At 41.8% G+C, this 288,358-nt stretch overlaps 2 protein-coding genes and 3 long non-coding RNA genes across 12 annotated transcripts in view; 2 read left to right on the top strand and 3 right to left on the bottom strand.

Annotated features, from left to right (window-relative positions):
* Positions 1-29,737, bottom strand: part of LOC138845165 (uncharacterized) — a 56,881-nt gene extending 27,144 nt beyond the window's left edge. The window contains exon 1 of the long non-coding RNA XR_011381967.1: positions 29,208-29,737. This is a non-coding gene — a long non-coding RNA (uncharacterized lncRNA). The remainder of the gene's footprint in view (positions 1-29,207) is intronic.
* Positions 29,738-29,778: 41 nt separating this feature from the next.
* Positions 29,779-121,600, top strand: TNPO1 (transportin 1). 4 transcript variants are annotated; one of them, XM_051833251.2, is made up of 26 exons: positions 29,823-29,936; positions 54,650-54,781; positions 63,523-63,636; positions 66,087-66,162; positions 69,802-69,951; positions 77,094-77,200; positions 79,993-80,126; positions 86,526-86,607; positions 89,795-89,917; positions 91,224-91,342; positions 94,388-94,448; positions 95,277-95,445; positions 96,550-96,702; positions 97,452-97,677; positions 100,281-100,452; positions 102,145-102,231; positions 103,426-103,533; positions 103,659-103,817; positions 103,905-103,992; positions 106,378-106,476; positions 106,663-106,758; positions 109,507-109,582; positions 110,419-110,518; positions 111,811-111,885; positions 112,673-112,815; positions 115,994-121,600. In XM_051833251.2, exons 3-25 carry the CDS (start codon positions 63,532-63,534, stop codon positions 112,778-112,780), a joined length of 2,673 nt encoding a protein of 890 aa, XP_051689211.1. In that variant the 5' UTR covers positions 29,823-29,936; positions 54,650-54,781; positions 63,523-63,531; the 3' UTR covers positions 112,781-112,815; positions 115,994-121,600. The 4 variants fall into 4 exon arrangements, with proteins under 4 accessions (XP_051689208.1, XP_051689211.1, XP_051689209.1 ...); XM_051833248.2 differs by lacking the exon at positions 54,650-54,781 and having other exon boundaries at positions 29,779-29,936; XM_051833249.2 differs by lacking the exons at positions 29,823-29,936; positions 54,650-54,781 and adding an exon at positions 63,236-63,390.
* Positions 121,601-124,435: 2,835 nt separating this feature from the next.
* On the bottom strand, positions 124,436-156,156 carry LOC103352324 (uncharacterized). Its single transcript, XR_011381965.1, has 3 exons — positions 155,003-156,156; positions 140,285-140,424; positions 124,436-128,723 (listed from the first exon to the last, which is right to left on the bottom strand). It is a non-coding gene; the product is annotated as an uncharacterized lncRNA (long non-coding RNA).
* On the top strand, positions 156,068-285,532 carry FCHO2 (FCH and mu domain containing endocytic adaptor 2). Of its 5 annotated transcripts, none has more exons than XM_070056563.1 (28): positions 156,075-156,198; positions 170,181-170,272; positions 176,157-176,268; positions 182,508-182,582; positions 186,933-187,074; positions 187,165-187,317; positions 199,239-199,343; positions 203,746-203,844; positions 205,697-205,793; positions 230,960-231,004; positions 233,557-233,629; positions 237,851-237,875; positions 247,034-247,094; positions 247,269-247,441; positions 249,698-249,709; positions 250,086-250,110; positions 252,417-252,459; positions 254,142-254,233; positions 257,131-257,234; positions 263,282-263,411; positions 264,767-264,826; positions 269,494-269,605; positions 273,585-273,740; positions 274,466-274,598; positions 278,974-279,173; positions 280,373-280,437; positions 282,608-282,772; positions 283,083-285,532. In XM_070056563.1, the coding sequence occupies exons 4-28, from the start codon at positions 182,539-182,541 to the stop codon at positions 283,103-283,105; spliced, it is 2,337 nt and encodes a 778-aa protein (XP_069912664.1). In that variant the 5' UTR covers positions 156,075-156,198; positions 170,181-170,272; positions 176,157-176,268; positions 182,508-182,538; the 3' UTR covers positions 283,106-285,532. The 5 variants fall into 5 exon arrangements, with proteins under 5 accessions (XP_069912662.1, XP_051689199.2, XP_069912665.1 ...); XM_070056562.1 differs by having other exon boundaries at positions 156,088-156,198; positions 176,139-176,268; XM_070056561.1 differs by lacking the exon at positions 176,157-176,268 and having other exon boundaries at positions 156,068-156,198.
* On the bottom strand, positions 202,793-230,620 carry LOC138845164 (uncharacterized). The gene is made up of 3 exons (XR_011381966.1): positions 230,416-230,620; positions 216,728-216,903; positions 202,793-203,473 (listed from the first exon to the last, which is right to left on the bottom strand). It is a non-coding gene; the product is annotated as an uncharacterized lncRNA (long non-coding RNA).
* Positions 285,533-288,358: the final 2,826 nt, after the last annotated feature.

The raw sequence follows: 288,358 nt of genomic DNA, 5'->3' as shown, positions 1-288,358 counted from the left end.
GCCATAGCAACAAGGAAGCTGTGTTGGTCCCTTTGGGAGTTTAGAGGTACAAAAGGGAAGTGGTAGGGGCAAATGTCTCCCTCACGGCAGCAGCAGTGGAAAAATTTTAGATAACTGTTCTGTTTCTTAGCCAGTCTGGGACATTGATTCTACCACATTTGTACCTGCAATGTTTACATGTGTCCTATCTGTAGGCTCCCAATTTTTAGAGAATAGAGAATGTTTTGGTTGTGGGTTTTTTTTTTTTTTTCTTAGAAACTCAAACATTGTACTTAATTTGAGCTTATTTATGTTCTGAGGCTCTGGGAATATCTTGACACTTACTGGATTTTTTTTCCTTCTTTATAACGCTAAGTGCAAATGATCCCATACAGCAGCTGGTTTAGCCTAACTATTTCTTTTTTGGAAAGGCAGAAATACAAAGAGAGAAGGAGAGAGAGAAAGAGAGAGATCTTCCATCCACTAGTTTACTCCCCAAATAGCCATAATGACCAGGGCTAAGCCAGTGCAAAGCCAGGAGCCAGGAGCTTCTTCCAGTTCTCCCTTGTGGGTGCAGGGTCCCAAGTACTTGTGCTATCCTTCATTGCTTTCCCAGGAGCATTAGCAGGGAGCTGGATTGGAAGTGGAGCAGACAGGACTCGAACTGGCACCAGTATGGAATGCACACGCTGCAGGCGGAGGCTTAACCTTCTATGCCACAGCGCTGGCCCTGGATAGTTTCTAAATTGGCAATTTTATATTCGATTTAATTTTTTATTATTTAATTCCCTTTTTCAGGATTGATCCTATTTATAAGAGAAGCTAAGGGCCAGCATTGTGGCACAGCAGGTTAAGCCTATCGCTTGCAACACAGACATCCCATATCAGAGTGCTGATTCAAGTCTTGGCTGCATTTCCAACCCAGCTCCCTGCTAAGCACCTGGAAAAGCAGTGGATGATAGTTCAAGTGCTTGGGCCCCTGCCACCCACATGGGAGACCTGGATGGAGTTCCTGGCTTCTGGCTTCAGGCTGGCCCTGACTGTTGTAACCATTTGGGGAATGAACCAAATGGAAAATCTCTCCTCTCTCTGTCTCTCCCTCTTCTTCTGTCACTTTGCCTTTCAAACAACTAAAACTTTTTTAAAAAGAAGATACGGCTCCCTGCATTAGTGATGGGTTTACAGTAACTTCTTGAATATTTCCTGAAGTCTATTTTTCATTTTTTCATCTTTGTTTTGTTTTTTTAATTTGAGCCTTTTAAAATTTACCCCTTCCAGCGCTGTAGCGAAGCAGGTTAACGCCCTGGCCTGAAGCGCCAGCATCCAATCCAGCTCCACTTCCGATCCAGCTCTCTGCTATGGCCTGGGAAAGCAGTAGAAGATGGCCCAAGTCCTTGGACCCCTGCACCCCTGTGGGAGACCTGGAAGAAGCTCCTGGCTCCTGGCTTCGGACTGCACAGCTCAGGCCGTTGCAGCCAATTGGGGAATGAACCCCCCCCTCTCTATTTCTCTCTCTCTCTCTCTTTCTCTCTCTCTCTCTCTCTTTGCACCTCACCTCTCTCTATGTAACTCTTTCAAATAAATACATCTTTAAAAAAATTTACCCCTTAAAACAATGCTTTCTTAAATTGCCTTACTGTAGTGTTTCTGAATTGTTATTGCTGTTTAAGTTTTTTCTTATAACATGACAGATTTCAAATGGATAAAAAGTAGCATCTCTTACAGTATCCTAAGCCTTGGAATGGGAGCTTCCTTTCTAGTGTTGTGAAGTCTGTAAGACAAATCTAGAAAACATTCTACGGTGGGAGATGAAGACTGTCAATCAAATGGGGGAGGGAAGGGCGTGGCGGCAGCTGTTCTTTCTGGATAACCTCTGGAACCCTGTCTTTCGGGTGGCCAAGGAGTCTCAGTGCTCCTGCAGACAAGCTTGGCGCGGCAAGACTTCTGCTGCCTCCAGCACCGGCATGGCCTTAGGGGCCTCCATCCCACTAGAACTCCCAACTCCAATCATGTCAACTTTTACTACAAATCAAAAAAGCAGGTGCTTCTGGGTATTCAGGCTTGCATTCTACTTCAAGGTTATTTTTGTAGATTGCCCAAGTTCACGGTAGTTGCCATATGTGAAGGTGTCACCCGCTACATCCGTCTTCACCCCCTGGCACTTATCTAAGATAACTTTTTAAAGTTTTATATAACTGGGTGATTTAAAGATCAAGTATGTTCCCTGTCTGAGAGGCTAACAGCTGGCCTGGTTGCTAAGGGCTGTAGTAGAGGGAATCATGTGTGCAACGAAATACTTAGATCCTAACAATCTTCCCCTGTGCTCTGAAAGTCCAAAGAGATCTCCAGTTATGGCCCTTACCTTGGCTCTAGACCAGGACTTTTACAGTTTTTATTTATTTTATTTATTCGAAAGGCAGAGAGAGACAGAGATCTCTAATCCACTGGTTCACTCCCCTAATGGTAGCAACAGCTAAGGCTGGGCCAGGCTGAAGCTGGGATCTGAGAACTCAATCCAAGTCACCCATGGGGGATCCACCATGTTGGTCATCATTTGCCACCTCCCAAGGTGTATATTAGCTGGAAATTGCATTGGGAAGTGGAGATGAGGGAGCCGGGCCTTGTAGCCTAGGGGGTAAAGCCGCCGCCTGCAATGCCAGCATCCTATATAGGTGCCAGTTCATGCCCTGGCTGCTCCACTTCTGATCAATCTTCCTGCTAATGCACCTGGAAAAGTAGCAGAAGATGACCCAAAAGTTGGGCCCCTGCACCCACGTTGCACACACAGATGAAGCTCCTGGCTCCTGGCTTTAGACTGATCGAACCATAGCTGTTGCAGCCATCTGGGGACCAGTAGATATAAGATATCTCTGTGAGTATGTGTATATCTCTCCCTCTCTCTCTCTCTCTAACTCTGCAATCCAAATAAATAAACAAATACTTAAAAAAGAAAAGGAAAGTGGAGATGAGCCTGAATCCAAACACATCAATATAGGATGCAGGCATCCCAGGTGGTGTCTTAACCTCTGTGCCAAGCACCTGCCCCAGACCAGAATTTTTAAACCAGAATTCATCCTATGATCTAAAAATTTTACTTTATACCTATTCTTTCTTCTCCCCCTGAAAAAAATCACATTTACAATATCAGGAAAATCTGAGTAGAAAAAGAGACAAATGCAAAAAGCATATGTTTCAAATAGTTACAAAGTTTTTGAGAGACTTTCTTGGAATTAGATTTTTTTAAGGATTTATTTTTTATCTGAAGGCAGAGTTACAGAGAGAGAGGGAGAGACAGAAAGGGAAAGAGATCTTCCATCTGCTGGTTCACTCCCCAAATACCCACAACAGCCAGACCTAGACCACGATGCAGCCAGGAGCCAGGAACTCTATCTAGGTTTGCCACATAAGTGGCAGGGACCCAAGTACTTGGGCCATCATCCACCGCCTCCCAGGGCATTAGCAGAGAGCTAAACTGGAAGGACAGAGCAGCCAGGACTCTGATAAAACATACACCCTTTAGAATCATTTTCTGAATCTTTAGCATATCAGTTAAAGCCACTGCTTGCAATGCCAGCATCCCATTAGGGCACTGGTTCACCTTGGACTTGCAGCCATTTGGATCTCTCTCTCTCTCTCTTTGTCTCTCTCTCTCTCCCCCCCTCCCTCTCTCCCTCTGTAACTCTGCCTTTCTTCTTTCTTTTCTAAAAAGATTTATTTATTTATTTGAAACTCAGAGTTCTATAGACAGAGAGACCTTCCAGTCACTGTGTCATTCCCCAGATAGCCACATAGCCAGGTCTGAGCCCAGGTCAAAGCAAGGGACCAGGAGCTTCTTCCAGGTCTTCCACATGTGTGCAGGGGCCAAAGCACTTGGGTCATCTTCCACTGCTTTTCCCAGGCCATCAGCAAGGAACTGGATCAGAAGTGGAGCAGAGCCGGTGCCGCGGCTCACTAGGCTAATCCTCCGCCTTGTGGTGCTGGCACACTGGGTTCTAGTCCCCGTCGGGGCGCCAGATTCTGTCCCGGTTGCCCCTCTTCCAGGCCAGCTCTCTGCTGTGGCCAGGGAGTGCAGTGGAGGACGGCCCAAGTACTTGGGCCCTGCACCCCATGGGAGACCAGGAGAAGCACCTGGCTCCTGCCATCGGATCAGCGTGGTGCGCCAGCTGCAGCGCGCCGGCCATGGCGGCCATTGGAGGGTGAACCAATGGCAAAGGAAGACCTTTCTCTCTGTCTCTCTCTCTCACTGTCCACTCTGCCTGTAAAAAAAAAAAAAAAAGAAGAAGTGGAGCAGTCAGGACTCAAACCAGTACCCATATGGGATGTTGGTGTAGTAAGCAGTGGCTTTCCTGCTACACAACACTGGCTCCATATTTCTCCCTTTCAAATAAATAAATAGGAAGTGAGGGTGATCTGACCATGACATCTGTCATCCTACTGATTTGGCTGATCCAGCTGGCCAGGCCAGGGTCCCCTTCCTCCCACACCGTTCCACGTGCATCCCTCTGGAAGCTGGAAGCTCTGTGAAAGATGATGCCAGCACCTGCACTCCCTGGCCATGACCTCGAAACAAGCTCTCAGGTAAATAAATGAATCTTAAAAAAAAAAAAAAAAAAAAAAAAAAACAAGCAAATAAAAGAAGAAGGTTATTGGCCATCTGGTAGTTTGTCTACTCATTTTTTTTAGTTCCATTTGAAGACATTAATTTAAAGATTATACATGTCTATCAAGAAAACTGAAAAGATAGAATTATAGTTCTCCGTAAAGGAAATGGGAGTTCTTCCAGGAGGATGAGTTGTTGGCATGGACAAACCCTTAACAGACAAGAAAGGAGGCCACCGTGGCCCACCTACAGCATGAGGTCTTAAAAGGTGTTTGGGCTGGGGGCCAGCGTGGTGGAGCACTTGGTTAGTCCTCCACCTGCAGCGCCGGCATCCCATATGGGCACTGGATTCTGTCCCGGTTGCCCCTCTTCCCGTCCAGCTCTCTGCTGTGGCTCAGGAGTGCAGTGAAGGATGGCCCAAGTGCTTGGGCCCTGCACCCCATGGGAGACCAGGAGGATGCACCTGGCTCCTGGCTTTGGATTGGCGCAGCTCCGGCCGTGGCAGCCATTTGGGGAGTGAACCAATGGAAGGAAGACCTTTCTCTCTGTCTCTCTCTCACTGTCTGTAACTCTGTCAAATAAATAAATAAAAATCTTAAAAAAAAAAAAAAAAAGGTGTTTGGGCTCCCAACCAAGCAGGGGAGCTGCACAAAGTTCTGACCATCTTTGCCTCCTGAGTATGGCCAAAACAAAGTGAACTGCTTTCACAAATTAACAGGAAGGAGGATGCCCTCCATGAGGTTTTATAGGAGGCCCCAGACAAAGTTTGACAAAACCTTTTTTTCACTAATTAACTGTTGGTCTAACAGATCTCCAACCACCAGCCTTCATGAATGCATTTGGCTTAGAAACTCATCAGACCTGTTTCCATGTGGTTTTAGTGGAACACTCCCTTATATACTTAGTAGAAACAAACAATCCAGGGCAAGACAGAAATACACATAGACAAACAGCAGCAAAAGAAAGCAAGAGAATAAACAAGTTAATAGAAAACAAATGTATCAGATGGCATACTTCAAAACAAAAGGTCTAGTTATCTTGCACAAACTCCTAGGTCTAGTTATTTACTGTATAGTGCACCTTTAAACCGAAAGGTCCAAGTGCTTTTTTCAAACATCTAGACCTAAACAGATTATTGTCAAGACCACCTCACTAGGCAGCTTGTCTGAAGGGTAGGTAAAATTCTGGTACAAGGTGCCCAGGGGGTGCACCTGTTGGCCGAGTGTTTCCCTGGACTTCAAAACCATCTGTGTGAAACTTCCATATGGTCAAAAGACAAAGAGACCTTCGCTCAATATCTAAAATAAAAAGGCAAAGCCAAGTAATGCTTGTTACAGAAAGAGATGTGGGTCAAGGCTGGGCTTTTAGAGCACAACAAATGGCTGATCTCATACGGCAGAAGCATGGAGTTCGGGAATTGGTGGACTCTCGGACACACAGGTGGTTGACATCATCTGTAGAAACTTGGTTACTCAGGTGAGGCTACTGCTGATTGGGTACCACTCCTAGACATGAAGACTGGAGTGAGTTTGTCCCTGATTGGCTATCATAAATGAGAAATTGGGGCTGATGTTGTGGCCCCTGGAAAGGAAGCAGAAGATGGCCCAAATACTTGGGCCCCTGCCACCCACGCAGAGACCAGCCTGACCCAGTCCCCTGCCATTGCAGCCATTTGGAAAGTGAACCAGTGGATGAAAGACATATTCCCTTTCTCTCTCTCTCTCTCTCTCTCTCTCTCTCTCTCTCTCTGCATGTGTGTGTGTGTGTGTGTGCCTTCCTCACTTTGTCACTCTGCTGTTCAAATAAAAATAAATAAATCTTTTAAAACATAGTTACAGTAGCTATTTGCTACAATCACGTCTGAATAATTGGGATTTTCCTGTGTTTGGAAGAACATTTTTTATTCTCAGGTTCAAGAATAAGATAAATGTTAAGAAACCTTTTAAGAGAAAGATTTGAAGCTATTTATGGGAACATGGTAGATCTCAGTCAAAAATGATACAACTTCTCTGGAACAGGTGTGGGCAATTGAGTTAGCTGGCAAAATTTTTGGTATGAGTGAGATTCTGTAAACTGTACTTTGTATTATAGAACCAGAGAAGAAGGGAACAGAGATTCTTCTCGAAGAGTTGCTCTTGGAATTAGTACTTATTTAGGTAATTTTAAAATTCATTCCTATTGGCATGAACACATTGTACACAATCTTTCTCTTTATTTTATTTTATTTTTTAAAAGATATTTATTTATTTATTTTTTTTTTTTTGACAGGCAGAGTGGACAGAGAGAGAGACAGAGAGAAAGGTCTTCCTTTTGCCGTTGGATCACCCTCCAATGGCCGCCGCTGCAGCCGGCGCACCGCGCTGATCCGATGGCAGGAGCCAGGATCCAGGTGCTTTTCCTGGTCTCCCATGGGGTGCAGGGCCCAAGCACCTGGGCCATCCTCCACTGCACTCCCTGGCCATAGCAGAGAGCTGGCCTGGAAGAGGGGCAACCGGGACAGAATCCGGCGCCCCGACCGGGACTAGAACCCGGTGTGCCGGCGCCGCAAGGTGGAGGATTAGCCTATTGAGCCACGGCGCCGGCTCAAGATATTTATTTGAAAGGCAGAGTGACAGAGAGGGAGAGACCCAAGAGGAAAGATCCTCCATCTGCTGGTTCTCTCTCCAAATGGCCACAATGGCCTTGAGTCAAGAGCCAGGAACTTTATCCTGACCTCCCACATGGGTGACAGGGGCCCAGCGCTTAGACCATCTTCCACTGCCTTCCCAGGTGCAACAGCAGGGAGCTGGACTGGCATGAAGCAGTTAGGATTCGAACCAGCACTCTGATATGGGATGCCAGCATTGCAAGCAGCAGCTTAACCTGTTGCACCACAATGCCAGCCTCACAATACTTATTTGTAGAAAATGTATTTGTAGAGGCTGGCGCTGTGGCGCAGCGGGTTAACACCCTGGCCTGAAGCGCTGGCATCCTATATGGGCACTGGTTCGAGACCCGCCTGCTCCACTTCCTATCCAGCTCTCTGTTATGGCCTGGGATAGCAGTAGAAGATGGCCCAAATCCTTGGGCCCCTGCACCTGCATGGGAGACCCAGAAGAAGCTCCTGGTTTCTGCTTTGGATCAGCACAGCTCCGGCTGTTACGGCCAATTGGGGAATGAACCATCGGATGGAAGACCTCTCTCTCTCTCTCTCTGCCTCTCCTTCTCTTTCTGTGTAACTCTGACTTCCAAATAATAAATAAAAATAAAATAAATCTTAAAAAAAAAGAAAATGTATTTGTAAAACATATATGTAAATGTGTCAAACTGGTGTTATATGTTTGGTTTTTACATTCCTTTCCTTGATTTCTTCTTCTTTATCTGATCATTATTGCAGGGTTCTCTTCAAAGGATCTTATATTTAATATTGTAAACCCTGTCTAGTTTTAATTTATAATATATTCTTCATTTACATGGCAATTGTTTATAATGGTATTAGTAACCAAGGAGTTGGAACTTCATCACAGTGCTCAACAATAGAGTAAGTAACTCTAAATTCACTTTTGGAAAAGAGGAAGGCAAAGACAGCATCAGTATAATCTCTGGATTCAGACTGCTCCGGGTTGTAGTCCTGGTTCCGCCACTTACAAACTGTGTGACCTACATAAGTTACTCAACTTCTCCAAGTGTCTTTGTGCTCCTCTGTAAAAAGGTGGTAATAAATAATACCTACTTTGTATGTCTATCAGAAGAATTAAGAGCAATAAATTATGTATATTATGTATATGATAGATACCTAATAAATGGTACATATCATTTTTGTGATTTATATAAAAAAGTATGAAGATGCTTTATGTTAAAAATAATTTGTTTTTTTCTCACATTTCTATTTCATTTCTGCATCAAAAATTACTTTTAATGCTTTGAAACTCTCCAATACAAAAATCTACTTAGATTCCTGTGACTCTTCAAGATTAAAAAAAAGTTCATAACTATTTATAATATGCATATAGTAAGATACAGCTTTACTTTGGAAAGGTAACAGGATGGAAGTCTGAGGTCAAAGAGAGCAATGAGTTTATTAAATGTGACTAACGTCCCAGGGAAGACAAATACTCCCTGAGAACTTTCCCTGCAGAGTACTCAGTCCACCTACTGACATCACAGATGGAGCCCCAGGGTTTCTGCAGCAGGAAGTGGTGAAGTCTCCTTTAGGGACAGGGCCTACTGATCCTTAGAAATGGCTGAAGGATATAGAGACATAGAGAGGACTGCAAAAGACAAGGAATCCTTCTGTGATTTGGTGGCCTGAACCTCTGCACCTTGGGAAAACAAAAGTTTTCCTGAACAATTCAGGTGGAATTTTCTGATTTAGTCTGCTTTTGGTTACTTTAATGAAAACACCTGAGAAGAGCTTCTTGGGAAGGAAGGGTTCTTTCAGTTACGGTTTGGAGCCTATAGCTCAGGACCAGGCTGCCTGACAGCTCGGTGTCTGGTGGAGGCTGCCCGTGGCAGGTGTGGAGAGGGAAACCACAAGGTGAGTCAGGAAGCAGAGAGAATGGTGAGGCCGAACACGAGCTCAAATAATCAACCCTCTTGTGAGAACCACCCTCTGAAGGCACAACCCTGCACGCTCTCACCAGACCTCCCTCCCAGATACCATCATTAGACCAAGCCTCGTTCCTTCCTCCATCGACCATTAACACTAAATCATCACAGTTTAAACATCTGCATGAGTTTCGGGGACAGAAATCCCACTCAACCCATAACACACACCTATTAGATGGATACACCATAATACATCTATCAAATCATTCTCCGATTTGTCAATCAAATATGTAGTCTCTCCTCATTTTTTTTCCATTATGAATGATGATTGCCACAGGCATCTTCGTACACAGAGCATTTCTGTAGACAGCAGCAGCACAATGCAATGATAATGAGTCCAGACCCCAGAGTCACACCATCTCAGCTCTGCCATCAGCGAACTGTGGGATCTCAAGCAGTGTGTTTATTCTTTGTGTCCCTCAGTTTCCTGATGTGTAAGATGGGAGTGTTCAAAACCCCTACTTCTATGGCTGCTGTGAAGATAAAATCAGTTAATACATGAAAAGAACTTAGAAAAATGGCTGGCATGAATGAAGGATTTTAGGTAGTAACTTATTAATAATAAAATTTTGACTTAGGATAAATCTTCAATCACAAAAGGGCATTTACTTCTTGTGTTTTAATATTTAGTGGCAAGTCACCTTTAAAAATTACTGTACTGCGATAGCAGCAACAGATGGGTGCTTGTCTTTCAATAGCTCTTTTACAGTTTTATGATTTTTCTTATACTTTTAAGTATATTAATTGCGAGTGCTATCAGTATCTTTTTGTTCTTTTTTCTTTAAGAAATTTTATTTATTTGACAGTCAGAGTCACAGAGACAATTCCCATCCGCTGGGTCACTCCTCAAATGCCCACAATGGCCAGGGCTGGGCTGAGGCTGAAGCTGGGAGGCAGGAGATTAATGCAGGTCTCCCGCAGGGGTGGCAGGAACCCAACTACTCAAGCCACGACTGTTGCCTCCCAGGGTCGGCATTGGCAGGAAGCTGGAGGCAGGAGTAGGGGATGGGAAATGGACCCACACACTCCAAGCTTAGCACCAGCTTCGCCCTTTTGTTCTTTCGCGGTTTGGTGGATTCAAAATTTCATGATTTCACCTGTCATATTTCCTACAAGTAATCCCCTCAGTCTCTTGTTCCCTTCTTTAACTTCCTTTATTATTCTTCACTTTGTAGATATTTCAAATATTCATATAATCATGTGTACTCATCTTCTATTTTTTCCTTTGGTTGTTCTTCTTTCTCTTTTTTTTTTACAATGTTATTTGTTAATATTTAACTTCCTGTAGTTTTTTCTGTTAGTCATCATATATATGCCTAGCCCAGTCCCATGTAATGAATGACAAATAAATATTTATGGAATGAATAAATAGGTCAACTGACCCCAGAGGTCCACAGATTATACAAACCTGAGATTACAAAAAGGTCATGTTTTCTTTATTAGCCAAATTATGAAACTATGAATCTCAATTCCAGAGACAAATAATAACCCATTCAGGGTTGCTTCCCATGGACCTGCTACATGTTCCACCCAATCAGTCCTTAGGATCCTCTACCACCACTGTTAGAGGCCAACAGATCACTCCCGCCTGCTGATAACCAGCTTCTCCACTCCGCCCTATCAGTCTCTCTCCAAGCACGGACTCTGAGTCCTCTCTTAATTCTCCAAAGCACAGCTAAACAAGAAGAAAACACTTAATGAAAGTTTACTGCAGGGGCCAGCGCTGCAGCATAGTAGGCTAAACCTCCACATGTGGCGCCGGCATCCCATATGGACTCAGGTTCTAATCCCAGCTGCTCCTCTTCCAATCCAGCTCTCTGCTATGGCCTGGGAAAGCAGTGGGAGATGGTTCAAGAGCTTGGGCTCCTGCACCCATGTGGGAGACCCGGAAGAAGTTCTTGGCTCCTGGATTTGGATCAGTTCAGCTCCTCCCGTTGAGCACATTTGGGGAGTGAAGGATGGAAGACCTTTCTCTCTGTCTCTCCCTCTGTCTGTAACTCTCTCTCTCTCAAATAAATAAAATTAAAAAAAAAAGAAATTATAAAACAAATGGGCCACAGGTTTGGATATGAAACAAGTATAATACAGTGTATTTCCAAACAATTACTAGAAGGAATTACTTTTGAAGCAGTGTAGCCGTAGCCAGCTAACTCTACCAACAGAAAATCTCCAAGCATCTCCATGCACTGAAGCCCTGGCCCCAGGAGCACCTGTTGTGGGAGTGGAATTGTGTGTGTGCACGTGTGTGTACAGAGAAGAGAAGAGAAACAGACTCAGACACTCAGAGACAGATCTTCCCTCTCCTCACCCATGCCCTGCCTCATTTGGCTGCCGAGAAGATTCAGTTAGTTAAGTTAAACGACTGAGGGTGGGAACACCTCCCGATGCAGGGGGCAGTCCGGCTGCCACTGCTCAGACAAGGCAGAGATGAAGGTCAGCAGTGCATCTCCCAGGTCTGAGCTCCTCTGTCTTAAATAACACCGTGTGAAACGCGCCAGTGGTCCAACCTAGGCAGCGTTGTACCAAGCCTCATCCTATTGATTGCCTTCCACACTTTTCATCTCCAGTATAAAGAGCTCAGATCTACACAATTCCAGGCATGATCCTGTGACTTCATCTCTATAAAAAGAAAACAGCAGGGCTGAGGCTGCAGCATAATAGGTTAATCCTCTGCCTGCAGCGCCAGCATCCCATATGGGTACCAGTTTGAGTCCTGGATGCTCCTCTTCTGATCCAGCTCTGCCCTGGCCTGGGAAAGCAGTGCAAGATGGCCCAAGTCATTGGGCCCCTGCACTCGCATGGGAGACCTGGAAGAAGGTCCTGGCTCCTGGTTTCGGATCAACACAGCCCCGGCCATTGCGGTCAATTGGGGAGTGAACCAGTGGATGGAAGACCTCTCTCTCTCTCTCTCTCTCTCTGCCTCTCCTTCTCTTTCTCTCTGTGTAACTCTTTCAAATAAATAAAAATAAATCTTAAAAAAAGTTAAAAAGTTAACTCTTAATTTTAAATTCTAGTTTTTTCTTCTTTTATGTCAACAAAGAACAACCTTCTATGTCAATTTTAAGGTTTTTTTTAAGACTGGGTGTTGAATTTTATCAAATTTCACTTGGGGCTTTAATTGCTGTGATTATACAGTTTTACAACTGGAGTCATCCATGCGTGACTTCATTTTCACAGTTCCCCTTTCATTGACTCATTCATTGATTCAGAGAGAAAGTCTCCGGTTGCCCAGTTCTGAGTCAGCTCCCTGTGCTCTTTACCATGCCCCACACTATGTTCTCAGTGGCAGCTCTCGTGGCTATCTGGAATTAACGTGTTTACATGCTTGCCATGTCTTCCACACATGGGTGCTTAACTGACATTGCGTGCTTTGGAGTTTCTATTGGTTAGATGCTCACTGCAGTGTTAGACTTGGATCTTCCCTGGTCTAGGGTCATAGTGCTATCCCAGAGCTCATGGACCCCAAAGCTGCTTCCTCAATCCTTCTCTGTCCTGCAATCCTCTCTGGGTGGAAGCGGCCTTTCACTCAGGAAAGAGCCCAGTGTGAGAATGACATTCTTCAATGCCTGAACTAAAGTTATTTTTTTTTGAAAGTCAGAGTTACAGAGAGAGATCTTCCACCAACTGGTTCACTCCCCAAATGGCCACAATGGCCAGAGCTGGGCCAGTCCGAAACCAGGAGCCAGGAGCTTCTTCCAGGTCTCCCACGTGGGTACACGTGCCCAAGCACTTCAGCCATCTTCCACTGCTTTCCCAGGCCATCAGCAGGGAGATGGATCACAAGTGGAGCAGCCAGAACTCAAAGTGGTGCCCGTTTGGGATGCCAGTGCTGCAGTGACTTAACCCACTGCGCCACAGCACCTGTCCCAAAGTACTGACCTGCTCTTGGACACCATGAGATCTGAGATTTATGTACACTTTGAATCAAAGATTGTACAAATAAAAATGTATTAGCCTTAATTTTTTCAGCAAAAGATGAAGTATTTCGAGGCTGGCACTGTGGCGTAGCGGGTAAAGCCACCGCCTGCAGTGCTGGCATCCCATATGGGCACTGGTTTGAGTCTCAGCTGCTCCACTTCCAATCCAGCTCTCTGCTATGGTCTGGGAAAGCAGCAGAAGATTGCCCAAGTCCTTGGGCCCCTGCACCCACATGGGAGACACAGAAGAAGCTCCTGGCTCCTGGCTTCGGATTGGCGAAGCTCCTGTCATTGTGGCCAATTGAAGGAGTGAACCAGTGGATAGAAGACCTCTCTCTCTCTTTCTCTCTCTCTCTCTGCATCTCCTCTCTGTGTAAATCTGAATTTCAAATAAATAAAAAAAAAGATGAAGTATTTTTAAACAAATGGTAAGATAGCAGCAGTAGATAAGACAGAACAGTTGGGTTTCAACCCTGATTTTTTTTTTCACCATTTGCCATGTGATCTTGGTCAGGTTCTCCCCTGTAAAATGAGGGATCGTTAGATCTGTTGACGTTAGATTTGTTGATGCCTTCCAGCTGCGAAGGCTGAATGAATAAAGTATGAGAGATATTTAAAACATTAATTTTGATAAATTACTCTTATATCTAAATTGTTTAAATAATCCTTAGTAAATCTTCAGGTACTCCCAGCTCACCAAAATATGATGGTTACAGTAGGAATTTTGTGCCCAAACATCAAATCATCTCTTACAATGAAATCGCATGAATCAAATGAAATGGAGAAGTACATCTACGGTGGAAGATTCTAGAGCAGTCTTGTAACTCCTCTGCTTATTCTAGGAATTGTTCCTCTCTCCTCCTCCTCCTCCTGCCCCTCCCACTCTAATGCAGCTGTAGTGTGACCCTTCCTTCCAGTCAAGCTGATCATGCAGCCCACGTGTAGGCACCGCATCCCACCAGGGCCAGTGAGTCCCATCTCCAGATATTTGGGTATTAGGAAAAAAGATAGAAAGTAAATTGGTCCCTAAGGTTTGAAGCCATAAAATGTGAACCTCAGATGTAAAAAAGAATATGCATTTCCACAAATTTGTATGTTTCACTCATGCTAGGCAAGTGTTCCCCAGGGAGGGAGGGTCTGCAGAAAAAGGTGCCAAATGCAAGGGGGCTGCCAGTGCTGGTCCCTAGCTGTGTCCCTGTTGCTCTAGTAGAATGCTCAATTCAACCTTTCCAAGTGCCCCAGTGTGTTTTCCTTAAGTTCTTCTGGCCTTAGCAGCTCAGGATTTGGTTTTGTTGCCTTCTCGCCTTCTTCTCCCAGCTACTCCAAAAGTCTAAATCACTAAGACTTCTGTAGGGATAAAATGAAACCTCTCATCTTTGGACTTGCAAGTCCTTCCCCTTTAGAGTCTGTTGCACAAAGTACTACAGTTTTCTATTGGAGAAAATTCACACAGAGCATTAAACTATGTGTAGATTTCTGTTGGACCTGCAAGATGGGCCTTAATTCATCTACTCAGATCTTGAAGTGAGATGGAAAAGATGAATGATAGTTTGTCAGAAATAAGCTTTTGAACTAAAACTCCTAAGTATAGTAGAATCATTAATAAACTCTCAAGATTGCAATGGGATGGCAATTCTGCTTCCTCAGCAGCCCAAATTCCAGGATTATATTCCCTTGTAACAATGCAATTACACACTCTGTGACTTAACACACTTCCAAGGAAAAAACACAAATGACTTGAGTGAAAATGAGTATGAACAGGACTAACCAGCACGGAGAAGAGGGCTAATGAAGAAACGGAGAAGGTGTTAGAAGACATAGACATAAATTACCCACAACTAGCACTGAAGTTTTTGTGTGGATATTTTTAGATGTCTGTGTTCTATGTTTAGATGTCTAGTGTCTATGTTCACATAATAAAATCCCTTAATGGCTCTTCTTTCTAATTTATATGACTCTATATACATGCCCTTAGAAACAATCTCGGCTGGCGCCGCGGCTCACTAGGCTAATCCTCTGCCTAGCGACGCGGGCACACCGGGTTCTAGTCCCAGTCGGGGCGCTGGATTCTGTCCCAGTTGCCCCTCTTCCAGGCCAGCTCTCTGCTGTGGCCAGGGAGTGCAGTGGAGGATGGCCCAAGTGCTTGGGCCCTGCACCCCATGGGAGACCAGGAAAAGCACCTGGCTCCTGCCATTGTATCAGCGCGGTGCGCTGGCCGCGGCAGCCACTGGAGGGTGAACCAACAGCAAAAGGAAGACCTTTCTCTCTCTCTCTCTCTGTCCACTCTGCCTGTCAAAAAAAAAAAAAAAAAAAAAAAAAAACACACCAATCCCAAGATTAGAAAGCTTCCCTCTGTCTACACCTAAGGGAACACGAGCTATGTTCTCCCAAAGGCAATGCAAGCCCTGCAACAGCCTCCCTGCCTTTGTTTCTCCAGCTGTGCAATCATTCCTGGTGCAGGCAAATTTAAACCACTAGGCCAACTAGAGAGGGACTGCCCTCATTTCAGAATTCTTCAACTTTTCCCTAACGCGACTGCTAGGAAAAGCAAAATGCTCAAAATCACAAATTGGCCTTTTGACAAACTGCCAATCTATTGACTCCAAAAAGAACAGCAGTGAATTCCAAAGACAAAACAAAAGCAATAGCTAGAAATGCAGTTGCAAATTGAACTAAAAACGCAAAGGAAGAAAAGACAAACAGGAGCCAGTCCAGCATACATGTAACTTCAGAGCCCCAAGGGAAAGCCTCCTAAGGAAACCTTTCATGGTTTTAGAAGTTCTGAATGCATATCTTCATAGCAGAAATGCCCCATGGTTTGGTGGAATGCGTGAGATGCCTGAATATTATAACACCAGAATTTCTGGCACAGAAATTAAAAATTATAAACAGATTCTCCTATTGCTTTTGCTTGGGATGATTTCTTTAAAAAATATGTATATATGCATCTTGACTTTCTAATCTGTAAGTTCTGCTATAATAATCTGTTTAAAAATATAAACCTTTCTGGATAGAATACCTCTATTTTATGAAAGCTACTGAGTTTCATTTATAGCTTGTACAGAAGTTTTACAGCATATAAAACTTGAAAATTATATACTAGTTTATTTGGATCAATTTCAAGTAATTTCACAGGCATTATAATATAATACTAATTCCTAAATTATTAATAGAATTACATCTAAATTTAATTTTTAAATATTTAATTCCAGCTGTTAACCTAAGTCAAAATTACATACATTGTGTCGCTCCCCGTCTTCGTGGAGGAACGACACAGGACCCTGCGCTGTTCTTTCATCTTCTTGGCCCTCCCCGGGTTTGCTGCTGGTTCTTCCCGGGTTGGCTACCATCCCTTCCACCTCCGTGGAAGGGCGGTTCCCCCTGCCACATTCCCCACTTCCGTGGGGGAGCGGCACACCGCCGGCCGGCTCTCTCGGGGGCTGCACAGGTGTTCCTTCAGCTAGATGTTCCCCTTAGATGTTCCTGGTGCATGCTGTCTCTCTCCTCCTTTATAGTCCTCTTCACCAATCCGTGCTCTGCTACCCACACGCCGAGCGCGCCGCTCTCCTCCAATCAGGAGCAGCTCTTGCAGCTTGTCAAGTTGGTGAGAGGCAGCTGGGTAGAAGCTGTACGCTCCTCTCCCAGCGCCACATTGTGGGAGAGCAGATGCATAGAATAAGTCTTAATTCCAGTAACAGTATTGTGGGGAGCAACTCGGACTAGACTGTTACTGGATTAAGACTTATTCTATGCATCTGCTCTCCCACAATATGGCGCTGAGAAGGGAGTAACAGCTTCTACACAGCTGCCTCCAGTTCAACCAATAAACTGCAGGAGCTGCTCCTGATTGGAGGAGAGCAGCGTACTCAGCGTGTGGGTAGCAGAGTTGGGATTGGTGGAAGAGGACTATAAAGGAGGAGAGAGACAACATGCACCAGGAACATCTAAGGGGAACACCTAAGGGGAACACCTGTGCAGCCCCCGAGAAAGCCGGCCGGCGGTGTGCCGCTCCCCCGCGGAAGTGGGGAAAGTGGCCAGGGGGAACTGCCCTTCCACGGAGGTGGAAGGGACGGTAGCCAACCCGGGAAGAACCAGCAGCAAACCCGGGGAGGGCCGAGCAGACGAAAGAACAGCGCAGGGTCCTGCGTCGTTCCTCCACGAAGACGGGGAGCGACACAGTATAGTCCGAGTTGCTCCCCACACATTGAAATATTTTTTTTTTGCTTTCTCAAAATTAAAAGTGAAATCATGTCCAGAGTATCATTTAACAACTTTAAAAAGCAGTGTTGAATATTCTGGCTCAGGGAGTGGTGAAGACACCAATCAAGATGCCCGTATTCTGGCGGGTGCCGCGGCTCACTAGGCTAATCCTCCGCCTGCGGCGCCGGCACACCGGGTTCTGGTCCCAGTTGGGGCGCCGGATTCTGTCCCGGTTGCCCCTCTGCCAGGCCAGCTCTCAGGCCAGCTCTCTGCTGTGGCCCAAGTCCTTGGGCCCTGCACCCGCATGGGAGACCTGGAGAAACATCTGGCTCCTGGCTTTGGATCAGTGCGGTGCGCCGGCCGCAGTACGCTGGCCGCAGCGGCCATTGGGGGGTGAACCAATGGAAAAAGAAAACCTTTCTCTCTGTTTCTCTCACTGTCCACTCTGCCTGTCAAAAAAAAAAAAAAAAAAAAAAAAAAAAAAAAAAAAAGATGCCCATATTCCATACTGGAGTGGCTCCTGATTCCAGCTTCCCACTAAACCGTGGAGTGGGAGGCAGCGGAAATCTCATTCATTGGAATCTTGTTATGTGGCAGACCTGGTTGAGTTCCCAGGGGCTTTAGCTTCAGTATAGCTCTGGTTCTGGCCACTGTTTATTAATTTATTTGAGAGGCAGAGAGAAAGAGACAAAAAGATAGAGATCTCTCATTCACTGGTCTACTCCTAAGATGCCCTCAACTCTGGGAAGCCAAAGCCAGGAGCCAGAATTTCAATTACGGATGGCAGGAACCCTATTACCTAAGCCATCACTGCTGCTTCCCCAGGTCTGCATCAGCAGGAAGCCAGAGTCAGGAGCTGCAGCTGGGAGTCAAATCCTGGTACTTCTATGTAGGATGCAGGCATCTTTACTGCTAGGTTAATGCCTAAAATCTATAAGCACAGAGAACTGGAAAAAGACTACAGCAGACAGAGTATTAAATCTGTGAGGATGGAAAGCAGATGGAGAAGTGGGAACTGGTTTAGAAGAGCAGAGAAACCTGAAGTCAAAATGTCTAACATCAAACCGAAGCAAGCTGATTCTCTCCATAGAACTAGGGAAGGGCACAAGAACTGGAGATACTGATAAAGGCAGATGAAGAGTGGAACCCAGAAAGGGAGACATGGTGAAAAGGTCTTTGGTGCACTATACTCTGAGGTCAGCTCACTATTCTTGTCTCACCCTTAAGGAGAAAGGATGCTGATTCTCTCTGGTAATCGGAACCAGAGAGGTCCCAGATTTGAAGCTTCCAAGTCCACAAAGGGTAGGGGTGAGGCACCAGCCTGGAAATCAGGGGCTAATGGGGTTGGGCGGAAGGAACCCCCAACTGCCAGCCCTACAACCCTTTCAAGGTCCCAGAATACTAGGAGTCACAGATATTCCTCCAAACCAAGACATCAAAGGTACTGTCCTTGGAGACTCAGAGGAGTCCTCAGCACAAAAACTTAGTGTTCCATTGCCTGTGGAGATGTGTACTTGTCCAGAAATTTCTCCATCACAACAGACTTCCAATAAGCTTTTCAATGCCTTACTCTTAAAATGTCTTTTCTGAATGGCTTATTGAGTTATTTAAATAGGAAGGAAATTATAAAAGAAGGAATACAGGAACACTGAGAACCAAGAAAAAAAAACATACTAGGCAAAAATACCAGCAAATCCAGTAGGCTTCCCTTCCCCCATGGGTTTTTCTAGATTTTTCTAGATTATGTCTGAAGGTGTAATAAAAAATAACATTAACAGATGTGTTTCTAAATGGATTTAGAGGAAATATTGAAGCCAATTATATAAAAAAGGTAAAGAGATATAAGGATGTTATATGAAAATGTCCTAAAGTATTGATTTGAGACTTTTCATCATTTCTAATATTTCCACTTAAATTTAATTTAATGTATACTATACATTTCCTTCTTGGGACTGCTTTAGCTGTTTCATACTATTTCATATATATTTCATATACATATATATTTCATATTTAGTATTTCATATATAGTATTTTCATTTTGATTCAGTTTTTTTTAAATTGACTTTGAGACTTATTTGACCCCAGATTATTTAATAGTTTGGTGTTTAGTTTACAAAATGTAAACTAAATTTTTCTCTTATTGTTCTTTTACTGATCATTTGTTTGATTCCATTATAGTAGGAGAACACAATCAATATGATTTCAAGTCTTTCAAATTTGTTGAGGCTTGTTTCATGATCCAGATATGGTTTTTCTTTATATATGTTATGTAAAAAGAACATTCATTCTGCTGTTGTTATGTGTAGTGTTTTATAAATATTGATTAGATAATTTTGGTTGGTGGTAAATTTTATTTTTTTTTATTTTTAAAAATTTTTTGACAGGCGGAGTGGACAGTGAGAGAGAGAGACAGAGAGACAGGTCTTCCTTTGCTGTTGGTTCATCCTCCAATGTCTGCCACGGCCAGCGCGCTGTGGCTGGCACACCGTGCTGATCCAATGGCAAGAGCCAGGTACTTATCCTGGTCTCCCATGGGGTGCAGGGCCCAAGCACTTGGGCCATCCTCCACTGCACTCCCAGGCCACAGCAGAGAGCTGGCCTGGAAGAGGGGCAACTGGGACAGAATTCGGCGCCCCAACCAGGACTAGAACCCGGTGTGCCGGCGCTGCAAGGCGGAGGATTAGCCTAGTGAGCCGCGGTGCCGGCTGGTGGTAAATTTTTTAAAAGATTTATTTATTTGAAAACCACAGCAAGAGAGAAAGAGACAGAGAGACAGAGAGAGAGAGATCTTCCTTCCATTGGTTCACATCCCAAATGGCCACAAAACCCAGGTCTGGGCCAGGCCAAAGCCGGTAGCCAGGAACTCCATTCAGGTCTCCCATGTGGGTGGCAGGAGCCCACAGCTTCGACTGTTTTCCACTGAGTAGAGAGGCAGGCATTGTGATGTGGCTTCAGAGCTACTGCTTGCGATGCTGCCATGTCATATGGGTGCTGGTTCATGTCCTGGCTTCTCCACGTCCAACCCAGCTCCCTGCTAATGAATGGTCTGGAAAAAGCATCAGAAGATGGCCCAAGTGTTTGGGCCCCTGCCACCTACATGGGAAATCTGGATGAAATTCCTACTTCCTGGCTTCAGCCTGCCCCAGCCCTGGCCATTACAGCCATCTGGAAGTGAACCAGCAAGTGGAAGATCTCTCTCTCGCTCGCTCGCTCGCTCTCTGTAACTCTGGCTATCAAATAAGTAAATAAATCTAAAAAAAAAAAAAAAAAAAAAAAAAAAAACTGTGTTGGAACTGGAGCAGGCAGGACTTGAACTGACATTCTGATATGGGATGCCAGCATCACAAGTGGTGGCTTAACCCGCTGTGCCACACTGCCTGTGATGGTATTGCTGAGTTCTTCTATATCGTTGCTGATTTTCTGTCTACTTGTTTTATTAAGTTGTTGAAAAAGAGATGTTGCAATCCTTAATTGTGAATTTGCCAACTTCACTTTTCAGTACTATCTATTTTTACTTCACATACTCTGTACCTCTGTTGTTTGGTATATACATATTCATGATTGCTATTTCATCTTGGTGATTTCACCCTAAGTGATGTAAACTTGCTCCCTTTTTTCTTCTTGCTCCTGATTTTTAAAATTTTTTTTGCTTTTATTGCTCCTACCATGCTTTAAGTTAATATTTCTGTGATAAATCTCTTTTTCTTTATTTTCTTTTTCATTCTTTTTCTATCATCCTAACTATATCATTATATTTGAAGTGAGTTTCTTGCAGACAGCATATACTTAGGACATATTTTCTAATCTCTTCTGCCAATCAAGATACAACGCCATATTTAGGCATTTATATTTAGTGTAATTATGGCTACATTAAGGCTTAAGTCTATCATTTTATTTTCTGTTTGCTGTCTGTTCTCTATTTTTCATTTGTATGGTTTTTTTTTCTACCTTCCTGTGGGATTATTTCCATATATTTTAGAATTCCATGTTGATTTATCTACATTTTTAGTGTATCTCTTTGTATAGCTTTTTATTAGTTTTCTTATGTGTGATACATATTTTAATAACTTTTAGTTTATATTATATATATATATATATCCAGTAGATTTGATGTGTCTCCTCCAAATGGCACTGCCAATAGGATGGTATTAAGAGGTAAGTACTGGGGCCAGTGTTGTGGCATAGTGACTGCAGCACTGGCATCCCATATGGGTGCCGGTTCAAGTCCCAGCTGCTCCACTTCTGATCCAGCTCCTTATTAGTGTGTCTGGGAAAGCAGAGGACAGAAGTGCTTAGGTCTTTGCACATACATGGAGACCTGGAAGAAGCTCCTGGCTCCTGGCTTCAGCTTGGCCCAGCCCCAGCTGAGGAGTGAACCAGCGGATGGAAGCTCGCTCTCTCTCTCTCTCTCTCCTTTTCTCTCTGTAGCTCTACCATTCAATTAAATAAAATAAATTTTTAAAAAGAGGTGGGGACTTTAAGGGGTGCATAGGCCTTGAGGCTCTTCTCTAATTTATGGGATTAGGGCCTTTATCATTGAGGCTTCATCCAGCAAGAAGATCCTCACCAAATATCAGATGCCAGTGCCTTGATCTTAGATTTTCCAAACCCCAGAATTGTGAGAAAATACACTTCTGTTCAGCAGAAATCAGGCAATCTCCAGTGTTCTATCAGCACAAACAAGCTAGACAATATGTATCTATAGCCTATTCTAGTGTCTGATGTCATTTTACCTGCCTTTCTATCTCTCATCCTTTCCCCTTAGTTATCTTAAGTAGTTCCTCTAAATACACTTAGAAGCCTAGCAGATAACATTATAATTTTTACTTAAGCCATCAAATACGGTTTAGAAAGCTTAAGAAAAGAAAGCCTATTGAATTTGTCCATATTTTCCTTTGATATGTTTTTCCTTGGTTCCAATATCTTATATTCCTTCTTTTACAATTTCTTTTCTGTTTAAAGAACGTCCACTATCCATTCTTTCAGAAAAAGCTGGACTGGAACAGGAGCAACCAGGACAGAATCCGGCGCCCCGACCGGGACTAGAACCCGGGGTACCGGCGCCGCAGGCGGAGGATTAGCCTATTGAGCCGCAGCACCGGCCTCAAAGGTTTTTATCCCTTGTATTTATGTTTCAGAAGTGAACTATGATGTGTCATGACATGGATGCCTTCGAGTTTATTCCATTTATGTTCCATTTGTCTTTTTTTAATGATAGCTTTACACAGATATAATTTTTAGACCACAAAATTCACTATTTTAAAGTTTACATTTAGGGGCCAGCACTGTGGTGCAGCAGGTTAAGCCACCTCCTGCGGTGCTGGCTTCCCATATGGGCACCAGTATGAGTCCTGGCTGCTCTACTTCTGATCCAGCTCCCTGCTAATGTGCCAGGGAAAGCAGCAGCAGAAGGCCCAAGTCCCTGGGCCCCTGCACCCACATGGGAGACCCAGAAGAAGCTCTTGGATCCTGGCTTCCACCTGGCCCAACCCTAGTCGTTGTGACCATTTGGGGAATAAATCAGCTAATAGAAGCGTGCTCTCTCTCTCTCTCTCTCTCTGCCTCTCCTTCCCTCTAACTCTGACTTTCAAATAAATAAATAAATCTTTTAAAAAAATGTTTGCATTCAGTGGTTTGTAGTATACTTCAGGATTATGTAACCTCAACTAATTTTAGAAAATTTTCATTACCTCAAAAAGCAACTCTACACCTACTAATATTTTATTCTATTTCTCCTCCCCCAGCTCTTGGAAATCAATAATACACTTTCTGTCTCTGCATAGTTGCCTATTCTAGAAATTTCATATAATCGTACCATCTGTGGTATTTGTTATTGACTTGTTCTACTTAGCATAATGTATTCAAGGCTCACTAATATTGTAGCATGTACTGGTATTTTGTTTCTTTTTAATGGCAAGCAGTATTGAGGGACACTTGGGTTGTTCTAGTTTTTGGTTATTACAAATTACTGTGAACAGTGTAGTTATCATAAGTTGTTGCATAGACAGATGTTTTCGTTTTTATCAGGAGTGGAATTGCTAGGTGATATGGTGACTATATTTGATTTTTTGTGAGGAAATGCCAGGCTGTTTTCTAAAGCAGCTGTGGTTGGGGTCGGCACTGTGGTGTAGTGGATAAAGCTGCCACCTGCAGTGCCGACATCCCTTATGGGTGCCAGTTTGAGACCTGGCTGCTACACTTTCGATCCAGCTTTCTGCTATGGCTTGGAAGAGCAGTGGAAAATGGCCCAAGTCACTGAGCCTCTGCACCCACGTGAGAAGACCCGAAGAAACTCCTGGATCCTGACATCGGATTGGCATAGCTCCAGCCTTTGTGGCTAATTGAGGAGTGAATCAGCAGATGGAAAACTCTCTCTTGCTCCCTCTCCATCTCTCTCTGTGTAACTCTGCCTTTCAAATAAATAAATCTTTAAAAAAAATAAATAAATAAAGCAGTTGTTGCATTCTACACTCCCACCAGCAGTGTATAGAGTTCCAGGGTCTCCCCGTGCCCCTGCACTACTTACCTGTCCTTCCCACCACAGCTGTCCTAGTCGGTGTCACACGGTAGTTCAGGGGTAAAAGATACACAGTTTGAAGATATTATCTCCTATTCTGTAGGTGGTCTGCCCACTGTCTTTTTTGATGGTGCCTTTTTTTTGACAGGCAGAGTGGACAGTGAGAGAGAGAGAGACAGAGAGAAAGGTCTTCCTTTTGTCGTTGGTTCACCCTCCAATGGCCGCCACGGCCGGCACATCCCGCTGATCTGAAGCCCGGAGCCAGGTGCTTTTCCTGGTCTCCCATGCAGGTGCAGGGCCCAAGCACTTGGGCCATCCTCCACTGCCCTCCCGGGCCACAGCAGAGAGCTGGCCTGGAAGAGAGGCAACCGGGACAGAATCCGGCGCCCCAACTGGGACTAGAACTCGGGGTGCCGGCGCCGCAGGCAGAGGATTAGCCAAGTGAGCCATGGCGGCTGGCCAGAAGTCTTTTCCTAACAACATCACAAAAATTTTCTTCCAGGGACTGGCACTGTGGCACAGGAGGTTAAGCTGCTAATTGAGATGTTGGCATCTCATATGAGTGCTGGTTCAAGGCCCAGCTGCTCCACTTCTGATCCAGCTCCCTATTAATGTGCCTGGGATGACAGCAGAAGACGGCCCAAGTACCTAGGCCCTTGCTGCTCCTGTGGGAGACCTGAATGAAGTTCCTGACTCCTGGCTTAGGCCTGGCCTAGATTTTGCTGTAGCAGCCATTTGAAGAGTGAACCAGCTGATAGGAGGCCGATCTCTCCTTCTCTACAACTCTGCCTCTCAAATAAATACAATTAATTTTAGAAAAGTTACTGCCATATTTTCTCCTAAGAATTTTGAAGTTTTAGCTCTTATATTTAGTTATATGATTCACTGTGAGTTATTTATGTATATGGTGTTAGGCAGGGATCCAACTTCATTCCTGTACATGTGGATTCCCAGTCGTCACAGCATTACTTGTTGAAGAGTATCTTTTTCTCATTTTTCTTGCAAATTTCAGAAGTTTTCAGTTATTATTTCTCTGAGTATTTTTTAGTCCTAACCTTTTTCTTTTCTCCAAGACTCCAATGATTTAAATGTTAGAACTTTCAGTATAATTACGCAGTTCTGTGAGACCCTGTTCATTTTGCTTCTATTTCTTTTTGTTAGATTGGGTGATTTCTACTGTTCTACTGTCAACTTCCCTGATTCTTTCCTCTGCTCCCTCCATTCTGTTATTAAAAACCCATCTGTTGCATTTTTATTTACATTATTGTATTTTTCAGTTCTAACATTTCCACTCATTTTTTCTTTTTTTTTTTTTTTTTTTTGACAGGCAGAGTGGACAGTGAGAGAGAGAGACAGAGAGAAAGGTCTTCTTTTGCCGTTGGTTCACCCTCCAATGGCCGCCATGGCCGGCGCGCTGCGGCTGGCGCACCACGCTGATCCGATGGCAGGAGCCAGGAGCCAGGTGCTTTTCCTGGTCTCCCATGGGGTGCAGGGCCCAAGCACCTGGGCCATCCTCCACTGCACTCCCTGGCCACAGCAGAGAGCTGGCCTGGAAGAGGGGCAACCGGGACAGAATCCAGCGCCCCGACCGGGACCAGAACCCGGTGTGCCGGCGCCGCAGGCGGAGGATTAGCCTAGTGAGCCGCGGCGCCGGCCATCATTTTTTCTTTATACATCTATTTCTTCGGGGAGACTATTTTCTCATTTGTTTCAAGTGTTTCTGTAGTGCCCACTGATGCATTTTTATATCTGCTTTAAAATGTTTGTCAAGTAATTCTAATTTCTCTGGATTTGCAGTTTTGTCATCTATTAGTGGTTTTTTTTCATGCAGTTATGAGATCTTTCTGGTTCTTGTTGAGTGATTTTCAATTGAAATCTGGACTACAATGGGCTACTACGCTATGAGATTTGATATTTTACTTAAGCCCTCTCTAGTGGCTGGTTTTCTCAGACACAGTGCTGGCATGGGAAATAGGGATGGGAGTAGGGAATGGGCACCACCTCATGAGTTCCAGGCCTTCACTGCACCTGGGAGAGGAGGCTCCTCTTTACTGCCTGACTGTGAGGAAAGTCCTGGCTGCCAACTTGACCCTCTCCAACAGCACTCTGAGAAGGAGAGGCGGGGGAACACTGTTACACAGCTGGCACAGGTGGAATCTAGCCTCTCCACTAGGCCTTTGCTGACGTGAGTGGAGTGAGATCACTTTTCTCTCCTGTGGTTTTTGGCTAGTGTCAGCGATTACTGTCTAAAAGTTTTCTGTCTCCCATGTTGGCCCCGTCCTACTCCTTCAGCCAGACAGACTAGTGTCGTGGCGGAGCTTGTTTGGTCTGTGTGCTGCGTATTCCCAGGTTGCTTACTTCTTCCATGGCAATGAACCATCGGTTACTCCCTGGCTCCCCAGGTCTGCAGCCGGACAGTCTCCCCTGCACCTTCTGGAGTCTCCCTCCGTTTGTCTTATGTGTAATGCTCAGGACTTTTTGTTGCATTTAGTGTGAAGAAAGGGGAAAATACGTCTACTCCATCTTCTCAGAAGTAGACATCTGAGCAGACCCTATCATAAATAGAATCATATTTTAATCAGTACCTCTAGTGAGGGTATTAATAGTTACAGGAACTTGGGCCGGCGCCGCGGCTCACTAGGCTAATCCTCCGCCTAGCGGCGCCGGCACACCGGGTTCTAGTCCCGGTCGGGGCGCCGGATTCTGTCCCGGTTGCCCCTTGTCCAGGCCAGCTCTCTGCTGTGGCCAGGGAGTGCAGTGGAGGATGGCCCTGCACCCCATGGGAGACCAGGAAAAGCACCTGGCTCCTGGCTCCTGCCATCGGATCAGCCCGGTGCGCCGGCCATTGGAGGGTGAACCAACGGCAAAGAAAGACCTTTCTCTCTGTCTCTCTCTCTCACTGTCCACTCTGCCTGTTAAAAAATAAAAAATAAATAAATAAATAGTTACAGGAACTTTGGAAGTTAATCCTTTCCAGTCAATAATTACTCCTTAATTTTTTCAATAACTCAAACTGTATATACTGGTTTCTTTAAATGGCAAATTTCCACATATTATTTTCACATTTCTGAATATTTACTATAATTGTTCTCTATCGACATTTGAATTAAATTCTATTTTTCAAAAAGTTTTATTTATTTTTATTTATTTGAAAGGGAGAGTGACAGAAAGAAACACAGAGATCTTCCACCTACTGGTTCACTATCCAAATTGCAGTAACAGATGGAGTTGGCCTAGGCTGAAATCAGGAGTCAGAAACTCATTCTGGGTCTCCCATATGAGTGTCAGGGTCCCAAGGACTGATCCATCACATTCTACCTTCCAGGGTGCACGTTAGCAGGAAGCTGGAATCAGAAGTGGAGCTGGGACTCAAACAGAGGCCCGCTGATCCCTGATACAGGATGCAGGGATTCCAAGCAGGGTTTTAAGGCATGAAAATTCTACCCCGATGTTAATTCTTATAAATGAGTTCTTAAATTTTTTTTCTTTAATGTCAATCTGAATATATTCCTTAAATAATAGAATGAGAATTTACGTGCCTTTCCAGAAGTGTAAATGGAAACAGTATTTCTCAGAAGTATTCTATTTTGGAAATCTGTTTCTGTTTTAAAAATCACTTCACTTGTCTTAATGAGAGTATGTTACCAATCACTGCCAATTGAAGACTCTTCTTTAACAATTTTTGCACTTTCATGCCCATTTTTAAAATAACCATTCCTCCTTCTCAAACATGTTGTTTTATCCACATAAATGTCTAGCAATACTTTCATTTATTGCCCTTTAACTATCTGCCCAGCACTCTGCTAATGAGCTCTTTGAGTACTCCACTTCATCTACTCCTGATTAAGATGAAAAAGTGATGCTCAGAAAGACTGAACTGAAAGGATCCCCAAGTGGTAAAGCCAGCATCTGCACCAGGCTTCTGCCCCGAGTTTCACATTTGTCTAGACAAGGCTACATTTGCAAAAGTGTGCATTTTCTCTCTCCCAGCTGAAGGCTTATAGGTACGGTTTCTTTTGTAATTTCTAACAGTCTTTGACTTTGGTCTTGGTCATTTTTTTTCTTAGTATATTTAAAGATATACCAAGAAAGTATATACTAAGAAAAAACAGAAATTTATAATATATCTATAAAAGTTTAAAAACAAAATGTATTATTTTTAATTTCAGTATATGTCATTTTAAAGTACCAACAGTTTTTTAACCACATGAGCACTGCTGTATTGGTTATAGAAATAAAATGAAAATAATACTGGATAGCTGCTCTTATAGGCACACACTGTGCAAAGACAAAACAAATAATGGAAAGAAAAATAACAGACACATGTAAATAAATCTTTGATGATAAGATTTACTGTTTAAAGCACAGACTTTTAATTTAAACTATAAGACAAAAAGGCTACATGTGTAAGCATCTATATTCAACACAGAACCAATATTTTCATTCTAATTTTATAAAATAGTCAATTGGCCTGATCTCAATTTTACAACATCTGGTAATCAAGATTTTGTGTTTTTTTTTTTTCGAAAGATTTTGGCTAATGATAATTTAGGCTAATAAATCCTCTTACAAACACTAAATAACACTGTGCTTTTTCTTCAGTTCATTTCAATTATTTCCAAGCTATTAATTGGATGAATTTCTCATTAATTGTTTAGTCACTGGTTTACATCTGTTATTGCATGTCATTTGCTAATCCTTTAGATTTTAAAAAATATTCCTTCTTTCGTTAGCAAAGTAAAAGGCAGATAACACACATCCTTGAACATGCAGATTCATATCCCCCTTAAATGCAGAAATTTCCTGGTTCTTATTTGGGCAAATACACTTGTTCGGAGTAAATTTTCTTGTAGATAAGACTAACCACTTAGGAAGGCTTATCTTCAATTATTTTTTTAAAATAACCTGTTCCTATTTGGGGGCGTTTGCAGTAGGCAATTGCAATCAAATGAACATTAGACAACACTGAAATTATAGCAGTATTTTAGTTATTTAAAATATTCTCTCCTATTCAAGTCCAAATGATAAAATGGTCCTTTTAGACTCAAAATTCAAGTTAAACTAGTTATTCCTGTAAAAGGAATATTCTTAACAGGTTTATAAACAAATATGCTGTCTTAGCAAAAATTTAAAAAACCTTTTCCAGTGTTAGGTGCTGTAATTTCGTCCGGAACATGTCTGGAAGGCAAACAATGCGACGTATTTTTGAAACACGTACAGAACTTTCCAGAAGAGCAGAAACCGCTGGCAGTTTTACACACATTGATCATACAAGGACTGTTATCTCTGGCATCATCGTCTTAGGCAATAAGGATCACCTAGCCGTGCACATTTAAAAATATTCCCATATAGTAAGTTTATGTATGAGGATAATGGGGGGGGGGGGCTGATATCACGCGTTCCTTACCAGGATGAAAACCGGGTATGAAAATGTCTGCCTCTCCCATTTTGAATTGTTTTCTGCTCAGAAAATAGAGGACATTTTAACAGCTCCTAATGGCTGGTGAAGGGCAGAAGAAGGGCTTGGTATTCCTAGCAGCAAGCCCCTACCGTTTCATGTAAAACACACACTTGGAGACGCTCCGCTTCCTTCGCTAAGGCATATTCATTTCGACCCGACAGTGCGGGGCCGCCGTACCTCCGAGGCCTAGCTCGCACCAAGAGGCAGCCGTCCGCCCTCGTCTACCTCGCGGAGCCACGTCTGCGTCCACTGTGGCACCCGGCCCCTCAGCGCGCCGCGGCCACGCCGCGGACGGCTCGGCACGGCCTCGAGGCCACCACACGGGCCGGCCATTAGCGCTCGCCGCCGCCCCACCGCACCCTCGGGCAGCGGCTGCGCCCGCGAGCCGCCGGCGGCGCAAGCATCTGCGGCCCCGGCGGCCGAGCCCGCTCTGAAGGCTCAGGCCCCGCGGGCCCCGCCGGCCCCGGCCGCCGGCTTCCCAGCCCCGCCGCCGTTGCCAAGGCGACCGCCGCCGAACGTTCCCGCGGCGGGCCCCGCCCCCCGGCCAATCGGACCGGCGCTCGCCCGAGCCCAGATTCTCTTTGTTCCGCAGCCATTTCAGGCCCCGGACGGGAGGCAGCGCCGCTTCGGCAGAAGGCCCGAGCGCCGGAGGCCTCTGGGATGGTGTGGGACCGGGTAGGTGGCGTTAAGGATTCGCGGCCCGAGGCGAGAGAGGCGGGAGCCCAGGCACGGAGTTCCGAAGCCGCCCGCCGCGGCGTGAAGAGGGGCGCCGGGCTCCCCCGTCCCCCCGGTGCCCGCCCGGCGGTTTGGAGCCCGGCGGCGGCGCGGTTCTAAGCCCAACAGCTGCCCGCCCAGGCGTCCTGCGGACCCGGGTAGCGGCCGGGCGGCTCCCTGGGGCGTCCGAGGTCGGGGCCTGGAGCCCGTCGGGGGCGGCGGGAAGGGGAGGGCGGCGTTTGCCCCTGCCTGTGGAGCTGCGGCGTCTGAGGGCTCGTGGGTGCGGCCGGCGGCCCCCCGAAAGGCCGCTTCCCGCCGGTTCTCGGCGCAGCCGGGCGCTGCCGGGCGTGGGCCGGCCTTTGTCCCGCCGCGGCGCCCCTGCGCGGCGTCCCGGGTCCGCGGCTCCTTTCCGGGGCGCCCCCGGGGGCCTCCCGACTTGTTGACATCGTGTCTGTGCCCGAACGGGATTTGCGCCTTTTGCACTTGTGCGTCCCACCCGTCCACGCAGCTGGGGACAGCTGCCGGGGAGGCACCAGCCGCCGCCATCAAACTTTTGCGGACGGCTTCCTTCCTTTAAATTAACTGGATTGTGCAAAAATTGCTTACGGCTTCAGTCCCTTATCCTAATCACGTTTAACCAGTTTGGTCCATAAGCAGATAGAAATGTCGGAGTTTGAAGTTGGAAACTATCCACAAATTGATTTTGACAGTTGTATTAAGAAGCTTAGTAAGAGCCCTTCTTGGACAGGTTCTTAATTTTTTTTTTTAATCCTAAAGAAAATATACATTTTAAGCGTGAGACATATGTTGTGGTGGGTATTTGGAAGTGTAATGTTGTAAAATGGCTGTGCTGACCGCCCAGAGTTCCAGCTGGATTTTAGATTTCCCCTGTTAAATCAAAGCTTTCAAGTCAGAGTGGTGAAGAGCTTATATTTAGTGTGAAACAGGGAAGGATCCGATTTGCGGGAAAGGATTCTGTTTTGCACTTTGACCTTACCCTGCACCCTAGTCGTTCCTAAAGAATGGCTGCTCCAAGTTGAAAACTTGGGATTGCAGAAACAAAGTAAGTATTGGTTTGAAGGTGCCGATTTCTTTTTACTTCCTGGCATACAAAAAGCATAAAGGCATAGTGGTTTGGCCGTCTGGTCTTTTCACTTCATGTAATGTAATGGGAACCCAATGAAGTGCTCCATTTTCTTTTTCCTAAAAGTCCCGGCATTGGCCTTCGTGTGTTTACATCTTCATCCTACTCAGGAGCTGTTAAATTCCTCCCCGTGAGATATCTGGGAAAACCTTTTCTTGTGTGTTTTTCCACCTGTACTCCCCAGTGGTTTATATTACTAGTATGTACCTTGAATAAGATTTTTGTAAAAGTGTGAGGATTCTGGTTGTAAATTTTCTCAGTATCAGCACTTGTTACTGCATTTGTTATTTTTGTGACTGTGGTTTTTCACTTATGTAACATTAAGACCATCACAGGAACTGTTTTTCTAAGTGCTGAAAATGAACCGCATTGAAATGCAAATGTCCTATGTTTAGAAGGATTTCTTGCATTTTCATCATGTTGGATTCCTCAAACATTTTAAGAAATCTGGTTCTAAAGGAAGCTAAAGCAAGTAACATGTGTAATGAAATAAATTTAGCAAAAATAAACCTCAGGGAAGAGCACAGCAGTAAGTGGATGTTATTTTTGTTTGCCAGTGCATAAATTATGAATATTTCTTCCTGCGATTGATATTTGAGTGCATGTTAGTGCCAAAAAAGATCTGGTTCCTTCAAAAACAGTTTGGTTTACCAGCAAAAGGGTGAGAAAGCTGAATCAGAGTGATTGAGGTTTTCAAAAACAGTGGGGAACAGTGTCATCTTCAAAAAAGAAGGATCAAAAACAGTGACATTTCCCTGGAGTTTGAGGATCTTAGGTGGTCCTGTTCTGCTACTGAGTGTTGGCAGGTGAGGGGATTGTCTGTGTTGTGGAAGGGCTGAACTTCACATGGTAACTGATGGTCTTCTGGTGGGTTTAGTGCAGGAGAAGTTGCCCCAAGACCTCCGTCCTAGGTAGGATTCTTTGCAGTACTGGTGGTTGGTGCAGTGTCAGACGGTTAAGAGTTCCAGAGTCTCAGTGGCAAAATGAGATACTGAAACAGGAAATGGGAATGCAGATTTGTCTTGGAATTTCCTGGAATAGATAGAACCCCTACAAGAATGGTAGCTATATTTTTTTTCAAAAAGGCACTCACTCAATGGCAGAGCAAATATTTGAATACTGAAAGAAGAAACTGGTAAAGATTGCAAGATTTGGATTATTATTTGCATTTTTAATGGTTAAGTTTTTATAACTAAGCAGAATGTTTCAGTGTAGTGTGGAGGTTAGGAACAGGGGCTCTGAAACCAGACTGCTTGGGTTCAAGGTTAGACACTTTGAGTAATTTTCTGTGTGACCCTGGGCAAGTCATTTAATCTCACTGTGCCTCAATTTAAAAATTAAATAAAAATAAAAAGAGGGGGCCAACATGTGGCACAGTGAGGTCAGCTGCTGCTCGCAACACCAGCACCCCATATGGGTGTGTCACTTGCGTCCCAGCCGCTCTGCATCCAGTGCAGCTCCCCACTAACGGGCTTGGAAAGCAGCGGAACATGGCCCAGATGCTTGGGCCTCTGCTCCCATGTGGGAGACCAGATCGAGTTCCCAGCTCTTGACTTCTGCCTGGTCCAGCCCCAGATGTTGCAGCCATTTGGGGAGTGAATCAGTGGATGGAAGATCTCTCTCATCCTCTTTCTCTGTCTCCTCCTCTCTCTGGTGCTCTGCTTTTCAAGTACATCTTTAAATTTTTTTTTTTTTAATTTTCTTTGAGAGACAGAGACAGACACAGATCTTCCAGCGCTGTTTCATATCCCCCCCCCCCCCCCCAATATGTCTATGGTGGCTGAGGCTAGGCCGGGCCCAAACCAGGAGCTGGGATCTCAGTTTGCATCTCCCATATGGATGGCAGGGACCCAACTACTTGAACCATCACCGACTGCCGAGGAAGCTGAGACCAGCACCCAGTCACTCTGATATGAGATGCAGGCATCCTAAACAGCACCTTAACTGCAGCACCAAGCATCCACCCCCATAAAATAATAAAAATCATCAAGAGCAAGACTGTGTAATAGCTACTATAATCTCTTTGGTGTGTTTCCTTCCAGTATTTTTTCAGTTTATTACAGTTGAAACTTTACTATGTGAATAAATTTGTATTCTTTTTCATCTAGGACCTAAGCATTTTTCAATGCTATTAAATTACTAGTATTTTTAAACAACTGTATACTGTTCATATGAATATCTCAAATTAAATGTTTTGTGCAGTTGTAAGAAACACTGTAGTGAACTTTTTTTAAAAAAAGATTTATTTGTTTATTTGAAAGATAGAGTTACCTGGTGGTGGGAAGAGCAGAGGTCTTCCATCCCAAATCACCCCAACACCCAGGGCTGGGACAGGCTACAGCCAAGAGCTTCATCTGGGTCTCCCACAGGGGTGCAGGAGCCCAGGCACTTGGGCCATCTTCTGCTTTCCCATGTGCATTAGCAGGGAGCTGGATTGGAACTAGAGTGGCCAGGACTTGAATCGCTGCACATTTGGGATTCAGCGTTGCAGGTAGCAGCTTAACCCCCTGTGCCACCATGTGGTCCCCTTTAGTGAACTTATTTATGCATGAAACAATAATACTGATTTAGATTATTTCCATAAAATAGTGTCCCCAAAGTGAAAATATGTGAACATCCAAAGCTCATGTTCCAGTATTGCCAAATTGCTTTTACTTAAGAAAATGTAATGATGATCTTTACATTAATTGAGACAACCCTATTTATTGCCCCTATTGCTTGAGATAGGAGGGAAGAGAGAGTGAATTAACATGTTTTCCTTGTAATGAGCCTAGGTGTATTTGGAGGCATTTAGCATACATTGTTATTTTTAGTTACAGTATTCTCATTTGTTATCTTAACCCTGTGTTATACATGGAAGTTATTTCCTTGTTACTGATAGGAGAAGGAAGTGTAGATAAGTACTTTGCCCAAGGGCTCTGTGTTTAAGCTTGAATCTAAATCAAGATCTGCTTGATTACAAAGCTCATGCTCGCTCGCTTTCTTTCTTTCTTTCTTTTTTTTAAGATTGATTTATTTGAAAGGCAGTGTGAGAGAGGGAGAGACAGAGATCTTCCACCTGCTGGTTCCATAGCAGTCAGGGCTACCCAAGGCCAAAGTCAGGAGCCAGGAACTCCATGCAGGTCTTCCGTATGGGTGGCAGAGGGCCAACTACTTGGGCCGTCCTCCGCTGCGTTTCCTGGCACATTGATATGAGATGATGGTGTCACAAACAGCAGCTTAACCCACTGTGCCACAGTGCTGGCCCCTTGTGTTTTTTTTATTTGTACACTTTTGAGTAATATATATATTCAGATTGTTAACTGTTAATAATTAACTATGGATCATAGATCACATTATTAAGATAATTAAACTAAGTTGGAAATAATGAATGTATAAGTTGTAAAGTTAAACCAGATGAGGCTTAACTTTCCACATATATTTTAGAAAAGGAAAAAAATGCTTACCTTCATAATACATAATTCGTAATATATAGAACTAAGTTCTAAATGCAGCAAATGTTTGTGGTACAACATTCTTTGTAACAATCTCAGCAAATGGGGGAAGAAAATCAAAGCAATCCATCAAATTTGATAAATATGGAGGCTAAGAGACATAAAAATGCCCATTAAATAATTGTGTTAAAAAATACACATAGTAAACCCCTGATAAAGTAAGCAGAAGTCCTAATGGGGAGATAAGCAAAAAAGAAAAAAAAAGATGTTCCAGGTAAAGTAAAATTACCCACAAGGTGTAGAAGGATAATTTTTATACTGAAAATCAAAGCAAAAAAATACATTTGAGTTGCATTTTGCAATTGACTCACGCACTAGTGGAATAGTTACCAATGAAGTCCCATAGTCCTTGGTGCATAAATTCCTAGCATAGATTATAAGGTTGATTCCAGAAAGGACAAGATTCATTATTTTTGTCTTTACTAAGGAAGGGTTCAGGGAAGAAAAGTGTTTTAGCAAATCATGGATGTACTAAATAAATGGTTAGGAATAGGTGCTATGCCCCCAGATTTTAAAGAAATGAACATAAAATTGTAGGACCATTGATTAATTATGTTGCCATTAAACCATGTTTATGGGCCTGGTGTTGTGGTGCAGTGGGTAAAGCTGCCACCTGGGACACCAGCATCCCATATAGGCACCGGTTCAAGTCCCGGCTGCTCTACTTCTGATCCAGCTGCCTGCTTATGACTTGGGAAAGGCAGTGGAAGGTGGCCCGGTGCTTGGGTCCCTGCACACACATAGGAGACCTGAAAGAAGCTCCTGACTCCTAGCTTTGGGCTAGCCACTCCAGTGCAGCCATTGTGAACAAGTAGAAGGAAGATATTTCTCTCTCTCTCTCTCTCTCTCTGTCTCTTCCTTGCACTGTGTAACTTTGCCTTTCAAATAAAATAAATCCTTTTTTAAAAAGGATTTATATTTAATTAAATTTATTATATTTAATTAAATTGAATGTTAGTAGTTTACTTTGGGTGGAGAATAGGGAACAATTTGAAAACAATAAGGAAGATGGCAAGGGGCTGGTGTTTGGCACTGCTTGGAACATCCGTGTCCCATCTTGGAATCTTAGATTTGAGTCCCACTTAGCTTCTGATCCCACCTCCTGCTAATGCATCCTCGGAGGCATCAGCTGATGGCTCAAGTACTTGAGTCCCTGCCACCCACATGGGAGACCTGGATTGAGTTCCTGGCTTCGGGTTTTGGCCTGGTCCAGCCCCAGCTGGGATTGCAGGCGTTTGAGGAGTGAACCAACAAATGGAAGATCTCTGTCTCTATCTTTCCCTCCATTTAAAAAAAATGAAAGTAAATAAATAAATAGTTTTTAAATTCTTTTTCTTTTTTAAAAAATATTTATTTATTTATTTGAAAATCACAGTTACAGAGAGAGGGAGGGAGACAGAATGATCTTCCATTTTCTGTTTCACTCCCCAAATGGCTACAATGGCCAGGGCTGGGCCAGGCCAAAACCAGGAGCCTGGAGATTTTTCCAGGTCTCCCACATGGATGGCAGGAGCCCAAGTGATTGGACCATTTTTCATGCTTTTCCCAGGCCATTAGCAGGGAGCTGGATCAGCGTGACACCTGTGCCATAAGGGATGCCAGCACTGCAGGCAGCATCTTTACCTGTTTCACCACAGCTGGCCCTGGGTTTTTGTTGTTTTGTTTGTTTTTAATGGCAAGTCATAAAGGACTCTGCCATTTATTGTGCTGTGTTATCCCTTGTCCTTTACAAATGGGGGGGTGGTGGTAAACAAGTGAATACAATAAATGTGGTTAACAGCATTTGTGAGATTAAATCATTGCAGGCACCAGGAGGATTGGTACGAGATTCCTTGAAGAGAATGGGAACAGCCAGGGCATTTTGGGCAGTGGGGACCGCATTCCTGTGAGAGTGCCAACCAAGTTAAAGACCCACAGTGTTCTTGGAACTCTTAAGCAGTTCAAGGATCCCAGGGGAGAATAGTGTAGGGGTCCACAAACCTTTTCTGTAAAGGGCCATATAATATTTTCCTGCTTTGTAGACCAAACCAAGCCTATCATGTGGTGCAAAAGCAGACCAACAGTGAGGAAGCTAAGAGTGTGGCCAGATTGGACCTGGGGCCTGAGTTAGACAGCCTCTTACATGGAGTAAGGAAGAGGTAACCTGAGCCATTTGTGGCTGGAGCTTGCGTCATTGAAAGATTTGAAACAAGGAGTTTACAACATTGATTTGTATGAATTAAGAGCAGAATGAAATAGATTTTAACTACTGTAAATCAATAAGAACAGGGAAGATTTCCTTTTTAAAATGGGCACATTCACAGAAGAGGAAATGTTGCTAGCCAGTAAACATAAAAAAATGCTCTACCTCACCAGCAGAAAATGCGAAGTGAAGCAGAGGATTTTTTTTAAACCTGTCACACTGGCAGAAGTGAAAAGGGTTTGCCAGTATGTATTGACAGGATTGTAGGGAAACTCATACATTGACTCAGTGAGTACACACATTCCAGTTTTAAGGTCAAACCACTTTGACCCAGCTGTTTCCATTTGTTGGAGAAGCACATGGGGTAACCACAGAGGCTCCAGTTGCCCAGGTCACCTTTTATCTCTTGCACTCCATTCATAAAAGAGTCTGCTCACTCTCTCTGTTTTGTTTAACTGTCCCCAACTCTTCATATCCTCCAACTGTGCCCTCTGGAATTTACTGTCCATCTTTCACAAAATCCAATCTGAACCTGTTTTAAACATTCCTTTTTCCTTTCTTGCTTTAATGGAAACCTGACTGTACAGTTGTGCATGGTTTGTTTTGATTTTTTTTGTTTATTTTCTCATTGCTCTCCTTGCTAGTGTTTATTGAGGTGGGAAAAGGGTGTGCCATGAGTCTCTTTTGTGCTTTCAGATTATTATTCTTTTTGTTAAAAATCCTCAGTTTGGGGTTCTGTCATAAAGGCTCACATACCTATCTCCCATACCACCTTGCTTTGTATTGAAATTGACAAGAATGAAAATGGCTGAGCTTCCAGTACCTTGATCACTCATTTCCTAGACCCCTCTTCCCCTCTACCCTCCCTCAGCCACCCCTCCCATTCCCTGTGCTTACTCTGTGACCCCTGTTTCCAGTTTTTGCCGTTCACTCCTGGTGACTCAACCCCAGCCATTTTCTGACCCCAGCGGAATTTCTAATCCATTCATCAGTTACTGTTCCCCTGCCACTTGCTCCCTTGATGTTTTCCCTGCCTTCCATTCTGCTTAAATTCTATGGTTAATCATTTTAACCACTTCTTTGGATCTTCTTCCTTGCTTGTGCTTGTTTGGCAGAGCCTGAGTCCTGATTAAACCAACTCTGCTTTTTCCTGTATATAAGCGAATGTAGCCAGAAAAAAGCACACAACTGCATATGACCATGAACCTCAAGTGGAGCTTTAATGCTGCCTGATGGTTACATTGTATTTTCCTAGTCTGCTCATTCTCCTGCTCTTATAAATGATTATTTCTTACCTTCTTTTCCTCAAACCACCCATATCCATTTTCCCATCTTCACTTTCAGTTCATAACTTTGCCAAGAAAATTGAAGCTCCCACTGGCCCATGTACCTACCAGCATCTGTGTCAGTACGTGCTGTCTCCTGCTGCTTATCTTAGATTAATTAGTCATGTTCTGTGTGCTTTTCTGTTATGTCCCGTCTCTCATCTACTCTAGGAGATTGCTTCTACTTCTGTCTCTCCACATTATTAATCTTGTTCTCTCTTTTGGATCATGTACAGTTGTCCTTCAGTATCCCTGGGTATTGGTTCTAGAACCCCTCCCTGCCAAGTTACCAAAATCTCTGGGTGCTCCTGTCCCTCAGATAAAATTACATAATATTTGCATGTACCTTATAATCCTCCCACATGTTTAAATCTTCCCTGGATTACTTACAATACCTAGTATAAAGAAAATGCTATACAAATAGTTATGCTGTATTTAGGAAATTACAAGGAAAAACGTCTATTCATGTTCAGTATAGGTGCATTTTTTTAAGGTTTATTTATTTATTTGAATGTCAGAATTACACAGAGAGAAGGAGAGGCAGAGAGAGAGAATCTTCCATCTGCTGGTTCACTCCCCAAATGGTCACAATGGTTGGAGCTGGGCCAATCAGGAGCCAGGAGCGTCTTCCAGGTCTCCCACGCAGGTGCAGGGGCCCAAGGATTTGGGCCAGTTTTCACTGCCTTCCCAGGCCATAGCAGAGAGCTGGATCGGAAGATGAGCAGCCAGGACTTGAACCGGTGTGCATATGGGATGCCAGCACTGCAGGCCGCTGCGCCACAGCGTCGGCCCCTATGGGTGCAATTTTTGCCCCTAATATTTTCAGTTTGCAGTTGGTTGTAGAAATGGATACGGAGAACCGACTGTATTTCTCATGTCTTAAGGGGGTGAAGAAAAGTTGGCCTGCTTCCTCTCCACTTTTTCCCCAGCTTTTTGTTTCCATTTGCAGCAGTATGCTTTTAAAGAGGTGTCTATACTTGTACTGCCATGTTTCCCCATCCAGGACTCTAACAGTCAGGCCTTTGTCTGCACTACTGTTAGGCTGTGGCTTTTCAGTAGCCTCCATATCCATTAACTCTCTTCATTGTACTTGACCTGTCAGGACCACTTGACACAGCTGTTTGCTCCTCTTCACCTTAAAACACTTTCTTCTTTGCCTTCCGGGACACCCACTTCTGTTTATCTCCTACCTCAGTGCTGGCTCCTTGAAATTCTCCATGGTCTCACCTTTCATTGCCCTCTTAATGTGACAGCCCTGGTCCAGCCTTTTTTTGTTGTTGTTGTTTTCTATTTACACTCTATAATCTCATTCAGTCTTAGGGCTTTAAGTACCCTCTGAAGCCAGCAATGCCCAAATTTAGATCTTTAGCTTCTTTCTCTAATGCCAATCACATACTCTAACTCATTAATGTGAAATAATAGACATCAAACTCAACATGTCCAGAACTAAACTCCCAAATTTCCTCCTCAGTGGCTCCCTACCCGTAGACTTCCCCACTTCTGTTATTGACAGCTCCATCCTTCTGTGGCTCAGGCCGAAATCCTGGAGTTATTCTTGATTAGATGACTTCTTTTACTCTTCAAATCTGTTCTTTCAGGACAGTGTATTTTCTGTATCATCTGAATACAGCCCAAATCCTGTCATACCTCCCACTCACTACCACCACCCTGTGGTAAGCCACTACCGTCATATTCTGTTGAGTTACTGAAACAGGTTATCACTGTCTTCCTCCTCTGCCGTAGCCTCTCCCAACTGTATTTTCTTAATACGGTAGACAGAGTAAGCCTTTTACAAATGATGACTGTTCCTGTCACTTCTCCATGGCTCCTGGTGTGGTCTGAATGTATGTTTTCTCCCAAAGCTCACATGTATGATTAATTGCAGGTTTAATGAGATTTTTGCTGCCTTGTCTGAGAATAGGAGCAAAAGAAGAAACAGGGAAATCTATTGTAGTAGACCATGTTCTTGAGGAGCATGGTATCTGAACAAGGAAAGGGAGTGCAGGGGGAGAGGGGTCGGAGACAGATTATATTTTGAGGGTATTTTGACATCACTGACTGATGGCTTGGATGTGGGATATGAGAGAAGTCAAGGTGACCTCTTAGTATTTTGGCCTGAACAACTGGGTGGGGACTATTGGAGCATATCTGAGTGGCATAAAGAAGGGAATCAAGACTTTGGTTTTAGCCAGCAAAGTGTGAAATGCTTTTCAGCGAAGGGATGTGCCTGTAAGAAGTTGGAGTCTCGAGTCTGGCATTTAGTGGATAAAGAAAAGAAGGAGTCTTCTGGTATTTAGGGGTAGGGGAGCCAGCAAAGGAGCCTGACAAGGAGAAGCCAGTGAGATAAAAGGAAAACCAGGGAGAGGTGGTGCCACAACCAAGAGGTGAACGAAGGGTCACCTGTGTTGAGCTCTGTGAAAAGGTTAAGATGAGGCCAAGTGGCCTGGCTGCATTGACAACAAGGATGTCTGCCTCAAAAGAGTGGATGCAGTGACTGTGGACAACTTTAAAGATGTTTCTGTGAATGCAGAGGAATGGAGAAGTTGAGTAGCAATGAACAGAACAAACACTAGTTTGTTAAGATGACATTTAAAATTATTTTTAAGCTTATGGACAAATTACGAGAATAGTTCAGGGAACTCACATATACATTTTACCTGTCTTCACCATTTTTCACATTTGCTGTAATTGTTGCTTCCCCCCTCCTCTGTTTTTTGGTTTGGATCATTTCAAAGTAGGCTGCAGAAATCTTTGCCCTTAACCCTTAACATTTTAATGTGTATACTGTAAGAGCCAGGATATCCTCTTGTGAAACCACATACAGTTAGTAAATTCAGGAAATTTAGTCTCTTACAGCCCATATTATAATTTTGTCTGGTGTCTCAGTATCATTGATTATAGTATTTTTTTTTCCCCACTAGTACATGATTCAGTCAAGGGTTTTATTTTACATTTAGTTGTCCTGTCTTTTTAAATAGAGGAGTATTTTTGTGTGTGTGAAGATAAGACTTTGTAATTTTATCCTCAAACAACCCCTTGAATAATATATACTGTTAATTGTCTCATTTTATAGACCATAGTTATTTTTTCCATGACTAATAAGTGGCGGAGCCAGAACTCAGAACCAGAGGAACTACAGGTTGAGCATTCTTAAATGCTGTATGATTATAGTATCTCCAGGTAGTACATGGAAAAATCTAAAAGTCCTTATTTCAAGCGGACAGATGAGTCACATACATAGAGTAGAGGCAATTCTCATATCAAAAGAAAATGTTTAAATTTGTAGTCCTGTAGTAAAGCTATCTTCATAATGGTAGGTAAGTTTCACAGGTCTCCCTGGTAAGCATTAGGGACAGAAAGAAGAAAAAAAGTGAAAATATTTAAACTTTATACGTAAAAGTTATTAGATTACCTAAATGATATGTTTTCATAGTTATTGGTACTGATTGTCTAGGAAGATAGAATAAATGACTTAGATTAATTCTTTTGTGGCAGGATTGAGTTGTCAGTATATGGACATGGTCTAAAGAGTTACAATCTGTGTTTCAAAACGTTGTTTCAGCTCATAAAATGCCACTTGTCAACCTTTATTAGAAAATGTTGAGAGACTTGATTGAGGAAAAGAGCATTAAAGACTGAACCATTGAAACTGTAGGTGTTCCAGAATGGGAATTCGATTGCTCCATTGGATTTTGGGTTCATAATGTTTTTTGGTCACACTGTGTTGAGGGGTAATGAGTAAAGATAGAAAACCAAGGTCTGGTGAAAACTTGTCTGTAACATTTTCAACCTAAAGTTGTTCTTAGTACTGAACGGGACTTCTGTGATAAGTGATTAAAGCTGACACTATTGTGCCCTTTAACTGGAGGCCAAGTTTTTGCCAAAGGAATCAAGTAACTTGTAGCTGTCACTCAGGTAACTCAGTAGTCCCTGAACTGCCTTCAACAATGGACTTGAAGTTTCCCTGGCGGCTAGGAGGAGCTTGAAGAAGTTGAACAGCAAGTATAAAGAAAGAAGACTGGGTTGGTTTGTGTAGTGTAGATTCATTATTTATAGTCAACTGTTTCATGTCTAGAAGCTGAAGGAAACCTGGGCTCTAACTGCTTTATAGGTGAGGAAATACAGGAATATTAGTGATTTGTACAGGATTGTCCATTAGCTCTGCTTAAGTGCAGCGAACTGAGACTAGGGTGCTAGATCTTTGATGTCCTGCCCTTTTTTTCTGTTATTTGACTCTTCCTGGCATAAATGATTTAAGATCACTTAGGTTGGAGGCAGTTTGTCTTCAGCCCCATGGGCTTGTTATCCCCAGACAAGGCTGTGGCTTTGAGTCCCAGCATCAGTGTCATATCCCCAGGACCATCCTTTCCTTGGCCTGACATCCCTACCTGCATGAGTGAAGATTCAAACAGTAGGAGAACTGAAAGGTGGGAGATGACTCAGAGTCCTGTTTTAGTGTGGACGGTAAGCCTGGAACCAAGAGTGGAGTGGGACTTCAGATTTAATGTAGGAATTTGGTGGAGAGACTTGTGCCAGTAAAGAAATAAAAGGATGAGACATAAAAAGAAAAAGGGCTGTGTTCAGAGCTCTGGTTTTATTTTAACCTTACTTTCTAGGGCAACAGGCATGTGTTTTAGTGTTGATACTTGCTGATCAAATACACAACAGGCAATTTTTATTTGTAAAACAGAATATACACATTCCCCTCCAGTGATTCTAGTGGGGTTTAAGTTGCTCAGCAGCCAGGGGAAGATTATAATTTCAGATAAAATTATCATTTTCCAAATCTGGCAAATATAAACATCTCGAATGATTTTGAGTCAAGTTCATTCAGTGCCTAGCCACATATTGAACTATTGAATTTGATAATTTAAATTAATTTCATAACTTAAGAAATCTCAGGAATGTTCTAGTTCATGCTTCTCATTTCAGACCTTCCTGTTACTGGATTTGTAACCTCCAGCTGTATAATCCTAACATATAAATGTTTGTATATTGGTTTAATATGTGAAGTTCCTTTCTTCCAAAATACATACATATATAATCAAGAGTCGACTAAAGAGTATGTATTTTAGGGGCCGATGCTGTGATATAGTGGGTAAAGCCTCCGCCTACAGTGCTGGCATCCCATATGGGTGCCAGTTCAAGTCCCGGCTGCTCCACTTCTGATCCAGCACTCTGCTATGGCCTGGGAAAGCAGTAGAAGATGGCCCACATCCTTGGGCCCCTGCACCCACATCCTTGGGCCCCTGCACCCACATGGGAGACCTAGAAGAAACTCCTGGCTCCTGGCTTGGGCCTGGCCCAGCCCTGGCCATTGCAGCTGTTTGAGGAGTGAGCCAGTAGATAGAAGATTTCTCTCTCTCTGTGTAACTCTGAACTTTCAATTAAATAAATAAATCTTTGAAAAAAAAAAGAGTATGTGTTTTATTAACTGTAAAGTGGATTAGTTGCTACTGGAAATTATTGTTTTTAAATATTTATTTGAAAGAGTTTCAGAGAGAGAGAGAGAGAGAGATCTTCCATCTGCTGGCTCACTCCACAAACAGCAGTAATGGCCAGGGCTGGACCAGGCCAAAGCCAGGAGCCAGGAGCTTCCTCCAGGACCCCTTTGTGAGTAGCAGGGTTCCAAGCACTTGAGCCACCTCTGGCTGCTTTTCCCAGACCATTTCAGGGAGCTGGATTGGAAGTGGAGCAGCCAAGAGAGAAACCAGTGTCACATGGCTTTACCTGCCATGCCACAATGCCAGCCTCTAGAAATTTTTAATTTTTATTTATTAATAATTTTATTTTTAATGGAAGTATCATTTCATATGATAACATAAAGATTTGTCTTATATGTCTCCTCCCCTACTCCAGGAAGATCATTGGGAAAAGGTTATAGAAATGAAATGTTTTTAAGAGTTCAGTTTGGTATAACAGAAATAGTGTATGCTTTTGAGACAGTTCATTAGACTTCCTGTGTCTACCATTTATAAGTGTATATTTATTAAATGGGATCAACCTAAATACTGAATAGGGACACAGAACTGTACCATTAGTTTTGTCTTTTTTTTTTTTTTTTAAGATTTATTTATTTTACTTGAAAGAGTTACACAGAGAGAGGAGAGGCAGAGAGAGAGAGAGAGAGAGAGAGGTCTTCCATCCTTTGGTTCACTCCCCAATTAGCCGGAACTGCGCCAGTCTGAAGCCAGGAACCAGGAGCTTCCTCAAGGTTTCCCACATGGGTACAGGGGCCCAAGGATGTGGGCCATCCTCCACTGCCTTCCTAGGCCACAGCAGAGAGCTGGACAGGAAGTGGAGCAGCCAGGTCTCAAACCTTCACCCATATGGGATGCTGGTGCCTCAGGCCAGGGCATTAACTCGCTGCGCCACAGCACTGGCCTCAGTTTTGTCTTTTTTTTTTTTTTTTTTTTTTTAGATTTTTTAGTTTAGGGAATAAATCTCATGTATTTCTTATATACAGTTTTAAGAACATAATGATACTTCTTATCCTACCCTCCCTCATTATTTTGTTTTTTAAGATTTATTTATTTATTTGAAAGGGAGAGACAGAGACAGAGGAGATCTTGCATCTTCGGGTTCACTCACCAGAAGCCCGCTGCTGTTAGGGCCAGACTAGACTGAAACCAGGAGCTAGGAACTCCATCCTGGTCTTCTGCTTAGGCAGCAGGGACCCATGTACTTGGGTCTTCCGCTGCTTTCCCAGGCACATTAGCAGAAAGCTTGATAGGAAGTGGAACAGCCAGTATTTGAACCATGCCTATATGGGATGTATGTATCTCAGGCAGCGACCTAATCTGCTGCAACAATACTGACCCCAGTACTATTGCTTTTAAGTGAAGATCATTTGTAATTTCCCATGCTTGGTTTCATATTATTACATTAGCTTCCTCAGGCACAAAAATATATTAAGAATAATCCATTTATGAGTCTTTTTAATTTAATTTTTAAATCTTAAACACTTTTCATTTATTGTTTTCTAAAGCTTTTAATTTTTCTTATGTCTTTTTTTAAATTTACTTATTTTCAACTAATTGGAAGGTGAGCGATAGACGGTGAGAGAGACAGATCTTCCATTTGCTGGTTAATTCCCCAAATGCCCACAACAGCTAGGGCTGGGCCAGGACAAAGCAAAGAGACTGGAATTCCATCCAGGTCTCCCACATGGATGACAGGGACCAAGCACTTGAACCATCATCTGCTACCTCCCAAGATGCATTATCAGGGAAGCTGGATTGGAAGTGGAGAGGCTGTCACTCAAATCAGCACTCCAGTGTGGGAGTCATGCATCCCAGGCAGGTACTTAATCTACTGTGCCACAATGCCTATCTCCTTAATTTTAAATTACTGAAATGATTTATGAATTATATTTGAAAAATCGGTTTAAACTAGTATATGGCACATGGTTGACTAGCAAGATTAAAAGTACTGGAATGTTAACCTTTTCAGCTCAGTGTATGCTAAATGACAAGATTTAAATTATTTTGAAGGGCAGGTGTTTGCAGCAGCAGTTGGGATGCCTGCATCCCGTATTGGAGTGCCTCAGTTTGACTTCCAGCTCTGCTTCTGATTCCAGCTTCCTCTTAGTGCACGTCCTGAGATGGAAAGGTGATGGCGCATGTAATTGACTCCCTGCCTAGGACTGAATTCCCTGCTCCTGACTTGGGCCTGGCCCAGCTCAGGAATTGAACCAGCAGATGGAAGAGCTCTGTGTCTGTCTATCTCTATTTCTTTCTCTGTCTCTCTGCCTTTAAAATACATAAAAATAAATTTTAAAATGTTATGTTAGATATACTGTAGTTTTAAGAAATTAAAAGAAAAAATTAAAATTTGTGGATGTACCCATTTATTTAACTTAGAATTTATTTCTCCAGTAGAATTTTTCTTAGAATGCATTACTATATCTTTTTGCTTAATATATATATAGTTATGATTTTTGAGAATAGCTGTGGAACTTAATTCTACAGAGATTTCAAGAACCACTGTGGAAGAATTAAACGCTCATTTCTAAACTAACATCCATTTTCATTTGCTTTTGGCTTTTACATATTTGGGATTTTCCCCATTAATTCTTAAAGTCCAACATAGGATTTGAGTTATTTACTAACTGTTTTTTTTGTACATGATTTTTCTAGAATTATGTGTCTGTCTTTTGGAAAATAAGGAAATTGCTGAAAGATGCTTGCAATGTTATTTCTTTTGATATTCAATAAAATTTTGGAATTTCTTGTTTTAAATTTTGTAGTAGTATTACTGTTTCTGTATAGCTTTACTTAATGTGTCACGGCATTAAATGTCTTAACATTAATTTTTTATTATAACATTAAAATTATTGCCATATACATAAGGTATTAGAACAGTAATTACAAGGATAGAATCTAATAATCCTATTATCTAAGTAAAAATAAAACTTCTATTCTCTAATATTCAGGATGGCCTTTCTCTGAGACTAAGCCTCCTGAATTATAAGACAATATTTCTGGTATAATTTTTGCACTTTGCAAAAGCTGAATCAGTTTTTTTCATCACTACAAAGATTTTCAGTCATTGTATCTAGTCATTTCAATGGCATAATGTGGCAAAATGTTTCTCCAAGTATGTAAGTTTTCCAGATAACTAAAAGTTGACCCCTTTAAGTTTAAAAAAAAAAAAAAAAACACCTTTATCGGCTGTATTTCCCACCTTCCTTCCCTCTTCAGGTTTTTTTTAAAGGTATGATTTGAGGCCCTTGCCGGCTCAGTTACCAGCTTCAGTAACAGGTATCCTACCATGAAATGATGACGTCCTTGGGGTTCTTTTGCCCCACTTCTATGTAGGACTTCAAACAGCTATAATGTTGGGAGGTTTTACTGTTTGCTTTATTACAAAGATTATATATTCACAATATGGAAAACATTAATTTAAGATTTATTTTATTTATTTGAAAGGAAGAGTTGCAGAGGGAGGGGGAGAGGGGGAGGGGAGAGAGGGAGAGACAGAAAGAAAGATCCTTCCTCCACCTGTTTACTCCCCAGATGGCTGCAACAGTCGGAACTGGGCCAGGCCAAAGCCTGGGGTCGGAACTCAATGAGTTTCCCAGGTTGGTGGCAGCGGCCCAACCTGCACTAAAACATCATTCCTAATACTGAAAAAATTTTAAACAGAAGAGAAAAAAAGGACCTATAATGCTAGCACCATAGTATACTGCTAGCTTGTCACATTTCTTTCCAGTCTTTACTTACTTGTCACTGTAGTGTATATACAATAACTTTAGACCTTTTTTCCACTTTTTTATAAATTATAAAAATTATCTATCTTTTTTTGATGGTTGGGTAGTAGTCCATCAGTTGAATGTTGTGTTAGTTATTCATTTATTTATTGTTGATATTAGAAATAATCCTGGGATGAAATCTGTGGCACAGCAGGTAAAGTCGCTACCTGCAACACCAGCATCCCATATGGGTACTGGGTCATGTCCCAGCTACTCCACTTGTGATCTAGCTCCCTGCAGCGGATGATGGCCGAAGTGTTTGTGCCCCTGACACCCATGTGGGAGACCCTGAAAAAGCTCCTGGCCCCTCCCAGCTTTGGCTGGCCTGGCCCAGTGCTGCCTGTTGTGGCCACTTGAGGAGTGAACCAGTGGATGGAGCATCTCTCTCTCTCTCTCTCTCTCTCTCTCTCACTCTTTCAAAATAAATAAATAAATGTTCTTTTTAAAAACAAAAAAGTTATAATTATTAGGGAAAAGGTTATAAAAATGTGTGGCTTTTCATTTAAATTGGTGAGTTGATTTCCATCAGATTGTTTTCAGTTTACCGTACCAGCTGCAGCTTGTTAAAGTTGATTCATCATATCTTCAACAGCACAGGACAGTATCATAAAATTATCTTTTGCTAATTAGACTCAAAGCATTACTTCATTATTACATGTATTGTTTACTAGTAAGGTTTCTCTGTTTTCCAGTTTATTAATGTTGGGTTTCCTCATGTGAATTTTCTTTCATGTGCTATTGGTTCTACATTAGTTTTCCAGATAAGTAGAGTTATTCCTGTCTTGTTGGAACATCCAACTTTGAATTGCTGTAGTACACTAGGAGCTCCCTCTTATACTTGTTCAAATAAAGCCATATCCACCGTATTTGTAAACAGTGGTACCTCATATAAATGCGTAAGAGATGTTGTCTGTCCTTTGCAATATGGAGTGTGTGTCTTCAGAAGCAAGTATCACCTGAAAGCTGGCATCATATTGAGTGTAGATTGCCACTGTCCTAACTGTTGCACTGACGTGAAAGTGTTAATGAAGTGAATGAGCTAGCTCCTATCTACTGGTTCACTCCCCAAGTGCTGGCAACTGCTTGGATTGGGGAAGGTCAAAGCAAGGAGCCAAGAACTCAATTCAGATGTCCCTTGTGGGTGGAACATCTACCTGAGCTGTCGCCTGCTGTCACCCAGGCTGCACATTAGCTAGAAGCTGGAATTGGAATTAGACTCAGCACTCAAACCCAAGCTCTCTAATAGGGATACAGGCATCCCAAGTGGTGTCTTAACTGCTGCTCCAAGTACTTGCTCCTCACTCTGATGATTTAGGTGCTGTGATTGCCTTCCTCTAATTACAGTTAAAAGTTAGATTGATAAATTCTAATTTCATAGGATGAGGGGGATGAATGGTGGTAAGGATGTGACATTCGGTTGGCTGAAACTTTGTATTTCTATTTTGCAAGACTACAGTAAGTTGTTTAACCCAAAATTCCACTTTAAAAATATATGCTTATGGGGCCAGGGACATGGTGCAGTAGGTTAATCCTCCACCTGCGGCGCTGCATTCCATATGGGTGCCAGTTCTATTCCCAGCTGCTCCTCTTCCAATCCAGCTCTCTGCTGTGGCCTAGGAAAGCAGTAGAAGATGGACGAAGTCCTTGAGTCCCTGCACCTGCATGGGAGACCCAGAAGAAGCACCTGGCTCCTGGCTTCGCATCGGCGCAGCGCGCCGGCCGTAACAGCCATTTGGGGGGTGAACCAACAGAAAGAAGACCTTTTTCTCTGTCTCTCTCACTGTCTAACTCTGCCTGTCCAAAAAAAAAAAAAAAAAAAAATGCTTACAATCTGAACACTTTCTTAGTGTGCATAGTAAATATACTAGCACTTTTTTTGTGTCCAATATAATCTCATTTTTCCTTATCTCACATTTCAGTCTGGTTTTTATATTCATTAATTTATATCATCAATCTTGATTTTTTTTTCCTTTGGTCACAGTAATAGCAGCACAAACACTCAGAACATATATGCTATTGTAAAAACCATTGTCAGGCCGGCGCCGCGGCTCACTAGGCTAATCCTCCGCCTAGCGGCGCCGGCACACCGGGTTCTAGTCCCGGTTGGGGCGCCGGATTCTGTCCCGGTTGCCCCTCTTCCAGGCCAGCCCTCTGCTGTGGCCCGGGAGTGCAGTGGAGGATGGCCCAAGTGCTTGGGCCCTGCACCCCATGGGAGACCAGGAGAAGCACCTGGCTCCTGGCTCCTGCCATCGGATCAGCGCGGTGCGCCGGCCGTGGCGGCCATTGGAGGGTGAACCAACGGCAAAGGAAGACCTTTCTCTCTGTGTCTCTCTCTCTCACTGTCCACTCTGCCTGTCAAAAAAAAAAAATAAAAACCATTGTCAGGGGCAGCAGTCGAATCCTAGCTGCTCCACTTCCTATCCAGCTCTCTGCTATGGCCTGAGAAAGCAGCAGAGGATGGCCCAAGTGCTGGAGCCCCTGCACCCGTGTGGGAGACCCAGAAGCAGTTCCTGACTTCTACCTGGACCAACCCCAGCTGTTGCAGCCATTTATGGGGGTGAACTAGTGGACAGAGGATTTCTCTCTTTCCCTCTCTCTGTGTCTCTGCCTTTCAAATAAATAAATCTTTAAAAAGTAAAAAAAAAAAATCTCAAGTACTTCATTTTGCCTTTTTATAATTTTTGTATACATTAAAATCATAACATTCACCACCTAATTTCCGTTTTTTTTGTTCCTCTTATTCCAATTTTAGCAAAAGATTTTTTGTTTGTTTGAAAGGCAGAACAACAGAGAAAGAGAATGAGAGAGAGAATGAGAGATCTTCATTCATGCCTTTACTCCCCAAATGGCCACAACTGCCAGGGCTGGGCCAGGTTGGAGCCAGGAGCCAGGAGTTCCATTCTGGTCTCCCAACTACATGGGTGGCTGAGACCTGAAGTACTTGACCTTCCTGTGCTGCCTTCTCCTGTACATTGGCAAGGAGCTGGATCAGAAGCGGAGCAGTGAGTCCCAGCACTCTGATACAGGATGTCAGTGTTGCAAGCTGTGGCTAAACCCACTGCACCACAAAATTTCTCTTCTGATTTTTCTGTTTTTTAAAATAGTCTTACCTGCCTTTAGTCTTCTCTTGCTACTATGACATAATACCTTAGCCTGAGTAATTTGTAAATAATAGAGATCTGTTTCTCACAGTTCTGACGTCTGGGAGACCCAGTACCAGGGAGCCAGTGGATTAGGTGTCTGGTGCAGGCTCACTCTCTGTTTTCCTAAGTGGTGTGCTCTGGCTGTATCCTCACATGGAGGAAGGGATGAACTGTTTCTTCACATGGCAGAAGGAGAGCACAAGGGCCAGACAGGCTTCCGCAAACCCTTTTATAAGGGTTCCAGTCCCACTCCCAAGGTCAAAGCCCTCATGGCTTGATCACCGTCCAAAGCCCCTGTCAATAATATTGCATTGAGGATTGAGTTTCAACATGAATTTGAGAGTGATAGAGACATGCAAACCATTTAAACAAGTGCAACAGCCCATTTTGTTGCATATTCTTTGATAATTAAAAATAATCCAAGTAATCATTCTCTTGTTATCTGATGGTACTCACTGCCATCAGTAAGCTGGAGTTTTAATAGCAGTTTTCATAGGGTATTTAGTCTGAAGGAACAGACATTAAGTACCTATTGTTGAGGTACTTTATGTTCTCATGAAGTCCTCTCTTCAGCCTTGTTTCACAGGTGGCTAAGCTACTGCCCAAGTAGTTAACAACTTTGCTAAAATGGACAGTCACTAATTGAGAGAACTGAGGTTGGAACGCATGCTTCCCATACTCAACTAGTGTAGAACCAGTATTCAGCTCGGCAAGTAAAATGATAAAAGTTGACTTCATTTCAAGAGTTTTTTCTGCTGTGTCTGTCTGCCCTTAACTGAATTTAGACTGATATGTGCCCATGTTACATGTTAGCAAGATTTCAGTGAACAAATGAAAGATTAGATAAATGCTGATGCTGACCAGCCACTAACCGCTTACCTTTTTTTTAACCTTTCTGGTTTTGTTTTTTAAAGATGTATGTATCTGTGTATGTATGTATGTATGTATGTATAAGGCAGAACAACAGAGAGTGGGGGAGAGAGGTCTTCCATCTGCTGATTCACTCCCTAAATGGCTGCAACAGCCAAGCCTGGGCCAGGCTGAGGCCAAGAACCAGGAATTCCATCTGGGTCTCCCACATGGGTGGCTAGGACTTAAGCACTTGGGCCATCTTCTGCTGCTTTCTCAGGCACATTAGCAGGGAGCTGGATTGGAAGTACAGCAGCCAAGACTCTAACTGCTGCTCTGATATGGGATGCATGGGGTACAGGCATTGCAAGCAGAGGCTTAACCTGCTGCACCACAACACCTGTCCCTTAACCTTTCTATTTTACTGTCTAGACTGCTTTGACTTTTTCCTAAGCCAGGCCTTGCCGGTAAACATAGTGCTTTGTTTCTTTTCTATTTGCACTTGAAAATATAAAATGTTGATTCAACACATTGTTTTAGGTATGAATGAGATATTTTTAGGGCCCTCTAACTTGGAACTTTAGGAACACCCTAACTGCACTGAAACAGTGGACTTGGGGTTAACAAATGACTTGTAGTGGTTACCTCATACACTATCTAATTTTTAAAAAAATTATCAACTTGGCTTCCTATCAGTTGAATAGGTATGTCTTACTTTGTAAATACATACAGTGGATTCTAAATATTGAATCTTAACTTTTATTGATTTATAATTTCAGATGTATTTCACAGGAAAATACTTGGCAATTTGCATCATAGTGCTTTTACCAGCTCCTTAGATTCAGTAAATGAAGCTATAACCAGTTGCTTGCCTGATACTGATATATTTTTAATCATGTAGTGCCAGTATTTTTCTGAGAACATTATAGTCTTGTAGGAGTACTACAGATTTGTCACCATGTTTTATGCATGCAGTATGTAAACCAGCAAGTAAATAAGCAATGTAGAGCAATGTTACTTTAAAATAAACTATTCACTTAATTGATTATCCTTACATATTTAATGAACTATGAATTAAAGAGTCAGTTTGGAGTAGTAGAAACATTGGACTAGAAGTAGAAAGACATTCATTCCAACCTAATTCTTAACACTAACTGGATGACTTTTGACAAGTTAGTTAACATCACTGAGATTGTTTCCTCAACCTCACAGCATGGTTTTGAAAATTAGATGAGATGCAATGTGAAAGTACTTTGAAAATTATCAAGTACTGATTCACTTGAAACCTCTTGGAGCTTTTTGTCTCAAATCTGTCATAGAAGGGAAAACTATTGGGATAGGGTTGATACAGGCATTGACAATAGTTCATTGAATTATTTAAATAAGTAACTCTTCAGCTGAGTGGCAAGATTCCTAGATAAAGCTCATTAATGAATACTGTAATGCTGAAAGAACCAGGTACCTAATTTACTTACTTTGTATATTATTTAAAAGATTTACTTTTAATTTTCTGAATGACATAATATTGCTATTTTTTTTTAAAGATTTATTTATTTGAAAGAGTTACAGAGGGTGAGCAAGAGACAGAGATCTTCCATCCGCTGATTCATTCCCCAAGTGGCCACAGCAGCCACAGCTGGGCTGGTCCAAAGCCAGGAGCCAGGAGGTTCTTCCAGATTTCCTTGGGTACAGGGGCCCAAGGACTTGGGCCATCCTCCACTGCTTTCCCAGGCACAGTAGCAGAGAGCTGGATGGGAAGTGGAGCAGCCAAGACTCAAACCGGCACCCATGTGGGATCCCAGCACTGCAGGTGTGGCTTCCTACTGTCCCACAATCCCAGCACCATAATATTGCTATTTGAAGGAAGATGTGATGATCATTTACAAGAAAGTTGAAGTGCAACTCTCACCCAGCCTCTGTCACTGTTAGGTTACAAAGTAAGTGTATACTATGCTGTCTAGCTTCTGACATATCCAGTCTTTTCTTACTAAGTAGTACAAATTGTTACGTAACTTTAAGCAATATGATCTTACCTTTTAGCTTTCATTAAAGGCTATTTTTAGCAATTGGTAATGTATACTAATCAGTGCAGTCTTCATTTTGCTCTTTTTTCTCCTATTTTCTTGCATTTCTAGTACAGTCAGACATTGTTGCTTATTAGAGTGAGAAACAGTGAAAATAGCCAGATACAGATTTAGCGAGTTAATACAGTTCTCAGCTGCTTGTAAGTTCCCAGTCATTATAGACTGCAGTCCAATTGAGAAGCAGTGGTTTAAATTGCTTAAACTTTGTGGAGAGGGAGACCAACTGTGAAGCTTAAATCTGTTGTAAGACTCAACAGAAAGTTGATATTTTGATGTGACCAAAAGTTAAATCTATGGGAGGCATTACTCCCTTCTATCCTTTGTTTACATTCAAAATGAGAAGTTTGTGAGAAGCAAGGTATAGTTATCACACCTGAAGTGACTGAATTGAAGCGCGTAGAAACCGGTCAAGAGAGCTGTTGAATTATTGATGGTGCATGGAATAGGAAGGAAAAGAGCAGTGTATCCAAGAGTGTTCATACTCCACGCACTGTTCAGTTCTGATAAGGGCTGGTCACATGTTCAGGAGTTGGCATAATGAGAATAATATGGCAGAGTGACTCAGTGCACAGGCTCTGGAGTCCTATGTACCTGTGCTTGAGTCCTGGCTTTGTTCATTACTGCCTGTGTGACCTTGGACACATTACTTAAGTTCTCCTAAGCCTGTTCCTCTTCTGTAAAATACAGATAATAATAGTACATACTCAGAATTAAATGAGATTATGCATTTAACGAACTTAGCATAATGACTGGCACATAGAACTGCTTCATTAATGAAAATGGGTTGCTGGGATTTGTAGGCACAATCCAGACTTTGGAACCCCACAGGTTGTGTTGTTTTTTTTTTGTTTGTTTGTTTGTTTTTTAAGATTTATGTATTTTATTTGAGAGCTTGTTTAGAGGTTCTAGCAGGGGAGCACAGCTACTCGTATACCCTTGACTGAAGACCGGTCCTCCTCTAGCGGGGAAGGTCGTCCTCTTTGAGCGCACAGCTTCGGGAGAGACGCACATGGAGCGGTGAGGGAGGAAGGGGACACCCGCCTAGCCAGCCAGATTAGCCGAATCAACCCTGGCGATCAATGGGGTGACAGATGTCGCAGCCAGATCGCCTTCACATCCATGATTTATGTATTTTATTTGAAAGAGTTACAGAGAGGCAGAGAGAGAGACAGGTCTTCCATCTGCTGCTTCACTCCCCAGGTGGCTGCTGTGCTGCTCCTAAGCCAAGAGCTTCTTTCGAGTCTTCCATGTGGCTTCAGGGGTCCAAGGATTTAGATCATCTTCTACTGCTTTCTCAGGCCACAGCAGAGAGCTGGATTGGAAGTGGAGCAGGTAGGACTTGAACTGGTGTCCATATGGGATGCCGGCACTGCAGGCAGCAGCCTTGCCTGCTGCACCACAGCACTGGCCCCACAGATTTGCTTTGGAATGGTCATTGTGCCGCCTACAAGCTGAACCTCAGTTAAATGAAATGGAGTTAATATCTACTTCATAGTATTGTTGTGAATATTAAATAATCTGAGGTATGGTAAGTGCATGGTTATAGATTGGGTTGAATTTTGAGATCAAGTATTCCCTTTTTTAAATTTATTTTGAAGGTGTTATAAAGAGAGGTTTTCATTTGTTTGCTTGTTTGCTTTTAAGATTTATTTACTTGAAAGGCAGAGTTATAGAAAGGGAGACAGAGAGCGAGAGAATCTTCCATCCGCTGGTTCACTCCCCAAGTGGCTACAATGGCTGGGACTGGACTGGGCAGGAGCCAGAAGCCAGGAGCTTCTTCCTGGTCTTCCACATGGGTGCAGGGGTAAGGACTTGGGCCATCTTCCGCTGCTTTCCCAGGCACATTAACTGGAACTGGTGCCCATATGGGATGCTGGCACTGCAGGCAGGCAACAGCAGCTTAACTAGCTGTGCCACAATTACAGAGAGAGAAGTTTTATTAAATAGTTATTTTTCTTAAAAAGCATGCTCTTTTTAGATCTTTGGATATCTCTGATGTTTTTCTTCCTTAGCATAACATCTTTTTCTTTTGTGAAAAATCATTATTGTAGACATTTACCGTGGAAATCTACATAAATGATTCACATTTAGCAAATGGTTCAACAAATTTTAGACTGTATTTTGATTTATCTGTTTGTCAAAAGAAAATAAGACTTCCAGGGTAAACATTTGGCCTAGTGGTTAAGATATCCACCTCCTACATCAGAGTGCCTGGGTTCTGGTCCTGCCTCTGCCTCTGCCTCCTGGGAGGCAGTGATGATAGGCTAATGGTTGGGTTGTTAGCACCCATCTGGGAAACCTGGGCCTGCTGCAGCCACTGCAGGCACTTGGTGAGTGAACCAGTGGAGCTGTCTTTGTCTTTCTCTCTCTGCCTTTCAAAATGAATCAATAAATCAGCAAATAAAAATTCTTAAAAAAAAAAAAAAAAGGAAAGGAAAGGAAATAATACTTGCTATCTACTTAGAACAAAGGGATGTTGTAAGGATTAAATTTGGGATTTATTTAAGTCTTTTATTCAATGCTGTTGAAATAGCTCATTCTCATTATATTTTCAGACTGGACATGCTTTTTTATTTTTTAGAACTATTGTAATTGTAATGATAGTGAAGTATAATTTTTACTTTTCTCTTGTATCTTACCATGAAGTTATCAAATATATGTTATTTCTTTAGTATGTAAATGGTTTTATTTTTGATTAGTGTTCCCACTTACAGAAATTGTTGTTGCTGTTGAAAGGATGGTGTATCAGGGGCTTAGACACAGACTGATTGGGTTTGAATTGTGTCTTATCATTTAAGTAGCTTAACTTTTCTGTGCCTCGATTTACTTGTCTGTAAAATGTGCTTAATATTAATACATTATAGAGTTGTGAGGATTAAGTTAGTTAACATATGTGAGTGTTTAGAGCACTCCCTGGTACTCAAAATATACTGGCTGTTACTGTTATTGACAAAATAATAGATGTGTTTGTCTTTAAGTACCACACTTTTCTGGTATTTTCTTGGATCTCTATGAAATGTCCTTCCCCTAACAACCTGGAATTTTAAAAAATGTTTAATTATTTTCATCTACTAGAAAGGCAGAGAGATGGAGAGAGAGAGAGAGAGACAGATTCTATCTGTTAGTTCATTCCCCAAATGTCTGCAATAGCCAGAACTGGGCCAGGCTGAAGCCAGGAGCCTGGTACTCCAGCCGAGTCTCTCGTGGTTGGCAGGGACCCATGTACTGACCATCATGTGATGTGTCCCACGATGTATTAGCAGTAATCTGGATTGGAAGTGGAGCTTCCAGGTAGCATTTTAACCTGCTGAGCCACAACATGTGCCCCTGGAATTTCATTTTATGTGATGATTGAATAGTTAGGTCTTCCATACCATCTGTCCATTGGAGTTTAAAAATCATTTTGATTATAAAAAGTGACACTGGATATAAAAATAAACATACTAGTGAAGTTACAGAGCGGACAATGAACCTCTGTCCTGTTTCTATTCCAGGAGGATTAATCCTCTTCCAGTTACTTATTCAACCATGTCTCTCAATTTACACCCACCTGCACAAGGTTTCTCGCAACCTTAGGATCTTTGGGGAGTGAACCAGCAGAGGGAAGATCTCCCTTTTTCCCTCTCCCTCTCTGTGGAACTCTGCCTTCCAAGAAAATCTTTTTAAAAAATGAAAAAAATATATATGTGGTATCTTCAAATAGTTAATGGAAATACATTTTGTGGAAAAGAATTACTCATAGATTTGAGAACTTATGTACCAAAATAAGCTTATTTTTAATTGCATTATTTTTGTGAATATTTTTGAGATACCCTCATACGTCTGAACTGTTTTGCAGAGTTTTAAGGCATGTTGAATTGTCCAGGAATAAAAACTACTGAGTTATTGAAGGAGGATTATAGTGTTTGTATGGAACTCCACCAAGAGCTCTTTACCATTTAGGAAAATCATGTCACTTATGGCTACATTTATCATATTCATAGTGATTCAACATGTCGGTGGAAACACTTGACTGCTTGCTAAATATTTGTTTGGATTTAATTGAAATTACAAGAAAACAATGCTCTGAACCAGAGGGGGTTGGGAAGCACTTCCCTTCTTCCCAGCAGAAAATATTTACTTTTCTCTCATGTCGTATTGCACTTCATCGCACACTTCATTCATAGACCACACGCCGCTTGGTCACTGAATAAGAACTTAATGAGGACAAGAACCTTTGAATCACTAATGCTCACCAAAGCCGTGGTAGTTGCTCAACCTAATATCAGTTGAATTAATAGTAACACCAGTAGTATTTATGCAACAACTATTTATTGAGTCAGACTGCCAGGTGGTGGGGGGGGGCGGGGAGTAGACAATCAAGGAGCATATATGAGATCTATTACTGAGACAGACCTGGAAATAATTATAACAGAATAATTGGATATGTAACTATAGATCTGTAATAATAATAATAAAAAAAAAAAACCACTCAAGTCTTGTGGGGAGATCCGGAAATAATGTCACAGAAGAGAAATATAGTATCTCATAACAAATACAGTGCCAAGGAAGATTCTCAGTAAATAGTTGGAAATGTTGTGGAGGATAGCTCTAGAGAGTGAAAAGGGGCTGGCCAAATAAGCAGAGGTTTACAGAGGGCATTCCAGATGGGAAATCCCTGTTTTTAAAGACTTAGAGATTTGAAAGGTGCAGGAAGAATCATTATAGCATTGAGTTAGAGGTTGGGTTGTAGGAGATGAGGTTGCCCCTGTAGGTGATGGAGCAGACCATGAAGAGCCTTCCTCCATGGAAAGAAGTTTTATCTTGGTAAAATTATTTTTTAGTAGTTAAACTGCTGCTTTGAAAGTTAGTTGTTGGGGGCCGGCACTGTGGTACAGCAAGTTAAAGCCCTGGCCTGAAGCGCTGGCATCCCACATGGGTGCCGGTTGTAGTCACGGCTGCTCCTCTTCTGATGCAGCTCTCTGCTATGGCCTAGGATAGCAGTGGAAGATGGCCCAAGTCCTTGGGCCCCTGCACCCACGTGAGAGACCTGGAAGAAGCTCCTGGCTCCTGGCTTCGGATCCGCAAAGCTCCGGCTGTGTTGCAGCATCTGGGGAGTGAACCAGCAGATGGAAGACCTCTCTCTCTGTCTCTGTCTCTCTCTGTAACTCTGTCTTTCAAATAAATAAAATAAATCTTAAAAAAAAAAGTTAGTTGTAGGAGTTAAACCAATGGTTTACCATTTCTTTTTTTTTTTTAAGATTTATTTTATTTATTTGAAAGAGTTACAGAAAGAGTTCAAGACAGAGAGAGGTCTTCCATTGGTTGACTCACTCCCCAGCTGGAGCTGCACAGATCCGAAGCCAGTAGCCAGGAGCTTCCTCCAGGTCTCCCATGCGGGTGCAGGGGCTCAAGGACTTGGGCCATCCTCCACTGCTTTCCCAGGCCACAGCAGAGAGCTGGATCGGAAGAGGAGCTGCCGGGACTAGAACTGGTGCCCATATGGGATGCCAGTGCTTCAGGCCAGGGCTTTAACCTACTATGGCCATAGCACCGGCCCCTGGTTTACCATTTCACATCTCATTCTGTGCCAGGTACCTATAATCCCTAATGCAGAGTTGGTATCTTCTCATATTATAGTTCGGAAGCTGAGTCTGGGAGAGACTAATTGACTTGCCCAAATTTTCACAGCTGCTAAGTCAAAGAACTAGGATTCAAACTTAAGTCAGTGGTGTGTACAACTCCCAAGTACTCTTTAAACTAGATTTTACAGCCTCTCCATCAGTGAAGAAGCTGTATATTTTGACTTTTTCCAGATAGTCTGCCTTCCTCACATCATTCTCAACTGTAGTACACTCAAAATGTTGATCTAAGTTTTAAAAATTAAGAGACTCATCAATACAACTTGGTCTTTTGAAAGTCCAAAATGGTATCATAGTAACTTACTTCATATTCTGGTACCATCTTTTCTCTAAACAGTTTTCAAATAACTGTCTCTTGGCTTAATGAAATGCCTTTTTTTGTTTGTTTGTTCATCACTGAATGTCATGGGCCAATCAGGTGTAATTGTTATAAATCTGAAGGAAAACATTTTGAAGTAGTACTTCATTTTGTTGAGACATTTAGATCTTAGTCTTCAACATACAAAAATAATACCCCAAGTAGTAGTAATTTAAACTTGATAAGAAAAAACAAAATTAATTTTGATAGTCTACTAATACAGCTAACTATTTGACTAATGAATTCTACTTCATATAGAATAATGCTTGTATGCTAGGCTAGCTTGAAGTACTTTAGGTGTTATATATTAACCCTGCAGTATCTTTGGCTACCCTGGGGTAAGAGTCTTCCTAATTCCAATGGCTACTAAAATGTGGTAAGTTCTGGAGATGAGTGGTGGTGATGATGCACTTAATGCTACCAGACTGTACAGCTACCATGGTCAATTTCACATAAGTGTATTTCACCACAGTTTTAAAGCACATGTGGTACCGAAGTTGAGAGTGGCCTGAGATCTCTTACTCAATCATCAGGCAAAAAAAAAATTTTTTTTTTGACAGGCAGAGTTAGAGAGAGAGAAAGGTCTTTCTTCCCTTGGTTCGCTCCCCAAATGGCCAGGAACCAGGGGCTTCCTCCTGGTCTCCCATGGGGTGCAGGGCCCAAGCACTTGGGCCATCCTCCATTGCCTTCCTGGGCCACAGCAGAGAGCTGGCCTGGAAGAGGAGCAACCGGGACAGAATCCAGCACCCCGACCGGGACTAGAACCCGGTGTGCCGGTGCCGCAAGGCGGAGGATTAGCCTAGTGAGCCGTGGTGCCGGCCCTGGCAGATATTTTTGAGAGCTTTTTGTTTCAGGAAGCTTGAATAAGATGTGACCGTGTAGGCTGATCAATTTAAACATTCTGTGTACCAAGAGAATCCTGTTGCTTGAGCGCAAGGCTAGAGGAGGAAGCATGGCAATGAGTGAGTCTTGTGCGCAGGCATTATCAGGGTGGATGGGATGCTGAAGATGCTCTTCACACTGAATGCTCTTGATGTCCTGCTCTGAAGGACAGCCAAGGAGCTAAGTGGTCAAGCTGTTGGGTGCCCCAACTCTACCAGTGTCAGGGGAAATTAAGTTGTCACCCATTAGCCTCACAAAAAGCAAAACATGCTGGTGGGGGTATAGGAAATATGCACAGTGTTTATGAGTGTGAATTGTGGTATTTTTTGGAAAGTTAACCTAGTAATAACTATTAGTCATTTATTTTAAAAGCTTACTTATTTGGAGTCAGCGCCATGGCGTGTTAAGTTGAGCCTCCACCTGCAGTGCCAGCATCCCATATGGCACCAGTTCTTGTCTCAGCTTCCCCTCTTCCCATCCAGCTCTCTGCTATGGCCCGGGAAAGCAGTGGAAGATGGCCCAAGTGGTTGGGCCCTTGCACCCACATGGGAGACCTGGAAGAAGCTCCTGGTTCCTGGCTTCGGATCGGCCATTTGGGGAGTGAACCAGTGGATAGAAGATTCTCTCTCTCTTCTCTCTCTCTCCCTCCCTCCCTCCCTCTCCCCCTTTTCTGTTATTCTGCCTCTCAAATAAATAAATCTTTTTAAAATGTATTTATTTATCATCTGAAAGGCAGAATTATAGTGATAAAGTGAGAGACAGATATCTTACATCTGCTGTTCACTCCTCAAAAGGCTACAAGGCCAGGGCTGGGCCAGACCAAAGCCAGGGACCTGGAACACTATCCCTGTCTTCCTCGTGGGTGCAGGCGCCCAGTCACTTGGGTCATCTTCCATTGCTTTCTCAAAGGTGCATTTCCCAGGCTCAGAAGTGGAGCAGCTGGGACTGGAACTGGCACTCCTACAGGATGCAGATGGCCTGTTAACCTGCTGCATCACAATGCTGGCCCCACTGTTAAGTCATTTTTAAATAGATATACTGGATTTGACACTATTGTACAGGGACATTCGTACAAGAATTTTTTTTCCTGTGTTGTTCATAGTGACAAAAAAGTGGAAGCATTCTCAAAGCCAGTCAGGAAATGGTTTAATAAATTCTGCTCTATCCATCCAAAGAACAAGATGCAGCTATTGAAAGATGAGCTAAATCTCTATATATTAGCCTGAAATGAATGTTGTGCCATATTATGCATTTAAAAAGTCTAATATATAGTCTATAAAAGAAAAACTATATTCGGTATATGTTTGAGATTAGAGAAAAAGTGTCAAAGGATTCATATCACACTGTTAGAACTGATTCAGGGAGGTAAGCTTGGAGTCTGAGTGAAGTAACTTTGCTGTACAACCGTGTTGTTCAGTTTCTCACTAATGCAGTGATTTTTGTGATTTCCTAAGTTTTTGAAGTTGAAAGAGGGAAGGGAAGAAATCTACAGTGATGGTTGTATCAAAGGTACTTTGGGGAGAGTTAGTGACCAGGAGTGGGCACCGCAGAGACCTCTTGGCAGTGGTTAATGATCTCTGTCTTGAGCTGGGTGTTGGTGGCACAATTGTGTTCACTTTGTAAAAGTCCATGTCGTTATATGCTTACAATTTGTACAATTTTGTGTCTATATAATACAAATTAAGAGTTTATAAATACAGTGAAATACTGTTATGTTTTCTTAAAATATTTTCAGTAACTATGCAATGACCTATAAAGTCAGGCAAGAATGAGAACAAGCCTGTTATTATAAAATACATGTACATATAAACACACAGGATGAAGGCTGGAATAAAAACACTACAACGCAGTAGTATTTTGTTCAGATGATGGTTGTTTTTGTTTATGAGGTTTTTATTTGTTTTAAGTTAGAACAGTTTATTGAATTAGGTCATTTAGGAAGTCAGTGGAAGGTGGTGAGCAGTCAGACACAGGATATAAGCAGAAAATAAAGGTGAAGAAGGGGAGAGGAAAAGGCATTAAAAAACAAAAAGCTAATTCGAGTTAGGGTAATTTTTTTTCTTTCTGCTAGGAGGGTACTTTTACCAACTTCAGCTCTCAAACTATCATGTAGTCCTGGCTGTAGTAAAAATCATCTTGATCAAAGTCAGTGTGGCCTATAAAAATAACTCTCACTTGATACTTAAATTGTGTTAAGCATTTCCTTTTTTTTAATGAAAGTGTCATTGATATAACGTTTCAGTTGACCTTGACAGATGTGCCTCGTAGTAGCTTGGGAAACCCACATTCTCCTCCCAGCCTTCACCGGTTAACTGTGGTACTTTGCTCAGACTCCTCCCTCCATAGTTCCCACATGGGGCCGGAAATTCACTGGATTGTGGACTGTAGTGACAATCAAGTGAGAAAATGTATGTGAAGATGCTTTAATACAAACACTACCCCATTGTAGAACATTACTTTTTTTGTTTTTCCCTGAACCCAAAGTCTTTATTTCACAGTGAAATTTATTTCACTTAATCAGTTATAAAGTTTGTTTATGGAGGAGTGCAGTTTTTTTTTTTCAGTCAAGTTCTGTTAATGTTTTTCGAGGTGCGAGTTGTGATTGCAATATGTTTAGTACTGTAGACTACATATTAGTATTTATTAATGTATCAAATTGAAACGTAAACATTTCCATTGTTTCTCGCTAATTACGGTCGCGCCCTCGGGAATCATCAGGCTTTCCCTGCATTTCAGTCATTCTTCGGCTTTCCACCACTTTTATTTAAATGAATCATCCCTAGAGATCTCGTCAGGTGTTTTGCAGGGGTTTTGGTAAGGACTCTACTTCTGATTAGCCCTGAAAGCAGTAGTCATCCGACGGAATTGGAGTTGGGCTGCAGAAGCTGCGTGGCGCTAGGACCCAGGGGGCTCCCGAGAGCGGATCTTGGGGCCAGATTGCAAATTCGCGGTGACTCAGTCTGGTCGGCTCCTTGCGCTCGGCGGCCGCGGCGGCGGCGGCAGACGTTGGCGGCCAAGCTGCTGCGAGCAGTTCCGCCGGCCTTCTGCGTCCGAGACTTCCTGCGGGGCACCCGAGGCAGGTCCGCGGCGCGTGGGGAGCGCCGGGGCCGCCGTGGCGGGCGGCAGGGGCGGCCGGGCGCGGGCCGCCGTGGGGCCTGTGCACGGGGACTAACATTTGCGCCGTCTCTTCCTGTGTCTGGCTTTATTTGCAGCAAACCAAGATGGAGTATGAGTGGAAACCCGACGAGCAAGGGCTCCAGCAGATCCTGCAGCTGCTGAAGGAGTCTCAGTCGCCCGACACCACCATCCAGAGGACCGTGCAACAAGTATCCTTCCGAGGCCTGGCCGGCGCCCGCGCCCGCGCCCCGCGCGCCGGGCCGGCTCCCCGCGGCCGGGGGCGCCCGCGCCCCTCCCCCGCCCGCCCCGCGCCGCCGCCCCTGCCCGGGCCTCGGCACGCGGCCCTCTCGCCGGGCGCGGGCGCCGCCGCGTGGGGCTCCCGCGCGGGGCCGCCGGCTTCCGGGCCGCCGCCCGAGACCGCGACATGTGCGCGGGCCCGGCCGCCACGTCCCCGCCCGCCGCCGACTTGGTGGGGTGAGGTGCGGCCCGGGCCCACACAATGCGCCCCGCGGGTGGGGGCGGCGCAGCCGGCGGCCGGCCGGCTCCAAATGGGTGGAGCTGGCGCGGGGTTTGAACTGCCGCCGTGTCGGGCTTGGGGGCTTTTTCCTGGCCCTTGTCCTAGAAGGGCTGGAAACCCACTGGTGGAGAAGTGGGGTCTCTGTCCGGGCCTCGGCCTGGGCCTGCTGGCGTGAACACCTGTTGCGAGTTCCCTGGCACTCGGGTGAGGTTTTCTTTTTAAAGCTCTGGCCCAAGGCATCTGCGCCTGTACCGAGCGAGGGTGCTGGGGTAGTGGTCCCGCGGCCGCGGCTTGCGTCGAGGAGGTGGGACCTCCGCGGTGCTGGCTTGCGGAGGGCGCAGGCCCCCTCGGCCCGTCGGCAGCCGGCGCTCGCCACTGCTGCGCGCTTGGAGCTTGGTGAAACCCAGAACGCCCTGAAGACGAAGTTATTAGCCACAGTGTTAGAGGCAGTGCTGCATTGCCGTAACCTACAGCCCTCAATAGATGACTAATAAGTACCTAGCCCCTTGGTTAATAGAACACTGCCCGAGTAGATGTAGGGGGTAGTGATTTAGATCTGCTGGGATTGTTTTTTTTAAAGCCGTTTTGTCTGAATCCTGCTTATAACAAGGAAAGAACTGGAGTTGGAGAGGTGTTGGAGTTTGTGTCTGCAGCCCTGCTGTGTCTTGGTCTTCATTTGTGTTGTAGCTCTAGGAATAATAGAAGTTGACAGTTGTAGGTATTATGTGACACAATTATCAGTTCTTAAATTAGCCAAGCCCAAGAACTTCATTGTGAATTTTTTCTGTTGTACTAGTATAATATCATTTCTCGTTTTAATACATGTTTATTAAATTTTTTTATATGTCTACTGCTGTTTTGGGGCCAGTAGTCCATTTACAGTTTATGTGCCTATAGTGTGTCCTCTGAGCAGGAACAGATTGCTGTTACTGAGGCAGGAAAACAGTGTTTTAACTAAAAATAATACACTGCTTTATACTTTCAGAGTGCTAGGGGTTGCCCTTGTTCTTTTTGTGTCTTCTAAGAAAATAATATATTTAATTTTCATTTTGTATAGGCTTGAGCGCTTTTTGAAAAGAGGGCTAGAATAATAGCTATAGACTGAGTTGTAAGAAAGTAAACTGAATCAGAAAATATTTATGAAAAATTTATTGGCAAGTCCCAAAGCTGTTACTCCTGGCTGATCTTCAGTAAAGCAAGAAATTGTTATGGGATATTTCGTAGTTACACCTTGGAGTTTTACTAGAGAATATTTTGCTAATTTACATTATGATACTGAAGTTTGGGGATATTCAAGCATGTAATAAATAGCTGATACAGTGTGCCTAAAGTTTGTATCACAGATTTAATAAGAAATTTGGGTTTGTTGAATAAAAACATGGTAATCGTTCTGTGTAGGAAAACATGGAAAGCGCATTAGTCAAATCTTGAGGAAAGAAAGATAAAATAGAGCATCATGTCTGTTGCCTGCCAGCAGCTATGAAATACCTGCACATCTGTTCTCACTGGAGATGTTAGATGAGGGAGAGTCAGTTGTAAAACTTACAGTACAGTATCCTGCCATCGGATCAGCGCGGTGCACCAGCCGCAGCGGCCATTGGAGGGTGAACCAACGGCAAAAGGAAGAGCTTTCTGTCTCTCTCTCTCTCTCTCACTGTCTACTCTGCCTGTCAAAAAAAATTAAAAAAAAAACAAAACTTACAGTACAGTAACCTTATGATGCTGACTTTAGTAAGATATGATAGACTTTTGCATAAAAAGTGTTTTAACTTTTGAAATTCTAAAGGACAAACGAGTACAAAGAGTATCTCTTGTTGTTCTAAAACTATTTCATAAAATTAATTTCCCTTACTGATCTTTAACTAAAAAATTTATTTTGGAATGCTTTTCATTGTCACCGTTTTATACTTAAAGTTAAGTTTTGGTTAGGATGTTTTAAAGTTGTCAAGTATAAGAATTCTTGAAAAATTTTTTGCTATATTAAACGTGAGGCTGGAACTTCAGTATTCATTGAATATCATTGCAATAAATAGATTTTATAAATTAACCACCTTCTTAGTAAAAAATGCAAGGCAAAAATATCACAAAGACTTTTTTTCTTAGGTTACACAGAGAAGTTTCCTTAACTACTATTTGTTCTAGAAACTGGAACAACTCAATCAATATCCAGATTTTAACAACTACCTGATTTTTGTTCTGACAAAATTAAAATCTGAAGGTAAGTAAGGTTTGTGTTGATAGCTATTTAAAAATCTTTTTAAGACTATTTAAATGTTACCCATCTAAAAGGATTTTGTTTTGTGATAACTGCATGCTTTGCAGAAGTGGCATGGAGAGGCCTAGTTACTGCCACTGTAAGCAATTAGATGTATAATAAGTATTCAGTTCCCTTTCTTCACAAGTGGAAAATGTGTTGTTGAGTCTACTTTGGTGTTTCACTTCAGTGCTTGTATATGAGTTGAATGGATGAAAACTGATTTCCTTTAATGTATAGTTTGATGCAGGGTTTAATAATTGCCTAAGTATATGTACATTCATTGCAGAAAAATTTGAAAGGTCATAGAACCCAAGTGAAAAATATCCTATCATCTAGGGATAATTTCTGTTGACCTCTTGAATCATGTTTTCACACTTTTTCATGTAGCAATGTACTTCTTTAAAACTGACCTCAAAAAAGGGACCATTTTATTCATAAACTCTAGTAACATTTTAAAAACTTACACTAGTATACAGGAAACTTTTATTAGCTGTTCTAAGCAATTTAAAATTTAAGTTGCCTCTGACAATTTAAAGCATGAAGAGTCTGATTTTTAAACGACATGGTCATTGGCTTATTTGTGATCACATAATGTGTCCCAGTAGACTTCATTTCACAAATACTTATTGAGCCCCACCTCTTTGCCAGGCAATTTACAGGCTAATAGGAGTGCAATACTTGTGAACAAAACAAACAAAAATCTCTGTCCTCAAGGAGCTTACACTGTAGTGAGAAGTGTTCTTAATAGCATTATGTGAACATTGCCCAACACATAGAAAACACTCAAAATATTTATTGACAATTAACTGGCCCCTAAAGGAAAGTGACGTATTCTATTAAATGATTAGTGTTTTAGAAGCTATCTCAGGATTACTGAAAACTACTGCACTTGGAGTTGAGAAATGCATGTTAGACTCTTAAGTCATTTAACCTCTGTTGCTTTTTTCAGCTATAAAATGCCTTGTACTTTATAGACAACCAGACCACCCACCAGGGTTCAGCTCCAAACGCAGGCAGGTTAAATGTGTAGTGGAAACTCACTAATCTTGTGTTCAGATTTTGATAATTCATACACAATATGGTGATTCCATTTATGTTGTTTTCAGATGATTTTCTGGTTAATATTTGTGGGTTTTAATTTATGATTGGGGGCATAATAGAAAATTTAAAGCTTTAAATTTAGTTTCTAAGAATTAGTAATTTCAGCACATTTTTAAATACAGCAGCATTCTAGTATGATAAATATATCTATGATACATGATTTCTTAATACAGAAATTTTTCTCGCAGTCATTTGTAATCAATAATCAGTGCTATTTGGTTTTTGAATATTCAGTAAGTGGACTTTCCTAATATAAAATTATCTTGGAAATTTAAAATTCTGATAAGCTGCCTATTCTGTCATGTTTTCACCCTAGATTCCAAATACTTTTTAAAGAAGATATATTTATTTATTTATTTAGAAGTCAGAGTTACACAGAGAGAAGGAGAGGCAGAGAGAGAGAAAGAGAGAAAGATCTTCCATCTGCTGGTTCATTCCCCAGTTGGTCGCAACAGTTGGTTTCACAATCTGAAGCCAGGAGCCAGGAGCTTCTTCCAGGTCTTCCACGTGGGTGTAGGGACCCAAGGACTTGGGCCATCTTCTGCTTTCTCAGGCCATAGTGAAAGCTGTATCAGAAGTGGAACAGCCAGGACTCAAACTGGGACCCATATGGATGCCAGCACTGTAGGCAGCAGCTTCACCTGCTGTACCACAGTGCTGGCCCCAGCCAAATACTTTTAAAATATATCATTTATTAAAGCTTTCTTGGGATATAAAGGTACCTCAGAAGTACTTTTTAAAAAGTTATGCCTCATTTCTCAAAACATACTGAGGTTTTACATGTGTGTGATGCTTGATGTTTCTTTTTGTGTTGATTTTTCCCCCCAGGAAGATTGGGACACAAGTTTGCCATAGCTGGTTTTTCCATTAAAAATTAATCATTGTGGCTGTTTTAGAGAAGGAATACAGATAACACCTTTAAATGATGTATTTTGGGCAGAGTGTATATTTTTAATTTTAATTGTCCTACTCTTACTGTGGTTAATTAAATCTCCCTACCACTCACGCCCAACCTTTTCCCTCTTCTTCCTCTGCCTCTCAAATAAATAAATCATTTTAAACTATTTTGTAGCATTTATTGTAAAAATACACTGTATTTGTGAACAAATATGTATGCCATTTTAATAATTACATGACTAAATTATACGTAGTAAGACAAGATTATTGCTTGAGAAAGTTAAACATCTGATTATTCATTTCCTTGGTGGCAGTTTTAATCTTTTAAGAGAATTTGAAAGCTAAGTCACCTCTGGAATGGGATGTAGTTGAAAATGGGGGCAAATCTTTAGAAGACGCTGGGTCATGTGCATGCACGTGGGTTTCATTGCTGTGATGACCTGAGTGGGGTTTATGTGCAGAGAAACTTTGCTGTTTTTGCCTCTACATGTGCTTCATCCTTGAAGATTTCAGTGCCATTCAGACTTTGGGAACATTAATACTAACTAGAACAAGTTCGGGTTATTTTATTTGTTAATGAGGTAGGTAAAACAGTAGTGTTACAGTAGCATGTTGTGTTCAGTACACCAGCTCTTCATTTTTTGCAGCCCTTGGAGAGGAGAGGCCGAGGATAGAGTAACGTCGTTCTGAGTGTATGCTCTGGAGCCAGACTCCCACGGTTGATAATTTGGTGTCCCACCTAGGGGCCTTTTGTGCCTCTGGCAAGGCCTCTGTTTCGTCATTTGTGCAGAGGGCTTTGTCGTTTCTGTCTCACAAGCTTGTGAAGTACAGTAATAACTGGCAAGCACTTGGAGTGTTTACATATGTAACAAGCATTTAGAGGATGTTAACTATTGCAGATATTGGTGGTGGTGGTGGTGCCAGTTGGTAAAGCATTGCTTCTAGTTTTCTATTAAATTGATTGAAAATTTGGTAATAGCATTTGTAGATCAAACTCGAAGCTGTATTTTTAAATGTTATTGGAGATTTGGTGGGATTTTTAAGCTCAGAGGCAGGTGAAAAACATATAACCTGACAGATTTGTATGTGAAGTTGATCCCTTATATTCTTTGTACACTTACCGTGTTCAGTGAGATATTTTTAGTGACTAATACTTTCAGATCTATAATGATTACGTCAAAAAACAATAAAGCTTGAATATAGTAGCTACATATAAGCCATATTAAGTCAGACTAAATCAGTGGGTTCAGCAAGGAGCAGATTTACCCCAAGGCGACATTTGGTATTACCTGCAAACATTTCGGTCATCGCAGCTTGGAGGCCTGTTACTGGCATCTTATGACCAGTGATACTAAGAAGCATACTGTGCAGGGCAGTCCTCCACAACAAGAAATTGTCCTCAGAATAGCAGTGTCAAGGCGAAGAAATACTGAATGGTAAATTAGGGTGATTGTTTATGATTTATTTTTTTCTTGGTTATTGCAAAAATAAATTATACTGTCACAATTAACTTTTAAATACAAATATTTCAATGTGACATTTGTTGGCACAGTTTGAAATGTCGATTACTTTGAAACTCAGAACTGTGTTACTTTATTGCAGATGAACCCACAAGATCATTGAGTGGTCTCATCTTGAAGAATAATGTGAAAGCACATTTTCAGAACTTCCCAAATGGTGTAACAGACTTTATTAAAAGTGAATGTTTAAATAATATTGGTGACTCCTCCCCTCTGATTAGAGCCACTGTAGGTAAGTTATATGGCAATAATCTTACTCACCAGTGTTTGCAAGTGGATGCTTTTTTAGACACAACATACCATTTACATAGCACTTTTTATTATCTACTTACTGTAAAATTGTGATGGGGAAATTTTTCATTGCTGTTTCAATGTTTCTGAAATAATGTTAACTACTATCAGAGCTCTCATCCAATGAGACCAAAGTCACTGGTAGTTGCTGAATCAAAGTTGATTGTTAGATTAAAATATTTAACCCATTATAGCTCATCATCCTATATATAGGGCATCTATAAAAACTTACGTTGAACAATAAATATACCACATAAGGATAACTTTTTAAAAAGATTTTATTTATTTGAGAAATAGAGTTACAGACAGAGACAGAAAGATCTTCCATTCACTGGGTCACTCCCCCAGTGACTGCAACCACCAGAGCTGCGCCGACCTGAAGCCAGGAGCTTCTTCCGGGTCTCCCACGCTGGTGCAGGGTCCTAAGCACCTGGGCCATCTTCTGCTGCTTCCCCAGGCCATAACAGAGAGCAGGATTGGAAGTGGAATAGCCGGGACTAGAACTGGCACCCATACGGGATGCTGGAGCTGCAGGTGGAGGATTAACCTACTGCACCACAGCACCAGTCCAAGGATAACTTTTTTTTTTCTGTCTCTTTCATTGAAGTATTTGCAGAGTTGAAAACTTGGGACTAAAGGGGCTAATTATGACAACTGGTGTAAACTGGTCTATGAACACACACACTGGCTGTTGGTAAGCACACATTATCAGCCAGGGAAGACAGAAATAGGCAGGTGTGCTCTCTGCTTCTAAAGGGCAGCATTCAGTATGCCATGACTTAAGCGGCTGAATTTTACAAGGACCACCTGGAAAGATTCTATTTCTCTAGCCGGTTGGTTAAATGGACAGTTTTAAATGAGTCAGAGTCTTAAAATGAGAGTTCCTTAGTTTTTGTTGGGTTTGGAAAGTACCCAGTTGTATAAAGCAGAGGCTCTGTGACTTCTTGCCAGGCATTCTTATATTAAACAGTGCCATTGTTAATACTGATTTTTAGAATTTGATGGGTAAAGGGCGTTTATAGTTGGGAGAAAAGAGACCCCTGGTCTTTCTGATGTGCCCTCTTTTGACACTGATTAAAAATGAGTAAGTGTAGGCCAACATTTTCTGCTTAAAATCAAGGAGAGAAAACTCCATATAAGTGGTGGAATAGAAAGGAATAGGTGTCCTGAGAGGAGGCAACTCAGGTAAGGGAAAGAGGCAGGACAAGGTATAGAGATTGTAAATGTGAGATTGTTTTCTCTCTAGCTTGTATTTCACTGTTTAAGTGCTATTTGGTCTGAATTACTGTACATGGAATCTTAAGTTTAAAAGGTTAGAAGTCATAGTATTAGAGAAGAATTGGTGATACCTTCCAGTGAGTTCTGATTTCTTTTACCTTCCTTAAAAATTTGTGAACATGTTTGGGAGCCAGGTTTATCTTGGGAATTATTTGAACACTTGAAAGTATCTTTTGATTATTTTAAAACAGGTAGATGAAATTGATATTCATAGGTCTTGATTTTTTTTTTTTTTAAGATTTTTTTTTTTTTTGAAAGGCAGAATTAGAGGCAGAGGCAGACAGAGAGAGGTATTCCATCTGCTGGTTCACTCTCCAGATGGCCACAACAGCCAGAGCTGGGCCAACCTGAAGCCAATCAACTGGTTTTGTTTAATTATTTGTTATACACTGCTTCACATAAAATGAATTTTCAAACTTCTAATATAACTGCAATATATTTCCAAACAACATAATGTCAGAATTGTGAAGGTAGACATGGCTACATGACAGGAATAACTTGTGTAAATTAATGCCTATTGTTGAAGCTAGGGAATGGATACACTTAGCCCATTATATTTTTCTACTTACATACTCATGTAAGTGGAGTGTCCTCTGCTCAAAGTGCTTGGAACCAGAAGTGTTTTGAGGTTTTTGGGCTTTGGAATATTTGCCTAAACTTTATCTGTTGAGTGTTTCTAATCCACATATCAGTATCTGGATTCTTTTGAGGTGCTGAGTACTCACAGTTTCCAGGGGCGGGTGTAGTTCCTCAGTAGTTAAGGTCAGTCACAGCTTAGGATACCCACCTCCCACCAGTTGAGTTCTAGCTACTGTGCTTCCAGTCCAGCTTCCTGCTAGTGCATCATGGAAGGCAGCACATCATGTTTCAAGTGCTGGGCCGCCTACCACCCATCTGGGAAGCCCAGATGGAGTTTCAGGCTCCTGGCTATAGCCTGGCTCAGCCCTGGCTGTTGCAGGTGTTTGGCAAGTGAACCAGCAGATGAAAGATATCTCTTTCCTCTCCCTCTCAAGCAGATAAAAACTACAGACATTTTTTTTTTTAATGTTTTGGACTTTGGAAGTTTTTTTTTTTTTTTTTTTTAAGGTTTATTTATTTATTTGAAAGAGTTATACAGAGAGAGGAGAGGGAGAGAGGTTTTCCACCCGCTGGTTCACTTCCCAGTTGGCTGCAATGGCCGGAGCTGCGCCGATCCAAAGCCAGGAGCCAGGAGCTTCTTCTGGGTCTCCCACGCAGGTGCAGGGGCCCAAGGACTTGGGTCATTTTCCACTGTTTTCCCAGGCCACAGCAGAGAGCTGGATCGGAAGTGGAGCACCCAAGTCTTGAACCATTTGGGATGCTGGTGCTGCAGGCCAGGGCGTTAACCCGCTGTGCCACAGCACCAGCCCCATACTTTGGGTTTTTAGGTTAGATATATACTGAATCTTTTAATCTGAAATTTTCAATGAAAAAGTCCATAGGTACTGGCATTTGGCCTAGTACTTAAGCTGCTGGTTGGAATGCCCACATCCCGTATTAGAGTGCTTGGGTTTTAGTCCTGGCTCTATACCAGATTGTTTCCTATTAATGCTCACCCTAGGAGACAGCAGGTGATGGCCTCCCCTGCCACCCCTGTGGGATAGCTGGATTGAGTTCCTGGCTCTTGACTTTGGCCTGTCCCACCTAGCTATTGTAAGCATTTGGAAAGTGAACCAGTGGATAGGAAAACTGTTTTTTTCTTCTTGTACAACTAAAAATCAAAACAAAACACATTACAAAAGTATAATATTAACTATCGATAACAATTACCTTGGCCAGTTACTTGCATTATGTTCATTTAAAAAGATTACATTTGTCCTTTTTCTCTCTCAACCTCCTTTTAATGCAGGTTAGCAAAAGTGGTAGGAGATCAAGATTTACCTACAAAAGTGACTCCCAAGGAGGGGAGAAATTTGGGGAGGGGGACAGTGAAGATTCTGAAGTATTTGAGCATAAACATATACTTCATGTGTGTGTGTGAGAGAGAGATCTGAAACATAATGCCTCAGAATCAGGGATCCTTGTGGTAAACATAAATTATCTTTTTAATGTGAGAATTAGTGGTACAGCAGAGCGAGCACACATTCTTATCCACTGGTTCACTCCCCCGATGCCCTCAATGGCTGGGGCTGGGCTGGGACCAGAGCCAGGAATAGTTGAAGTCTCTCATGATGATGGCAGGGGCCCAGTTAACTCAGCTGTCTCTGCTGTCTCCCAGGGTCCACATTAGCAGGAAGGTTGAGTCTGGGGCCCAGAATGAAACCCAGGGACCCTGATGTGGGAAGTGGGCATCTTAACCACTAGGCTTGGATAAGTATTTTTCTTTGCAGAAAATTGATTAGCTTAGTTTAAAGTATTAGTGCTTTCTATAAATAAAGGAAGAGTTTTTTTTTTTAACCTCTTAAATCAGTTAAATTTTTTGCATAATTATTGTAGGCTTCTGAAAGGCATGTCTAAAAATTCAGAACCAGCTCTTATTACTCATGAACCAGGACAGAAAACTCTTGTTAATATAATATGTATAGTAGTGTAAGTATACTACATTATATGGGTAAGGAGGATTTTGTTCATCTAGATAGGGTTTTATAACCGTAGCACTTGGCGTTTTATACCAGATAGTTCTTTGTTGTGCTTTTAAAGATTTATTCATTTATTTATTTATTTGAAAGAGTTAGAGAAGGAGAGGCAGAGAAAGTCTTCTGTCCACTGGTTCACTCCCCAAATGACTACAATGGCCGGAGCTGGGCTAATCCGAAGTCAGGAGCTAGGAGCTTCTTCCAGGCCTCCCACATGGGTGTAGGGGCCCAAGTGCTTGGCCCATCTTTTACTGCTTTCCCAGGCCATAGCAGAGAGCTGGATTGGAAGTAGAGCAGCCAAGACTCAAACCGGTACCCATATGCGATGCCAGCACTGGAAGTGGCAGCTTTAACTGCTACGCCATAGTGCCAGTCCCATGCCAATCAATGTTAATCAGCCCCTGTGACCTCTTCCCACTGGATACCAGTAACAGCCAGTAATGTCTCCAGATAGTGAGCTGCTTGAGGGAGTCTGCTGCTTATTTTTATGGATCAATAATTTTTACAGTATTAACTATGTAGTAAATACTTTAATTAAAAGATGTCTGATTATAAAAATAAACTTGTAATTTTGGCTTTTAAAAAAATTTTTAGAAGAATTGTTTATTTGAAACCAAGAGTTAGAGAGAGAAACACACACACAGAGGTCTTCCATTTGGTGGTTCACTTCCCAAATGGCTGCAATAGCCAGGCTTGGGCAAGGCTGAAGCCACAAGTCAGGAGCTTCTTAAAGGTATCCCACATGGGTGCAGGGGCCCAAAGAGTTGGGCTATCAGGATCCAAAGTATAACAACCAGGACTCAAAGCGGAGCCTTTATAGGATGTTGGCATTGCACATGGCAGTTTAACCCACTATACTACAATGCAGACCCTCTGAAACCTTTTAACCTTGTACACATAGCAAATCTTGTTGAGAAAGTATATTTGTAAGGCACTGCATTTTTGACTAAGGTAATACATTTGGATGAATGGAAAGTTGTTTCCCTTGTTAAAGAATAAATGATTTGTTTGGAATTTTGCTGTTTCAATGAATATTCCATTATGTTTACACATAGGGAATCTTCTGTAGAATTTATAGAAGTGGCATTACTAGGTCAAAGTATGTTGTCAAATACACTGAGTTTCATTCCCTTATTTGTCGTAAACATTGGGAATTGTGTACAACTTTTTACCTTTATGCTAGTATTCAGTTTTTTTAGAGTGATGAGATGATGAGGCCAGATAAGTTTGGAATTTATTAACATCTTGTGATGCTCTATTAGAAGAAGTAATGAATATCAGCAGTCTGGTTATACCAAGTTGTAGATTTTGTTTAATTTTTTTTTTTTTTTTTTTTTTTGACAGGCAGAGTGGACAGTGAGAGAGAGAGAGACAGAGAGAAAGGTCTTCCTTTGCCGTTGGTTCACCCTCCAATGGCCGCCGCGGCCGGCGCGCTGCGGCCGGCGCACCGCGCTGATCCGATGGCAGGAGCCAGGAGCCAGGTGCTTATCCTGGTCTCCCATGGGGTGCAGGGCCCAAGCACCTGGGCCATCCTCCACTGCACTCCCTGGCCACAGCAGAGGGCTGGCCTGGAAGAGGGGCAACTGGGACAGAATCCGGCGCCCCGACCGGGACTAGAACCCGGTGTGCCGGCGCCGCAAGGCGGAGGATTAGCCTAGTGAGCCGCGGCGCCGGCAGATTTTGTTTAATTTTTACGAATTACTAAGTGTGGTTTTACTTAATACACACTTGATTTCTTTTAGACAGATCCAAATCATACTGTTATCCTCGATTCTTTTATGTTTTAACTTTAGGAAAGGAAAATTGGCAAGAAGGATCAGATCTTGCGGGTTTATTTTAAGACTTATATGAAAGGCAGGGTGACAGAAAGAGATCTTGCACCTGCTGGTTTACTCCCCAAATGGTCACACAACTGAAGCCAGGAACCTAGAACCCCATCTGGGACTCCTGGGTAGGTGGCAGGGGCTCAAGCACTTGGACTATCCCTTTGTTGCTTTCCCAGGTGCATTAGCTGGGATCTGGATCAGAAGTGGAGCAGCCAGGACTCAAACCTGTGCTCATGGGATGCTGGCTTCGCAGATGGCGGCTTAACCCACTGCACCAAAATGCCAGCCCCCAGGTCTTGCTTTTTAATCTGAAGGCTGTTACGAGAGTTGGATTTTTAAAATGCTTTCAGTACATTGACCCTCGTTGTGTTTACATGGGGCGCGCTTTGTGCTTTATATTTCTTTCATTTCATTTCTGTACCATTAAAGCAGCCTTCTCAAAACTAGAGGTAGAAAGCTCCTAAGAATAATTTGCTATTAGTAATAGTTATTGTAGCCATCAGGCATTTTATGTGTATCTCACTGGATTTTCATGGCAGCCCTATGGAAAGAGTACTTTGTCTTGTTTCATTTTTACAGATTGGTATTTTACAGTTTAGCCTATCTTCAATTGATACTCTTAGACACTAAAGGATCCATGGGTGCCAAGCACTTTTGTGTTGTTACTGTGTTGGTATTACACAGAACTGCATTACATGGTACATTTTTGTGAATTACACAACCACTGGCTGTCACAAATCTGCTGCCCACCATAGTCAGAATAATCCAGTTAGTCAGAAGAACATGATCACTCAGTGTGTGCCAGCCAACCTCCAGGGTCCAAGATCACCTTTCTGGTCACTCATCCTTGACCAAGGAAGTCAGATTTGTTGGAGAGGTAAATGGCCTGTCCAGAGGAAGGTCAGCGTTGCAAACTGCATGTGAACCATTGTTCTCGTACTTTATTTTCCCCACCATGGTCCTTGGCTCTTATTCCAGGTTAAATCAGGGAGCTATTCTTAGTTTCTTAAGGTATCTTTTATTTAAACCTAAGAGTCTTACAACCTCATCATATCCATAATAACTGCACTGATACTTTGGAGCTACCCTTGGCCTTATTGGAGAAAAGTAAGCTGCACCGTTTTGTACACCCACCTGGTTTAAGGGGGGAAAAAAAGCTGACAAAAACTTAGGGGTGAAGTGTTGGAAGGCTAGAATTAGATCTGCTTTATGTTGTGGCTTTCTCATAGATATGCTGTGATAGTATGGCTGTGGTTATTATTTACAGATTTGGAAATCTTAGGCTGACTTGAGACTTTGAAAAATGTGGATATTTACACACAGCTGCTCAAATGGTAGTATATAACAATGCAGTCAAGTGTCCTAAAAATATGTTTTCTTTCAAGGTATTCTGATTACAACCATAGCTTCCAAGGGAGAATTACAGAATTGGCCTGATCTGTTACCAAAACTCTGTAGCCTCTTGGATTCTGAAGATTATAACACCTGTGAGGTAAGGATATTTGCTTCATATATAATTTCTTCTGTTGTCATGTTGTGTATTAGGAACCCCTAAGGAAAACTTAGAAACCTTGGAGCTCAGCAGCCAGTTACGCTGCTGCTTACAATGCTAGCATCCCATAACGAGACCCAGCTGCTCTGCTTCCATTCCAGCTTCTTGCCCATGTGCCTGGGAAGACAGTGATGATTGCCCAAATACTGGGGTCCCTAGTACTGACATGGGATGCCAGGGTGGAGTTTCTGGCTTCTGGCTTTGGACTGGCCTAGACTCGTTGTTGGGGTCATTTGGGAAATGGAATAGTGGATGGGAGGATGTAAGATCTCTCTCTCTTCTCTCTTTTTGCTCTGCATTTCAAATAAAAATAAATCTTTAGAAAAAAAATTTAGAAACTTAAAGTCACCTTTGTTTTACATTTGTGATAATTTATTTAGCTTTTCTATAAAGATTATGTTATAAAACTTCTTTACTATTTATATACCCTCTATTCTGAAATTGCTCTTGAATGTGTACATACATAATAAATAGCTGTTGCCAAAATCAGTTGATGTGATGTTTTTTAAAGATGGTCTGAGATTTACCAAATCCCAGACCATGAGCACTCTTTTAGCTTCTCTATATTTTTAGTTTTTTTGCTTCTTATTAAATGACATAGCTTAGGTATGTCTTAACTTGTCAACCTGTAGTCAAGCATTAACTGATTTCTTGGTTTTGGCCATGGACCATTCACAGAGATAAGAGGACATGTATATAGCTTTCTTATATACTTTCTCACTGTCAGTAAGGGCTTAAGTACCTCTTTAATTTGCAGCATTCAGTTTGGGCAGAAGCTATTTAAATGGAAACCATTTTAGGTGGTTTGACTTTCCAAAACAATGATTCCGTTCTGTTTGAAAACAGTGGGGCTAGGAGGCAGAGAGGCATAGGAATAACCGTGCAGAATGAAATCAGGTTGCCTATGGCTCTGTAGTCTATTGCCTGGCATGTCTTGGCGAAGAAAAAGGAAAGAGGGAGAGTCAGCAAAATACTGTTTATAAAGTGGCTTTCTGTCTCCCTAAAAGGAAAAAAAGGTATCCTTCATACTCACAAACACAAAATAATGCCTTGAATTTACAAGGTTACAGAAAGACTGACTTAGAAGAATTAGTCATCATGTAGCAGTTTACATACAAACAGTGCTTTGGTATCATGGTAAACATAAAAGACCAAAACAAAATTTTTGTAAGATTTATTTTATTTATTTGAAAGGTAGAGTTACAGAGAAGGGGGGAGAGACAGGTCTCCCATCCGCTTATTTACTCCCCAAGTGGCCAGAGCTGGGCCAATCAGGAGCCAGGTGCTTTTTCTGGGTCTCCCACATGGGTGCAGGGGCTCAAACACTTGGGCCGTCTTCTACTGCTTTCCCATGCCATAGCAGAGAGCTGGATCAGAAGCGGAGCAGCCAGGAATCAAACCAGCACTCAATGGGATGCTGGCACTGCAAGCAGAGACTTAAACTGCTAAGCCTCAACACCAGCCCAAAAACATCAAAATTTTAAACAAGCACTTTCCAAAATAAACTTAAACTGCAATAATTGTGAAATTGTGGAGCCACTACTACTACATAAAGTTGTGCTTTTAATAAGCAGTAGCCGATGTGTCTGAACTAAAGATGTGGGTTTTCCAGCTCTTGTTATGAGGTGATTGCTAAGTCTTCGTTCTCAGTTGAAATATTTACTTTGGTTTTTTGTTTTGTCATAGGGAATAAGTTGGCATTTAATTTGAGTATAACAGGCTTTCAGAACTAAAACTTTTTTTCCCCAAAAAACCATAATACTCACTGGTAGCCATTTTAAGCTGGCAAGTAAATTTTAAACTTAATACGCAAATTAAGTTATTATAAACTCTAAAAGGACATCGAGAGTCCTTAAGAGACTTCACCTTCTTTTGGCCACCTTTTAAGTGAACTATACCAGCAAGAATAAGCACCAAGTTGCTGCTGATGAAGCCATAAGCTGGAAGATAAACAGTTGAGGTAACTGATGGTTTATATTTTATGCCCAAGGGCTTTGGATTGTCCCCCTTTGATATAAAAATGGTTAGAATTAAATAGTTGGCAGCTGTTTTAACTGCCTACCCTCTCAACAGATTTTTTTTCTAGTTACCCAATTAGTGGTTTTTTTGTTTGTTTTGCCTTTTTATTATTATTATTTGAAAGAGTTACACAGAAAGAAGGGAAGCCAGAGAAAGAGAGAGAGGTCTTCCATCCACTGGTTCACTCCCCAGTGGGCTGCAGTGGCCGGAGCTGTGTTGATCCGAAGCCAGGAGCCAGAAGCTTCCTCCGGGACTCCCACACTGGTGCAGGGGCCCAAGGACTTGGGCCATCTTCTACTGCTTTCCCAGGCCATAGCAGAGAGCTGGATCAGAGTGGAGCAGCCAGGACTTGAACCAGCGCCCATATGGGATTCCAGCACTGCAGGTGGTGACTTCAGCCACTGCTCCACAGTGCCAGCCCCAATGAGTGGTTTATATAAGTAATTTTTAAATGGTATTAACTTACTGTATGCTTTCCCAAGAAAGTGTTATAATGGCTAAATACACTGTATCAGTGTGGTTTTACATTCAGTTTTAACAAACTGGTATTTAGTAAGAGACATTTGTGTTATCTTAAAACTGACAAGACTTTCAGGAGAGCGAGGTTTTGCGGTTAGATTTAATCTCAAAAATTTTTCTTACAAATTAGTATTTTGCTTTTAAGTGCCTTCATTTTTAATGAAGTCTAATAATTTAGCTATTGTCTTTTACAGGGAGCATTTGGTGCCCTTCAGAAGATATGTGAAGATTCCGCCGAGATTTTAGATAGCGATGTTTTAGATCGTCCTCTCAACATCATGATTCCCAAATTTTTGCAGTTCTTCAAGCATAGTAGTCCCAAAATAAGGTAAAATCAGCATTAATTTATAAACTATATATAAACCTAACTGCTGTCTTATCTTATATTACTTTACCTAATTTTAATAACGAAACCCTTGAAATGTTGCCGTTTAATGTATGATATAATTCTCTACCTTCTCTGTGTTTGTGATACTTAAAGATCATGTTCAAGTCCTTTTGTTTAAGGCCAAGATTATTGTTTGTCTGTTATCTTAAGTTACCAATCTTGCCAAGCTCAAACACCTTCATTTGTGTCTTTGTAATAATTCCTCCAGTGAAACAGATGGGTATACTTATCTATTGGAGTTGGACAAGATTATCAAATGTAATACTGTGAGTTCTTTGCAGTTTTAAGCATTCAAAGGTACTTTAAGAAGTTTGTGGAGGGTCCAGTGTTGTGATGCAGAGGGTTAAGCCACCACTTGGAATGCCGGTATCCCGTGTCGGAGCATTGGTTGGAGCTGCAGCGGATGATGCCTCAAAGTCCTGGGGCCCCTGGCCATCCACTTGGGAGACCTGGATGGAGTTCCTGGCTCCTGGAGTCTGCACGGTTCCAGGCCTGCCTGCTACACTTCTGATCCAGCTCCATGCTAATGTGCCTGGGAAAGCAGCAGAAGATGGGCCAAGTGCTTAGGCTCCTGTACCTACATGGGAGACTCGGATGAAGCTCCTGGTTGTGGCCATTTGGAGAGTGAATCAGTAGATGAAAGATCTCTATCTCCCTCTCCCTGTCACTCTACCTTTCAGATAAATTAACAGATCTTTCTTGTTTGTCAAAAAATGGAAATAAAAGATACATTTATCTTGATGCAAAAAAAAAATTTGATATCGGTGCAGTTTCTCTCATATTTTCCGTGAAATCTTTGAAAACTCTTTGTAGGAGCTTTGAAATTTTTTACAACAAAACAAAGTTAACTTTAATTCCATTTTTCAGGAACTTTTTGAAGTATACACTATCTAGTATCCTCTTAAGGATGTGCCCTCATTTTTAGGCCAGTGCAGGCCCGTTTTCTGTTTTCTCCATCCTGTGATTAATAGACTGATTGAATTTAAATGAGAATATGTTCTCATTTGAATCAAGTACTTTTAATTGAAGAGTTTCACGTATTAGAGTTTCACATCTAATTATGAGAAGAATCTTTTGCTGTGAAGGTGGCAGAGCTTCTGCACATCCCTAAAATCACGTAGTAGGCCTGGCTGACTAATCCTGAAATGAACCTAGTTTGCTTTGTTCATTTCTGTATCTTGGTTGTATCCCTGTTGTACAATGTCTGAAATATTTAGAATATTAGCTTTTGAGTTACTGTCATAAGCTGTCCTATCAAACAGTAGTTTTAATATCTTCATTGACTCTACCAAGGGCTTACTTCTGTGGATGTCGTTGCTCCATCTGTTGAATGTCAGTTGCTTGGGTTTTTGTTGCTTCCAGTTGTCAGTGCTGCATGGTTTTATACAGAATAAGAAAACATCATACTACTATCTAAAGTAGAGCTGATGCTGTGTCTGCAGGTGATCAGTAAGGAGTCCTAGTGTGTGAATTTAGTGTATAGGCTGACACTGTTAGTTCAGGTGGCCATTGGAGCTTGTAGTGTTCTAAGCTGCACTACGTGGAATTATGGCTTTGGCAATGTGACCAGAGATTACTTGTATGTGTAGATCTATTTAGGGGCCCTCTATTTCCTGTTAGTAGGATGAACATAGCTCTCAATTGAGTTCTGATATACTTAAGTGCAAATATTTGAACTATTGAGGCTTTTATCAAATTGCAGCAAAGCTTCTAAAAGATATTAGAATGAATTACTACCCAGGAAGGAAATAGTTTAAAAAATTAACTGATTAGAGCTCAAACTATGAGAATAGATTTTTTTTTAAATTGTACTCTGGAATGTCAGCTTGGAAGAAATTTTTGATACTGCTGCTATTTATAAGAAGGAAACTTTATATTTTCTCCCTGAGTGGAATGAAAATAATAAGGACTAGAGTAAATTTGTAAATTTGGCAGATCTTTTGAAAGAATCTTTTGAAATCTTATATTTCAGGAGTTCGTCTTACAAGAATATGTGAAGACTCAAAAACAGTAGTTGGCCTAAAGTACACAGACAAAAGGGGGTGTTTTAAGATGGTCAAGTCCCAAAACAATTCCTGAGTTCAGTTCCTCGCTCCCTGTCCTGTTTCCAGCTTCCTGCCAATGTAGACCCTGGGAGGCAGCTGTGATAATTCTGGTAATTGGGTTCCTGCCACCACAGTGGATTGCATTGACAACTCCTGGCTCTCGCCATGGGTCATCCAGAGCCATTGTGAGCATTTGGGAAGTGAACTAGCAAATGGGAGTTTGCTCACTCACTCTGATCTGTATGTATTCGTCAAATTTTAAAAATATTTTTAATTTAAAAAATGCACTAACAGTCCAGGATGAAAAATTAGAATTAAGACTTCTGGGAACATTTGGCCTGGCAGTGAAGACTTGGATTGTGTTCCCATCTCCTATTCTAGCCCAGTCCCGCTCAGTCCCAGCAATCATAAGGCATTTGGGGAGTGAGCCAATCCATGGGATCTGGCTCTGTCTCTCAGTCTCCCAAATTAAAAATAGGGAGAGAGGGGCTATCTCCAGTTTAGTAGAATTTACTCTGAGCTTACTAAATGTCTCAGAGGGTCTAAAGAAAATAGGTTTTTTTATTTAAAAAGCTGTACAGAAGAAACCATGTTGCAAAAATATTCAGAAAAAATACCACTTACGTGTCTGGACAAATCTAATTAAGAAATAGACTAAAGTATATGGATATGTACCAAGAATAAATTTTCTTCCTTTGTTAATGCTCAGGTAATATAAATAGTGTTTTGATAGACATAGGATTCCAGGTTTATCATTTACATTTCTGTCCTATGTCTGATTCCTTTTTAGGGGGAGAATTAGTATTTAAAGCTTACAACAGTAGGAAGAATTATTTATTGATTTGAGAGGCAGAGTGACAGATCTTCGATCTGCTGGTTTACTACCCAGATGGCCACAATGACCAGAGCTGGGCCGGGAGGAAGCCAGAAGCCTGAAACTCATCCAGGTCTCCTATGAGTGGCAGAGGCCCTACCACTTTGAGTTGTCTTCATGGCTTTCCCAGGCACATTAGCAGGGAACTGAATCAGAAGTGAAGCAGCCAGGATTCAGGCCAGCACCATATATGGGATGCTGGCATTGTAGACAGTAGCTAACCTGCTGTACCACAAAGCCGACCCTTAGCATTTTGTTTTATGAAAAGCTTTGTTGTAATTTACACTGGAATTATGTTTGAATCAGTAGGTCTCAATGTGTACTGTAGAGGTCTTGAACATTTTATTGAATATATTTCTGAACATTATTTGGTGCTGTTGTAAATGGTAAGTTTTCTAGTTTGCTGATGTTTAGGAAAATTAACATACAGAAGTATGTTATTAAGCTTTTTACAAAAAAAGACATGAGGTACAAGGGAATTCTCATGTAAAAATGTAAACAGTACCCAATTTCAAGTTTCTAAAATTATTTGGGAAATGTCAGTGGCTTATGCCTGTGGAGGATGAAGTAGGTGAAACTTCTACCTTTTAAATTTTGCGCCACATGCACATGAAGAAATACAAGTTAAAAGAAAAGATTTTTGTTCTTGATTTAAAAGCCTTTTTAAAAGTCATATTCTTTTATTTTCTGTCCCATTTTTCTGCTGTGCCAAAATGTAACATAGTAGCTCATTTAGTTGAATCCTCACAACAAATAGGTGAGTTGTAGTGTTCTTACTTTGTAGATGAGAAAAGCAGACTATAACATTTGTGTTACACATTTAAGTGGTTGAGCTCCCTCGTGTATGTATTAATATCACTGTTATAGGTATTAGATCTTCCATCAAATAAATATTTATGTGAATTTGCTTTAACTGCTAAACCAAAAGACAACTGTTTTGGCACAGTGGTTACAACATATTGAAGTTCTTATGTGGCTCATATTTCAGAAGAGAAGGCAGATAGGACAGACAATAAAGTAATTTCAGTTCGTGACAAATACAATGGAAAAATAAGACTATTGCCTAGACAATGGTTCAAAGAGGTATTTTATATAGGAGTTTCTCTGCAATGGTTAAGTATTTTATTTTTTTAAAGATTTTATTTATTCGAGAGGTAGAGTTACAGACAGTGAGAGGGAGAGACAGAAAGGTCTTCCTTCCGTTGGTTCACTCCCCAGGTGGCCACAATGGCCGCAGCTGCATGGATCCAAAGCCAGGAGCCAGGTCCTTCCTCCTGGTCTCCCACATGGGTACAGGGGCCCAAGTACTTGGGCCATCTTCTCCTGCTTTCCCAGAGAGCTGGATTGGCAGAAAGATAGCCAGGACTAGAACTAGAACCAGCGCCCATGTGGGATGCCCGTGCCGCAGGTGGAGGATTAACCTACTGCGCCATGGCGCCAGCCCCAATGGTTAAGTCATTAAAAATCACAGTGAAGAATAGCAAGTGAAAAGACCCTGGAATTAGGGGCTAAAGGAGAAGCTCCATCATAAAGCAGTGCCTAGGCTAGTGGTCAGCAAACTGACCCATGGAGCCAGAGTTGGCCTATGGCTTGTAGCTAAGTTGTTGTTATTAATTTATTTGAAAGGCAGAGTTATAGAGAGGAGGGAAGGAGAGACAGATTTTCCATCTGTTGGTTCACTCTCCAAATGGCCACAACAGGTGGAGCTGGGCCAATCAGGAGCCAAGAGCTTCTTCTGGGTCTCCATGGAGGTGCAGGGGCCCAAATACTTGGGCCATCTTCTGCTTTCCCAGGCAGCTGGATTGAAAATGGAGCAACTGAAACTCATACCGGTGCTGTAGATGGTGGCTTTAACCTGCTAAGCCACACTGCTGGCCCCAGAGAGAGGTCTTCCATCCTCTGGTTCGCTCCTCAAGAGGCCCCAATGGCGAGACATGGGCCAGAACAAAGCCATGAGCTTCATTTCAGTCTCACACATGGGTGCAGGAGCCCAAGTACTTGGGTCATCTTCCACTGCTTTCCCAGGTGCATTAGCAGGGAGCTGGAGCAGCCGGGATTCAAACCAACACCTATATGGTTATGCCAGCATCATAGGCCACAGTGCCAGTCCTATAGGAATGATTTTTATGTTTTTAAAGGTTATATCTAAATAAAGTTGTAACAGAGGTCTTATATAGCCTTTGAAGATTGAAATATTTACCATTTGGCCTTTTGCAGGAAAAGTAGATGAGTTTTTACTGGAACAAGAGTATAGGTAGGTCTTTTCATTCATGTGTGTCAGATAGGTTGTAATAGGGGTTGACGCAGTGGAAATCAGGAAACCAATTAGATCCTATTGCAGTAACTCTGGTAAGAGATCATGGTTTGGGGGCCGGTGCTGTGGTTGTAGCAGTTAAGGCTGCCGCCGCCTGCAATGCCAACATATGAGCTCCAGTTCAGGTCCTGGCTGTTCCACTTCCAATCTAGCTCTCTGTTATGGCTTGAGAAAGCAGTGGAAGATGGCCCAAGTCCACCCGCCCCTGTACCTACATGGGAGACTTGAAAGAAGCTCCTGACTCTGGACTTGGGATCGGCACAGCTTTGGCCATTGTGGCCATCTGGGGAGTGAACCATCGGTTGGGAGACCTCTCTGCCTCTGCCTCTGCCTCTCTCTAATCCTGCCTTTCAAATAAATAAATACATTTTTTAAAAGATCATGTTTGAATTAGGGAAGAAGTCATTGCAGTAGGAAGTGAATGTGGCCCAGAAAAGTTGAACTGAGAATGTACCAGAACACTAACAAAGTGTGTCCCTCTCCCAGGCACCTACTCTTTACAGAAGAATCTGCCTTTAAAAATTTGCACATTCCCTTTTAGCCATTGTTCACCTACTTAAACTAACGTATACTGTTAATCTGCAACTTAACTTCTTTCACTTTATCATTCACATACTTTTTTCTTTAAATAATTTATTTATTTATTTGAAGCTCAGAGTTACACAGAGAAGGAGAGGCAGAGAGAGGTCTTTCATCTGCTGGTGCACTCCCCAATTAGTTGCAACAGCTGGAGCTGCGCTGATTCAGAGCCAGGAGCCTCCTCTGGGTCTCCCACACAGGTGCAGGGGCCCAAGTGCTTGGGCCATCTTCTGGCTTCCCAGGCCATAGCAGAGAGCTGGATCGGAAGTGGAGCAGCCGGGACTCAAACCGGTGCCCTGTGCTATGCCAGCACTGGAGGTGGTGGCTTTACTTGCTATGAAGTGCCGGCCCCTCACATACATTTTTGATACACAGAGATTCGATTCATTTTTTTAGGTGCATGTATGTACATATGGATCTATGTATACCATGATACTTTTATGAATGAATATTTATGTTCTTACCAGTCTTCTCTAGTCAGAAAAGTTACCGTGAACATATGTTAACATTTTATACTTTGTCCCTAGGTCTCACGCTGTTGCATGTGTCAATCAGTTTATCATCAGTAGGACTCAGGCTCTGATGTTGCACATTGATTCTTTTATTGAGGTAAGCTTTGCTCTCCCCACTTTGTTTTTGGAAATATTAAATACTGTCAGTATTATTTCTGATAGCATTAAAATTGGATACAGTATAGATTCTTTTTTTGTAGCTGAAAATAAAAGCTTATTTTTTTCTACTGGTATCATGATACAAACATCAATTTTGGTGCTTTGTATTATCTGATTACTATTTAAATATCTATTGGTATACTGTTCAAGTTTCATGTGAAAATTAAATCACTCAGCTTGCATACAGTATTTGAAACATGGAGAATTGATGAGGTTGGGTAAAGTTACTCAGTAAGGAATTGGAAGTTACAGACTAAAGAGACAACGCAGTCATGTACCACATAATTATGTTTTGATCAAGAGCAAACTGTGTATATGACAGTGGCCCCCTATAGCCTTGGTATATAGTAGGCTGTGCCATTTAATTTAGGTTTGTGCGCGTATATCCTATTCACACCCTGACAAAATCCCCCTAATGGTGATGTCTCAGAACACATCTAAGCAATGCATGACTGTATTTCTATGTTTCTGTGGTTTTATGTTATAAAATTAGAGGTGTTAGGGAAAAATTTAACTTAATCTCAGTGTACAAGCAGAAAGACATGAAGAGCAGCACATTCTGGCCATAAACCATACATAAGCAGTACAATTCCTTTTCAAAACCTTTGGTGTTTGAAAACAGCAGTAGAAAGGACTGATTATTATAGCTTGTTAATAACTTCTACTTTTTTATTGATCAGGTGAAAATTAGTTCATTGCTTTTCAACTGATAACTGCAGTTGAGAAATTTTAAGAATACGTTGAGGAAGGGTACCATATTATTTTTGTTAGCACTTAGAAATTAACCAACCCCATTCTGAGCATCTAAGAAGGATCCTGCAGACAGAAGTTCAAATGAGTTGTTTTACTGAGTCCCTACTATGAATCGGACTGTGTGCTTGACGCTAGGGATATGTAAATTTTCTGCCATACAAGATGTTTTCAGTCTTGTCGGGATTCAAGGTGGCAGAGTGTAGTGTCTGCTAATAGAGGTCTGGGATAAGACTGACTGGGTTCAAATGCCACATCTTAGTTTAGTGGCTGTGTAACTGTGGGCACTTAACTGATGCTTTCTGTTTTGTCATTTGTAAATGAGCTAATAACTGGCCTACCCTGTTGGATTATAAAGCTAGTTGCTATAAATAAATTGGAAAATGGCCTGTCATGGAATAAACACTTCATGTTGGTCGTTTTAGAAGTAATAGTAGTCTCAGGCCAGCGCTGCGGCTCACTAGGCTAATCCTCCGCCTTGTAGCACCGGCACACCGGGTTCTAGTCCCAGTCGGGGCGCTGGATTCTGTCCCGGTTGCCTCTCTTCCAGGCCAGCTCTCTGCTATGGCCTGGGAAGGCAGTGGAGGATGGCCCAAGTGCTTGGGCCCTGCACCCCATGGGAGACCAGGAGAAGCACCTGGTTCCTGCCTTCAGATCAGCGCAGTGCGCCGGCCGCAGCGCACTGGCCGCGGCGGCCATTGGAGGGTGAACCAACGGCAAAGGAAGACCTTTCTCTCTGTCTCTCTCTCTCTCACTGTCCACTCTGCCTGTCATAAATAAAAAAGTTAAAAAAAAAGTAACAATAGTCTCTGTTGTACTATACAGTAGGATATTTGGTTGGTATTCTTTCACAGCTCAATAAAAAGAATGATAGACACACCAACATCTTACAAGGAAATGAAATTCAGAAATTCTCTAAATAAGAATTCCACAAGACTATACTCACCAAGTAGCATTTTTTTGCTGTTTATTATTTCTATAAAATTGAGCCAGCTCTCCATCCCACAGGGCAGTAAACCTCTGGAAGAAATGTCTGACACATACTAGGTCTTCAGTGATAATTTATTGGATAAATAAGTGGATTAATTATTTTCTTCAATTACCAGTGATCCTTTGTGACTTACGTCTGCTAAGTCTGACAGAACACTGATGAAAAGTATATTGGTTATTAATGCATGTCTATTACACATTGGGGAAGCTGAGTGTTCATTCAAATTACAGTAGTAACAGTGAAAAGTGCAGGGTGATGGCACTGGACACTCCTCCCAACCAGTTGCTGTTCTCCACAGTAAATTAAGGAAATCTTTGAATAGAATATAATGTAAGATACATATCTAATATATCAGTATTGCTTGCTGTGGAAAGTTTTATTTTTTGCCACATGAAATACCTGGTTACCTACAGAGTTTTGAGATTGATGTAGAAGCAAGACTTGGGGAAACCAAAGTTTCTTTAATGCTACAACAATACTTCATAGGCTATTACATTTAATCATTGAACCTCTTCTTTGTCTTTCTTGTAATAAGATTTCAGGTTCCATTTTAGAGACATTTCTGTGGTTTCCTGAAAAAAGGCAATGGGACACATTGGATTTAACTTAATTTTTTTAATGAGCTTTTTACTGATTTTAAATGCACACATGCATGTGTGTTTGTCTAAGTAAAGTAGAACTTCATGAGTGAGGTAAGGAAGGCTTTGTTGTTTGTTTGTTCTCTCAACCTTGCTTGTAACCTCTACAAGAGCCTGCTTGTTCTTGTAGTGAAAGCTTTTTGGTAGACTGCAGTGAGTGTAGACTTGAAAGCCAAATTCAGATCTCCCACTGGCTAGGGGTTGACCTAACTTCTACTAACTTTGATGTCAGTACCTGACAGAAAATTCTTTTTTCAATAGTTGACTTGGTGAGCAGCAGCAATTTAGGGTTAGTTTGTAAAAATGGTGTTAATTTCCCAGTTGTGGATGCTTTTACAGAACTTGAACCTGCCGTCACCACCTTCAGAATAGTGTCTTACAGTGATTTTGAGAGGTAGATCAAATTGTGTTGTAATGATTATCTCTGCTTCCAGGTGAGCTGGATAAATGCCTACTGTGTCCAAATGACATGGTTTCATTTTTAAAAACTAAAATTGCCTTAAAACACAACTAATATTCTGTCAGAAAGAATGGCTTTTCATCTTTAATCAAAATTATAATCTTTGGCAGTTACTCCGTATTTCTGTTGTTTTATTTATAATCAAATACTGTAGGCCAATTCAGTCATTTTTATATCTTAGAGTTTCTTTCATTGTTACCAGGTTACAGATTGCACATTATTGTGTATACATGTTTCTAATATTGGAATTTTAAAACTAGAAAGCAATATGTTTCTTGTACAATAGAATCTCTTTGCATTGGCTGGTGATGAAGAACCGGAGGTACGGAAAAATGTGTGCCGGGCACTTGTGATGTTGCTGGAAGTTCGAATGGATCGCCTGCTTCCTCACATGCATAATATAGTTGAGGTAAAACAAGAAATTAAAATCTCTTTTTCATTCCTAAAGTTGTACTTACAAAATTTGTATTCCTTAAAAAATAAATTTGTAAAAAATTTTTTAAAAAATTAACAAAGAAAAAAGAGCTCTTTTCCCATATTTTCCCTGAGAAAATTTTGGGCACAAAATGTGTAGTGTGAAATCACTGCTTTCTAGTTTATGTAATGTATTATTGTGAGGAAGGGATTGTATAAATGATTATGATTTCTTAAAATGAGAAGTTGTCTTTAGTGGTGATTTTTCTCTCATGACATTTAAGATATTATGAGAAAGTTATTTAAAAGAGGAGGAAGCTTTTGATCTGAATTACTAGGAAATGCGTAGATCATTTATGTTTACTTCAATATAAATTTGTTTACTTAAATATATTTAAGGTTAGAGTAAACGGTTAAAAAACTTTAGGAGTTTAAAGTGGCAGGTTACTATGTTATTGGCATCTAGATTTAGAACAAAATTATTATCTAGACTGCTTTCAGTCCCTTAATGGATGGAGGTCTGAGGTCTACTAGAAGGTATCTAGGATCCGTGATGCATAGTAACTCCTATTCTAAAACATTAGGAAAGGTAGTTGTGGAGAAGAGTATGTATTAGCCCAAGATAGAGATAAGTGATATTTTTGCTGATGAGCCTTTTCTCTCAAAAGAGACAGGAAGGATTGGTTGAAAGGTTGTTGAGAGAGTTTGCAGTTAACCAGAAAGTTAAATTCTCTCAGTTGTTGCCAAGGCAGACCTAGAGAGCCTAATTTACAGTGCCACAGTTCTTTTTCAGAGGTTCTCCAGTAGCATAGGGCTAAGACCTAACATGGTACGTGATGAAGGCTGGCCTGTGACATCTGTTGTGTTGTTCTATTTTGTCACATGAGACATGCCAATCTAGAAGAGGTTATAGTTAAGGGAATTCATCAGTTTCCCATATTTCGCCTGATGTACATTGGGAAATCAGAATGATGGTAGCTTGATATAGTCAGAAGACATGGTAAACCTGTTTTGTTGAAAGGTTAATACATTTCAAAAACCTCAGTGGCTTCTTAAAGTACAACTACTCAGAAACAGATAAATAATACATGTGCTGAACACTTTTAATTGGGCAGCATTCTAGAGCAGTAGTTCTTAAATTTAGCTACATTTTAGAATCAGCTTGGATTTTTTTTTAAACAGAAGTGTAAGTTGAAAACCACAATAAAGTGGGAGACCATAACAAAGGCCTGATACAGGGTTGAAATTACGGTAATTGTATGGTTTTAAACTGCTTAACATTAAGGACTTTTTGTTCACAGTACATGCTGCAGAGGACCCAAGATCAAGATGAAAACGTGGCTTTAGAAGCCTGTGAATTTTGGCTTACTTTGGCTGAGCAGCCAATTTGCAAAGATGTGCTTGTGAGGCATCTCCCAAAGTAAGTGTTCCGTCTTGTAAATGCTGCCTGCTTAATTTCTTAACAGTGAATCCTTATTTTCATATTTTCAAAAAATTAATTCTTCTGTCATCAGGGAGTTAACTTCTAAATAAGCCAGACTTAATCTTACTATTGGTATAAGAAAAGGAATTTTTTTAAAGAAACAATTATCACTTTTTATATTATATGAGGGTAGTTTTTTCTAAATAATAATTTTGGATTTAACAATGAATTCTAGTGGTTTTTTTTTTGACAATATAAAAAATGTAGTTAGGTCTGAAGTTACTTGTTAAATTAATGCTCATTTTTGGAAAAAAAAATTTCCTCATGGGGAAAATTAATTGCAGAATTTTATTTTATTTATTTATTTATTTTTTTGACAGGCAGAGTGGACAGTGAGAGAGAGAGACAGAGAGAAAGGTCTTCCTTTTCGCCGTTGGTTCACCCTCCAATGGCCGCCGCGGCCAGTGCGCTGTGGCTGGCACACCGCGCTGATCCGATGGCAGGAGCCAGGTGCTTCTCCTGGTCTCCCATGGGGTGCAGGGCCCAAGTACTTGGGCCATCCTCCACTGCACTACCGGGCCACAGCAGAGAGCTGGCCTGGAAGAGAGGCAGCCGGGACAGAATCCAGCGCCCCGACGGGGACTAGAACCCGGTGTGCCGGCGCTGCAAGGCGGAGGATTAGCCTAGTGAGCTGCAGCGCTGGCCCCAAAAATTTTTTTAATCACTTAAATTGTCACCACTCTTTGGTAATCACTGCTAGTATTTTTGTTGTGTTAACTTTGTTTTTCCTGTATAAGTACTATATTTCACATACCCACCATGTATTCAGGGCATGTGGGAAAAAAATTGATTTCATAAACTAGAGCTATCGTGTGGATTATCCATTTAAGGCAACCCAGTGCCTACTGCATATTTAAGTATTCAGTAAAATTCATTGTTAATACTTTAATGTTGCATGAAACCATGAAGCTTCAGGAGAAAGCTTCATAACAGAAATAATGACTTGCCTTGCATGATTGGACTTGGTCAGTCATACCTGACTGCTCCATGGTCCCAGTTAACTCCCGTGACTAACTTTGCAGTCTCATGTTCTTACTTGCTGAATTTTACCAGGCCCTTATTCTGGCAAACCTTAGAACCCATAGGCCAAGGCCCTTGACCCCTTTGTGTTCTCCTAATCTCAGATTTTTCCTTTTATTCTTTCTCTCACAAATGTGATGACCAACAGATAAACCGTACTGACCAACTACCCTGGGTCTGTCTTCCCTGCTCAGGATTAATTGAACTATTTTCCTTCTTTTCTTCTTTAACCAGGCTGTTGAATATTATTGGGGAAAGTTACACTGCTAGGCCATTGCTGGCTGTAGAAATCTGTGGTCTTCCCCGACAGGTGGACCCTTCACTCTATCCGCCAGTCTTTGTTCCAGCTTAACTCTCTTCTTCTGGTTACCTTTTTCGGTCCTCTGAAGTTCTCGTTCCCTTTTAGCACTTCTGCCATATAGAGAAAGCAGGTGACGCTTCATCTTGCCCCAAAACTTAGATGTATTTTCATATGCATTGTATTCTTCCTAACTAGTCTTTGTACTTATGGTCTGGATAGCATAATTTTTTTTCTTATCCCTAGAGACTTAGTTGTATATTCTCTATCTGAGCTTTTCCCTGTGGCCTTTCTTTCCCTAACTTTTTAATTCAGTTTCTTCTGTCTTAAAATTCAGAAAGGAGATGAGGCCTACTGTCTTCACAAATTTTAAATCAGTTCTTGTTAAATCTGTAGTATCTTACTAAAATTGTTGACAGAGATCTTCAGTGATTTAACTATTAGGAGTCCAGAGAGATGTGGTTCTGTATACTGTAAGTTTTACCTTGTTGGGGCCGGTGATGTCGCGTAATAGGCTAAGCCTCTGCCTGCCGTGCCGGCATCCCATATAGGTGCCAGTTTTAGTCCCAGATGCTCCTCTTCTGACCCAACTCTGCTATGGCCTGGGAAAAAGCAGAAGGTGGCCTAAGAGCTTGGGCCCCTGTATTCCCATGAGAGACCCAGAAGAAGCTCCTGGCTCCTCTCTGACCCAGCCCTAGCCATTGCAGCCGTTTGGAGAGTAAACCAGCAGATCAAAGACTCATCTCTCTCTGTCTGCTTCTCCCTCTCTGTAATCCACCTTTCAAATAAGTAAATAAATCTTTTTAAAAATAAATTTTTTTTAAATCTTACCTTGTTTGTGTTATAAAGGGACTTGAAAAAAGTCCATGGAAAATGGAAGTAAAAGTTGAATTTTGGGTCAGGCATTATGGCACAGTGGGTTAAAACACCATTTGAGATCCTCACATCCCATATCAGAGTACCTGATTCAGTTCTCAATTACTGTGCTTCCGATCCAGCTTCCTACTAAAGCATTCTGGGAGGCAGCAGATGGTGGCTTAAGTGCTTGGCCTTTGCCACATGCATGGAAGCCCCAGATTGAGTTCCAGGCCAAGCCCCCAAATTTGGCCTGATCAGCCCTAGCTGTTGTGGGCGTCTGGGGAGTGAACGAGCAGATGGAACAGCTCTAGCTCTCTCTGTCACTCTGCCTTTCAAGTAGATGAAAATGAGTAAACTGTTTAAAAACAGTTTGGTGCAAAAAATATTGAACTCCCTGCATATTAGGGGTTTTCACAATATTAATGTTAAAATGTGTAGTATGAAACAATGCCTGGCTTTGAAAACTTCATTGCACCAAAGTAAACTTTCAGTTACATTTTCCCACAAACTTTCTTAATTCTGTAAGTACAGTGCTTACTTACTGTTACTCTTGCATTTGGATTTTAGAAGGACTTAGAGCATGAATGTTTCACTGGCCCACATTTCTTGAACCTAACTAGGGGATTTGAAATCCCATTGCTTCCTTTTATCTATTAGAATTCTTTCAGCTATTGAGGGAAGATATATATCACTGAGTATGCCCAAAAAAACAGTGTTGCCAGCAGTTGTCTCATTGGTTTTATTAGCATGCATAAGATTGGGTTGAGAAGCATAGATCTTTATCTCATGAATTGATTTCTTTATAGGTTGATACCTGTGTTAGTGAATGGTATGAAGTACTCAGATATAGATATTATCCTTCTTAAGGTAAGGAAATTTTCCTGACCAAAAGGGAAAATGATTTTCATATTAATAAGCCCTTGAAAGGCCAACAGAACATTTAGAAAAGGCTTTATCTAGGGACAGATGTTTGGCAATGTGCTTAAGATGCCATCATCCCATATCAAGAGTACCTGGGTTCAAGTCTCATTTGCACTCCCAGTGCCAGCTTCCTGATAGTCTGTACGCTGGGAGGCAGCAGATGATGGGTCAGATAAAAAGTTGGTCCCTGCCTAAGTGGAGGCATACATAGGAGATACAAATTGAGTTCTTGATTCTTGACTCCTGGCCTTGACCCGGCCCACCCGACCCAGCCCAGCCCAGGCCTTTGTAGATCTCTGGGGATTGAGCCATTAAATGTGAAATACTCTCTTTCTTCTCTGCCTCTCAAGCAAATTATTACAGTCTTTTTATAAGTAGGCTTCCTATTATATATACTAGACTACAGAGGTTCAAACATGGAAGCAAACATACTGAATTTGGGTGGTAATAGGTTCTAACTTAATTAGTAGGTTTATCATTTATTTCCCTTTAATTTCAGCGAAAGTACTGCATCTTAAATGTGCTGATCTGAATTTGATTTCATATACCCTTAGATTGCATGAGCCAGTGTGGGGCATTGTGGGGTAGTGGCTCCTTATGACCTAACAGGTGTTACTTGTTTCTTCCCTCTGTGAGAACTGTTCTCTGCAGAGGAGCTGATTCTTAATCAGGAAATATACTTGAGAATCTAGTACCCAGCTCTGCCTCGATATTCTGGTTCTTTGACTCCTTTATATATTATTAGCTAATAAAAATTTCTATTCAAAAAACCAGGGTGATGTTGAAGAAGATGAAACAATTCCTGATAGTGAACAGGATATAAGGCCACGTTTTCATCGATCCAGGACAGTGGCTCAGCAGCATGATGAAGATGGGATTGAAGAGGAAGATGATGATGATGATGAAATTGATGATGATGATACCATTTCTGACTGGAATCTAAGTAAGTCAAGAGAGGAAAAGTAAAGATTTATTAGTTTCTTTGAAAGAGCTCCAAAGGGAAAGACAGAAACCTTCTGTGTGCTGGTTCACTCCCCCAGATGGCTGCAACGGCCAGGGCTGGGCCAGGTGGAAGCCAGGAGTCAGGAGCTTCTTTGAGGTCTCCCACTTGGATAGCAGGGCCCCAAGGACGTGGACCATCATGTGGTGCTTTCCCCAGGCCATTTGCAGGGATCTGGATTGGAAGTGGAACAGCCAATACATGAACTGGTGCCCATATGGGATTGTCAGCATTGCAGGCAGCAGCTTATCCGCCATGCCACAGTGCCAGCCCCAGCTTCTTGACTTTTGATAGAAGTGAAACCATAAAATATGTAATCATTTGTGACTGGTTGCTTTCATGCAGCATGTCGTTTGCAAAGTTCATCGATGTTGTAGTATGTATCCATATGTGTATTTCATTCCTTTTTGTTATGAAATAATATTGCATTGTATTAGCATACCATATACTATTTGTAAATACACTCATTCCTCAGTTGATGGATATTGGTGGTGTTTCTTCTTTTGGCCATTGTGAGTAATGATGCTGTGAACATTCATGTACAAGTTTTAGTGTGGCCATCTGGTTTTGTTTTTGTTTTGTTTTCTTAAGATTTATTTATCTATTTGAAAGAGTTACAAAGATCGATCTTCCATCCGTTGGTTCACTCCCCAAATGGCCGCAACGGCCAGAGCTGGGTTAGTCCAAAGCCAGGAGCTTCCTCGAGGTCTCCCATGCAGGTACAGGGGCCCAAGGACTTGGAACACTGGAAGCCGTGAGCTGAGTGAAACAGTATTTGTCTTAATTTTTCATAAAGACAGTGTCTATTATGGTAGTCATGTACAAAATAAAATTGTCTTCATAATTAATCTACTAAGTCTTTATCCTAAGAAAATAGATTTAATAGAATTTTTAAGTGGTAAGACTGCCTCCTATTTAAATGAATTCTTTGAAAGTGTAAAAAGGTATGAATAAAGTATTATATATACAAAGTACATCTCATTTAAAAATATATGTAATGAAATTATAGAAGTTAATGGTGTGTTTTTTAATTAAATATTTCCTTAGGAAAATGTTCTGCTGCTGCCCTGGATGTTCTCGCAAATGTGTATCGCGATGAGCTACTGCCACATATTTTGCCCCTTTTGAAAGAATTACTTTTTCATCATGAATGGGTTGTTAAAGAATCAGGCATCTTGGTTTTAGGAGCAATTGCTGAAGGTAAGTCCAGGTTGTTTTGTGCTGATAAGACGAGGCTTCTTTAGGGAGTTGCTGTTACCTTATAAGCAAAGATTGTTGGCTCTGAAACTCATATACAACTGTGCTGTCTAGTTGTGCTGGTGTTAGGTAGACAAGTCCCTGATCTGCACGTACCTTAAAGGGGGATGATGAATCCCAAACCATCAGGATAAATTTCTACTTTGAACCAGTTAACTGTAACTAACTGTTACAGTTAGTTAACTGTACTAAATAGTCATAGGCTTACTTTTAACCCACGTGGATACTTTGCATATGTTTTCGTTAAAACTGAGGAACAGAATAAGAGGGTTCTGATGTCTGAAGTGTCTCCATTGCTGGAAAAATAGCTTTGTTTTCTCAGTAAGTATAGGAACCACGAGTAAGAAAAGAGTCGTCGTCCTTTGTGAAGGTTATGATTGATTCTGTCCTGGCTATAAACGTCTATCAGTAAGAAGTTGAGACATGTTACAGGCATTTCTGAAAGCTGTGATTTGTATAACAGAGGGGAAATGATGTCCTGCTCCTGCTGTGAGACCCCTAGGAGTACTTAAGCTCTAATTTCAGTCGTTATATAATTTTGGTACACATTATTATAGCATATTTATAGTAGTGGGAATATATGGAAATTTTTCATGGATATATGCATTACTTTTAGGATTCAACTGCAGTAATTTTGTTTGAACCAAATTTCAGCACTTTCTGAGATATTTCTGTTATTTTGTTTTCTCCAGGCTGTATGCAAGGCATGATTCCGTACCTTCCTGAGCTCATTCCTCACCTTATTCAGTGCCTCTCTGATAAAAAGGCTCTTGTGCGTTCTATAACGTGCTGGACTCTTAGCCGCTATGCACACTGGGTAGTCAGCCAGCCACCAGACACGTACCTGAAGCCATTAATGACAGAATTGCTAAAGCGTATTCTGGATAGCAACAAGAGAGTACAAGAAGCTGCCTGCAGGTGGGACAGTCCAGAAAATAAGATTCATTGTGATGTGATTAATTCAGTGAGAGAGCAATTTTGAACCCTGTAGAAAACCATGAATGGAATATTTAATGATTAAATATTTTCTGACTATGTAACAAAATTTAGTTTTCCTTGCTTTTTCTTCTTGGTGAAAAAAAGTAAGATTGTCAGAAATGTTTTTGTTGTTTTGTTTTAGGGGTAGTGGTTTTGAGCGACAAAGACTTATCATCTACCAGCTCACTCCCTAAATACTCTCAATGGATGGGTCTCAACACAGTCTAAGTTGGGAGCCCAAGACCCATTCCAGGTCTCCCACATAAGTGACAGGAGCCCAGCTACTTGAGCCATCACTGCTGCCTCACGGGGTCTACTTCATCAGGAAGGTGGATTCAGGGACCAGAGTTGGTAGGATGTAGGCATCTTACCTGCCCCAGTTTTGTAAATCTAAATGAGACTCTAAGTAGACATTAGTCTCTGCATTTCTTTCCCAGCTCAGTGAGTATAACTATAGTGTTATCTTTTACTTTAATTCCATCAGAGGTCTGAAATGGTGATCACAGGGCTCCTACTCTTGAAGGAATAATAAAGTTTGAGCAGATTCATATCCATCAATATTTTTATGCATCTGTTCCAGAACTTGTTCTTTTTAATGCTGTTTTGTTAGGCTTCCCTTACTATGGATATTCTAGTTTTCTTGGAACAAACATTTAAGATTCACAAAGTCTTTCCATGCATGTTTACTTTTTTGAGTAAAATTCCTTTTACCGTTGACATTTTTTAATAGGGAGAGACAACTGTTGAAAAAAGGAAAGTAAAATTGAGTTGAACCTTACAAGGTCTGAAGCAGCAATATTTGGAAGGAGTTAGTTCTGATTCTTAATGAGATGAAAGAAAGTTGAACAAATGGACTGTGGTGATTAATAGCACTACGTTTTTTTTTTTTTAAGTTGGAGGATACAGACTATTTGGGTTCCTGTGATTTATTCATCCATACACCTTTTTAGCTGTTAACTGTTAAATGTATAAATAAATGCCTGGCGTACAGTCCCAGCAGTCTTGAAACTTACATGCTGGTTATGTGGTTATAACTCATGGCAAGTTCTAAGAAGAAAATGGGTAAATAGTTCACAGTGCTAATGAATAGCATTTTCATTAGTAAATGCCTTAAACCTATCATTTTAAGAAATTTCTAGAGTAGGAAAAACACAAGAGATTTTAAGAACCAGGTGTGTCTTGTGGGCAAGAAAAATTGGGGTCTCAAATTTATTTTTTATTTTTATTTTTTTTGACAGGCAGAGTGGACAGTGAGAGAGAGAGACAGAGAGAAAGGTCTTCCTTTGCTGTTGGTTCACCCTCCAATGGCCGCCGCATCCGGCGTGCTGTGGCCGGCGCATCGCGCTGATCAGATGGCAGGAGCCAGATACTTCTCCTGGTCTCCCATGGGGTGCAGGGCCCAAGCACTTGGGCCATCCTCCACTGCACTCCCTGGCCACAGCAGAGAGCTGGCCTGGAAGAGGGGCAACCGGGACCGAATCCGGTGCCCCGACCGGGACTAGAACCCGGTGTGCCAGTGCCGCAAGGCGGAGGATTAGCCTAGTGAGCCACGGCGCCGGCCTCAAATTTAATTTAAGTACTTAGACTGAGACTGAATTTTTTCCTTTCTTACATATTTGTCCTCATAGTTGAAATGGCACATACTGTAAATTTATAGTAATGTTTGCATTGCTAGGCATCAGTGCACTATGTGTATCTTAGACTTGACAAGCTGCAGTACTGCTGTGTTCTTCCACATTTCAAACACTGAGCATTAGAATGATTGTCATTTTGTTACCCTTGGTATGCACCTGAAGGGTAAAGTATAGAGCTTAAATTTTTTTTTTTTTGGACAGAGTGGACAGTAAGAGAGACAGAGAAAAAGGTCTTCCTCTACCGTTGGCTCACCCTCCAATAGTCACTGTGGCCGGCGCACTGTGCTGATCCAAAGCCAGGAACCAGGTGCTTCTCCTGGTCTCCCATGGGGTGCAGGGCCCAAGCACTTGGGCCATCCTCCACTGCACTCCCTGGCCACAGCAGAGAGCTGGCCTGGAAGAGGGGCAACCGGGACAGAATCCGGCGCCCCAACCGGGACTAGAACCTGGTGTGCTGGCGCTGCAGGTGGAGGATTAGCCTATTGAGCCATGGCACCGGCCAGAGCTTAAATTTTAATCTAGACTTTCTTTGTTCATCTAGAATGGTTGCCAGAATGTAAGCTTCCTGAAAATGAGGGTATTGTTTTGTTCATTTTGTCCTAGCACTCAGTGTCTAAACATCAGATACACTTGTTGAAAAAGGATTAACAACATTTATAGTTCTAGAATTTACCATTGTAGCTATGCAGATGCCAGTGGGTGATAACCTCTTAGAAAGGAAGAAGTGATAAGAAATGAGAAAAAAATAATAAAAATCAGCATTTATGTGATGAGGCAAGGAGACAGGTATGTAAAGTTTAGTTTCAATGGATATTCTATAAATGAGATTTAGTTTCCTGTTGTGAACCACTATTGCTTTTATATAACATGTTTATTAATCTTTTTTTTTTTTTTTTTTTTTTTTTACAGTGCCTTTGCTACCCTGGAAGAGGAGGCTTGTACCGAACTTGTTCCTTACCTTGCTTACATACTTGATACTCTGGTCTTCGCATTTAGTAAATACCAGCATAAGAACCTGCTCATTCTTTATGATGCCATAGGAACTTTAGCAGATTCGGTAGGACATCATTTAAACAAACCAGTAAGTATCAGTTGATCAATTATCATGGAAAAGCGATGGAGTATGGTTATAATCAATGTTAAGAAATAAGCATTTTTGGAGATAGGAAAGGCAACACGTATATCCCCCTCTCAAGTAGGATTTCAAAGATAACTGCATACTTGTGAAAACTACAGCAACATCTCATGAATGCACCAATGCTTATTCCTCTCTGTCCTTTTTGATTTTTTTTGGTTTGGTTTGGTTTGGTTTTTTGTTGTTGGTTTGTTTGGGAGATAGAATGCAAAGCCAGGACCTGGGAACTTGATCCAGATGACAGATACCGAACTCCCAGAGTGTGCATTAGCAAGAAGTTGGAATAGAAAATGAACCTGGAGGCCGGCGCCGCGGCTCACTGGGCTAATCCTCCGCCTTGCAGCGCCGGCACACCGGGTTCTAGTCCCAGTCGGGGTGCCGGATTCTGTCCCAGTTGCCCCTCTTCCAGGCCAGCTCTCTGCTATGGCCTGGGAAGGCAGTGGAGGATGGCCCAAGTGCTTGGGCCCTGCACCCCATGGGAGACCAGGGGAAGCACCAGGCTCCTGGCTTCGGATCAGCGCGATGTGCTGGTCGCAGCGCGCCGGCCGCAGCAGCCATTGGAAGGTGAACCAACGGCAAAAAGGAAGACCTTTCTCTCTCTCTCACTATCCACTCTGCCTGTCAAAAAAAAAAAAAAAAAAAAAATGAAGCTGAACTCAGTCACAGGAACTTCAGTATAGGATGTGGGCCTCCCAGTCTGCATCTTCACCAGGCCAGATATCTGCCCTGCGCCAGTACTTTATGAAAGAAAAAGGATAGTAATGCTTTTAGATGATGAATTTTCAACTTTTAAATTTAAAGGGTTTTGGGTCTCTCACTTCATAAACCTTGTAGCTTTAGAGTACCACATCTAAACATTTTTTTCTCCAGGCCATACAGATATGGGGAGCACACTATTTAAAGGAATAGAAAATGGAATAATAGATTAAAACTGTTGAATAATGGTCAGAAGTACCTTGTCTCTAGGAGTGTATATAGTTCTCAATACTCTGCTGAAGAATAGAAGATTTAATATGTGATTGCATTATGATTCGGTTACACCAAAAATCTGGGATGGCACAGTTGCTGTATTGATTTCTTTAGTGCTTGTAGTTTTGGTTGGTCTTTGGGGGGTGGGTTTTGTTTTCTGAATATCTTTAGAGTCTGTTCCCTTTGTTTACATGATTTTTGTGGTTATTTGGTTCTGTGAGTTATTCTTCAGTTTAAATAAAGACACTTAAATGATTGTGAATCTTTTTCTACAGAAGACTCTAAATTTTTTCCTGACAATTTATAATACACTTTAATAGCAACAGCCATATTACATTTTACCTTAGGACTAAGATTCTGTCACTGGAGAGTAAAATATATATGGTTCTTCTTTGTCATTTAACAAGTGATACATTTTGATGTGACAGTGCACTTACTTATATATGTTTTGTTTCAAAAAGGATATTACTTAAAAATAGAACAATGTTTTGTAATTAAAGATAGGCAAAAGGAAGAACTTTAAAAAGGACTATGTAAAGCAAAGGATGAACCTTAGAATCCCTTCTGTAATTTTATAGGGTTGCTCTAAGTGGATTTTAATTTTCATAGACTCGAAGTAGACATGTTTATGATAGTGGAGCTTTATATGTTTTTTATCCTTGTAAATAGGAATACATTCAGATGTTAATGCCTCCTCTGATCCAGAAATGGAACATGTTAAAGGATGAAGATAAAGATCTCTTCCCTTTACTTGAGGTATGCTGGGCTGGTAATATTTAAGTTAATCTAACACTGTAGTTCCTCAAAAATAGATATTATAATTCAGGATAGGTGTATACTCTAATAGGTAATATTAATACATTGACATTCAAACCCATTTCTTTTGAAATGCTGAATATGTATGTAACGTTGTAACTTTGATTTCTATACTAAGAAAAACTTAGATAAGAAAAGCAAATGGGCCGGCGCCGCGGCTCACTAGGCTAATCCTCCGCCTAGCGGCGCCGGCACACCGGGTTCTAGTCCCGGTCGGGGTGCCGGATTCTGTCCCGGTTGCCCCTCTTCCAGGCCAGCCCTCTGCTGTGGCCCGGGAGTGCAGTGGAGGATGGCCCAGGTGCTTGGGCCCTGCACCCCATGGGAGACCAGGAAAAGCACCTGGCTCCTGGCTCCTGCCATCGGATCAGCGCGGTGCGCCGGCCACATCGCGCTGTCCGCGGCGGCCATTGGAGGGTGAACCAACGGCAAAGGAAGACCTTTCTCTCTGTCTCTCTCTCTCACTGTCCACTCTGCCTGTCAAAAAAAAAAAAAAAAAAGAAAAAAAAGAAAAGCAAATGGACATATGCTTTTAATTCAGTTTTTCCACAAACTTTTTGAAGTACCCTTTGTAACATGGTGTGTTATTTGCATAAACAGCTTTACATTTTCTTCTGAGTAAGCCTCTCCTGGTTGTCTGATAGGCTAACAGTGAGTCCCAGCCAAAGGAGAGGTCTCAAAAGTTAAAATTGGAGCCGGCGCCATGGCTCAATAGGCTAATCCTCCACCTTGCGGCGCCAGCACACCGGGTTCTAGTCCCGGTCGGGGCGCCGGATTCTGTCCCGGTTGCCCCTCTTCCAGGCCAGCTCTCTGCTATGGCCAGGGAGTGCAGTGGAGGATGGCCCAGGTGCTTGGGCCCTGCACCCCATGGGAGACCAGGAAAAAGCACCTGGATCCTGGCTCCTGCCATCGGATCAGCGCGGTGCGCCGGCTGCAGCGGCGGCCATTGGAGGGTGAACCAACGGCAAGGGAAGACCTTTCTCTCTGTGTCTCTCTCTCTCACTGTCCACTCTGCCTATCAAAAATTAAAAAAAAAAAAAAAAAGTTAAAATTGTTAGTGTAAGTTGAGTACAGTTCCACACACTTGTCTTCATCCTTAGTCTACCCAGAACACTGAGCTTGCGTTATTCTTCCTAGTGTCTGTCTTCGGTTGCCACAGCCCTGCAGTCTGGCTTCCTCCCATACTGTGAACCGGTCTATCAGCGTTGTGTAAACCTAGTGCAGAAGACACTCGCACAAGCCATGGTATTTTGTTTAATGTCTTTTCCTTCTTGACATAAACGTTTTTCTAAAGACAGATATAAATGTGTACAAGCTTCTTTGGTAATTGATTAGAAACAAACTTTCAAAACCATCATGTGTAATTTCAGCTGAACAATGCTCAGCCAGATCAGTACGAGGCTCCGGATAAAGACTTTATGATAGTGGCTCTTGATTTGCTCAGTGGCCTGGCGGAAGGACTTGGAGGCAACATTGAACAGCTGGTAGCACGAAGTAACATCCTTACACTAATGTATCAGTGCATGCAGGTGAGACGTGTAAGATGGAAGCAAGTGCTGTGTCATTTGAACGCTTCTCTGTGCCATGTGGGGGTTAATCTTTTTTTCTTGTTGTAGGATAAAATGCCGGAAGTTCGACAGAGTTCCTTTGCCCTGTTGGGTGACTTGACAAAAGCCTGCTTTCAGCATGTTAAGCCTTGTATAGGTATGACTATTTTCTTCTGCTTCAGATGTGATTTTATTTTATGTAAGTGTGCGTTTTCCTGGTTAAGGTTGCTTTGATTGAAGCAGACAGGATATGAGAGACCCTTCTGCCTCGTGTTTCTGCGCATCTCACTATCATTCCCGCAGCTCTTGGAGCATGCCTGTGATAGTGGGCAGGTTTGAGCAGTACAGATGTGGAGTCAAGAACATCGCCACCGGTGAAGCTTGGGTGCTTTTTTTTTTTTTTTTTTAAAGATTGATTATTGTTTTATTTGAAAGGCAGAGAGAGAGAGAGAGATTGATTTTCCATCCGCTGGTTCACTCCCTAGATGGCCGCAATGGCCGGAGCTGCGTCGATCCAAAGCCAGGAACCAGGATTTTCTTCTGGGTCTCCTATGTGGGTGCAGGGGCCCAAGGACTTGGGCCATCTTCCACTGCCTTCCCAGGCCACAGCAAAGAGCTGGATTGGAAGTAGAGCAGCCGGGACTCAAACCAACGCCCATCCGGGATGCCAGCACTTCAGGCAGCAGCTTTACCTGCTATGCCACAGCACTGCCCTATGAATTCTTACATTATGGGAAACTTACAATACAAATATTTATCACTTAATTTCATTTTTGAGCTTAAACTATGTGAAAGGATGTCATTTTTTTTCTTTTTTGCTTCTTACTATAAAGAATTTTTTTAAGATTTATTTATTTATTTGAAAGAGTTACACAGAGAAGGAGAGGCAGAGAGAGAGAGAAGCCTTCCGTCCACTGGTTCACTCCCCAGATGGCCATAACAGCTGGAGCTGCGCCGATCTGAAGCCAGGAGCTTCTTCCGGGTCTCTCATGCGGTTACAGGGGCCCAAGCACTTGGGCCATCTTCAGCTGATTTCCCAGGCCATAGCAGAGAGCTGGATCCGAAGTTGAGCAGCCAGTGCTCAAACCGGCGCCCATATGGGATCTGGCAATGCAGGCAGTGGCTTTACCTGCTACACCACAACGCTGGCCCCTATAAAGAATTTCTTAAATTATACAAAAAAAGGTATAATGAAAAAGGTATAATGGGCCTTCTAGTACCCATCTCTGTATCTGTCAATTATGATTCCTGTATACAACTATTCATCGTCAAACACAAAGACCCCAAGATACTTTGAAGCATGCTCAGACACATCACTTGAACTCTTTAATATTTCAGTATATGTCTCCATATCTCTTCCATTCAGACATTGTTTTTTCTTCCTTTGTAAAGTTTTGTTCTAAAAGGTTTCCCTTTCTAAATTTTACTGGTTTCATCATCTAGAGACTAAGGTTTAGTGAGATTGTTGTTGGGGCAGGGGTTTGGGGTTTGGGGTTTTGTTGTTAAAACTATGGATGGTGGTATATACTGTCTTAAGCAGTTATGTAACATTAAGTTGTCACTTAATGTTATCATCTATGATAATTACTGTCTAGGATTGTGGTTCTCACTAAGGGGAGTTTTGCCCTCCAGGGAACACTTGCCAGTGGCTAGAGACATTTTGTTTAACACTAAGGAATGCTAATGGCAAAGGCTGTGTCAAATATTTAAAAATGTATGAGACAGTCCTTCCTTTCTGCATTACAATGATCTGGTAACCCAAACTGTTGATTAGTGTTATCAAGATTGAGGGAATGCCAGCACCGTGGCTCAATAGGCTAATCCTCCGCCTGCTGCGCTGGCACACCTGGTTCTAGTCCCCATTAGGGCACCGAATTCTGTCCCGGTTGCCCCTTTTCCAGGCCAGCTCTGCTATGGCGCGGGAAGGCAGTGGAGGATGGCCCTAGTGCTTGGGCCCTGCACCCCATGGGAGACCAGGAGAAGCACCTGGCTCCTGCCTTCGGATCAGCGCGATGCGCCGGCCGCAGCGCACCGGACGCAGCGGCCATTGGAGGGTGAACCAACGGCAAAGGAAGACCTTTCTCTCTGTCTCTCTTTCTCACTGTCCACTCTGCCTGTCAAAAAAAAAAAGATTGAGGGAAGCTTTGATTTAGACCCATGTCTTAGTTCATTTTCTGCTGTGTAGAAGGCTAAGCCCCCGCCTGCAGTACTGGCATCCCATGTGGGTGCCAGTTCGAGTCCTGGCTGCCCCTCTTCCGACTTAGCTCCTGGCTCTGGGAAAGCAGTGGAGGATGGCCCAGTGCTTGGGCCCCTGCATCCACATGCATGTTTCTGCTTCTGATTTGAATTTTCCTAGTCTGATGATGAAAGATTAGTCTTGTCAAGTCGTTATACCTTTTTTATAATTGATGTGTTTGTTCAGTGCTGAAACTTGTGGTTTCTTGCCTAGATTTCAGCTTCCACCTAGAAAATTCCCTTTAAGATACAATGGATATACTACTATTAAAATATTATTGTTTGTGTGTGTGTGTGTGTTTTGTAGCTGATTTCATGCCAATACTGGGAACCAACCTAAATCCAGAGTTCATTTCAGTTTGCAACAATGCCACATGGGCTATTGGAGAAATCTCAATTCAAATGGGTAAGATCCCCCCCCCCCCTTGAAAAACAGAACTATTTAGGTGACTTGATCATTTCTGTAAATTTTTTTTAATTTAAATTATTTTAATTTCTGTATATGTATGGCTTAATAAAGGTAGCAAAATATTTTATGTTGCTATTTAACATTAAATTTTTCCTTTTTTTCTCTTCCTGTGGGATGATCTAGGTATAGAGATGCAGCCTTACATTCCTATGGTGTTGCGCCAGCTTGTAGAAATCATTAACAGACCCAACACACCAAAGACGTTGTTAGAGAATACAGGTACCATTCGACTGAACTGTTATGGTGAAGAGAAAATTAGTTGCCTTGTAATTTTAAGATGCCTGGAGAAACCAAAGCAAAGTTAGCTTTTAAAAATAGCTATTTTAGATTCATAGTAATGAAATGCACTGTTTTAGCTACATTCTATAACTGGTTTCGGAAACTTCCAAAATTACTGTTCTCCCCTATTTCAGTGTTTTAACACTCCCTAAAATGGATCCCAGCTAACTGTTGAATCATACGAATTTTGTTTGAAATTAATTCAAGAAAGTAACTGGAGATGGGCAATAATGATTTTTTTTAATCTAAAAATGTGGCCAAAAATAGATTGCAGTTCAGTGGCTAATTGGTTAACAGTGGCATTTGTGTTTTGTATTTCATTATAAAATTTCTTGAAATTGGGAAATTAAGCAGTTCTTTGTAGGGTTTTTATTTTGCAGGCTTGTTTCTCTTTTGCATTTATGGGGAGCATGTTGATGTTAAAGAGTACCTTCCATACTATAGAACACATATTGGGGTGACTGGGTCCTTTGCTTTCTGCCCTCCCTGTTGTTGCTAATGATCAGTGATCTAAATTTTGTTTTCATTCAGGTCCATTTCTTTTTTATGTACTAAAATAATGCCCAGTGGTTTATTTGTTGTGGTTGAAAATATTACCAAAATACTGGACAAATATTAAGGTTTTTCCTTAAAAGAAAGTTCATTTTCAAAGGCATTTTAAATTGGTATTTCAAACTATAGAAAATATATTTAAAATCCTAATATTACTAAAATTGATCATGTTTATTGGTATGGAAGGAAATCTTTTAATAATAAAATGATTATATGACTGGCTGTATGGGTACTGTATATTTCACAAAGTGAATTAGATTTTCTTGCTGAAGAGCAAAAAAAAAAAATGTATAGGATGGTTGTGGAATCTTGTCAGGTTTTTCTTTAGAATGCAGTACCTATACATGACATTCAGATTTGAAACACTTGCCATTATAAAGTTACTGTTGAACCTAAAGAAAATTTGTATTTATTTTTAAATGTGAATGCATAACTGCAAATAAATGTTGAGTGTAATGTATATTGAAGTTTCTTGTGGGATATCAAGTGCTGAATGTTATAGTTCCTCCTAACAAATTGGCTTTATTATAAGATTGTGTTCCATGTGTGATTATAACCTAAATAAGATGGTTGATAATGCCCGACAAGTTGATGGGTTGAAAATTAAGAAACACACTTGGAATTCAAGAGTGGCTGCATAAAATATTGCTTATTCCTTATCCAAAAGAATGCATTTTTAAATTATTGAAATAAAATCATTGCCAATGGCTAATGTCTTTTCAATTTTAGCAACTTAATTAGCATTCTCTCAGTATTTCATAAAGCCAATTCCTCAACATGTCACTACTTCCCCTTTTTTTCCAATTGGTATATCCTACACTGAACTTTTTCAATGGACCATCATCTGCTTTATCGCATGTTTCATTGGATTGTTCATACTTGCCTGTTTAATGAGAATGTTGCATAGTTTGTGTCTTTTGAACATAGGTTTTCTTTCTCTTGCTTCATATAAATCTGCTGGATTTTAGTATTATCTGTGTAGTTTGCTTCAAGTAATCCTTAAACATTTTTCTTTACCCTGACCCCACCCTTTTTTTATGAAAGGTTAACCTGTAAGTTTTTGAGAGAACACCATTAAAGTACCTCATGGTTTGTTTTCTGTTTGTATTTCTTCCCGTTGTGTATAAGTGTATTTATTTGTGTGTACCTTTGAATTGCAGAATGCAGTTCTGAGTTGCACTTGTTTTAGCTCTTTGTAAGTTTAAGACTTCCTGAATTTTGATAGAGAATATGTTTGCCCACTTCAAAATTCTTAAAAATCAGATATTAGGGTATAGCCATAATGTGTCATCATCTGTTCGGTGCTACTCTTTTTCAGCAAAAGCAGTATTTTTTCCCCTGTGGTCCACATGTCTTGTCATCACAGTGGACTGTCTGGATTTCCTTTATTAGAATTTTGTATATCAAATATGGTTTGAAATTGGTAGATTATTATCATCATCAGGGAATTGTCAGAATGCCATCTGGCAATTGAATCTGTTCAGTTCAGTGGCTACCATAACACTTGATTTTGGTGTCAGGCAACAAATAAAAAAATGTTCACTGGTTTGGGAGCTATTAACCCCAGCCTACACCCCAGAACTATCAAAATTTGGATTAAATTCCCTAGATAAGTTTCAAAGAGTGGACACGACTTAAAAACAAAGATGAAAGGAAGTGAGAAATATGTTTCAACTCTTCTAGCTACAGAAAAATGTGTCTGAGGAGACAAATCAGAAACATAATCACATTTGCTAATGCTTCCTGGAGGGAAAAAACAGATTTTGTTATTAAGAATCTCTATATCCATGCATTTTTAATCACTCACTTTTTATTATTAACAATGATATTTGAAATTTGAGTGAAAAAAAAAAAGCAGTTGATCATGGTTTTTGGTGTTCTCTCAATCTTTAGAGTTTTTTTAATTCCTTTCGTTTTTATTTTCCAAAAGTATGCCATATATGTTGCTGCCCCTTATTTTAGGGGGTGGTAATAAACAGCACTGGTGAAATCTTATGTTTATTATCATACACAAATTCTGTTGGTTTCTGTTTCTGAGTTATTTGTTGTTTTTTCTTTATTTTTTCTCCTTCCCCCTCATTTGCTCATGTCTTGGTTGGCGTTTGGTGGTGTATAACCGTGATTGCGTTACCTTAGCAATAACAATTGGTCGTCTTGGTTACGTTTGTCCTCAAGAGGTGGCCCCCATGCTACAGCAGTTTATAAGACCCTGGTGTGTATTATTCAATCTTTTTTTTTTAATTCATTTTTCTTCACTCTTTCTTTCTCTATCACTTTTAGATATATTTTCAGTTGGTTACAAAATCACAATCCTTAATCATTGCCAACCATGTGACTAATCTTGTCCTATCAGGTTTGTGAGGTTCTTCAGTAGCATTGTGATGTATATTTATTTTATGTTGTGGCTAACGACTAATTGATGCATGGGATAAGATTGTCACATGCTTGCTGTGTTAAAAGCTTGATTATACATAAAAAGCATTTAAATATCCACCAGAAAAATAAAGATGCATGCAAATTCTGTAAATTTAGGTTTTTGCATTACATTTATTTTTAGAATTAATTTGAAAACTTGGATTGCATTAAGAAATACATGTTTAAATTTGTTATGTATAAAAATCTTTGCTTGTTAATATAAACGTACACATCTACACCATAAGTTGTATAGTAATAGTTATATTGTGGCAGTGTATCCTATGTTCTGCTTCTTTCGATTGATAATCTTTCAATTCAAATCATTTCTAGTCGTGTTTAATGGAATACAAGTCATAATAATAATTGTTAAAATTTACTACTCTTGGTTCAAGTAAATCAGTAGTCCATTTTACAGATGCACTCTATTATAAAGAAAATATGAATTTCACTCTATAATGAGATTAAATGTATCCAACATACAGGAAGTGTAAGAAGATGAAACTAAGTGTTCTGAAAGCTCTTAATATAACCATTATCTATCTCTGGTGCTTATTCCATTAAATACTGTCCATTAGTATTGTAATTGAACCTGCATTTTTCCTAAATGCTAAACTCGGTTCTATAATTCAATAGGTGCACCTCTCTGAGAAACATAAGAGACAATGAGGAAAAGGATTCAGCATTCCGTGGGATTTGTACCATGATCAGTGTGAATCCCAGTGGCGTAATCCAAGTAAGACAGTTAAAGGATTTGTTTTTAATTTTGTAATGTTTTGAATTTTAAGGGAAGAAGACTTTAATTTCAAAAATATTAAAAGTTTTTTCAAAGGCATTAAAACAAATTCTACATTTAAAATGCCTGTATTTCTTAATGATTTGAAGTTATAGTGCCAGCTCCTACTTCCTAAATCTTTTTTTTGGTCATAAAATAGTGTTAGCAGATTGAGAGTGGTATTATTATATCTTTTCTCAGATTGGGCCGGCCCTTCTCTCATCTGCGTTCAGTCCTCATTTATTTACTTTGTACATGTCTCCCGTTCAGTTTGCTGAGTTTGAGGATACTGTCTTCATGTTACTTAGAATTGAACTTAGAAATAGTGAATAAAATCAAATGCTGAATCAGCCATTGAAATTGCCTCAATTGGGCAACCTTCTTAGGGTTCCTCCTGGATGCTGGGAGCTTTATCTTTCACTTAATAAATATTCAAGAAAGAAAGGAAAGAAAAAAGAAATTACCTTCATTATGATACATTTCAATTATTTGTCAGCAGTGTTGAACATGAGTCTAGTCGAAACCTCTGGACCCACCTGTCAGTTTGCATTGATACAGGCAATAGACACTGAAAACATACAAATTAGTACTGAAGAAAATTGTTTTACTTCACATTCATAGTACATTAATAATTCAATTAGAACAAGCCAGTATACCTTGAGAGAAAGCCTCTACTCACAAAATAACCTTCTAGCATTGTCTTTTTCTTCTGATGCTTAGGAACTTTGCTTGTCTCAGATGTGTTTTAGAGATACCTGATACTGTATTTTCTTTTTTAAAGATTTATTTATTTAAAAGAGTTATAGAGAGTAGAGACAGAGATGTCTTCCATCTGCTGGTTTACTCCCCAAATGGCCACAATGGCCGGAACTGGGCCAATCCGGAGCCAGGAGCCAGGAGCTTCTTCCAGGTCTCCTACGCAGGTGCAGGGGCCCAAGGATGTGGGCCATCTTCTACTGCTTTCCCAGGCCATAGCAGAGAGCTGGATCAGAAGTGGAGTAGCCGGGACTCAAACCAGTGCTTACATGGGATGCTGGCGCTGCAGGCGGATGCTTAACCTACTACACCATAGCCCTAACCCCCAAGTAAATTGCGTTTTTATCCAGTATATGAAGGAATATATTGATGTTGATATGGTGCTTTTAATCCATTTCTGATGCTACAAACATTTATAGGTAGGACATAGGTTTGCTTTCATTTTGTGATATAAAATATGATGTGATATAAAATATGTCTTTCTTGTTTGTTCACAGGATTTTATATTTTTTTGTGATGCTGTTGCATCATGGATTAACCCAAAAGATGACCTCAGAGACATGTTCTGTAAGGTAACTAATATGTCTTTATGGTGTCTCATTTTGGGACTGTTAAAATCCTAGTTGAAAGTTTAAATTATTTCTATATTCCATATGAAACTTAGACTCTTCAAGTCGGAATTGATAATCTGGGTAACCTTTATCCTTGGTATAATACTTGTTGGGTCTTTTTAAAGTTAAGTCTGTGATCAGTATAGCTAAGCAGTACAACAAATCTATGTAGGCTCAGTATTTCACTTAGGGGAAATAGCATGTTTTCACAGATGGATGATTGCAATTTGAGGATAGTCTGAAACTGGAACAGAGTAAGTCTAAATGGTCTTCTCAGGGATGAGACTAGATAGTTCTTTGCTTTGTTAAATGCCCTCTTTTGATTAACTCTTGTCAGCACTCAGCTGAAACAGATTTAGAAGTGAAATACAGTTACACATTTGGATTCCCTAATGTCAACATTAGTAAACCAAATTTCAGCAATGAACCTAAAGCTTGTGTATTTTCAGTTTGAAAAACTCAACATAAAAAGTTTTATTTTGGTGAATTCTACACCTTTTTTGCTGGTTTATCATTAGTGTAAGGTCGAAGGCTGCTGAGTTTGTCAAAGCAGAGTTTAAGCATGGGCTGTGAAGAACCTTAGGCATGTCTTGGAATCGTTTAAAAACTAGCAAAATTTGAGAATTACAACCTCAAAACAATGAAACTTTGAAGCAGTAAGATCTGTAGTAATTTATTTCATAAGCTATGCAAATATGAGCTTTTCCCTGTTATTATTGATAAATTAATAGTTTTTTACTCTTTGTAGATCCTTCATGGATTTAAAAATCAAGTTGGGGATGAAAATTGGAGGCGTTTCTCTGACCAGTTTCCTCTTCCCTTAAAAGAGCGTCTTGCAGCTTTTTATGGTGTTTAATTGAATACACTTAAGCTGCAGTCCCAAAATTAGGGGTAAGTTAAAACAAGTTTAAAATTTTCAGAGTGAAGAAAAATTATAGCCTAGAAATGCTGAATATGATTAAAAGCCTTTGTGTTCCGTGGGGGTCTGAATAACATGTAGTCTCAGATCATGCTATGTTGAGTTTTTTAATTACTTACTTGAAGACTCAATTTTTTTTTAAGAATTGCTTTATATTTAAAAGGCAGTTACAAAGAGAGATCCTCAACCCACTGGTTCACTCCCCAAATGGCCCCAATGGCCGTAGCAGGGAGCTGGATTGGAAGTGGAACAGCCAAGTCTTCAGTTGGCACCCACGTGGGATGCCGGCATCACAGGCAGAGGCTTAACCTACCACGCCATAGCACTGGTCCCTTGAATTCTTTTGAAGAGCTAGCAAACAAGGTAAAAATGAAAAAAATGAGTGACTTCTCCTTTCAGTCCTAGATAGAAAGAAATCCAGGTTGGATTTCTTGACGCTGCTTAAACTACTTTATTAATTTATTTTAAGGAATTTTGGGTAGACGCCAGCCCTGGACTGGAAGAGGGGCTACCAGGACAGATTCCAGCACCCTGACTGGGACTAGAACCTGGTGTGCTGGCACCGCAGGCGGAGGATTAGCCTAGTGAGCCACAGTGCCAGCCTTTTTACTTTTTTTTTCCCGGCTGGTCTACTTTTTAACCAGCTATCTGCTAATGTACCTTGGAAAGCAACAGAGAATGGCCCAACTTCTTGGGCCCCTGCACCCACATTGGACTGGCCCAGCTCCATCCGTTGTGGCCATTTGGGGAGTGAACCAGAGAATGGAAGCTCTCTCTTTCTGTCTTTCCTTCTCTTTGTAACTCTGTCTTCTAGTAAATGTTAAATAAAATCTTAAAAAAATTGAAGGGGTGAAAAATATTTGAGTTTTGAAAGAATTTAGTTACTGATACAGCAAATACTTTCCATATTACTATATTTAGGGAAAGTCCAAGTAGAGTTAAAACTTAGGTTTTGGCTCACTGAGTGATACATTTGTTCCCTGTTTTATTTGAAAGACAGAAAGACAAAGATGTTCCATTCACTAGTTTATAGTCCCCAAATGCCTGCAAAAGCCACGGCTTAACCAGTCAGTCTGAAGCAAGGAGCCTGGAACTTAATCCAGGTCTCTGTTATGGTGACAGGAACCCAAGTATTTGAGCTATAACTACTGCTTTTCCAGTAGTATTCGCAAGAATACAACTTGGAAAGGAAGTAGCCAGAACTTGAACCAGAAACCCCAGTATGGGATGCTGGCGTCCCAGGTGGCTACTGAACTGCTGCACCAAACACCTGCCCCAGTAGATATGGTTTGGTTTTGGGAGTTTTGTTTGTTTGATTAATATTTGCATAGTTAGCTAACTAATTGTTTGTTTATTTGAAGAACAGAGTTATGGGAGCAGGGCGGAGACAGGGAAACAGAATTAGTTCTTCAGACTGCTAGTGCACTCCCCAAATAGCCACACCAGCCAGTCCGAAGCCAGAATCCAGGAACTCCATCCACATCTCCTATGTGGGTGGCAGGGGCCCAAGCAGTTGTGCCATATTTTGCTGCCTTCCCAGGCAAATCAGCAGGGAGCTGGATCAGAAGTGGAGCAGCTGGGACCTAAACTGGTGCCCATTTGGGGTGCTGGAGCTGCAGGCGGCAGCCTAGCCAGCCCCTCAGTAGATGATATTTAACACATTCCTTATATATATTTCCTTTCTTCCTTCCTTCCCTCCTTCCCTCCTTCCCTCCTTCCCTCCCTCCTTCCCTCCTTCCCTCCTTCCTTCCTTCCTTCCTTTTTAGCAGGCAGAGTGGACAGTGAGAGAAAGAGACAGAGACAAAGGTCTTCCTTTGCCGTTGGTTCGCCTTCCAATGGCCGCTGCGGACAGCGCACTGCCAGGAGCCAGGTGCTTCTTCTGGTCTCCCATGGGGTGCAGGGCCCAAGCACTTGGGCCATCCTCCACTGCACTCCCAGGCCACAGCAGAGAGCTGGCCTGGAAGAGGGGCAACTGGGACAGAATCCAGTGCCCCGAGCGGGCCTAGAACCCGGTGTGCCGGCGCCGCAATGCGGAGGATTAGCCTATTGAGCCGCGGCGCCAGCAAATGAAAAGCGAGCCCTCACAACAGCACGCAACCCTTATATATATTTTATTGAGTAACATGTGCCATGTGTCCAGCATTGTTTTAAAATAATTACTGGAAGATTCAGTTTGATTTGGATGGGTGATAGAAGACAAAGTCCACTTGGACTCTTTGATCTTTGGGTTTTTCTATACTTCAACGGGGCTAATCATTCTGATCTCTTTGCTTCAGGTCCCTTATTGGTTAAGTTCTGTACTGTGTGTGATTCCAGAACCTGGTACATTAGCTAGCACACTAAATTGGCTCAGTAAGGGTTAGGAACATATAGTGAATTGGGATTATCACACGCTTCTTTAAGGCTTTGACGTGAGTGGAGGCATACTTGACTGGAAGCCAGAATATATATTGTACTTTATGTTGGAATCTTGTTTGCTCGTTTATCACAGTCTGGGAAGATTTCAGCATCCACATTTCTAACCTAGCAGCAGTAACCGTGAACTTGCAGACTCCGGATAGCATCACACAGGGCACATTTCATCTCTGCAAAGGGCTGCCTGCCTCTCCGTTTCCACGGCTCGGCCTGTTTTCATATCTGATGCAGTGACATTCAGAGCCCATAGAAGAAGGCAGCAGCGTGGTGATAATGAATGAGGCTGTAGACAGTTTGTTCAGTGTCTTATTTTCTTTTTAATAACAGTGCTCTTTGATTAGATTTGTGTTGTGCTGGCATTGAGGGAGCTGTTGAAGATAAAATTGAGGGGCTGGTGTTGTGGTGTGACAGGTTAAAAGCCACCACCTGCGATGCCACCGGTTTGAGTCCCAGCTGCTCCACTTCTGATTCAGCTCCCTGCTAATGTGCCTGGGAAAGCAGCAGCAGATGACCCAAGTCCCTAGGCCCCTGCACCCATGTGGGAGACCCAGATGAAGCTCTTGGCTCCTGGATTCAGACTTGCTCAGCTCTGGCCATTGCAGGCATTTTGGGAGTGAACCAGCGGATGGAAGATCTCTTGTCTCTCCCTCTCTCTGTTTAGCTCTGCCTTTCAAATAAAATTAATTAATCTTTAAAGAAAAGAGAAGGATAAAATTGATGTTCTTTTTCTTACAGGTCCTTCGGTCTTGGAGACTCTGAGGGAGCCTCTGCACCCAGGGAAAATGTTACCCTTTACAGGGGGGAAGGGTAACCCAGTAGGGAATGCAGTACAATCCCTACCCTACTGGGAGGGGCGGGAGGGAGGTGTTGCCGTCACTGTATTAAGTCGATGTTGGGAAACGTTTTAACATCTGGAGCCTTTGTGGGTGGAAATCTGTCTCCAATTACAACTCTGCACTGGATGTGAAGAAGCAAAAAAATCTATCAGTCTACTCACAAAACAGTACATTCTGGAATATTATGGGGATTTGTACCAAAACAAGAACCATATAAATGATGCATAGGGATAAGAAAGAGGAAAAATCCTATAGCGCACAATAAAGGAAACCTAAGAATGGGGGTTACAAACAGTAAAGAAGCTCTTTTTTTTTAATTTAAAGATTTTTATATTAAATTTTCCCACTTGGTGGGGTCTGGTTTTGCATGCTGATAAAGAACTACACAGACAAAGCTAATAGAGTTAGAATCAGCTTGCCGTCCCACGGGAGACGCAGGTTCTTGGAAGTTACAGTTTAAAGTACCCCAGAAAAAAAGGTGGAAATAAAACAAATTTAAGAAATGAAGCACCCTATGAAATGCCAAATTAGTCACTCCTTTTACTTTCGTGGGGTGGGCAGGGAGAGAGGGGAGTAGGTGGGGTTGGGCATATCAAACTAAAGAGGACATGTTAATTTTGCATTAAAACATTAATGTAGTGGATATAATTTGATGGTTGTACTTCATTAGATTTAATTTCTAGGCCACAACTTAAAGTGCAGTTTAAGGTTCAGGCATGCATTCTGGCTCATAGTGATTGAAAGTGACTTAAATTAGTGGGGAAGTAGCATGCTTGCATCACATAGAGTGACACTGGTATTCATTTTACCTATGTTGCGCCAGTTTGTGTTGCAGTTTACCAATTCAAGTTAGCCCTGCATTTAAAATTCCTTTTTAAGATTAGTGGATTTTATTTTTATTAAGACTATAGATCTATAAAGTCCTGTAGTTTACAGCTAGGCCTTGAGATACCTTGCTTAGGATCTGTTAGGAATAAGGTTGATATTGTATTGTGTGTAACCTGCACAATGTGGAAAGCTGATACCTGTGCAAAATCTTTGCCTCTGTGCTGTCAGTGTGATGTGCTTTCTGCATGGTTATATACTACTCGTGATTTTATCAGAAATTCTCAAATTCAAAATACATGGTAAAAGATCTGTAAAAGGCTGCATAAATGTTAGTTGGCACATAAAGACAATTGTAGAAGTTGAAAAATGATTGCTATATTTCAATGTTTATTCCCACTCAACATATTGCCTTCTAAGCTTTCTTTTTTCCTTTTTTCCTTTTTTATTCTTTTGTTCAAAGCATGATCTTGAAGATATGTTTAAGTTAATGGATGTAATGCAGGGTTCCTACACTGTATTGGCGCATGTTGGTGGCCCTCTGTGCCCTAAATATATGCACACAGGGTGCAAGTTAAAAGCTACAGAGTGAAAGTTGGTTTGGATCCTCTTCATTTCATTTGTTTAGCTTTTCTGTTATTTTCTCTACTTACATGTATTCCTGTGAATAAATCCTTGTTAAGTTAACCCTTTACTTTTCCTTCCATGTGTATTTTCTTATATACTGTGAATGTGAAAACCTAACTGGTACACTTGATCTTGTGTCCATATGAAAGTGCAAATCTTTATTAATTTGGATTGCCTGAACAGTGTATCCCATGATGATGAAGGAAAAATGGAGAGAATTTTCTTTTTAACTCTGCTGGTCAGAGACAAAGCCACACCTTTCCATTTTTCGATGCTGCATATTTAATCTGCAACAAAAAAATGTTAAGCCATAACAGCCTTTTTATATTTTAGTTTGTCACCTTTGCATTGCAGAATAAATCCTGAGTAACCATTTTTATAAGCAGTTGCTCCTCTTTGCATGGTTCTGTTCTCTAAAAGTTTTGAATGATACAGCCATTGCACTGAAGTTTGAGCTATGTGTGTGTGAATTTAAAAATACTGTTTCAAAAATTTTCAAGTGCATGGTAGCATGCAGAAAGGTTGTTCTTGTATGTGTGTGTTTGTTTTTTTAACATGTTCTTTCACCTACTTCTACTTTGGCTTTGCAAATTTCAGTCTGTAGAGCCTGAAATTAAATCATTTTATAACAGCCAATTTTTTTAAAAAGTTGTGAATTGGAGTCAGAGGGGATGTAGCATTTTACTCTCTAGCTCGGTTGCATCACTGGGAGCTCAAAGTTAATCTTTAATACCTTAGTAGGGTAACTGTGTTAGCAACTATTTTAAATGGAAATAGCCAAATTCCTCTCTGATGATGATCACAGTAGAACAAATATATATCAAAACAACTAAGTTTATCTGGACCTGTGATTGACAATTCTGTATTGACTAAAAGCAATATTGTCACCTGTCTGAAAAATTAAGTTTCCAGTTAGGCAGATGTGTAACATAAGAATGTGCCCAGTTTTGTAGTCACTTGACCGTTTTTACATTTCAAGGAAATTTAATTTTAAAATAGAAAATAAAAGTAAGTAAACACAACTGGCAACCTGAGATTGAGCTGGCTTTTTTTGTGTGTATTTTCCCCCTTGAGGTTATTGTTTTCTTCCTGATTTATATTTCAGATAACATAGTATAGCACAGGAATTTGCAGAAGCCATTTAAGTTATCTTTTGAGGTAAGCTCTGATTCAGCATTTACTGTTCTGATAAAACCTAATACATCATGGGATATATATAAAGCAACTTAATTCTTGTGGTGTAGTCTTAATAGTTTTGAATGTTGACTGAATGTCTATGAAATTGTGAGTTTGTCTTTGTTACATTCCAGTGTTTCTGCCTGTTGGCATGCTTAAGGCACGGCTTACTTCATCTGCTCCTTACACACTAAAATGCTGTTAGTGTGCTCAACTACATAAAAATAGCCGCTGCTACGTGATGTAGATTTTCTACTTGAATATTTTTATGTTGTAGGAACCTCAGGAGGTCAGTGTTTACTGTTTTATATATGCCTTCTTTTTCCTGTTTGAGCTTCTCTCTTTGAAGGATTCTAACAGAACAAAAGCTGCTGATCAACCTAAGTTGGAAACAGAAAGTGTATTTTTAATATAATTTAAGTGCACATTTGGCAGTTCCATGTTACAGCCCTTAGCAAGTGAACTTAGTGCCATAGATATTCATTTATTCAAGAAAGCGTTTTGCTTTTTGTATTGTCTAATCTCTTCAGTGACTTCATACTGTGTAAAAAGTAATCAGTTTTATATTTTTTTGGTTGGTTGGTTGTTTCCCAAATAATCAACGTGTAAATAGTCTTCAAGAGCCAGTTCTGATGCTTTACATTATTGCTACTTGATTTTGTTAATAAGCAAGTTAGATTTCAGAAGAATAGGTTTTAAAACACTTAACCAAGCCATTACATACTAAAAACAAAACAAGTAGCATACATTTTGTAAGTAACATATTGATATAAACACTGTGATTTTTTGGTTAAGACTTTTTCATTGATCTGAATTGCTTAAATTGCATATATTGTAAAATAGAATCAGATGTATATTTTAAAAATAATTTCAACTGACTTTCTTCTTGAAATGCTTTGTCTACTCAGTTATAAAATATTTCAGATACAAGTTTTATCTCAGGTGAATACTCTTGTATCAATTTTGCTTTGATGACATAGGCTTATAAAGGGTCATCATACTTACATTCTTTGTTTTTTAATGGCTTTCATTGAGAATCTTCCCGTTTTATTTTTCCTTTCTGTTTTTATTCTGGTTTTTTTTCCCCCAATTCCTTTAGCAGACCAGAGTGATATAAAATCGTTCTGACAAGCCTTTTGCATGCAGGTTTGTCTGAAGATGAATTAAATTTGGGCCTCCTTTCTTCCAAATCCTCAAAATAGCAGAATGGGAATTTGTCTCCCCTCTGTAAAGTTATTCTGTGTAGCTGAAATGCCAGAATACAACCGTGTCTTAAACCCTTCAGTCTAAATGTAAGTCCTTTGCCATGAGGAAAAAGTGGTTTTTTGCTTCATATAGTTAATCTATATTATTCATATTGAATGTATTAACAGATAACGGTGCAAAAACATTCTTCCCAGGAGAAGAATGTGTCATGCATAAGTGCAGTTTAAATCCTTCCTTTGGTAGTAGTTTAAAACACAGCTTTGCTTATTGAATTATTTTTGCAAATAATACAGGGAGAGGGTAGCACACACTAATTGTTGGTACTGTTACTATTAATGAAGTACAGCATTGGAATCTTGAAGAAAACCCGTCCTCGGATGGTTAAGGGCCTGGGATAATCTAGATGAGAAAACAGATCGATAACAGGCTGTGTTAACAATATTATATAGTACTGATACCGTGCAGTAGCTTTGTATACCAACTTAGTGCATTTCACACTGTATTAAACATGGAGATACTTCTAATCTGTCTTCAAATTTTTACATCCTTGTTAGTTCATTCACCTGTATAAAGTCTTACATAGACCTTTCCCACATTGGCATTACTTATGTAGATAATCTTTATGTCTGATTGTTACATTAATTTCTAAAGTATACATTTAAATGACAGCAACTGTCTATTGTGGCTTGTATCCCAGAATGTTTTGTATGTGTATTTTTTTTAAAAGATGCATAATAACTAAATGTGTGCATGCATGATTTTGAGGAAAGTTAAAGTAGTGATTTTTTTTCCCCACCTTTTTAAAACCAAGCCAGATCTGTAGATCTGTTTGCCAAGGTAGGCTGCCACTAATTAGAAAACCAGTAGTTTTCCTTTTATTATTACAAATTTTGTTTATTTACAATAGAATCCTGTTATGCTATGGCTTGGTGTTATGCAGAAATAACTGTCTTATATCTATCTAATTCTCTTTCTCTTAAAACCTACTATAATAACTTGGTTAGCCTAAAAGGCAGTATTGGTCCCCTCCTGTTACCAGCCTCATAAAGGGGTTCTGCTCTACTTTCCTCATCACTGTGTTTTCCTTTGTGGATGTATAACCAAACTGAGCTTGAGTGATTTGTATGGAGGTAATAATTAGACAATACTGTATAATTAATTTTACTGAATAGATTATCATCTTGTGAGAAGAGATATTTAAACATGGTAAATGGCTTCACTTCATACTATAAAAGTTCTCCTATTCATGTTAACATTGGGTGCAATAATTTTAGTAGTGTTAGCTTTAGTTCTAAGTAACTGGATCTTTCTGCTGACAACTTAGGTTGTATGAGTTATGCTTCAAAGCTTTAAATCTGACGTTTCCTGTACCGCCACACTATGTTAGAATGTGTCCTTCAAACATATCCTCCTGCAACTTCTCCAAATGTACTCGATTGATATTCCTTCTAACTCTGTGCTAACAGATCTTCATTTTAAATAGAATACGGTTTTAATTTTTGATAAGCTGCTGACTTTTAAAGAGAGTTTTTTGGGGCCACCAAATATTTTGGATCATGCAGAGAATATATATTGTACTGTAGTAATTTTGTATTTACATTTGTATGATGTGACATAATAGATGTGAATGTTAATCACTGCTTGACTATGTTAATAAAGTTGTTTAACTATAGACGTTGCACTCTGATTTTTAATGAAAGGAAATGAGCTTGCCTTCTCCCCCTCCTCCGTTTTAGGTCCAGGTAGTCAGGATTTTTTTTTTCTTAGTTTACACATTAAGCCACTCTTACTATTTAGCATCTTTTATTTTTTTAATTGAGCGTTTTCTGATTTGTATAAGGTAGTAAAACCTATATTTCCCCACATTTAACTTAACTCCTATTGAAATTTCTGAACAGTCGATCTTAGGTTCAGCTGTTTGAGGATGGGGAAGATACTGCTGTGCAGAAGGGGAATTAAAATAAAGGTGGAATTGTCAACATACAGCACTGGCGGAAGGTAGAGTGTATGAGTGTGTGTGGGTGTTTGTCCTGTCGAGTCTTCCTGTCCCCCTTCACAGGCTTTGAGACTTGGAACTTTAGAAATTAACATTTGTAGAAGTAGTATTTCTTCAGGTTGTAATCCATTAATAGAGTTGCATGTTACTAATTAAAGTTAAATGTATTAATAGACTTCAGGGGATATGTACACATAGCTATCTGTGTGATTTACTTGAGATTTGGAACAGGAAAGGGTGTGAGGACCGATCAGTATACCCCAGAGCCTGTGTAAAATAAGTGAGGGTTGGGTTTCTTTCCCTTTGTTACCTGCGCATAGAAATGTTTGAGACGCCTCTGTTGTTTTGAGGAGGGTAAAAAAAAAAAAATTGGAACTTGGGTATCATGTTGTAAAATGGATCTTCAAGAAAGAATTTAAGATTCTAGAATTAGAACTTGGGCTGTTGAAGAAGATAAAACTAAAATAGGCCTAAATTACTAGTTCAAGATTTTAATTTGCTGCTGCAATCATAAACTGCTTGAAGCTGAGATTCTTTTCTGTGAGTGGTCATTAACATTTTAGTGGAACTAAAGTCCTATTGGCTTTATGCAAACAATCTTTTTCTTCATTCGAATGATTGAACCATCTTAATTAATAATAAATGAATAAAAAGGGGCTTATAGGTTTTGACACTGACAGGCGTGTTTATAATGTATTAATCTGATTCCAACAGATCACTACTTGTGATTCTTCAGGAATGATTGGAAAGATGGCAATCGGAATTGTACAGGCCAGAGTTTGGATTTCCTCTGTACTGTGTAGTTGAATAAAGAAACTATTTGGAGCTTTGACTCGTTTTGTAGTCGTGAATCTGAGTCTTCTGGGAATTTATAAAAGTTTAAAACCTGATCTAAAATTCTCCGGTGTTCCGTTAGACAATTTGCAAATCGCAGTTGGGAGGTACATCACAAGTTCTAGGTCATTAGCAGTAACAATGAAGAATTACTGTACCAAGAACCTTTGTAAGGTTTTTGTGCCACTCATTTCTAAGCGTGTTAACAGCGATCTTACCCTGCCTGACCATTTAAGTTTCAAATGTTCCTCTTCAATGTGAATGTTACAATTTGGAAAACTCCACTAACAAGTAAAGAGAAGTGAGGAGCAGGCATTTGGCCTAGCAGTTAAGATGCCCACAGCCCTGTCACGTGGGTTCAAGGTCCAGCTCCACTCCAGATCACAGCCTCCTGCTGATGCAGTTCCTGGGAGGCAGCAGGCGCTTGTTGAAGTGATGAGGTCTCTACCATCTAATGAGATGTAACTGCTGTTAAATTCAGGTACACATTGACTATACAGCGAATTTGGGCATTGTTTTTAGTTGGTATGTTCTATCCAAATCTGGTCACATTGTAGCTACATGATCTGTAAACAGTTTACACAACCATCTTCACTATGGGACTTTTGAGAAGTTATTTCTGATTTTTCACTCTTGAGAAAGAAGATGGTAATGAAGGTGCCCGAACCTGTATGCTCGCATTTGTGTGCAGCAACTTCGTAGTGAAATTGTTGAGTCAGAATCAGGTGGATACAGCCAAATTGCCTTTGAATAAAGGAGCAGGTTGTGATGTATTTTATGATTTGATTATATAATATTACATTTAGGAAACTTAAATGTTTCCTTTTTTTTTGATAGAGTGGACAGTGAGAAAAAGAGAGAGAAAGGTCTTCCTTTGCTGTTGGTTCACCCTCCATTGGCCGCCGCGGCTGGCGCGCTGATCCGATGGCAGGAGCCAGGTGCTTTTCCTGGTCTCCTATGGGGTGCAGGGCCCAAGCACTTGGGCCATCCTCCACTGCACTCCCTGGCCACAGCAGAGAGCTGGCCTGGAAGAGGGGCAACCGGGACAGAATCCGGCGCTCCGACTGGGACTAGAACCTGGTGTGCCGGCGCCGCTAGGCGGAGGATTAGCCTAGTGAGCCGCGGCGCCGGCCTAAGCTTTTTTTTTTCTTTTCTTTTCTTTTTTTTCTTTTTCTTTTTTTCTTTTTTTCTTTTTTTTTTTTTTTTTTTTTTTTTTTTTTTTTTTTTTGACAGTTACAGAGAGTCTTCCTTCCGTTGGTTCACTCCCCAAATGGCCGCTACAGCCGGAGCTGCTCCGATCTGAAGCCAGAGGCCAGGTGCTTCTTCCTGGTCTCCCATGTGGATGCAGCAGCCCAAGCACTTGGGCCATCCTCCACTGCCCTCCCGGGCCACAGCAGAGCTGGACTGGAGGAGGAGCATCCGGGACTAGAACCCGGTGCCCATATGGGATGCCAGTGCCACAGGCGGAGGATTAACCAAGTGAGCCATGGTGCCGGCCCCCATCTGTTTCCATATTACATGCAAGTGCTATTCCCTGGACTCAGAACTTGGATTTTATTGTAGGGGGACAGATGGATAGCAAGTGTGATGAGAAGGTGGTAACAGTTAGGGAGCCTTGCTGTTTCACACAGAAGCTAGAGAAAGATCTGACAGGGTGTCATTAGAGCGAAAACCCAAGAAGCATTTCAGTTAAAGGAAACAAGGACAGATAACCTGAACCCGAGACAGGTGTTTCTGTCTGTCACAGGAATAACAGGTGTGGCTTGAGTGCCCAGAGCAGGTGAGACAAGTTTGATCCACGACGTGAAAGAGTAGACTTGAGTGGCACGGTGGAGGCAAGGAGACCACTAAAAATGGAGATGTTTCAAAGACAAGTGCAAGGCTTGCCAACGCTGGATATGGGTTGTGAGGGGAGATGGCCCTTTGGACTTTGGGCCTGATGTGAGCTTCTGGAAGAATGGCATTGGTATTTGCTGGCATAGAAAAAAGCAGCCATTAGGTTTAAGACATGCGTGAGAAATGGAGCAGTCAGCTGGAGTTCAGAGGGGTTGAGCTGGCCGAAGATGGAAAATGAAACGTGTTTATAAACAGCGTTTCTACCCGTGCAACTGAAGAGTCATCTGAGGACTGGAGAAGAGACACAAAACCCTGAGCCGCGGCGCCGGCACAAAACCCAGAAGTCTTGAAAAAAGTTTTTTTTTGTCTTTTAAGATCCATGTGACAGTGACAGGGGAGACAGGTCTTTCATCACTGGTTCACTTAGAGGCTGGGACTGGACCAGGCTGAAGGCAGGAGCCTAAAACTGCCATTTAGGTCTTCTCACATGGTGACAGGGGCTCAAATTGAACCATCTTCCGTTGCCTTCCCAGGCACATTAAGGAGGGCAGATTGGAAGCATAGCAGCCAGGGCTGTGAACCAGCACTCCTGTGTGGGGAAGCTAACATTGCAATCCAGCAGCTGAACCCACTGCACATGGTGCTAGCCCTGATTTTTTTTAAAAAATACAGTTTTAGCCACTGCCTGTGACATTGACATCCCATATGGGCACCAGTTTGAGTCCCTGCTGCTTCAGTTCTCATCCAACTCCCTGCCAAGGTAGTGGGAAGGTAGTGGATGATGACCCAATTCCCTGGGTGCCTGCCACCTGGATGAAGCTCCTGGCTTTGGCCTAGCACAGCCCCAGTTGTTTCCACCTTTTGGGAAGTGAACAGGTGGATAGAAAATAAATTGATCTCTGGGCCGGCACCGCGGCTCACTAGGCTAATCCTCCGCCTTGCGGCGCCGGCACACTGGGTTCTAGTCCCGGTTGGGGCGCCAGATTCTGTCCCGGTTGCCCCTCTTCCAGGCCAGCTCTCTGCTGTGGCCAGGGAGTGCAGTGGAGGATGGCCAAAGTACTTGGGCCCTCCACCCCATGGGAGACCAGGAGAAGCACCTGGCTCCTGCCTTCGGATCAGCGCGGCGCGCCGGCCGTGGCGGCCATTGGAGGGTGAACCAATGGCAAAGGAAGACCTTCCTCTCTGTCTCTCTCACTGTCCACTCTGCCTGTCAAATAAATAAATAAATAAATTGATCTCTAACCCTGCCTTTCAAATAAACACTAAAAACCTTGATAGTCTTAAAACCTTGAGAGAAAATTAGCAGGTCCTGTCACAGAAAATTGGTGTTCTGAGGGTGTGTATGTGTGTGTGAGAGAGAAATACTACAAGAGGCTGACACTGTGGCATAGCAGGTAAAGCCCCCATCTGCAGCGCTGGCATCCCATATGGGTGCCAGTTTGAGTCTTGGCTGCTCCTCCGGTCTAGCTCTCTCTTATGGCCTGGGAAAGCAGAAGATGGCCCAAGTCCTTGGGCTCCTGCATCCACGTGTGGGAGGCCCAGAAGAAGCTCCTGGCTTTGGATTGGCGCAGCTCTGGCCCTGCAGCCTTTTGGGGAGTGAACGAGTAGATGGAAGATACTCATTCACTTCTGCCCCTCTCAAACTGCCTTTCAAATAAATAAATCCTTAAAAAAAAAAAAAAAAAGACTACCCAGTAGAAAAATGAGCAAAGGATACAGTTACTTCACAGAAAAGTTTTGAGTTTCAGACATACTTCATTAATCCAACTAATACCCTTTTTGCAGTCTATGGGGCCAGTGCTGGATGTATATGCAGTCTGTTGTCGACTGAGTATTATGTAATACATAGCTGTTATATATTTGACCTGTAAATCATTACTTAACCCACATAACAGCCCATAAACAAGTTAAAAAATGCTGAAATGTTCATTAATTTGGCAAAAATTAAAAATTGTGATCGCAATTGTTGAGAAGATGGCATGGTGGCAGAACAGGAAGTGAGGATGCTGATTCCGCACAACTGCTTTGGAGACCAGCTTTAAACTTTATAAAGTTGGATCCTTGCATCTGCTGATGACAGTTCCGCCCTTTAGAGAGTATGTGTGTGCACGCGCGTGCACCCGCATATATATTTATCCCTTAGAATAATCACTAGTAGGCCAGGAAGCAAGACTCCTTACATCAGCACTAAAATAGAAAATGAAAAGGAACAATGTAAATACCCAACAGAAGAACTGAATTTCAGAAACCGCACAGGGTCGGGCATTTGGCACAGTGGTTAAGTCCCCACTTGGGACCCAGCATCCTGATTCCACTCCCAGGCGGGGAACAACAGATGATGGCTCAAGTAGTTGGATCCCTGCTGTGCAGGTGGGAGAGCCAGACAGAGTTCTGAATTCTGCCCAGCCTTGGCTGTTGTGGGCATTTGGGGAATGAATCAGTGGTTGGGAGATTCTTGTTCCCTGCCTTTCAAATAAAAATGACTTAAATTTTTAAAAATCATGCTGATCCAAAAAAGCCAATGTGAGTAGAATACCACAGAGAAATCACGTCTCTAATTCAAACCCAAAGACCGGTGATGAATGTGTTAGGGTAGTGTCCGGAAGAGCCAAAGGCATTCCCACGAGGAGGGGACTGGGTGGTGGGCACCTGGTGTTCTTAGTGGTGTGCTCTAAGTGGTGTGAATATAGGCAGCCCAAGAGCAGGGCTATTTGGTAACCAGGTATTGACATACTGATCCGTAAGCAAGTTTCCTCTGTATAAGAAAACCAGTCCTTGGGGTGGGGGAGAGCAGGCCGATTTATACAACAAATGTTGTGTATGATGTTTTAACACAAAGCCATTTCCATACAGTATACTTGGAAACTAAAGAGCATGAGAGCTTTCGCTATTAACTAATCCGTATTTCCTACAAGGCCAGGTAATACACTTGTGAATTCACCTTTCTGACACCTTGACTGATAAATTAAGTAACCACTTCTGCTTGTTCACTTAGAAGGCTCATTTTCCCAAATTAAAAAGAATTTCTAAGTTGCTGTCTTGTGAACATTGACTTCCTCATCACAGCTTAGACTTGAAGCAATTTAGCACTTACCCAATCTTCAAGTATTTTAGGGTTTTTTTTTAAACATCATCTTTGTTTTTCAGTTGTTGGCATGCATATTTTTGTTAAGATACTTAAAATGAACTTCAATTTCCTTGAGATCCTCTTAGGACTTATGCTGAACAATGTATAGGTGAAATTATTTCCACTAGAGGGAGCCAGTTCCCTAGGTAAACCCTGGGCTGTAGTGTTTTGTAAGAATCAGGCAGATGTGTGTAACGAGCAGATGTCCACTCCTTAGGTCACTCACCTCAGTGTGACACTTTTGTATGAAAATAACCTTGAAGGTGCATTTATCCAGAGCAGCTTTTAAACAACAGTGTTCCCGTGGCCTGCAGGAAATTTTCAAAATGTTTCCTGAAGTCCAAATACAAGGTTCTTGATTTGTTCAGGACACTTCAAACTTCAGTCTACAAAGGTGTCACCTGGGAGTCGTGGTTGATTGGGCCTGAGATTGAGCATTGCTAACAGGCTTTCGAGTGATGCCTTGCTGTCTGTGGACCTCACGAGTTCCCAAGGGCCTGAAGTTTATGACAGTGATGATAAAAGGATAATGTGTAGGCTTCACAGAAAACCAGGGGCTTTGTCTTGTTTGCTCAAGTGTCTGCAGTGCCCTGAAAAAGCTGGTAAAACAAAGTAGATGATCAGTAAATAAGTGTTGAGTGCAGAATGAGCACTTTATGTATATTAGCTGCTTTAATCTGGACAGCTCCTAAGATAAACACTGTTATTCCTGTTTCGAGGAAAGCAAGCAGGTTTACTGTGCCGCGGGACCAGGATTTGAACCAAGCAGTTAAACTTATCAGTGTGGCCTTGATGCTGTGCTGTCCCCAACAGAGACTTCAGGTAACCTCTGCAGACAGTCACCAACAAAGAGCTCCAGCCTCGGACTGGTGCAGGTGAAGGCCTCATGCCTGTTTGTGGCCCCTTGTTCCTGTCAAGTTATGGAGCTTGCTGTTCCACCGCATGGACTTCCAGTGATGGTAGCCAAGAGCTCATGCCAACCGCGTGGAGAGCATCTCCTCTCTTTTTGGACAAGAGACAGAAACAAGACAATTTAGTTAGGATCCACTCTGTTGACAAGTCGCCCCAGTGCTCACCCCATTGCCTAGTTAAGCCTTGCAGTTTCATAAATTGTCATGATCCCAAATCAGCCCTCCTCCCATGTTCCTTGTCCGTGAGCCAATTGGAGCCATTTCACGGGTCTTAGACTGGGGCCACATTCACTCCCCTGACTTGCTATTGGAAAGTGCTATCCCAGCTCTATCATTGTCACAAGGAATTTCATCTTAGGCTGTTACTTTTGCTAGTCTTCTGAAGTCACCAATTTAATCTCATTTGCAATACGGACAAAGAGGAGATGGCTATTTGAAAAATTTTTATCCACCAGAAGTCAATATATAACTCAAATAATGGAAGGGTGGGTTGTATTAATAAAACTCATTTACTGTGGGGGTAATCCATATCCTACTTACAGCAAAGACTTTATTTGTGGTTGGAAGTTAAGCTGTAGCTTCATATTTGAGTATGTATCTCAGTAAAAACATGGTTGTTGTGTAGTTCAGGGAAACCCACGGGTATTCCAGAAAGCTTCTATCTTAGGAAATATAAAAGCCACTTTAAGCTCAGATTTACTTAAGATCTTTCCTTCACCTTTTAAATGTCTTTGTTTCTTGTGATCCCAATGTAGACTGGACATACTTCTCCCACAGCTCTTCACACACTCTGCAGAAACCCTTAGCATATTAAAATGGTTTCCTTCCGAGGGTCCTTTTGGGCCAAATCAAATTTCAGAAGTTCAGTGTCATCTGGCCTCTTCCTGGTCCTGGCTCATCTCTGTTCCCCCAACACACAGTGCGTGAAGCCCTAAGGTCTTTGTGCCAACCCTGTCCCAGATCAGAGCTGCCCTGCCCTCTTCCTAGCGTGGCTGGCTCCTGGTCATTCATATTTTAGGTGGAATATCGCCTGCCCACAGGGCCTTTCCTCCCCAGGCCAACTAACCTACAAGTAGGCTGCCGTCACCACTCCCGGTTTCAGTTTTCCAGTTAACACAAGTTCCTTTTCACGTCTCTTTAGCCTATTCCAATATCTGACAGTCGCTCAGACGCTGCTGTCGTGGCCTTTGCCGTTTCAAAGGGTATTGGTATTTTGTCGAATTTTTCTCCGTTTGGGAGTGCCAAGGATTAAACTGGAGTTAAGAAGGTTGAGTGCTACAGAGGGAATGTGTGACGTCAGCATGACGTGTTCCTGAAGAGGTTCTCTCTGATCGCTTGCTGACAGTGACGGCTGCCTGCGCTGTCTGTGCTTGAGTGTCTCCTTTTTGCTTTCCTTGCTCCATTCTTTGGAGGTGATCTGTGAAGTCCAGCCCACACTGGAGAGGACCAGAATCAAACCTGACTTCCTGGAACCTGGGGGATTGCCTACATAGCTGATTTGTAATTCCTCTCCCAAGAAGACATGTCGCTTTTCTATTGTGTCTAATCATTTGTATCAGTATGGACTCAGATTTCATCATTACTATTATTTTTTGGGCTCTAATCTCAAGCTACTATTTTGTTGTTAAATTGTTCCGACATGGGCCGTTGGGAACACTTCCCAGTTGGGTCCAGCGTGCTTTTTGACATGCCCTGTTGCTTTTTTATTTTTTAGTGCTTCTTTCCTTTCTGACACTCCATGATGCCCCAGTCCTAGAATCACTGAGGAGTCCTGTTTCTTCTTATTGGAGAACAGGATTTAGAAGCCAACATCTGTGTGTCATGTGTGTTGACTGCAGTTGCCACTGTTGTGCATGCATGCCACAAGGAAATGGCATCCGTGTGAACCCACGTCTCTATTTCTCTGTAGCTGCGCAAAAATAAATCGTTTCAGACTGACGTATTCAGCTTTAATCCATGCTAGCTCCCCCAGGCACACAAGCTTTGCCTTGCTTCACCTATTTTCTTTCTTTCTTTCTTTCTTTCTTTCTTTCTTTCTTTCTTTCTTTCTTTCTTTCTTTCTTTCTTTCTTTCTTTCTTTCTTTCTTTCTTATTAAGATTTATTTATTTGAAAGTCAGAGTTACACAGAGAGAGGAGAGGCAGAGCAGGGAGGGGGTCGTCTTCCATCTGCTGGTTTACCCCCCGATTGGTTGCAACCGCTGGAGCTGAGCTGATCTGAAGCCAGGAGCTTCTTCCGGGTCTCCCACACAGGTGCAGGGGCCCCAGGACTTGGGCCATCTTCTACTGCTTTCCCAGGCCAGAGCAGAGAGCTGGATTGGAAGTGGAGCAGCCGGAACTCAAACCGCCACCCATATGGGATGATGGCACTGCAGGCAGTGGCTTTACCCGTTAAGCCACAGCACCAGCCCCAGCACGTAGCTTTTGAGTCTGGCCTCTTTCACTTAGCAAAATGCATTTATGATCCCCCCTACAGAGCCAGTGCCAAGGCACAGTAGGTTACTCCTCTGCCTGCAGCACTGGCATCCCATATGGGCACCCATTCAAGTCCTGGCTGCTCCACTTCCAATCCAGATCTCTGCCATGGCCTGGGAAAGCAGTGGAAGATGGTCCACATGCTTGGCCTCCTGCACCCACGTGGGAGACCCAGAAGAGACTCCTGGCTCTGCTCTGGCCATTGTGGCCAATTGGAGAGTGAACCAGCAGATGGAAGACCTCTCTCTCTCTCTCTCTGTCTCTGTCTCTCTCTCTCTCTCTGCCTCTTCTCTCTCTGTAACTGACTTTCAAATAAATAAAATCTTAAAAAAAAAAAAAAAAAAGATCTCCCCACACACATATGCTCCCTTTATTGCTGCATTCACTGTCCTTGCACTGGTAAAGAACATCATTGCCAGCTTGTGCAAATTACAGATAAAGCTACTGTAAACCTTCAGTAGAGGTGTTTGTGTGAACACACGGTGCTCATCTGGGAGCATATTGATGTTTTAGGGCTGTCAGCTTTGAGGCAATAAGTCACTAATGCTGTTCCCTCTTCCCTGCATGGGATGTTTTAGAGCAAGTTGTGGAAGCCCTTTTATCTATGAATTCCTCCAAGTGCGTGTCCTAAATTATCCTCTTACATAACCACAGGATGATGATGGAATGAATATCTAATTTGCAACCTTTTCAAAGTTTCCTAATTGCCCTGCTGTCACTTGTAACATGAGAAGATTCTCAGGTCACTCATTGCATTCAGGTGGCTTCACCTATTTCTTTAAAAAAAAAAAGATTTTATTTATTTATTTAAAAAGTAGAGTTACAGACAGTGAGAAGGAGAGAGAGAGGTCTTCCGTCCACTGGTTCACTCCCCAAATGGCCGCAATGGCTGGAGCTGCACCAATCTGAAGCCAGGAGCCAGATGCTTCTTCTGGGTCTCCCACACAGGTGCAGGGGTCCAAGTACTTGGGCCTTCTTCTACTGCTTTCCCAGGCCACAGCAGAGAGCTGGATCGGAGCAGCCAGGACTCCAACCGGCGCCCATTTGGGATGCTGGCACCCAGGCAGCGACTGCACCTGCTATACCAGGGTGCCAGCCCCTTCACCTATTTCTTTTCATCTGGACAGAGATCCTGCTGTCACCTCTTTCATGACATTGACATTTCCAGACAGAGATCATCTTGCAGAATGTCTCACAATGTCAGTCCATCTGTTTGCTTACTTTACTGCTGAATCCACAAACACAAGAGAACTTTCAAAAGTCCATAGAGAAGAGCATTAAAATGTTAGTTTGGGGGCAGGCAGTTAGCCTAGCAGTTAAGATGTGCATGTTCCATACTGTGTACCTGAGTTCAATCCCTGGCTCTGGCTCCTGACTCCAGCTCCCTGCTAATGCATTTCCTGGGGGGCTGCCATGATGGCTCAAACAATTGACTTCCTGCCGCAAAGCTCTCAACTTCAGCCCAGCCCAGTCCTGGCTGTTGCAGGCATTTGGGGAGAGAACCAATAGATGGGTGTACTTATCTCTCTATCTCTCTATCTCTCTCTGTCTCTATCTCTCTCCCTCTCAGATAAATGAGAAGTTTATTTTGGTGCAAAAGAATTCTGAAATGCATGCCTAGTTTTTTTTTTTTTTTTCATAAAACACTCTCCATGAGCTTTTTGAAGTAGCTTCATGTACATTTTTGGCAGAAATACTATTTTATCAGGAAAAGGGTGAAGGCACTGGCTTCCCCTCCATAACTAATCAGTAACTTGTAGGCTGTTACTGTGAAATTATGCAAATATCTTGTTTTTCATTACAGTTTGAGTTCTAGCATTTATTGATTATTCTTGCCTGAGCCAAATATTGCCATGTGCATTACCAAATTGTGTTTTCCTACATGTTTTAGTTGGCACCCTATTATAAGGAAAGTTTTCCTTTGCTAGTACTTATTGATTTATATCAGTAAGAATACATGCATTTTAAATAATTTCGTCTTTAAATGTGTGTTGGATTAACACTTGGTAACTTTAAAAATTACATATTTGAGAGGCAGAGAGACAGACAGAGCTACCATCTGCTGGCTTACTTCCCAAGTGCCTGCACCAGCTGGGGCTAGGCAGAACTGAAACCAGGAGCTGGAAGCTTTTTTGCTTTTTTTTTTTTTTTTAAAGATTTATTTTATTTATTTTAAAGACAGAGTTATATCTAGAGAGAAGTTTTCCACCCATTGGTTCACTCCCCCAAGTGGCTGCAATGGCAAGAGCTGGGCTGATCCAAAGCTTGGAGCTTCTTCCTGGTCTCCCATGTGGGTGCAGGGCCCAAGCACTTGGGCCATCCTCCACTGCCTTCCCAGGCCACAGCAGAGAGCTGGATGGAATAGGAGCAGCTGGGACTGTCCCAGAAGGTGGGCTGCTGATGACAATGGAGGTGGGGAGGAGTGTGTGTGACCTTCAGCCAATGCACTGAAGCCTCTTAGATCCCTGGACTCCTGAGCAGAATCACGCCCGCTCAGACACTCGGAAGATAACCTCGGGTGGGCTCTTGGACCCCTGGGCCTGTGCCTGATCCACCCGTTGCTGAGAGAGGAAAACTCAAATTGGTTGACTTTCCTATTTCCTTTTGGAGTTCTATCAATGTTTGAATTATACACATAAAAGATAGAGTCTTAGGTATATATAAATTATCTAATTCCCAGGGAATTGAATTTGCCATAATGAGAAATTCATAAATATAAACTAATAAGGAGATGATAACTTATACAAATGTTTATTAATTATACCAGCTTCCTTTTGGTTTGTATTGCCTGACGTCCATATTTCCATTCTTTTTCAATCTTGTATGTGTCACCAATCAAAAACCATACCTGGATTTGCTTTTTAAATCCCATCTGACGGTTTGTGCTTTGCACTGGGGAGTTCTAATCTGCTTGCATGTGTTACGATGACTGCCACTTGTGCCCTTATCCAGCTTCCCATCTCTCCTGCACTGCTCCTTTTCCCTGCCTCCTTAACATTTCTTAATAAAGATGTGTTCATTCTTGGAAAGGCAGAGTTACAGAGAAAGAGATTTCCATTTGCTGGTTCACTCCCCAAGTGGCCACAGCAGCCAGAGCTGGGCCAGGCCAAAACCAGGAGCCAGGAGCCTCCTCCAGGCCTCTCATGTGGATAACAGGGGCCCAAGTACTTGTGCCATTCTCCACTGCTTTCCCAGGCGCATTAGCAGGGAGCTGGACAGGAAGTAGAGCAGCCAGGACTTGAACCGGCTCCCATACAGGATGCTGGCACTGTAGGTGGTGGCTTAACCTACTACACCACAGCACCGGCCCCTTAAAGCTTTTTTTTTTTTTTTTAAGATTTTAATTAATTTATTTGAAAGAGTTAGGAAGAGAGATCTTACATCCACTGGTTCACTCTTCAGATGGCTACAATGGCGGGACTGGGACAGGTGAAGCCAAGAGACAGGAGTTTCATCCGGGTCTCCCACGTGGCTGCAAAGGCCCAAGCACTACGGCATCCTCCACAAATTTCCCTGGGAGCTGGATCAGAAGTAGAACAGGCAAGACTTGAATCAGCACCCATATGGGATGCTGGTATCGCAGGCTGTGGCTTTACCCACTATGCTACCATACTGCCCCCTAGTTTTTTTGTTGTTGTTGTTTTTTTGTTTTTTTTTTTTTTTTTTTTTTTTAAAGGACTTATTTATTTACTTGAAAGAGTTACACAGAAAGAGAGGGAGAGGCAGAGAGAGAGAGAGGTCTTCCATCTGCTGGTTCACTCCCGAAATGGCCACAATGGCTGGAGCTGTGCCGATCCAAAGGCAGGAGCCAGGAGCTTCTTCCAGGTCTCCCAAGCGGGTGCACAAGCTGCTTTGGGCCACTTCCACTGCTTTCCCAGGCCATAGCAGAGAGCTGGATCGGAAGCAGAGCAGCCAATACACAAACTGGTGCCCATATGGGATGCCAGCACTACAGGCGGAGGCTTTACCCGCTACCCCACAGTGCCAGCCTGCCCATTATTTTCAATCTCTCTTTTTTTCTTTAAACATATTCAACAGAGTTGTTTACACTCTGATCATTTTAATATATGAATTCTTTTTTATGTCTGATTCTGGTATCTTTTACCTGTGGCACCTGGTTTCTCTGTGATTTCTGACTTAGATAGTCTCATGTTCCTGGAAACGTTATTTGTGGACGTTCTTGGGGCATGGACTGGAAACTGTTATCCAGAGAGGATTTGTGTTTGCCTCTGCATTTGTATCTGGCATACAAATAACCCCGGGCCTCTCTGGAATACATTTTCTGCTTGAGGGATTATTTCACTCTGTGTGTGTGTGTGTGTATGTGTGCGTGGTCTGTGTTTAGGTAGCGTGAAATCAAGCTAAAATGCATATAAGTGCTAGTTTGTGGTTATGCATTTTTATGAATTTTCAACAGAGATTTTCCCTCTTCCATCCTATACGTATAGTCAAGATGCGTTTTTGTTTTGTTTTGTTTTGTTTTTTGTTTTGTTTTGTTTTGTTTTGTTTTTGCAGTCCTGTTCTGCATTGCAGCTTTATTTCATGCTCACCTTTATCTGGATAACATTGCCATTAGATTCCCAACTTATGATAATGGTGATGTTTTAAATCAATTATTTTTAAATGGAAGACTTAGGAAACCATTGTATGATAACTAGAAAAAAAGGAAGATAAGATTCCTATATCATGCTTTAATATAAAATATATCCTAAAAATGTAAAGATAGGGGCTGACGCCGTGGCGCAGTAGGTTAAACCTCCACCTGCAGCACTGGCATCCCATATGGGCACTATGGCCTGGGAATGCACTGGAGGATGGCCCAAGTGCTTGGGCCCCTGTACCCACATGGGAGACCCGGAAGAAGCTCCTGGCTCCTGGCTTTGAATCGGCCCAGCTCCAACTGTTGCGGCCAACTGAGGAGTGAACCAATGGAAGGAAGATCTCTCTCTGCCTCTCCCTCTCACTCTCTGTAACTCTACCTCTCAAAATAAATAAAATCTTTAAAAAATATATAAAGGTGAAAAATTCAACCAGAGGAAGATTAAAAATATTCTCTTTGTATTGTTCCTCTCCTGGAGCAACACAACAATATAGTGAAAGTTGTGGGGGACATTTGGTGATTCCGGGAGCCCTCAGGGAAAGTCCCACCTATGAGACTGAAGCCTTGGATCTTCTGGAGACAAGCAGGTAATACCCGACAATGGTCCTTCATTTGCTTGTGAATCTGCCATTTGGCAAGGCTAGAAAGGGAGCGCATATCTGCTCCCTGCTCCCTGGATCCCAGCCGCTTGCCTGGGGCCTGGACAGTCCACCTTCAAGATATCTCATTCAAGTGACTGGCAACTTGGGGCTGGCTGCAGGCTGCAGTGCTGGGCCGGAGATAGGGGCTTTGAGCCTCAGTTCCAGGCAGTGTGCATTTCTCCCTGGACTGCAGCGTTCCTCACAATGGTGCGGCTGGATTTCAAGGTCAGGTTTCCCAAGAAAACCAACTAGTTGTCATATTGCAAGCACTCGGCCCAGCAGATGCTGATTACCACATCCTTACCCTGTATCCGAGTGCCGGAGTTTAATATCTTACTGCTCTCTATTCCAGCTCCCTGTCAATGCAGTTCTGGGAGACAGCAGGTGATGGCTTAGGTAGGCTTCAGCTCCTGGCTGCTGTGGGCATTGAGGAGTGAGCCATCAGATATGAGCGCTCTCCCTTTCTCTCTCTCTGTTTCTTGCCTCTCAAGTAAATAAATAAAAAATAAATTTGTAAATCACCTAGCATTGTTTCCACCGTAATTGCAATCCTGTCCACTGTCAAGGAGAGAAAACGTAGACCCCACCTCTATATGTGAATAGTATGAAAGCCGTGCTGAAAGAAGAGTGTGTGGGATGAACCCTAACCCTAACCAAAAAAAAAAAAAAAAGAGTGTGTGGGCTGGGAAAAGTGGTCTTGCCCATTTGGGAAAATGCATCTTGTCACAGGAGATAGGCTTGCTGTGACTCTGCCCCCTCCATGTGACCTGGGGCAGAGTGGGCGGAGCTGACAGGTGCCCACACACCTGGCAAGAACCTGGGAAACTGCAGCTACCTGATTGTTTCCCAGTGGTCTGGGAGGTTTCATTGCCTATCTGCCTGTATGCCTACCTAGAAGCCACTCACCACAACTGTCCCAAGGCTTCTTGGATTTCAACCCTCCCCCAACCACTTATTGGCTGAGTGATCTTCTTGTGTCTGCAAACTGAGGATGACAATAGGACCTATTTTCAAGGAGCACCCTGAAATTAAATGTAATCACTCATGTCAAGACTTTGAACAAGGGCCAGCACTGTGGCATAGTAGTCTCCGCCTCCACCTGCAGCACTAGCATCCCATAAGGGCGTCAGTTCGAGTTCCAGCCACTCCACTTCCAATCCAGCTCTCTACTATGTCCTGGGAAAGCAGTAGAGGATGGCCCAGGTCCTCGGGCCCCTGCATCCACATGGGAGACCCAGAAGAACCTCCTGGCTCCTGGCTTTGGATTGGCCCAGCTCCGGCCATTGTGGCCATTTGGGGAATGAACCAAGGAAGGAAGACCTCTCTCTCTCTGTCTCTCCCTCTCTCTGTCTGTAACTGTGCTTCTCAAGTAAATAAATAAGTCTTTAAAAAAAATAAAAAGAAGAAGACTTTGAACAGTACCAGCCACAAAGGTAGCCTGGAGCAGAATCTACCCCACAACACACTTCTGACCTGTGCCCACCCTGTCGTGTTCCCAGGGTAAAGTAAAGGTTGATCCTGGCCAGCAGGAGCCTTCCAAGTGTTGAGATCCAAGGAGCATCGACCAAAGAGTCACGTGGAGGGGCTCTGGGGCTGGCCACCTTCAGCTACCTTCTAAATACATCTGGGAAGTCCTTTCATCTGACCCATGAGACTGGGAAACACTCGCCTGGTTCTTCTGCTACCTGTCCGCCTGGAGGAAGACACCTGCCACTCCATTCCGCCCGCTGCTCTCCAGCCCGGCCCCTGCAGGCTGCTCCTCTCTGTGCTCCACAGCCACAGCCCCACTGGAGGGGCAGGCACGGGAGTCAGCTCCCCTGCAGGATATCCTTCAGGCTAATGAGTCTACAGCAAAACCTCGGCTCCGGGCTAGGACAAGTTAACGCACAAGATAGGAGGACATCTGCTTTTCTTCTCTTGCGAATTCCACTGAAATTATAAAGAAGTAGAAGTATTACTTCAAAGCAGCACAGGAAAACCAGAAAGGGTGCTTCCAGCAAGCAAACATCAGAACAAAAAATCTTTTAACAGAATGAAATACATGGTAATGATTGACAGAAAGATCTAGCAGGGTGGAAGACCCTAACATCATTAAAAGGAAGAGGGCATTCTATCTCTGTTAAGTAGATATAAATAACTGAACCGCACTCTTCAGATGCTACAGGGGGCAGGCATTCAGCCTAGTGGTTCAGTCTCTGGTTAAGACACCCACTCCCGGGGCCAGTGCTGTGGTGCAGCGGGTTAACGCCCTGGCCTGAAGCACTGGCAACCCATATGGGTGCCAGTTCGAGACCTGGCTGCTCCACTTCCTGTCCAGCTCTCTGCTATGGCCGGGAAAGCAGTAGAAGATGGCCCAAGTCCTTGGGCCCCTGCACCACGTGGGAGACCCTGGAAGAAGCTCCTGGCTCCTGGCTTCGGATCACCACAGCTCTGGCCATTGTGGCCATCTGCGGAGTGAACCATCGGATGGAAGACCCCCCCCTCCCTTTCTCTCTCCCTCTCCTCTCTCTGTGTAACTCTTTCAAGTAAATAAATAAAATATTAAAAAAAAAAAGACACTCCCTACATCGGAGTATCTGGGTTCATTTGCTGGCTTCAGCTCCCAGCTCCAGCTTCCTGCCAATGCTGACCCTGAGAGACAGTGGTGATGGCTGAAGTCGTTGGGTTCCTGCCACCCAATATATAAGACCAGGATTGAGTTCCAGCTCCCAGCTTTAGCCCAGGGTGTTTAGGAAGTGAAGTAGTGGACAAGAGCTCAGTCTCACTCCAATTATATATCTCTTGCCGTCTCTCTGGTACATAATAAAAATTAAGAAATTAAAAAAGACTCTTGGAACTGGTGTGGTGATGCAGCAGGTTAAGCTGCCTCCTGAGAACCCAGCATCCCATAAGAGAGCTGGTTGCTTTTTTTTTTTTTTAAGATTTATTTATTTGAAAGTCTGAGTTACACAGAGAGAGGAGAGGCACAGAGAGAGAGAGAGAGAGAGGGAGAGAGAGAGAGAGAGAGGTCTTCCATCTGCTGGTTCACTCTCGGCTTGGCCACAACTGCTGGAGCTGCACAAATCCGAAGCCAGGAGCCAAGAGGTTCTTCCAGGGTCTCCACGTGGGTGCAGGGGCCCAAGGACTTGGGCCATCTTCTACTGCTTTCCCAGGCCATAGCAGAGAGCTGGATCAGAAGTGGAGCAGCTGGGACTCTAACCGGTGCACATATGGGATGCCGGCACTGCAGGTGATGGATTTACCTGCTATGCCACAGCGCCAGCCCCAACAGTGCTGGTTTGAGTTCCAGCTGCTCCACTTCCTATCCAGCTCTCTGCTAATACACCTGGGAAAGCAACACAAGGTAGTCTCCATGTGGGAGACCCGGAGAGAGTTCCTCTTGGCCCAGCTTTGGCCATTACAGCCATCTGGGGAATGAGCCAGCAGATGGAAGATACTCTCTTCCTCCTCTCTCTCCCTCTCTCCCTCTGTCTCTCCCTCTCTCTCTGTAACTATTCCTTTGAAATAAAAATAAGTAAGTCTTGGAAAATAAAATAATAATAATAAAAAAGGATCCTGACAAATCCTGGAATTGTTCCTGGAGCAGCGAGCTCCACCGCTTGGGCTCAGATGGGAGGTAAGTTCAAGTTTTCTGAAGCAGCTGTCCCAGCCGACCTGGAGCTGCCATCTGCAGAGGGGAGCCAGGCTCTTAGGAGTCTGTTGTGCATATCTCTTCCCAGCTGCCTGTTCAGTGATGTCACGGTGCTAGCTCCAAAGTGGCTAGGGCAAGAAATTCACATTGCGTAAAAATCAGGAAACGCTGCATGTTAGGACGTCCCCCTGCAGCCCAGAGCCGGGTGTTAAACATTCACCACTCTTGCCGCATGTCAGAGTCCGCGAAGGTGACAGGAAAAGGTCGATGCCCGCAGGGGCAGGGAGATCGTGCTCAGAAAACTCACCTGCTCAGCCCACCTGTCCCTACCCAATCCTGAGAGGCAGCTTCTGGTAATAAAAACTCGTATGCTCTGCTGGGCAAACAGAAGTTCTGCTTCAAGGGAGGAAATTCATTCCAGCTCCAAGTTTCGGTTTAGAATTGCACCTACAAATAGGAACAGAAGACCAAGAGTCAACAAACATTTTGGCCAAACCAAGAGCATGAAAAAGAGCACCAAATTCGGCGAATCGAACTAGCCTACTCTAAAAATGTTAACAGAACATGAAAAAGGTGAAAAGATGAATTAAAGATTAAAAGCTTTAAATTAAACACAGTCTATATCCTCAGAGTTAGTTGTAAGCATGTCACATTCAAACAAAACAATTCTAAAACACTGCCAGAATTTATGGACACTTAAAAACAGGATTGCTAAATCCAATAGTTGGACTGAATGAGCAATTAATTAATGGGTTGGAAAATGGAGCTCAGATATTCTTTCAAAATGGAATGCAGGGAAAGAAAGGGAGGAAGCAGGATAAAAGAATAATGTTAAGAAACATGGAGGTCCGGCGCCACAGCTCACTTGGTTAATACTCCACCTGCAGCGCTAGCACCCTGGGTTCTAGTCCCAGTTGAGGCGCCGGATTCTGTCCCGTTGCTCCTCTTCCAGGCCAGCTCTCTGCTGTGGCCAGGGAGTGCAGTGGAGGATGGCCCAAGTGCTTGGGCCCTGCACCCCGTGGGAGACCAGGAGGAAGCACCTGGCTCCTGGCTTTGGATCGGTGCAGCGCACTGGCTGTAGCAGCCATTTGTGGGGTGAAACAACGGAAAAGAAAGACCTTTCTTTCTGTCTCTCTCTCTCTCTCTCTCTTGCTGTCTAACTCTGCCTGTCAAAAAAAAAAAAAAAAAAAAAAGGAAAGAAAGAAAGATGGAGAATAGATTTAACCAAAACTGTACAGGTATAGGACTATGAGAATAAAAGGAAGGACATTATCAAAGAAAGAACATTGCCCAGAACTAAAGAAAGACTTGGATTAAAAGGGTCTAGTAAATGCCAGGCAGAATTAATTTGCAAAATGATTATCGGAAGGTATGTAGCTATTAACATGACCAAGAGATATCAGGTCTTTTCTGCCTCCTTTTAGAAACCGCCCAAAAGTACCCAGCAGGCTGAGACACGGTGCTGCGAACTCTCTGTTGCGGAACCTGGCAGTAGGAAGAAGGACTCCCCGAGGCAGCAGAGGTCCACGCAGGGAGGCAGCCCCAAGAAAAGGCCAGCAGGGCCTGTGACTCCGAAGTCCAGCGTGGAGCCCTTTGTGGCAGCACCGGAAGGAGGCGCTGCTTGTGGGCACTTTTTTGGACAGTGTGGTGCGAAGACAGGGTAGAGGAAGTGAACTTAAGCAAGAGCTATCAGTGCTCATCATATTTTTCAGGAAGCAGCCTGCTGTTGACAAAGGAGGAGGAGAAAGACTACATTGTGACATCGCCTTGCCGCTGACCTCAAACAGGTTTCAGAGAAGCAAGCCTAAAGCAGCTGATTCACACACATACCCAGCGGCCATGAACACGCAGTCCTGGCCTCACACACGGTACTTCAGTCAAGAGATAAGGACTCACATTATTTAACGTTAATTTTCAAAACAAAAATAAAAAAGCTAACATAGGAAGAATGAAAAATGGGGGGAAAACGTAGGCAGAAAAAAAAAAAAAAAAACACCCTGGCAAAGTAAATGGCTGATAAAGCATTCTTACCACACAGCAGATAAAAACTGAGACCAGGGGCTGGGGCTGTAGTGCAGCAGGTTAAGCTGCAACCTGTGCAACATCACCAGCGTTCCACATGGGCGCCAGTTCGAGTCCCAGCTGCTCCACTTCTGATCCAGCTCCTTGTTAATGCACATAGAAAAACAGCAAAAGATGACCCAAGTGCTTGGGCCCCTGCATCCACATGGGAGGCCCCAGTGGAGTTCTGGGCTCCTGGCTTTGGCCTGGTTAAGCCCTGGCTGTTTGGGGAATGAACCATGGGATGGCAGATTGATCTCTCTTTTTTATTACTCTGCCTTCCAAATTAAAAAAAAAAAATACAATGAGGTATACAGAGGACAGGATTTATGTATTTATTTATTCTAGAGATTTATTCATTTATTTGAGAGGCAGAGTTACAGACACAGAGAGAGACATCTTCCATTGGCTGGTTCACTCTCCAAATGGCCACAACGACCAGAGCTGGGCCGATCCGAAGCCAGGAGCCAGAAGCTTCATCAGGGTCTCCCACATGGGTACAGGGGCCCAAGCACCTGAGCCATCTTCCTCTGCTTTTCCAGGCCATTAACAGGGATCTGGTACCCTTATGGGATGCCTGTACCATAGGCAGCGGCTTTACCCACTACACCACAGCACCAGCCCCTATTTACTAATTTTTAAAGATTTATTTGTTTATTTGAAAAGCAGAGTTACAGAGAGAGAGAGAGAGAGAGAGAGAGATTCCATCTGCTGGTCCATTCCCCAAATGGCCTCACTCGTCAGGACTGGGCCAGGCAGAAGCTGGGAGCCTGGAACTCCTTCTGGGTCTCCCACATGGGTGGCAGGTCCTCAAGTACTTGGCCATCTTCTGCTGCTTTTCCAGGCGTAGTAGTAGAGAGCTAGATGAGAAAAGGAGCAGCTGAGACTCGACTGGTGCCTACATGGGATGCCAGCACCGCAGGCGGTAGCCTCACCACAATGCTGATCCCTCAAATATTCTTTTGAATTCCACCTTAAAGATCATTTCTGGGGATGGAGAGCATTGATGTAGTGATTAAGACACTGCTTGATGGTCTGTGTCTCTGAATTTTGAATAAAAAGTGGAAATAAATAGAAATGATCTTTAAAAGATATAGTAAATTGATTTGATTTCAAAAAAAAAGTAGTTGGCTTTTTGGACAGAAGCGTTGGGAAAATGAAGTTAAAAAGGAAAAGCAAGTGCTAGGTCTAGGTCTCCCATCTGGGTAGCAGGGACCCAGCTAAGGGAGCCACCACCGGCCGCCTCCCAGGGTGTGCATCAGCAGGAAGCTGGAATCAGGACTGGAGCCAGAAGTGGAACCCAGTCATTCCAATTTGAGCTGTGGGCATCCCAAGTGGCATCTGGACTGCTATACCAAATGCCCAGCTTCTTTCCTTTTAATATTTAAGTTTATATATTTTTAATTTTTCAATATTTATTATTTATTTGAAAGAGTTAGAGAGCAAGAGGGAGTAAAAAAAGAGATTTTTTACCCTATGGTTCATACCCCAGATAACGGAAACAGCCAGGGCTGAGCCAGGCTGGAGCCAGGAGTTTCATCTGGGTCTCCCATATGGGTGGAAGGGGTCCAAGCCCTTGGGCCATCTTCCACTGCTTTTCCCAGGCCATTAGCAGGGAACTGGATTGGAAGTGGAGCAGCCAGGACATGCACTAGTGCCCATTTGGGATGCTAACAGGCAGCGGTTGTCAGCTGCTCTGCCCCAATGCCAGCCCCTATTTATCTATTTTTAAATAGGCAGTAGTCAGAAGAAAATAGCAAAGGTGCAAAAAGTGAGTTGCCTTTATACTGTTGTCCTCAAGTTCAAAGGATCACTGCTACCAGTTTCTTATGTAGACTCTTTGCAGACATGGAATACGTAGACTCAAGAAAATACAATAGAGGCTGGCGCTGTGGCGCAGTGAATTAAAGTCTTGGCCTGAAGTGCTGGCATCCCATATGGGCACCATTTCTAGTCCTGGTTGCTCCACTTCTGATCCAGCTCTCTGCTATGGTCTAGGAAAGCAGTAGAAGATGACCCAAGTCCTGGGGCCCCTGCATCCACATGGGAGACCCGGAAGAAGATCCTGGCTCCTGGCTTTGGATCAGCACAGCTCCAGCTGTTGCAGCCATTTGGGGAGTGAACCAGCGGATGGAAGACCTCTCTCTACCTCTCTCTGTAACTCTGTCTTTCAAATAAATAAAATAAATCTTTAAAAAATACTTAAAAAAAAAAAAAAGAAAATACAACAGATGGGGCCAGCCTTGTGGCCCTGTGCCACCAGTGTCTCACATGGAAGAACTAGTTTGAGTCCCAGCTGTTCCACTTCTGATCTAGCTCCCTGCCTATGCACCTGAGAAAGCAGTGGAAGATGGCTCACACATTTGGCCCCTGCCCCTCATGTGGGAGACCCAGATGGAGTTCCAGACTTCTAGCTTCTACCTGGCCCAGCTCTGGCTGCTGTGGCCATCCAGGGAGAGAACCAACAGATGGAAGATCTCTCTGTCTCTCTGTCTCTCTCTCTCTTTGTAGCTCCTCATTTCAAATAAATAAATATTTAAAGAACAGACAGTATACATAGATTGTATTCCTTCACTTCATTCGCCTCCCTAGAGAACCCTGAATTGAATTTTTTCTCTGAAATTGCACCTCCCATCACTCCCCCTTCTTAATAATATCAATAGCTTATGGCTATTGTATCTGCTATATTTCAGGCACTGCTCTCAATGATTTATGATTTTAACTTATTTACTTCTTACAGCAATGCTTTAAGTTGATACTGTTGTTATTTGAAATGCAGAGTAGTAGAGAGGTTGAGGGGGTGGAGAGAGATAGATATTGAGATCTCATCCACTGATTTATTCTCCAAATGTCCACAACATCCCAGGCTAGGCTAGGCCAAAGTCAAGAACAAGGAACTCCACCCGTTTCCCAAGTACTTGAACCATCATTTTTTTTTCACTGCTGCTTATCATACACCTAACACAGTGCCAAAACACAGTAAAATGTTTGTTTGTTGAATGAATGAATGGGCAGCTATACCTTCAGAGCTATCTACACTATTTTTCCTCCCAAATGGAAGCCCACATGTAAACCGAAAAGCAAGAGACAATGTATTTTTGAGGGAGAATAAAGAAAGATGAACCCTTCCCAACCACCAACATCAACATAATCACACGTACTTACCTGCAAAGAAAAGGCAAATGAGGAAGATGCTACAAAGCACAGAGTATTGCTTCCTGTGACAAGGTATAAACCACTTGTTCTAAATGATGTATCAGGGAATATGGCAGAAGAAAGAAATATACATGAGATTTATAGAAAGTTATGGTTTGGCAACTTTTTTTTGGAGGAGCTATTTGAAGACAGATTGGAATACAAGAAAGAAGTGATTTTTAGCTGGCATGTGGGAGGTGGGAAGAAAAAAATAACATACATTTTTTGGACCTGGATGGAAAAAAATATAACTAGTCAATGACAGTTTGTTCTTAAAGCACTGTAAAGAAAAGTACATGGAGGCATCTGTTATCCACTGGAATTTAGAGACTCAAAGCAACATCTCATTTCACTACCTTTGGACCTCGCCAGCTGGACGCAGAGCGGCTACCTCCCTGCAAGTTGTTGATCAGAATCTGTGGTCTTTCTTACGGGTTTTGGTAGACAGCATTACAGCCATGTCTGGGAGATCTGGTTTTGTTTCCTTCTCCTTATAAAAAGGGACTTGTTTTTCATACAATGACCAGATGTCCTGTTTAGGGTGGGTTCACCTTAGATTTTGATTAGAATCTGAGTTTTTGAACAATTATATTTTTGCACGTTGCAAGACTGACAGGAGAGAAAAGACTTTTTAAACAGCAAGAGAGAAATTCCTTGAAGTTGTTAGGGATCTTTACAAGTTAGCCCTCTCATCCACGTAGAACACCTGGAATAGGGAGAAAGTAACCAAGGAAGGAAAAGTGAGTAACCTGGCGAACACTGACACATTGGCTAACAAAAAACAACCCACAGCTAAAGCCCTGTGGATGAGAAAAACTGTCACTTTGGGGATTGCTCTCCTTTTGCCAGGTGTTGTTGCTTGAATCTCACCTCCCAGCACTTTGTTCCTTCCTCTCTCTTGTACTGATGAAGCAGCAGTGGCTTCCACTTGTTCTATGACCTTGGGCCACCCTTTCATTTCCCTGGAGGGTATTTTTCTCATCTGTAGGAAAGGGATAACAGTGTCCAGGAGGTTTCTGATATGCAGAACTAAACTGACATGTGGTAAGAATTCTTGTTTTTTTCTGAGTAACTGAGATCCTATCAGCCTTATCAGCCAGGCCCTGTGTCCTTTCCTCTACGAGGGCTTCATTTCTCATTTCGGCAGTCATCCCTCTTTTTCTTCTGCTTTGGCTCCTGCCTGCTGGCCCCCAAGCTCCCCTCCTTCAGTCTCATCTTAATGCTCCTCCCCGTCACCCCCTGTCCACCTCAGCACTTTCTGGTTTCACTGCTCCCTTTCATAGTGAAACTTCTTCTTCTTCTTCTTCTTTTTTTTTTTTTTTTTTTTTTTTTTTTGACAGGCAGAGTGGACAGTGAGAGAGAGAGAGAGAGAGAGAGAGACAGAAAGGTCTTCCTTTGCCGTTGGTTCACCCTCCAATGGCCACCGCGGCCAGTGCGCTGTGGCTGGTGCACCACGCTGATCCGATGGCAGGAGCCAGGTACCTATCCTGGTCTCCCATGGGTGCATGGGCCATCCTCCACTGCACTCCCTGGCCACAGTAGAGAGCTGGCCTGGAAGAGGGGCAACCGGGACAGAATCCGGTGCCCCAACCGGGGCTAGAACCCGGTGTGCCAGTGCCGCAAGGCAGAGGATTAGCCTAGTGAGCCGCGGCGCCAGCCCAGTAGTGAAACTTCTTGAACTACTTGTCTCTACTTGTTATCTCACTCTTCTCTTTTGCCTCCACTTGAATCTGATTTCTGTCCCATTTCAAAGAACCAGCACGTGCCAAGGCCTCTTCCATTCTGCCTAAATCAAATTGTCATTTCTTAAGGTACATTACCTGTGACACAGAGCCAGGGAGAGCCAGGGAGATCTTCCATCCATTGGTTCACTCTCCAGTGGCCACCATGGCCAGCTCTGGGCCAGGCTGAAGCCAGGAGACTGGAACTCCTCCCGGTTTTCCACTTGGGTGGCGGGGGCCCAAGCACTTGGGCCATCTTCTGCTGCTTTCCCAAGTGTATTAACTGGGAGCTGGATGGAAAGTGAAGCAACTGGTACTTGAACAAGGGCTCACATGGGATGCTGGTGTCACAGGGGCAGCTTACACCTGTGCTGCAATGACCGTTTCTTAAAAACATTTTCTGCTGTTGGCTTTCATGTTCTCTCTTTCTCTTGGTGTTTTTTTTTTTTTTTTCTTTTATGTTACTCTCCATTGCTGGTTTATCCACTTCTGACCTCTAAATGTGAGTATGCTCCCTACCTGGGCCTCTGTTCCTCTTCCTCCCTTCCACCTCCCTGTCTGTCTTTGTTTTCCTCTTTTCCATGTGAGCTCGTAAAGCTCATCTAAAGAGGCTGATGATCCCCCAGCTTGAACCCACCCTGTCATGAGCGCCCAAATCCAATTGCCTGGTAGACATTTTTGCTGACATTTCCAACAGGAGCATTGAACTTAACAAATCCAAAACAGAGCGCTGGAGTCTTTCCCTAGACAAGATTATCTCCTTGTCTTTTCCACCTCTGCGATATCTGCAAACACCTACCTAAGGCTCAACTCCTAGAACCACCCTCGATTTCTTTCTTCCCTTCATACTTCATATCTAATGCAATATCAACCTCTGTCAACTTTACCTTCAAAATAGATCTTGAGCCTGATCCCCTCTTGCCACTTCTACCGCTGTCACCCAGTCACTGTGAGTTTTTAAAACATAAATCAGATCACATGGCTCTGCTCTTTCAAACCCCTCCCCCCAGCTTCCTCTTAGAGCACAAAGCGACCTCCCCATCTTTGACTGGAGTCTGCCTCCCCCTCTGACCTCTCTTTTTCTTCCTCCACTGCACTCCAGCTACGCCGGCCGCCTACCCAGGTACTTAATCAAATCAATCTCACTGCTGCCTCCGGAGCTGTCAATCTTCCATGTGGACTTCTTTGCAGATTTCTGCATGTCTGTTCCTTTTAGCTTATTCAGCTCTCTTCTCAAATGTCACTTCCTTAGGGAAGGCTTTTTGGCCATTCTAAGTAAAGAAGCTTCTCTCCCTACCATAATGTACCTCAATTATATTCCATAGCATGTATTGCTATCCAAAACGGTCTCATTTATTCTTATTCTTGTGGTCTATCTTCCCACACTAAGGAAGTACCACAAAAACAGCAAAATCATTTGTCTTGTTCATCAGGACTTAAAAAATGGCCTAGCTCGATAGAGATGCTCCATAAATGTTTGTTAAAGACAAAGTCACATGTGCCTAACACTGGCCACACTGTGTTACTGTTGAAATGTGGTGCTGTAACGTGGGCAGAAGGTGCTAGTCCGGGGTGTCTTGGTCCATTTTTCTATTGCTATTATAATATATTCTAGGCTAGGTGCTTTGTAAAGAAAAGCAGCTTATTTAACTCACAGTTACAGAGGCTCAGTAGCATGGCAGAAGCACCTGCTTGGCTCTGGTGAGGGCCTCATGGCAATGGCATCACAATGGCAGGAATGTGTGTGAGAGTGCTGAGTGGCTCGTGCAGAAGGGGGCTTTCTGGAGAGGTGCTGGCTCCCTTACATCAATCTATACTCACAGGAACTAACCCTGTCCCCAGATTTCAGTATTAATCCCTTCCAAGAGCACAGTTCCTATGACCTAATTATCTTCCACTGGGGCTCACCTCCACATCACCACACTGGAGGCCAAACCTCCAGCATGTGATCTCTGAGGGGAAAGCCATATCCAACCCAAAGGAGCAAGTGACTCCTAGTCCTATTCAGGCTTCAACACGTCTTCAAGGGTGACCAGTCTTCTTGCTTCGGTCTTAGCTCAGCCAAGGATGTTTCTTGCAAGGGGTCCTGTGTTACAATTCCTAGTGTTCCGTTCTTTCAGTTCACATAAGCAGTCATCTCCAGGGAGCCAGGGAGCCCCAGAAGTTGCTCTGGATTCCACTACCCATTGGACTCCAAATCGCTGTGCTAATGGAATATACCTTTGGTGATCCCAGGGCTGTGTTCCTGTCATTTTGCTTGAAAGAAAGAAAGAAGGAAGGAAAGAAGAAAAAGAAGAAAGAATATAAAGAACACAAACTAAATTTCTCCAAGATATCAGGCTGGACCAGTGATTCCCTAATTTAGTCATTTAACAAGTGTTTGTCAGTTGGCAGCTAAGTACCAAGCACTCCCGTGCTAACATTATTATTTTAACTGTCATCCTCTTCATCATGAATCTGGGTGAGATTGTCAGTTTCTTAAGAGCAGACAAGACACAGTTTTTTCACTCAACAAGTGCTGAGTGAATGTCTACAGCCTTAATCAATGGAAGAAAGAGAGTTAATGAAAGAGGATGAAGAAGTTCAGGCCCAGTTGCATTTGTATTCAAATGAAAACAAAGGACAGGGATTGCTCTCTAAATTTTAGAATGTTATTATATTATAATAAGTTTTAAATGTTTGGTAATTGTAGTCTACCCCACCCACACATACACTTTTTTCATTTTTCCATGTTTTTTTTTTGTCTTATTACTTTATATTTTTCACATATTTGCAATTTTAATATATTTTCCATGTCATCTTCTGCCTTTCCACCTTACATTAATGACAAACTTATTTTTTAAAAAAGATTTATTTATTTGAAAGGCACAGTTAGAGAGAGACAGAGGAAGAGACAGAGAAAATCTTCCATCTATTAGTTAACTCCCCAAATGGCTGCAATGGCCAGAGCTGGGCCAGGCTAAAGCCAGGAACAGGGAGCTTCTTCCAGGTCTCTTATGGGGATGCAGGGGCTCAAGCACCTGGGCCATTTTCCACTGCTTTCCCAGGCACATTAGCAGGGAGCTGGATCAGAAGTGGAGCAGCTAGGTAAGGAACCAGCACCCACATGGGATGCCTGTGTTGCAGGCAGCAGCTTAACCTTCTTCACCACAATGCCAGCCCCAATGACAAACTTCTTTGCATGTTTTTACATTATTATTATTTTTTTTTACTTTTCAGTAATTTCTCTTTTCTTACTTTTGAAACCCCTATTGGGTTCCCTGTGGTGACCAGCAGTGTGACCCCTGAACAACCTGTCAGATGTTGCTCTTCTCCCACAAATAGTAAGACATGGGAGCCCTTGGGAGAGTACACGTCCTCCTGGAGCAGAGAGGGTGCCCCATCAGGAAACGGGCTGTCCATGTGGTGCACTCAGGACAGAAGAAAGGTGTGCCTGACATTGCACTGGGCAGAGGACGTGCTGTGCAGAACGTGTTCAGCTCTGTTCTGCAGCTCTATTAATGTGGTTCTGCCTCTTGGCCCCCGCATAGCAATCTGCCTGCCTACCTTCTGCTAAGCTTTTGCTTTTCTTGCTGTTTTGCATAAAGCTTTTGCTTTCAACACCCTCTACCCTTCTACCGAGTAAGGAAAACAAGTGAATACTGGATTCAGGGACCTGCATGCTTCTTTTCTGCTTTAATGAGTACAGCTCTTTTGCCACCTGTCAAGTGTGAGTACACAGAAGGCCTCCTGCACCGGACACAGGATGCTGTGAAGAAATTAGAGGGGAGGAGGCTTTGGGAGCTGCTCCTCCACCACTCTCATCCTGCAAACAGGAGGAAGATTTGCAAAATTACAGTGGAAACAAATAAGGAAACGTGTTGTGCTTTCAGAGCATTTTTCTGAAGTGGAAACTTGTTGTAAACGCAGTTTTGAGGAAATGTGTCTGAGATTAAGTGGTGATTAACATGTTGTGAGCTGTGAACCCAGGACCGCGATTGGGAGGAGACGAGAACCAAGGAATGGGAGGAGGAAGTGCTCTGGGTTCCTTGCCTGAGACTGGCTGTCAACTGGAGACAAGCCAGGTTTTGTAGAATAGAATATAGACTTAGGTTATTTTGTGCAAATTCCACCCCTTGCCCCATTTTTTAAAAGGTTTATTTATTTATCTCAAAGGCAGAGTTAAAGAAAGAGAGAGAGAGAGAGAGAGAGAGAGAGAGAATCTATCCATTGGTTCTTTCCCCAATTGGCTGCAATGGCCAGGGCTGGGCCAGGCTAAAGCTAGGAGTCTGGTTCTCCATTCCAGGTCTCCCATGTGAGTGCAAGGGTCCTAAGCACTTGGGCCATCTTCCTCTGCCTTCCCAAGTACATTAGCAAGGAGTTAGATCGGAAGCAGAGAAGCTGGGACTTGAACTGGTGCTCACATGGGATGCCAGTGTTGCAGGTAGCAGCTTAACTTGCCTGTGCCACAATGCTGGCTCCAAAGTTCCCCTCTCTTATTTGCTACCGTTTATCAAGTTATGGTTTTTTTTTTTTTTTTTTTTTTTTTTGACAGGCAGAGTGGACCGTGAGAGAGAGAGACAGAGAGAAAGGTCTTCCTTTGCTGTTGGTTCACCCTCCAATGGCCGCTGTGGCCGGCGCGCTGCGGCTGGCGCACCACGCTAATCCGATGGCAGGAGCCAGATACTTATCCTGGTCTCCCATGGGGTGCAGGGCCCAAGCACTTGGGCCATCCTCCACTGCACTCCCTGGCCACAGCAGAGAGCTGGCCTGGAAGAGGGGCAACCGGGACAGAATCCGGCGCCCTGACCGGGACTAGAACCCGGTGTGCCGGCGCCGCTAGGCGGAGGATTAGCCTAGTGAGCCGCAGCGCCGGCCCTATCAAGTTATGTTTTAACAATCCAGGAATTTGGGCTACCACTATAGCTTTGGGCCAGAGTTTGAGTGGGAGCAACAGCATCCCCTGAAAAGCAACATGTAGAGGACAGGTGTAATCTGAGAAAGCTCCTAAGGAAGATGAATCTAGTGGTAGGGACATCCACAAATGAAAGGCCAAATTGTTTATTAGCCCCTTCCCAACAGGAGGTCCCCTGTTACAACACATCTTGAATATTACTTTTTTATTACAAAAAATATTCTATCTTTTAAGAAGTATGCTCAGGCCGGCGCCGCGGCTCAATAGGCTAATCCTCTGCCTTGCGGCGCCGGCACCCCAGGTTCTAGTCCCGGTTGCCCCTCTTCCAGGCCAGCTCTCTGCAGTGGCCCGGGAGTGCAGTGGAGGATGGCCCAAGTGCTTGGGCCCTGCACCCCATGGGAGACCAGGATAAGCACCTGGCTCCTGGCTTCGGATCAGCATGCTGCGCTGCAGCGTGCCGGCCGCAGCGGCCATTGGAGGGCAAACCAATGACAAAGGAAGACCTTTCTGTCTCTCTCTCTCTCTCTCTCACTGTCCACTCTGCCTGTAAAAAAAAAAAAAAAAAAAAAAAAAAAGAAGTATGTTCAGGGCTGGCATTATGACATAGCAGGTTAAGCCACCTCTAGCGCCAGTTTGAGTCCCAGATGCTCCACTTCTGATCCAGTTCCCAGCTACAGTGTCTGGTAAAGGAGCAGAGGATGACCCAAGTCCTTGGGTTCCTGCTGCCTGCTTCCACGTGGGAGACCTAGAAGTTCCTGGCTCCTGGCTTCCACCTTGCCCAGCTCTGGTCATTGTGGCCATTTGGCAAATGAACCACTGGGTAGAAGCTCTTTCTCTCTCTCACTGTCTCTCTCTGTTTCTCTCTCTCTCTCCCCCTTCCCATTAACTCTGCCTTTCAAATAAATAAAATAAATCTTCAGAAAAAAAATAAAAAAAGTATGCTCAATCTCAAGAAATTATTTCAAAAACAAATATGAGAAAATCATACAGTAGAAATTAATGATATTTTTCCTTCCTTCCTTCCTTCCTTCCTTCCTTCCTTCCTTCCTTCCTTCCTTCCTTCCTCTCTCTCTCTCTCTCTCTCTCTCTCTCTCTCTTTCTTTCTTTTTGAAAGGCAAAGTTAGAGAGAAAGGGGGAGTAAGATCTTCCATTTGCTGGTTTGCTGGTTCACTTACTAAATGGCTACAATGGCCAGGGATGGACCAGACTGAAGCCAGGCGCCAGGAGCTTCTTCCAGGTCTCCCATGTGGTTACAGGGACCCAAGCACTTGCGCCATTCTCCATTACTTTCCCAGGTACATTAACAGGGACCTGGATAGGAAGTGGAGCAGCTGGGACTTGAACTGACATCCATACAGGATGCTGGCATCACAGGCAGCAGCTTCATCCGCTACACCACCACGACATTTTCTATAAGCTCTAGGATCTAGCAGCAATGAAAGAGCTGAGCAAAAGCAATGAAGTGCTTGGCCCCCCAGGTGTCATCCACCTGGACATTTCTGTTGGGCTTACTCATTCCTTGTTTACTGAGTGACGATTAGATGGCAGGCTTTATAAGCAGTGAGCTATGTGCTGTTGTTACCTATGTCAGTTTTTAACAATTTCAAAATGTATCTGGATAAGGAAGCGCTAAATGTGTGAGGCACAAATACTTCAAAAGTGAATGAGCAAGCTCCCCACTCAGGCCTTATCTGTGCTCTGCCAGAGTGTACGTGCATTGGCGGAAACCTCACTTGAGAGGGCAGAGGTGGCTGATACCACCCACATTCTTTCTATACTACACCATCTTGTCTGAAATTTAGTAACCTTAATCATTGCTTACTACAAAGTTCCACAACTTAAACACCAGGCAATTATAACACATGGTGTCTGGGCCCTAACGAACCTTGTAAATAGCTGAAATGCACAGAAGATTTATCTTCATGGCAAACCTCTCCCTATTATCTGGGGGCCAGAGGGTAAGAGCAGAAACAGAGGTGAATGTACCACATACAGCTCTTTTGCATACCATGCTAAATGGACAGCGTTGTAATCACGTGTTGGAAAACTAGAAGGAAAAACTGTTCCACACTACCAGGAAACAATGCTTTGTTATACAAGAATCTATTACTTTCTGCTCTAGAGGAAGGGTTTGACAAGCTAATTTTCTTCTCTCTGACCTAGGTACTTCTGCTACTTGAATTCTCCTGAACTCAAAAGCAGCTGTAATTCTCACACATGCTCACAGCATTTAAAGTCTACTTTTTGTTTGGATAACATGGGGCAAGAGACACAAACCAGAGTTTCCCTGGGGGCCTGAAAAATGCTGGTCATGGGAGAGGTAATTAGTGGTTATGGGTCCGTGTTCAGTAGATCGTGAATGACACAGGGCCCTCACGTGCTTTGTAATAACGTGGGTGTGATATTTAAGAGCCTCCTAAGCACGGATTCTGGCATAGGGGCCTCTCTCACTCTGGTCTCATTGGGGAAGTGCTGTTTAGTGATACCAGCCCCCCACCGACAAGCTCATTTGCAGGGTGACCAAAGTGGTTGAGTGTTTTTTTTTTTTTTTTTTTTTTTTGACAGGCAGAGTGGACAGCGAGAGAGAGAGAGAGAGAGAAAGGTCTTCCTTTGCCGTTGGTTCACCCTCCAATGGCTGCCGCAGCCAGCGCGCTGCAGCCAGCGCATGGCACTGATCCGAAGCCAGGAGCCAGGTGCTTCTCCTGGTCTCCCACGGGGTGCAGGGCCCAAGCACTTGGGCCATCCTCCACTGCACTCCCTGGCCACAGCAGAGAGCTGGCCTGGAAGAGGGGCAACCGGGACAGAATCCGGCGCCCCGACCGGGACTAGAACCCGGTGTGCCGGCGCTGCAAGGCGGAGGATTAGCCTAGTGAGCCGCGGCGCCGGCAAGTGGTTGAGTTTTTAGAACAATTCTCCGCATCAACATTGTTCGAGCTAGCCTGATGGCTTGGAGTCCTGTGGCATCATTTCTATATTTGCTTTTCTCAAAAAGTAGGTGTAAATGAATGTTACGAAGACTTTTTAAACAAGCTAACATATGCAAAAATAGGGTGACATCATCCAGTACCGCTTTACAGTCTCCAGTTCTGGGTATCAACTACTCCCCTACTCATCCTCCCTCCATGAATTGTTCTTGAGCACCTAGATATCTTACCGTGAAATAAGGGTTTCTAAACGGTGCACTTAAGAAGCAATCACCACAACACCCCTATGCAGAGATCCCCTAGTCCACAAACGCCCGACAGGTTCACCGGGGTGGAAGGCACCACGTGGTTCTCACTTCCGAGATGAAGTTCCCCATGAAGACACACTGTGTGTGCACGGCGTTCCTGACGCTTGAAATCCCAAGGTCTGGGGACGTACGATGTGTACGTATAGCTAAGACTACATCACACCTGTCTGCGGGGCTTGGCCTCAAGAAATGCAGATTTTGATCTGGCTGATCTGGCGACAGTGAACTTGAGTTTCTTTTTTTAAGCTTTGGAAAGCAAGGCGTGGGAAGGGGATTTAGTTTCTCTATTAGGCCGCGGCGTGTTCAAACTTGTTTCTTTTTCCAAAATGTACATGTTGCTAAGAGAACCATGGTCTTCAGGAGCAAGTCCTTGAAGAGACTTCTTTAAACTGCCGCAGGGGTCTTCCTGGGTCTCTGCCCGGCGGGCGTCAGGCTCGGGCTCCGGGCGGGCCGGCTCCAGGGCCCTCCGGCGACACTGGGCGTTTCCTCCCTTTCCGGCCTCGGAAAGTTTTGTTTTGGTTCTTGGTTCCCAGTCAGGGAAAGGCACACTGTGGACCGAAGGTTTTGCACGGCGCCCCGAGTGGCTCGCCGCCAAGTTTCCTCCATCCCAGCTTGCCCGGACTTTGGTCCGCTCGAAGACCCGGGGAGGCGGGTCTCGTTGAGGCGGGGGCCGAGGGGCAGGGCCCCCTCTCTTCGTTCCGGCCTCGGTTCCTGGCTCAGTGCCCTAGCGCCGCAAACGGGCGCGGGCAACCTCCCAGGTGACTCCTCCGGGACCCGGTTCTCCACCATTCCCAAGAGAAGACTCAACCTCGCCGCGCCCAGGTTGAGCCAGGGCGACCAAACCGGGAACGCGGCCCGGGGCGCATGCGCGCACCGAGGCCGCGGCGGCAGAGTGTTGGCCCCGCGGCGGCTGCCGCTAGGTGGCGCATGCGCCCTGGAGGGTGCGGGCCGGTCTCTGGGAAGAAGGCGGCGGCGGCGGCGGCAGCGGCGGCGGCGAAAGGCGGGGGCGCCGTGGGGGCCGGGTCCGTGTTTACACAGCGGCGGGCGGGCGCGGACACGGAACCCGGCGCGGCGGCGGCGGCATGATGGTCATGGCGCATTTCGTGGAGAATTTCTGGGTAAGTGTAAGGGTGCTGGAAATGGTGTGGCTTTCGGAGTCCGAGGCTTTCGGCGCCTGACCTCGGCCTGCGTGCGCGTCGGGCGGCGGCGGCGGCGGCGGCGGCTCCTCGGGGCAGGGCGAGCGCCCTCGGACCGCCGCCGGCCGGGTCCCGCCTGGCCGCAGTCCGGCGGGAGATCGGTCGCCGGCCGATAGGGACCCCCTGGGCTCGCAGCCCTCCCGGGGGCGGGTCTGTCAGCGCGGCCCTGGAGCCCGCGGCTCGGACGCCGAGGGGCCGCCCGCTGCCGGGGCTGGGACAAAGCGCCGGATGGGGCGGGAGACGGCGCCCGGGCCCCCGCGGAGGCTCCCGGCGCCGAGCGCGCTGCGCGCCGAGCCCGGGCCCGCGGCGCCTCCCGCTGCGCGCCGAGCCGGGGGCGCCGGCCGAGGGGGCTCAGCCGCGGCCGCCGGCGCAGGGCCCCCGCCGTTGGCCCCCGGAGCCCGTGCGGGGTCGGGCTGGAGGAGCTCGCTCTCTGGGCCGCGCGACGCGTGGGTCTGCGCCCGGGACTTTGCCTCTGGGCCTGTTCACAAAGCGAATGGAAGTTGGCTTTCGTGGAGCTGCGCTCGCTGGCCTTGGGCGCGCCGAGGCTTCCCCCTCGGCCCCGCGGCTCCTTCCCCTTCCTCATTCTTGCACGGCCCTCCTCCTGACTTGGTTCCTGCCGGAGCGCGGCTTAGCCTCCCTGGGGAGCGTTTTCCTGCAGTTATTGTTTGGTATCATGGAAGTACGTGAAAGCAACACGTTGCCTCTGCTGTCTGAGCCGAATCTCGCCTTGACGGCCGGATAGCGCCACAGTCCCGGGTTAGGGACCGTTTAGGGCTATTTCAGGGAGGGCCCTTTGAGTTGGGAGGGAGAGCATCTTCAAGTCCTAATTCTCCGGGTCTCCAGCGCGGGCGAGCTTAGGAGTCAGATCACTTCGTGCTAAGTTGTCCGCAGTCTTCCTTCCACAAGCAACATACATGCTAGGCATGAGATGTGTGTGTGTGTGAACAGCTTTATTGAGGTACAGTTCCCATCCTGTACATCAAACCCGTCTAAAGGGTACATTTCAAGGTTTTTCATGTGTACAAACATCCCCGCGGATCGATTTTAGAGTTTCATCACCTCAGAAAGAATCCCGGATCGTTTCCCCCACCCCGTGCTGGCCCTGTGCAAAGAATCTGCCCCTCACCTGTGTAGCTCGGTCCGTTTCGCATGTATGAAAGCGGAGCCCTTGTGGCTGGCTGGCTTCTGTCAGTTAGCGTGTTTCAGGGGTCATCCGTGGTGCAGGGTGTGTGAGGACTTGATTCCTTGTACGACCCACGTTTTATTTATCCGTTCCTCAGTGCTGGCCACTTGTCCCCCTCTCATCCCCACATTTTACTTACTGTGAATAACACGTCCATAAAGATTTTTGTTCAGGTTTTTGTGTGAACGTATGTTTGCAATTTTGCGGGGAATCGGAATGGCTGGGTCATATGGTAACTGTGGTTAGCATCTCGAGGAACTGCTGAGCTATTTTCCATAGGGGCGGCAGCATTTTTACAGCCCCACCAGCAGTGTCTCAGGGTTCTGGTTTCTGCACATGCTTATCGACGCTTGTTCTTACCATCTTTTTTTTTTTTTTTTTTTTTTTTTTGCGCCAGGCAGAGTTAGACAGTGAGAGAGAGAGACGAAGAGTTATAGACAGTGAGAGAGAGAGACGGAGAGAAAGGTCTTCCTTCCGTTGGTTCACTCTCCTAATGGCCGCTAATGCCGGCGCTGTGCCTATCTGAAGCCAGGAGCCGAGTACCTCCTCCCAGTCTCCCATGTGGGTGCAGGGACCCAAGCACTTGGGCCATCCTCCACTGCCTTCCCGGGCCACAGCAGAGAGCTGGACTGGAAGAGGAGCAACCGGGACTAGTTCCTGGCGCCCCAACCGGGACTAGAACCTGGGGGGCCGGCGCCACAGGTGGAGGATTAGCCAAATGAGCCATGGGTGCGGGCTTGCTACCATCTTTTTAATAATGCTCAGATGAATGGATGTGAAGTGGTATCATTGTAGTTTTGATTTGCATTACTTTGATGGCTAATGATGTTGGACATCTTTTTCTGTGCTTGTTGACCATGTTTACATACATACTTTTTTCTAAGATTTATTTTTATTTGTTTTAAAGGTAGAATTACAGAGAGAGAGGGAGAGACAGAAAGAGAGAGGTCTTCCATCTGCTGGTTCACTCCCCAAGTATCCACAACAGTTGGGGCTGTGCCAGGCAGAAGCCAGGAGGCAGGACCTTCATCTAGGTCTCCCAAGTGTGGTTCAGGGCCCAAGCACTTGGGCCATTCTCCTACTTGTCCAGGCACATTTGCAGGGAGCTGGATTGGAAGTGGATCACCTGGGACTTGAATCACTACCCAAACGGGATGCTGCTACACCACAACACTGGCCCCCGTTTTTATGTATTTTTGGGGGATTATTTAGAGCTATTGTATGTTCTAAAAATTGAGTCATTAATATTTTTATTATTGAGTTGTAAAAGTTTTTCTTCTTTTTATATTTATGATACACATTTCTTATAGGAAGTATGATTTGCAGGTATTTTCTCCCATTTTGTAGGCTACCTTCAGTTTGTTGATGGCATCCTGTGTTGCAGTTTTTAATTTTGATACAGTTTTGTTATTGTTTCTAAGATTGCTTGGATCAGGTGCTGTGGCACAGTGTGTTAAGAACCAGCTTGGGATGCCTGAGTCTCATCTTTGTGGCTCAGCTACTTTGCTTCCCATCTAGCTTCCTGATAATGTGCCTGGGAAGTGAGTCTCTACCACCCCTGTGGAGACCTGGATGGAGTTCCTGACTCCTGGCTTTGGTTTGGCTCAGCCCTGTGTGTTGCTGGGATTTGGTAAATAAACCAGTGGTTGGAAGCTCTCTCCCTTTCCCTCCCCTCCCCCTTCCTTGCCTTTCAAATTAATAATAAATAAATCTTTAAGCAGCTAAAACTTAATCCAAAATTTATTCCTTTTTTTAAAAAAAGATTTATTCATTTATTTGAAAGGCAGGATTACAGGGAAGGGGTGGAAGGAGAGAGAGGGAGAGAGAGAGAGAGAACAGTCTTTCATTCACTGGTTTACTCCCCAAATGGCCACAACAGCCAAGGCTCAGCCAGGCGGAAGCCAGGAGCTAAGAGCTTCATCCCTATCTCCCTCTTGAGCCATCTGCTGCTGTCTTCCCGGGTGCATTAGCAGGGAGCTGGATGGAAAGTAGAGCAGCCAGGACTGGAACTGGCTCCCGTATGTGATGGCTGTTTGCAATAGTGGCTTAACCTGCAATGCCACAATCCTTGTAAGGACTTTATAGTTTTAGCTCTTCTGTTTAGGTTTGTGATCCATTTGAAGTTAATTTTTGTGTTTGGTTCAAGGGAGAGATTGGATCTCATTTCCTTCCTTCCTTCCTCTTTTTTAAAGATTTATTTATATGAAAGTCAGAATTAGGGAAGGAGAGGGAGAGAGAGGTCTTTCATCTGCTGGTTCACTCCCCAGATGGCTGCAATGGCCAGAGCTGGGTCAGGCTGAAGCCAGGAGCCAGGAGCTTCATCCAGGTCTTCCACGTAGGTGCAGGGCCCCAAGCTCTTGGGCCATCTTCTGCTGCTTTCCTAGGCACATTAGCAGAGAGCTGGATCAGAAGTGGATCAGCTAGGACTCAAACTGGTGCACGTATGGGGTGCTGGCGCTGCATACGGCAGCTTAACCTGACCTCATCCTTTCACAGGTGGGTATTCAGCTGTTTCAGCACCATTGTCGAAAAGGCTCCTCTTCTTGTTTTAAGATTTATTTATTTATTTGAAAGTCAGAGTTAGAGAGAGGGAGAGACAGAGATCAGTTGTTCATCTTCTGGTTCACTCCTCAGATGGCCACAACGCCAGGGCTGGGCCAGGCAAAAGCCAGGAGCCAGGAACTTCTTCCAGGTCTCCCACATGGGTGGTGGGGGCCCAAATACTTGGGCCATCTTCCGCTGCTTTTCCCAGGCCATTAGCAGGGAGCTGGATTGGAAGTGGAGCAGGTGGGACAGGAACTGGTGCCGTGTAAGGATGCCAGTGGTGGCTTTACTCACTACATCGCAGCACTGGCCCAGAAAAGGCTCTTCCTTCCCCGCTGATTGTTGTGGCATCCTTGTAGAACAGTTGGCCAGATGTGGGCACTTCAAAAAGTTTGTGGAAAATGGAATTGAAAGATAAGTTTATTTTGGTGTGAAAACATTTTGAAATCCATGCATGGTCTTTTCATAACACATATTTTCCATATACGTCTGTGAGATGTATATTTTATTTCTGAATTTTCAATTCTTTTCTGTTAATGCCAGCCACTGCCATGCTGTTTTGCATACTGTAGCTTTACATAGAAAGCATGGAATCAAGAGGTGTGAGTCCTTCAGCTTTTTTCTTTTTCAAGATTATTTTGGCTATTTCATGTCTTTTGCATTTCAATATGAATTTTAGAATTAGCGTGTCAATTTTAGATGCTTTTACAATGGCAATTTAGAGAAACTTTTATAAAAATTCTTTAAAGTTGTTGTTCTTATCAATATGGAGATGCATTTTGGAATCAAGTCAGCAAATTTATCATAAAATATGCAGAACGTTTTACAGTTTTGTTTCTTTTACTGAGCTTTGAGCATAGCCTTTTTTGATGTGTTTGGCTATTGTGAATAGTCTTCTGTGGGTATTCTTGACATTTTTATGTGGCCCGTATTTTCCCTGTTAATAGAGGAATGAGAATAACTTTGGATATTGAAATCTAGGGAGAGCCTCAATTTTAATTTATGTTTTAGTCTTTAGCTTCACCTCCACTATTGAGAACAAGATAGTAAAATGGACTGCATTCTGTTTTATTTCCCATCCAGGAATTGGGGTTGAATGCTTTCAGTTGGAACTTTGAAAGCTCCAGAGGAGACTAAGTGAGCTACCAGCTAAGGTCTAGGAGCTAACTGAATAACCAGCTCCTGAGAGGTTGTTGGTTGTTTAAAACAATTTAAAATTTACATGTTTTGTTATCATTTATAAAGTAATTCCTTAAAACAAAGAACTTGCAATGTTGATTTCACTTTTCCTCCTAATGTTGAAAGTGGCACTATCAAAAAGATAATAAAACTTGGCAAAGCTCAAAACATCAAGTTGTATATGATAAATATGTACAATTTTTTCAATGAAACATTTTTTAAAAATCTTTCCAAAGTTAGGTGATAGGAACCTTTGAGGTTTTAGGTTTCTAACCAAACAACCTGGTAATTGTCTTCTCCCTGCCCCTTATATATATAAAAGACAAACCTTTTTTTTGTTATGGCATTTTGTTAGAGGAAAGTTTGAATCATTGAAATTCTCTTTAAACTCTTTTGAAAGTAATAACAGCCTTCCTTTTTCTTTATAGTTTTTAACTAAAACTCTATACTAAATTTAAAATTCCCCTACTTAATGCCATAGTCTGAAGGAAAAATGTATTTAAAACTTATTACACAACAGGTGTTTTATTGCTGATAAGTCATTTTTTGCCACAAAGTACAGTACCTTTGATTATCCAGCTGAAAGCATTTTTCTTTTGTTAAAACACGGAGGAAAAGTAATTTTGATAGTATAAATGCACAGGATTGCCTTTAATATGTAAAACAATTTTTAGTTCTTTAAAAGGTTATGTAATGTTAGCATATTACAGTGAAGAATTGTCTCTGTACACTGCTTCTTCCTTAAAGGATGAGGTGAATACAAGTTTTTGATATTCTTGAGAGTTTCTGTATCAGCATCGTGCAACAGTAATTAAGTTGTCTATATTTTTATATATACCCAGATTACTTAATTCAGCAGTAAAAATATTAAAGGAGTAAATTTCATAGGTAATAATTATTTAAGGAAAATAAAGAAGTAACTTGACATACTGGAGTTGAATACCTTGTAAACCTCGTTGTATGTAGTAACTCAAGTCTACCTAAATAATGAAACATTTACTCAGATGGTATGTATCACGTAGTAATGAACTGACTTTTTTTAGTTAGGATACTTTTTCCAGAGGTTATCTACAGTCAGCGCATCAAAAATTAACAAACAACAAACATCTTAGGTATTTTTATCCTGAAGTTTTTCCTCATTTCTGTTAACTATTTAACCTGAACAGAAGTCTCCTTTCATCTGCTTGTTGATTTCACTGGTATTATCATACTTTTTTTTTTATGTAACATTACATAGATAAGCTGGAGGATTAAATGCTATTTAAAAATCTGGAATTTCCTGTTAATAGGATTTTGGAATGTACAGCATTGTTATATTTTTGCTTGATTAATCTAGATGAGAGACACACATACACATTTTTAGGGATTATTTATTTATATGAAATTTTAAAAATAATATATATATTTAGAAAATTAGTTCAGGTGACCATAGAAACACAGATTATACGCTGTTTTTTTATTACTTGAAATTTCCTTATACTGGAATTTGGGATACCTGCTTTGGATATGATCTCTTCAGATGATATGCTAAAACTGTGTGCATGTATGTTTATAATTTATAAGTTTTACATAATTTAATATTATTAATGTACAAAGAGAATATGTACAGTATAAAATCTCCCTCCTTTTCTCCAGTCAATAGGATCTTCAAGATAGTCATTGTACCAATTTCTTCTCTCTCTTTTTTTGAAAGATTTATTTATTTGAAAGCCAGAGGTACAGAGAGAGAGAGAGACAGAGAGAGGGAAAGACAGACAGATCTTCCATCTGCTGATCTACTCTCCAAATGGCCACAATAGCCGGTGCTAGGCCAGGGCAAAGCTAGGAGCCAAGAGCTTCTTCCGGGTCTGCCCTCTGCTTCTTTCCCAGGCACATTATCAGGGAGCTGGATAGGAAATGGAGCAGCCAGGACTCCGAACTGGTGCCCATATGGGATGCTGGTGCTGCAGGCAGCAGCTTAACCTGCCATGCCACAGTGCCGGTCCTGCTACTAATTTCTTATTAGCTTGCCAGAGATAATTTATATATATACATGAGCAAATAGCATAAACTGTTGAAATGTGATATTGTTTGTTTATTTGAAACACAGACAGAGACAGGGATCTTCTGTCTGCTGATCCACTTCCCAAATTCCTGCAGCGGCAAGAATGGACCGGGTGAAAGCCAGGAGTCTGGACTCAGTTAGGGTCTCCCACATGTGTGGCAGGGACCCAAGTGCTTGAGCATCAACTGCTGTCTCCCAGACCAGAGTGCACACTAGCAGGAAGCTGGAATGGAGAGCAGAGCCCGGGACTCCAAACCAGGCACTGTGGTATTGAATGCAAGCACCCCAAATGACTTCTTAACCCCTATCAAATGACTGCCCTTTAAATGTATTATTGTGTAACTGTTAGCTAGCTGGCCATGTCCAAATTATTTTTACTGCAGCAAGCTATGAAAATGCAAACTGCAGATTTATGTAATGTGGTTAAGAAGATTTGACAAGAAGACATTATAAAAATTTTATAGGCTTTTAGATCGGACTAATTTTATTGTGAGGCCCTCAAAATTTGAAGGAGTGTGTGTCGTATATTTTGCTGTAATCTTAGAAGAAATGTGGAAGTGAAAACAGATACTGATTTAGTCTGCATAAGTGGAATTCAGGGGAAGGATTTTAGAACATTGACATTGGAAAGGATAATAATTTGATGTCTGGGTTCTTTTCCAGCCCTTACACACTGAATCCTAAATGGTCTAATCCTTTCACAGCTGCTTAAATTATGTAGGCAAAGGATGGGAGAACAGTTGTGTTTTGACTTATCCTGCACATCTGATTAATATAAGCCATTTGGAAGTGGTTATTCAGTCATAAGGTTATCTCCTGAGATTGTCTTACACCATAATTCTAGAATGGTTGGCAGAACCACCCTAAGAAACCCAAATGGAAATGTGGTGCCATGAGGACTTACAAAGGAAAGGAATAAGGGCTTGACTTTCAGTTTTCTTTGTGCTGGAGCACTAAAGGGTGCTAGTGTTGGAAGAATCTGGTCCACGATTCTTCCTAAGCAGAGTTGGTCAGGTGTGCAGAGAAACCAAAGCTGCAGCACAGCAGCAGCTGAGATCCATGATCACATCAGTTGGTAAAGGTGCTGGAGGATGTTGCTGGAATCTCCAGTCAGAGAGGGTACAAGTGGGAAGCAGTTAGTGAACTGTGTGATGAAGTGGAGGAGATGTTTTTGTTCCCCGGTGGATTTGCAGGAGTAAAAGTTGTGGAAGAAGTGTGATCATGCCTTGAAACCAAGCAGTGCGTTTTCAGTCAGGAGACTGAGCTGGGAATTGAGCCCAGGTGCTTTTTATTTTATTTTATTTTTAATTTTTGACAGGCAGAGTGGACAGTGAGAGAGAGAGACAGAAAGAAAGATCTTCCTTTTACCGGCCAGCACACCGTGCTGATCTGAAGCCAGGAGCCAGGTGCTTCCTCTGGTCTCCCATGCGGGTGCAGGGCCCAAGCACTTGGGCCATCCTCCACTGCCTTCTCGGGCCACAGCAGAGAGCTGGACTGGAAGAGGAGCAACTGGGACAGAATCCTGCGCCCTGACTGGGACTAGAACCCAGGGTGCTGGCACCGCAGGCGGAGGATTAACCTAGTGAGCCGTGGCGCGGGCCCCCAGCTGCTCTTATGTAGGATGTGGGAGTCAACCACTAGGCTAAATGCCCATTCTCTTGTGTTCTTCTTTTGTTAATGATTTATTTATTTATTTGAAAGGCAGAGTTACAGAGGCAGAGAGAAGGGGGTGGGGGGGGGGGAGTCTTCCATCCACTGGTTCACTCCCCAGATGGCTGCAACAGCTGAAGATGCACCGATCAGGAGCCAGGAGCTTCTTCCAGGTCTCCCACACAGGTGCAGGGGCCCAAACACTTGGGCTATCTTCCATTGCTTTCCCAGGCCATAGCAGAGAGCTGAATCAGAAGTGGAACAGTCAGGATTCAAACTGGCACCCGGATGGGATGCTGGCACTGTAGGCGGTGGTTTTTTACCCACTGTGCCACAACGCTGGCCCTCCTTCTGTTCCTTTTTAAAAGATTCATTCATTCATTCATTCATTCACTTAAAAGACAGAGTGACCGAGAGGGAGAGACCTTCCTCTGCTGGATAACTCTCCAAATAGCTGCACTATCCTGGGCTGGGCCTGGCTTGGCCAGCCTGAAGCCAGGAGCCGGGAACTCCATCCAGGTTTCCCACATGGGTGGCAGGAACATAACTACTTGAGCCGTCATCTCTTGCTTCCCAGGGCATTTGCAGAAAGCTGGATTGGAAGTGGAGTATCCAGGACTCAAGTTGGCACTTTTAAGTGGGATATGGATATCCCAAGTGGCAGCTTACCTTGCTGTGCTACAGTGCCTGCCCCACTTTGTGTTCCTTTAAAGATCCTATATGATTTTGGACTTCCATCTTCCAGGGATGATAGAACTTTTATTTTCTGTTTCGTATCAGAATTATTTGCAAAGATAATCTTTGCTTGTATTGGATTTTACAAAGTATTTTTCATTTTCAGGCAGAATCAATCTCTCTCTCTCTCTCTCTCTCACACACACACACACACACACACACACACACACACATTGAGAGATTGAGATCTTCCACTCCTCAAATGCCTCCAACAGCCAAGGCTGGGTCAGGTTGAAGTCAGGAGTCTGGAACTCCATCTGGGTCTTTCATGTGGGCGGCAGGTGCCCAGGCACTTGAGCCATCATCTGCTGCCTCTTAGAATGCATTAACAGGAAGCTAGGTTGGAAGCAGAGGAGCCAGGAGTCGTACCGGATCTCTGATATATGTAGGTGTCCTAAGCAGGGGGTCAACCTGCTATATCCCCACACCCACCCTTGGATTGGATTTTATTTGCTTCAAGTCAGTGGATATTAAATGAAAGTGCTACCTATTTGTAAAATACTTTGAGATTAGGGGCTGGTGTTGCAGTATGGCAGGTAAAGCCGGTGCCTGTGACACCAGCATTCCTTATGGGCATGGGTTCATTTCCTGGCTACTGTACTTCCGATCCAGCTCTCTGCTAAAGGCCTGGGAAAAGCAGTGGCAGATGGCCTGCCCACTGCACCCACGTAGAAGACCCAGATGAAGCTCTTGGCTTCAGCTGGCCCAGCCCTGACTGTTGTAGCCATCTAGGAAGTGAACAAATGGATGGGAGATTTCTCTCTCTCTCTCCCCCTCCTTCTCCCTCTCCCTCTCCCTCTCCCTCTCCCTCTCTCTCTCCCTCCCTGTAACTTTGACTTTCAAAATAAAGAAATTAAATTAATTTTTTAAAAAAATGCTTTGGGATCAGCAGATGAAAGATCTGCACACCTTGTGCTTGTCCTTGACAGCAATGGTTGTTCATAGCTGTTTTTGTCAGTTGGTAATGCAGGTTTCTCTGCAAGAATTTCTTTTTTCTTTAAAAAATTTATTTATTTATTTGAAAGACAGAGTTACAGAGAAGCAGAGGCAGAAGCAAAGACAGGTCTTCCATCCACTGGTTCACTCCCAGATAGCCACAACAGCTGGAGTTGGGCTGATCCCAACCTAGGATCCCGGAGTTTCTTCCAGGTCTCCCATGTGGATGCAGGGGTCCAAGGACTGGGGCCATCTTCTACTGCTTTCCCAGTCCACAGCAGAGAGCTGGATTGGAAGTGAAGCAACTGGGACTGCAAACAGTGCCTACATGGGATGCCAGCATTGCAGCTGGCGGCTTACCTCACTACCCCACGGCGCCGGCCCCCTCTGCAAGAATTTATTGGTTAAACTGAATTATACTTGTACCCATGCAGGAGTTTGTCATATACTTGACCACAGGCATCCAGGAAAGAAAATTTATAGTGAGGTGCGATACTGTGTTGCTGCAGTGGAATAAAGCCTCAGCCTGTGGCGCTGGCATACCACATGGGCGCCAGATTGAGTCCCTGCTGCTCCACTTCCCATCCAGCTCCCTGTTAACGTGCCTGGGAAAGCAGTGGAGGATGGACCAAGCATAGCTTTGGATCAGCTTAGCTCTGGTTGTTGTGGCCCTCTGGGGAGTATACCAGCAGATAGAAGACTTCTGTCTCTGTCTCTGTCTCTGTCTCTGTCTCTACCTGTCTCCTTAACTCTGTCTTTCAAATAAATAAAATAAATCTTTAAAAAAAATACATAAAAATAGTTAATTTTTGAAAGCAACTCTGGTGAGATATATTTTATATGCCATTCAGTTCACTCATTTAAAGTGTACAGATCAGTGGTTCTTGGTAATAGTCATAAGTATGTGCAGCCATCATCACAGACAACTTTATAACATTTCTTTCTTTTTTTTTAAAATATTTATTTATTTATTTGAGAGGCAGAGTTACAGAGAGAGGGAGAGGCACAGAGAGATCTTTCATCTACTGGTTCACTCCCCACAGGGCTGCAACAACCAGAGCTGGGCCAGGAGCTGAAGCCAGGAGCCAGTAACTTCATCTGGGTCTCCCACATGAGTGTAGGGGCCCAAGCACTTGGGCCATCTTCCACTGCCTTCCCAGGCCACTAGCAGAGAGCTGGATCAGAAGTGGAGCAGCTGGGACATAAACCGGTGCCCATATGGGATGCTGGCACTGCAAGCAAAGGCTTAATCTACTGCACAACAGCGCCGGTCCCTAGAACATTTCCATCACCTCAAAAAGATGCCTCTGTGCCTTTATCAGTCACCCCTCACACTATAGCTTCACCCTCCAGGCAGCCATTAATCTTCTTTCTGTCTCTAGATTTCCTATTTTAGACTTCTAATGGGAATGAAATTGTGCAATATATGGTCTTTTGTGACTTGCATCTTTCTCTTAGCATAATGTTGTCAAGGTTCATAAACATAGAATATATTAGAACTTCACTCCTTCTTATGGCCCAGTAGTAATCCATTGCATTGGGTATATCACATTTTTCAATTTCTTCATCAGTTGATGAGCAGTTTTGGCCCAGTGTAATCATTCATTTTATGTGTATATCACATTTCTATCTGTTCATCAGTTAATGGACATTTGAATTGCTGATGTTAGGCTATTAGAAATAGTACTGCTATCTATATTACATAGATCTCCTTGTAGACATATGTAAAATGGTGATCAAAGTAATTTCCTTGTAGAGAAGTCAAAGTGTTGATCAAGTTAATGCATTAGCTACCTTATCATTGATCACCTCCTTTAAGATCCAGGCACTTGGTTGTGGGATTTAATTCTAGGGGGTGATAAAAATGTTCTGAAATTGATTGTGAAGTACGTGTATACTATAAAGTAAGCTTTTGACATGATGATAGTAAGCATGGCTTTTTTGTTTGATGCCTTGACTTTGAAGGTTTTTTTTTTTTTTTATTTACTTATTTATTTGAAAGATAGTATTACACACACACACACACACACACACACACAGATCTTCCATTTGCTGGTACTCCTCAGATTGCTGCACCACTTGTGCCTGAGCCAGGCTGAAACCAGGAGCCTGTAACTGCATTCCGGTCTCCTAGGTGGGTGGCAGCAGGTTGAGGACTTGGGTCATCTTCAGGTGCTTTCCCAGGAGCATCAGCAGGCAGCTGAATCAGAGGTGGAGCAGCCGGGACTCCAGCTGGTGCCCACATGGGATGCAGGCATTGTAGGCAATGTCTTAACCCACTGTGCCACAGTGTCAGCCCCTGAAGTTTTGTTTTCGTTTTTTTGAAAGGTATATGTGAATGTTAATATATGTATGCTATATATATCTATCCATGTGAAGTATTTTTAAAAAATATTTATTATTTATTTGAAAGGCAGAGTTATGGAGGGGAGGGGAGATATCTTCCATCCATTGGTTCATTCCGCAAATGGTCGCAATGGCTGAGGCTGGGCCATGCTGAAACCAGGGCCTGGAGCTTCTTCTGGGTCTCCCATGTGGGTGCAGGGGCCCAAGCACTTGGGCCATCCTCTGTTGCTTTCCCAGGTACGTTAACAGGGAACTGGATCAGAAGTGGAACAACTGGGTCTCAGACTGGCACCCATATGGGATGCCGGTGTCACAGGCAGCTGCTTTACCCACTAGGCCACATGCTGGTCCCCCATGTGAAATATTTAAAATATTTGTAGTTCATGATCAATAAATGCTTGTGTTAATAGGTTTGTAAGGTTGTTTGGAAAATTGTCTGATTATTGAGAGGCAGAATAGAGAGACAAGGAGCGCCTATCTTCTGGTTGCTCTCCAAATGCTCATGATGGCCAGGGCTGGGCCAGGCCAAAGCCAGGAGCTGAGAATTCAATCCAGGTCTCCCTTGTGGGTGGCAGGGACCCACCTAATTGCTGCTTCCTAAGATCTACCTTAGCAGGAAACTGGAATAAGGAGCTATAGGCAAGTATTAAATTTGGTATAGGATGTAGGGATCTCACTCCTGCATATTTTGACCCAAGTAAATTAATTTCCAAATAGGAAGAAGTAGTAAATGAATTTGTAATTTTTTTTTTTTGACAGGCAGAGTGGACAGTGAGAGAGAGAGACAGAGAGAAAGGACTTCCTTTGCCATTGGTTCACCCTCCAATGGCCGCCGCGGCCGGCGTGCTGCGGCTGGCGCACCGCGCTGGTCCAATGGCAGGAGCCAGGGGCTTCTCCTGGTCTCCCATGGGGTGCAGGGCCCAAGGACTTGGGCCATCCCCCACTGCACTCCCTGGCCACAGCAGAGAGCTGGCCTGGAAGAGGAGCAACCAGGACTAGAACCCGGCGCTCATATGGGATGCAGCCACAGCGCCGGCCCCATGAGTGTTTCTAAAGTGTATACATTTGTGTCTGAATGTGTTTATACATGTGTATGTAGTAAATTGAAAGTTTTATCAAAGCATATTGAATTGCTTCGATATAGTTTAAAATTATTTAATGAGGAGCAGTAGTCTTAGAGAAAAACACCTCACCTAGGTATAAGAATTACATATTAGTGTAGGGTTATTGTATTCTTAAGTCATTTTATCTTTATTTTTGTTGAACTAAAATCTTTTTAAATTTTAGGGGGAAAAAAATAGCGGCTTTGATGTCCTCTACCATAATATGAAACATGGACAGATATCGACAAAAGAACTAGCAGATTTTGTAAGAGAAAGGTATGTATTTTTAATAACTAATTTCTTTAGCAGTTTATTCTCAATTTAAATTATAGAATATAAATAATTGAGAACATTTTAGTTGTTTTTGGAATAATCAAAGCACTCTTTTAAAAATTACATAATTTTTTTAAAGTAGTGGTTTTTATCATTTGCAAATCTGAGGTCTATATAGTGACTTAAATTGGCTTTTTTGATTTTAGATTTAATTATTTGAAAGAGTTACAGAGAGAGAGGGAGAGAGAGAAAAAAAAATCTTCCATCCACTGGTTCACTCTCCAACTGGCTGTAACAACCAGGGCTGAGCCAGGATGAAGCCAGGAGTCAGGAACTTCATCCAGTTCTCCCACATGGGTAGCAGAGGCCCAGACACTTGGGCCATCCTTTGTGCTTTTCCCAGGCCATTAGCAGGGAGCTGGAACTGAAGCAGTAGAGCCTGGACATGAACTGGCACCCTTATGGGATGCTGATGTTGCAAGCAGTGGTTTGCAGCCAAGCCACTTGCTCCAGAGTGACATCGTTAAACCTGTGGTTCACAAACTACTGTTTGAAAATATTATCTAAATATTTTTGACTGGATGTGTTAGCTAGATGATACAATATAAAAATAGAGTCATTTTGTAGGATATTATTTCTCTAAATAAACATGTTAAAATAATTTAAAGTGACAAGTTTTCTGAACTCATAGTTTATGTATTATGACAACTCATTGTAAAGTTGTACATTATTTTTTAAAATCCTGTAAGTTTATAAAATGTTATCTTTAAGATTGTTGGAATTTAATTTTTATTTACTTTTATTTTTCTAAAGATTTATGTATTTGTTTGAAAGTTAGAGTTACACAGAGGGAGACACACACACACACACGCACACAGAGAGAGAGAGAGAGAGAGGAGAGAAAGATCTTCCAAAATCTTCCATCCACTCTCCAGGTGGCCACAGTGGCCAGGCCTGGGTCATAGCCGGGAGCTTCTTTCAGGTCTCCCATGTGGGTGTAGGGGTCCAAGCACTTGGGCCATCTTCCACTGCTTTCCCAGGTGTGTTAACAGGTGTGTCGAACCGGTGGCCATATGGGATGCCAGCATCACGGGCAGTGGCTTTACCAGTTATACCACATGCCAGCTAAGATTTAATATTTAAAACTATTAAAAGTCAGTTACAGGCCGGCGCCGCGGCTCACTAGGCTAATCCTCCGCCTAGCGGCGCCGGCACACCGGGTTCTAGTCCCGGTCGGGGTGCCGGATTCTGTCCCGGTTGCCCCTCTTCCAGGCCAGCCCTCTGCTGTGGCCAGGGAGTGCAGTGGAGGATGGCCCAGGTGCTTGGGCCCTGCACCCCATGGGAGACCAGGATAAGCACCTGGCTCCTGGCTCCTGCCATCGGATCAGCGCGGTGCGCCGGCCGCAGCGCGCCAGCCGCGGCGGCCATTGGAGGGTGAACCAACGGCAAAGGAAGACCTTTCTCTCTGTCTCTCTCTCTCACTGTCCACTCTGCCTGTCAAAAAAAAAAAAAAAAAAAAAAAAAAAAAAAAAAAAAGTCAGTTACAGTTCAAAATAGAGCAGAATTCAAAGATACTACTACATCTTAGTGCTATTTTATGGCTGGCCCCACTTGGCAGTTTTCTATATGTGTACATTAAAAATCTTTGTTCTAGCCGGCGCCGCGGCTCACTAGGCTAATCCTCCGCCTTGCGGCGCTGGCACACTGGGTTCTAGTCTCAGTCGGGGCACCGGATTCTGTCCCGGTTGCCCCTCTTCCAGGCCAGCTCTCTGCTGTGGCCAGGGAGTGCAGTGGAGGAGGGCCCAAGTACTTGGGCCCTGCACCCCATGGGAGACCAGGATAGGTACCTGGCTCCTGCCATCGGATCAGCGCGGTGCGCCGGCCACAGCGCGCCAGCCGCGGCGGCCATTGGAGGGTGGACCAATGGCAAAGGAAGACCTTTCTCTCTATCTCTCTCTCACTGTCCACTCTGCCTGTCAAAAAATTAAAAAAAAAAATCTTTGTTCTGATATGTGGGGATATTTTACCTTTAAATACCTCCATTTGTTTATGTACTTTTCAACAATATGTATCATACCTTGTCTGCTGTATGCCAGGCATTTGTTTGGATTTTGGAAATATGGTAGTAAAGACACAGCTGTCGTCTTCATGGAGTTTACATACTGACAGGAATTGGGGAATAACTGATGTCACCTAAGACTGATTCTCTTCTTTCACCCCCTACTGCAGTTGGGAGGGGTCCAGAAGCTCTGAGTTCTCTGGGGAAGGCTGTCTCTCCCAAGGCTTCTGTGCATTGTTGTCAGGAGTGGAGAGGAGGCCTCCGAGCTCCACATCTCCTGCTGTGTCCCCTTGCCTTCTCCCTTCCCCAGCACTTAACCTAACTGCTCTCACAAGTGTGTCTTTTAGCTCGGTTTCTCACAGTCACTATAAGAAGGCCAGGATTCCTGAACCTTGCTCAGAATCCAGCTTTTCCTGAATCTGTGGTCAGTGAGATAACCTCCTACTTCCACTCCCCTTTCCTTGCTTTGTTTTTCATCGTAGCATTCACATCCACCTGATAAAAGTGTTATTTTGTTTATTAGTCTCTTCCCACTGGAATATAAAGTTTACAATGGCAGGAAATTTTTTTTGGTCATTTTTGCTTATTTTTTACTTTTTTACCCTGTCTCCCTGCACTTGGGATAGTGCTTGGCATTTAGTAGGCCCTTGGTGAAGGTTTATCTCATTTAACTCTTAAAACTCTAAGACCCATTCTATAGATGATAAAATTGGGGCCCTGAAAGATTAAAGTCAGTAATTCAGACTTTCTTCTCTTCTCCCCTTTCTTCTTTCCTTCTTCTTTGTTTTTTTTTTTTTTTTTTTTTTTGGTGTGTGTATGTGTGTGTTTTTCTATTTTTAGAAACTGTATTTTATTTATTTGAAAGGCAGAGTTACAGAGAGAGAGAGAGAGCGCGCACGCGCACACACTTCTATCTACTGATTCACTCCTCAAATGGCCACAGTGGCTGGGGCCGGGGCTGGGCCGGGGCTGGGCCAGGCCAAATCCAGGAGACAGGAACTCCATCCAGGTGTTCCATGAGGGTGTCAGTGACCCATGCACTTGGGCCATTTTCTCCTTTTCCCAGGTACATTAGCAGGGGGTTGGATTGGAAGTGGAGCAGCCAGGACTCATGTGCAGGCAGCTTAACCTGCTGTGCTACATTGCAGGCCTCTCATTTACATTAAAAAAAAATTCTATGTTATCTGAAAAGCAGAGAAACAGAGAAGGAGGGAGAGTGACAGAGAAAGATCTTCCATTCACTGGTTCACTTCCTGCCAGACTGAGACCAGGAGCCTGGAAATCAGGCTGTGTCTCTCCTGTGGGTGGCGGGGACTTTGGTGGAAGCAGAGTAGCTGAGACTCTAACCAGGCTCTTTGATATGAGATGTGGACATGCTAAATGGTGACTTAACCGCTGCATCAAATATTCCTCTCCCCCCCCCCCCCCCCCCAGTTAAGTCTTGAAGTCAGAAAGCGTCAGTTCTCCTCCTCAGTTCTCCTTCAATATTGTGTTGGTTATTCTGGGTCTTCTGTTGCTTTTGGTTCTTTGGTAGCAGGAGGAAGATTGCCTTGACTATTCCTACACATGTGCTTTGGCACACATACATACACCATTTGTATTGGAAGTGTACCCTGGGAGCTGGCGCTGTGGCGCAGTGGGTTAACGCCCTGGCCTGAAGCTCTGGCATGGCCTGGGAAAGCAGCAGAAGATGGCCCAAGTCCTTGGGCCTCTGCACCCATGTGGGAGACCCGGAAGAAGCTCCTGGCTCCTGGCTTCGGATCAGTGCAGTCTGGCCGTTGTGTCCAGTTGGGGAGTGAACCATCGGAAGAAAGACACACACTCTCTGTCTCTCTTTGCCTCTCCTCTCTCTCTGTAACTCTGACTTTCAAATAAATAAATAAAATCTTATATATAAAAAAAGGAAGTGTACCCTAGAACAGAATTGTAAGATCATAGTTTCAACTCTAGGATGATGCTTATGAATTTTCCAAGGTGATTGTGCTGATTTACACTATCACCATCCTTGTTTGAGAGTTCCATTTGCTCTGTGTCCTTATGAACACTTAGTATTGTCAGTTTCTATTCTGATAGTAGTATTTCATTGGGATTTTAATGTGCATTTCTCTGATGAATAATGAAGTTGAGTGTCCTTAGTTTTCAAAAGGTTCATGCTGAATATATCATAAAAAACTATGCATTGGGGCTAGCGTTGTGGCATAGCAGGTTAAGCCTTTGCCTATGATGCTGGCATCCTGTATGGGTGCTGTTTCAAGACCTGGCTGCTCCACTTCTGATCCAGCTCCTGGGATCTAATGTACCTGGGAAAGCAGTAGAAGATGGCCCAACTGCTTGTGTCCCTGCACCCATGTCGGAGACCCGGAAGAAGCTCCGGGCTCATGGCTTCCGCCTGGCACAGTCCTGACCGTTGTGGCCATTTAAGGAGTGAACCGGTGGATGGAAGATCTCTCTTCTCTCCTCCTCTCTTTGTAGCTCTGCCTTTCAAATAAATAAATAAATATTTTGTTTTTAAAAAAACTATGCATGCATGAATTTCAAAGATGCAGCATCTTCCCATCACTCTGTCAAATGCCTACCTCTGTTGTAGTTTTTTCTACTATTTTTGGAAACTATGGAATTTTCGCTTTTGTGTACCATTTGGCAAAGGTGTGTGTTTTTGTTTGTTTTGTTTTCCATTTCACGAATGGATCCTGAATTTGGTTAAATATTTTTCCTGCGTCTATTAAGATTATATGGTTTTCCTTCCCCTCTCTGCTCCACTCTCTTACTCTCCTAATGTGAATTATATTGAAATTTGAAATTTGACCGACATCCTATTCTTTATACTACTGTCTTATGTAGAATTTTTACATCTGTTTGCATGAGTGAGATTGGCTTGAAAATGTCCTTTTTCTACATGTTCTTGTTTTGATATCAAGGTTTGTTGGCTTCATAAAACTGGGGAGTATACCTTATTTTTGTATTCTGTGGAAAAATTTGTGGAAGGTTATTGTTTTTCTTTGTGTGTTTCATAGACTTTACTGGGATGGCTATCTGGACTTGAAATTGTCTTTATAGGTAGATTTTAAATTACATATTCAATTTTTTTATTGGTATAGGACTATTCAGATTTTTCATTTTCTGTTTCATAAATTGTATTTTTCTGCATTTTTTCCATTTTATCTAAACTTCCACTTTTATTGGTTAAAAGTCTTTTTTTAAAATATGATTTTATTTATTTATTTGAGGGAGACAGACAGACAGACAGAGGGAGAGACAGAGAGAGGCCTTCCATCTGCTAGCTCACTCCGCAAATGGCTGCAGTGTTTGGAGCTGGGCTGTTTCGGAGCCAGGAGCTTCTTCTGGGTCTCCCATGCAAGTGCAGGGGCCTAAACCCTTGGGCCATCTTCTACTGCTTTCCCAGGCCATAAGCAGAGAGCTGGACTGGAAGAGGAGCAGCTGGGACAGAACTGGTGCCCATATGGGATGCCGGCGCTGCAGGTGGAGGCCTAGCCTACTATGCCACAGCCCTGCCCCAATTTACTATAATTCTTGATATATTTTGGTTCAAATCTGTCTTAAGAGTTGTCAGACTTTTTCTGTAATGGTTGAAAAAGTATTTTAAGTTTTGTGATCCATCTGGTCTCTGCAGCTATTCATCTCTGCTATTTAGTGCAAAAGCAGCCATAGATAACAACAGATAAATAAATGAGCATGCAGATTTGGCCAAGAAAGCTATAATTTGGTAACTTCTGTATTATTTTAGTATTTGTTTTCCCTATTTTATATTTTTTCTCTTTCATGCTTTCTTTTGGCCCATTTATTTTTAAGAATTTATTTATTTGAAAGGAAGAGTGACAAAGGGAGAGACAGAGAGAGATCTTCCATCTGCTGGTTCATACCTGAATGTCCACAACAGCCAGAAATGGGCCAGGCCAAAGCAACAAGCGAGGAACTCCATGTAAGTCTCCCACATGGATGGAATGAACCAAAGTACTTGAGCCAACATCCGCTATCTCCCAGGTGCATTAACAGGAAGCTGGATTGGAAATGGAAAGTAGCTTGGACTGGATTCAGCACCCCCGTATGCTTTTTTTAAAGTTCTGTTTTCTTCTTCTATTAGTTGTAAGTAGGACTTTCCTCTGGTATTCTTTTTTTTTTTTTTTTAAAAGATATACCCCCTTCTTTTAGATTTATTTTATTTATATGAAAGAGTTATTGAGAGACGTAGAGACAGAGAGGTCTTCCGTCTGCTGGTTCAGTCCCCAAATGGCCTCAGTGGCCAAGCTGAGCTGATCCGAAGCCAGGAGCCAGGAGCTTCTTCCGGGTCTCCCATGTGGATTTGGGGGCCCACACCCATGAGCCATCCTCTGCTGCTTTCTCAGGTCATAGCAGAGAGCTGGATTGGAAGTGGAGCAGCTGGGACTTGAACCGGTGCCCATATTGGATGCCGACCTTCAGTCTGGGGCTTTAACCCACTGTGCCACAGTGTCGGTCCCTCCTCTGTTATTCTCTTGGTGATTATGTTAGAGACTTTAGCATACTTTCTGGATTAACATCTAAAGATAATTGACACTTTTACCCTCTTCTCAAAAATGCACAAACCTTGGAACACTACTACCTCTGACATGTATGCCATTTGTATGTATGTGTGTTTAACTCTTACCCAGGGAATAAAATGTATTCTATTTTTCAAACACTTTTTATTGTGAAAATGCATGTTTACATGATGTTTTTGTTATTTATTTAGTTTTTTTTTTTTTTCTGAAAAGCATCAAACTTAGTGCAGGTATAGAGAAAGTATAAACCAGTGAGTAATCAGCTGTAATTCAGTTTCAGTAGTTTTTAGCATTTTACCAGTCTGCTTAAAGCAAATGCCTGGCACCAAATGATTATGTCCCTAGAATTATGAAATAACTAAGGTCTTAAATAATCATAATATTATTCACTTATGAAAATTGATGATCAATTTTTATAATTCAGTTAATTTATTCAAGCTGTGTTTTATTCTTCTGTATTACTAATTTTATGCAGCCATTATTTATTAACTTTTTCTCTGATTCTCCATTTTATAATCATTTTTATTCTGCTTTAAAAACATTTTTAATATTATTGTGGATTTTCTGGTGATAATTTCTCAATCTTTTTTATTCTGATCATATCTTTATCTTCATTTGGAAATTTTTTTTTATTAGGGACAATTTCAAACATATACAAAACTTTAAGGCCGTTTATATCTGTAGGAGATAAAGACTTTAAAAACATACAAGTACAGTGGCCAGCGCTGTGGTGTAGTGGGTAAAGCTGCCGCCTGCATTGCTGCATCCTGTATGGGCGCCGGTTCAAGTCCTGGCTGCTCCACTTCCAATCCAGCTCTCTGCTAAGGTCTGGGAAACCACTGGAAGATGACCCAAGTCCTTGGGCCCCTGCACCCATGTGGGAGACCCGGAAGAAGCTCTTGGTTCCTGGCTTTGGATCAGTTCAGCTTCAGCCATTGCAGCCATCTGAGGAGTGAACCAGTGGATGGAAGACCTCTGTCTCTCTGCCTCTGCCTTTCTGTAACTCTGACTTTCAAGTAAACAAATAAAATCTTTAAAAAAAAATACAACTACAGTGTCTAGTGCTCTGGCGGAGCTGTTTAGATCGCTGCATATGACACCAGCATTCCATACTAGAATGTCAGTTTGGGTCCTGACTATTCTGCTTCTGATCCAGCTGATACGCTTGGGGAGGCAGTGGACCATGGCCCAGTGACTTGGCCTGTGCTCTCCATGTGGGAGGCCCTGATGGAGTTCCGGCTTCTGGTTTCCGTCTGGTGCAGCCCTGACTGTTGTGTGGCCATTTGGGAAAGGGACCAATGGATGAATGATCCCTCTCTCTTTGTCTCTCTCTGTGTCTGTCACTCTGTCTTTCAAATAAATAAATAAGTAAATAAATCTGTGTTTTTAAAAAAATGTAGCATTAATTTCTTAATATCACCAAATATGCAGTCAGTGCTCAGTTGTGTTCTGTAGTCATACACAACACACAACGTGCACTCTCTGTAGTTGATTTTATTTTTTAAAGATTTATTTATTTATTTATTTGAGAGGTAGTTAGAGAGGTAACTTTGCCTCTCTCTGGAGAGACAGAAGTCTTCCATTCAATGGATCACTCCCCAGATGGCTGCAACGGCTGGAGCCGGGCCAGTCCAAAGCCAGAAGCCAGGAGCTAGGAGCTGCTTGGGTTCATGGGCCCAGGTGCTTGGGCCATCCTCTGCTGCTTTCTCAGGCCATTAGCAGCGAGCTGGATCAGAAGTGGAGCAACCAGGACTGAAATCGGCGCTTATATAGGATGTCAGAGCCGTATGTTTTTTACATAATTTTTTTATTTTTTTTATTTTTATTTATTTTTTTTTTATTTTTTGACAGGCAGAGTGGACAGTGAGAGAGAGAGACAGAGAGAAAGGTCTTCCTTTGCCGTTGGTTCACCCTCCAATGGCCGCCACGTCCGGTGCGCTGTGGCCGGCGCACCGCGCTGATCCGATGGCAGGAGCCAGGTACTTATCCTGGTCCTGGTCTCCCATTTGGTGCAGGGCCCAAGTACTTGGGCCATCCTCCACTGCACTCCCTGGCCACAGCAGTGAGCTGGCCTGGAAGAGGGGCAACCGGGACAGAATCCAGCGCCCCAACCGGGACTAGAACCCTGTGTGCCGGCGCCGCAAGGCGGAGGATTAGCCTAGTGAGCCTTTCAATTTATAGGTTACTTCCTCTTTACTTTTTTTTTGTTGTTGTTGTTGTAAAGGAAACCAAATTTATTTGGTCTACACAGTGTCCTGCATCTTTGAAAATGCTAATTGCATATCCATAGTTTCATTTAACATTTTTCTTTGTCTCACTATATCCTATTGTCATTATACCTACCAACTTGATCAAATTGCATTCACTGTTTTGAAAACACTGCTTCTAGGAGACCTTTACACTTTTAGTAGTGTCTGTTTTATGATGTTAGTGGTTTTTGATGATCATCACCAACTCCTTATTTCACTAGGAGTTTACTTTTGTTTGCATTTTTGCTTAGTAAGAAATTCTAATTGGTAGATAGTTTTCTTAGCAAATTCTTTTAACGTTAGTCCATTATCTATAACTGAAATGTTTGCAACCAGTCTGGCTGTTACTACTTTGAAGGTAACATTTGGTGGCCAGAAGGGTTTGGATCCTTTCAAGATATTCTTTGATTTTCAATAACTTTACTGTGTTGTGACTAGGTAATAGATTTCTTCTCATATATCTCTTAATGTTTGTTGGGCTGCTTGATTCTGGGGTCTGATATAGTTTGTACGTTTTGGAAAATTCTTTATCATTATTTCTTCAAATAGTTCTTCTGACCCATTCTTTCTCTCTTTGCTCTTTACCCTCTCTCTCTCTTTTTAAAGTTTTATCTATTTATTTGAAAGGCAGAGTTAGAGGCAGAGGCAGAGGCAGAGGCAGAGAGATCTTCCATCCGCTGGTTTACTCCCTAAATGGCTGCATCTGCTGGGCCTATCTGGTGAAGATGCCCAAATACTTGGGCCATCCTCCACTGCATTCCCAGGCCATGGCAGAAAGCTAGACTGGAAGAGAAGCAGCTGAGATTTGAACAGGCACCCATATGGGATGCTGGCAGTGCAGGCGGCAGCTCTACCTGCTACACTGCAGTGCCAGCCCCATTATGGGCTTTTTAACTATATCCTTTATGATTTTTCCCTTTATTTCATTCTTTTGTCTTAGAGCTTTAATCTGGGATTGATTATTATTGTCTGTCTTCCAGCTAACTAATTCTCATTGTAGTGTGTGAAATCTGTCATTAAATCCATATCCATTGGAATATTAATTTTAATAATATTTTTCAGATCTGTAATTTATATATTTTTCCAGATATGGTGTGCTTTTCTCTACTCCTTTTAAATGATTTCTAGTTATTTACTGAATAAACAGCTTAATTTTATCATCTTAACATTGGGAATCTTGCTTGTTTGTTCCTGCTAGTTTTTGTTTAATGTTGTCTTTCTTTCTTTATATACCTGATAGTTTTGTGAATGCATTTAAAATGTTCATGCAAAATCCAATATCAGAGTTTGAAAGATTTGGTCTGCAGTTCCTATTGCTTAACAGTTCATCCTTACCTGTGGGATGTTTCCTTTTGGAGCTCATTGTAACCGAGATGGGATTTCCCATGCTTCCCACCAAAGCTCTTACATTTGTCTCCCTTGTCCTGAAGGTTGTTAAAAGCTCTGATGCATTTCTCAGCTTCCTGACTGCTCTTCTCCGTGCGCCCAAGGGAAAATCTGTCCCACATACCTGACTTCTTTGGATAGCCTTTCCTTGGATCTTGGCCTACTGATTCTTAACTGCCTCATTCAGTCTTTGATGTTTGCTTTCTCTCTCTCTGTCTCTCTCAGATTTATTTATTTATTTGAAAGGCAGAGTTACAGAGAGAGAGAGAGGGAGAGCCACACATAAAGATAGAGCTTCCATCTGCTGGGTCATTCCCAGTATGGCTGCAGTGGCTGAAACTGGGTCAGACTGAAGCCAGGAGCATGAAACTACATCTGGTCACCCACATGGGTGCAGTAACCCTAGGACTTAGGCCATCTTTAACTGCTTTCCCAGGTGCATTTGCAGGGAGCTGGATCAGAAGTAGAGCAGCAGGGACTTGAACTGGTGCCCATATAGGATGCCCATGCCACAGGTGGGAGCTTAACCTGCTGTGGCACAGTGTGGCCTCAGTCTGATGGTTTTCAGTTAGACCCTGCCTTCCTGCCACCCATGTTCTCAGTGGGAGGTTTTTATATCATAATCTTATTCACTGTTACAGGAAACTGAACCACTTTTTCTTGCTGTTAAACTTTACTGTTGATATTAATGTTTTTTCCTTAACTAACTTTCTTTAGATGATCAAAGAAGTATTCTTATAGTGTGGTATTATTTTAAAGATACAGAAAAGAGAGCTGATGTGGCTTAACAGGTTGGGCCACCATTTGTGATACTGGCATTCCTTATCTGAATGCTAGTTGAGTCCTGGCTGCCCTACTTCCCATACAGCTACTGCTAATGTGCCTGGGAAGGCAATGGGGGTTGGCTCAGGTGCTTGGGCCCCTGCCTTCTATGTGGGAGGCCTGGATGGAGTTCCTGGCTTTGATCTAGCTCAGACCTGGATGTTGCAGCCATTTGGAAAGTGAACCAGCACTGGAGTGTCTCTCTCCCTCTCCCTGGACCCCAGACACTCTGCCTTTCAAATAAAATCTTCAAGAGAAATACAGAAAAGTTTAAAGGATCAGAAGTCAAAATGCTGTCAGTCAGAGGTGATTCAAATCTCTACATATAGTTATTCTTTGGGCAGTTTATATATTGAACAGATGATTTGATGCAAGAACATTGAGGAAATCTGGATTTTGGATGTTAGAAACAAAAAGTTAATTGAATGAAAGGATAGTGGTGGTTGGTTGTAGAATGTTCCATTGTTAAGGGTAGCACATATAATGAGAAAGACAAGGGTAATTATGAGAAAGGTGAGACTATAAATTTTGTAATGTTAAGGCCAAAACAGCCACATATTTTGTATTTATAGGCTATGTTTTTCCCCCATATTTCATGGTTTCAGTGGTTTTATTTTATTTTATTTTATTTATTTAAAAATTTTGGTGTACTGTTGCTGGAGCTGAGAATCTTATATGCTAAATAGTAGTAGTGTAAAACATAGTTTTCTGGTGTGAAATACTTATTTGTTAATATTTTAGATCTAATTGCATAATAAACCTGAAGTTCAAAGATCTCAGACTTGCTGATGAATCATATTTAGTTTTGTGCAAATGTCTGTCTTTAATGTTCTAATAAATGTACATCACAGTGTTGAAGAATAATAAAACTATGTTCTGTACACCAGGGAAGTATTAAATACAAATGATTTATCATGATAAGTCAGTTTATAGAACAAGAGAGAGAATACAAGAAATAGCATTGTTATACTTACTGTTTATTAGTGTTAAAGACAAAAAAAGTGATGACTTCATTAAAATTTTTTTATGATATAAATTATACCAACTAGTTTTTTGAAGTAGATGCTCACAGAGAACATTAATAGAAGCCAGAAATGCGTGACTGCATATCTATTTTGATAACTTTCCTGTGTTTTTGCTTTCTAAACAAGAGATATATTATAATATGGAATTTGATTTAACAGAGCTACAATAGAAGAAGCATATTCCAGGTCAATGACAAAACTAGCAAAGTCCGCAAGCAATTATTCTCAACTTGGGTGAGTTAATGTCTTCCTCTTTTCCAGTGTTCATTTAGGTGAAGTTCTCTTTTTTATGTTTGAAAGTTTTTATTTAATGAATACAAATTTCATATGTACAGCTTTTAGGGGTATAGTATTTCTTCCCCCCATTCCTGCCCTCCCACCCCCACTCCATCCCACCTCCTACTCCTTCTCCCATTCCATTTTCCATTAAAATTTGTTTTTAATTGACTTTATATTCAGAAGACCAACTCTGTGCTAAGTAGAGATATCAACTATTTGCACCCACACAGATACACAAAGTATAAAGTACAATTTGAAGATAAGATTTACTGTTAATTTTGTAGTACACCTCATTAAGGACAGAGGTCCAACATGGGGAGTAAGTGCACAGTGACTCTTGTTGTTAATTTAACAATTAATTATCTTATTTTTGATGTCAGTGACCACCCAAGGCTCTTGATATGAGCTGCCAAGGCTATGGAAACCTTTTGAGTCCACAAACTGTCAGTATTTAGATAGGGCCATATGCAAGGTGGAAGTTCTCTCCCCACTTCAAAGAAAAGTACATCCTTCTTTGATGGCCCCTTCTTTCCACTGGGTCTCACAGAGATTTTTCATGCAGAACTGTTTTTGCCACTATGTCTTGGCTTTCCATGCCTGAAATTCTCTCATGGGATTTTCAGTCAGCTCCGAATGCCTTAAGGGCTGATTCTGAGATCAGAGTGCTGTTTAGGGCATTTGTCATTCTATAAGTCTGCTGTGTGGACTGCTTCCCATATTGGAACTTCTCTCCTTTGCAGTTCTATCTATTGTTATTACCAGACACTTGGTCTTATTTATGTGACCTCTTTGACTTTTGGTCCTATCTGTATGATCAATTCCACATTTAATATGATCATTTTATCACATAAGGTGGGATTAGTGCCACCCAGCTAAATGGGATTTGGAGTCCCAAGGCAAATTTTTAGCTTAGGTGAAGTTCTTGAGAATATTAAGTTCCACTGAGGCTATGATAATTCATAACTCTGGTGACATATAGTTATACGTTATTTAATCATGGGAATAAGTTATGAGAAATTAGTCTTTAGTTGATTTTGTTATTGCACAAACACTATAGAGTGCTTAAACTAAAATCACCGTGACTTGATGAAGTGATACAATCTCACAGGACCACTGTAGTATATATGGTCCACAGTTGACTGAAAGGTTGTGTGACTTATGGCTGTTTTATGTACTTTTTTTTTTTAAAGATTTATTTTATTTATTTGAAATGCTGAGTTATGGAGAGAGGTAAAGTCAGAGAGAGAGAGAGGTCTTCCATCTGCTGGTTCACTCCCCAGAGACCACAATAGCTGGAGCTGAGCCCATCTGAAGTCAGGAGTCAGGAGACTCCTCTGGGTCTCCCATGTGGACACAAGGGCCCAAGGACTTGGACCTTCCTTTGCTGCTTTCTCAGACATGTTAACAGGAAGGTGGATTGGAAGTGGAGTGACCAGGGCTCGAACCAGCACCCATATGGGATGCTGCGACTGCAGGCCAGGGGCTTTAACTCACTGTGTCAGCGTGTGGCCCATTATGTACTTTTAAAAAATGTTTCTGTCTTAAATGGATGTATTCTTGACAGGAAGTATAATTGAACTTGCTGGATCAAAGCAAATGAAACTTAATTTTCCTGTTTATTAAATTATATAGTCATTCAGTAGCGTAAGTTTGAGGTTATAAATGTTATGTTACATGTGTGCTAAGTATTTGAGTTTTCTGTAATTTCATTTAAATTCTGTCATAGTTTACTGTGATCTTTAAAAACTTGCTTTATTGGGGTGGCCATCTAGTGCAGCCATTAGGTACTTGGGGTGTCTGCATCCCAAACTGGAGTACCTGGTTTGAAGTCCTGGTTTCTCCACTTTAAATCCAGCTGCCTGCTAATGTATACCTTGGCTGCAGATGATGGTGCAGGTACTTGGGCCCCTGCCATCCCAAAGGGACACCTTGGTTGAATTCCCAGCTCTTGGCTTGGCTGTTGTGGATACTTGGGGAGCGAATCAGCAAATGGAAGATCTATGTCTGTCTGTCTGGGCCTTTCAAATTCAAAATGAAAAAAGATAAACTTTATTGAAATAATTAAAAGGCGTTAAAATGTCTCCTGTGATTATATACATTATTATATCTTCCTTTTAAAATTTTATTTTATATGTTCCTATAAAATAAAATTGATGAGAAGACTATATTTAAAATGAGATATGCTCATAGCTATAGCAGCTATGTCAAAATACCTGTATGATCTGAGCCATAAGAACTCTGGAAAAGAAAACCTAATCTAATTATCTGAAAATTTGGGAAAGGGATATGTTTTAGCTAAGATGTTGGAGATGCTCAGTACGATTCCTTTATATATCTGGGGTTCTGATGAATCTATGGATCTCTTGACATCCGGTGCAAGATTTGGTATAGATATTAGTTTATTTTTCCAATGAAGAAGTTATGAATTATCATGCACAAAGTATCATTCACAAATGATTCTGTGGTCTCAAAAATGGTTAAAATGATTGCTTTATGCAAGTATGTAGCTTCATCTTCCCTTCTTCCATCTTCCTTCTCCCTTTTCTGAAACCCTCCTTTTTCTAAAGGCTTCATGTTGATAAACCTCTTCTAAAACATAATTTCTTTTTTATTGACCGCAGTAGAGCTCAAAAGTAACTGGATTAACAAAAGCTAGCTTTAAACCAGTTGGCCTTGGTTTTGGTGTGGGAAATTCTACCTTATTGTCAGTTGCCAGATGGGAGGCAAGAGACATAGGAATAGGTTTTGACTATGCTTTATGGTAACAACATTACGGACAACCTTCCTGCCTTTAGGATGTGTGCTTTTTGTAAATATTGAATGGCACACTGTTTGGTGTTCGTGTCGTCTCTCAAGATCATAAATATTTAGATATCAGTGTTTTGTTTATTGTTGTGTAGGTTAATAAGAATTTGAGTTTTTCTTTCTGTATTTAGTGGCATTTAAATTTATTTTTTGACTTCTTACTTCGCTTTCTTATTAGTGTATATATCAATGTGATTATTTGACCAGAAAAAGGTTGTGTGTATCAAACCTTCAAAAACTGAATAGTATTTGAAATTCCATAAAGAAACCTGTAGTTGAAGAAATCTTAAGTTGAACCCTGTTGTAGTGTAGAGAATCCTTTGGTAAACTTAGGGGACACTCCATCTTCTCTGCCTTGTGAAATCTAGTCTATCATGTATCAAGTTGACCTGACAGGAAGTACAGGTATTTTGGTGCTTGAGAGAATAGATACTTTTCAGGTATCTTTTTCTCTTGAAACTTTCCAGCTAGCCTCTCACCAGATTTAGTGGTTAGATTTTAGAGTGTACAATGAGATCTAATCAGAATAGCCTTAACCTAAGAATTTCAATAATCCTCTTTGAATTTCTTTATTAGTACATGAATGATGCCAGTTAACTTTCCTACTGGGGAGGAAATGTAATAATTAGAGCACATCTTAAAATAACTGCTGTCCCTGCTCTCTTGCTTTGGTAATCATTGATACTGTTTTTTGTTTGTTTGTTTTTTGGTGAGAAGTTTTGTTGTAGAGACCACTCTAAAGTGAGTGCCTGAGCAAAGCATAAATTATCCTTAGATCATTCTCCACTGACCAAATTAGTTTAAACTAACTGCTGCTATCCTTAGTACCACACGGGATATTATAATATAGAAATTCTTGAATATCCTTGAGCCTGCTGAACATTTTAAGTCCTTAATATTGAGAAAAAGAGGTAGGAGAGAATGTCCTACATCCCATACCATGTGATAGAAGGAAGGGCCTATTAATGTATTGTTGAAGTGCGTAGATAGGTAAAATTGTAATGCACCAACACACGTTTCAGATAACTGCTCTCAGATAATTCCCATATAAATACTGCTTATCATATATAAGAATTTGATTGTTGTGCGATTAAATACAAAGAAACTATTTTTGTTGCAGCATTTCAAATGGAGTATTAAACAGTTTTAGATTGAAGTTTGATAATAATTTTTAGCACTAGATGATGATAGAAACGCTTCTGTTACAAGCATAAATAACCAAATTAACTTAGATACCAATACAATATAATTACATAGGAAGGGTCTGACAAGTTCTGTAATATGTAATTTCTGTGTTGTAACTGAGATCCAAAAATATTTTAAATATCCAAGGATAAAAAAATCAAGGTCTACCTGTCAGTTATGTCATTTATTATTTATTTTAATCTTTTGCCTGAATAAAATTGCTAAATATAACATTATTTTTTCATTGATTCCAACTTAGAACCTTAAATTTCTTTTCTTTGAGCAGATTATTCCCATGTTTTTCCTTTCCCTTAGAACATTTGCACCAGTGTGGGATGTGTTCAAAACATCTACAGAGAAATTAGCAAATTGTCACTTGGATCTTGTTAGAAAATTGCAAGAATTAATAAAGGAAGTTCAGAAGTATGGAGAAGAACAAGTAAAATCTCATAAGAAGGTATCATTTTTTTTTTCTTATTAATTGATTGGTCATTTACTGGGTGCTTTAGAGTTCAGTCCTTTTGATGAATCATCTCGTACCAAACAGACTAAAGAAGAAGTTGCAGGAACTCTGGAAGCTGTCCAAACCATTCAGAGCATAACTCAGGCTCTCCAGAAATCCAAGGAGAATTACAATGCCAAGTGTGTAGAACAGGAGCGGTTGAAAAAGGAAGGAGCTACACAAAGAGAAATAGAAAAGGTAATCGTAATAAAATAATACCTTTGTGGCTTCAAAGCACTTTGTTGTACTAGACTGCATTAGATCTTCACTAAAGAATAATCTCATCATAAGGATGAAGACTGCACCTTACTGTGTTAGTGATTGCCTAACTAATGCAGTAGATTTATTTGTAAGATGTTCTTTGTGTAGTAGATATATTAGCAAACACTTTTTTTCTTTGCCGGATATTTTTATAGCAAGATAATTGATGAGCTACTGTTTGGTTAAATCATATACCATTTGGACATTTGGCAGTGGTTAAGATGCCTCTTGGGGGTTACATGTATCCTGTATTAGAGTGGCTGGGCTCAAGTCCCAGTTCCACTTGTGATTCCAACGTTCTGCTAACGCACACACTGAGAAGCAGCAGATAATGGCTTAAGTACCTAGGCCCCTGCCACCCATGTGAGAGACCCAGATTTGAGTTCCTGGCTCCTGGCTTCAGCCTGGTCCAGCCTTGGCTGTTGTGGTCAATTGGGGAGTGAACCAGTTGATGGAAGAGCTCTGTCTCTCTCTGCCTTTCACATAAAAACCATTTTAACAACGAGGTGAAACTTTTTTGAAGCGGGAGTTTGGAATGTATAGAAAGGCAGTAAACATTTGAAGAGAATTTTTACCTGCATGTTGTGTGTGATTTATTGCTATCTTTGAACACATTTAAGTAGCATTGTGTAAACCACAATCCTTTTCAAAATAGTTTAAGTGGGGCTAATGCTGTGACATGGCAGGCAAAGCTGCTGCCCTCAGTACTGGCATCCCATATATGCACAAGTTTGAGTCCCGGCTGCTCCACTTCCGATCCAGCTCTCTGCTTGGTCTGGGAAAACTGTAGAAGATAGCCCAAGTCCTTGGGCCTCTGCACCTGTGTGCAGGAAGAAGCTCCTGGCTCCTGGCTTTGGGTCGGTGCAGCTCTGGCCATTGCAACCATTTGGGGAGTGAACCAGTGGATAGAAGACCTTTCTCTCTCTCTACCTCTCCTTCTCTCTTTGTGTAACTCTGACTTCCAAATAAATAAATAAATCTTAAAAAAAAAAAAAAAGTTGAACCATCCATTTGTTTGATGTAGGATATCTAAGTTATCAAGGAACTACAGGGAGTGATGATTTTGAAAACTTTATAAAATATTTGAAACACCTCATAGAAGAAATAGACCAAATTGAACCTTTGAAAAAAAGATTTATTTATTTATTTGAGAGGCAGAGTTACAGACAGGGAGAGACAGAGAGAAAGGTCTTCAATCTGCTGGTTCACTACCCAAATAGTCCCAACAGCAGAGCTTGGCCATTCCGAAGCCAGGAGCCAGGAGCTTCTTCCGGGTTTCCCACGTGGTGCAGGAGCCCAAGGATTTAGGCCATCTTCTACTGTCTTTCTAGGCAGACAGCTGGTTTGGAAGTGGAGCAGCCAGGACTCGAACTGGCACACGTATGAGATACTGGCACTATCGGTGGCGGTTTTACCCACTGTGCCACAGTGCCAGCTCCCAAATACTACCTTTATAAGATGACATTAAGTTGGGATCCTGGAGGCTGGCAAGAGATAACTTACAAACTTTTAGATGAGGATGGATGAGCATAAAGGAGAAAGTATAACCCAAGTCTATGAAAGTCATTTATTTTATATTCTGTGGAGTTGTTGAGCAGATCTGATGGTGGGAGAGAGAGAAAGAGAGGAGGGGACAAACAAAAGCCTTCCATCCCGAATGAACGAACAATCAAAATTCTAGAGCACATGAAAAATATGCTGTGGCATAGTGAGTTAAGCTGCTGCCTGCAGCGCTGGCATTCCATATGTGGGCTTGTTGGAGTCCTGGCTGCTCCACTTCCAATTCAGCTCCTTGCTAATGTGCCTGGGAAAGCAGCATTGGAGGGCCCAAGTGCATTGCCCGCTGCACCCAAGTGGGATATTTGGAAGAAGTTCTAGGATCCTGGCTTTAGTCTGGCCCAGCCCCAGCTGTTTCAGCCATTTAAGAAGTGAACCAGCAGATGGAAGACCTCTCTCTCTGTGTGTGCCTCTTCCTCTTTCTCTGTAGTTTTGCCTTTCAAAGCTTTAATTTATACAAAAAAGTGGTATAAAAAAGAAACTTCATATTTGATATAGTCAAATGATGGATTTGGAAGATTGTATAGTGGGAATGTTCTTTATCTAAAATACTTGGGACCAGAGTGTTTTGGATTTCAGATTTTCTCAGATTTTGGATTATTTGCATATATGTAATGAGGTATCCTGGAGGAAGGACCCCCAGTCTAAACACAAAATTAATTTGTCTCATATACATTGTGTACATAAGACTGAAATTTTTTTTATGCAGTGTTTTATATAATATTGTGTATGAAACAGAGATTCATGGTGTGGAATTTTCTACCTGTGGTATATTAGTGCCCAAAATGTTTTTTAGAGTGTTTTGGATTTTCAGATTATGAGTGCTTAATCTGTACTGAGAGACCTCATGCAGAATATAGCACAGATAAAAAAATAATTAATTTGAATTTCCAAAGGGAAAAATGAAAGGAATTGCGGATAAGTCATATTTGAAGCAATAACAGCAGAATTGAAGAAATTCAAGAACCCTCAGGTTGAAAGTATATTATAGATATTAAGCAGATTAAATAAAGATAAATTAAGATTTAGGTACCACAGCAAAAGAGAATATTCAAAATTAGAAGGTACTTTTTTTCCCCCTCAAATTTCAGAATTCAAAACATATCTTTGATGGTACGTATAATCATTGTTGGTAAGGTGGCATTTATAGTGTAGTTTTGTTGCCTGTGCAAGCTTGGTTGCTTGATTGGACAGCTGCAATGCTTTGATATTTCGGTTAACCAACCAACCACTTAAGGACCATTTGAAAGAATTATAGTTCTGATTGTTGTCTGTAAAGCTTTTGTTGACCCTTTCTGGTAAGATCAAGTACTTGAAAGAAAATCTGGACATAATAGTGGAGCACTTTGCAGAAATGCTGGGTCAGTAATGTTCTTGATATGATGATATTGGAGGTAATATCTTATGAGACAAAAGAGACCTCCTTGATCTCTGAGTTAGGAAATAATTGAGAAGGTTCAGAATTTTAATATCAGTATGACTTAGGATTACTCTCTGGTCATTTTGCTTTTGTTGCATTTTACATAAAATTATTAAGATAAAAATCTACGTCTAGGTAAGTCTGAAAGAGCTCTTTGCAATAAATATAAAAGTGCTTTAAAAATTTTAAATTTATTTTATATATTAGAGAGAGGCAGAGGGGTATCTTCCATTGCTGGTTGACTCCTCAAATGCCCAGAACAGCTAGGGCTGGGTCAGGATGATGCCTGGGACTCAACCTGGGTCTTCCACATGATTGGCAGGGAACAAAGTACTTGCCATCATCTGCTGCCTCCCAGGGAGTGCATTAGCAGGAACCTGGATTGGAAGTGGAACTGGGATTTGAACCCAGGGTCTCTTACAAGTTGCATCTTAACTGATGCACCAAATGCCCACCCACTAAAGGTATTTTCTGCTTTATTAGTATACAAGAAAATAGTGTGCCTTAAAATTAATGGCATATCAGACTTAGTGGTAAAGTATGTACATTAAGTATAACTAGAAAGAATTACAAGTATAATTTCAATTCCTAAATAAAAAATAAAATTTTATATTAATTGAAGAGGAGAAAGAAGAAATAGAGACGTGAAGAAAAAGAATGGGAAGCAGAAAAAACTCAAAATGAGTTGAAGGAAATAAATTCAAACATACCAGTAATCATAATACATATAAATTGATTAGAATCCCCTAATAATAGACTGTCAAATTGGAAGAAATCTTATGTAAAACAATGTTCAGTAATATGGGAATGTTTCAAATATACTATACTGCAGTTCAAATAAATGAACTAAATAGAGGGAAGTAATAGATTTGACAGTTAAAATACTCTACCAAAAAAAAAAAAAAAACCACTAGGGGTTGAAGAACAAATAGAATCTTGAAGCTAGGTGATGGGTTCATGGGATCTATTAAAACTTCTTTGTGTGTTCTGTAATTTCTATTAAAAGAAAAGGAGTGGGGCTGGAATGACATGTATTAACATGGGTAGATCTACAAAGCATAATGTTGAGCAAGAAAAGCAAAGACTCTCACAGTCTGAGTTAGCAGGGAACTGGAATCAGGAGCTCTAAATAGCTGAGTATCAAACCCAGGCACTTTAGTGTAAGACACAGCTGTCTTAACTGTGAGCCCAGATGCCTGCCACAGTGTTTTTTTGCTTTTATTTTTGTTTTTGAGACTTAGATTTTTCAACCATTTTCCCTTGGGGAACTTAAACAATACCATGAGTATTATGACATAGACATACTTCTTACACATATTCACAAACCCTTCTTTTTTATAAAACACCAGTTAGTAGGCATACTACTTGTTTCATATGTATACATTCACTTCACAGGATTTTATTATAATAGTAAGACTGGCACTTAAAGAAAATCTGACACTGTGACACAGCAAGTTAAGCCCCTGCTTGGGATGCCTACATTCCACATCTGATGCCTGGTTTGCTGCTCTGCTTCAGATCTAGCTTTCTGCTAGTGCGCCTGGGAGGCAGCACGTGTTGTGTTTGAGTCCCTGCCACTCAAGTGAGAAACCCACATGGAATTCCTAGCTCCTCACTTTGGACTGGCCCAGCCCTAGTTATTGCAGGCTTTTAGGGGGTGAACCCGTACATGGAAGTTCTGTCTCTCTGTGTCTGTGTCTGTCACTCTGCCTTTCAAATAAGCAAGCATTAAAAAACAGAAGAACATTTCTGGTAGTATATCAGTAAATTTTGATTTCCTATTTAAGAACAAATGCTTCAACCTGCCTTTGTAGTAATGATTTTACAAAAGTGGCTAAGTTTGTTATTACCAGGGCATTCAGTTTCTGTGATTATATCCCAAGAATTTATAACATTACTAAGCATATATGCTATTTAGAAAGTTGTTTTGATTAAATAATTTAGCTCTTTCTTGTTTTCAAAATATATAAATGTTGCCAATAAAATTACATTGTAAAATGTCTACATCTTTTTATATGACACTCTTAGTTTTCTTTAAATTTGTTTTTGTCATTCTTTTTTTTTTCTTTTTTTGATTTGTCATACATAGCCCTTTTTGAGGGTAATTAAGTTAAGATCATTCAACAGAGAGAGCAATTTTCCATCTGCTGGTTAATTTGCCAAATGCCAGCAATAACCAGGGCTGGGCCAGGCCAAAGCCAGGAGCCCAAAACCTCATCCGGGTCTCTTATATGGGTATAGGAACCCTAGTAGTTGGGCTGTCTTCTGCCGCATTTCAGGCTTGTTAGCAAGAAGCTGAGTTGGAAGGAAGTGGATCTGATCCTAGGCATTCTGATAGGTGGATGTCACATCACAGATCACAAAACCTGCCTCTTTTTTTTTTTTTTTGTCATTCTTTTTTTTTTTTTTTTTTTTTTTTCCCCTTTCAGGCACAGTTAGGCAGAGACAGACAGAGAGAAAGGCCTTACTTCCATTGGTTCACCCCCTAAATGGCCACCACGGCTGGTGCCAGGTGCTTCCTCCTGGTCTCCCATGGGGTGCAGGGCCCAAGCACTTGGGCCATCCTCCACTGCCTTCCTGGGCCACAGCAGAGAGCTGGACTGGAAGAGGAGCAACGGGGACAGAATCCGGCGCCCCAACTGGGACTAGAACCCAGGGTGCCGGGACCGCAGGCGAAGGATTAGCCAAGTGAGCCGCAGCGCTGGCCTTTTTTGTCATTCTTTAAAAAAAAACCCTTATAAAGCAGTAAAATCTTTGATGAGCATTTGGTACAGCAATCAAATGCCACTTGGGCTGCCAGCATCTCATACTGGAGTGCTTGGTTCTAGTCCAAGCACCCTTTCTGGCCCTGCTTCCTATTAATGTGCATCCTGGAAGGCAGTTGGTGATAGCTCAAGTCTTGGGTCCCTGTCATCCACTTGGGAACCTTGGTTGCGTTCTAAATGGCTGGCTTCTGCACGGCCTAGTCCAAGCTGTTGGTGAGTACTGGGAAGTGAGCCAATGGATAGAAGTTTTTTGTCTCTCTATTTCTCTCTGTCCATCTCTTCATTTCAAATAAAATAAAAATAAATTTTAAAAAACAAGAAAATATTATTTTTAAAAACATTTTATTATTGAGTACATCTTTTGTTGGTTTTCCAAGTGCTTCTTTCAGTTGCTGTGTCATTTTCTAATGATTCTGGTATATTATTTTTAACTTGAGTGAGCACTGATGTAAAAAATTAAAGCTAGATTTTAAAAGGGTACCTTTTTTCCCCCTTCTTACTCCCTAATGAGAGAAATGAAATGATACTATTTCCTGGTATCAGAGAATGCTGCAAAAATTACCTGTTTACAGTATTGAGTTAGATTCAGTTTAGTCTTTGAGATAAGGTGATAAATAGTTCAAGTTAGAAGTAGTGAGCAAATAAATGTGTATACTGAGCTAAGTGGCTAGAACAAAATTTATGGTGAGAATGTTGTAGAAGTAAAAAGTTATGAAAATATTCAATTACTATTTTTAGCCCTCTTTTTGTTTAAATAAGATTTTCCTTCTTCCTGACTACATATGCTAATGTATGCTAGGCTTTTTTTTTTTTTTTTTTTTTTTTTTTTTTTTTTTTTTTAAGGTTTTAATTATTTATTTGAGAGGCAGAGTTACAGACAGGGGGAGAGAGAGAAAGGTCTTCCATATGCTGGTTCACTCCCCAAATGGCCACAATGGCTGGAGCTGGGCGGATCCAAAGCCAGGAGCCTGGAGTTTCTTCCAGGTCTCCCATGTGAGTGCAGGGGCACAAGGACTTGGGCCATCTTCCACTGCTTTCCCAGGCCATAGCAGAGAGCTGGATCAGAAGAGGAGCAGCTGGGATACAAACTGGTGCCATATAGGATGCTGATGCCACAGTAGGAGGCTTAGCCTACTATACCACAACACTGTCCCCTTTTACTCCTCTCGGCTCAGTGAAGATTTGAGTAGCAAAACCAATTAGAATTCTAGAGTTGATTGGAACACAGAAAGGAGAAATGATGCTTTAGAGGCTTACTCCCATCTCTTAAATTCCTATGTGATGTATGTAGGATGTTGTGAAATAATTGCTTTGTTTATATTCTAGAAATACAGGTCTTCTGTGAGGAGTATTGTTCCTCCAGACCGTCATCCTTTGTGTCTGTGAGGTTATAAATTCCTTGTGAATGAGAAACCATCATTGTACTGTCTGTACTTGGGAAATAATTGGTATAGCAAAATATTATTTGAATTTTTCAGTTAATATGTTAACTATAGACCTTAAAATATTCTTGTCTTTTTAATGATTTATTCAAGTATTTTGTGATTTATTGGATTATAAAGTGACAGTTTGCATGCAACAGTAAATAAATATTTTAGTTCCTATCCTACCACTATGTTACCACTAAGGTTATTAAAGGCTCCACATGTGTTATCCCCTCCGGTCTTCAAAATGCTTCTTTTTTCTTGGAGAGTCAAGACATACCAGTAAATAGTGCAGAATGAGAGGTTCCAGAGAGGATTGAATGGGGGCCTGTGCTGTCCCATCAGTGGGTTAAAGCTGTGGCCTGCAGCGCCAGTATCTCATATGGTTGCTGATTTGAGTCCTGACTGCTCCACTTCCAATCCAGCTCCCTACTAATGTGCCTGGGAAGGCAGTGGAGGAGGGCCTGAGTCCTTGGGCCCCTGCTCCCATGTAGGAAACTAGGATGACCTCCCATGTAGGAAACCTGGCTTTGGCTGTCCCCTGGTTGTCGCGACCATTTGGGGAGGTGGAAAATCTGTCTCTCCTTCTGTCTCTCTAACTCTGCCTCTCAATAATAATATTAAAAAAAAACTAATAAATCATAAAAAAATAAAAAAGAGGGCGGAATTATAAGTTGGGAAGAAGATGTATCTTATTTTGAACAGAATTTCAAAGAAGAAAACCTGTATGAAGAGCCCATGAAATAAATTACTTTTAAAAATATAGTTGTTAGCATTTGTTTTTTAATTTCTATTTTTATGAATCTCTTTTCTAATTATAAATATCTGTGATCATTATCAATATTTACACACAGATTATTAATAGATTATTATTAGTAGAGAATAAAGTAGGTGTTGGGATGAAGAATGAAGAAGAGACTACCAGTGGGACTACATTTACAATGTGCAGTGTAGATTTTTTTTGAAGATTTATTTATTTATTTGGGCAGAGTTACAGAGAGAGAGGGACAGACAGATCGTCAAACCTCAGGTTTACTCCCTAAATGGCTGCAATGGTTGGGGCTGGGCCAGGCCGAAGCCAGGAGCTTCTTCTCAGTCTCCAGCGTGGGCTCAAGGGTCCAAAGACTTGGGCCATCTTGGGCTGCTTTCCCAGGTGCATTAGCAGGGAGCTGGATAGAAAGTGGAGCAGTCAGGACTCAAAGTGGCTCCCATATGGGATGCTGGCACTTGCAGACGGTGGTTTAACCCACTGTGCCACGGTGCTGGCCTCCAAACGTAGGTTGCTAATTGTCTTTGTTTAGACTGAACAGTTAGGTGGTTAGAATAAAGACTAAAATCTCTGAATAAAAAGGAAATCTAGAAAACCATGCCCACTGTGATTGTTGTCTAAATAAATTCTAGCATATTTAGTTATCTGGATTAACTGGGGAGGTACTTAATAATCTGTTAATGTCCATTTCATCTAATTTTTATATGTTCGAGGAGGGCCAGATTGTTTAGAGGAAATACAGTGCTCTAAAATAATGTCAGGTGGCCAGATGGTGGGAGTAGTTAAGAAAGAAAAATCCCTAAGCACAAACCAGAAACTTGTTAGAGGTTTTAGTCACCTTCTCTAGGGATGGACAGTTCAGTACAAGTCAGTAATGCAGATACATTTTTATATAATAGCAAAATAGAATGTGTGTTCTTGATGGTGTTCCTTGTTAGACGTGGTAATAGCAGGCGGTATTTATTTTGGAAATTTAACTGTATATCCTGCCCCAAGAATTTTTTCTAATTACATTTTATCACTACCACAGTTCTGAAAACTAGGTGATTTTGTTTCCATTTTAGAAAAGAGAACTGTTTATGGCCGGCGCCGTGGCTCAATAGGCTAATCCTCCACCTTGCGGCGCCGGCACACCGGGTTCTAGTCCCGGTTGGGGCGCCGGATTCTTTCCCGGTTGCCCCTCTTCCAGGCCAGCTCTCTGCTATGGCCGGGAGTGCAGTGGAGGATGGCCCAGGTGCTTGGGCCCTGCACCCCATGGGAGACCAGGAAAAGCACCTGGATCCTGGCTCCTGCCATCGGATCAGCGCGGTGCGCCGGCTGCAGCGGCGGCCATTGGAGGGTGAACCAGCGGCAAAAGGAAGACCTTTCTCTCTCTGTCTCTCTCTCTCACTGTCCACTCTGCCTGTCAAAAAAAAAAATAAATAAAAAAAAAAAAATTAAAAAAAAAAAAAAAAAGAAAAGAACTGTTTAAAGCTAAAAACACAAGGACAAGTGGATAGAAAATGGTAGAGACAGAATTTGAATCCAGTTTCTTTTGGCTCCAAAACCAGTTGTGTTTACACTGCACCATAAAGTGACATCCTATATTCTCTATTTTAGAAGGCATATATGCTTATATGTTATATACTTTAGTTTTACAGAGTGTGAAATTGTCTGTTGACAGGGTAGGTCTATATCTCTTGCCACTCCCAAAACTCAGGATAAATGTAGTTTTCCTGTTTCCAGTTCTTTTTCTTAGAATTCTGATTACCGCTGAAGATACATACATAATGACACTAGTTGGCTGTACGCAAATTACTTATTTTACAGCTTTCCTTTCCCTCACTGGCTCCTAACAGTATTTTTTTCATCTAGTCATTGCCTTCTGCATTCTCCACAACCATAGTTTGATCCTTTTTTCATTTTCATTAATACTTTGGTTTTCTTACTTATGGTAAACCATCTCTCTCTCTCACTGTCAAAACAGGCAGAGTTAGACAGAGAGAGAGACAGAGAGAAAGGTCTTCCTTTTCCATTGGTTCACCTCTGAAGTGGCCGCTACGGCCAGCGTGTTGCGCCGATCCGGCGCCTGGAGCCAGGTGCTTCCTCTGGTCTCCCATGCGGGTGCAGGGCCCAAGCACTTGGGCCATCCTCCACTGCCTTCCCGGGCCACAGCAGAGAGCTGGCCTGGAAGAGGAGCAACCGGGACAGAATCCGGCGCCCCGACTGGGACTAGAACCCAGGGTGCTGGCGCTGCAGACGGAGGATTAGCCTAGTGAGCCACGGCGCAGGCCAGTCATCTCTTAACCTCCTTTGCGGGCTCCTCTTGTGAGTCCTGCACTGCCGGGATGGTGGGGCGGTGGCGACAAGAAGCACTGGAGCCGGCGCCGCGGCTCACTAGGCTAATCCTCCGCCTAGCGGCGCTGGCACACCGGGTTCTAGTCCCGGTCGGGGCGCCGGATTCTGTCCCGGTTGCCCCTCTTCCAGGCCAGCTCTCTGCTGTGGCCAGGGAGTGCAGTGGAGGATGGCCCAGGTGCTTGGGCCCTGCACCCCATGGGAGACCAGGAAAAGCACCTGGCTGCTGGCTCCTGCCATCGGATCAGCGCGGTGCGCCCGCCGCAGCGCGCTGGCTGTGGCGGCCATTGGAGGGTGAACCAATGGCAAAGGAAGACCTTTCCCTCTGTCTCTCTCACTGTCCACTCTGCCTGTCAAAAACAAACAAACAAACAAACAAACAAAAAGAAGCACTGGAGACAAGTTTTGGTGAACAAGTCTGTTAAACAACAATCAAGCATAAGCTTTTAAAGGGCCGGCAGAGGCGGCTTAGCTAGTTCAGGTCAACACTAATTCTATAGGACAAAGCTGAAACTGGCGCTGCTGTGCTTCTCCAATCAGCTTGAAGGACACATAGCCTACATAGCCTTCCAGGGGGTCCTATTGGGCCTGGGCCATACCTGGGAGCTGTTTACCTGATTGACAGTTATGAGGCCCTTCAACAGCAAGGGGGTGGGGGAAAGGGTCTTTTCCTGAGGCATGCTGTGCCAATGCCCTCTTAACCTCTTGTGTGGGCTAGGCAGGCAGTCTCCAAGCCAGGCACAGGATCACCCACACTCCTTGAGAAATTGGAGATCTTTTTATCACGAAATCCTGCAGCTTGTCTTTCTTTGATCTTTAAACTCTTCATGCCGACCCTGCCCCCCACTTTCCTATGTGCAAATTGATCAGTCTTTGAGAATGGTCCAGTTTCTGTTTTTGTACAGATTGTTCTTCCTTTATCAAGTCCTGGAGGAAAAGCTCTCTATATAATTACCTCCATGTTCTTCACTGCCCATGCTGTTAGTAAGTTTTGATTGATTAAGTAACTTCTTCAAAACTAGAACCATAATGTTATACTAACCATTTTTTTAAGAGTAGAAATCTCATAAAAACAGATTAAAAACAAGCTTACAAGTTTGGTAGAGCGTAATGGAAACAGAAACTTCAAGGAAAACCATTGTTAACTTTTGAACTAAGTTTGTAGACTCTGACATTAAGTGTCATATATGTACATTGTGGGGGAGGAGGGAGGACTTACAGGAGTGTCTAGTATGCCCTGTGGTATTGTGTCACATGATTGTACATTGTTAGGAAATTTCTTCCCACAGTGTGGTAACATATTCTTAGTAACAATGTAATGGGGTTCTACTGTATGACTTTGGGCTATAAAATGAGAGTGTTTTAACTTCTCAAAGCATGTTTTGTCTGAAAGGAGAGTCAGTGTTTAATTCCTGAGTTATTGTCTGACCATAACAACAACAAAAGACTAACACAGGCTTGACAACAGGTATTAAAATGAGTTATTTGTCATATTGAACTCTTAAAATGTATTTTACTTTGTTATTTTGTATTAATTTATATTGGGAAAAAAATGGCCAGTGCACAAAGATGTTTTTGTTTTATTGCAGGCAGCTGTTAAATCTAGGAAAGCGACAGATACCTATAAACTATATGTGGAAAAATATGCATTAGCAAAAACTGATTTTGAACAGAAAATGACAGAAACTGCTCAGGTTGGTATTTTTAACGCTTTAAAATCACAAACAGGATATTTTGTATTTGTGTATACTTTTTAAATGAATTTTTCTGTCATAATTTTTTAGAGTTAGAAATATTAAAATGCACAGTCTCAGTGTTGTAATAATGCTATCTGAAAAATAGGCATATTGTTTGGGTGATTGAGATCAAGATGCAATAGTGCATTACTATGTTGGAAGAAGTTGTTCAGGTAGCTCTAGAGAGGCTGATTAAAGATTCCTGGGGAAAAACTAGGTGTTGGTAGATGATGAACACGGTGCTGATTGTTAACCCTTTGTGTGGAGTTTAAAGTTTACTTTTGCTTATGAAGAAAACCGGAAGTGATTCAGTGCTGAGGATACCATTAACAAACCTTGCTGTCTGCTAAAGGATTTACAGTTTACTAAAGGCAGACAGACATTGAAATTGTCAGTTTCCATAGGTGTGTGGTAAATTACACCTGACTTGGCATGTGTAGTGCCCTGGTTTAAGATGGGTGCCTCTTACAAGTCTTACCTAACACTTCTACCCTTACCCTTGTCTTCTTGTTTTGTTTTCCTCCTTAGTACCTACCATCATCTAACACACCAAAAATTTCATTTTCTTTGTAAATCAGGGCAGGGTGGGTATCCTGAGGTGACAAGGACCCCAGAAATCTCAAGGATTGACCTTTCTCGTGCTCCACGTCTGTTGTGGATAGTTGCAGTGCTGGTGCACGTCGTCCTCATGTGGGTGTAGGGGAGGCTGGTAGAGGAACCTCTTTCTGGGATGTTGTTAGTCATTATACACGAGAGGCTAGAAATGTAGTGAATCTCACTGGCTCTCCTGTTCTAACTGCTGTCTATCTTCCCTCACTAGGATGTAAATTCTTTGAGCGCAGGGATTTATTTATTTATTGCTATATCCTCAGCATTTACAGTAGTTACTGGCTCATACTGGGTACTCAGAATGAAAGAAGGACTTGATAATTTAGATGTTTTGGACTTTAGATCTTTCTGTTTTTTCACTTGAAGTGGTGAATGACTCATAGGCATGCTTGTGTGCGTATATGTTTCTGTCTTCACTTCCCGTGTGTAGACGCTGGTATATACAGTGTCCGCAGCGGTAAGACAGACAGCTCCTTGATGGGGTTCACAGTCAAGAGGAGGGAGGCAGACATTAGCTGCTTTAAAATAGGAAAATGATTAGTATCTGCTAATGAAAATGTTTACTTTTCAGTTATTTAAATTGAGAAAAAACAGGAATTAGAACTTGTGAGTCAGCGTTGTTCATATTACCTTATAACAATTTTTTTAGCATTCTTCTTTTTGTTTCTTTGTCGCTATCTGCTTCCCCATTGCTTTGTCTTTTTTTTTTTTGCTTTCTTTCCAAAATGGTATTTTAATTGTTTATTCTGCTATTTGCAAATTGGCTATGTTAATTTATCTGAGTGGATGTGTGACCATACTGCTTTTAAATGTGATGCTATACTTTGCAAATGTGTATGTGTTTTCTTTGCCTCTGTGTCTATCTCTGTGTTTTTACTTTCAATCCAGCTCCCTGCTAATGTGCCTAGGGAAGTAGTAGAAGATGGCCCAAAAACTTGGGCCCCCTTCCACCCAGGTAGGAGACTGGGATGGAGTTCCTGGCTCCTGGCTTTGGCCTGGCACCTTCTGACCATTTGAGGGGTGAACCAGCAGATGGAAGATCATTTCTCCTCTTTCTCTATAACTGCCTTTCAAATAAATAAATAAATCTTTTTTTCTTAAAAAAAAAAAAAGAGTTGAGGAACATACAGTAGAAGAATGATTCTGTAGTTCATATTTAAAAGAAATAGCTTTCAGCTGAAATTTTAGCAATCAATAGGTATTTTCTCACAAGCGGACATACATACAGGAAAGTCCAGCCACATAGTCATTAACTTCCTGTGGAGGACACCTGCCTTCGAGGGGAACTGTGTCTGCGCTCTCTTCTGCATTGGCTGCACTGAAGAGTATATTAAAGCATGAGTGCGTACAGAAGCTGAAGGCATGATTCTGATGCAATGTGGAAACTTTTTTGGGGGTACTGCTATTCCTTAAAATCAGTGACCATTGAACTCAGAGGATTTCAGCCATGGGAAAGGAGTACCATGTACCATCTTAACTGTTTTGAGTATAAGTAAATGAAATCTCTTGAAAAATCCGTTTTTTTTTTCCCCTTTTCAATTTCAAGTTCATTATGTTCACATGTATTATTACAATAATTGTAAAAAGTTGTCTTGTCAGCCAGGATATATAAAAGGATATATTAAAGCTACAGAGATCCTGAAAATCCTAAATCTGAAAGTGTTGCTTAGCAAATCCCAAAGATTCCAAAACTAGCTATCTCACTGCTTTAAAGAAAACAAAATTACTGTGTTTTGTTTTAAACTTTTTCAAATGTCCCATTAACTAGTAGTGGTGAAAAGCAGAAAGAGAGGTCACAATTTCAATCATTCTGATTGTCTACTCACATGAAAAAACTTAACTCACAAACACTCTAAGTAAAGTAAATTCTAACTGCTGTCACCCAAGGCACTTAATTTCTTTTTCCACTAGTAAATAAATGTTCTGCCACCCAAATTTGATTTCACTGGGATGAGGTCAACCTGACTAGCCTGCAACAAAAGGAAAGTGGTGAAGGATCTGACTTCTAAAAACCCAAACTAAAACCCACTTTTTATGAAGAAGCAGTTCAACCAGCTAGGACTTAACTGGTGCTCAGATGGGATTGTCATTGCAGGCAGCAGCTTATTAACCTGCTGCACCACAACAATGGCCTCTGTTGCGCAATTCTTTTTTTTTTTTTTCTTTAAGATTTATTTATTTATTTGAAAGTCAGAGTTACACAGAGATAGAAGGAGAGGCAGAGAGAGAGAGAGAGATCTTCCATCCGCTGGTTCACTCCCCAGTTGGCCGCAATGGCCGGAGCTGTGCTGATCTGAAGCCAGGAGCCAAGAACCTCCTCTGGGTTTCCCATGCGGTGCCGGGGCCCAAGGACTTGAGCCATCTTCTACTGCTTTCCCAGGCCATAGAAGAGAGCTGGATCAGAAGTGAAGCAGCTGGGTCTCAAACCCGTGCCCATATGGGATGCCGGCACTGCAGGTGGCGGCCTTACCTACTACGCCACAGTGCCGGCCCCTGTTGCTCAATTCTTGAGAGTAATTCAGGATCTTCAAGGATTGATATCCCATTGACTTGGTCGGAGTAGCAGTGATAAGCACTCTCTTTTAACTCTGCCATTCCTCATGAATCACATTGGTTTAAGTTTTTGGATGTTATATTACCCCAAAAATTGATTTTTTTAAAAGCTCATAACATTTATACAACTTTAGATACCATTTGGCTTAATAATTTTGATCATGTAACTCAGTGATGAAGAAATTTGGCTATTAAATATGGAGTGAGGGAACTTAATGTGATAAACTAAGAAGAAAAAAATAACAAACCACTTAGTTCCTTTCTTTTTTTACAAGTGATTTAATTTGGAGAGAAAATGGATCATAAGATGTGTACAACAGATATGACAAATTATTTTGTTTGGAAATGGGTGCTTCAGCATTTCCCACAGCCTGTTTGAAGGATATTGCTCTTCTCTTAGATACTCATGTTCAGGAAGTAGAAAAACAAAAAGGGTTGTGAGGTCAGGGAAATTTAGAAACTGCTGTGTAAGCAAAGTGGAATGCGCCTCCTGTGTCAGTGTTTCTCGGGGTCTAGTATGCTCACTGTGAAGCCGAGGCCAGCGGTGCTTTCCTCTCTGGGGGTAGATGGTGGAGTCACTTGGGATCACTTGCATTCCCCAGGTAGCATGTGGAGATGTGTGTGTTCTGTGGTTTCAGAACGTTCCCCTGGCGATGGATGCATCCCCATCTTGGGTTGAGAACTGCTGGTATAGAATATTCAGGCTTTCCTGAACTTCTTTCATCACAGATGACCTCTTCTGGAAACTGTATGCTGACATTTGAACAACTGGAAAGACATGCTGAGAGTCTGTGGGCTGTTAGGTTGTGAAGTCGTCAGGACTAAGCTAGTACTGGCTTTGTAACACTTCTCTTCTAGGTCTCCGAATTTTCTGACCCTAATTCTGTTGACTTGTATCTTCAAACTCTGAAAAAGCTGATGTTTGCCTAAGAAATAGCATAAGAAAAAGTTACTGTTTCTTAATACTAAATTTCAGGCCTCACTAACACCCATTTGTCCAGAGACATTGTTAAACATCATGTAATAATGATAACTTGCTAGTTTGGTTATCTATACTGAGATAATTCCTAAAAGCACTTTTGATTTTGATTCCAGGACACACATATGCACACATGTACGTGCACGCTGTCATATATAATAGTTTATAGATAAGATACTGTATACTGTATATATTTAACTTTTTATATTTTCTACCTAGAAATTTCAAGATATTGAAGAAACTCATCTCATTCACATAAAGGAAATTATAGGATCCTTGTCTAATGCTATAAAGGAAATTCATTTGCAAATAGGCCAAGTATGTTTTTTTTACTTTATATTGAACTGATTTATGAAAATATTGTTCATATGTGACTCTTAAAATCTTTGTATTACTCTTTCCAAAACGTATATGATGCTAAATTATTTCAGATAAAGGATACATATTTATATGCCTTAAATATAAAATAGGATTTTTGGTTGGCCTTGAAAGATGATCTTCCTTCCTTCCTTCCTTCCTTCCTTCCTTCCTTCCTTCCTTCCTTCCTTCCTTCCTTCCTTCCCTTTCTCTCTTCTTTCTTTCTCTCTTCTTTCTTTCTTTCTTTCTTTCTTTCTCTCTTCTTTCTTTCTTTCTCTCTCTCTCTCTCTCTCTCTCTCTCTCTCTCTTTGTCAGAGTTACACAGAGAGAGAGCATGCGAGGGAGGGAGGGAGAGAGGGGTCTTCCATCCAGTGGTTCACTCCCCAGATGGCTGCAATGGCCGGAGCTGTGCTGAACCGAATTCAGGAGCCAGGAGCTTCTTCTGGGTCTCCCATGTGGGTGGGTGCAGGGGCCCAGGCACTTGGGCCATCTACTACTGCTTTCCCGGGCCATAGCAGAGAGCTGAATTGGAAGAGGAGCAGCCGGGACTAGAACCGGCACCCATATGGGATGCTGGCACTGCAGACAGTGGCTCTACCCGCTATGCCACAGTGCCGACTCTTAAAGATGATATTTCTAATTACTTTTTTAAATTGATTATGCTTGATCCTCTTTACATTAAAATTCTGAAGTTATTAAGGTTTAAATTCTTTTTTTTAAGTTTTTCTCTTTAGAGCAGCAACTTCATTAAGTTATAAAACTTGTATTTAAAAATGTTCCAAAAATACAAAAAATTTTAATGAAGATAATTTGAAGTGCATTGAAATTCAACAGTACAAAAAATGAAATTTGTTATTTAATACTAAAAATCTGAAACTGTTTACATTGCCTATGTCAGTTTTATTTATCATGAGAATTATGTCTCTCAAATTGTCAGAGTTGGAAACAGGGAACTGTCTTTTTAAGGCGGTAAGGCCATTTTTAAGGAGTTAGTGTAAGGAGAGGTTGATCCGCACAGATTTACTAACATGAAGTTTTTTTTGTTTTTTTTTTTTTTTTTAAAGAGTTTATTTATTTGAGAAGCAGAGTTACAGACAGTGAGAGGGAGAGACAGAGAGAAAGGTCTTCTTCCCGGTCTCCCATGTGGGTGCAGGGGCCCAAGAACTTGGGCCATCTTCTACTGCTTTCCCAGGCCACAGCAGAGAACTGGATTGGAAGAGGAGCAGCCAGGACTAGAACCGGCACCCATATGGGATACTGGCGCTGCAGGTGGAGGACTAACCTACTGCCCCACGGCGCCAGCCCCAAGTTTTTGTTTTTTTTTTTTTTGAAGATTTATTTTATTTATTTGAAAGACAGTTATAGAGAGAGGTAGAGACAGAAAGAGAGGTCGTCCAAGCGCTGGTTCAGTCCCCAAATGGCCATAACGGCCAGAGCTGAGCCAATCTGAAGCCAGGAGCCAGGAGCTTCTTCTGGGTCTCCCATGTGGGTGCAGGACCCGGGACATCCTCTGCTGCTTTCCCAGACACATTAGCAGGGAGCTGGATCAGAAGTGGAGCAGCAGGGACACAAACTCTCGCCTAAATGGGATGCTGGTACTATAGGCCAGGGCTTTAACCCACTGTGCCATAGTACTGTCCCTTAACACCAAGTTTTAAAACAGAGCAGGTTGGGTAAAGGAAAGCTCTCAAAGACCCTTGGCTCAACAGAATGTATTTTGGTGTGATTATTTTAATTGCTTTTTGGAAGTTTTACGTGAAAGTAAGAATGTTTATGGGAAAAGAAAAAAATCATCTCTATCTCATTTTAATAGGTCCATGAAGAATTTATAAATAACATGGCTAATACTACAGTTGAAAGTTTGATACAAAAATTCGCTGAGTCAAAAGGCACTGGGAAGGAAAGACCTGGTAAGATGGTAAACTCTGCAAGGAAACACTTTCTGATTTTCCTCTGGTTACAAATAAATTTGCTTGCCTATGTCACATCTGAACTAACATTTCCAAACTGTAAGGTAGAACCAAATCTAAAAATAGAGTATACCTAAAAATCTGTAAAATTTCAGAAAATTTTTTTCTTTGTGTCTCATGATGTGAAATTGAGATTTTTTTTTTGTTTGGCTTTTAGTGGTTAATATTTTAGTATTTAAAGTGGTTATTATAACCTTCACTGAATCTATTGCAGTTTGTTTAGATTTTTGAAAGTAGTTAGCTACAGATCATTTTTCAGAATATTTCTTTAGTTATTTATTTGAGAGGCAGAATGACACGCAGAGCGAAAGGAATCGAGAGAGTGGCCCCTGTTTGCTGGTTTATTCCCCAAATGCTACCAGTGACCTTGGTCCAAAGCCTGGAGCCAGGAAGTCAGTCCTGGTCTCCCAGGATGGTAGGAACCAAACACTTGAACTGTCATTGCTGCCTCCCAGGGTCTGCATTGGGATCCTGCAGTGAGGAGCTGGAGCTGGGCATCAGAACCAAGCACTCTGATAGAGGGCACAGGTGTCTTATTAACGCGTAGGCCGAATCCCTTCCCCTGAAAGGCCATTTTAATAAAGGAAAGATTGACGGAAAACATTGACTTCTCAGAGCATTGAGGCTACCATAGAGCTTTTCTTAAAATTTAAAAACATCTTTTCTCATTCAAGCATACATTCAACAAATATATTTATTGAGTGCTAATTCTAGGAATTGAGGATATACCAGTGAACAAATGGATACAAGAATCTTGGTGTTCTTATTTTTGTGAACAGATGATAAGAATTAGGAATCCTAGAGTCTGTTTTTTTTTTCTTTTTTTAAAGATTTATTTATTTGAGAGGCAGAGTTATAGAGAAAGAGAGAGGGAGAGACAGAGAGAAAGGTCTTCTAGCAGCTGGATCACTCTCCAAATGGCTGCAATCAATGACTGGAGCTGAGCCAATCTGAAGCCAAGAGTCAGGAGCTTGTTCTAGGTCTCCCATGTGGGTGCAGGGGCCCAAGCACTTAGGCCATCTTCCACTGCTTTCTCAGACCATAAACAGAGAGCTGGTTTGGAGGAGGAGCAGCTGGGACATGAACCATATGGGATGCCAGCACTGTAGGCAGAAGCTTAGCCCACTACACTACAGCTCTGGCCCTCCAAATTCTATTTTTAATAAGCAAGTTATGAAATGTTGAATATAAGAAGTAGCTCCTTCCCCTCTCCTGCTTAGCATACCTATCATCTTACAAATTACTTGAGTCTTTTTATTAGTGACCATACCATGTTTTTACAAGGATAATTTGTTTTATTCCACGGGCAAAAAGTTAAGTTTAATAAAGAAGTTAAAAAATGATAATGGCATTTAGGAAAATGGACTTTTTTTTTTTATTAAGTCTGGGAGCTTTTTTTTTTTTTTTTTTTTGACAGGCAGAGTGGACAGTGAGAGAGACAGACAGAGAGAAAGGTCTTCCTTTGCTGTTGGTTCACCCACCAATGGCTGCCGCGGCAGGCGCGTTGCGACCAGCACACCGCGCTGATCCGATGATAGGAGCCAGGGGCTTCTCCTGGTCTCCCATGGGGTGCAGGGCCCAAGCACTTGGGCCATCCTCCACTGCACTCCCTGGCCACAGCAGAGATCTGGCCTGGAAGAGGACAGAATCCGGCGCCCCGACCGGGACTAGAACCCCGTGTGCCGGCGCCGCAAGGCGGAGGATTAGCCTAGTGAGCCACGGCACCGGCACCTACTTTTCTTAAGTGTAATTCGTAGACTAAGGCTTGAAACCTAAATGACCTTCAGTTTCTTCATCATCTTCCCAAATTTCATTAATTTTCAAATCTTACTAATTTGGTTGTGTTAGTATTTCTGTCTTCAAACTCTCTTTCAATGCTTTTTTTTTTTTTTTTTTTTTTTTGAGAGAGAGAGAGACAGAGAGAAAGGTCTTTCTTCCATTGGTTCACCCCCAAATGGCCACCATGGCTGGCGCGCTGTGCTGATCCGAAGCCCAGGAGCCAGTTGCTTCCTCCTGGTCTCCCTCGTGGGTTCAGGGGTCCAAGCACTTGGGCCATCCTCCACTGCCCTCCTGGGCTACAGCAGAGAGCTGGCCTGGAAGAAGAGCAACCAGGACTAGAACCCTGTGCCCATATGGGATGCCGGTGCTGCAGGTGGAGGATTAACCAAGTGAACCATGGCGCCGGCCCTCTTTCAATGCTTTTTCTACCCATCTGATTAATTTGCAGGTTTCTCATACTTAAATATAGAGACATCTCTAGTTCATTTTACACATTACAGCACATTCAGGTTTTTTGTTTTTTTTTTTTTTTTTGAAGATTTGTTTGTTTATTTTTGAAAGGCAGAGTGGCTGAGAAGAGAGATCTCTTCTTCCACTGGTTGAGTCCCTGAATGCCTACAACATTTGGGACTGGGCCTGACTGAAGCTAGGAAACCAGCAACTCTGGGTCTCTGACTTGGGTGGCCAGAACCCAGGTGCTTAGTCCATCGTCTGCATCCTGGGTGCATTAACAGGAAGCTGGATTGGAAGAAGAGTAGGACTTGATCCTGGTCCTTCTCATACAGAATGGGGAGGTTCCAGACAGTGGCTTAACCTGCTGTGCCACAGTGCCCATTCCAACATTCAGCCTTTACCAGACAATTAGGAACTTTCAATTGCGCTACTTAAAAATCTGTGAAGTTTCATTGTAGACAAATTCAAAGTCAGTCTCTGGGTTTGCCTTTAAGGATCTGGGACTGACATTCTTTTTGTTTTAAAGATGTATTTATTTATGAAAGGCAGAGTTACAGAGAGAGAAGAACATTGAGACAGAGAGAGATCTTCCATCCATTGGTTCATTCCCCAAATGGCCGCATGGCCAGGGCTGGGTCAGGCCAAAACCAGGAGCCAGGAGCTTCTTCATGGTCTCCCACATGGCCCAAGAACTTGGGCCATCTTCTACTGCTTTCCCAGGTGTATTACCATGAAGCTAGATTGGAAGTGGGTCATCCAGGACTCGAACTGGCACCCATTTGGAATACCAGAACTGTTGATGGCAGCTTTAACCTGCTGCACTGCAGTGCTGACTCCGAAGGGGCTTTCTTTAGTTTACGTTTTCATTATCCTCATTCTAGTACTTTAATGTGACTTATCTGAACTGTTTACTGTGTCCTGTGCATCACCCCTTTCCCCCTTTAGTACCTTCCTTATGTCCTTGTCCTATGAAATGCTGTATCCCACTCCTTTTCTACTCCAGATCTTCTTTCTCATTTACGTATCGAATGAAAGAATTCTTAAAGAGCTAGTATATGCACTGCTTCCTCCATTAAAAGTGCCTGAGAACTTGGGACAGGCATTTGGCACAGCAAAATGCCCTGTGGGCTGCCCTCATCCGTTATTAGTGTGTCTGGGTTTGAGTCCCAGCACCAGTTTCAATTCCAGCTTCCTGCTGATGCACACCCAGGGAGGCAGCAGGTGATGGCTCAAGTATGTTGGGCCTTGCCACCCAGGTGGGAGACATGAATTTAGTTTCTGAGCTTTGACTGGCCTGGCCTAGCCCCAGCTGTTCTAGACATTTGGGGAGTGAACCAGTGATGAGAGATATTTCTCTGTCTCTCTGCCTTTCAAATACATAAAAAATTTATTTATTTATTTATTTATTTTTTTGACAGGCAGAGTTAGACAGTGGGAGAGAGATAGAGAGAGAAAGGTTTTCCTTTTTCCGTTGGTTCACTCCCCAAGTGGCTGCTAAGGCCAGCGTGTTATGGCCGGCACTCTGGCCGATCCGAAGCCAGGAGCCAGGTGCTTCCTCTTGGTCTCCCATGTGGGTGCAGGGTCCAAGGACCTGGGCCATCCTCCACTGCCTTCCCGGGGCACAGCAGAGAGCTGGACTGGAAGAGGGGCAACCGGGACAGAATCCGGCACCCCGACTGGGACTAGAACCCAGGGTGCTGGCTCCACAGGCAGAGGATTAGCCTAGTGAGCTGCGGTGCCGGCCAAAAAAAGAAATTTAAAACATTTTAAAAGTACCATAGAACTTTTTTTTTTTTTTTTTTTTTTTTGGACAGGCAGAGTGGATAGTGAGAGAGAGAGACAGAGAGAAAGGTCTTCCTTTTGCCGTTGGTTCACCCTCCAGTGGCTGCCATGGCTGGTGCGCTGTGGCCGGTGCACCACGCTGATCCGAAGGCAGGAGCCAGGTGCTTCTCCTGGTCTCCTATGGGGTGCAGGGCCCAAGCACTTGGGCCATCCTCCACTGCCTTCCCTGGCCACAGCAGAGAGCTGGCCTGGAAGGGGGCAACCGGGACAGAATCCTGCACCCCGACCGGGACTAGAACCCGGTGTGCCGGCGCTGCTAGGTGGAGGATTAGCTTTGAGCCGCGGCGCCGGCCATCATAGAATTTTAAATATAACTTTTTTTTTTTGCATTGTTGCTGTCGATCTTGAAGTGTGGAAGTTTATATTTGATTCATCCGTTTATTTTCTCTACTTGTAAAGAATAATTTTTGTTCAATCATTGAGCAAATGTACATTTAGTGATAAGGTGAAGGTGTTAACGAGGTTGGAAAGAGTGAACTTGGTGTTAAAAAAAAAGTCTTCATTGGAATGTAGGCATTTGGCACAGTGTATTAAGATGCAATTTGGGACACTTGTATCCCATATTAAAATGCATGGGTTCAAGTCCTGGCTGCGCTCTCAATTCCACCTTCCTGCTAGTGGACACCCTTGGAGGAACAGGTGATAGCTCAAATCAGGGGTCCCTGCTGCCTGTGTGGTGGATGTGGATTGAGTTCCTGCCTCCCAGGATTGGACAGGACATTTTGGGGAGTGAGCCAGTGGATGAGAGCTGTCTCTGTCTCTCTCTTTCAATAAGTAAGTAAGTAAGTAAGTCTTCATTGAGTGAACACTGAATTGTCATGGTTAATTTTAGTGAATACTTACTCTCTGTCTGGTACTGTGTCTGCCACTTTGTTGGCCCCTTTGATCTTGAGCAACTCTTTGAAGTATTAGTACTCTTATTTTTTAAAGATTCTCTTATTTATTTGAAAGGCAGTTACAGCGAGGCAGAGGCAGAGGGAGAGAGCGAGAGAGCTCTTCCATCTGCTGGTTCACTCCCCAAAAGGCTACAAAGGCTGTAGCTGGGCAATCCGAAGCCAGGAGCCTGCAGTGTCTTCTGGGTCTCCTACATGGGTGTAGGGGCCCGAGGACGTGGACCATCTTCTGCTTTCCCTGGCCATAGCAGAGAGCTGGATTAGAAGTGGAGTAGCCATGACTAGAACCAGCACCCGTATGGGGTGCCTGCACCACAGGTGGTGGCTTTACCTGTTGTGCCACAGCGCTGGCCCCTACTTTTCTCATTTTACAGGTAAGGGAAATATTGAAAGGATAAATGATTCGCTGGAGCTAGTATAAGGCAGAGCTGGGATTCAATTCCAAGGTCCATTCTTTGGAAAAATTAGAATAGAATTTGAGTACAAATATACAGCGAGAATGAGGATGTTGAGAAACCTAAGAGTAGGATAGTATGAACCCTAAAACTCCTTAACACAATTAAATGTAAGTGAAGACCAGTTAAAAGAGGTAAAAGAAATAATTGGGAACAAATAGAATATTTAGAACAGTTGGTAGAATGAAAGCAAAGACATTGTGACTGGCTAAAATGCTTTAGATGGAAATAGGAATAAGACTGGTATATTGTATCAGTGTTAATATTTGGCTGTGCTATTATATGGTAGTTTTGCACGATTATTATCGTGGGAAGCTGTACAAGGGATCTCCCTTTTCAACTCTATCTGAATCTACAGTTTTCTCAAAAATTTTTTTTAGAAAAATGCCTGGAAACGAGGGGACTTAGCTGAAATGTAAACCTCCCCCTGACGAGTAACACATGATTCAGGGTACATTTTAGGAGAAAGAGAATCAGCTTGAAGAGGATCAGTATTTTTCTGAAATAATTAAACCAGAAAATAATTGGTACATTAAAATGTGTTCTGAATCAAATTTTAGTTGACATTTTTAATTCTCTCTTCCCTGAGTAACATTTCCCATCCTGCTTTGACTCCCCAAACTCCTTTACTGCTTGACTTATCTGCCGGTGTCATTTCCTAAGACCCACTCTGCTAAGGGCTGAGAAGTGCGTGGCCTATGGGCTCCCTTCCACACGGTGCGTTCTGCCTCCAGAGAAGCTCTCTCGATCCCTCTCATCACAGTGCTGAAGGCAGTCACTGCCAACGTTGAGAATTGGCAGTCATTTTGAAGCCTGTCATCTGTGGCTTAGTTCAATAGAGACTCTTTGTTTGCAAATGTCAGAAAGCCAAATTAAACAAGCTTAAGCAAAAATTCAATGCCTTCGCTTTTTTAACCTGGAAGGATCGGAATGGATTCAAGGACCAAATTGATGTCATTAGGGCTTTGTTCACTCTTTTCTCTCAGTTCTGCTTCCCTCCACGTGGCTTCAGTTTCTTACGCTGTTACTGTAGACCTTGGCCTCGTTGTTGGAAAGGAAGGCATGCACAGTTCCAAGCCCATCTCAGTTCTGTTTAGGATCCTAGTAGAAAAAACTTTCCTGGTGTCAGCATATTAATTTCAGGGAAGGTTCTGCTTTTGTCACGTGCTTGTCTTTGAATAGTCACTGTGTTTAGGGTAGTGAGATTAATACTTGGTCAACATAGGTCATATGCCCAGACCACAGAGGAAATATTTTCTGAGCAGGCAAGAATAACTACTTTAGTACATTGTAAGAATCAGTGTACAAAGATACCAAACCCAAAAATATGGCTGTTTAGAACTGGAGTAGTTTGTGTATGTGTTTCATGTAGTAAAGGTTTAATCATGTTATTATTATTTGATCAGAAATATCAGGTTTTTTTTTGTTTTTGTTTTGTTTTTTGACAGGCAGAGTGGACAGTGAGAGAGAGACAGAGAGAAAGGTCTTCCTTTGCCGTTGGTTCACCCTCCAGTGGCCGCCACGGCCGGTGCACCGCGCTGATCTGATGGCAGGAGCCAGGTACTTATCCTGGTCTCCCATGGGGTGCAGGGCCCAAGCACTTGGGCCATCCTCCACTGCACTTCCGGGCCACAGCAGAGAGCTGGACTGGAAGAGGGACAACCGGGACAGAATCCGGCGCCCAGACTGGGACTAGAACCCGGTGTGCCGGCGCTACAGTAAGGTGGAGGATTAGCCTAGTGAGCCACGGCGCCGGCCTAGAAATATCAGTTTAAGAGACAAAGATTTGTGTTATAAATAGATGGAATGGGGTTTATCTTGCAATCATAGAATTTTATTTCTTAGCAGGACCTTATAAATAATTAGTCCAAACTCATCCCGTTTAACACAGATACATTCCACTAATTGAATTTAATATAGACTTGAAAGTTAATTAAAGTTTTGTTAATTCTTAGAAATTTTCTAATTCAACATAATAGGGATTGCTGAACCCTTATCTTCATCATGTCCTACCTGTATATTCATGCATTTTCTATGGCGAATCTACACATACACACAGTTCTTTTATAAAATCCTTTCCCTTGGTCAGGTATTTAGAATAATTGGATCAGAAATTCCCTTGAGGCATGGAGCCTGGTTTCTTTTAAACTCTGCACATTTCGGTGGTGTTTATTTTCTTGTCTGTGATACAAAGCTGTCATTTGTGTTTGCTGTTTGCTGGCAGTGAGTCCTGTAAGCCCTCAATTATCTCATCTGTAGAATGGGGACAATAACAGTGCCTGCCTTGTGGTGTTTGTGAGGTGTGATGAGATAATAGCATATTAATAAGTATTTTTAAAAATTAATAGAGTCCATGGCCGGCGCCAAGGCTCACTAGGCTAATCCTCCGCCTTGCGGCGCCGGCACACCGGGTTCTAGTCTCGGTCGGGGCGCCGGATTCTTTCCTGGTTGCCCCTCTTCCAGGCCAGCTCTCTGCTGTGGCCAGGGAGTGCAGTGGAGGATGGCCCAAGTGCTTGGGCCCTGCACCCCATGGGAGACCAGGATAAGTACCTGGCTCCTGCCATCAGATCAGCGCGGTGCGCCGGCCGCAGTGCGCCGGCCGCGGTGGCCATTGGAGGGTGAACCAACGGCAAAAGAAGACCTTTCTCTCTGTCTCTCTCTCTCACTGTCCACTCTGCCTGTCAAAAAAAAAAAAAAAAAAAAAAAAAAAAAAAAAGCAAAAAACAAAAAAACAAAAACGTAATGTGACTTTCAGTTGTTTTATGCTGTTGATTTCTGTTAACATTTTATTTCTCCTATTTTGTAAGCCCTCCCTCTGGTGGTGAGTTCCTGCCTAAACCAGTTTTAGTTTGATTGGATACAGATTTTAAAAAGAAAACAAAAGTCTCAGTTCTTTTTAAAATTTGTATACCTAGCAGTTAACCTACTCCTTTGGTGCTGAAAAATGACAGCTTTGATCTTTAGTCAGTCATTCATTGAAAGATATAACCTGTCATTCTGTCTTCCCAGTTCTCCTTTGTAAGCCAAACACTTACAAAGAACCTTAAAACACTTTCCCCTTTTAGTATTTTAGTACTTATATGTAGGGAATTTTATTGTCCTTTGTAAGTTTGGTACTGCCCTGGTTCCTCTGGAATTTGAGTCACTGTAAGTGGATGCTTTGAATACCAAAGCACCTGTGGTCTGAGAGAGCTATGAGTAAACAGGTGTTTTCTAATTTTGGATGTCTTTTTATATTCTAGTGACATTATCCTGTTAGTCCTAACCATTCTCATGCATAATCCATAGTTTTGATGTTTCCTGTGTTACAATCCTGCTGACTTCACTGTATGCTATTTATAATTCATAGAAGTTTAGGAAGTTTCCATTTATAAGCAACAGAAGGGTACATAACTTAAAGAAAATGGAAAGTTGATAGACCATTATGTAATATCTTTAAATAAAGAGTTCTGTTGACAAACGTCTATATCTTCATTATATGGTGATAGCTTCCATTTGGTGAGTTCCGGGAACTTTAAGTACCAATTGTTGTAATTAAAGATACAAATAGGAGACAACTTAAGAAAGCTAGGCATTAAAAACAATACCACCAACAGTCAGCTCCAAGAAAACAGTATGAAGCCGGGGTGCAGTATTTGTGATCAGACTGCATACATGAGCTTAATATGTTAGTTTGGAATAGTTGAACATCTACATTTTATTACACATTACATATAATAATGTATATGACAATAACATATATTAAGTATATTATTACAGATTGTAAGGCTAAGCAAGTAATTAAAATATATATAATCTAGTGATTATCATTCAAGACCCCTTTAAATTAAGATTTGGGCTAATAATGAAATCTATAAACGAAGCCTCTTAGCCCTACTCAGTTTTTTTTTTTTTAATGTTTTTGAAATCAGTAAAGCAAAACTCTTGTGTAGAAAAGCAAAATTAATGACTAGTAAAATTTAATCAGCAATTATCTCTCAACAAAGAAAAGACCAGAACTAAATGTCTTAGCCACTGAATTCCACAAACATTTAAAAAAGAATTAATCCAAGTTTTCTTAAATTGTTCCAGAAAAATAGAAGGAGAAATTCTAAATCCACCTACGAAGCCCAGAAAAGCAAAATTAAAAATAGCTAAGAAGGGGAGTCAGCATTGTGGCATAGTGGGTAAATCCATTGTCTGGGGTGCCATTTCCTGGTTGCTCCACTCTGAACCAGATCTGTGCTAATGGCCTGGGGAAAGCCGCAGAAGATGCCCCTAGTGTTTGGTCCTCTGCTCCCCATATGAGAGACACAGATGAAGCTCCTGGCTCTTGGCTTCAGCTTGGCATAGCACTGGCTGTTGTGGCCATCTGGTGAGTGAACCAGCAGATAGATCGATCCCTCCCTCCCTCCCTCCCTCCCTCCCTCCCTCTCCCCCTCTCCCCCTCTCCCCCTCTCCCTCTCTCCCTCTCTCCCTCTCTCCCTCTCTCCCTCTCTCTCTCTCTCTCTCTCTCTCTCCAACTTTGACTTTCAAAATAAATAAATAGGGGCTGGCATTGTGGCATAATGAGTTAAGCTGCCGCCTGCAATGCCAGCATCTCATATGGGCACTGGTTCGAGTCGTGGCTTCTCCAGTTCTGATCCAGCTCCCTGCTTATGGCCTGGGAAAGCAGCGGAAGATGGTCCAAGTCCTTGGGCCCCCGGACCCACGTGCATGGGTGCTGCTCAAGTTTCTGGCTCCTGGCTTGTCCTGGCCCAGCCCTGGCCAAGCCCTGGCCAAGCCCTGGCCATTGTGGCCTTTTAGGGAGTGAGCCAGTAGATGAAAGACCTCCTCTACTCCCAACAACTATCTCCCCCTACTCTTTTTTTTTTTATTTTTTATTTTATTTGTCAGGTAGAGTCATAGACAGTGAGAGAGAGAGACAGAGAGAACCTGGCACCCAAATGGGATGTCGGCGCCGCAGGCGGAGGATTAACCAAGTGAGCCAAGGCACCAGCTCCCCTCCCCCCACTCTTGTAACTCTACCCTTCAAATAAATTCAAATAAATATTTAAAAAAGCAGTGGAAGATGGCCCAAGTCCTTGGGCCCCTGTAGCTGCATGGGAGACCTGGAAGAAGCTCCTGGCTTCAGATGGTGCAGCCCCTGCCACTATGGCCATCTTGTGAGTGAACCAGCAGATGGAAGGTCTCTCTCTATCTCTCTCTGCCTCTGCCTCTCTCTGTGTCTAAATAATTCTCTTTAAAAAAAAAAAAGCAGCTAAGAAGAGGCAGAGACCTACTAACTATATCAAATATGCTGTCATTTGGTTTTCCTATTAGATGGCTGGGGGGGATTGCCCAGAGAAAGGGAAAGAAGAGTAGATAGTGATTTGGCAAGAGGATAGAGGTTCCTAAAAGTGGGAGAGTAAAAGAAGAGAACTCACAAGGAAAAGAGTGTGTAAAATCTCCACCTCGAAGGAGACCACCTCACCTGTGTTTCAGCTACCTGAGGCCAAGTGTAGGACTCTGCCCTGTGGCGTGTATTTACCACTTACACATAGTTGTCTGGCATGCCACCTGAGACCTGATTGTCTTTTCTTTCTTTCTGAACAGAAGTTGGCAAACTGTAGCTGTGGAGCCAGATTTAACTGCATATTTTTGTGAGACCTGCAAGCAAAGAATGGATTTTACATTTCAAAATTTTTTTAAAAATTTATTTATTTGAAAGTTTGTTGCAGTGACAGAGGGAGAGACAGAAAGAGAGCTTCCATCCACTGCTTTACTCCCCAAGTGGCCATAATGGCCAGGACTGAGCCATGTCAAAGCCAGGAGTCAGAAACTCCATCCAGGTCTCCCATGGAGTGACAGGGGCCATCCTCTGCTGCCTTTCTCAGGCCATTAGCAGAGACTTGGGTCAGAAGTGGAGCAGCCAGGACATGAACCCGTGCCCATATGGGATACTGGAGTTGCAGATGGCAGATTTACCTGCTAAGCCACAATATTGGCCCTGCATATTTTAGTGTTTTTGGGAAAATTAAGAGCAGTATTTGATGACACAGGGAAATGTTATGAAATTCAGATTTTAGTGTCCATAGATAAAATTTTATTTGACCATAATCCCACTTATTGTTTATGTATTGTCTGTGGCTGCTCTTGTACTAAAACAGGGACGTTGAGTAGTTGTACCAGATGGTATGACCACAAAATCTGAAATATTTGTTGTCCATCCCTTGATAAGAAATGGGCGTCCGCCCCTGTGGTGTGCATCCATTTCTTGTGCAGTCCTGCCACCTGGAATTAGGTAGCTCATGACAATACATAAGCTTTTCAGAAAAGTAGATTCTGCTATTCTTGGGTTCAAATATCTTTTTTTTTCCTTTTTCTATTTTTATGATTTATTTTATTTGAAAGAGAGAGAGAAAAAAAGAGACAGAACTTCTATTCTCTAGTGTACTTCACAGATGGCTGCAACAGCCAGAGCTTGTCCAGGCTGAAGCCAGGAGATTGGAACTTCATCCAGGTCTCCCATGTGAGTGGCAGAGGCCCGAGGACTTGGCTTATCCTCTGTGGCCTTCCCAGGCACATTAATAGGAACTGGATCAGAAGCAGAGCAGCTGGGCCTATTGTAGGGTGCTGGCATCACAAACAGCAGCTTAACGCACCGTACCACAACTCTGTTCCCAGAAATAGTATGTTATATCATAGCAAGTAGCTGAGCCTCATGATAACCCTAAATTATGAAATGAAGATTAAAGTATTAATGAGCAGGTCTGTTCAGGGGTAGCCATTAAAAATGTTAATGTATAAACATTCTGTCAACAATGTAAAATAATGAAATACTGTGCTAGTAACAAGGACAGGGTTTTACTTTTATTTTTTAAAATATTTTATTTATTTATTTGAGAGGTAGAGTTACAGACAATGAGATGGAAAGACAGAGAGAAAGGTCTTCCGTCCGTTGGTTCACTCCCCAGTTGGACGCAACGGCCAGATCTGCACCGATCTGAAGCCAGGAGCTTCTTCCGGGTCTCCCATGTGGATGCAGGGGCCCAAGGACTTGGGCTATCTTCTACTGCTTTCCCAGACCACAGCAGAGAGCTAGATTGGAAGAGGAGCATCAAGGACTAGGACCAGCGCCCATATGGGATGCCGACACCGCGCCAGCCTCCTCTTTCTTATTTTTTAAAATACATTTATTTATTTTTTAAAGATGTAATTTTTTATTTGAAAGTCAGTTAACCTGAGAGACAGGAGAGACAGAGAGAAAGAGAGAGAGAGGTCTTCCATCTGCTGGTTCACTCCCAAATTGGCCGCAACGGCTGGAGTTGTGTTGATCCAAAGCCAGAATCCAGGAACTCCTTCTGGGTCTCCCATGCGGGTGCAGGGGCCCAAAGACCTGGGCCATCTTCCACTGCTTTCCCAGGCCATAGCAGACAGCTGGGACTCAAACTGGTACCCATGTGGGATACCAGCACTGTGGGCTGGGCTTTAACCCTCTGTGCCACAGCACTGGCCCTGTGTTTAAGTTCTTTAAAACACTTTTTTTAAAGATTTATTTATTTATTTATTTTAATTTATTTTATTTATTTGAAAGAGTTAGAGAGGAAGAGACAGAGAGAGAGAGGTCTTCTATCTGCTAGTTCATTCCCCAGATGGCTGCAATGGCCGGATCTGCGCCTATCCTAAGCCAGGAGCAGGAGCTTCTTCTGGGTCTTCCTGTGGGTGCAGAGGCCCAAGAACTTGGTCCATCTCCTCCTGCTTTCCCAGGCCATAGCAGAGAGCTGGATCAGAAGTGGAGCAGCAGGGACTAGAACCGGCACCCACATGGGATGCCGGCACTTCAGGCCAGGGCTTTATCCTGCTGTGCCACAGCGCCAGCCCCAAGATTTATTTATTTATTTGAAATTTAGGATGGGGGCTGGGGAGAGATCTGTGTCTGCTGATTAACTCCCCAGATGGCCATAATGGATAGGTCTGGGTCAGGCTTAAGCCAGGAATTCCATCTGGGTTTCCCGTGTGGGTGGCAGGGGCCTACAATGTGGGCTGTCTTCTACACTTGGCCATGCGCATTAGAGGAGAGCTGGATTGGAAGTAGAAGAGCTGGGACTCAAATTAGCACTCGTACGGCATGCAAGCATTGTGGGCAGTGGCTTAACCTACTGTGCCATAGTGCTGGCCTCAGGATCTTAGTTCTTTTTGCAGTACTTGAGAGATGCTAACCTAAGCCAGTTTGAACTTAAAAAGAAATTTATTGGGGATGGTGGAGGGAAGAAGATATCCCAAGCAACAGAAATCAGGAATAGAGTCAGATATCTGAAGGAAACTAAAACCAGTAGGAAGGCAAAATATCTTTCCTTCATTCTCTCCTTCTGCTGCTTTGTTATCTGCAAAATGGCCTTTTTTGCTTCTGCATGCACATGGTATAAGGTGATCCCCTGCTAAATTCCAGATTTTTTAACCTATTCTTTAATTTCAGCTCAGAATTAATTCAAGTTTTTATACCTTTCCATGTTTCTCTCTCTGTCCCCTTTCTTTTTTTAAAGATTTATTTATTATGAAAGAGTTATATTCTCTCCACTGGTTTAGTCCCCAGATGCCTGCAATGGCGAAGGATGGGCCAGGCTGAAGCCAGGAGCTTCATTTGGGTTTCCCATGTGGGTGGCAGAGGCCCAAAGACGTGGACCATCTTCCATTGCTTTCCCCAGGCCATTAGCAGGGAGCTGGATCAGAAGTGGAGCAGCTGGGATATGAACTGGCATCCTTATGGCATGCTGGTGTCACAGGCTACCAGTGGCTTTACTCACTGTGGTACAACTCTGGCCCCCTAAGTTTCTGGGAGAAAGATTTTCATTGATCTGACTTGGATCAGGCAATCTTAATACAGTCCATTGGGCTAAGTCATGCAGTATGATCATGGCTTCTGCATCTGCCAATTGCTGAGGAGACGTTTCTCAGAGAAAAGAGAGAACAGCTCAGAGAAATCCCCCCCCCCCCGCCCCGAGTAACTTGAAGTCAACTTGACTAGGATATATATTAAAATTTCTTGAGGTAGGCTTCAGTGCAGAACAGGGATATAGTGTGAAAATGCATATCCAATATAACTTTTTACTCAAAAATCTTGTTATGAAAGGTTTCAAATATATAGAACAAGAAAGTATGTTGTGGGGCTGGCGCTTTGGTGTAGTAGGTTAAGCCTCTGCCTGCAGTGCCAATATCCCATATGGGCACAGTTCAAGTCCTGGCTCTCCACTTCTGATCCAGCTCCCTGCTAATGCGCCTGGGAAAGCGGTGGAAGATGACCCAAGTCCTTTGGCTCCTGCACTCACGTGGGAGACCTGGAGGAGGCTCTTGGCTCATAAAATCAGATTAGCCCAGCTCTGGCTGTTTTGGCCATCTGGGGAGTGAACCAGCAGATGGAAGATCTCTCTTTCTCCCTCTTGCTGTCTGTAACTCTGCCTCTTAAATAAATAAAAGATAAATCTTTTTAAAAAAAGTATTTTGTATGAAAAACCATATACCTATCCCCTAGATTCTACCATACTTGTGTTAGCACATCTATCAACCTATCCTTTTATTTGTCCACCAATCTTTAAAAAAAAAAAAGTATTTTAGAGCAAGATGCAGAATTCAGTACATGGCCTCCAAGTATTTCACCATGTTTATCCATTTTTTGTCATAAATTATAGCAGAATTCTCCATTTCAAAGTATTTAGATCAGTGGCCTTTAGTTTGCTCACAGTGTTGTGTAACTATAACCACTATTTAGTTCTAAAACTTTTTATTATTATTATTTGAAAGGCAGAATTAGAGAGAGGGAAAGACATAGAGATTTCTATCTACTGCTTCACTCCCCAAATGACTGCAAGAGTTGGGGCTGGGCTAGGCTGAAGCCAGGAGTCTGAAACTCCATGCAGTTCTCCCATGTGAATATCAGGGGCCAAGTAATTGATCTGTCTTCTGTTTTCCCAGGTGCATTAGCAGGGAGCTGGATTAAAAGTAGAACAGATGGGAATAAAACTGGAGCCCATGTTGTATGCAGGAATTGTAGGTGGCAGCTTAAGATGCTGTGTCATACTGCAGGCCCAGTGTTCTAGAACATTCTAATCATCCCCAAAAGAAACTTCATACCTATTAAGGAGTCATTCCCTTTGGCCTCCGGCCCCAGCCTGGCAAAAAGTAATGTAGTTTGTTTGACTTATCCTGTTCTAGATACTTCATATAAATGGAATTGTGCAATGTTACCTTTTGTGCCTGACTGCTTTCATTTAAAGTAGTGTTTCCTGGTTCATCCATGCTGCAGTGTGTATTAGTACTTTATTTTTTTATATACCTAAATAATACTCCTCTGAATGGATATGCCACATATTGTTTGTTCTCTATTGATGGACATTTTGGGTATTTCCAAACCTTTTGGCTATTATGAATAGTGCTACTATCAATTACTGTGTGCAAATTTTTGTTGGACTGTTTCCGTTCTTTTGGGTATATACCTAGGAGTGGAATTAGTTGTGTTTTAATGCTAATTCTATATTTGAGCTTTTTTTTTTTTTAATAAAAAGTTAATTTGAGAGAGTGGTAGCAAGAACCCAGGTACTTGAACCATCACCTCTGCCTCCCAGGGTCTTCATAAATAGGAAGCTGGAGTCAGGAGCCAGACCAGAAACAACCCAGACACTCGGACGGGATGTGGGCATCTCACTGGTATCTTGAGCACCAGGCCAAATCCCCACCCCTATGTTGAGTTTTTGAGGCACTCCCAAGCTGTTTTCCATGGCAGCTGTACCACTTTACTTTTTTGTTTGCTTGTTTTAAGATTTATGTATTTGAAAGGCAGAGTTACAGAGAGAAAGGGGAGAGACAGAGATCTTCTATCTGCTGATTCATTCCCCAGATGGCCGCAATGGCCAAGGCTGGGCCAGGCTGAAACCAGGACCAAGGAGTTTCTTCCAGGTCTCTCACATCAGTAAAAGGGCCCAAGGACTTGGACCATGTTGTACTGCTTTCCCAGGCGCATTAGCTGGATTGGAAATAGAGCAGCTGGGACTCGAACTGGCACCTATTTGGGATGCCAGCATCACAGGCGGTGGTTTTACCCACTATGCCATAGTGCCGTCCTTACCGTACATTTTTATCAGCAATGTTGTGAGTTCCAGTTTGCCCACATCCTTGCCAGCATTTTAGATTTTAGTTTCTTTCTTCCTAATCCTTCCTTCCTCCTTCCCTTCCCCTGTCCCACCCCCTCCCTTCCCTTTTTTCTAAGATTAATGTATTTATTTATTTGAGAGGCAGAGTTACAGACAGAGAGAGGGAGAGACAGAAAGAAAGGCCTTCCATCTGCTGGGTCACTCCTCAAATGACTCCAAAGTGCCTGGGCCCCTACACCCACGTAGGAGAGCCAGAAGAATCTCCTGGCTCTTGGCTTTGGATCCACACAGCAGCCCCCAAATACTTGTTTTGTGAACATTTCTTCATGATTGCAGCTTGTTGTCTCTTAAAGGCATTTTAGATTTTGATGAAATCCAGCTGTGTTTTGTATATTAAGCTTTTGGTGTCACATTTAAGAAATCTTTGCCTAACTCAAGGTAAAAAAAGATTTTTTTTTCTAATTTTCTGTGCTTTTCATAGAAGCTTTAAAGTTTCAGAATGACATAGTGACAACCTGAAAAGAACCCCCAGTTGCCAAGCTTGAGCAAGTAATAAGTAACGGATATATTGGATTAAAACACAAAGAATAAAATAAGTATTTATGCATGTGTACAGATAGAAATAAATGACTGGGTTAAGAAATTAAGAGGGTAGGCATTTGGTGTGGCAGTTGAAACACCACTTGGTATGTACACATCCCAGAGTGCCTGAGTTCAAGTTCTGGCTCTTTGGATTCTACTTCCCTGCTAATGGGAGGACCTGGATAGAGACCTGGGTTCCTGGCTTCAGCCTGGCCCAGCTGTGGCTGTTGTGGGCACTTGGAGAATGAACCAGTAGATGGGAGATGGATGTCTGTCTGCTTCTCTACCTTTCAAATAGACAAAATTTTAAAAAGAAAGAACTTAAAATTTATTTAAAAATGCATAAGTTTAATGAAAAAAATGGCCAGAAGATTTTAGGCACTTCGCCAGAGGAAATAAATGAATGGCAGATAGGCACATGGAAATATGCTTGACTTTATCTGCTAGTAGTGACATGCAAGTTAAAAACCACAGTGCACGTTCGTTAGAATGATTAAAATTATGATTAAGATTGAAAAGACCGACCCTCCTGGGTGCTGATGAGGATATGGAGGTACTGGGGTTCCCATATGCTGCTTGTGGAAATAGAAAATAGTGCATCCACTCTGGAAAACAGCTTGACAGTTTTCTTAGAAATCTAAATATGCACGTAACAACATATGATTTAGCCATTCTACTTCTGGGTATTTACCCAAGAGAGAGGGATTATATGTTTGCGCAGAGACTAGTACATGATTGTTCATAGCAGTTTTATTTGTAATAGCCCCAAACTGAAAACAGCTGAAATGTCCATTAACAGATGAATGGCTAAGCAAATAGTGGTATGTCTGTAACTATGCAGCAGTAAATATGAATGAACTAACTGATAGTGCAACCAAATCAATCAATCTCAGAATGATTATGCTGAGTGAAGAAAGTCAGATAAAAATACATACTGTAAAGTTCTGTTTATGTAACATTGTAGAACATGTAAATTATAATGAGAGAGGCAGATCAGTGGTTGCCTTGTGATGGGTGGAGTACGTTACATGGAGCATGAGGTGATGAGTGTGCGTTACCTTACTTGTGGAGACGATATGGCAAAATTCACCAAATTGCATAACTTCAATATGTGTAGTTGATTTTGTGTTTTACCTCAGCAAAGCTGTATGAAAGGGGAATGGGAGAATCACTTGAAGAGTTTGGGCTTGATTAACAGAAAGGATGAGGTGCCATTAACTGAGATGGGGAAGGCTGACAGATGAAAGTGCTATAAGTAAAAGAAGCAGGCTTTTTGTTAAGACCACAGAAGATGAAAACAAGACTCAGTTTGGGAGTGTGGGAGCAGTGTCACAGTTTGGATGTAGGAGGAGATCATATGTCTAAGATCCTGTATTTGAAGAACTAGATGAAAATTGGGAAGGTTTTGCAGTGACTAAAATCCATGATTAAAAACATATTCTTTAGATTTAAGACTATAATTTTAAAATTTGCCTTATCACTGATTTTCCAGTCTTTCTCTTTCTTTTTAAAGATTTATTTATATATTTGAAAGGCAGGGTTGCAGAGCAGGAGAGGCAGAGGCAGAGAGAGGTCTTTTATCTGCTGGTTCACTCCAGAGATGAGCTTTGTCCATCTGAAGCCAGGGGCCAGGAGCTTCTTCCATGTCTCCCACGCGGGTGCTTTATCCGCTACGCCACAGTGCTGGGCCTCTCACTCCCCATTTTTTTTTTTAAGCTTTGTTTTTATTTATTTGAAAGAGTTACAGAGAAAGGTAGAGCCAGAGAGAGAAAAAGATCTTGCATCCACTGGTTCACTCCCCGAATGACCACAACGGTCAGAGCTGAGCTGATCCAAAGCCAGGAGCCAAGAGCTTCTTCCAGGTCTCCCACGCAGGTGTAGGGGTCCAAGGACTTGGGCCATCTTCTACTCATTTCCTAGGCCATAGCAGAAAGCTGGATTGGAAGTGCAGTAGCTAGGACTCAAACCAGCACTCATGTGGGATGCTGGTACTGCAGGCTGGGGCTTTAACCCACTGCCCCACAAATTGGTCCCTGGTTTTCCATTCTTGGGTGCACATAAGAAGCATTTGTGGAGATTTTTTCCTCTTTCCGTTTTCATTTCTCCTTCCCTTTTCTTCTTCTCCTTTTTGAAATGTGCAGACTTCCTGCTACTCCAGAAATTCTGATTCCATCAGTCCAGGGTGGGTATCACTGTATTTTGAAATTCTGGAAGTGATTTAATTTGTAGCCATTATGGAGAGCCTATAGAATTACATCACCTGGAAGCTGGTTGTAGTTGCAGAATCTCAAACTCTATCCCATACCTACTGAAGCAGACTACATATTTCAAGAAGAACTCCAGGTGATTTGTAGGCACATATAATTGAGAACCACTGGTAAACTTACTGAGTGTGTCTCCATGACTGTTGTTATCAAATTCTGGTTTCAGGACCGTCAGCATCACCTGGAAATTTGCTAAAGTACAAATTTCTGAGCACCTGAATAGGAAGCTCTGGGGGTGGGACCAAGTGGTCTGTGGTTTCACAGGTCCTCCAGGTTGTTTTTTGTTTACTATTTTTATTTTTTTATTTATTTATTTGGAAAGCACAGTGGCAGAGGGAGAGATTTTCCATCTGCTGGTTGACTTTTTGAATGGCTTCAACAGCCAAGAGGTGAGCTGGTCTGAAGCCAGGAGCTCCAGCCTGGTCTCCCACATGGCGGGTCCTCATCTGCTGTCTTTCCAGGTCCGTGAGCAGGAAGTTGGATCCGAACCGGAGTAGTCGGAGCTCCAGCCAACACTTAGATACAAGTGGCTGCTGGACCTACTGCTACACAATGGCAGCCAGCTCTCATGACAGAGTTTGAGAAGTGTGCTAGACATTTCTGATGACTATAAATTATTTCTACAAGCCCATTAGTACAATAGATATTTCTGAAGTGAAGTGTCACTGATGTCTGCAACTTAAGCACACTTTGCAACTGCTTAATAAAACAGAAAAGAAAAAAATTGTATAATATATACATATACATATATATATACACATACATATATATATGTGCATACATATATATATGAGAGAGGGAGAGAGAAAGCAAATGTAGCAAGTCACTACTATAACCCCCCTTTTATAAATGATGCAACCTTGGTTCAAAAAGGAGCAAGTAACTAGTCCACGTAATCAGCCAGCCAGGAAGTGACAAAACTAGAACTTGAGCCTCCGTGCTCTTTGAGTTTGAGGCTCTTTTTTTGTTGTTAGCTGGCCAGGTTCATCATCCCAGGCTTCTGGGAACATGACTGTATTGCATTCCACAGGCTGAGGAGCAAGCTTGGAAATGTTGTCATTGTTGTCCATTGTTACGAGTCACACCCTTCTCTACAGTCATGTGCATCTTTATTGTCATCATTCCTTTTATGGATTTTGGATATATGTCTGAGTGTGTTTGTATGTCTTACCTGGGCTCAGGAGGAATCGAGTGTTCTTTGGATTATGCAGAAATATATTTGATTTGCATAGCCCACACTTATTTGAGTTTTGAGGACAGTTTTTAGCTAGACAGAGTGGCAAATTTGTCCTTTTGGTGGCTTGAGATTTAGAATTGATTCCAAAGCATGAGGGACTATCGATTAAATATTTCACATATTTTATGCTTAACCTCGTTTCAAAAAAAGTTTGTGGTGATTAAATATTAATGTTAAGTAGGTTGCTTTTCTTTCTGTAGCGTTTCATAAAAGTTTTGCTCCAAATTAGGTGTGGGTGAATACTTGGGTAGCTGGTTTTTTTTGATAGCAGTAATTTACTCCTGTTGTATGATTAAGGCATCATATGCATATTTAAGAATTGTTTTGCTTTGAATCATTGACCTCTTGGAGTTGTTCCTCTGTTTATCCATTTAATTGAACTTGTAGTGGCATTTTTAGGTAATGTATAAAAGAGCATCAGGAGACAGAGCCAAAATGATTTTGCTTTTATAAAAACTAAATTGCCCTTGTGACCCAGCATAAAATCTTAGTGCTAAGTGCAGTTATTTATTTCGACAACAGTTAAGTGAGTCTGAAACAGTTGAAATTCTGGTTGTAGCAAACTGTTCATTAAGATTCTCAATCTGGCTTTGGTACTGTCAAAAAAATAACTTGGTCTTATGATTACATAGCAGAATGATGGGCAGTGGGCTGTGTTTGAGGGAGGTGCTGAATAAACTCTCCACTTGTGCACAGTTCAGAAGTGACATGCTGCCAGGGGGTCAGCATGGGCATCAGCACCCTGCTGAGCTGGCAGCTGGCCCCGAGCCAGGCACGCAAGCCTTGCCTTGGGAAGCAGCATGTGGAGCATGTGCCATTTGAAAAAGATGATCTTGTTCATGCATGATTTAATTTTAAGGGTATATTTGGTTGATATTTCTGCCTTGAAAAGTTTTTGCGGATGGTACTTGAATGAAAACTTTAAGTATTATTGGAAAGGATTTGGCATTTTATATTTCAAAAATGTTTTTTATTTTGAATATTTCATTGAACATTTTCCTATTTTGAGTGGTTTTTAAGACAGTGTTTAGAAAAGATAAAAAGGAAAAGAATTCGAGATATGAGTAGCATAAAAAAAGGTTTTGTGAGGAAAAATAAGTAAGATTTTCTTCGAATGGACTGAGTTTCTGCAGCAGAGATGCCTTTACTGTTTTTGCATATATGAAGTGGTCCAAAGCTGGTAAAAATTTTTCTAATTACATCATTTGCTAAGAAGTTGTTGTAAAGACTCATTTAAAAAAAAGATATATTTTATTTGAAAGGTAGAGTTAGAGAGAGGAAGAGACTGAGAGGGATATTCTATCAGCTGGTTCACTCCCCAGATGGCCACAACAACTCAATGCTGGGCCAGGTTTCAGGCAGGAGCCAGGAGCTCCATCTGTGTTTCCCATGTGGGTGCAGGGGGGCAAGGACTTGGACCACCTTCTGCTACGTTTTCAGGCACATCAGCATGGAGATGGATTAGAAGTGGAACAGCTGGGACTTGAATCAGCACTCATATGGGATGATGTGTTGTTGGCAGCCCCTTAACTCACTGCACCAGCACAGTGCTGGCCCATACAGCTCATTCTAAACTAATTTTTAGTAATTTCTTTGGCATTTGTATTTTGTCTTCTTTTTGCCTCCTCTGTAGAGGAAGCCATTCCCTGACTGTACATGGTCATAGATACAGACTGTGCTGTGTAGCTATCAGAGAATTTTTGAGAAATCACATTTCTTAGTGCCTCTGTGTGTGTGTGTGTGTGTGTGTGTTAGATTTATTTAACAGATGATTATATTTTCTCAAGCTTTTTTTTAGTCCTTAGAAAAAGGCAATACTATATAATAAGCTGCTAGTGGTTTATGTAGACATTTGTCATTCTTCATAATTTTTATACCATATGAGAAGTTGCTAACTATGAGGTGCAAGTGATGCAAGTGCTTATATTTTCTTTTTAAAAGATTTTTGAGAGGGAGAGGCAGAGAGAGAGAGAGAGACATCTTCCATTTGCTGCTTCACTCCCCAAATAGCCATAATGAGCAAAGCTGGGCCAGACTGAAACTAGGAGCCAAAAGTTTCAATCTGGGTCTCCCACATGGGTACGGGGGCCCAAGGACTTGGGCCTTCTGCTGCTGCTTTCCTAGGCACATCAGCAGGGAACTGGATCAGAAATGGAGCAGCTGGGTCTTGAACTGGTGCCCGAGTGGGATGCCAGTGCTGAAGGTGGCAGCTTTACCCACTACATAGCATTAGCCCCACATGCTTAAATTTTTTAAAAAGTTGGGGCTGGCACTGTGGCATAGTAGGTTAGACCTCTGACTGCGGCTCTGGGTCCCCTTTTGTTAAATACTTTCTCAGCTTCCAGATAACAGTGGGCTTGAATAAAGTCCTTCACTTCTTTTTTTTTTTTTTTTTTTTTTTTTTTTTTTTAAACAGAAACAGAGCTTCATTCATTGGTTAACTCCCCAAATGCGTGCAAGGACCAGTGACCCAAAGCCAGGTCTCCCACATGAGTGTCAGGGACTCACTTACATGAGCCATCACCTGCTGCCTCCCAGGATCAGCTTTAGCAGGAAGCTGGAATTGGGAACCAGAGCCAGGAATAGAACTGAGGTGGTTTGATGTGGGATATGAGCATCTTAAGTAGCTTCTACTGCTAGGCCAAATGCCCACCTCCTTTGCTTTAATTTGGCCATTTTTTTGACTCTTCGTGGCTTTTTTGGGGTGGAAACAATAAATGTATTTTTTCTTAGTTATATATATATATACATATATATATACACACACAGAAGAATGCTCTTATTAGGAAGTTGTTAATTTATTAGAACCTTGTTCATTAACTCACTTTTGTGACTGTTTTAATGAATTTGCTTACCTCTTAAATGTTAATCTGTTTATCTGAATGGAAACTAGGATAGCATAGAAATAAATCTTGGGGCCGGTGCTGTGGTGCAATGGGTAAAGCCGCTACCTGCAGTGCTAGCATCCGGTATGGGCACTGGTTGAGTCCCAGCTGCTCCACTTCCGATCCAGCTCTCTGTTATGGCCTGGGAAGGCAGTATAAGATGGCCCAAGTCTTTGGGCCCCTGCACTCACATGGAAGACCCGGAAGAAGCTCCTGGCTCCTGGCTTCAGATCAGCTCAGCTCTGGCTATTGCAGTCATTTGGGGAGTGAACCAGTGGATAGAAGACCTCTCTGTCTGTCTCTCTCTGTGACTCTTTCAAATAAATAAATAAATAATCTTAAAAAAAGTAGTAAATCTCAGATTTATGGATAAGAAAAGGGAGATTTAGCCAGAACTTCTAGATCCTCCTACGTGTAGAGTGATCTTTCTTGTTAACTGGTAATTTTCTTTTATGATGGAATGATCAGTAAGAACTCTGTACACAGATTTGTACATGCTTGTAGTTAAGACTAACATCTCAGAAGAATCAGTAATGAATCCTCTGTCATCCACTCTTCACTTGAATTTCTATTTTTAAATTTCTTGGTAATGTAGATTCTACTAATTAAAACATTTATAAGAAAAATTTCAAAAAATTCTAGAATCTCATAAGTGTATGTATTATAAAAAGTTAAAAGACAATTTAGTGGGTGATAATTCTCTAATCTGATTCTTAGCTTTTGGGGTATTTATACCTTCTGTACTACTTAAATAATTTTGTATTTTACATATACAAAATAAACTATATTTCATGGCATTTAGGCTGGTCTCAACAGTTCTGTCATTTCAGGGCTATTTAAATGGTTTCGCTGATGCCCACTCTGTCGTCTACTCTGCTCTCTACAGTCTACCCTTATACTGGTGCTGAATTAACTTCTGTAAGACCTCTTTGCACATGTGTGTGTATATGTGTGTGTGTGTGTGTCCATGACCTTCTCACATGAAAACTCTTCCCACAGCCTACAAATTACGGTTTACATTCCTCAACCTGAGAGATCTGAGTTTTCATCCCAAGGCCATCACTTACCTAAATGTTGGTAATTCATTTACTTGTCAGGCCTTATTGGTCAGGCATTATTCTATGACATGGTGTTGAACAGAACAGATGAGTTCTCCAGCTTATATTCTAATCGAATATACCATTTTGGGATCCCTGTTTTTCTAATGAGCACAGCCTAAGTTTCAGCAGCTGCCTCTTACTTTCTTATGTTTATTTTGTCTCATCAAGTGTACTGCAGAATCTTGAACACAGAAACTGATAGTTCCAGAACTAGAACTAGAAACACTAGTTCCTTGTGCCTGCAGTTCTGTGGTGTCACAAATGAAGAGTTTTCAGGAACCTGTTGTCATTAATAGGCTAGTTTCATTTTTTTTTTACTGTTATGTTTTAAAATTATTGCTGGTATTTCAATAGACTAAATCATACTGGAACACATTTTAGAAAATCAAGTTGTACTTCCCAGTTAAAGATAAAAATATTAAAACGTTGCATTATAATGAGATTTATTTGATAATTATTTTTCATCCTGTTTGTTTTCTATTAGAAGTCATTCTTTTGTTTTTTTATTCAGGTCTTATTGAATTTGAAGAATGTGACCCTGCTAGTGCAGTTGAAGGTGAGTTGCCTGGTTGTTAATATGTTAGCCCATATGACAACTAGCTCATATCCTATGTTCATTGAAAAGAGAAGGGCGGCTGCTTGCCACAGTGGCACAGTACCTGTGGAGTGATGGGAAAATCTGAATGTGGTTTGAAGGCTTGCAGATGCAAATAATAAATAAACAGTATATTTGCCTAAAATAATATGTTTTTAAAAGATTTATTTATTTGAAAGAGTTATAGAGAGAGGGAAAGACAGAGCCAGATTCTCCATCTGTTGGTTTACTCCCTGGATAGCCACAGTGGTGGGGCTGGGCCAGGCCAAAGCCAAGAGCCAGGAGCTTCATCCAGATCTCCCACATGGATAACAGGGGCCCACATACTTGGACCATCCTCTGCTGCCTTTCCCGGGCCATTATCAGGGAGTTGGATCAGAAGAGGAGTTGCTGGGACACAAAGCAGTGCCCATATGGGATGCTGGTGTGGTAAGCAGTGGCTTTAGCTGCTACACCACAATGCTTTCCACCACTAAAGGAATATTATTAGCATGTTAGAATACATATTTTAAAAGATTGGATATAGCCTGCTCTTACTTGCTTTCAGATACGCACTATTGTTTCTCCATTGACGTCCATCTTTAACCCTTGTAATGCCATGAATATGAAACTCATCACTACTCATTGACACATAGTGCAGTTCTACCCTATTTGTTGATAGGGTTACACATTAATGTTAACATTAGCCATTATTCAAAATGAGTGATGATTTGACTTTGAGGAGGAGTTCACAGCCAGTCCTGATTCCTCTTTAAACAGGTGCTTTTCATAGAATGAAACCCAAGAGATGCCTGCTATTTTTGTTTACGTTTTATGCATCTCATTGTGGGAACTTTCAGAGATAATTTAAAAGCATTCTTCAGTTTTTTGCAATCCCTATGTAATAACCTGGAGAAGGTGTTTGCTGTAGTATGTAAGTGCATTATCAGAGTAGTTGGTAGTCCTGGAACTCAGACTTCCTAGCTAGCTGTTTTAGAGTAATAATTATTTAATTTTTCTGAACTTTAGCTTTCTTGTAAAGTGAGGGTAATAAGTAACACCTACATTGTGAGAATAAAAATGTAATTGATTTTTGAAATATCATAACATGCTGTGGGAATGTGTGGTTTAGGGAGTTAAACTTTGCATAATAGCAAGTACATTATGACTTTGTTCTAGGTGAGCTAAAAAAGGAAAAACAAGGGGGCAGGTGTGGTTCAGGGATGAAGATGCTTGCATCCCCTATTGGAGTGCCTGGGTTCCAGTTCCTATTCTGCTTCTAATCTACTAACTTCCTGCTGATACACACCCTGGCAGGCAGCAGGTGATGATGACCCAAGTACTTGGATCCCTGCCACCCATATGGGAGACTGGGATGGAGGTCCAGGCTCTTGGCTTTGGCCTGGTCCAGCCCTGCTGTTGCAAGCATTTGGGGAGTGAACTAACAGACGGAAGAGCTCTGTTTCCCTGAGAAGTCCTTATTTTCCTCATCCTATGGTCTCTTATTGCTCTCTTCTCTAGGAGTAAGCAGCTAAGCTTGCTTTCTTCCTTTGTTCCCCCCACCCCTTAAGTTTATGAGGCAGAAAGAGACATACAGGGAGAGAGAGAAAGCTCTCATTCCCTGCTTCTCTCACCAAACACCTGCAATTCGTGGTTGGGCTATGACTGTAGCTCGAAGCAGAGATACAATCCATGTCTCCTACATGGGTGGCAGAGACTCAGTTGTTTGAGCCATCAGTGCTACCTCTCAGGGTCTGTCTGTGTTGAATGGAAGCTGGAATTAGGAGCTGGAGCTGGGAGTGGTGCTTGGGCACTCTGATGTGAGGTGCGGGCGTCTTAACTACTAGGTCAAATGCCTGCTTCCAGCCGCTGAGCTTTCAGTGCTGAATTCTAGCAACAATTAATGTAATGATTGACCCTTAAAAATAATTTGTCACACAAGAAGAAGATTGAGAACTGTTAAATGAGGAAAAACAAAGATGATTTTTCCTCCTCAGTTATGGTAGAGTCCTCTTGTAATGTTGATTATAGTAGAGATAACATGGATACAAGAACATCATGTTACAGACTTTCCATGTTTCCTTCTAATAGGTATGCAGTGTCACTTTTTTCTTTACAACATATTTGTATTTTGTTACCCTCTAGACTTCCCTGTCTCGATTAGACCTACAGTTATAACAAAATTCATATGACAAATAATTTACTCTCTTTGAAGTATTAAGATATCTCCATTAGCTTATTTTGCCCGAGGTGACTTTGGGGAGACTCAGGAGAAGAAAAGAGAATTTCACTGAGCGTATCAATGTTGTGTAATCTTTTGGCAAATAGTAGGCTGGATTAACATAAGAAAAGTCTGAACAGACTCTGACTATGATTTAAATACTCAGGTTTAATGATAATTTTATTTCCTTATTTTAAATTTACCTTGAACAGTTATGAAGATATTATGTGTCAAAATACAAGATGCATTTGTAACGTTAATGTATTTATCAGAAATAGCTGTGTTTCTATAACAACACTCATTTATCTTAAAGGTGTAAAACCAAGGAAAAGAAAGACTTTTGCTTTGCCAGGAATAATTAAAAAGGAAAAGGATGCAGAATCCGTGTAAGTACATTAAATGTCACATCCTCTTCATTTTTGTAAATGGTTAAGAATATGACTGTTTTGAATTTGTGAAGAAAAAAGTCTTGGGAAATAACCTGAAGTATATGTCTAAGGTGTAAAAAATTACAAACTTTTCTAAAAATATATGCATTTTCCACTTTTTCTGGTATTTAATTTAAAGTATTAACTTATTAAAATTTTAAGACCTAGATGGAAGCTTTGATGTACTGAAATTGAAACTTTTAAAAATGCTTTTATTTTTGTAAAATGATACATGAGTATTTTTAAAAAAGAAGCAGCAGAGAAAACCTAAAAATTTGTCAATCTTAATGCTTAAGAGAAAACCTCTGATCAACTATTTGATTGATGAAAAGCCATCTACCATAAACGATATATGTATGCCTAAATGGAGAATGTTAAATAGGGAGAAAATACCCTAATATGTTTTACCATTTATGCATGAATCTCAGTTTTAGATGGAATATTTGGTTCAGTTACAAATCTGATATAACAAATTCATATACAATGTAGAATATATAATTAGCACTTAAGAAATTGAGTATGCGTGGTGTTGTGATGTAGCTGGTAAAGCCACTGTGTCTGGCTGCTCCACTTCCAATCCAGCTCCTGATGGCCTGGGAAAAGCACTAGAGATTGGCTCAAGTGTTTGTGCCCCTGCCACCCATGAGGGAGACCTGGATGAAGCTCCTGCTTACTGACTTCAGCCTGGCCCAATGCTGGCTGTTGTAGACACCTAGTAGAGTGAAGTAGCAGATGGAAGATCTCTCTCTCTCTCTCTCTCTCTCTGTGTTTCTCACTCTTTCTGTAAATCTGACTTTCAAATCAAAAAATCTTAAAAAAATAAAAGGAATTAGTGTGGTTAGTTAGTTAAATAAAATTTTCTACCTTGGCTACACATTAGAATGGATTAAAATAAATATATGTATGCCAGCCATACCTCAGACTGATTAAACTATATTCTCTGGGTGTGAGGCCCCAGGATAGTTTTTGTTCTAATGTATTTTTGTGGTCATGTGACTCCTAATATATACTTGGGATTGAGAATCATTGAGCAATAATTAACTAGGACAAGCTAGAATTAAAAGGATCTTTCCATAATTATACTATCTGTTGAGACTAGAGAGATACTAATCAGAAATTTTACATGGTTTGGTGACTCAGCAACATTGGGCAAAAATTAGTTGAAATCCCTACTTCTTAGTATAATCAGTGGAACTCTGAGAAGACTTAACACTGTGATGGGCACTCATATTTTCAACAAAGGGAATTTGTACTTTGAGTATATTTGCCTTCTGGTTTACATTTCAGTTATCTAATTTCTCAGTTTCTCCTCATTCTAAAGGTCTGTCTCTCCCCTTTCTCCCAAGTGCTATTTGGTTGATAACTAAAGACCAGTTGCAAAATGATTTATTTCTGTAGTTACCATCTTTTCTGCAGATGTCTTTTTTGAGCATTTATGAAGGGGATATTTTGCTAAAGGGATGGAACCAACAATATTGGAAATACGTACTGATGTCTAAATGACTGATTTATAAGTAATTTTTCAAAATGTATGTAGTTCATCTGTTAGTAAACAATGATTTGTTAGAATGTATAGTTTGTACTACTGTTCATTTAGGAGCTTATGGTATTTTTAAAAGATTTATTTACTTATTTGAATGCTAAGATGACAGAGAGAGACAGAGAGTTCTTTCACCCACTAGTTCACTCTTCAAATGACCACATCAAGCAAGTCCAGACCAGGTGGAAGCCAGGAGCCAGGAACTGCATCCTGGTCTCCCTCATGGGTGGACAGGGGTCCAGCTTCTTGGGCCATCCATTGCCTTCCCAGATGCTAATGTGCAAAGCTGGATTGGAAGTAAAACAGCAGGATTTGAACCTGGGCTCTAATATAGGAGGCATCACAGGCAGTGGCCTGTATGCCATTCTTTTGAACCAGTTTTTCTTGATCAATAATTTTCCAGTGATCATTAAGCCACTTGGTTGATTCTTGTTTTGTTTTGTCTTTACCCATGAGAACATTAGAAAAGAATACCACTGTCTTTCAAACTTCTTGTCAGGAACAGTGTTAGAGTCCACTGTGCACTGTCAGAGGTTCTTGTGTTCCTCCTCTTCCTCTCCTGGAGGAGAGGCACCAACTCCACCCTCATAAAAGAGGCCAGAGATGGGGGAGAGTCCTCTTTTTGCCATGGACCACTCTTGGATTTGTTACCCAGGTCTTCTCTGCTGTCTTCCGACAATCCTCTGGCCCACTCAAAGCAGGTATTTTCCCATGTGGAACAACCCACACTAACACAACTCACACATGAATGTGTGTTCATTTTCACACCTTTCAAATCAGTCATCTCTGTGCACCTTATACATGTCTCAAACTATAAATCTTATTGTGTGAGACAAGGATCTGGAATAGAGATTAAAATATACCCTTGCCTACAACACCATGACCTTAGTGTTCTTAATTTTATATATTTATATCTATTTTAGTTTTAGGCTTAAAATAATAGTTTTCACTTTATATTATTATTTTAAAGATTTATTAATTTATTTGAAAGGCAGAGCTAGTTCACTCCCCAAATAGCTGCAATGGCCAAGACTGGGCCAACCCAAAGCCAGGAGCTTAATCCAGGTCTCCAAATGGATAATAGAGGCCCAGGCACTTGGGTCATCTTTTGCTGCACTCCCAGGCACATTAGCAGGGAGCTGGACTGGAAGCGGAGTAGCCAGGACTTGAACCCAGCACCCATATGGGATGCCAGCACTGCAGGTAGCAGCTTAACCTGCTACACCACAGTACTGGCCCCTGGTTTTCACTTTATATACAAATGCATTTTTGTTCATCACTTAAATGATAGAATACTACTTCCCAACTACATATTACATTAGACTTAGAAGGTTACTCCAACTGAAAGTCTACTCATTTAACATATTTGGAGAAATATGGTCTTCTGTGTCTATGAAGTTATGGAAAGTGTTTAATGAAACTGTAGTGTTGGGGCCAGCATTGTGGTACAGCAAATTAAGCCGCCGCTTGGGACATCAGTGTCTCATGTTGGAGTGCTGCTATCTAGCTCCCTGCTAATATACCTAGGGAGGCAGTGGAGGATGGTCCAAGTACCTGGACCCCTGCCACCCATATGGGAGACCTAAATGGAGCTTCAGGCTCCTGGCTTCAGCCTGGCCTACCCCCAGCTATTATGGCCATTCGGGGAGTAAACCAACAGATAGAAGATCTATCTTTGTCTCTCTGTTTTTCTATCTTTCAAATAAAAATCTTAAAAAAAACCTGGAACATTAAAAATTTTTATTTTAAAAATGTCATTTACCAGTAAATATGTAACCACCATTGTTAAGTTTTAGACTACTTGCCACTTAATGTAGACTTTTTTTTAAAGCCTAGCTTTTTTTTAAAAAAGGGTATTTAAAAAGAAAAAAACAAAATCTTTCTCTACCTAAGTGAAAAGCCACAAGAAAGCCTTATAATACTGACAATTTTCTTGATGAGTAGACTTTCAGTTGGAGTAACCTTCTAAGTCTAATGTAATATGTAGTTGGGAAGTAGTATTCTATCATTTAAGTGATGAACATATTGAGTATATTCACAGAAAAGAAATACTTTTTTATTTTTTGACAGGCAGAGTTAGACAGTGAGAGAGAGAGAGAGAGACAGAGAGAAAAGACTTTTTTCCATTGGTTCACCCCTCAAATGGCTGCTGTGGTTGGCACACTGCGCTGATCCAAAGCCAGGAGCCAGGTGCTTCTTCCTGGTCTCCCATCGGGTGCAGGGCCCAAGCACTTGGGCCATCCTCCACTGCCTTCCCGGGCTACAGCAGAGAGCTGGACTGGAAGAGGAGCAACCGGGACAGAATCCGGCCCCCCAGCTGGGACTAGAACCCGGATTGCCGGCGCTGCAGGCGGAGGATTAGCCAGTTGAGCCCCGGCGCCAGCCAAGAAATACTTTTGAAAATAGTTTTTAGAATACTTTAAACTATATTGTATCTTGTCAGGTGTTTCAGATATAGGGAAGGCTTATTTTGAATTTAAAATAATGATATGTTTTAATCTTCATGATTTGATTTCTCTAAATGTTTATGTAGAGTTTAAATAAGAGAAATGTGTATACAACAAGGCAGACATGTTAGAAATAATTGCTAATTATATCATTTTTAACAGTTGAATATTTCTCATATTTTGTTTTAATAGGGAATGTCCTGATGCAGATTCACTTGTAAGTAGATTTAACTTTGTTATATAAACAGTTTAAATGAGCTTATTTTCCTTAGGAAAATCTTAACATATTTGAGTTGAATTGTTTACCCATCTTGCAAAGAAAAATGCTAACTATGTTATTATAAATTCTCTGTTGAAATTATTTTACAGATACACTTTTGGCTTTGTATTGCTAGATGATTTCCTAATAAGTACAAATTATTTCTAACTACTTTCGAAGAGTGGATATTTTACTTTTAAAATTGGGGTTGTCTTGTGTCATATTACATTTTCTTGCCAGATATAAAATCCGTATACTTTATTTTTAAATGTAATGCTCCTACTAATTTATTCTTAAGTCTCTATTAAAATACAACCTTGATTGTTCATGCATGCATTTGAGTTTCAAGATTATCATTTTAGAAATAACACAAGCAACCATAGCCAGTACTTTTCTGTGTTCCTGCACTGTTTTAAAAGAAGGTTTGTTCATATGTCTTGGTTAAAAGTATTCCTTTATATGTAATTAAAAAAAAAACATCAAATGGAGCTCTTTATGTTTACAGTGGGCGAGTAGATTTACCAAAAACTGTAAGTAATGTCTTGAAGGACTTCGTTAATTAGCCACTGACCATGTTGATAAGTGTGGGAGTTGTAACCTGTCTCCCTTGCTTATTGTTCCTACTCTGCTAACTGTTGTTTCCTTTGCCTCAAAGATTTTGATCTTTAATGGCATAATATACCAAAATAAATGCATAAAAAGAATCTGTGACATACTGTGTTTTATGTTACTTAACTAAGATAAAATAGTATTTAAAAATTTTTTTTAAATATTTAGTTTATTTATTTGAAAGTCAGAGTTACACAGAGAGGTAGAGACAGAGAGGTCTTCTATCTGCTGGTTCACTCCCTAGATGGCTGCAATGGCCAGAGCTGTGCTGATCCGAAACCAGGAGCTTCTTCTGGGTCTCCCTCATGGGTACAGGGGCCCAAGGACTTGGGCCATCTTATACTGCCTTCCCAGGCCATAACAGAGAGCTGGATCGGAAGAGGAACAGCCAGAACTAGAACCGGCGCCCATATGGGATGCCGGCACTTCAGGCCAGAGCTTTAACCCACTATGCCACAGTGCCGGCCCCAAAACTAGTATTTTTTATTTCATATTTCAGCTTTAAAGTGAGAAAATTATAATTTGTTAATGAATTTATTAAAAATTAAGAACAAATTCTAATGTTCTGGGGTTAAAATCATCACAGTGTTTTTGGAGTTAGAACAGTTACCTTAGTTGCCTGTTTGATACCCTTGGTTAAGCAGTTAATGAAAAAAATCACCTGATGTGTTTGATATTTGCTGTAGCACTCATCATGCATTTCATTTCTGAATTAGTTATTTACAGCATTTACTTGATGATAACAACAGTGAATAAACTTAATTTTCTTAATAGCTAATTTGATACCATTCTATGTGATTAATACTATCCAGTTTTGAATGTTAGCTAGTGCTTATGTGGAGTTAGGAAAGGAATTTTAAAAGAGGACACAAAATTCTAATGCCATTTAAGAAGTTATTCATAAATTTGAAGAAATAAAAGACTTAACAGAATTAGAAAGAATATACCATAAGACAACTTGAATCACCCAAGATAAGCTGGCAGAACCTATTTTTAAGACGTGGGACAAAGGATTAATTACTTTGATTTATAAAGTTTTCATATAAATCAGTACAAAAGGTAAGTGAGCCCAGTAGGAAAAGGGCAGTCTCCATCCAAAGAAATGAAAGTAGGGAATAAACGTAGTCAATGTTACTCAGAACTGCTGAATGAAATTATTAGTTCCAGTCCTGTTGGCGAAAGCTTTGAGATACTTATATTATTGGTAAGATTTAAATTGGTAACATCTGTCTTGTGGTAACTTGGCTGTATCACCCCAAATAAGAAAAGCTTTTGCATGTTGACCCTGCACTCTTCCTGCCACGATTTTCCTGTTCAGGCTGTATGCATAATGCTTGATGTGTACTTGTATTTATATACACATGCACATGATCAAGATTTATGCATGTATAGAAGGTAAGGGAGAGATAGATGTTTATTTTAACCTTGTTTATATTAGCAGAAAACTGGAAGCTCCAAAGCATCTGTCAAAATGGAACTAGTTAAATTATTAAACGTTCACTCGATGGGGTAATGGTTAGATGTTATAAAGAATTAGGTTGATCTGTGTCTGCTGATATGGAAAGAACTTACTAAATAAAAGCCATATATGATCTTTTAAATGCTTACCATTTTAAAAATATAAATATATATTTTTTTAAAGAATGAGTTACAAGTCATGTCTGTAGTTGCCTTTGAGGAGAGGGAATATAGTGGTGATTAGCAGGGGAAGGAGGCTTTCATTTTTTTTTGTTGTTTGCTTTTATTGATGGTCAAATTATTTATTTATGGCCTATTCATGGCCTTGTCTTACTAATTACTTTTAAAAACGTCAATAGGCTGTTTTGTAGGAGTATTGTTGGTTTCTTGTTCGTCTTTTGAAAGGTATGTATAATTTTTAAGAATTAATTTGAAGCTTGAATCTTTTGAGAGTTGACCAATGAAATATGAGTTGTCCCTTTTTTTTTTTTTTAGTTTTGGCAAGAGTATCCAGACCAGAGAGAGACTGTTGAACTCTATCCCAATATACTGTTGTTTTTTTTTTTTTTTTAAAGATTTGTGTATTGATTTATTTATTTGTAGTGTAGCGGGACACAGAGGGACAGTGAGCGAGATGAGGGAGAGTGAGAGAGCTCATCAATCTTTTTATTCACTCACTAAATGACTGCAACAGCCAGGTCTGGGCCAGGCCCAAACCAGGAGTCTGGAACTCCATCTGGAACTCTCACATAGGTTAGAAGCTGGATTGGAAGTGGAGTTCTAACACTCAAATATGGGATGCTGGCATCATATGCCATGGCTACACTACAGTGCTGCCACACACACACACACACACACACACACACACACACCTGGTATATTTTTCTAAACATCCTCCTATAAAATTAGTGAGTGGAGTTGCCTGCTTTGCTCTTCATATTATTTTTGACCTAATGCTTTGTTTTAGCAATGTGGGCCCCACTGTGGAAACCATGGATTGAATGGTTAATGATATGTACAAGTGATGTGTAAGTTTTTGTTATTAATAGTTTCTGTGAATAGTTTTAGCATTGAAAAGTTAATATACTTAGAATCACTACTTTAGGAAAAAATGTTTCATTTTAAAATAATTGTACGTTTACAGGATATTGCAAAGATAGTCCAGGATGGTACTGTGTACCTTTCACCCCTTTCTTGTGTTAATATCTTGCAAAATTATAGTAAAGCAGTGCAACTAGGATATTGATCCTAATTCAGCTAAGACATAATATTTTCATTATTGCAAAGATCCCTCATGTTTGCCCTTTTGTAGCCACTTCTCTTCCTTCCTCCTCCCTGCCCCCACCGTAACCTCTGTAAACCACTAATATCTGTTCCATTTCTGTAACTTGCCTCCTCGAAGAGTGTTACCTGAATGGAATCATACAGTAGATACCCCTTTGAGATTGATTTGTTTCATTCAGTATAGTTCTCTACAAATTCATCAAGTTTTTTGTGGTATGAACAGTTTGTTCTTCTGTATTGCTGAGTAGTATTCTGTGTTACTGGGGTACTAAAATTTGTTTAACCAACTTTTGGCTATTGAAATAAAGCTGCTACGCAGATTGTTACATGCTTTTTGTATAGATGTTATACTCGTCTCTGGTCCTGAAAACATCTCTTTTTTTTTTTTTTTTAGATTTATTTATTATTTTACTTGAAAGAGTTACACAGAGAGAGAAGGAGAGGCAGAGAGAGAGAGGTCTTCCATCCGTTGGCTCACTCCCCAACTGGCTGCAACGGCCGGAGCTGCACACCTTTCTGAAGCCAGGAGCTTCTTCTGGGACCCAAGGGCTTGGGCCATCTTCCATTGCTTTCCCAGGCCATAGCAGAGAGCTGGACAGGAGTGGAGCAGCCGGGACTCGAACCGGTGCCCACACGGGATGTCGGCACTGCAGGTGGCAGCTTGACCCGCTACACCACAGCGCCAGCCCCGGAAACATTTCTTTTGAAATCTGCTTTATTTAATTTTAAGTTGGCCACCTTGCCTTTTTTAAAATTATTAATGATAGGATAGCATAATTTTTCCATCCTTTTTCTTTCAACCTATCAATGCCAGTGTATTTGGAGTAGCTTATAGTCATTATATGGTTGGATCATGTTTTTTAAAATCCATTCTTCCAAACTGTATCTCCTAATTGATATATTTGAACCATGTGCATTTGATGATATCAGGACTCAAGTCTGCCTGCTTAGTTTTTGTTTTAGTTTAGTTTTTGTTTATTCCTCTGTTTTTTGCTTTCATTTCTTTTCCTTGTCTTTCTGTAGATTATTTGAATCTTTTTTAGAATTCCATTTTTATTTTGATCTTTTGAATGAATCAGTTTATAATTTTCTTATTGGTTGCTGTCACTCTGTAGCATTTTGACCATCTGCACAGAAAGGTGATCCAATGCAGCTTAATCAGCCTTATAGAAAATACCTCAGCATTATTTTAAATTACTACATCATAGTAGTATATAAGTAATAATGTTGCTAACAAATTGAAAGTACTAACAGTTAACAATCTTAGAACTTCCAGGAAACTAAATACTTTGTATATTCAAGATTACTTGAAATGTGGATAAAGTATTTTGAAAAAGCTTTTTATTCTGATTCCTAATGAATTCACAGTAGGCATATTTTCTGTATTTTTAAAGTATTTTAAGGTAATATTAGCATAGTAAGAAATAGTATGTACAGTTCAAGGAAAGTGCTCTACTTCTAGTGTCAAGATTACGAACCTTGTCATTAGATTTGTCCTTTCTAGTCTTTATTTCCATCAGTTAACTCAGTGCTGGCCACATTAGACTGTGTGAAACTATGATCACGTAGTTGCTGCTCTCAGTTCTCCACGACCCTGTGTTGTGCCTGCTTGCTGAGCTTTAGGGGATGTTTGGAGGAGAATGGCATGCCTAACCATCAAAGTAGGTTTGCTGCAATACCCTGGCATTCCTTGGCAGCCTTTTTAAATTTGTTTGGTACATTTCATTTTCATTTTTAAAACTTGGAAATAATTCCTAGCGTACGAATAATAAAATAATACTTGCTTGTCTTTTTTTTTTTTACTTTTTTTTTTTTAAGATTTATTTATTTGAGAGGTAGAGTTACAGAGAGAGAGAGGGAGACACAGAGAAAGGTCTTTCATCAGCTGGTCCACTCCTCAAATGGCCGCAGTGACTGGAGTGGGCCAATCAGGAGCCAGGAGCTTCTTTCGGGTCTCCCACATGGATGCAGAGGACCAAGCACTTGGGCCATCTTCCACTGCTTTCCCAGGCCATCAGCAGGAAGCTGGATTGGAAGTAGAGCAGTCAGGTCATGAACCAGCACCCATATGGGATGCTAGTGCCACAGGCAGAGGCTTAACCTATTATGCCACAGGGCTGGCCCCTTAAGATTTGCTTTAAAAACATTGTACTTTGTATTATGTGCATGTGTTCATGATCTATTTATGCATAAATTAAGTATATTATGGCCCTTTATCCCTAACTACTTAATTATGTATTTCCATAAAATAGAAATATTCTCTTACTTGAATTGTGCTTACTGAAAATAACCAATTTTATTGTATTCTGATTTTCATTCTGATGTTTCTATTTCCATAAAGATAAGGAGATAATACATACATATGTATATGTATGTATGTATATATGTATGTATGTATTATTTTCCCCCTCATATGTAAAAGATAGGTAGATATAGATATTTTCTTTTATCCTTGACTTTTTTCAGTTAGCATTGTTTCCCTGGAAATCACTCCATGTTAGGTCATAGAAATTGTTGTCTTTTTTTTTTATAGACGCATAGTATTCCATTTTGTCTTTGTGCTGTAATTTATTCAAATATGTTTGACCCTTTAGGTAATTTGTAGTAATTCAGATTTTATAAGTAGTTTATAATAATTCTGAGTTTATAAATAATGTTTGATGAATAACTGTGTATATGTACTTGTAAATTGTTTGAGGTATGTCTTTGGAGTGATTCTTAGCCCTAGAAGTGAGTTTTGGGGTGAAAGGGTAAATGTGTATATAGTTTTCTTAAGTATTGCCAAATTTCTGTCTATAGGTGTTGCACCATTCTACATTTACACCAGCAGTGTATGAGTTAATGTGTTTCCCCACTACTTCACCACCACAGTGCATTTTCAAACTTTGGAATTTGTAGTCTTTGTGTGTAATTTTACTTTTCTTGGTTGTCTTTTACCTCTGTTTATTGGCTTGTGGTCTGTATTTCCATTTGCTTGACTATCATTCCTCTTACCTTACTGTACCCTGCCTCCCCTCCCCCCTAACACCCAGCAGTCTTACCTGTTTATTCACTTTGAAGATTTCTGTGGTGTTTCAACCCAAATGCTTGTTCCTTTCATTTTTTTCCTTCTCCCTGAGGAACTAAGACCTCATTGTTTTATCTTATTTCTTGTAGACCCTCCCACCTTTTTTTTTTTTTTTAATATTTATTTAATTGAAAGACAGACTTACAGAGAGGCAGAGAGAGAGGTCTTCCATCTGCTGGTTCACTCCCCAGATGGCCACAACAACTGGAGCTGAGCCGATCTGAAGCCCGGAGCCAGGAGCTTCTTCCAGGTTTCCCATGCAGGTGCAGGGGCCCAAGGACTTGGGCCATCTTCCACTGCTTTCCCAGGCCACAGCAGAGAGCTGGATCAGAAGTGGAGCCAAGACTCAAACCGGTGCCCATATGGAATTCTGGCATAGCAGGTGGCAGCTTTACCTGCTATGCCACAGCACTGGTCCCATCTTATTGACCCTTAAAGGACCTTGTTTCCTTTCCTTTCCATTGGTTTCTGCAATATCCATTGTGTTTGATGGCTCCTCTTCTGCTTTCTGGTATGATCAATTTCTTTAACTTGAAAAAAACTTTTCCTGAACATCCAAACTGAATGTTGACCGTTCTGTCTTTATGATATTTCTCTTCCTTATTTTTAGTACCCTTTCATCATCTTTTCACCTATGGGATTTTGTAATGTGAACAGAAATTGCTTTCTTAAAGCTGTTTTAAAAGATTTTTTTATTTGAAAGATGGAGTTTACAGAGAGAGAAGAGAGAGATCTTCTATTCACTGGTTCACTTCCCAAATGGCCTCAACAGCCAAAGCTGGGTCAATTGGAAACCAGGAGCCAGGAGATTCCTTGAGGTCTCCCACGTGGGTGCAGGGATCCAAGGACTTGAGCCATTTTCTGCTGCTTTCCCAGGTGCATTAGCAAGGGGCTGGATTGGAAGTGGAACATCCAGGTCTCAAACTGATGCCCATATGGAATGCTGGTATTGCAGGTGGCAGCTTTACCCACTACATCACAAGGCCAGCCCTTGTTGAAATACTTTGAAACTAATTTCCATCTGAACAGTATTATTTACCACCTTCTGTGGGTTTTTTTACTCTCAACTAGAATTTTTTTTAATGATTTATTTATTTATTTGAAAGAGTTACACAGAGAGAGAAGGAGAGGCAGAGAGATTGAGGTTTTCTGTCTGCTGGTTCACTCCCCAATTGGCCACAACTGCCGGAGCTACACCGATCCGAAGCCAGGAGCCAGGAGCCAGGAGCCAGGAGCTCCTTCTGGGTTTCCCACCCAGAAGGTTCACTGGTTCACTTCCCAAATGGCCTCAACAGCCAGAGCTGGGCCAATTGGAAACCAGGACTCAGGAGCTTCCTTGAGGTCTCCCATGTGGGTACAGGGCCCAAGGACTTGGACCATCCTTCTGTTGCTTTCCCAGGCCATGGCAGAGAGCTGGATCGGAAGTGGCACAGCCAGTACTCAAACTGGCGCCCTTATGGAATGCTGGCACTGCAGGCAATGGCTTTACCCTCTATGCCGTAGCACTGGCCCCTCAACTAGAATATTTTTAACTTCTTACTATGATTAACTTTAAACAAGTACAAAAAATATATAATAGTACCATGGTCTCATGTATCTATTAGCCTCAAAAACTTTTGATAGCCAAAAGTCTGCTGTAAAGCAGAATGCCATGTCATGGTGGCAGCAGCCTTGAGCTTCATGCTGGATATGTGTCTTGCACCATTTTTTTTTTTTTTTTTTTTTTTTTTGGACAGGCAGAGTGGACAGTGAGAGAGAGAGACAGAGAGAGAAAGGTCTTCCTTTTGCCGTTGGATCACCCTCCAATGGCTGCCGCTGCAGCCGGCGCACCGCGCTGATCCGATGGCAGGAGCCAGGAGCCAGGTGCTTTTTTTCCTGGTCTCCCATGGGGTGCAGGGCCCAAGCACCTGGGCCATCCTCCACTGCACTCCCTGGCCATAGCAGAGAGCTGGCCTGGAAGAGGGGCAACCGGGACAGAATCCGGCGCCCCAACCGGGACTAGAACCCGGTGTGCCGGCGCCGCAAGGTGGAGGATTAGCCTATTGAGCCATGGCGCCGGCTGTCTTGCACCATTTTTGGCTGGGCTTGATTTAATCTCCTGGTGTTTTGGTTATCATGGGCTAAGAGTAGTAGTCTGTACCAAAAATACAACAGAGCCTGGGTGTGTAGTAGGCTGTAATGTCAAGGTTGTGCAAGTACACTCTGTTGTTTGCATGACAGTGTATTTCTCCAACATATCCTTGTCGTTAGCTCCATCATAGTTTCATTAGCTCATTTCTATTTTAAGCTGCTTAAATGCCCACTGGGTCTTATATTGCTGTAGGATTTTTAATAAAATTGAGATAATTTAACCTTGATAGTACTTCTTAAATATCACTTATTCCACCTGAGTTATAATAGAAACTATAGATTTTAAACAATCTGAATTGATCTTCATCTTGGTGATTTCTTGCCTTGAAATTATGGGTCATTTGACTTTTCAGTTTTTTCCCCTTTCATATACCTGAGGCAGTAGAGCTAATTAACTAAATTAACTAAAAATATGTAATTTCCCCAGTGCTGTTAATTTTGTTAATGTCATTGAAATTTGATAAATGGTTTAGTTCCTCAGTAATAGTTAAGACAATCTTACTTATCTTTAAGGGTTTTGTAAATTGGAGGTGTTATTATAATATTTCTTTTTTTTCTTTTCCCATAGAACATTCCTGATGTAGATGAAGAAGGCTATAGTATTAAACCAGAAGCAAATCAAAATGATATCCTTTCATTTTCTGGGTATTCTTACATTTTGTATCAGCATGTACCAAAATAATGTATGACTTAAAGCTTCTTTGGGTTGTAAACATAATATGACTCCTTTTTATAAATGTATGGAAAGCTGGTTATGCCTTAAGGTAATTTAAAAGCTTAATTCTTTAACTGAAACTCACATACCAAAGAGAACCATTTCTACTCATCTAGTGATTCTGACTCTGAAGATGAAGAACCAAAGAAGTATCGGATAGAGATTAAGCCTATGCATCCAAGTAACTCCCATCACACAATGGCTTCTTTAGATGAATTGAAAGTATCTATTGGGAATATAACACTCTCTCCAGCAGTTTCTGTAAGTAAGAACATAAGCAAGTTTATTTTATGTTTATTTTGCAGCCTTGATTTTTCTTATCTGCCTGTGTCTGGCTTGTTTTAGGAATGATAAAAAATGAACCATTACTAAGAAGTAGTTCAGCATGTTGGATGAGAAAGTATTTAGTTCATACTTTCTGTACAGGCAAATAAGCTTGTCAGTTTGGTGTAGTTTGGCTTGCTATTGAAAGTGGTTTGTAAGAAACTGAAAATGTAGATATTTTTCTGTCTGTTAGTTGCTATATTTTATAAGCAGTGCTGTATATCTCAGGAAGAATTTTGTAAACTGTGTTAATCTTTCTCTTTTCTAACTTTAAAATTTCTTTTCCATGTTTTGTGGAACTTAAATAAAAGGAAATTCCTTAAAAATTAAGAATTAAGTTTTATCTTTACTTTTTTTGTCTTTCACTGAATATTTGCTTTTGAGAGAGAAATAAAGCACTGCCATAATAAATCTGATTGCGTTTTCATATTCTAAATTCAGAAATATTGCACTGTGGGGAAAAATAAATATGTTCTTGATAATAAAGAATAAAAATAGTCAGCATTTCAGACTGTTATCTATATATTTAAAGTAGTCTGTATATTAGAAAAACAAAAGTTTTCCCCCAGTTATGCATGTCAGTATTTCCTTTTAAGGCTACTTTTTCCACCAAAAAAGATTTCTTAAGTGAAGTCTTATTGTATTTTTACTATTTAACATCAAGATTAATGTTGAATTATAAAGAGAGTTGCTTAAAATATGTGCATATATGAGATTGGAGATTATGAGCTATTCAGAATTTTTATTACATAAGAATGTAACTGATTTAACATATCTGTTTATTAGTAGACCTTTATCCTTTAGTGGTTGAGACACCACATCCGCATCAGAGTGCCGGGGTTCAGTTCCCAGCTCTGGCTCCTAACTGCAGTCCCCACCCGCGCAGACCTTGAAAGGTAGCAGATGATAGCTGAAGTAACTGGGACCCTCCACCCATATGGGAGATTTGGGTTGTCTATCTGGCTCCTAGCGCTGGCCCAGGCTTGCCCCTTGTTGTTGTGGGCACTTGGGCCGTGAACCAGTGCATGAAGCTTTTCTATCTGTCTTTCCCTCTCTCTTCCTGTCTTTCTGTCTCTGCCTCTCAAATAAACTTTAAACATTTCTTTTTTTAAGATATATTTTTATTTATTTGAAAGACAGAGTTCCAGAGAGAGGTAGAGACAGAGGGCAAGGTCTTCCATCCAATGGTTCACTCCCCAGATGGCCACAATGGCTGGAGCTGCGCTGATCCGAAGCCAGGAGCCAGGAGCTTCCTCCCAGTCTTCCACGTGATGCAGGAGCCCAAAGACTTGAGCCATCTTCTACTGCTTTCCCAGGCCATAGCAGAGAGCGGGACTGGAAGAGGAGCAGCCGGGACTAGAACCAGAGCCCATATGGGATGCGGGCGCTTCAGGCCAGGGCGTTAACCCGCTGAGCCACAGCACCAGCCCCAAACATTTCTTAAAAATACATGTGTGTAAGCCGGCGCCGTGGCTCAATAGGCTAATCCTCCACCTTGCGGCGCCGGCACACCGGGTTCTAGTCCCGGTTGGGGCGCCGGATTCTGTCCCGGTTGCCCCTCTTCCAGGCCAGCTCTCTGCTATGGCCAGGGAGTGCAGTGGAGGATGGCCCAGGTGCTTGGGCCCTGCACCCCATGGGAGACCAGGAAAAGCACCTGGCTCCTGGCTCCTGCCAGGATCAGCGCGGTGCGCCGGCTGCAGCGGCGGCCATTGGAGGGTGAACCAACGGCAAAGGAAGACCTTTCTCTCTCTGTCTCTCTCTCTCACTGTCCACTCTGCCTGTCAAAAAAAAAAAAAAAAAAAAAAAAAAAAAAAAAAAAAAAACATGTGTGTATACACACAAATATTAAATGTTTGTATTTGGAGAGGGAAATCATGGATGGTTTTAAATTTTCTCTTTTGTGCTTTTCACTATTTTAAAAACAATGAACATGTATTAATTTCATACTTAGGAAAATAAGAAATCTTAATGGTTAATATTCAATTTGAAAAGACGTCTTTATGTAGATTTTGTTGCTCAGTTTGTTATTTAACAAATATGTATTTTTCCTCTGACAGTACATGTGCTTTAAGATGAATTTTAGGTATGATTCTGAAGAGAACTGCAGGTTATTAGAATAGGAAAATACTCATACTGTATTTGAAATTCTAATATGAATACTATGTCTTTCTTTTTCCTTACATGTACTACCAGAGACACAGTCCGGTAAGTGTAAGTTTTTGGATTTTTGCCTATCAGCTTAAAATATCATCATAACGTTTGAATGTTGGTTTTCAGAATATTTGTTAAATTTTTTAGATTACCAAGTCACAGTTTCTTACTATAGATATTAACATTTTGTTATTTTAAAACATTTTAATGGATGTTAAAAATATATGCCTTGTTATTTTTTGCTATAAAACAAAAACTACTGTAAGTTTTTTTTCCTGTGTCTTTTATGTAAGTACTCATACAATTTTTCAGTTGAGCAGATATACTAAAAACAACTTAAAATTAGTTTCCTAATATTTACATTTTACTGAATAATTCATTACTGAATTAAATTATTTAATGGTACTTAGTTTTTATATTTCTACCTTAGGTACAAATGAATCGGAATTCATCTAGTAAGTATCGACATTTTTTGTTAATTTCAATTCGTGGCTACAACAGTTTTCAGAAATCCGCAAAGCGAGACAGCAATTTGTGACTCAGACTGTTAGATTGTGTCACTGGCGTGCCAGTGTCTTGTGACTCAGAAGGCATTGTTAGATGAGAGACATAACTTGACCTATTTTTAAGCCATACAGTGACTGTGTCATTGTCAATGACTGTTTTTGAGTAGATTAAGTTAATTATACTAAAAATTTTCTGAGTGTTAGCATCTATTGCAGAATTATATGTTGAAAATTACGAAGGTTTTGGAAAAACAGAGTTGAGATAGCCCACTTGAAAGAAAGCATCAATCCTAATAAACTTTTAGCTTAGTTAAAAAGATCTATTCATAATAAGTACCAAAATAAATGTAAGGATTTTTACTTTTTAAAAAAGATCTATTTATTTACTTGAAAGAGAGAGAGATCGCTTTTGTATATCTACTTGTTCTCTCCCCAGATGGCCACAATGGCCAGCATTTTGCCAGGCTGAAACCAGTAGCCAGAGTGTCATCTGGGTCTCCTATGTGGGTAACAGGGGCCCAAACACTTGGGCCATCTTGTGCTGCTTTTCCCAGGCTATTGGCAGGGAGCTGGTTTGGAAGTGGAGTAGCCAGGACACAAACTGGTGCCCATATGGGATGCTGGCATCCCAGCTGGTGGGTTTACCAGGTACACCAAAATGCTTGCCCCAGAATTTTTATCTTTAAAAACAGAATGTTGTGACACAGTGGGTTAAACTGCAACTTGTGACACCTACATCTCCTATGAGATGCCTGGGAACCAGTCCTGCCTCCATTTCCATTCCAGCTTCCTGCTATTGTGCCTGAGACAAACAAATGATGCTTCAAGTGTTTGAGTTCCTGCCACTTCTGTGAGAGACCCAGATGGAGTTCCTGGCTCTTAGCTTAAGCCTGGCTCAGCCCTAGCTGTTGCAATCATTTGGGGAGTGAACCAGCAAATGGAAGATTCCTGTCTCTATTTCTCTTTCTCTTTCTCTCTCTCTTGTTCTGTCTTTCAAATGAATAAATAAATTTCAAATTTAAAAAATTTTTCAAAGTAGATCTTGAAGAGCTAATAACTACTTTTTGCCGATATAATCACTAATAGTATTTTTAGAACTTGAAAACTTCTTTCATGGTGGATAAGTTAAAATTTCATGATTGATCAGTTAAAATGTTGACTAAAATTTATGTTTAAATATGTCTATGTATTTTTTACTATTCAGATCATTTATTTATTTATAAACTATTCCTTAGCCTGCATACTACATGTTTCATAGTTCAGGAACACAGGTCCTTGACAAACTTCTATAGAATTCAATCCAAATACATTTTTTACATCCCAGATCGCTTTGCATTCTGGAAGATGCCACTGTTCTTCATCACCTCAGAGTCTGTAGAAATCTGTACATGCCTTCTTTCATGGTTCAGCCACAGGAGGCTTACGTGAGCTGCAGCGCTCCAGGAGATGGCAAAGGCTCCAACAGGATGAACCCACAGACAGTTGGCCAGAAGGCCTCACTTCTGAGGTTTTGCTCAAGTACACTGGGCCCCACGGCAATTACTGTCCTCAACACCAACATCCTTCCCTGTAGCTAGAGAAAAAATCAGATAGTTATTATTTTGGGAGCTGGCACTGTGGCTTGGAAGTTTAAGCTGCTGCTTGCAGCGCCAGCCCTCCCATATGGGTGCCACTTTGAATCCTGGCTGCTCCACTTCTGATCCAACTCTTAGCTAATGCACCTGGGAGGACAGCAGAGGATGACCCAAGTCCTTGGGAGACCCGGAAGAAGCTCCTGGCTTTGGCCTGGCTCAGCCTTGGCCATTGCAGCCATTTGGGGAGTGAACTGATGGGTGAAAGATCCCTCTCTCCTCCTTTCTCTCTCTCTCTCTCTCTCTGTATCTTCCTTTCAAATAAATAAATCTCTTAAAAATAATTAAATTAAAATATTTCTTGTTTAAGAAGTTCCAGCCCACGTTTTTCCTCTCTTAAACAGTGCTTTTATCTTAATGAAAACCATGGTTTCATTAACTGAAGCAATTTTTTTACCAAAGATGTAGAAATCAAGACTTAGCAGAATGTCAGTGTTATATTAATATGCATGATAGAAAATGTGTAAAAAATTACCTATCTTTTCTTCATAATTGTTTATGTTAACCTCAGTTCTAAAATTTAAAAACTATTCACAGCAGTTGGGATATGTATGTAGAGTTTGTCTTCACTAAAATATTTCTCAGATTATAAATTTTTTCATAATATTTAAATTTTTTAATTAGGTGAGGAGTTAACAAAATCAAAGTCATCTGCTCCACCCAATGAGTAAGTTCCACGTTTATTTTTTTTTTAAATGGGCATTTTTTAAAGCAGCTGTAGATTTAAGGCAAAAATTAGTGGAAAGTACAGAAATTTACGAAATATTTCCTGCCTATAATATGCCCATCATCTCTCACTGTCAGAATCCATCATTACAGTAGTACCTTTGTTATTGGTGAACCAACAACGTGGTCACCCACAGTCTGCAGTTTCCATTAGGGTTCCTTCTTGGCGGAGTGTGTGCTGTGGGTCTGGCCTGTATAATGCCACAGCCCCGCCCTGAGGACTACCCTGCAGTGCTGTCGTTTTCTCACTGCCCTGAGAGTTGCGCCCTGCCTCCCACCTGTTCATTCCTTCCTCCCACCACATTTACATTTCAGTTGTACTTTTTTCTAGAGAGTGTTATTACTTCTGCCTGCTCAAATTCAGTAAAATATTGTTAATGATATTGTTTAGTTCTAAATTGAAATGTCCATGTTGGAATTTATAGATGCTTTAAATTATTTCTCACATGATAATAGTTCCTTTTACAGCAATTAAAAAATTATTCAATTGTAATTGTACTTGCTGTCCCCACTGCTTCTAAATAAATGCTGATATCCTCAGTTCATAAATGTCTATATTTCAGCTAGCTGTTCTCATGAGGGTTTTCTCATTTCTTCCTTCAGTTTTGACTGTGATCTTGTAAAATAGACTGTACATCCTGCACTTCAAAATGAAGTGCCTCTATTAAGTTGAAAAGGGAGAGGGCTGGAAGGCGTATTGCCTGTTCTTCCTAAAAAGAATAAAAAATGTTAAGGCCATGCTGCATGGGTCCATTTTCAGTTCTGTATCAATAAGAATACTTTCAGGAGACATTTTTATATGAGTAAAAGTGGGCTTAATTAGATAGATAGATTAGAAATTTAATACTTTTTGAGGTGTTAATTGACTACAGTGGTAGTAGTATATATTGGAGTTATTTTAAAAGAGATGTGTAGCATTTTAAACTTTGTTTCTAGGAATCACTGATGTGGTTATAATGCTGTGCTTTATTGCACAGGGTGAAGTGTGCTTCCCTAAGTGCATGCTGAGATACTGCACATGTACTTTTAGATAAGTGCAACATTTTCATTAGAGGGGGCTTGCTTTCTATAGTTCTTAGAGTGTTTTTTTAAATAATGGCAATTTGATACATTAAAATATTTAAACTACTTTTCTATACTTAAAAAGAGCTTAAAAGAAGATCTTTTTCATCTTTGAAAATAAGTATGGACTGTCCAAGACTGGATGCTAGTGACTAAACAGACTTAAGACTGTTCTACTTACCTGTGTGTCTTTGGACAGCTCATTTAGCTTCTTTGTGCTGCTTCTCTTCATTTGTAAAGCTGAACTCATTCCAATTCCAGCAGCCCCCAAGGTGGTTAGAGTCTAACAAGGTACAGTTAATGAGAATTAGCCTTCCCCTCTCTCCTTACCAACTCCACACTAATGTTATTGAAGATTCTGCTTGTAGCAGTTAATAACTGTTGGTTTATTAATTCTGTCAATTAGATTTCTTCACATATAGCATTGGCAGAGCACCCAACTTTTCAGTTATGTGCATTGAGCTCTTAGAATTCTTTATGTGAAATAAAAAGAAGTGGCTGCATTTTATACTGATAAAACACTCTTTCATTAAAATCCTTACTTTTTGAATGTTATGGTAGGAGAGGGACCAATGATTTGCTTGCTTGGGACCCCCTGTTTGGACCATCTCTTGACTCGTCGTCTTCAACCTCGCTACCCTCATCAGCAACAGGTAAGTCTGTGTGTGTGTGTCTGTGTATGTTTTAACTGAGGACTACCAGAACATGGCAGTTACTTTTAAAAGTTGATTTATTCACCACTTGTGTATTGAATTTAATGATCAATAAAATGTTTAACTTTTCCTCTGATCATATTTCCAGACAAAGGTGATTTTTGTACTTTTTTTGTTAGCTTAAAGACCTGAACACTTACACAATAAATACCAATGGCTTTAAAAAATCAATATATTTATTTCTAGGTATCATTCCATTATTACCCAAATAGTAATTCTTACAATTCAGATACATAGATATGAATTAATGTGTCCAGTCCATTCTTCATAGACATTCCAGTTGCATCTAATTTTCTAGTATTTTGGAAATCATTTTTTGCGCAGTATCCTAATAATAATAAATCAATCGAAGTTTGTGGGTCACAGGATGTGCCCGTTGATACTTACCTACCACACTGCTTTCCAGAGGGACTTTAATGCTTCCAGGGCAGTTTATGAAAGAACCTGATGAGTGCTCTTTAGTTGTTTTGTCAAGAATATGTCAGATTTCTCTTTTCTTCAACACAGCCAAAAATGAGGAAATGAATATAAAAATGCATGTTTAATAAAATTGCTTATTCAGACAGGGAAATAAAATCACTTGAAGTTGATCTTCTCCCCTTTTGTCTAAGGCTTCAGAATTGCCATGCCATATTTGGGGTTTAGGGAATGTGGAACCCTTGGGAGAGAACCCAAGTCTGTAGAGTACTGCCAGGAGCTACACACATTGTATTTAATTTCACTGCCCTGACAGCTGTGCAATGTCCTTTTTGTTGCCCCTCCCCCCCCGCCATTTTTTAGAGACATTTATTTGAGAGGCAGAGTTAGAGAGAGGGAGAGCCAGAGAGAGAGAGAGGTCTTTCATCTGCTGGCTCAGTCCCCAAATGGCCACCATGGCTGGAGCTGGGCTGATTTGAAACCAGGAGCCAAAAGCTTCTGGATCTCCTACATGGGCACAAGGGCTCAAGCACTTGGGCCATCTTCCATTGCTTTCCCAGGCCATCAGCAGATATGCTGAATTGAAAGAGGAACAGCTGGGACATGAACTGTTGCCCATATGGGGTGCCAGCGCCACAGGCAGAGGCTTAACCCACCACACTACAGCGCTGCCTCCAAGTATCCTTTTCTTTAGGGCTCTTTTCATCACCTGCCTACCCCTTCGTTTCATGCCTTCATTCCTCCATTGATGCCCATGGGCTTCAGCTACACCATTTGTTTCCCATGTATATGCTTAGGCCTATTTGGTGTTTTTTAAAGATTTATTTTATTTATTTGAAAGAGTAACAGAGAGAGACAGAGACACAGAGAGAGGTCTTCCATCTGCTGGTTCACTCCTCAGATGGCCGCAACAGCTGGAGCTGTGCTGATCCGAAGCCAGGAGCCAACAGCTTCCTCCAGGTCTCCCACGTGGGTGCAGGGGCCCAAGGACTTGGGCCATCCTCCACTGCTTTCCCAGGTCATAGCAGAGAGCTGGATTGGAAGAGGAGCAGCCAGGATTAGATCTGGCACCCAAATGGGGTGCTGGCACTTCAGGCCAGGGCTTTAACCCTCTGCACCATAGCGCCGGCCCCAGCCTATTTGTTTTTAATTTTGCACATCCATAAACTTAAACGGCTTGCTGACTATATTTTTCCCCATCCATTATATTTTTGCATCTCTGAATTTTAGCCCATATTTTGAAGTGGATCAAAGAGTTTTGAAACTCATCTTAATTAATTTATTTAAAGATTATGTAAACATATTGGCTTTCATTTTTCACTTCTGCTTTGATTATGCTAATATATTTGTACTTTTGAGGATGTGCACTTGAATTTCATTCAATAGTTTCTATCATGATCAAATGTATTTTTAATTGGGAATACTGATAACTATGATTTGCAGCGTTTGCTGCATTGAAAAGAAGTGAAGGTGGGGCTGGTGTTGTGGTGTAGCAGGTAAAACCACTGCCTGTCATGCCAGCATCCCATGTGGGCCCTAGTTTGAGTCGGGCTGCTCCACTTATTATCCAGTTCCCTGCTTATGTACCTGGGAATACAGTGGAAGATGGCCCCAGTGTTGGGCCCCTACACCCACGTGGGAGACCTAGATGGAGTTCCAGACTCCTGACTTCAGTCTACCCCAGCCCTGGCTGTTGCAGCCATTTGGGGAGTGAACCAGCAGATGGAAGATCTCTCTGTGTCTCTCCCTCTCCTTCTCTCTCCAACTCTGCCTTTCAAATAAATAGATAAATCTTTAAAAAAAAAAAAAAAAAAACCTCAGTGCTAAATTTATATAGATTGAGGACAAGTTAAGATTATTTTGAACACTTAGCTGTAGTGATTTAGGGGAATTTCCTTAGAAAACTACTGGGATATTTTTAACACTTTAATTATGTCAGAAAGTGTCAGAATGTGGTGGTAGTTAAAGTTCAAATTAGAAAGTTTAATTTGTTTTATTTGGGGTTCACATGATTGACTGTTCTAAAGGCACAGCATCAAAGAGGCATGATCCTGCATGACTGTCTATAATATAGATGTGTTAGTGATAAACTCAACATACTTGGCCTTAAATTATTTTATTTTCATCAATAATTTATTACCTTAGACTTTTTGTATGTGTAAATAAGTGGAACAAGAATAAATTTTATATAATTATGTCAGCTTTATTGGAAAGCTAATGTTTTTTATGGAAATGTTATTGGTAGTTTTGAAAAAAGGGTAATTGATAGATCCCAGTATTTCAACAAATACCCATAATTATGTTTTAAAAGTGCTCCTGAGCAATGAGTGTTGAATCCTAGCAGTTCACTTATGATGAATGTCTTCATGTAATTTGTTACACACTAATGAGTTTCTTCAAATTCTGTTTTTCCCCACCAGCCAGGCCCACAACTCCCCTTTCTGTAGGCACCATTGTCCCACCTCCAAGGCCTGCTTCCAGACCAAAGCTCACCTCAGGCAAACTCAGTGGAATTAATGAAATAGTATGTACTCATATGTTGTTTCTTTTTTTTTTTTTAACTATAATTATTTGGATTTAAGATGCAAGTGATATTTTTCTGTATTCCCCTTTATGGTTAAATGGTTGAACTTTTCTGCTCAGATTCTCAAAGTATAGAGAAAATTTCCACTGAGTGCTTCCTTCATGCTTGCTTATTATCTCAGTGGTCACACCTGTGGAGCAAGATGTTGTCCAGTGGAAAGGAGGTTTCTGAGAATGTTGACACATTATAGAAATAGCATTTGGTACCCATTTTCTCACAATAAAGAAGCAGTTTTTCTGTAATTCTGGGTATAGTCAAATATTAAGGAAGAAATGGTGGCCTCTTCCTAAGCCTTAGCAGTGTATTGCCTGCAGGGCCCTGGAAGGTATCTAGGTCAGCTTTCTTTGTGCATAGAGAAGTGAGAGTCCACATCAGATCAGTGGTTTATAAAGGTACATTGAGGGGTAGGGGAAGTGTTGGTCTTAAGAAGTCATCAGATAATGAGAGAGAAGTTTGTGACTCTGTGCAGAGTGAGGCTGTCAGACCAGTCATCTGCCTCTACTCTCTTCTGCTTTGCTTCTTCTATGCTGATTACTAGTTTAATTGCAGGAATTAGAATTCTGAAGTCAAGTGTAATCTTTTTTTCCTTTTCTCCAGTTGATCCCCATAATCGACCTGGCTAGGTGTTTTAGCTGAAGGAAGGTACAAGACTTCATAAAGTTGCCTTAACAATCTGCATCACCAGACCAGCTGCTCACCTTTCTCCTTTCCCAGCCTGGATTCTAGCCACTGGGTGCTTGCCAGTGTTGAGTGTTTCCCAGACTCATTGTACTCTTGCCATCCATGTCTTTACTCTGCTCCCTTTGCTTGTCATGCAAAGGAGCACGCTGATTGCTTTAAGACCTGGCTAAGTTCACCACCTGGGTAAAGCCCTCTGATCATTCCATCACTCCTTCTCCAGTGGATTTAATCCATGGGCTCTGCTCATATTGCTTGCACATACTCCTTTGTTTAGGTTGAGTATCCCTTATCCCAAGTGCATAGGACCAGAAGTGTCTTGGGAATGGGACCCAATTCTAAACACAAAATATATTTATGTTTCATATACATGTAGCCTGAAGGTAATTTTATACATTATTTTTAATGTGCTCATTTTGCCTATGACCTGTCAGGAGGTCAGGTGTGGAATTTTCCACTTGTGATGTGTTGGTATGGAGAACATTTCAGATTCTGGAGCATTTTGAAGTTTTGAATTAGGAATCCTCTACCTGTATGTACTTTGTGTTCACTAGACTATGCTTTGGCAAATTTCATTTCCTCAAAACTTTGCATATTGCTTGTCACATGTTACGTAGTCAGGAAATAGTTAATGGAAAGTGAAAAAACTTGAGCACCATGTTTTTATTTTTTTTTTTTTTTTTTTTGTGACAGGCAGAGTGGACAGTGAGAGAGAGAGAGACAGAGAGAAAGGTCTTCCTTTTGCCGTTGGTTCACCCTCCAATGGCCGCCGCTGCAGCCGGCGCACCGCGCTGATCCTGGCAGGAGCCAGGAGCCAGGTGCTTTTCCTGGTCTCCCATGGGGTGCAGGGCCCAAGCACCTGGGCCATCCTCCACTGCACTCCCTGGCCATAGCAGAGAGCTGGCCTGGAAGAGGGGCGACCGGGACAGAATCCGGCGCCCCAACCGGGACTAGAACCCGGTGTGCCGGCGCCGCAAGGGAGCACCATGTTTTTAAATGGTGACATTTTCTTTTACCCCCTGTTGCAATGGACAGAGTCAGTGGAAATGAAAAGAATAATTTGTGCTTTGTTTTTTCCTGATTACAAAAGCAGTGCATGATCATGTTGTGAAATTTGGAAAATATAGGAAGCCCACATAACTACAGCTAACATTTTTATATATAAATCCTTTCACTGTTTTTGAATGTGTGTTTGTTTTATGGAGGCATAAAAGTACAGTTGTTAAAAAGTACTAGCTTATTAGCCATGTGTTAGCTTAGGCAAGTTGTTTATTTAGAATTTCAGTTTTCTCATGGGTAAATTTGGCATAATGGTTCTATGTTGTTTTGAGGCTTAAAGGGATTATATGTGTACAACACTGACAATGTTGTTGAGTACAAGTGATTGCCTGAATGAAATTACCTTGAATGCTGTGTGTGGATTTTTAAATTAAAAATTGATACTTTATGTATTTATAATGTGTTTTTCACCTGAAAATATTGTGGAAATATCTTTCTATATCATGAATTCTTCAGTAGTTTCCCATGTTTTTTTTAAAGTGGTAGAATATTTTGCCAAAGAATTTTAAATTGTCAGTATATTAAAATAAATAAAAATGGGACTCATAGTTGAATGATGCCTATCGCCCTCCCTTCCCCCCTTCACTTCTCTAGCCTTGAGAGCCTTCTGGAAATCAACCTCAGAGTTCTGGTAGCATATGTGATCCTGCAGAATATTTCAGTGCTAAAGTGCTCTTGTGTTCTACACTGTTGTCAGAATCAAATATACAGACATTTTTAGAAATGTATTTCATATTTCCTTTATTTCCAGGTTTTCATTGTTAGAAACAATATAATAATGAAATATCTTTATGTTTACTTCCTTGGAAAAGTTCATTATTTCTTTTGTAAAAAATGTTTAAAGGTGAGATTCATGAACCAGTGTGCACATGGTAGAGACTGTTGTTGATTACTGCTCGGTTGCCCACCAGAGGTTAGGTTGACTTGAGTTGTCTCCAACTATACATCAGAGTGCCTTTTTCCTTACATTTCCCTGGAGAGAGGGTTCATAGCTTCCTAAGTATGCTCAAATGGTCCCCACACGCTGAGAGAACCCTTCATGGTTCTAGAACAGTAGTGCTCAGAGTGAGGTTCCAGACCAGCAAGCATTAACATCACCTGGGAACATGGTGGTACTACAGTCTTTCTGACTCCATCCCAGACACATCAGAAATTCAGGAGAGATGCCTGGCACCTCTGTATTAATAAGCCCTCTAAATGATTTTGATACACGCTAACTTTTGAAAACCAGTTTTAAAACAGTGCTGTCCACAAGAAATACAATATAAGTAACATGTAATTTGGATTTTTTAAATAATTATATCAAAAAAGTAGAAATAGGAACTGGTATTGTAGCACAGCAGGTTAAGCTGCAGCATGTGATGCATCCTGTATCAGAGTGCCAGTTTGAGTCCTGGCTGTTCTGCTTCCAATGCAGCTCTCTGGTAAATGTGCCTGGGAAAGCAGTGGAAGATGGCCCAAGTACTTGGGCCCACGAGTTCTGTGCTCCTGGCTCTGGCCTGGCCCAGCTTGGCTGTTGTGGCCATTTGGGAAGTGAACCAGTAGATGGAAGGTTTCTCTGTTTCATCGTCTCTCTTACTCTGCCTTTCAAATTAAATAAGTAAGTAAATTTTAAAAACAAAAAGTAGAAACAGTGAAATTTACTTTAAAAGTCTGCTCATCATTTTACACTTAGAGCATATCTCAATTTGGACGAGCCACGTTTCAGGTGTTAGTGGCCACTGTCCTGGTTATTGGAATTCTAAAATAAGAAAAAGCCATTTGAGGAAACAGTTGTTTTTGCCTTTTCCTAAAAAACTGCAGTCACATAGGAGAAACGTCACTGACAGTAGTTGATTTCAAGACATTTTCCAAGCTCAAAAGTTTCAGCTCAGCTATTAAATTCAGTATCTGTTCAGCCCATGTCCTCCACCGTCTTCAGCTCTATTTGTATGTATACACAGCTGCATTTCTACCACCTGCCTGTAATTTTTCCATTCTGTTGTCCATAATATTGAGTCATCAAAATGCTATACTCTGGAAAAAATAGTTGCAAAGTAGTTAAATTTTACGTCGTGCAGTGAAATCTAATTTTTATAGAAATATTTATCTGTAACTGTTTATTCATACAAGAGTTTACTAATTTAGTGTCTGAATACTTACAGAGTTTTGCTTTTTGCCTTTTGTTGTTCATGTCCCTCAAGTAACTGAATAAGCAGGAAACGGTTATTTTTAATGGTTAAATATGCCTTGTTTTTAAAGAAGTGGAATACCTCAGGAAGTGTTGTCAGTATATTAAAGGAACAATTAGGAATTCACAACAAAAAAAATCTGTTTACCAAACTAAGATAAATGAATGGAGTTATATTTTTCATATTTGCTCTTATATTTGACTGGGGAGGTGGGAGAACAACAGAAATAAAATTTTCCACACTTCTGTATGAAATGCAGTTTCTCAGTGAGGACACAGTACAGGGAGTCGTAAGGGAACATGTGGACAGGTTTATGAACAGCAAAAGTAAAGGGTGATTCCCCCCAGTATTGAGGGAGGAAAGTATTTGTAGGAAATGACGCAAAAGTTAGCAAAAGATTTGGACCTCCGTAAACCACAGCGCATTGTTGATGAAAGTAAAAATGCAGATTTGTTTTTATCTATCAAATTAGCTACATAAATTTTAAGCATTTTTATTTTTCTTCCTCTGTCTGATTCATTCATTGCTGGCAAGAGTGCTGAGAAATATTCTCATATTTATAGATAGTAGGGTAAGTTAATGATTTAATTTTTGAGAGTCTATCTTTTTAAGTTTGTTTTATTTATTTATTTGAAAAGCAGAGTGACATAGAGGGAGAGGCAGAGATTATCTATCTGCTGTTTCACTCACCAAATGGCCCCAACAGCCAGGGCTAAGCTAAGCCAGAGCCAGGATCCAGGAACTCCATCCATGTTTCCTGCATGGGCGGCAGGAACACAAGTGGTTGTGGACCGTCATCTGCTGCCTCCCAAGCACTTTAGCAGAAAGCTGGATCAGATGTAGACATGGGACCAAATCCCTGACACTCCAGTGTGGGATGCTGGAGTCTGAGTCCTAAGGGGCATCTTAACCTGCTGCAACACTGCACCTGCCCCTGAGAGTCTGACAGGCAGAGTGGACAGTGAGAGAGAGAGAGAGAGACAGAGAGAAAGGTCTTCCTTTGCCATTGGTTCACCCTCCAATGGCCGCCGCGGCTGGCGCGTTGCAGCCCGCGCACCGCGCTGATCCGATGGCAAGAGCCAGGTACAATATATCCTGGTCTCCCATGGGGTGCAGGGCCCAAGCACTTGGGCCATCCTCCACTGCACTCCTGGCCACAGCAGAGAGCTGGCCTGGAAGAGGGGCAACCGGGACAGAATCCGGCACCCCGACCGGGACTAGAACCCCGTGTGCCGGCGCCTCAAGGCGGAGGATTAGCCTAGTGAGCCGCGGCGCCGGCCGAGAGTCTGTCTTAAGCACTCTTCTTCTTCTCCTTCTTACTCTTCCTCTTCCTCGATTTATTTGTTTGAAAGGCAGAGTTACAAAGAGGGAGGAAGGGAAGGAGGGAGGGGGAGACAGACAGAGAAATCTCTTCCATCCACTGGTTCGTACCTCAATTGGCCACAGTCCACAGAGCTGGGCCAGGCTGAAATCAGAAGCCAGGAGCTTCCTCTAGGTCTTCTACAAGGGTACATGGGCACTGTAGGCAGCAGCTTACCTGCTAGGCCACAGCACCAAAGCCTTGAAATACAGACAATTGAGCTGGCACTGTAGTGTCATAGGCTAAACCTCTGCCTGCAGTGCCGGCATCCCATATGGGCGCCGGTTCTAGTCCCGTCTGCTCCTCTTCCAATTCAGCTCTCTGCTATGGCCTGGGAAAGCAGAAGAAGATGACTCAAGTATTTGGGCCCCTGTACCCACGTGGGAGACCCAAAAGAAGCTCTCCTGGCTCCTGGCTTTGGATCTGTCCAGCTTCAGCAATTGCAGCTGTCTATCTGTCTGTCTCTCTCTCTCTCTCTAACTCTGCCTCTCGAATAAATAAATCTAAATTTAAAAAAATACCAAAAATATTTTATGCACAAAGATCCTCTTGACAGCATTATTTTAAAAGTTTTTTAGCTTTTAATATATTTTTGAAAACTGATTTGTGATATCTAATTTTAAGTTGTAAGAAACTCATACAGTTTGGTTTATAATAAAATCTGTGAAAAGGGTGAGGAATTGTTTTAGCATTTTGATAAGTAACTTTTTGTTTTTAAGCCCAGGCCATTCAGCCCACCTGTAACTTCCAACACCAGCCCACCTCCTGCTGCCCCCTTAGCCCGGGCAGAAAGTTCGTCCTCTATCTCATCGTCTGCTTCATTGAGTGCCGCCAATACTCCAACAGTAGGTAGGTGATTACTGTCCATTAGATGTGACATGTAGCATACAGAGTATGATCAGTATGATCAGACATATATATATATATATATATATAATTATATATGTATGTATATATGTGTATGTGTATATATATATATTACATATATATCTATAATTTGTTTATTTAAATAGGCTGGTGAAGTTTCAATGTTACAAATTTTGTTGTAATGTTGAAATCTACCATTATCAGACTGCCCACATTTTTCTTCTCTATTTTATGGTATGTATTATCTGAATAGGAGAATTTTAACCATGATTAGCACTGTCAAGAATGAATCCAGGGGCCAGCATTGTGATATAGCAGGTAAAGTTGCCACCTGTGATGCTAGCATCGTATACAGGCGCCAGTTCAAGTCCTGGCTGCTCTACTTACCATCTAGCTCCCTGCTAATGTTTCTGGGAAAGCTGTGGAAGATGGCCCTTGCACCCACATGGGAAACCAGAAGAAGGTCCTGGCTCCTGGCTTTGGTCTGGCCCAGCCCTGGCTGTTGCGGTCATTGGAGAGTCAACCAGCGGATGGGAGATCTCTCTCTCTCTGTAACTCTATCTTTCAAATAATTAAAATAAATCTTTAAAGAAAAAAAAGTCCTATTTATAAGTTACTCGTCCATATAAAAAGTAGTCCTGAGAAGTGGTGATTGCATTTGTAAGGAAGTTTATGTTTTAAAAACAATCATTTTTTTTAAAAAAGAAAGCATTTTGTGTTTCCAATGAATTATACTCTTAATCTCTTTCACAAGAATTTATTTCATAAAGATTTAAAACTTTATTTGAGAGACAGAAAGAGACACAGAGAGAACAAATTCTTACTGCCGGTTCACTCTGCAAATGTTGGCAAAGGGAAAGGCTGGGCTAGGCTGGGCTACACTGGGCTATATGTGGGAGCCAGAAACAGAATACAGGTCTCCCACGTGACGGCAGGAGCCCAGTTACTTAGGCCATCACCATTTCCCTGCAACGTGTTCATTAGCAGGAAGCTGGGGTTTGGAGCTGGACTGGGGTGAAATTTGAGCCCAGGTCCCCAGGATGTCCTACTGCTAAGTCAGATGCCTGCTCCCTAAATTAATTTTGATTGATTTGAGACGTATTTGTTTATGGTTTGAGCTGTTGCTGGCATTAGGAGAACTCAAAAAGATGGCTGTTAATTCAGACAAGGCAATTAATGTAGATTTTGCACAACAAAGATTCCTTAAATCTACCTAAAAATTTATCTTTGTTTATCTTGATGTTTATTCATCTCGCTATTTATATTTAAATTTTGATTCTTGTTTCTTGAAAATATTTTCTTTTTCTGCAATATTTTGTTGTATTTAAATATGATAGAAGATGATAATTTGATTGGGACACTCTCTGAAATTGAAAAACACTGTGAGACGTCGCCAGGTATTGTATCAGAAGCAAATGTATTTGTTCACTAATGATCCTAAAATGTATATAAAATACTTTGTTTCCTAACTTTTCCTTTTCCAGCAATGTATGGTGTCTCAGAAATCAAGAATAACATTAACTATCTCAATTCTGTGCTAATTATGTCATTACTGTACCAGATCCAATGACAACAAATCTCCAATTATAAAACCATATATTTTTGCTTTTTCTTCCATCTCCTGGCTCTCCTTGCCTCAGCATTAAGAACTATTAATCAGTCTCAACTCTAAAGCTGTCAGGATCAGAGAAAAAAGCAAAAAGAATATGTCAGTTTACAGCAAAGGTTGTCACAGGAATACCAGATCGTGAGGTGAAGTTAGAAGCATGTGGCTGAAGTAGGTGGATGTGATTAAGCCTCTGCGTTTTATTCCTTTACTGAAAGCAATTCTACCTAAATACCCATTGTTTGTGACAGGAAGGTACCCTGTACCGCTTATGTTCCTCACCTTGATAAGCTTTCTCCATTTTCAAAAGTCTTAAGTGTACAACAATTTAAACTGGAAACCAAAAAAGTCTGTCCTAATTATGAATAGAAAATTTTTATGTCAAATTTATTTGGAATAATACATTATAAATTTAGACTTTTTTTTGGAATGTAAGCACATATTTTTTGTTTAAAGACTTTTTTTTTTTTGAGGTATACTTATTCAGTACGTTCTTGAAAGGAGAACGGGAAGAGAAACCCAGAAGGGAGTGTGCTGTGAGCAGTTTGTGATTTCGTCCAGGCTTCCACACTTTACTGGCCAGCACTCAGCATGTGCAGTGGCAGTTCACAGGGAAACTGTTTCAAGGAGTCAGATCTGATCATTAAGAAGAATACCTAATGCTTAAAATTTTTGTAATTGTTACTTTTAGTATTAAAACAGTAGTGGATATTGTTATCTTTGGCTGTGTATGGATATCCATTTGTATAGATCACACTCTTAATTTCCCATTTAGGAAGTTATACTTTTCTTCAATGAAATGATTATTATAGTAACAGACATTAATGAGGATATGGAGAATTTGGAATCTTTCTGCACTGTGGGAGGGAATGAGAAATAGTGCAGCTGCTATGGAAAACATTGTGACCATTCCTTAAAAATAAAAATGATCATATCCTGCAGTTCCACTTGCAGGTATGTAACCCAAAGAATTGAAAGCAGGGTCTCAAGGAGATGTCTGTACGTCCGTGTTCACAGCAGCACCTTTCATAGTACCCAAAGGTAGAAGCAAGCCTGGTGCTCAAGCAAAATGTGGTACAGTTGTAACAGCATTTCTGTCAGTGACAAACCACGTATCTGATGGTGGTCTTGTAAGATTATAGAGGAACTGACAAGTTCCTGAAGCCTGGTAGCATTGTGGCATCCTAGCACAAACACCTTACTCATGTGTTTGTGATAATGCTGATGTAAACAGACTTACTGTACTGCCAGTTTTATAAAAGTATAGCATATAGAATTATGTACAGTAAATAAGACTTGACAATAGAATACTGCAGTTTCAATATTTTTTTTACTATTAAGCTTTATGCACCTCATGTTGCGTCTCTTGCATGTACTACATATGCCATATAGCCTAGATGTGTAGTAGGCTGTACCATCTAGGTTTATATAACTACACATCTCTGATATTTGCTCAATGACAAAATTGTCTAATGATGCATTTTCCAAAACCCATTCTCATGATTCAGCTGTAAGTGACTTTATACATACAATAGAATATTTTTGAGTCTTAAGGAAGAAAATGCTTTAAAATTATTTATTTGAAAGGCAGAGTTAGAGAGAGGGAGAGAGAATGATGTCTTCCATCCACTGGCTCACTCCCCAAATGGCCGCAACGGCAGGAGCTGGGCCAATCCAAACCCAGGAGCCAGGAGCTTTTTCCGGGTCTCCCATGTGGTGCAGGGGCCCAAGCATTTGGACTGTCTTCTACTGCTTTCCCAGTCTATTAGCATGGAGCTGGATTAGAAATGAAGCACACAGGGTTCAGGCTAGTGCCCATATGGGATGCCAGCACTGCAGGCGGAGGCTTAACCTATTATACACCACAGCGCTGGCCCTGAATAAAATTCTAGAGTATGCTACGGCTTGGATAAACCTTGACATTATACTAGGTCAAATATTGTATAATTCCTCTTGTAGAGGTATGGAGAGTAGTCAAACTCCTAGCAACAGAAAGTAGAGTGGGAGTGGTTGCTAGCACTGGGGGATGGGGGCTTTGAAGAATTACTGTTTGATGTCTGCAGAGTTTGAGTTTTACAAGATGTGAATAGTCATAGGGACGAATGGGTGATGGTTGCACAGTAATACAAATGTATTTCATTCCTCTGAACTGGACACTTAAGGTTAAGATGGTAGTGTGTGTGTGTGTTGTGTATATTTTGCCACAATAAAAAATTGGAGGAGAAGATTATTTGTTATAGCCTTCACCTTTCTCTGAGAATGTGCTTTCCTGGCTTTCCAGTGACCCTGGAGTTTAGAACCAAACATTAGAAGAGGAGTGGCTTGAATTAATTTAGATAGTGAAATTTCTAGTGCACATACAGTTGCAGTCGGTGAATTTATACTGAGTCTTCTTTTTTCATTTCATATTTTCTCTCATGCGTTCCAAACTAGTACTTCTAGTAAGACCTTTCCCTTTGACCTGATCACTCTCACCTGATTTATTTGAGTCCTTGCCAGCAGTCATTTTTCTACTGTATCCAGGATCTTACTCTGTGTTCAGAATGATTTTACTAAGCAAACAAATAAAACAGTAAAGTATTACTAAGAAATATATCTTTTAAATAATGGCGGTGGTGTTTTGTGCCAAAAGGATGAAATTAAAGATTTTCCATGCCTCGATCTGGGTCATGAACACTTCCCCAGCCTCATCTGCATGTCCTTTCATCGTTCATCCCTCACCCAGGAAGCATGCCGTTGCTTTACAAAAACCAGTACTTATGATAAAAAAGGTTCCAGGATCTTCATGTCTCCTTAGCAAAGTGCCTGGCGCATATTAGTGGGAAATAGTAGCTGTTGTGATTTTGTGCATAAAATTTTATGTTACTGAGTGTACGGCCGCCACAAAACACACTAAACACCAGAGTAAGGGAAAGGGTTTATTGGGGGAAACCTGACAGATCGGAGGGAAGGGGTGAAGAAGGCAAAGAAGGAGAAGGAGAGCGTGAGACAGAGACAGAGAAAGGGGGGTGGGGATCAGGAGATGGAAAGAAAGAGAGCCACGTGTTCAGGAACAGGTCCTCTTAAAACTTTGCTTGGTGGTGGGCAGGGAAGTAGGAGCAGCGAATCCCATTAGGATGGGGATGGAGCTGACACCGGTGGTTGGGCCATGAGGTCACCTGACTTCCTGCAGTGGCAGGGGCGTAAGGGTGCATCATGGGGTTAGAGCCTAGGATGGTGTCCTGGGTGTAGATGGTGCCATAGATAAGACCGTGCCGTTTTACTAACACTGAGTTCTTCCTTTCACATGAAATCTAAAAGTTGTCTAATTCTGGGGTTTTTACTTTTCCAGATCTTTTCTCTGTGTAGTTTTGATCGCCAACCTATTTTTCTAACTATGAAGAACCTTCTAACTAAAAATTCCTGTAAAATTTAGAACACCATCCTGTCTTCCTAGCAAAATATATTTTCTCCGTATTTGTAGGGCCTCAGGTTTAGTTGTGAAGCAGAAAAAGCTAGCGCTGATTTGTATTGGAATTCATACTCTGGTATCTCAAAGGTAACTCAGACTTTCACTATTGGATATCACATCTAAAATAAAAATATCTGATCACTGTTAACGTTGTAACATTTATATGAGAAGAGCATACATTCAAATTTCAGAGATATATGTTGATGTAGGTAGTCTTTAATGAATAATTATAACAAACTTGTAACTTATTTTCACAATTTGTATCACAATTTGTATTCACCTTTTTTTAAGTGGTGAGGCATACACAGGAGAAGTGCATTTGTGAAGAAAAAAACCTGCACTATTTTGAAGGGATACTTTGTTTAGGCTAAAAAACAAAAACCTGAACACATGCTGAGGTTAAATTTATTTATATTTTATTATGCTTTAAATAAAACCACTGATCTTCATATGATTTGCCTCTAAGGATATCTCCTCTGAGTGAATTTTATATTAGGTGTTTCTTTAAAAAGTAACCTCACTAGTTGTATTTATTGAGGCACTGTAATGTGGGAATATACATAAGTGTCAGATGAAGAGGGGGTTCAAGAGAATAGTAATAATGAGTAGAGTATGGAGCATCATTACTTAGGTGGAAATAAATATAAGCATCTTATGTAGAACCCTGAAGCATGTGACTGATAGAATCTGAAGAATTTGGTATTTGAAGGCAATGTGTAGCCATATTTTAGTGATTTTAGATCTTCAAGTGAAGGGCTTTTTCCTTCGGATATTCCTTAACGATTCTGTGTCTTTCCATTTAAAAGAAAAGTCTTCCTAATTCTTTTTGTTCTTTGTATTATGTTCTAATTTGTTTGTTTTGCTTATTTCTTAACCTCCAGATTTGTACTTGGGCATCACTGAAATCGTAATGGGGTCATTTGTGACAACCTAACATTGTGAGTCTGTCTTGGTATTTAATATATATCCTTCTGAAGGATTTAACAGACAAATTGTATGTATTCTAGGAGTGTCACGGGGTCCCAGCCCTGTCAGCCTCGGAAGTCAGGACACCTTACCTGTGGCAGTCGCCCTGACAGAATCTGTTAATGCCTACTTTAAAGGAGCAGATCCTACCAAGTAAGTTTTTAAAATATACGTGTGTGTGTGTGAGGAAAGGAGGGAGGGGAAGAGGGTGGGAGGGTTGGTCGTAAATTTTAAGTTACATTTTGATTATGTGTAGGTTAGGATCTTCTCTTACTTACTTTTTGCTCTCTAATATAGTCATGTGAGGATAGTCTATCAAATAAAAAATTGCTGTGTTTAGTAGTGACGGCTTTTCCTCCAGTCTATTTGCATTCTTGACCAAGCTTTATGACTGTTAGGACACATTGGTTGCTTGATATTTCTGTGGAACAGATGGCATCTGACCTGGATAGGGGTGGAACTCTGCGTCTTGGCCTCAAGTCTATCTTTGGTGAAAGTGGGACATTTCCAAGAAAGACTCAGAGTGCCTGTTTAATACAAGACTCTTGCAGAATCGGTTTAGGCCACTTCTTTAAGAAAACAATGTCTGGGTGAATGACTGCCTCTGCCTCTGCTACAGATTGCTCATTGATCTTATGTTCATTCATGAACTATTTGAGCACTCACCATGTATAGTGCTCCATTGATGTGCTGAGGACACTTTAGTAACTAAAACAGTTCTCTCCTGAGCTGACATGGTACTGAGAGCAAACTATAGATACCAAAAATCAGCCAGGGTAAGACGATGGAGAAAGACAACACAGGGCTGCTAGTTGAGGTTAATCTAAGCAGATATCTGAAAGGATAAGCAAGCCACATACATATCCATATCCTAGGGAAGAATATTCCAGGAAGCGAGAGCTTGCTAGTATAAGGGATTGAGGTAAAAGCATGCTTGGTGTATTCAAACAGCAAACTGAACCATGGCATTGAAGTAAACAAGGGGAAGAGTATCAGAAATGAGTCTGCGCAGTGCATGCCCTGATGAGGAGATTGCAATTTCTCTTGAGTGTGGTGGGGAGTCAGTAGAGGCTTTGAGAGGAGTGATGAGGTTACTTAGGGTTTAAAGGAGTACTCCAGCTGTTCTAGAGGGAATAAACCAGAGGGAACCAGAGTAGATGGAGAGAGTTAGAGGGTTTAACTACAGAAATCCAGCTGAGAGATGAGCATGTCTCCTGTAAGGGTAAAGCAGAAGGCCAGTGCCGCGGCTCACTAGGCTAATCCTCCGCCTTGCGGCGCCGGCACACGGGGTTCTAGTCCCAGTCGGGGCGCCGGATTCTGTCCCAGTTGCCCCTCTTCCAGGCCAGCTCTCTGCTGTGGCCAGGGAGTGCAGTGGAGGATGGCCCAAGTACTTGGGCCCTGCACCCCATGGGAGACCAGGATATATTGTACCTGGCTCTTGCCATCGGATCAGCGTGGTGCGCCGGCCGCAGGGCTCTGGCCGCGGCGGCCATTGGAGGGTGAACCAATGGCAAAAGGAAGACCTTTCTCTCTGTCTCTCTCTCACCGTCCACTCTGCCTGTCAAAAATAAATAAATAAATAAATATTAAGGGTAAAGCAGAAGGGGTGGTGAGAAGTCATGAGATTCTAAGAATACAGCCACGCATTGCTTAATGATGCCGATATATTCTGGGAGATCCATTGTTAGCTGACTTTGTGCGTACATCATAGATTGTACTTACACAAACTAAGACAGCTACAACATCTTTACGCAATGTAATCTTACAGGACCACCACTGTATAAGTAGTACTTTGTTGGCCTAACTTTCCTTATGCAGTGTATTACTCTTTAGAAAATTTGTCAAGATTTGCCAAGTGAGTAGAATTCTGAGTTTGTGGAGGTGTTGCATTGATAGTTGGGTACATGATTCTGGAGTTCAGGGGCTCAATGTAGGTTAGAGATAAAATATATGGTAGTCATTCTATATGATACTTTTAAGCCAGGGACCTTAAGGAATAGATTGAAAAGACAGCTGAGAATAAGTCCTGGTCCCCCTAGTGTGTAGAAAACAGGAAGAGAAGAGTGATCCAGCAAGGAGTTTGAGACAGAAAATAGCCAAGAGGTGAAGAGAGAGCAAATAGAGTAGTGTCCACAAACTAGGTGAATAAATCATTTTATGAAGGAAGCACCGAAGCTTATCTGATACTGACATCGGCTCAAGAAAAGGTGGCCATTGGCAATCTGGAGGTCATTGGTGACCTTCACAGCATGGGAAGGGTGAAAGTACTTGGAGGAAGTTCAGGAACATCAGGTAATGCAAAGCTGGACAGCTATGTTTGGAAAGAGCAACTGTAAACAGCTCTTTCTGGATGTTTTGTTCTAAGTGGAAGCAGAGAAATGGAATGGTAACAGGAGTGAGATGGTAGAATCAAAAGGATTTTTTCTTTCTTTCTTTCTTTCTTTTTTTTTTTTTTTTTTTTTGAGATTTTATTTATTTGAGAGACAGAGTTAGAAAGAAGGAGAGACAAAGGTCTTCTATTCACTGGTTGATTCCCTATGTGGCCGAAATAGCCGGAACTGGGCCGATCCAAAACCAGGAGCCAGAAGCTTCTTCCGGGTCTCCCACGTAGGTGCAGGGGCCCAAGGAATTGGGCCATCCTCCACCACTTTCTCAGGCTGTAGCAGAGATCTGGATCAGAAGAGGAGCAGCCAGGACTCAAGCCAGCACTCATATGGGATTCCAATGCCACAGACAGAGGCTTAGCTCACTATGCCACAGTGCCAGCCCATATGTTTGTGTTTTTTAAAAGATATATATTTTAGCATGTCTGTGTGCTGATGGGAAGATGAAGTATTTGTGGGAAAAATTAAGCATGGTGGAAAATTGTATACAGTTGCATGAATGATTGCCCTTCAGAATATAAAAGGGAATGAGCTCCAGGGCTGAATTGGTGAGACTGGCCTTCGGTGCAAACTAGTCATGTATTCACATAGGAGGGAGTGCAGAAGATACGGATATTAGGTTGATTTGGAGTTGAGTAGTGAGACTGTTATTTTCTGATTTTACTTGTTCAGTAAAATTAAAAGTAAAACCATCAGCAGAGAGTAGGCAGAGAGACTACTGCAAGTTAGGGGAGAAAAGAAAGGATATGAAAAGGACAGAAGAGTGAGTAGACTAGTGTGTGATAGGATTACCAGGTTACCTCAGGGGGCCACTGGAGAGTTGTGGCTGTGCTTCTGTTTCTCTCTAGTCAAACTCAGCTCTTTAGATGGGAGTAGGGAGCTGGATGTAGCCCAGATTCTGTATGGCCAAGCAAGTGGTAAAAGAAGGCCAAGGGAGGGTTCATGAAGGATGAACTGATGGACCAGGGAGTCAGCGATAGGTGGAAGTGAGGATGTGAAGGAGTGAGTGAAGATTATGAAAAAATGGTAATCACATGGATTATAGAGATGGTGATAGGTTTGGAGAACTGTGGGAGATGCAACAGAATGAGTGAAAACAATAGGATGTGTGAGTAGATGAGTGGGGAGACTCTAGAGGAGCTGTGGTGGCTGAGGTGGGCTGAAAGACGAGCTCAGTGGCTGTAATGGGCTGAGGAACTAAGTGGCCATCTCCAGGGATGTTGAAATCACCAAAAATTGTGACGGGGGTAGTGGCACAGACACATACTGTCAGTGAGCTGCAACTTTCAGGAAGTGAAAAGGAGTGTGAAAGATGACTTGAAAGGAGTCTGAGTAGTGAATAATGTTGTCATCTGATGCGTGAATTTCAGAGGAGGAAGGGAGGGAGGGAGGAGCCAAGGGGTATCTACCACCACCATCAGCCCTGGGCTTTGTGGGCTTTGAGAGGGAAAATAGCTACAGCTATTTATAGTTGAATGGTGTTACCAGGAAAGTTAGCTAGAGGGGAGTTAACCACAGAAAGTAGAGGAACAATATCCATATGCTTACATCTGTGTTTGGAGTTTAGTTCCCAGAACAGACGATGTTGAATGGGTGTGCCCTTTCATGTAGAATCATTGTTTATAATTAAACTGAAGAAATAACTCATCCATAATTATGAAAAAGGACATACACATACACCCTTTGTAAGCCAAAAAATGGAGACTAAAGCATCTTACTTGAACACTTTCCCAAATCCCGAATTTCAGGTGTATTGTGAAGATCACTGGTGATGTGACAATATCATTTCCAAGTGGAATCATTAAAGTCTTCACTGGCAATCCATCTCCAGCTGTGCTGTGCTTCAGGATGAAAAACATCAGCAGACTTGAGCAAATTCTTCCAAATGCACAGCTTGTGTTCAGGTCTGTATATTTTTGTTTTGAAGGTTTTGATGTGTTTTTTTTGTTTGTTTGTTTTTTAAAGATTTATTTATTTTTATTTGAAAGGCAGAGTTACAGAGAGGCAGAGGAATAGAGAGAGGGAGGGAGGAAGGGAGGTGTCTTCCATCTACTGGTTCACTCTACAGATGGCCGCAACAGCTAGAGCTGTGTCAGGAACTTCCTCTGGGTCTCCCACTTGGGTGCAGGGGCCTAAGAACTTGCGCCATCTTCTATTGCTTTCCCAGACCATAGCAGAGAACTGCATTGGAAGTGGAGTAGCCAGGACTTGAACTGGTGCCCATATGGGATGCTGGCACTGCAGGCGGTGACTTTACCTGCTGCGCCACAGTGCTGGCCCTGATGTTTCTTTTTAAGAAATGTTTCCTTCTTGTTTGTAACAGTAATATTCCATTTGAAGAAAATACCAAAATTATTTATTATTATTAAGTAGCTTTTGCTGGCCTTTCATTTTGTGTTTGGTGGTCTGACGGTGGTTGGGTTTTTTTAACCTTTTCTATCTCTCCGTGTTCTCATCTTTGAGGCAGGCTTCTTCTGTGTTCCATTCTTTATCTCCTAATCCTCATTTTTCCCTCATCCCACATTTTAGTTCATTTCTACACATCTTTCCTAGGTCACAAAATTATCACATAGAGGCAAAGAATAAAGATGCATAGAAAAAAATAACACAATGTTTCTTACATGTATAGTGATCCGTCACAATGTGATTCCAATGCAAAAGATTTTTGGATGAACATGCAAGCTGTTACTCTCTACCTCAAGAAGCTGTCTGAGCAAAATCCAGCTGCTGCTTATTACAATGTGGATGTGTTGAAGTATCAGGTGAGTGTCATGTCATTGTAACAGTCCTCAAAGGAAGCATTAACAGATGGAAGCCAACATACCACTCACTGCGTATGTTACAGTCAAATGAGGTTCGTTCCAGGAATGCAAAGATGCAGCAGTGTTAGTCTGTTAATCAACCAGTGGAGATTTTCCTCGCTTAAAGTTCCCCATTTATTGATGGCTGTGATAACTGAGTAAACACAGACACTTGAGTTTGTCCTGAAGTTGGAAAGACCAGCAGCAGCAGTCTTAATGTTGAAACACTCGAAGCAGGTAAGGCCAGGAGTGGCAAAGACACCCATCATTCCTATTGACAGACAGTGTTTTTCTAGATATTTTAGCCAGCAGTTAGAGAAGAAAATAAACTTTTCCTCTGGAAAAGAGGAACCAAAATTATTATTAGTTACCGGTAATATATTCCTGGAAAATTAACAGAATCAGTTGAAAAACTAACTGATACACTACGGTGATCAGTTTAAAAATTAACTTTCAAAACAAGCACACATAATAGTGAAGAAAAAGATTCAAGATGAAAAAGCAGGAAGAAACATAAGTCTCTGTTTAATATAGTTATATAAATTTTACTCATTTCAAGAAAGATTCGTGTTGTAAAAAGTTTATCTGTTTCCAAATTAATGTATAAATTTATTGTAATCCTGATCAGAAACACAGCAGAAGTACGTCTCTGTGTTTGGAGAGTTGACAGTCATTTCCAAGTTCTCTGGGAGAATTAAGCTTGGAAAATTAAGGAGATATTTTTTGGTTTTGGGTTTTTTTTTTTGTTTTTTTTTTTTTGTCACTAAGTTACTAAGTCTTTGTGTTTTTTTGACAGGCAGAGTTAGTGAGAGAGAGAGAGAGAAAGGTCTTCCTTCCGTTGGTTCACCCCCCAAATGGCCGCTACAACCCGTGCTGCGCTGATCCCAAGCCAGGAGCCAGGTGCTTCCTCCTGGTCTCCCATGCAGGTGCAGGGCCCAAGCACTTGGGCCATCCTCCACTGCCTTCCTGGGCCACACCAGAGAGCTGGACAGGAAGAGGAGCAACCGGGACAGAATTGGCGCCCCAACCGGGACTAGAACCCGGGGTGCCAGTGCCGCAGGCAGAGGATTAGCCTAGTGAGCCGCTGCGCCGGTCGATTACTAAGGCTTAAATGTTTTAATTCTGACATAATTGTAGATTGACATACAATTTTAAAAAAGAATTGGGTTAGTGCTGCGTCATAGTGGATTAAGCCTCTGCCTGCAGCTCTGGCATCCCATACGGATGCTAGTTCAAATCCCAGCTGCTCCATTTCTGATCTGGCTCCCCGCTCGTGGCAGTGGAAGACTGCCCAAGTACTTGGGTCTTTGCACCCACATGGGAGACCTGGAAGAAGCTCCTGACTCCTGGCTTCAGATTAGCCCACCTCCTGCTGTTGCAGCCATCTGGGGAGTGAACCAGCAGGTGGATGCGGTCTCCCTCTCTCTACCAATCCTGCCCTCAAATAAATAAATCTTTAAAAAAAAAAAAAAAAGAATAGAGCCGGTGTGATCTTCACTTGGATCTCCATCATGCTGAATACAGCACAGTGTCAGAGCCAGGCAGATGCTAACTGCAAGGACAGATCGTTTCCCTCAGTAGCCTTGCCCCCGCCCCCCCATCCCCCTTTTAATGCTGATAGGATTTATCCAGGATGTAAGACTACCAGCTTGGAACAAATCATAGGATGTGGGTCAGGCACCAGCAGGGTGACTACAGATGGAGGGGCAGTGCCTCCAACTCTAGCTGTGTTGGGGGGATGGCTCAAGAAATGTTTTAGGGGCCAGCGCTGTGGCATACTGGGTAAAACTACCGCCTGTGACACTGACATCCTTTATTGGTGCCAGTCATGTCCCAGTTGCTCCGCTTCCAATCTGGCTCTCTGCTAATGTGCCTGGAAATGCAGTAGAAGATAGCCTAAGTGCTTGTGCCCCTGCTACCAATGTGGGAAACCTGAATGAAGCTCTTGGCTTTGACCTGATCCAGCCTGGCCACTGGGGCCATTTGGAGAGTGAACCAGCAGATAGAGCTCTCAATCTTGCTCTCATTTTGTCTTCCTCTTTCTTTGCAACTCTGCCTTTCAGATAAATAAATGAATCTTAGGGGGGAAAAGACTTTTAAATACTGAAGTGGAGTAATGTTTTAGCTGTAATCGGAAAACATAAGACCACAGTATTTAAATTAGTTTGGAACTGACACAGCAATAGATAACCAAATAAATGGAACAAATTAGAGTATCCCAAAATAGATATAAGAATAAATGGAAAATTGTTTATATGACAAGGTAGCATTTTAAGGAAATACAGAAGTAATGAAATTTTTAATAAATGGTATTGGAGCAGCAAGCTAGACCTTTGGAGGACAAAAAGCTGAATCTCTAACTTATACTTTAACCAAAATAAAATCCACATGCATCAAAATATTAATAATAAATGAAACTATAAAGGGACTAAAATAAGTCATGAGTGGATATATATGATCTCTCTGTATGTACTTGCCATATATTTATCAGATGTTAATTTTGAAGTATAGAAGATCTTTCTAGATTTAATACAAAACTCAGAAGATGTAAGGAGAAATATATGTGATCCAAAAGTAAGTATGTATGTATAAAAGATTTGGTTAATTTTGTCAATATTTTTAATCTAAAGAAAAATATTTGCAGCACTTAAGATAGATCAAAGGTTCCATGAGTAAGTAAAGACTGAGCAACTCCATAGGTAACTTGGTGAGAGATGCTCCATGCAGTATAACAGTAAGACAATGAGATGCCAGTGTGACCCCAGCTGATCCCCATAAAAGAAAGAAAGATTGCTCTATCCAGTATTAGGAGGAGTGTGACCACTTGTTAATAGGAGCACAAATTAATGGAACCTCTGATGCGGCAGTTCTGTTAAGGTTTTTGAATAGATGTAACTTTCAGTTCAGTAATTCTACTTTCATAAGTTATTTAGAAGTTAGAGGAATGTACAAGATAAGGTACAAGGGATATTCCTTGTAGCATTTTTTGGAACCCTAAGTACATGTGAGCAGAGGAAGATTGATTAAATGGATTATTATAACCATGAGATGGACTCATGCTTACGTTTGCCTGAAGAGCCAGTAAGGAAGGTAACAATGGGGAGTAAGAATGCCAAGAGATGAATTTCTTATTCTGTAGTCTTTTGTGGTATTTGAATTTTTTTCTTAAGATTTATTTATTTGAGAGGTAGAGTTTCAGACAGAGAGAGGGAATGACAGAAAGAAAGGTCTGCCATCCACTGGTTCACCCCCAAAGGGCCACAATGGCTGGAATTGAGCTGATCCGAAGCCAGGAGCCAGGAGCTTCTTCCTGGTCTCCAACGTGGGTGCAAGGGCCCAAGCACTTGGGCCATTTTACACTGCTTTCCCAGGCCGTAGCAGGGAGCTGGATCAGAAGAGACAGCCGGGACTCAAACCAGCGTCCATATGGAATACCAACGCCGCAGATGGAGGCTTAACCTACATGCCACAGCGCTGGCCCCAGTGTTTGGATTTTTTAATAGGGCAATTGTATTAAAATTACTCCTATTTCTAGAAAATACTTAAAGAATAAAAAGGTGCTGCCACTGCAGTTGACTTAAAGTTAATTACAACTATTCAGTTATTCCTTCATTCAAGAAACTTGGTAGTGCTGGGAAGAGAATAGTGAGACAGTAAACATAATAGTGTTGTATGTTAGAAAATAAGTGGTATGGAGAAAAGAAAAAGTATAGGGTCAGGGGAGGTATAGCGGATAAAGCCACTGCCTGTGGCGCCAGCATCTCATGTGGGCACCGGTTTGAGTCCCAGAAGCACCACTTCCTATCTAGCTCTCTGCTATGGCCTGGGAAAGCAGAAGATGGTCCAAGTCCTTGGGCCCCTGAACCCACATGGGAGACCCAGAAGAAGCTCCAGACTCTTGGCTTCAGATTGGCACAGCTCTGGCCATTGCAGCTAATTGGGGAGTGAACCATCGGATGGGAGAACTCTTGCTCTACCTTTGCCTGTGCCTCTCTGTAACTCTGCCTTTCAAAAAGTAAATTTTTTTTAAAAAAAGAGTGAAGATGGAAAATGCAGTTCTCAGTGTAAATTTAAGCAGGGTTATGGGGTGAGTGTTCTTGAAAAGCAGCCATTTGAGCAAGAACTTGAAGAATTGGAAGGAATTGTACCATTTAGTGTGGGTCACATGATTAAAGGTAAACATTTAAGGTGGAATCTCTTTACTCTGCTTAGCAACAGATAGTAGTCTCCTTAGATAGCTTTGATTCTCTAAATTCTTACATTCACATATCTGTGTTATTAACATGACTTGTTTACTTTTCAGACCAGTTGTTTATTTGTTTTCCTCTTTTTATAGGTGTCATCAAATGGCATTCAATCTACTCCTTTGAATCTTGCAACCTACTGGAAATGTAGTGCTAGCACCACGGATCTCAGAGTGGACTATAAATACAATCCCGAGGCTATGGCTGCACCCAGTGTGCTGTCCAGCATACAGGTGGTGGTTCCAGTGGATGGAGGAGTCACAAATATGCAATCCCTTCCCCCTGCAGTATGGTAAATTAATTGTATTTCTGAATTCTTGCTGATTTGCTGTTGTATTCTTGAGAACCAAAGTTGGTCTTGGAAAGTTTAAAAGCTGTAGTGTGTTTTCCAATACAAACCATGCCATGACTTTCATTTTATTAAGTCAAGCCACAGTAGCCTCAGTCCAAAGTAAACAAAATAGTTTTTCTGTGAGTACTATTTGAATGATTCTGTGCTAACTTTAGGCAATTTGCTAACTTTTCTAAACTTCATTTTTTATTTGCTTTAAAAATGAGGGTAATAATTATTTACCAAGGCTAAGGGCTCATGAGTGGTGTAGTGGTTAAGAAACTGCTTAGGGTGCCTACAGTTCATATCGGCGTGCCTGGGTTTGAGTCCTGGCTCCACATCTGAATCTAGCTTCCTGCCAGTTCATGTCCTGGGAGGCAGTGAGGTGATGGCCCGAGTTCTAGGGTCCCTGCTACCCACATGGGAGACCCAGCTTGAGTTTCTGGCTCCAGGCTTTTGGCCTGGCCCAGCCTTGGCTGTTGTGGCCATTTGAGGAAGATTCTCTCTGTCTCTAATAAATAAAAAATTTTTAAAATAAGTTATTCTCTTAATTACCTCTCTTGTCTCCTCTGTTAATATTAATAAAGACTCTAACCAATCCTTATATTTGCTTCACTGTTCAATAATATGTTTTTTTTTTTAAAAAAGATTTATTTATTTTATTTGAAAGGCAGAGTTACAGAAATGCAGAGGCAGGGAGAGAGAGAGAGAGTGTGTGAGTGAGTGAGTCAGTCTTCCATCCACTGGTTCACTCCCCAAATGGCCACAATGGCCAGAGCTGGGCTGATCCGAAGCCAGGGATGTGGAGCTTCTTTTGGGTCTCCCAAGAAGGTGCAGGGACCCAAGGACTTGGGTCATCTTCCATTGCTTTCCCAGGCTATAGCAGAGAGCTGGATCGGAAGTAGAGCAGCCGGGACTCGAACTGGCGCCCACATGGGATGCCGGCACTGCAGGTGCTAGCTTCGCCACAGCGCCTGTCCCAAATGTGTTTTCCTTGAAGGTAGTCAACCTTTTCGTTTCCCTGACCAGTAGAAATGAGAAAACAGCATTATCTTTGTTGTACTGAAAAATATTTAAAATGCATTTATTTACTGAGTGCCTATTTGTGTATAAAGTACCGTGCCTAGATACTTGAGCTGGAGATACTGCTTCTTTTACAGGAATGCTGAGCAAATGAAGGCCTTATGGAAATTGTCAGGCATTTCAGAAAAATCAGAAAATGGAGGTAAGTAGGCATGCTTTTTTATCTGTAGTAGGATGTCACTGAAAATGAATTTTTTTTTTTTTAAGGCTGGGGTTATGTAGTTTCCTCCTGGAATTTCATGTCTTTCAGTTCCGGAACTGACCACTAGATGGAAGTTAATGCCTTAAATAAGGATGGGCCAGCTGAGATTCAGAACAGTTTTTCCCCTGTAGACTGAGTATGCATGCGTTCTCTCCAAGGTTTTCTGTTTTCAGTGGCTGCCCTAGCTGTATGGCTTTGGGAGAGTCAAACTGAAATTCTTGGAAGTAATAAACTGGAAGTAAGGCAGAAATTCTACTTGCATTGAGGACTTTATAACCAGTTAGCAAGGAAGAAAGGATGTATTTTCCCCCAGCTAACAAATACTTACTAGGAAAGGAATTTGTTCTCTTAAAAAAAAGACCCAAGTAGATTATTTTAATAGCTTCCTTTTGCTATTCAGGTATCAGAGTGTCCCTGTGAGGAAGTAGAAAATCTTATAAATGTGGTACTAACGTTGTTAGTCAAAGCTTTAAAAATATTCAAAATGCCGTAAAACAGAAATCTGTTCTCTGTTGCTGGCTTTATACCCAGAAGAGGGACAGGAAGTGAAGTTTAAGGATTTCTAAGGTGGCCTCTCTTGGCCTGGTAGAGCATTCACAGAACAGAATTGCTGTGGTGCAGCGGGTAAGCCTCTGCTCAGGATGCCCCAGCCCCTATCAGAGCTTGATTCGAGTCCTGGCTGTTCTGCTTGCAGTCCAGCCCCTTGCTAATGAGCACCCTGTGAGGCAGTAGGTGATGCCTCAAGTACTTGGGTCTCTGCCGCCCATGTGGGTGGGGTCCTGGGCTTCTGGCTTCAGCCCAGCCTTGACTCTTGCAGGCATTTGGGGAGTGACTAGTGGATAGAAGACATCACCTTGTGTCTTTCTCTTTCTTTCTGTCATTCTCTGTCACTTTGTCTCTCAAATGAATAAAAGTAATTTTTAAAGGTTCTAAAAGTTTAGGGAGGGCTTGGACAGTAGTTAAAAACCAGGCAACAGTGCATCTCCGTTACTGACCTGCTGCAGGAGGCACAGTCGTTTAAAGTGGGCCAGTGTTTGACATCTTGGTCCGAAGCCATTAGCAAGTTCTGTCCACTTGCCCTAACTGTAACCTGGAACCCCACCTCCCCTCTCCTCATGCCTAGCTCCTAATTATCTTCCAAATGCACTCACTTATTTTCATTAGCCCAAGTGCAGATCCCCCTTTCCTCTCGCCTGGAGTCCTAAACTTTTATTCACTTGCAGTTGGCTTTCCTACTTCGCATCTTGCACCTCCTTCTCCTTGTAAGACACTAATCTGAAATATTCTTGCCTTCTTTATCTTTGATGACTCCCCACAATTATGTAATAAATTTCTTACTATGGCTGGGTCCTTGCTCTCACTCCAGTCTTCTGCTTGCATCCAGTTTGCCAACTCTTCTGGTGTAAATGCATTTCCTTTAAATGCATCCCACTCCCTAAGGTCTCCTGGCTCTGTGCCTGTGGTTCTTTCTTCCATCATCATCATCTCCATCATTTATAACTTCAAGCAGAGGCACATGCCTATGTGTCTGTAGCTCCTGAGAGCTCTTGCACAGCATTTGTTCGTTATGATGATCACTTTACTATTTCTGCTGTGCTGGTAGATTGAGGTGTGTTGAATAATTTATTCTATCAGAAAGAAAGTACCTCAGAAATATCTGTTTGGCAAGATGTTAAAAGAAAAGTGAGTGGAAATAGTAATTTTTATATAACTCTTCTCGGCCATAGCCACCTCTCCCACCCATGATCTGGTACTGGGTAGTCCTTTCTTCTTTACCTGATACTGCCTTGTCCCTCCTAGAGTTTCCCTCCGGCTTCCCCAAGTTACCACCACCTTCTCTTTGGATCCACTTCAATATGTGAATTAGGAGTCTCACCAGTGAGCCTCTCTGAAGGTTAATATTAAGTCAAAGAGAACCATGGATGAAGATGATTTACCTAAGGAAAATTCAGATTCATTGAGTACAGTCTGAGTTAGAAGTAGGACAGTAATTTGCGCATCTCATGAATGTATCACAAGACCACTAGAGTTCAGCTCATGCACTCATTTGATTTTATTTGGTATGAAACATTTTGTACCCTGTGTAAGTTCCATATTCTTTCCTTTGTAGGTTCTGGGTCGCTCAGAGCAAAATTTGATCTTTCAGATGGTCCCAGTAAACCCACAACACTTGCAGTACAATTTCTCAGTGAAGGAAGTACCCTCTCTGGAGTAGATATTGAACTTGTAGGCACTGGCTATAGGCTTTCCTTAGTTAAGAAGCGGTTTGCCACTGGTAAGTTGGGAGATTTCAAACTTTCTAATGTTCATGGAAAACATATATTCTTGCAATCATTAGCAAATTAGCAAATTAGCAAAAAGTTTACAACTTAAAGGCATGGATATTTTTCCTTTGATCCTTGATACAAGGTGCCAGGTCGAGAGAGAGAACCCATGATTAGTTTAGCTGAACACCTGTGATCTGATTCTAATGTATTATAAACAACAGATGGGAACTAGGGTTCTGTATCTGTAATGACAATGAGAAAAGTCCTCCTTTGATGCATTTGAAATTGTCATTACAAAGGGTGCTTGGTGTTTTTCAGGACGCTATCTGGCCGATTGTTGATGGACCTGGGAAAATCATGGGCTCACGGGAGTAGCACGCACCTGCCATTCTGCATTATCTGTTCTTTCTAAACACTATTCTGACTTGTATGATGTCTTTCAAACTTGGACACATTTGAGAGCTGATTACAGACATTAAATCGCACTTTCAAAGTGAGTCGTTGAGAGAAATAGCACTGAAATGATTTTCTACGCTTATAACTGTTCAGCTGCAATATCCAGGAAGCACCTGCATTCAGAGTTTCAGTAAAAACGAAGTTTTCATAGGCTGAAGTTGTAAATTATCTTCAGAGTCTCTATTGAAAGGGGAGTTATAGTGTAGTATCAGGCCAAAAATTTCAGGAGAGCAAGCACAAAATAACTTAGCTTTCCATAAATTTTTAGAGTCAGAGAGCTTGAAATTTTTCCAAGTTTGGTATTGAATAGATATGAACAGAATAAAAATTCTAAGTTTTAGGTAATGTTAACCCAGAACACTCAATCAAATTGAGTTATGTGCCATAAGGTAATCAGACCAGAAGAGTTGTATGCAAAAAAAACTATAATTTGATTCTCATAAACATATTAATAAAGCGTTGTAAATGGTGTTTTATATGATTTTTAAAAATTCTTAAGTGCAATGTGTTTTAAAATAAGCTTGCAAAAGACAGCAGAGAAATTTACTTCTGCAGTTAATTAACTTTATAGAAGTTGTGATTGTTTTGATGAATTAATGTTGTAGATTTAATTTATTTTTATATGGATTGCATAATGTGTGCCTTTTAAAACAATAACAACCAGGAACGTGCCTATCCAGTTTGTGTTCATTAATGTGCCTCAGTTTTTTCCTCACAAGTCTGGATCTTCTATTCAGAATCTTAGAGTGGTCAAGCATTTTTATGAGATCTTTGCAATTTTGGTAAATACCTTTGGCCTGCAGTTGGGAAGGGAATTCAGAGTAACTAAAGGATACCTTATACTTTAAGATCCCTGGCTCTCTTCTGTAGTGACACTCTGGTCACTGGAGAGAGAAGTCAGCCTGATGGAGTATGTTTACAGGAGACAGAGGACCTTCCGCTCTTCAGCATTCGGCATTAACCTCATCAGAAGTATGTGTTTTTCAAAAGAGAGGAAGTGCAGAAAAGTGTAATGGTGAATTGGTAACTGGTATTTTAACTCTCAGTCCAGCAATCCCTTGACTTTGTTTATCACTGAAAATTCCTCTGTTATTTACTGATTGTATTGTGAACATGAATTTTGTAGCATTTTGTGAAGAATATGTTTTTAAAAGGTTAATTTTGGCAGCAGAGGTGGAAGTACTGCCATTTGTTTTCATTCCAACTATTGAAAAAATTACCAATTACATGTTTTTATTATTTAATTCTTGCCTGGTGAAAATAGGGTAATGAGTAATGGATTGGGTTAAGCATTTGTTAAACAACTAATACTAACTAGTAAGAAATCTAGCTTTATAGCAAATCCTGATTAATTGAAGAAAGGAAATATTTTAGACAAAATTCCATGATTTACAAATGGGAATTTTATTTATAATGATAAATACCAATGTCTTTTATTTTGCATAACAAATTGTGTTATGATAATTTATATAAAACCACTAATTATTCTGTTAAGCCTTACAGAAGACCTCTGTTACTAGACATTTATGTAACATCTTGCTATACTAAATACAGCAGGAACTCTACTTGTTAGCAATATATAACACAGTGTGTGCTTTTTTATATATTCAATGCTAGCCCAATTCTAAATTTAGATTTGGCTAAAGCAACACATAAGACAATTTGCTAAAATGTTAATGTTTACTAAATAGTGAGCAGAATTAGATTTTCTAACTCTTAATATTTGTTCTTTTAATTGCCAATTACAGTCCCTTACTGGAATTTTAACTGTAAATCTACTTTGCAATCAAACTGCTTTTGTTGGGCAGTTAATGTTTTATTATTGGAGTTCAGACACTATTTACCATGTTTATTTTAAATCAAGTATTACATAAAAATGCACAAATTAGTGAAATGGTTAAACTTCTGCACTTTGTCAGTTACCACAAGTCTTCATACCTAGTGTTCATACACACAGATTTGTATTGAGTACAAGTTACAAGTTTGAAGCCATATGAATTTATATTGATTTTTTTCCACTTAAAAATCCACTAATAGTGTAAAAAAGACCAGGAGATTTTCAGTGGGAAATGTGTAGAGCAAGCTGGTTCTTGCTTCTGTGTAGTGATAAACTTTGTAGCTGCCTCTTTAACCAAGACTTTGTAAACAGAACTCTAACAATGTGAGTTTTTAAGAATTGTTATTTACTACTTTGGGTTGTAATTAGAACAATGCACATATCTTCCAAAATTTTGTAAATATTTTTGATTTTTTTCATAAATGTAAATTTTACATAAAAGTGTACCCTTAATAAACATGTAATATATAATTTATCAGTCGCTGTGTTTATCCTCCTGTTGTTAGGTTCTGGGTGTTAGCACAGTGCAGATTGGCCAGGAGCTGGTTTTGAACTATGTACCACCGTCAGAACAGGCGTACACAGTGAGCCGGGTTTAGTTTTCATTGACTGTATGGAACGCTTTGTGTTATTTCCCTCACAATTGTCTTGTCTTTTTTTTTTTGGTAAATTTAAAACTTCTGAAATAAAATCTTTAAAAAACTTCATGTAGAGGGTAACTAAAAATATCAAAATTATTTAATTAGGATTTAGTTCTAATATACTTCTAAATATACCTACAATGATGTTAAGTTTTAGTAAAGGCTTTCCTCCTGATGAGATGCTCAAGAACACAGTCTTCCCCAGTTTGAAAGTCATGTTCCTAGGGCATGCATTTCTGCAGTGCTTATGTTGCTGCTTGGGATGCCGGCATCCCATATTTGAGTGCCAGGTTTAAGTCCCACCTCCTCCACTTCTTATTCCAGCTTCCCACTATTGTGCACCGTGGGAAGAGCAGATGACGGCTTGAATATCTGGGTCCCTGACACCCACGTGGGAGACCTAAATGGAGGTCTGGGCTTCCAGCTTCAGCCTGGCCCAACCCTGGCATTTATGGAATAAAGCAACAGATGGAACATGCCTCTCACTCTCTCCTTCTGTCTTTCAGCCCCATGCTCCCTCTGTCTTTCGAAGAAAAAGTAAATTTAAAAAGCTGTTGGCTGGGCTGGTGTTGTGGCACATGGGGTTAACCACCACCTGCAACACTGGCTCCCATTGTCAGAGCACCAGTTCAAGTCTCAGCTGCTCCACTTCTGGTGCAGCTCCCTGCTATTGCACCTGGGAAAGCAGCTGAAGATGGCCCAAGTGCTTGGGCCCCTGCACCCGCGTACAGGACCCCAGTGGAATTCCTGGCTCCTGTCTTTGGCCTGACCCAGCCCTGGCTTTTACAGCTATTTGGGGAGTGAGCCAACAGATGGAAGATCTCTTTTTCTCTGCCTCTTTCTGTCACTCTGCCTTTCAAATAAATAAAACAGAACAAAAAACCATCACTGACAAAAACTTTAATATATATAAAATGTTCCAAGCAGGTAATCGGGAACATCAAGCCTCACAAAAAAAACTGTAGATTTAGAAAGGAACAAACGAAGAAATGAGAAAAAGAAACACTCATTGTGAGTATTGAAAATTTTGCCAAATCTGTGTCTCACACACACACACACATGAAATGAAGTGTTTTGTTGTGTGCTTGGGGCCAGGTGTCTGGCTAGCCTCGACAGTACCACGCACCGGTTGCCCATTGGGTTTTCTCCTTCAACATGGTCTCTCTTCCCCCACCTCCCCTCTGTTGCACTAGTGGTGCTGGCTGCTTTCACACAATGCTGTGTTGCTCACTTCACAGTCTGAAGTGGGCTTGAGGAGGAAATCTCCATGCAGTACCTCAGGGGACACAGGCCCCTTCCGCCTTGTGGTTCTCAAAATCTCCAGTTACAGCAGATGGGGAAAGAGCAGATTACATGGGAGTGTTTGTGGGCCAAGGCCAGAATTTGCATCATCACTTTTGCCAACTTCCATGAGCCAGGACTTGACCTTGTGACTCCACCCAACTGCAAGCAAAGATGGGAAATGGAGTTTGTGTGCCCAGGAGGAAAAGGAAACAAGATTTTGGAAACAGTGGCCTCTGTTACATACTGTGCCGCCTCATCATGCTGTTATTTCAGCCTATACCTTCCTGTGTGCAGGGTTTTTTTCCCTGTGTTGTACTGTATGTAGGTATTTTATCCCTATTTAAAAATGTATCTGATTTTTTTTTCCTACTCCTCTAATGATTGCTTGTAATAACTCAAAAGCCATTGCTTATCTTTGGTATATAGTGGTTTAGTCTGTCAGAAATGTTTTCATTTCGAATAACAGAAAACTAAGAATGCTGTAAGCCAACAGAGGCAGATCTTTTCATGTCACAGGTCCGCAGTTCTCTGTGGCCAGCACTGGCCAAAACAAGGAAGCCTTGGTCTTTCCATTACAGGTGCCGAGCTCCAGGCTCATGCTACTGCGAGAAGGGGTGGTTCCGCTGTGTCTGGCTTTTTTGTCAGGAGAGCAAAAGCTTTTCCAGAACCTTCCAGCATATTTCTGCTTATGTCCTGTTGGCCAGAATTAGGTAAGAGGAGGGCTGAGAAGACAAGTGACTTAGAAGGAAGCTGAGTAAAGGAGAAGGGGCTGGGAATGGCTGAGGGTGAGCCAGCCAGCAGCTGCCCCAGAGTCTGGTGCAGGCGCGATGCCAACCAAGCCGTTGCACCCAGCCCAGCCAACTTTTTAGTCTGTCTTTTAACAGCACAAACTCAGGGATGAGTAGGATGAACTTGAAGGTAGCATCATTAGGAATAATAAACCACTTTTCCAGAGAACAATCTGAGTACAGTCTTATTTATTTATTTTTTTAGTTTACGTATCATGTAAGCTAACAGTAGATAACTTGGGGGACATCATACTAAGACAGTGAGGTAAGTGAGGGAAGAGCCATGTACAGAGCTGTCTCATGTACCGTTGTGGGTGTGGCCAAGTTGAGAAGGGCTGACCGACTCAGCCGATAGCTCCGTCTGGTGAAGTACTGCGTAGCTATTAGAAGTGAGCGTGAAGGTCCAGTCTCAGATACTGCCACTGTCACGGTCAAAGAGAATGTTTTTTAAGGTGTAGAGTAGAAGGGCAAAACTACACAGCAAGCTGTTCTGAGTAGTGGGACTTTAATTTTCTCCAAAATGGTGGTGTCTAAATTTCACTTTTAAAATAATGGGTACATGATACATTTACAGTAAAAAACAATGCG

This window comes from Oryctolagus cuniculus, chromosome 14 (assembly GCF_964237555.1).
Source record: "Oryctolagus cuniculus chromosome 14, mOryCun1.1, whole genome shotgun sequence".
NCBI classification, from domain to species: domain Eukaryota; kingdom Metazoa; phylum Chordata; class Mammalia; order Lagomorpha; family Leporidae; genus Oryctolagus; species Oryctolagus cuniculus.
Note: the sequence above shows the minus strand (reverse complement) of the source record. Positions and strands in the feature narration are given on the sequence as shown.

Bases quoted from the DNA above. Each gene is read 5' to 3' on its own strand.
- TNPO1 (XM_051833248.2), top strand. The intron at 86,608-89,794 runs GTAAGCTTTGCT...CTTGTACAATAG, and splicing joins ACATTGATTCTTTTATTGAG to AATCTCTTTGCATTGGCTGG. The intron at 103,818-103,904 runs GTGAGACGTGTA...TTCTTGTTGTAG, and splicing joins TAATGTATCAGTGCATGCAG to GATAAAATGCCGGAAGTTCG.
- FCHO2 (XM_070056561.1), top strand. From the start codon at position 156,163: ATGATGGTCATGGCGCATTTCGTGGAGAATTTCTGG. The intron at 182,583-186,932 runs GTGAGTTAATGT...CCTTTCCCTTAG, and splicing joins AGCAATTATTCTCAACTTGG to AACATTTGCACCAGTGTGGG. The intron at 231,005-233,556 runs GTGAGTTGCCTG...TTTATCTTAAAG, and splicing joins CCCTGCTAGTGCAGTTGAAG to GTGTAAAACCAAGGAAAAGA.